General features: G+C 38.9%; 7 protein-coding genes across 12 annotated transcripts; 3 read left to right on the plus strand and 4 right to left on the minus strand.

The window, feature by feature from the left end:
* The first annotated feature begins 9,698 nt into the window (after nt 1-9,698).
* LOC114144993 (neuronal acetylcholine receptor subunit alpha-2-like) lies at nt 9,699-44,830 on the plus strand. Its single transcript, XM_028018302.1, has 6 exons — nt 9,699-10,113; nt 13,870-14,021; nt 16,725-16,769; nt 16,845-16,954; nt 19,459-20,887; nt 36,728-44,830. Exons 1-6 carry the CDS (start codon nt 10,041-10,043, stop codon nt 36,851-36,853), a joined length of 1,935 nt encoding a protein of 644 aa, XP_027874103.1. The 5' UTR covers nt 9,699-10,040; the 3' UTR covers nt 36,854-44,830.
* Nucleotides 44,831-47,129: 2,299 nt separating this feature from the next.
* Nucleotides 47,130-53,978, minus strand: zgpat (zinc finger, CCCH-type with G patch domain). Of its 2 annotated transcripts, XM_028024259.1 has the most exons (7): nt 53,815-53,978; nt 52,059-52,714; nt 51,267-51,400; nt 49,968-50,132; nt 49,748-49,870; nt 48,125-48,527; nt 47,368-47,506 (listed from the first exon to the last, which is right to left on the minus strand). In XM_028024259.1, the coding sequence occupies exons 2-7, from the start codon at nt 52,658-52,660 to the stop codon at nt 47,368-47,370; spliced, it is 1,566 nt and encodes a 521-aa protein (XP_027880060.1). In that variant the 5' UTR covers nt 52,661-52,714; nt 53,815-53,978. The 2 variants fall into 2 exon arrangements, with proteins under 2 accessions (XP_027880068.1, XP_027880060.1); XM_028024267.1 differs by lacking the exon at nt 53,815-53,978 and having other exon boundaries at nt 47,130-47,506; nt 52,059-52,660.
* Nucleotides 53,979-55,103: 1,125 nt separating this feature from the next.
* Nucleotides 55,104-74,234, plus strand: tti1 (TELO2 interacting protein 1). 3 transcript variants are annotated; one of them, XM_028020278.1, is made up of 14 exons: nt 55,104-56,009; nt 56,455-57,197; nt 58,319-58,656; nt 58,732-58,987; nt 60,797-60,974; nt 61,606-61,901; nt 62,171-62,590; nt 62,681-62,840; nt 63,664-63,828; nt 64,001-64,146; nt 66,138-66,278; nt 67,116-67,320; nt 72,182-72,269; nt 73,468-74,234. In XM_028020278.1, the coding sequence occupies exons 2-14, from the start codon at nt 56,472-56,474 to the stop codon at nt 73,673-73,675; spliced, it is 3,327 nt and encodes a 1,108-aa protein (XP_027876079.1). In that variant the 5' UTR covers nt 55,104-56,009; nt 56,455-56,471; the 3' UTR covers nt 73,676-74,234. The 3 variants fall into 3 exon arrangements, with proteins under 3 accessions (XP_027876079.1, XP_027876073.1, XP_027876064.1); XM_028020272.1 differs by having other exon boundaries at nt 55,104-55,243; nt 55,685-57,197; XM_028020263.1 differs by having other exon boundaries at nt 55,104-55,243.
* A 997-nt stretch (nt 74,235-75,231) lies between these two features.
* vstm2la (V-set and transmembrane domain containing 2 like a) lies at nt 75,232-123,563 on the minus strand. Of its 3 annotated transcripts, none has more exons than XM_028021458.1 (4): nt 123,210-123,563; nt 81,670-81,839; nt 80,678-80,722; nt 75,232-78,645 (listed from the first exon to the last, which is right to left on the minus strand). In XM_028021458.1, the coding sequence occupies exons 1-4, from the start codon at nt 123,325-123,327 to the stop codon at nt 78,208-78,210; spliced, it is 771 nt and encodes a 256-aa protein (XP_027877259.1). In that variant the 5' UTR covers nt 123,328-123,563; the 3' UTR covers nt 75,232-78,207. The 3 variants fall into 3 exon arrangements, with proteins under 3 accessions (XP_027877259.1, XP_027877277.1, XP_027877267.1); XM_028021476.1 differs by lacking the exon at nt 123,210-123,563 and adding an exon at nt 91,817-91,899; XM_028021466.1 differs by lacking the exon at nt 123,210-123,563 and adding an exon at nt 82,023-82,120.
* Nucleotides 123,564-136,653: 13,090 nt separating this feature from the next.
* ctnnbl1 (catenin, beta like 1) lies at nt 136,654-223,719 on the minus strand. The gene is made up of 16 exons (XM_028016492.1): nt 223,561-223,719; nt 221,035-221,265; nt 216,194-216,300; nt 215,922-216,061; nt 213,492-213,589; nt 205,707-205,800; nt 199,854-199,945; nt 198,095-198,167; nt 197,140-197,198; nt 196,284-196,432; nt 194,140-194,321; nt 177,400-177,497; nt 174,302-174,382; nt 152,651-152,788; nt 151,064-151,136; nt 136,654-137,129 (listed from the first exon to the last, which is right to left on the minus strand). Exons 1-16 carry the CDS (start codon nt 223,588-223,590, stop codon nt 137,041-137,043), a joined length of 1,734 nt encoding a protein of 577 aa, XP_027872293.1. The 5' UTR covers nt 223,591-223,719; the 3' UTR covers nt 136,654-137,040.
* LOC114144030 (uncharacterized) lies at nt 161,030-165,725 on the plus strand. Its single transcript, XM_028016480.1, has 2 exons — nt 161,030-163,088; nt 165,402-165,725. Exons 1-2 carry the CDS (start codon nt 161,242-161,244, stop codon nt 165,424-165,426), a joined length of 1,872 nt encoding a protein of 623 aa, XP_027872281.1. The 5' UTR covers nt 161,030-161,241; the 3' UTR covers nt 165,427-165,725.
* A 45,051-nt stretch (nt 223,720-268,770) lies between the features above and the next one.
* LOC114145443 (protein-glutamine gamma-glutamyltransferase 5) lies at nt 268,771-275,217 on the minus strand. The gene is given in 11 exon segments (XM_028019014.1): nt 268,771-269,732; nt 272,323-272,363; nt 272,453-272,536; nt 272,594-272,850; nt 273,002-273,105; nt 273,242-273,263; nt 273,266-273,379; nt 274,180-274,357; nt 274,511-274,675; nt 274,739-274,833; nt 274,923-275,217. Coding segments are annotated over 11 exon segments (1,488 nt in total). The 5' UTR covers nt 275,188-275,217; the 3' UTR covers nt 268,771-269,569.
* Nucleotides 275,218-277,508: the final 2,291 nt, after the last annotated feature.

Here is a 277,508-nt window from a genome sequence, read left to right on the forward strand (position 1 = left end):
GCATGTTTGAGAAGTCCTTTAATCTCTATGGCAACTATTCAGCTGTGCAAAACGCCTGGTTGGACATAGCCTTGCCTTCAAGGACAAAGCTCCTCCTTTGAACTGCAATTTCCAAGCTAATGAGTTTCCTTCAGACTAGCCAGCAGCAATTAGCAAACACCTGGTGGAACTGCTGATCTCATTATAGGAGCTGCTGCTCAGAGTAACACCGTATTTCCTGAACTGAATCATTTCTGCTTAGTCTGTGCATTTTCCATGCAGTTGTGTGTTTTCCATGTGGGGTTGGAGTGGGTAACTGTGTTTTTGTGGGTTTGTTTTTATTGGTCTGTACACCACTTTGAGCTGCTTTTAGTATGAAGGGTGCTTTATAAATAAACTGATTGTGTCATGAGGTGCGGTGTGAGATGGAGAGGCAGATGCTGAGGATCCAGGTAGAAGTGAAAAAATGGAGTTTAATGATGAAAATGTCTGAATATCCTAAACAGTCCAAAAACCCTGTCAGCACAGCAGAGCGGGAAACAAAGCTCAGCACTGGTAGCACAGGTAACTGAAGGACAGCAAGACAGACTGGTGCATACGACAAGGACCTGACAAAGACACAGAGACACAGGTGACACTAAATACACAGGAGGTAATCAGGGAATGAGACACGCCTGGGAATAATCAAGGGGAGACAGGATAACACAGAGACTCAAATACACAGAAAACTTGAAATAAATACACAGAAAAACACAGATCGTGACAGATTGATTGATTGATAAAATTGTTGTTATAGGGTCAATAGAGGAGCCATATTGGGATGACTTCCTGAAGGCAGAGCTTCAGAAAGAACAGGAGTTTTTAAAGTGACAGAGGCCCAATTTCAAGGTGTTAAATCAGGAAGTAAAATTTATTTTAAAACAATTGAAATATAGCGCATTTATGCAACAACTAAAGGTAACATAGCTACTCAATTGTACTATAAAATGGCACTATGTGCCTGGAAAGCACATGATACTGCCCCTTTAAAGCTAAATATGATGCAAAGCAACTTTTATTAATGCTTTTTTTCGACTTTGTTCCCGTTTTTAATAAACTGAAACAATAGAAATGTTCAACTATTTTTTTTACACAAGAGCAGATCACTTTCTTTAATCATAATTAAGCTCCTATATTCATGTTATGTTATTTTATACTCAAATATGCAGGAATAAAGAATCGGTGTTTGCTTGGGCTGTTACTTGGGACTAAATTACTCAAGAGTTCCAATCTAATCATCATTGTTGTTCTTCCACCGAGGTAACTGAACCTGCCTCTTAGGGAAGAACAATAGTAGCACTCTTACGGCTGCTTCTTATTCCCACTTGTAAATATGGCGTGTCCCATGTGTTTACATATTCACTGCAATGCAGATGGAAGTCAGGAAGAGCAGTATTACATTTCTGGCAGATTCATTCTTCCTCCCTCTGGGCCACAATAAAACCTGAACACATGAAAACTCTGGCTGTCAGTCTGCTCGTTTAAATGACTGCTTTGTTTTACATTACGACGAGTCTCTGTGCAGAGAGTGTGAAATCAAGCGATTTACCACATAATGTTGCATGCATAAGAGGATTCTGTTGTGTAGATTAATTAAAAGCTAATTAAACACCACAGTGTAAATGTCTGCGGCTGCATTAACTAAAACCTCGGGTGTCTGTGGAGTTTACGCAGCCTTACATGGACACGGCTTAATCACAGGAAAACCAATTAAAGTCTTATAGTGTTTTCAGGCCACCATTTTTACAGCAGGTTCACTTCTGTTATTTCTGGCTTACGTTAAATTATTGTTTTTAAATCTTATGAATGCTTTTGATAGCTTCTTAACATACTATTTATGCTTGTATGTAGTTTAAAAGTATTTAATTATAATAAGTAAAAGCGAGGATTTCTTTTAAAGATGACTTCAGAGGAACAGAAGTTTTTGAAATGTGTTATTTTAAAAGATTTTCTTCCTGAAAACTCTAATCTCAGAAATGTTGTATTAAACTGTAAACCTTCATTTGGATGTGATTTTACTGTTGTTGAAGTTCAAACTGTTCTCTCTGTATCTAAAATGAAAGTCAATTGGTTAACTTAGACGCTCTCTGTGTCATGATGTGGTGTGGAAGTGGACCCAAACACAGCAGGCAGTAGTCGTAGAAATAAACAGATGTTTTAATGAAGAAAATTAAACAACAAAAAATCCAAAACCCAAGGGTACATGAAAATCCAAAAACCAAACAAACTGGAAACAGTTTGTTTGGTTTTCCAGGTAGGGAAGCATGGGCAGTGACAATCAGGGTGGCAAGTTGTGAATGGGATAGAGGAGCTTAAATACTGGGAGGTAGTAAATGGAACAATGGCCTAGCTAGATGAGAGGAGTGATTGCAGGTGTGAGTAATTGGCACAGGAGCTGACTGAGGGGCGGGGAGAAGTTGGCACAGGGAAACTAAGGAGATCTGCAGGGAACACAAAAGGGAGGAAACGGGGAACTGAAAAAATACCACCAATACGAAAGACACTAAGAGTAAGGAAAACCTGATGAACAAGGAGAGAAAGATATGAGGGAAATCATAACCAAACCTAAATAGAAACAAGGCTGACCTAACAACAATAAGAACTAAGGAACATAGAGCTAAAGAAACTAGGAGATCTAAACAAAGAAATAAGCTAACTAGAATTACTAAAGAAGACTAACCAAACCTAAACAGACCAAATAAGAATTAGTAACACTATGGGGAAAGCTAGACGGACTAAAGAAATAACCTAACTAAAATTACTACAGGAAGATATACATAGATTCGGACATGGAAGAATAACTGAACCTAAGGTGACAAAATTAAGAAATAAACATTACTAGAAACACTGCAGGGAGGCTGAAAATAAAAAATAACTAGAAGGATAAAATTGAATTAAACTATAGTCATAAAAGAAGGCTTGACATGGACTCAGACAAACAAGGACAGAACTTGAGATAACTAAAAAATAAACCTAGAAACACTATAAAGGACTGGAAATAAGGAAAGCAATAAGAGAATTCTTATTTCACTAAATACCTCAAATTATAATAATAATATCAAAAGGACCAGGAAGGATTAAACTAAAGTGAACTACATTAATGAAGCTAAATAAAATGAGAAGCAAAACCAACCCAAAAACCCAGAGTCCTGACACTCTGCTCATAATGTCTCTACAGAACCAGACTGAAATTATGTTAAACTACTGTGTAAGTAGGACTTTGGGTTTTCTGTGTTTCCCAGTTTCTATTCAAATAACCTGAATGTCAGTCGGACTCATTTTTAATTTTTTAAAGATTAAAAACTTTTTTTATAGTGTCAGTTTGAAAGTTCAAACTTTTCAGTTTTATTAAAAAGCATTTTTTTAGTACTGCTCCTCACCACGAGTCAAATAAAATGAGTCTCCAAATACATTTTAATTGACAAACACTGATAGAAGAAAAGGACAATATGAATGTTCAACCAGCAGTTTCTCTTACAAAGCGCTGTAATTATATATTTTGCAGCTTTACAAATATTTTTTGTACTTGCCTTTTTAAGTTCACTGAAAACATCCAACATGTTTTAATATCAGACAACGATAACCTACATAAACACAAAAAACAATTTTCAAGTGATTAAGGAAGAAAGACTTTTTCTAACTAATCTGCTCCTCTGTGGAAAAGTAATTACCAGCGAACTTGAGGCTTGATTCTGACCAACAAATGGGACCATTAACTTGAGCGATGACCGATTGCTCCTTTTGCTGGACTCTCCCACGAATAGGAAGAACTCCTCTATAGGAAGAACACTCACTCGGAACACAAAACTGAATCCAAACACCTTTATTATATATACATCATGGCAGAATGCAGTCAGTCACCAATAACTGGTGGGATATGTTGCTAGGGCAACGAGGCAAAAATTGAACGTTTCTCCAAAACTGATGAAAAGATAAGACTGAAACGAATCAGGAAGGCTGGCAGGAGGCTGACAGCAGCACTGAATCGCCAACACAGAGTCACTGCCAAACAGGTTAATAAAAAAGCAATAAAAAGTTCTATCATGTTTATCATTATCACAATATTAACACAAAATATTTTGATGAAATTTAATCCATATCACCTGCCTCTATTGAAACATCCCAGAGTCTGATATCCTCAGAATCTGATAGATTTGAAGAACTTTAGGAAACAGAGAGTGAAGATGTAATACTAAATTAAATCAAAATGTCCTTCAACAGAGTATTCATTTCTAGTTGTTGAAATACTCCCTGTTTTTAAAATGGCTGTATTTTTCAGAAAAACCCTGAATGTTGGACATTGGATCCAAAACAAAGTGTGTTTACCTGGTGAGCAGATGGCCTTTGCCCCCCGGATGCTGCACTAGCCAGCTCTCCTCAGCCCTGCAGCCTCATGGTCCACCTCCAACCAGATCTACCTCTGGTGGCTGCAGCATCCACGCTCTGCTGCAGGGAAACGTTGTGTAAAAACCGACTCTGGTCTTCAAGTAAACATGGCAGAAAAAAATCTAAGAACTGTGTGGTTAATATTTAAAACTTCAGTTGGTATCCCTTTAAGGCAGGCTGTAAAGTCTTTATTCTAGGCAAACAGCACAGGAACAGCGGAGCAGGACTCATGTTTTCAGCTGCTGTGACTGACAGCTGATCTCGGCAACCCGGTGGGCAATGTGTTTACGTATGCATTGGATTAATCCAGGTGTATGTGTGTATGTGTGTGAATCATTGTTAAACTTGAGGTTGCAGAGTGAGAGCTGGACAGGTGAACCCAGAACCCAGGGCTGTTTCAGGGAGTTCTCCTCTCCAGAGGAGAGCTGAATCACTCTGATCCGATCAATACACCAGGTACTTCACACACTTCAGAAACGTTGCCTTTCTCACATATGATTCAATCCCCCAGTGACTCCTGACTAGATGATTATGTCTGTTTTCACCTCCTACTGAGATTATCGCAATGCATATTATTCAACTGAATCTCATTTTAGACTTAAAATATTTGTTAATCTTTTTTTTCTACACACGACCTAAAGAAGTTTGAGCTTAATGTAAAAGATATTCACATTCCTTGAATTTTTGTCAATCACAAACTTCAATGTGTGAACTGCAGATGGACTCATCGCATTTCATTAACAAACAAAAATCTGTTATTTTAGATATAAACATGTAATCTTAGGGCTGGGAGATATAGCTGACGATCACTCTGATTTCATATCAGTAGACATTGATAATTACTGTTTTGTTTTTTGTTTTGAATATCTGAAATACTGCCAAACTATGACATAATCTCTCCTGTTTTGTCCATTTTTCACTCCACATATCTGTCTTTTATTTTTAAGTGGTTATGAAGCACAATTTTAAACAGTTTTAAACTGTTGCTGATTGTTGCTAGGCAACCAAAGCCTGAGTGAGTTAGTTAATGCCACCAACCTAGCTTAGCTACCCATGAGAGGTTGTGCAGCTAAACCTTTTCTCTGCATACATCCCCCAGAATGCCGGGTGTAGAGCCCTGGAAATATGTTAAGAACGTGATAATGTTAAATTAATAGGTATAATTATCTTATTGGGCAAGCATTCATTTGATTTAGTATTTAGTTAGAAAAATTAATTTGGTTTATGACTAAATATGTGCTCAAACTACTTTATTATTTTTTATTTCATAGATTTCTGTCATGATAATACCCGTTTAAGAAAGACGCAATGCATGATGACCTGTGAATAGATACAAAAAAGAGAGAAAACTACACACACTGTAAGCTCGAACCGTGGATTTTGTTTAATAAAGTTGAACAAAAGCGAAGACCTTTGAGTTTTTTAGTTCTTTTTAAGGGTGCAACACGTGCAGTTGTGGATCAGTGAAATTATTGAATATTCTATCAGATGTATTTTCTATTAATATTGATCACATCTATCATGATATATATGGTTATTGATTTATTGTAAAGTTCTACTTAATTTCATATTGCACACTGCAGAAGCTCCTTGAGCACCAATGAAGATTTACACACTTGGTACAAACCACTTCAGCAAATTGAAAGCACAATTACAAATTACAAAATCACTACAACATTAACGAAACAGAAGAGGTATGTCCCAGTGAGAGACCTACGAAATCGCTGATTGGACTACAGCTCGTTTTTACTTTTGAACCGGAAGTTATTCTGGCTTTAACATGTTTTTTAAAAACATTAATGCTCTCAGTGATCCAAAGCCTCTTGCCACAACTGCTAGAAAAGTTTGGTGATGGCTCAATCAGCTCTTTTCCACAGTTTGGGCAATACATGGCGACATGACCGTATTCCCGCTTGCTTTGCTTCTCATTAAAACAAAGCACACCAGAATAACTTCCTGTTCAAAATTAAAAAGAGCTGTAGTCCAATCAGCTGTTTCTTAGGTCTCCCACTGGGACATACCTCTTCCGTTTTGTTAGTGTTGTAGTGCTTTTGTAATTTGTTATTGTGCTTTCAATTTGATGAAGTGGTTTGCACCTCAGGGCCACCGTATATGACAATTAAATATGATTTAATTGATTCTCCACATGAGTTCGATGAAAACTAATTTTACTAAACTTTACTAACTTTTGGAAGTATGATCCAACTGAGTGACAAGGCTATTACTGAATTCTTAAAGTTGATCCACTTTCTGCTTGATTTAGCTGATCAGTTATTGAATGTTTGGTGGAACTCATGGAGCATATTTGCTCTATGTTCTGTGTGGAACATATTTGCAATTTTTAACATGCAGTTGAGAAAACTGTCATTTTCCGTTATTTTTTTGTGATCCACTCTGCTAGGACCACGGAATGTCTGCAGGTGCTGACCCATGTCACTAACTACGTTTCAAAAACTTTATCAATGTTCAGCTTATATAAAAAAAAACACAATTCTGCAATTGCGGTGTTTCCATTAAATAAGAAATAGTTAAAAATCACACATGAATAACTTAGTGAAAACATACTGCATCATGATCTGCAAACTACTTCCTGTCATCTTTTTCTTCGTGGTTTGCGTCAGCAGCAACATCCGGTTGTTGATCATGTGACTCCTGTGATGTGAAAATGTTTCCATTGCAGTTTTGATTAAAAAAAAAAAAAAAAAACACATTTTGATGCTGCCAAAAAAACCCAAAACAAAAACACACTCACTTCATTCAAAACTTATCAAAAAACAAAAGTTTTTATTTTTTAATTTGACATTTTTCATTTATTTTTGAAAGATCAAATTGCTTTTTGTACAGCTGAATGGTTGCCGTGGTGATTGAAGGATTTCTCAAACATGCTTGAAAGAATCAAGGCAGCACTGCAGGTCTGTTTCTGATGAGGTAATAATGTTATAACATGATGACTCAGAACTCGGAAGAGTTTAAAGAAGTTCAACACACACATGCACAGTATGAACCTTTTTTGAAAAAGTGATTTGACTCAGTTGCACATCCCTTTAATTGTGAATCCAATGCTCCTATTTCTTATGACTGCACTGTATTTTTCATATTATAGCTTTTAAAGTTTGTTTTTATTTCTACTAGTAGTATTGTTGTTGTTGTTACTCTTGTTTTTTTTAGATATTGCTTTAACATAAAGTACTTTTAACAGCTTATGCTGCTGAATAGAATAGAATAGAAGTACTTTATTTTTCCCCATTGTGAGACAATAAAGGCTTTTTCTATTCTATTCTATTCTATTCTATTCTCAGGATGTTTTTCACTAGAGGTCAGCCAGTGTGTAGAGTTGTGGCAAAGGTCAAACATATATCAGTGTGGGATCAGTAAAGGTTTTTCCAATATCAGTTCAGGTTGAATTATTAAGGCGGCTGCTGAACAAAGTGACCCGCTGTCGGTGGCATCCTCGTTTTTAGAATCACAGCACAGATGGATCTTCTCATCTGAGCTTTTGTATGTGTGTGCCGACATGTGGGTGGAAGATAAACTAACGTGTCAACCAATAGGCTGGTTGGCCTATTTGTGCACCCTGGCCTTACAGCTAGAGTGAGATTTCCTCTAGTCCCTCTGCTGTCCCACTTACAAATTCCTGCAAGACTCTCAGTCGAATAAACAGAAATCATCACAGATGGAGCAAACATATCTGCACAAAAAAGCCTCTATTTTGTTTAGTCAGAGTTAGTTATCCCCAGAGAAAAGAAGACTTTAAGTAACCACTGCACTGTGGAGTGCACTTCACTTCGTGGGCATGCAGCACACCAAAAGGAAGCGGATCTGACAAAAAAAATCACCTACGACAGCAAGAAAAGTCTCCTCCCAGAACTCCTTTGTTTCTTTCAATCATGTAGTTGTGTCTGCTCAAAAAGCTGTCTTCATGACTGAGGAGTCAAGGTTTCCTGTTTCCTTTACAACATCAAAACATGTCCTGCTCCTATACCTGAGGGAACATTAGAAAGAAAAAGTGCAATAAAAGTAAACACATACTAAAGAAAAGAGACAACCATCCTTGGTGCTGAACTCTGCTGACGTGCAAAAAGAAAGAGAAATCAGTTTTTTAAAGGGGCAGTGCTTTGTGTTTTCCAGCCACATAGTGACATTTTAAAGCTCAATCATATGTTACTATGTTACCTGCAGTTATTATAAAAATGCTATATATATCAAATATGACTTGAAAAGAAATTTGACTTATTTAATGCCTTGAAAATTGGCCTCTGTTGCGTTAAGAAGCTTCTGCTCTTAAAGCAACAGGAAACACAACATGTTTCCTCTGTTAACCCTTTAAAGGGACAATATTATGTTAAATTAACTTTTTAAAGCCTTTGATCGTGTTATAATGTTATTCCCTCATCAGAGTGTTGCTTTGATTCTTTCATGCATGTTTGAGAAATCCTTTAATCTCCATGGCAACCATTCAGTCGTTTAAAACGCCTGGTTGGACCTAGCACTGCCTTGGAGAACAAAGCTCCTCCTCTGAGCCGTTTTCAGCTCAGAAAAACAGAGGCTTCTGCCTCTGCCTCACAGAGCTCTCCTCCCCAGCGACTCCCACCATCAGTTCATTGAATCCTTATATTTAGAACAACTGAAGGTAATATATTTACTCGATTATGCTATAAATGGCCCTATGTGTCTGGAAAACACATAATACTGCCCCTTTAACAACCAGCTGAATGGTTGCCAGAGGAGATTATTTTTTTATTTTGTTTTTCTATGAAGAGGGAATAAGATTATAATATGATGTAAAACTCAAAAAGTTGATTTTACATAATACTCCCCCATTAAGACCATCATGGTAGTAAAACTGGCAGCAGGTGAGGGTCAGGTTGGGGTTAAGGTGGAGGAGATTTACTTCTGGGAATCAAAATAGAGAAGAACCTGAAGAGCACAGATGTGCTATGACTCACTTTCACTTTGTTTTTTTTACCACACTGGACCTTGACAGGTAGCAAGCTGCACACATACTGTAACAGTCCTCACCTACAGAAAACACTGCACAGCGCTCATGTATGCTGTATATTCTCATTAGGGATCTCAATGTGGTTTTCCTCACCTTCACACCATCCAGTGGCTGTCATAAGACAGCCACTGGATAGAAAAAAAAGCAAAGAAGAGGCAAAAAAAGAGAAGGGAAAGAGAAGGCAAGGGATGGACAGAGAAAGTGTATTTTTCTCTGAGAGAGAGAGCGACAGGGGGAGGGGGACAAGGTGAGGAGGCGGAGAGATGAGAAGTGAGGGAGGGAATGATGTAGAAAGGGAGGAGAAGGATGAGCTACACTTGGATGAAGGACTCCAGAAGAATGAGGAGAGACTTTTCAGAGTTAGCTTCAGAGAGGCTACTTTCCATGACTCTGGTCATTTGATCAGCTGTAAATATATATATAAAAAACAACAAGCAGCTGCAGCGATGGACAGATGGAGCCCTGAGGATAACTGGACACTCACACACTGACATGATTATGATTTCTCTCCGTCCCTCCGGCTGTTGAAGCTGCTCTGAGGAGAGCTAACAGAGTTTTAAGCTGTTTAAGTCTTCAGGATGAGCGACCGCCAGGTCTGAAATCCAAAAGAAGTTAAGAGGAAAGTTCAGGGACACTGATGGAAACTGCTGGAGCCACAATGGAAATACACACCTGCCTGTGCTTGGTTTTCATTACTGCAACTCCAAGAGGTAAGCTACTTCATTTCCTCAGCTGTATCATCCCTGATTTCCTCTGGTAATGTAGATTACTGTCCAAAAATATTAAAGGGACAGAAAAACAAACATACAAAAAGAGAGGCAGAGAAAAAGAAACTTAACAATGAATCTTTGCATTGCATCACGTAATAACATATAATAGTATGGCTTTCTGTTTTGTTGTTTTATTTTGTAATTATATCATATAGTACAGAATATGCCATCATGTATTTTATTGCATCCCAGTTATCACATCCTGTTTCCTTGCATATAATAATCACACCACACCATATCATATTACATCGCATCATATCCCGTTGTATCAAATTTTATTGCCACATCACAGAGTATCAAATTGTATCATATCAATGCATAGTTATGCATTATATCACATTATATTATATCATACATGAGATTACATCACATTACTTACTATCATATTGCTCTGTATGTATGTAAATCACTGTATTGGATTATTATATATGTCATTACATTATTTTTGTATTATATCACAAGAGATTGCTTTATTGTGTCAAATTATATACAGTCATATAACATATATCGTATCAAATCATATATCGTATTGTGTCAGGGCGTTACATCATACAGTAATGTATCACATATCACTTTGTATCATATCATGTATCACACTGAACCAGATTGTATGTCATAGTATCATGTAATAACAGGCATTTATATTGTATCATATTAAATACTGTATTGTATTGCATTGCTTCAAATAATCACATTAGTTATCTTTATATCACAGTGTATCAGAATTATATAGTCATGTTTTTTAGCTTACATAATGAGTAAGTAGTGGACTTTTACCTGGATCCAGGTGAGCTAATCAGAAGAATGTAGAACAGCTAGGAGAGGAGATGCTGATACTAATTACTATAGTACTATACGATACTGAGATAGGCAGAAAGGAAACTACAAACCAAGAGGGAAATACACTAACACTGACAGAGGATGAACTAAAACACAGTTCCTTTTCATCACTTCCTTTTAAATGAATTCAGAAGTGATCCAAATACAAAAAATAGAAAACCAAAATGAAAACAATCAATGATCATAACATACATCGCATTGTTTAATCATATCACTGTGTTTTAAATAGCATTGAATCGTATTATATCACTTTGTTACTTTATCACTATCTGACAGTGCTTGGGATCATACTCTTATTACTGACAAAATATACTTATTTAGTTTAGATGACAATATTCAAAATGAAATGCCTCAACAGAGAAAGCACTCCAGTTGCTGATTCTTAATGATTTGCTATTAATCACCAAACATTGCTTACATTTCATTTTTCTTGACAGTGTACCCTGACTATTAAATGATTCAGTATTCATGAATTCACCTGTGTGCAGATTTTTCCTCTGAATGTGACTCCCAAAAATTCTCCATAAACCCACATTTTTGTGAATTTTTTTGTAGCTCAAATCAAAATATTCAAGAGAAAATATAACTTGGGAAGGTGAAACACCTGAACATAGCGTTACTTGATGCTGTTGGCTGGCATTTGCAAAGCAGCCAATCCAGGACCAGCATTTGTTTTCTTGGTGCTGATTGGATGTAGAGCTAAGAGTTGAAGTAAAGAAGACTGTAGATGTTAACCCTAAGATGGTTTCCACTGTGTACTAATGTATATTTAGATATATTTGGTGTTTGAACCAATAAAATAGACAAGTGAAAGTGTTTTTAGAGGGGTTTTCAAGTATTCAAGGTTTTTATGTATCTGTGCGTTACCCCAGTGAATATCAATGTTGTCTATGTATTTTTGTCCCTAGTTAACTGTAGAAAAAATATTTATATGTATCAACAAGGCAGCAGAGGGACTTGTCTTTCTGAAAAATTTAATTCAACCCTTCTTTCAATTTTCTTCTAATCCAAGTCATCTTTTTACAGTCCAGCTATTCATTAAGAGAGTAAGGACTTTAGCACTGAAGGCTAAACTCCCAATATGATTCATAATCTCTGACAAAAGCACAACCTTAAGAACACAAAATGTGTTTTCTACAGTTTTGATTTTTAATTAAATTAGGGCAACCACTATTGCTGGAGCTTTATTAAATAATATATATATGCATTTGCCTAGCCTAAAAGTAATATGCCCTGTTTTGCTGCTGGTGCCACGGTGATCAGAAAGAGCCAAGATTTACAGAATGTCACAATAAACAAGTCTTGATCAGTCCCACACACACTGTCAGGACAGGAGCTCTCCCATCCAATTCCATTAGCTGCAAAGCAGCTTTGTAGTCATCTGAAACATCACTTCTTTAATAAACACATCAACCCGCATGTCTCCAACCCGGCATGCATAAGAAAAAAAAACAAAAAAACATCAGTTTTTCCATCAGAACATGCACAAACATTTCAAGTTATCATGCGTCTGGACTTGTCAAACAGACTCAGGTTCAAACAGCAATCGAAGGGTTGGGTTATGGTGGAGAGGTGTGGGTAAAAAGACATATCAGTTTAATAAGGTATTGATCCAAATCCTTTCAAAATGGCAGAAGCCAGTCTTCAGCCAGCCAAAGGACAGTCCATCAGTTTTGATTGAGTGGGCAGCAGATGTGAGCGAGGCACAGTGATGGCAACACCTGTATCACCAATCTGGAAACACGAGTTAATACAAACATCTTAATTCATGATGTTCAAACACACCTGGTAAAATAAATCCTGAAAGTATTCACACAACCTAACTGTTTCAAGTTTGGTTTTTTTCCACTTCCTGTTTTGTTTAAAATGGATCAAAGTATATTTCTCTTTAACAGGAGCTGGGGTATAATTATGTAAAATCAACTTTTTCTTATATTGTTACCAAAAACAAACCTGTGTGCAGTTAGCAAACACCTGGTGGAACAGCTGAGCTTATCACACAAGCTACTTCTCAGTTCCACGCTCCAAAGAATAACTAACAGAGAAACACTAGTTGCATTTACATTATCTATAAAATTGTAAAAAACAAAAAACAAAACACTGAAAAACAGCTGTCATGCCTGAATGTTTAAAAACACTGGATTCACAAGCTTTTAACTTAGAAAATTGTAAAGGTTTATTTTTGCAAGGGAGTTACAGAGTGTGTAGTTCTCTGAGAAAAACAATACTCTGATTTATCTGTGATACATAATGTAGGAAAATGTAGGAAAAATTAAAGGGTGTGAATACTTTCTGAAGGTTTTCCTTCCTGTTCCTTCAGGTCACTAAGCTAACTGTTAGAGACAGAAAAATCTCCCTGAGCTCTGGTACAATTGATATTTTTGCACAATGAGTTCAAATAAGGAAAGACGAGACAATGAAAAATGTATTTTGGGCAAACATAATGAAATATCAAAAACCAGAAAAAAAATAATCTAATAATTTCCAATGAAAATGGAATAGAGGAGGCAGAGAGGCTTTTTGACTGAAACACTCATCTGTCCACTTTTGCTTTTCCTGCCTGCCTCCCTTTGTCTCCTCTCCCAGATACTGTCTCATGTAACCACAGGCCACCTGTATAATAGAGGTCACCCTCCCTCCACATTACAGTCTGTGTTCTTCAGCGGAGCCACATCAGCTAAATTCACAGAGGATAAATGTGTTGTAAAAAAAAAGCAATATGCATTCGAATCAATGCGAGATTACTCTATTTCAAGCATGAATATGAAAACAGAAACTCCTTGCAAGAAATTTGCACATGCATAGCAGAAAGTCAAAGCTTTCTCTATTGATTTTTTATGTCTTCTTTTCCTTCAGTGTACTCCCAAGTTGGACCTCGTGCCCATGCTGAAGAGAGGCTTCTTCAGAATCTGTTTGCGCATTACAATAAGCTCTCTCGGCCTGTGCAAAACACTTCAGACACGGTGCTGGTCCACTTCGGCTTGTCTATTGCTCAGCTAATTGATGTGGTGAGTGAAACCAAGCAGCTGTGTTACAGTTCTTCTGAACTGCTTTCTGACTCCACATTTTCAAAACAGTTAAGGAGGCAGTTTATATAAAATCAACTTTTCTGAGCTTTCCATTATTTTAGAATGTTATTCCATCATCAAAAACAAACCTAGAGCGATTATTTGATTCTCTCATGCATGTTTGAGAAATTCTTCAATCTCCATGGATGATGCTCCTCCTCAAAGCTAAAGTTTCCAAGCAACTGGGCTTTCACCCACAGAACATGGCATTCTGGGTAAATTCAAACAAAGCAAACACACATGTTTAGTGCTAGCAGTAGAAACGACTTATGGTTTTTTACTAAAGACCAGGGGAGAAAGTAGTTTTAAATTCTTGTCGGTACTATGACGAAAATCATCAGAGACTCATTGTGTGAACCAAAACAAATAAAAACATTAATATTTTACTGTCCTATGGGCTACCTGTATGGATAACGCAGAATGTAGAAGCACTTCCCAATGTGGAAAAATTATATTTTCTGTCATACAGGGTGGAAAGTAATAAGTTACATTTACATTTATTGATGTAATTACAATTTGTCTAATTTGTCCTTTAAGTTGTTTGCAAAACCTGACCATTTACTTTAACTTGAATTTGTTTTGAGTAAAGTTACTCTGTTACATTAAATTTTTTTTTTCTCAATAAGATGTCATGGTGTTGCATCAATGGAAGACAGAATAACAAAAACCCATCAAGTTTATTTCACATTAACTTCTGACAAAAAGAAAACATCTTACTGTACTTATGGCATCAATTTAACTCTAAGTATAAAAAAAGGCAACAGATTTATCATACATTGTAAAGTTTAATATTTTAACAACAAAAGTAACTCAATTTTATCAGGTACTTGTGATTATAATCTGTATTGATTAAAACTGAAAACAGAAAATCAGGCATAGTTTGGAGTTGGTTATTTAAAACTAATTTCCAATATCTTATGTCAGCTGCTGTTTGTTACTCCTATTTAATAGTTTTAAATAACCGACTCCAAATGTCCATTAAAAATGCACGTAATATTTTGTGTTGCTTTTTATTTATAAATGTGCTCATTTAAATAAAAACAGTTTGAGACCAATATGTTCTCATTTCCTTTGTGATGAACTGAACTTTGTTTTGCTCATCATAAAGCAACTAAAGTAAAAATTTAATGAAATTTACAGAATTTTTAAAAATCAAAAATAACTGTAATTTTACTTGAGTTGTAGCTCCAAAGTGACAACTCTGGCACAGCTTCCTTAAGACGGGCTCTTTATTAAATGCCGTGAAAACTACAGAAATAAAAGACAAAGCTTTAGACATAGATACATTTACAAACAGACAGATGACACGTGCTTTGACAAACGTTACCTCGTGGACGCCTGCCACTTCGGAGGTCTTTAACGATTAATTTGTCGTTGTTCACTCTAAACCAAAATATTAAGCAATTAAAACACCATAACCAATAAATTCACACAACATTACAAACATAACTACAAAATACCTTGACAACGACAAGACACGAGGCTGCTACACATAGCTCTGTTCCAGGCTTCTGCTTCTTCTGTTTATTTAAGTCTCGCAGCCTCACACATGTACACAAATCTTGTGATAACTTTCGACAAAAAATAATTTGACACGAAATAAAGTACAATCATTTAACAGAAATCTTAAAACGTGAACAAAACAACTTAAAATACATTATTCTATCTTTTAGAAATAAACATACATTTTTTCAAGAATAAACTTATTTTATTGACACTTACACGAGTAGCCTACATTATTTACTCTTTCCACCTCTGCTGGCATGTATAAACATTGATAAACAATTGTATACTGTAGCATCTGCAGTAACTTTTTTTATTTTTGGCATATATTTCTATATTGGCTAAATTGTACTGGTAACACATTTGAAAGCTCCATAGCTAATTAGCAGATTAGCTTCCACAGTAAATCACACTGCATGGGGGGCTTGTGGTTTGCCATTATGTTCCTTTGCAGCATTAATGTGTCTTTTCAGTTGCAATCCTTCTGTTTATCCAGACTCATTACAGCCAGCACAAACCGTCATCGAGAAAGTAAAACACATTTTGAGACAGATCACTTATCAGCGGAAATGAAACCACAACAAAGGAGATTCTATTAGTTTCCACCAAATTAAATCCAGTTGCCAGATAATGCTAATGCACGCAGTAAATATTCACAGCTGTCATTCAAACAGATATCCAGTCACATTATGTCTTGCCAAAATATCTTCATTCACAGTTTCCAACACATCCATGTGTATTTTATTTTCATATATGCATGCAACACAGTTGTATATATGCACACAGTTTGCTTAAAGGACCTTATACATTATGCACCCTGCCTTACTTTCGGGGAAAAATGTCCTCTTTTTTTTGACATTCGGTTAGCTGACAGCGCTTGCTCCAAATGCCTGGTTGTGAGTGTCAACTCCAGCTGAAGTTGTCTTTTCCTCTGGAGTGTATTCACTGACTGCAACATCTTACAGGCTGCTGGGGAAGAGCTGGAGAATGCAGCTTGCCAGAAAAATAGCAGGGCGCTTCTGCAGGAAGCTGATATTTTTATTTTCTTGGTGTGTTACACAATGAACCTCTGGAAATACTGATGTATTTATCTATGAAGGAAGTTTAAGCTGCAATAACTACTTTCCTTTCTATTAAAAGGATGAGAAGAACCAGATGATGACGACAAACGTGTGGGTTAAGCAAGTAAGAGATTATGAGAGAACCAGATAAATGCTGATATAAAACTGCAATGCATGAACATAACATGTTTTTCTGCAGGAATGGAACGACTACAAACTCCGTTGGAACCCGGAGGAATACGAAAACGTCACGTCAATACGCATCCCATCAGAGATCATCTGGAGACCTGATATCGTCCTCTACAACAAGTTTGGATCAGTTTCAGCAGATAATCTAGAACCACTTCTCTGTCACCATTTTCAAAATCATGCGTCAAGCCACTTCCGGATTTTGACGACTTAACTCCACACAGATGGCGCAAAGGGAGGAAAACGTGATGGATCTCTTTCCTTGTCTTTTGCCCGTTTCGTGAAGTAATTTGGTGGAAATGAATGCGAACCAGGTCAACTTTAATGGAAAAGCTTAGAAAGTAATACGCACTGTTAGGAGTGAGGAATGAACTTTAATTGGCTGTGTCTAAGGTGGCAGCAGCAGTTATGGTGTCTGCAGTGAAACGGATTCAAAATCCGTTTCTAAATTAGTTAATTTAGTTAACTAATTTAGTGAAAGTTAACTAAATTTTAAAAAACTACTCCAGGAACAAAAAACACAGTGTTGTTTACACATAATTGCAGTTTTAATTGAGCAGGTCAACCATTTTGAAGATTTTCTTCATAATATTTCAATCCTTATTTTTAGTTTTAAAAAGCAATAGGGATTTCTCAGTGAGGACAAACCAAACACCTATTCAACTAACTTCAAAATATATTAACACATTTGTTAAAACTATCAATATGTTGTGATACAGATAATGTCAGGTCTAAATACCTATTAGAGACAATTTTAAACAAACACAGGAAAGACAAGAGAGTTAAATTCTTTGTTCTCGCGAGGAGAGCAGACAGAGATATGCTTTCAGTTACAAATCTCCAACCGCTCTGAAAAACACATCTCCCGCTCCTCTGTTTTATTGATTTTAAGAACCCTGCCACACGGGGCGCTGCAACTCTAGGGGGTGGGGTCAAAGCAGTGCTACAAGACAATCACTAAACTAAACACATGGTATCTACAATCTAAATCCTTCTTGCTCCAAGCACGGCGTCGAATAGGACACGTTGTATAGCTTCAAAGCAACGGCTTTGTAGCACAAAGAAGCACAGAGCAGAGTTTATTGTCAGGCTTGTAAAACTCTGCTGGGAGCAACTAACACCTCCATCTCTCAGGGAGTCCTGCTGAGAATATCTGTCACCTCTCTCTTCCAAGGAGGGATTAGGAAGGAATCAGAATTAATTAACACACAGAAACATTATCTAAATGTAACTACAAGGCTACATAATACAACAAATATTTGATAATACTAATAATACAATTTACCCAACAGATAATTTGTGAAAAATATCAAGATCTTCTGCCTTCTCCCAGTGCTAATCAGAACCAAACAATAAGAGTTAGGAGGCGGGTCTTTGCACTGAAGTCTAACACTAGTTAGCATGGCCACAAATAACAACAAATAAACTGTTTTATTGCAACAGTAAGTCATTTCTGTGCCATTAACACATTAAGTTGCTTGTACATGAGCCTGATTGACAGCGTTAAAACCCTCCCTCTGGCTCTGCTTGATTGCTTTTGGTCGGGAGTGCTGTAATTTAGCTGCACTTAGTCACATGATCAATAACCAGATGTTACCTCTGGCACAAACCAAGAACAAGATAACAGGAAATGGTTGGAGGAGGATGGTGATGATGGTGCAGCACATTTTTAATGGCTTATTGCGTGAACAAACTTATTCATTGTCTGATTTGAATTGCATTTCTTGTTTAATGGAGATGCTGCGATTGCAAAATTATGTCTTTTGACTATAGCAGAAGATAGACAAACTTTTGCTCCCATTTGTAATGGAAATACAGATAAAGAAGAAGATTAAGATAAAAAATCCATCATGCAGAGAAAAGCTTGCTGTGGCTAAGATACCAGGAGACCAACAACATATTTTTTTTGTTTTTCATACTATAAAATGCTCTTATATAGGATGAGCTGTTGCTTTCAAACTTTGACAGATGTACTCTTCAGATGACTCAAATGATGGGGCGCGTGTGGTGCTCAGGTGTTTGATGGCAAATCTGCAATGAAATGAAAGCTTTAGTGTCCACAAAGAGATTAGCCAAATAAACTAAAGGGAGATAATTAAAGAAAGGAGGGTTGAGCAGCTGCTGCTCTGCCAGATCAAAGCTCTGTCATCAAAACAACATTTATGAATTATTTACCTACAACTTTTTTTTTCTTTAGACGAGTTTTTTTGTGCATACTTATCAAACAACACAAATTAAACCCAATATCTAAATTTGTAGTTTTATAATATTTTGTCATATGCATTAATAATTTAATTACAAACATCAATATATTGTGTTGTTTCTTCAACACTAATAAATTTGTATTCACAATCAGACCAAATCCTATTTAAATGAATAAAAACATAAATAATTTTGCCATTATTTGGACCTATTGTATGAAATTTCAAGTGTAACAATGGAGCCATTTCCATTATACTTTTTTTTTTAATCCAGTAGAGATGTGGTTGAGAATTGGTAAAACCTCAGCCAATCCAAAATGCACTTTGACCAATGTTCCAGAAACAGTCAGCACAACACACACAATGTTTTATCATCATGACAGAGACATAAACGTCTTTCCTTTATGCCCCTCTCTTTTTCAGTGCAGACGGCGACTTTGCCGTGACTCACCTCACCAAAGCCCACCTGTTCTATGATGGTCAAATAAAATGGGCGCCTCCAGCCATTTACAAGTCATCGTGCAGCATAGACGTCACATTTTTTCCCTTCGACCAGCAGAGCTGCAAGATGAAGTTTGGCTCCTGGACCTACGACCGAGCCAAGATCGACCTGATCAACATGGCCAGCGATGTGGACCAGATGGACTACTGGGAGAGCGGCGAGTGGGTCATCGTCAATGCAGTGGGCAAGTACAACACGAAAAAGTACGAGTGTTGTACGGAGATCTATGCGGATATCACTTACTACTTTATCATTCGGAGGCTTCCCTTGTTCTACACCATCAACTTGATCATCCCCTGTCTGCTCATCTCCTGTTTGACTGTTCTGGTCTTTTATTTGCCATCCCAGTGCGGAGAGAAGATCACCTTATGTATTTCGGTTCTACTGTCCCTAACCGTGTTTCTCTTGCTAATCACAGAGATTATCCCGTCCACGTCACTGGTGATCCCCCTGATTGGTGAATACCTGCTGTTCACCATGGTCTTTGTCACACTCTCCATCATAATCACGGTCTTTGTGTTGAATGTGCATCACCGGTCGCCCAAAACTCATGGTATGCCTCATTGGGTGCGCAGAGTTTTCTTGGACTTGGTTCCTCGAGTCCTCTTTATGAAACGTCCGCCGGGAACAGCGAAACAGCACTGCAAGAAGCTCATCGAGATGATGCACCGCCCGACCATGATTTCCACAACAAACAACTCACAGGCTTTTTGGATTGGTCTGGACATGGAGCTGAGACAGATGACGCAGACAGACAACACACTCCCAAAAACTTCCACTGACAGTCCGAGAATCCTTGTTTGCTCACCTTCTCCACCTTCTTCCTCCCGAGAAGACCACTGTAACGACCATCCGCTCAGCACCAACATCTTCCACAGATCAGCCTCCGCCAAATATTCGGTCCTCACAGAGAAGCATTCCCTACGCAGACACAACTCTGCGACCATGTGCGCCTCTCAGTTGTCTTTGCCTCCGACTTTGGCTCTGGACTCACTTCACAACTTGTCCAGTGAGCAGCCAAGTTCTCTGTCCCTCAATGGCCGTTCCCAAAGCGCGGAGCAAATGTGCAACCAGCATGATCAGGCTCCACCAACATCTGAACATCTCTGCCGCTCACAGAGCTTCCAGTACTGCTGTCTGCATGACAATGGCTTACTGGGGTTTCCAAGGCAGCTGAAAGAAATGGTCTCTAAGGAGCACTTGGCCAAATCCCCAACAAGAGTGCCAACCAAAGAAGCAAGCACCCAACAAGATACTCCTATTCCAGCAATTTCTCCAGCTATGCAACGAGCCATAGAGGGAGTTCAATACATCGCAGACCATCTCAAAGCAGAGGATGCAGACTTTTCAGTAAGTTATAAGAATTTACTTTTTTTTATAGAAACTCAAAAAACCTTGGTGATAAAATAAGCAGTTAGGAGCACAAAGAGCAGGTAACTTTAGCTTATAGTTAAGGTAGAGACCTTAGCACCTTATAGTTATGCATCAAGTAAATGTCATAGCGGACGCAACTCGCTTAACCCACATGCAGAACACAAACAGGAGATGGAGGAATCAGATAAGTGAAATTTATTGATGAACAGAACAGTTGGTGAAATGTAAGTAATTTCTAGCACCACTGGATCCGGAGCGTCAGTGATCTGAGAGCTGGGGAGATGAGAGGTAAGTGGGTAGTAAGAATTAAGCGGAAGGAGTAATGGAACGGGCTTACTGGGTGGGATGAAATGGATCCGCCAGGGAGGGAAAAGGTTGGGATGCTAGAGTCTGGGTTCTTGCGTAAGAGGGAGGTGCGGTCCGGGTTCCGATGGCTGGAGGTGTTCGCGATTGCCGAAGGAAGGCACGTCTGAGGGCGGGCAGGTAGTCGGACAGTAGGTCGACCGAGGTGCGGATCCTCTCCAGTTTTAGATGAATTTTCCAGATGAATTCACAACTGGGGTTCTTGGTTATGGATCTGAAAGCTCGGGCAACACAATAGGCAAATTCCACGAGAGGAAACCAAAATAATTATAACACTCAGGCGCCGGAGAACTGGCCGCCCGCTCCTCTTATGCTGACGTTAATTAAGCTGATAACGCACAGGTGCACGGGATCACAAAAACAGCTCCCTACGGATCCAAAAACTCCAGTATCCAACAGTAAACAAACTGTGACCAGACTAGATTTCACATAGAAATAGTTCTGTCAAAAAGTGTTAAACCATTGGTCATTTTTCCTTTTATCCCAAAGAGCCAGGCTTGTTTGTAATCTTTTCAATGTGATTCTGATCATGGCATGTGGAAAGTAATTTGTGGAAAGTAATTTGCGAAAGCGGAAAGGCGCAGTGTTGTATAAAGTACTGAAATCTCAGAGTCAAGTAAAAGTATAAGTACCTCTCCAAAATATGACTTTGGTAAAAGTCCAAGTCACTGACTGAAATGTTACTTGAGTTAAAGTCTTAAAGTATCTGAAACTTCTTGTACTTAAGTATGGAAATTACTGTAAAAATGGATGTACTCAAGTAATGTAATGAAAAGTACAAGTAAAAAGTAAAACAAAGCAAATGCAGTTTGAATGACATTTTTTATATTTTGGTAAACTTGTCAAATACACTTAAAATAATGTACACAACCAAGTGCAGGCAAAATTAAACCTGCTAATAGATATACCTGCAGGCATCATTTAGTTAAGAAAATTAGGTGCTTTACCTATAGCACAAGGTTAACTTAACCTGCTTTACTACTGAACCAGCTTCTTAGTATACCCTCCAGGACAGAAAATACAAAGTTTTTGTAAGCCTTAAGTTTTCCCTTCAAGTAAGGTCAGTGCTGAAAATGAGAAAAATAAATAGTACAGAAAATGCGGCCAACATGAAGAAAAAGAGCTGTTACGATTACTCTACTTCACAAATCAGTGAATCAGTCAATGCTACAGTCAGTAGGTGGTGCACACAACTGGTCATTATGCAAAAGAAAAAAAAAATTGGGAGGGAAATGCAGCTTATTGGCATCTGTAAACCTGGTTTTGAACTTGCATGCCTTTCCTATATTCGTTAAATTTCGTCTAAATTGCTATCGCTATGGCTTCTGTCCCCCCTTGAACAGAGGAGTCTAGGTAGCCTGCTACAGTCAACATTAGGCCTAAGCTAAATACACCACGTGTGGAACTGAAACAATGCCAAACAAAGTTCATTTATGGTCAACGTTTCACAATACAGTAGTGTCTAGTGACCAAGCTATAGTTACTGAAACAGGACGATTATAACCATTTCATAAGACGTTACCTCGATGTGTTTCTTCAAGTTGGACGGGGAGTTTTTGTAAGATAGAATTTCCACATCTTCGGGCAGGAATAACATAAACTGCATGCGGTACGACGAATCTTTAACACCCACGAAAGAGTATATTGTGTTTAAATAAGGCCATGGGCTCTCATCACCAGCTGGTGGTTCCCCTGGAGCCGTGTCCGACGTAGTTGCAGTCGTTGTGGTCTCCGTCTCCTCCTCCATGTGGCTGCTGCTGATTGCGAGACTTGCTTTGTGTTTAATGGGAGAAGCGAAACAGGTGTATCCTATTGGAGGTGATGAACAAGCCCAGGCAAGTAGGCTACCAACTTTGTTCGGTAGCCTACTTGCTACTTGCTAATCAGTAGGTGGGATCAAAACACTTGCGTTTCTCTCTCTCACTTTTTTGTAACGAGTAACTAAACCACACATTGAAAATGTATCGGAGTAAAAGTACGCAATTAAGTTCGGAAATATAGTGAAGTAAAAGTGAAAGTCATCAAAAATTTTCATACTCGAGGAAAGTATGAAGTACTCCAAAATATACTTAAGTAAAGTAGTGAAGTGTTTTTACTTCGTTACTATACAACACTGGAAAGGCAAAGGACAAATGAAAACGTGTGAGGCCTAACAAAATTCTCTTCCACAGACAAACTCTTTAAGTCTTTCATTAGAAAACAGAGGAAAAAAATCCAGCAAAGCCACAACTCAGGGCCTGAGATATCCATTATCTTCAGCTGCATCTGCTCTATGTCAATTTTTCAGCTGACTGCCCTTAAGAAATCCACTTGTTGGTAAATTTTCTATAGATTTAACTGAAGAAATGGGAACAAAGTTTGTCCTTGTGGCAAGCTGCTAAAGAACAAATGGTTAAAGATCCCATTAGAAATTGGCTCTTTGTCCAAGATGCTGTTTTATGTCAACTTAACACTTATTTTATATCTACAGGCTCATATGTCAAAAGTGAAGTGGTTTAACAAACAAAATAAACATTCAATTGGAAATGGTCAGTGGACTGAAAATGGGATAGAATAGAATAGAATAGAACAGAATAGAACAGACTTTTTGTCCCCTAGAGGAAATTTGTCATGTACTCCAGGGTGTATATTGCATAATAGTAGCTGCCTAAACACACAATAAATCCATGTGCACATCATATATATAGCTAGAAATCTGAACAACATACACCACAGTTTAAAGACAACACAACCCAAAGTACTGCTAACCTCCCAGCAACCTATCATCTGTTTAAAACTTTGATTCAAAATGTTTATGGAGATGAGTACAAAAGAGTATTTAAAACAGTCCAATTTAGTTTTTGGGATTTGTACCTTCTACTGGAGGGGAAGAGCTCATATTCCCCACACAGGATGTGGAACGGATCCAACAACACCCAATGAACAAGAAAGGCCTTAACACTAGAACTACCAAAGATTCCCAAAATGGGAATCTTCGTCCAGGTACCAGAGAGGGGCCAGTTTGGCCCTGTCCCTAGAGCTACCAGAGAGGGGCCAGTTTGGCCCTCCAAGAGAGGGTGTGAAGAGGCGCCTTTGTTATGTAAATAAGGCCATTACTATCCTGTTCCAAGGACAATCAGCGTGAAAGTTGATGTAGTGAGTTTGGCTCTCCTCCCCCCTGCTCATCTACAGGGATGCTAATTGCTAATGCTTTTTCTGTGCAATCCTTTCTGTGGTATCGGCTGCTTCAACCCAAATGCAGTATATTTCAAGTCCCATGCATAGTTTCTCTTTGCATGGTAATTCTTATAACAAATCCTGATGTTGTTTTCTAAGTTTTGTCCCTCTAGTATCTTGTCTTGACTCTCAATTTTCTTTTTTAAACAACATGTTAACCAGTTTAATAGCAGATGCGCTCTAAAACTTTGTATATTTTGCATCCTTTGTTTACGGCTTTTTTTTTTGCAAACTTTACAACAAAATTAAATGTCTTTTCTTAGTGGTTAAATTATCAGCTAATAAACTGTTCATGATCTACTGCATACGTTTTGTTAGGTCAGTTGTTAACCTAACAAGCAACAACAACTGCACCATTTAATTGATTTTAAATGTGTACTATAGGCAGAAATGTCTGTCCACTAGCCTATATTAATTATTTAGTAATAAGCTGTTGTAGTGACTGGTGGATGGTTATGGTCTTTTCTATAATTTCTTCTCTGAAATTGCAATAGAGGACTGGGGTTTCACAGCACACTATGGTGAAAAGTCAATTTAATGATGTCGATGAAAGGATGTTAGCTGCCATCTTCCAGGTGTGTTAAGTTGGAATTAGAGAGTAATTAGCAGGAAAACTAAGAGTACTTGTTCCATGCAGGTCATCTACATCCTTTCAACAATTGTCAACGTCTAAGCCTATCACACTGCATGCATCCTCACCCCCGTCTGTTGACTGCCTCTTCAGCTGTTGGTTTTGTAGGTTTAAATACTCAACAAGCTGTCGATCTTTTACACAGCATCAATGTTATTCTTATCTCTATAAAAAACACAGAAATAACCCCCGGCATTTATGACATGCAACCATAAAGAAATCGAAAAGCAAACTCTGGTCTACCTAATAACCAGGGTTATTAGGTGTGGTTTGAATGCATAAGTATGTGCCAAGCAAAGTGAATACCATTCCAAAAGCAAAACGTGAATTGTAGGTCAAAGCATTCTGGATAAATAAACCAAAGCAAATGTGCATGTCTTGCGCTAGCGGGAGGAATTGCTGGTAGTCTTTTGCCAAAGATAAAAATGAAGTCATACAACTGCTAAAATCTGACGTGACTCTGTTTTTGTTTACATGTCATGATAATCATTACATTCAAAATTGTAACATCTGTTACATTTTAAGTTGATAAGATATGCTTTCACACTGCATTGTGTTAAACAAATGAAACCCCATTAGCAACTTGTTTATCCTCTTGCCTGTGAAAATGCTGCACTAAGAATCACTGAAGGAAATGACAGAACAAAATCTGAACAAGACACTAAGCACAACTTGATTCTTAAAAATGTAAGCAAAAGTGGGGTGGCCTGAGATTTTAGCTGTTGTTGGATGTTTATTTTGTCTTTGGGTAAATGTGAAAAAGCAAACACTGTTCAACAAAATCTGCTCAGCATGAGTCGGGGATGAGGCATCAAACTATGGAGAATGTTGTTTTTCACACAAGTACCCTCTGCTGTAGTGCGTTTCCTGCTTTTGGAGCGGTCTCAGGACCACTTGGCATTCACGTATACATTCAAACCGCACTACAGTTCACTTCAGCTGAACCGAGACCTAGGCTTTTAGGAGGACCAGAGTTCACTTCTTTGGTCCGCATTAGAGTTTGAGTATACATTCACACCTCCCTAAATCAACCAAATTTTCTAGGCAAATGAAAAAGAGTATTAACGTGGGCTAAAGAGGGCTGGTGTGAATTTACCCCAATTCTCCTGAAACTCTGGGAACCTGTGGCAGATGTGTGCAAATCCACTCTCAATATCTTGTACATCACATGCCAATGTGTTATAAGTGGGAAAGGAAATGCAATTTTTTTCAACTTGTGGAGAAGATGAGCTATCTTATGCTGAAGATTGCTGTGTATTTTATCCAATTCACTTGTGAAAAAAAAATCACAAATGCATTGAACAAAAATACATTTCAAACATTTTTCATGTACAATATCAGTAAATACAAAGTTACACAGAAGTGTAATTTGTGTGCTCATCAATGATTTCTCCTTTATGTAGGGCACAATGTTAAGGTTTGGAATTTGATACCAGGTCTGTTAGATAGACTCTCTACTCCATTCTTAAGCTCTTTATACCCCCTTCCTGTGGATCCTATTTTGAAATGGAGTAATGTGTTCATTTTATGGGTGAATTGTGTGTGTCTAATGCACAAAGAAACAGCTCATTTGACATTCACTTTATGCTGTATAATCTTTATAAAGAACTAAAGAGAAGAGGGATTGTGATGGTTATATTTATAATACTGTGCTCACAAGCTGTGGACTATAATTTATTACTGGAAACCTGCCTGGTTATTTCACTTGAGTCTATGAAACACAAAATTCTGCCTTTTTCACATGCAAATGGTAAAAATTGAGTAAAAAATCTTAAAAATAAATTATCTTCTATTCCATTTACATAATTATTAACTGAAATGTTTTAAAATTAAGAGAAACAGTGCAATTGCACGTCTGTTTGCAGTCATTTTTATATGTATAAAATGTGAGCATACGCCTAAATGTTGAATTGGGGAGTGGGGAGAAGGTGACTTTAACTGCTGTGTATTGAGCGTGAAAGTTGATGTAGTGAGTTTGGCTCTCCTCCCCCCTGCTCATCTACATGGATGCTAATTAGACCATTCAGAGTCGTCAGTTTGGCCACATTTGGATGCTAATAACCCAGTTTGGCCCTCTCTCGGTAGCTCTAGGAAGATACCCAATTTGGCCCCTCTTGGTAGAGATAGGAATTTCTCAAAATCCTGGTAGTCCTAGGCCTTAAGAAACCTTTAGAAACTTATTATAGTGAGCACTTCAAAAGATTACCAAAATCTGTCTTTTTTGGAAGCAAAATATATGGAAAATGTTGGACACTATGAACTCCAGTAAGTAAATTAGACTGAGGACATTAAGTGTTCTCTTTTAAAGACAAGCTTTCTGTTTCTTTCTCCTCCAAACATCCTAAATGTAAGTTTACAGTGAAAGGTTATTCTCACTGCCTTCCACATTAGAGATGAGATATAGCTGAGTACACTGTGATCTGAGAAAGGTAGAAGGATGTCCTCTGCAATGTAAAGTGAAAGACATCTGCCTCCATCTGCTTGTAAACCAACTGAGACATTTTCAACAGAATTTAAAGACAAGCCAGTGTTTGCTGCTGAATTATCACTTCTGTGTGTCTCGTTTCTGATGCTACAAAAATGTCCATAATACACGTCTTCAAAATCATTTCTTCATCATATGAAATACAACTCTGCAGTTTCCATAGTGCATTTTTTCTGCTGTGTGCCTCATAAACACACTATTAGAAAAAACTAGTGAACCAAAGCATAAAGAACCAAAGCATAAAGAAGAGATTTAATTTTAACTAGGCATGTCTCATTCAGGATTTCTTTTCTCCTCATCTGGATCCATTTCATTTATGCATAGGCGTCAGGAGATACTTTATTAAAGTTAATAAAATCAAAGTCGACTTCCGGTGGAGCGAATGGCGGGGTAGGACGCGTGTAGCTGAGCTCCCGCAACTATTAGATATAATTGTTATTTTAGGCACATTTTTGCTAGCTTTTAACTCCCTCTCGGTGTGTTTTTTTGTTCACTCGTCTCAAGTCTTGGCTTTTTTCTCTTAATTAAAATGCCTCCAAAAGTCAAACCGTCCACACAGCATCAGAGGCCTGCTTCTCATGCTACATCCTCGCCGCGTGGTGACTCTCCTACTCGCTCGGATGAACTCGCTGACATTTCTCCTTCCTCGGCCTTTAAGTCTGAGCTGCTATCGGCTCTTCGGGTTGAAATGGCACTTATCTTCAAGACTGAACTCCAAGCAGCTCTCACTGAAAATTTGTCCAGTATAAAGGCTGAACTCCTAGCAGTGAAGTCGGAATTGACTAGCAATATTACAACTGTTCAGCTGGATGTGCGCGCCCTGAAGGACACCGTGGGCGAGTTGGAGACATCATGCTCTACGTGCGCTGACGATATCACTACTCTACAGGCTAAGGTCCAGCAGATGTCCACGGATTTGAAAAAATTGGACAATAAATGTGATGACCTGGAGGCCAGATCTCGTCGCAACAATTTGCGACTGATAGGCATCTCAGAGGATTTTTCCACCACATCTACAGCCATTTCCACTTTGCTTAAGGAGGCTTTTCAGCTGGAGAAAGAGCCCTTGGTCGACCGTGCCCATCGTACTCTCCAACCGAGGCCGAAACCTGGTGAGCGACCTCGTCCTATAGTTGTTCGTATGCATTATCATTCGGACTGTGTGGACATTTTACGTCGAGCTAGGACCCAGCAGCGGATCACGGTTGGAGGCACGCGCATCTCTGTTTTCCCTGACCACACGTCGAGGACCGCCCGAGCCCGTGCTGCTTTTAATGATGTACGCCGTCAGCTCCGCGAGATCCCCGGGATCCGTTTCGGTCTGCTCTATCCAGCGCGACTCCGGGTCACACACAATGGTATGGAGAGGGAATTTAATTCACCAGATGAGGCCAGCGTCTTCATCAAGTCCCTCAAAGTATAAGAGAGCTTTGCAAAGGTACACGGCTTTGATTAAGCAGCTACGTGTCACATTTACTGGCTATTATTATTATTATTATTATTATTATTCTCTTTGCCTTACAGAGCCTATGTTCTCTTTTTGTAATTAACATTTTGTAATTTGTTATATTTTGGTCTCAACTGGATGTGCCATAATGACGAATGTTGTTGAGCTTGCGGGAGCTTGGTCTGCAGCTTTTCTGCTTTTACGTTGCTAAAAACCGTGAGCATCCATTTTAGGGATCTGACTCCTTTTGGGGTCTGCACTGGGTTCCCCATCGTTTGGGGATGGGGTCGTTGTAAGTGCTGCGGGGGTGGTGTGGGGGGGGAAGTTGTTGTTCTATTTGTTAGGGTTCCTTCTTTTCGTTTTTTTTTTTTTGTTTTGTTTTGTTTTGTGGTGGTGGGGGTCGGTACACCATACTCAATTTTCCTGTCTCTACATTTACAATCGTCTTGAAACATGTCTCCTAAAGATAACAATGTGAACATCCCACAAACGGGGTCTTCTGTGAGATTTTTGAGCTGGAACATCAAAGGTATGGGGAGCCCACTTAAGAGATCAAGGATTTTTGCCCATTTGAAACATCTTAAAGCTGACCTAGTGTTTTTACAGGAAACCCATATGCGCATCAGAGATCAGGTCAGACTAAAATGTCCCTGGGCTTCTGATGTATTTCATTCAAATTTTAACTCTAAAGCCAGGGGGGTTGCTATTTTAGTTAGTAAATCAATTCAGTTTTCAGCTTCTAAAATTATTTCGGATAAAAATGGTAGATACTTAATTGTTATTGGTAAATTATTCCATGTCCCAATTCTATTAGTGAATATATATGCCCCCAACTTTGATGACCCAAACTTTATGAATAAGCTTTTTGAATCTCTTCCTTCTTTAGATAATAATCTCCTTATTGTAGGCGGGGATATGAATTGTGTCATCGATCCCAAATTAGATAGGTCTGCCCCACGCAGTTTGGTCCCTACATTAATGTCTAGATCACTCTCAGATTTCATGTCAAAGAATGGATGCGCTGATCCGTGGAGATTTTATAATCCCCAATCCAAGAAATTTTCTTTCTTTTCCCACTTGCATCAGTCTTTCTCTCGTATTGATTATTTTTTTGTCGACTCTAAATTAATTCCAAATGTTCTATCTGTTGATTATCACCCTATTGTTATTTTTGATCATGCCCCTCTTTCATTAGATATTAAGTTTGCTCTTCAACATCGGTATGCTACACCTTGGAGATTCAACCCTCTACTTCTTTCAGATGAAAGGTTCAACACATTTATCGCAGCTCAAATTGATGATTTCATTGTACTAAATCAAAATGAGAGTAATCCAATTTCATATTCTTTACTTTGGGAATCATTAAAAGCGTTTTTACGAGGTCAAATTATCTCATATTCCGCCCACTTGAATAAGGTGCGCAAAGCGAAATTGTTAGAACTTAGTACTGATATTACTAATCTGGATCAACAAATTGCTATTTCCCCCTCTCCAGGTTTACTTAAACAACGGGTTGACTTACAGACTGAATTTGATCTTCTTACCACCAATGATGCAGAGCGACTTCTCTTACGGTCACGCTCTACTTATTTTGAACATGGTGATAAGGCTAGCCGACTTCTCGCTCACCAGCTTTGTCGTCGGGCAGCTTCGCACATGATCCCACAGATTATGGACTTGTCAGGCACTCTACATCAGGATCCCACTACTATTAATTCGGTTTTTCAGTCTTTTTATTCTGTGTTATTTGAATCTGAATTTCCAGCTAATCCTACTGAAATGAATCAGTTCCTTGATAGCCTCAACTTCCCTGTGATAAACCCAAATGTTGCTAAGGAACTTGACTTGCCTTTAACCATAGAGGAGATTGTTGCTGCCATGAAAAGCAAGCAAAGTAGCAAAGCTCCCGGACCGGATGGATTCCCTGTTGAATTTTTTAAAAAGTTCCAAGACAAGCTATCCCCAATTCTCCACGCGGTATACAAAGAGTCACTACAAAAGGGCAGTCTCCCTCATACTTTAACACAAGCCTCTATTTGTCTCCTCTTAAAAAAGGATAAAGATCCCAATATTTGTAGCTCATACAGACCTCTCTCTTTAATAAATGTAGACGCTAAGATCCTTGCTAAGGCTTTGGCCTATCGTCTGGAAAGTATAGTACCAACTATAGTCTCACATGAGCAAACTGGATTTGTTAAGGGGAGGCAACTCTTCTTTAATGTCCGTACACTCCTGAACATTATTTACTCTAAATCCTCCACTGAAATACCTGAAGTTGTGATCTCGGTCGACGCTGAGAAAGCGTTCGACAGAGTTGAATGGGATTACTTATTTGCAGTTTTAAAGAGATTTGGACTGGGTGATGCATTCATTTCTTGTATACGTCTCCTTTATGTTTCCCCTCATGCTAGTGTCTCCTCCAATGGTATTCAATCCAGTTTTTTCAGACTTTTCCGCGGCACTAGACAGGGATGCCCGTTATTCCCTTTGTTGTTTGCTTTGGCTATAGAGCCTCTCTCAATCTTTTTAAGGTCCTCTAACACTTTCACCGGAATTTCCCGATTAGGCACAGAATTCAAACTATCTCTTTATGCTGACGATTTATTGCTGTACGTCTCAAACCCTAGTCTTTCCATCTCGTCAATTTTATCTACTTTTCAAAGGTTTGGATCTTTTTCTGGTTGCAGAGTAAATATTGCTAAAAGTGAATGCTACCCTATCAACGCGGCTGCATTAAAGCTTTTACACTCCGACATTCCGTTCAAGTTGAGCTGCTCTGGTTTTAAGTACCTGGGCGTCAGTATAACCAGGTCATTAAGCTCTCTTTTTGCTGCTAACTTTTTGCCTTTAATTGCTAAAGTTAAATTGGACCTCCGAAGATGGAATAGTTTACCTCTTTCACTTATAGGTAGAATCAATGCAATTAAAATGAATGTTTTACCTAAATTCTTATTTTTGTTCAATAGTCTTCCACTGTTTCTGCTGAAACATTTCTTTAAAACGTTGGATCAAGTTATTTCTGGCTTCCTATGGTGTGGTAAATCACCCAGAATCCGCAAATCCACTCTTCATAGATGCAAATTCAACGGTGGTTTGTCACTTCCAAACTTCCTGCTGTATTATTGGGCGGCCCATATCCACAAGATTTCATTTTGGTTTGGATCCCTGAACTTCCCATGGTGCAAGTTGGAAGCACAATCATGCTCTCAATCCTCACTAATTGCTCTTCTCACTTCTCCCACTACATCCAACCCCTCTGGCTTTACGAACAACCCAGTAGTTCGCTCTGTCTTAAAAATTTGGTGCCAGTTTAGGAGGCATTTCAAACTTAACTCAGCATCTACACTTGCTCCTTTAATGAGGAACCACTTGTTTCAACCAGCACTCACAGATCCCGCCTTTTTGTCATGGGATAATAAAGGGCTGTCATGTTTCAAGGATTTTTACAAAGAAGGTATTTTTCGCAGCTTTACAGACCTTGCATCAGAATTTAATCTCCCCCCTTCCCATTTATTCCGGTACTTTCAAATCAGACACTGCGCCAGGGCTCTGTTTTCCGGTTTTCCCTCTAGGCCACCAAACCTGTACTGGGAGCTGTTCCTGAGTTGGGATCCTCTTCAAAGGTCATATATCTCTAAAGTTTATAATGAAATTCTGTCTTTTAATTCTTCACCCATTACTAAGATTAAGGCTGCTTGGGAACTCGAACTTGGTCTAAATTTGGGAGAGGATTGGTGGAATAATGCCCTTAAAAAAATTCATTCAAGCTCAATCTGTGCTCGACTTTCTCTTATCCAGTTTAAAGTTCTCTTCAGGGTTCATCTCTCTAAAAATCGATTGTCGCAATTTTCCTCCGTTACTGACATTTGTGAGAAATGTCGTGCGCCTACCTGTAATCTAACTCACATGTTTTATTCCTGTTCATCACTTCATAGTTTTTGGCAGACCTACTTTGTTACTATGTCAAAGATACTCTCATTGGATATTAAACCTTCTCCCCATGTTGCCATATTTGGGCTTCCAGTTAACTACAAACAGTTCACTTCCAATCAATTGGACGTCTTAGCATTTACTTCCTTATTGGCAAGACGCCATCTTCTTTTCCACTGGAAATCAACTAAACCACCCTCTAGCAATCAGTGGCTAAAAGACACCATGTCCTTTCTAAAACTGGAGAGAATTAGATATTCAGTGAAAGGCAACACAGCCAAATTTTATAACTTATGGTGCCCTCTCATGACATTCTTTCACTCTCTTCAGTCTCTTCCCCCAGATTGAATGCTACACCCCATCCCACCCCTTTTTTTTTTTTTTTTTTTTTTTTACTAGGTTTGTTCTTGTGTCTTGTTCTGGTATGAAAAAGAAAAATACTCATTGGAGGTAAATTGTATGCCTTTTGTCAGTTAGGTACTTTCTACCTCTTCTATTTCTGTAACCTGTTCGTTTCTATCGATGCCATAAAGAAGATGTGTATCACGGCATACTTTGTTAAGAGTAAAGATTTTGCCTGTAATGTCTCCTTCCCTTCTAATAAAAATATTAAAAAAAACAAAAACAATCAAAGTCATGTTTTGGCTTGAAAACGGCAGTGTTAAAGTGCAGTTTCATTTCTTAACCAATGACATTCTGGATAGGGCATCCTTTCTATTTTTCCTCCAAAACTCTTCTTTCTTACTGCAGCAGAGAATTCGTCCCAACCAGTTTCTGTAGGTCAGCCTCAGTATGGCAGGTATCTGCAGGGGTCAGGAACTACAGTAAACTGAATATACTCAAGACCTCCTCTAAGAACACTTATCACTCCCCATTTATTTAGTTCAAGCAACAAAGAAACCTTAACACACAATGGAAACAGTCTTTAGCTTTATCACAGAAGCTAACATCCACATTCTTCCTCATCTCCAATCTTGGGGTTACAGCCAATCAGCGACAAGGAAAATGAATCAGGCTCCTGGATAGGCTGCAGTGCAAACAAAAGCCATATTATACGGCTCATAAGAGAGTTCAACATTTCAGTGGTGAGTGGACAAAAACGCTGCCAGCTTCGGAAGTATTTTGTTCTGAACATCTTAAAAAGGTGTTCCTGCTGCATTGTGGGATGTGACAGCTGAGTGAAGAGCGAGTCATATGTTATAGACATAAAAAGTTTGAAAAAAGCGTTAATTGACTCAGATTCAGTCAACAAGACAATGTCCAAACCTGTTTTTGTGATGCACATAATAAAATTAACTTTGTGGAGTGTGTGGCTGACATAAACATAAATACTGCACTGAGTTTTACCCCATTATGATTCTTAAGAAATGAATGATCAGGACCTCTAGCCGGGAATTAACTGAGACTTATTTATTTTAGCATTTGCTGTCTAGCATGTTTTTCTTGAAAGAATGCTAAATAATATACTTCCAAGTCTTATTAGCCCGCACTCACTGTTGAAATCTTCATAATTTATGAAGCTATTAAAACTTTGGTCTTAATTTCGAAGACATTCAAACTCAAAACTCAGATTACAGGAAAGAACAACTCATAAAAACTAATTAAAACCGACCCCAGATTAAGGATATTGGATACTTTGGTAAATACTTTCATTTTCGAAAACAAACCAAAGAGGAACTTCATTTGGAAGCAGTAATGACAAAAATAAGGATCCTTTTACAGTAAGATTAGACTTTCATTCAGATTTCATAGCTGCTTAAAAGTTTACCTTTAGTTTACCTTTTTGGCTTGAGTTTTATGGAGGAGTTGGGTTGTAAATATACATCCAGCTCATGACACAAGGAAATACATCAGAAGAATCTGTAATCAGTGTACAATGTTCTGGTATATACATATATCACAACTTTTATGCTTGTCTAATACTGACATAGTCGTAATATAACAAGCATTAAAAAGCATTTTATATGTTTTTACATGTTGACATAAGATGGCCAGGTGCAAAACAGACCAAAAAACCTTAAATATTAATATTTAATTTAGCTAGCTACGAAGCAGATGCTAATGTTAGAGCCATTAACAGCTGACTGTTACCTAAATTAAATTGTTCTCACTGTCATGTATCTTATCTGTCTCTTTGTCACTCTTTCTTTTTCCTATTAAGTGCTCAATATGTTGCCAGATAAATTATCTGAAAGTGATGGAGGTTTCTGCAATGACGAGGTTTGATGAGGTTTCCGCATTTTTTTAGCTAACATTATCAACAGAAGAGGACGACTAAAGAATTACTCCTTTTATAGTAGCAGACAGACACAACAGGAGTTGAGCTTGAATCCCTCGCCTTCATATTTGAAGGAGTAACATATACTTACATCACCTAACAAAGTCCCATAATGACAGCAATTACAAAGCTCTTAGAGAGACAGACTCTCCTGGGAAATATTGTCTACTTATAATGTTGAAAGCTCCCATCCAACTCTGGTTATCAGTAGTCAATACCATCCCTGAAGTAGAGAAGTCTCTTTTAAAGTCAGTTAGGAGAAAGTCTAGACTTTAATCCAATTAAGATGAAGTGTCATAGCATTGAACTGGCGACTCATACTTAAAACATCTACAGGGATGCTGAGTTAAAACATAACTCCAAAGTAAAGTGGGTCTAAACTTCACCACAACGATTTAAATGAACCAGTTGGTGTTATCATAAATGCTTGATGCCAACTTTAGTTTTCAGATTTAGGGGCTAAAGTATTTCTTCACACAGAAACGGGTTAGTTTGAAAAGCTTTTTCTCTTCAAAAATGGAACCTTCATGCTAAAAGTTGTTTTTTTGTATTTTATGTTATCTTTGTCTATTAGAATTTGTTTTTTTATAAAATATTTAAAAATTGTAAAATTCAAATAAACAACAATCTCTAAACGTTTGCACGGCACTGTGGATAACATTTTTAAAGTGTCCAGAAAAGCAAAAATTTAGTAATATAATTTGTAAAGAATTGAAAATGGAAGAATTAAAACACAACTTTTTATTAGAATGTATGTACATGCAGTTTGACGTTTCAAAAATAAATCCGCTTAATGGAAATTGTCAATTTTTGAAAAAACTGTGTTTTTGGCCGTATCAAAATTGGTTTATTTTGCAAAACTGCATTGGAAACACTCTTTTGCATTACTCAAGTCTCATGATCAACAACTGGATGTTGCCACTGGTGCAAACCACGAGGAAGACGACAGGAAGTGGTTGGAGAATGGCGGGAGGCGTGTTTTTTAATGACGTAATGCGTGAACAAACGTATTGACGTGTGGGATTTTAATTGTGTTTCTTATGTAATAGAAAGACAGCAATTGCGAAGTTGTGTTTTTTTGATGTTGTGTTGTTTGTGTACATTTATAATGGAAATTCAGCTGGTGACGTAGCAGTGATAGGCTGCTTTCCATCCAGTAGCACTGGAAATCCGACACAGGAAGAACAGCTGCCTGAGAGTGGAAAAAGCAGAAATACTACATTACAATGAACTACAGACACAGGACGCCAGTCATAAAACAGCAGGACATCTATAATTTGACCATGAATATTTCATGGCAAAGATTGAGTGACATTTAGAAGGAAGCGGCCTCTTGCTGAAAAACAGCATCATCCATTCAAGACAGATCAATCAACGGTGAAAACTGCCAGCTGCTAAACGGAAAAGTGTTGTGGTGTGAAATTTGAAATATCCCTTTGAGGTTTTTTTTTTGTTCTTTCTGCCAGGTGAAGGAGGACTGGAAGTACGTGGCGATGGTCATTGACAGGATATTCCTCTGGATGTTTGTACTGGTGTGTATTCTGGGATCTGTGGGACTCTTCCTCCCTCCCTGGCTGGCTGGGATGATCTAGCAGCTTTGAGGAACATGAGAGCTGATAGGACGACGGGCTTGTCACATGTTGTAAGAAAAAAAGTTTATTGTGAATCTTTTTTCTTTGTTTCTGGGAACTCCATGTCACAGTCTTTGCTCTTATCCTTTGTAATCAAAAGGATACAAAGGATAAGAGAAACAAGATGGAATATATATCACTGATCCCTGTGGGCAAATACATTCTTTATGAGGGCAAAAGGTCAACAACAAAAATACACTTCAATGCCACACCATCCTGACTCTGAGCTGCACAGCTCAAACTCTCACGCTGTGATAAAACGTCAAAAACCGAATCCTAATACACCAGAAGACTCAACATCCAGATTGCTAATAATAGGACAATATGAGGTGAAATACATCCCAACAATGTCTGGCTGGAACAAAGCTGACAATGAACTGATGTCATGAAATATTCATGAGATATCCATAAAGTAATGTTTCTGTGAAAATTTGTCTGAGTTTTTCCTTGGTATGGATATTTTATTTGTTTTAGGTAAATGTGAGTAACCTGGTGTTAAATGTTGAATTGTATCCATTCTCTGAGGCTTCATAAGCATTCTGTCCTTTCATTAATGGCTGTATGCACAGATAAACACATACACTTTTAGTATTTTCCTTGATGAGTGTACATATGGACACGGTGGCGTGCCATGAGGTTTTAGTCAGGGCCTTCAATAGATGTCAACTATACCTGAACAATACACACGTGCAGGGCAATGCAAAAATTATGTGACACACCAAGCAAAAGGTATTGAATAATATGCAAATAAATAAAAATATGCCAAAAAAGCAACAATGGAGCCCAACAATGCATATATCATTGCACTGATATGTAGTGATATCAGTGCACACATAACTGTGTATATGTGCACTGTTATCAGTGCAGGAAAGAATGCACATAATTGAACAGCCAGCAATTTAGCAAAACTTTTCTATGTTCCCCAGTTCAGCTCAACATCAATTCATACTGGTCAAATAGCATATGTGAAGAATTTAAAGAAAAAATATTAAGTAAAGTTTGTATGAGAATGTAATAGAAAAGTATCACTCACGCATTACTTGTAATTAAATTAAACACAGGTTGTTGTGCTTAGTGCTAGCTGTGTTAGCCACTCGTAGCGCTTATAGTTAAAGACTTTAAAGCGCTTTACAAAGTTCTTACTGGTCTGTGTTAGTGAATCCAGGTTTGGTGTGGATTTTCCATTTTTAGTGCTTTTTTAAAAAATTATCTGTGAAAGAGTGTTTTTAAAAATGCGATTTTGATAAGTCAACCGGAGTTGAAGTGGCTACCATTTTGTAAATACCAAAATGTTCACTACAGTGGCAAGGCCAGTGGGACGTACTGTCATTGTATGTTAATTTTGATTGGCTGATAATTCTGTCAGTCATGCCAACCATAGACATAATATAAAGAGTAGACCCGGCATTGGCTGCTCTGGCGTAGGAAATACGGTGGCCAAGATGGCCGCCCTAAATCTTGTCAGCGACAATAGGTAAGAGAGGTACATGAGGCTTCTATTCTTTATATATGTCTATGATGCCAACCATGGCCTGTTGCACGGCATTTTTGACTGGAGGGTAAATTAATTTATACAGCAGGTCCTGAGGTGGAGCTGCTCGCCAGAGGCGTCTAAGGCACTTTTTAAAGTAGGAAAGTGAAGTAAAACCTCAATAATACCAATAAGAAACTTGTTTGTACAGTAAAAATGTAATTATGGTTCAAATTAAATATGATTAAAACATTTTACACTTTTCAATTTTCTAGGGCCAGCAGAGAAGGCCCTGCTGGCCCTGACAACACACCACTGCATGGACATGCTCAAAGTATTCACACCCTCTGATATCGCTAAAAGATTCCAGTACAACCAAATGCCTTCTCTAGTGCTAGTAAAACATGTTCACCTGTCATCACTACCTAATGCTTTCCCAACAGTGGCTTAACCTTCTGGTTGTTGCCTTCCTATGCAACTCAGCTAGATTGTAATCTCTCTTCAGTGCTTTGAGTGGGATTTCTCCCATTGAACTTGATTTTTCAACCGGACCAATCAGCAAACTGAAGGTGTTGTGAATGATGATGCTGATTTTTGCACTGTTTTAGAGTTGTATTCTGCCTGTAGTTTTAGCAACAGAGGAAGGTCATTCTGTCTGTGTATGTCTAAGACATTTTATTGCTGGCAAATACACAGGGTTGGTTACAACACAAGCAATTTCCAGTAACCTTCACCCAGCTGGCAGATTACGTACGTCATAGTCAAATGTTAGCAATACTGTTACAATATCAGATCCATTCTTTTAAAACTTTGGTAGAGGTCACATATTTAGCAGGCAATCATTTTTCAAGCAAAACGTAGAACAAGGGAACACTTTTTACCACGATATGTCAGTGTTGGAAATGACAGAGTCTCAGTCTACTAGAAGAAAAACTACAACATTTTATGTTAAAGAAATATATTGAGAGGAGATTAGTTTTTTTATCTATATAGATAATTTCATAACTCAAGACAGCAGTGAAGTTCTTGTAACAACTCACTTTAGTCTTTAGTTGTATCTTTGTCTTGTTTTCTGAGCAGACAGTGTGTAAACCAATGTTTTTTCTGTTCTCTAAAAGGCTTTTGTGTGGAACATGGCTGTTTAATAGAACTAAAAGTAGTATGAAACAAGGATGAAGAAAGGTATGTTGAGTTGTGCACTTCACCAATCTGACCTGGAAGAGTGACAAGAGGAAAACCACTGTTGAAAGAAAACCAGTTGAAGTCTTGTTTGCATTTTGCCACAAACCATAACTGAAACACAGGAAAACATGTCAGAGAAGACAATTGAAACTTTTTGGCCCAAACCCGAAATCCAATTGAGAATCTATACTAAGACTTCATTCTCTATCTACATTTGTGTTCATGTTTGAAATGTTGTGAAGCTTCACACACACATTTACTACATTGGTTAAAGTTTAAAATGTTTAATTAATGCTAGGAATTAGGTTAGGACAAAGTTTTGAGGGAGCATTGAGAACATAGGTTTTTATGACCAGTATAGAGTCCAACATACACCTTATTTCCACCTGTGTTTGCTTTTAAAATATTTAAAAGTACCAACACATTTAGGATTCAATCCATACTGACTGGGAATACTGACTTGCAATCAAACTATGGCTGAACTAACTAAACTAAACAAAAGTATCTGCGAATAAAGCTGCCAGGCTGAAAGTGTTCATATTCTGTATGTTTCTGACAGCTTTATGGACAAAGTCTTCCTGGAGTACTTGCTGAAGTGTTGGAGCAGGAAGTATGTGGGAGGTGAGAGACTGCAGAGTGAGAACAGACAGCGTTAAAAAGTAAAGGATGGATAATCCTAACAAAAGTTAGAAATGCATGATTAGAGATGGTTTGAGTTTGTGAGACAAAAGAATTAAAATTCTACCCAGACAGTATTTTGTGATTTTAAAAAAATGTTAAAAGGTCAGCTACCAAATGATTTTCAATTACCAGAATTTTATTAAGACTTCAACTAGGGAAAATTGTGCCTTTATATTTATGAAAAGTAATTTTTGCCCTCAGTCAAACTAAATAAAACTCTTAAAGCCACAAATGTTACATGACCTTTAGATAATTTAGCAATAGAAAAAATATGGATTTTAAAAAATCCACCATGTTATTTATATTCTTAGGTTTTTAAAAAGAAAAACAAAACTGATGCAAAAAGAGAATGGAGACATTTTTTCCTATGGCATGTAAAGGGGATGTGGAAAAGCACACAGTTCAAAACCTAATGACAGGAGGACTGAAACAGACGTGACAGGGTCAGAACAAAGTGGACTCCTGTTGTGTGAAATCAGCTTCTAAACAGGTGGATGAAGCAGAAGTTTCACCTGGCACTGAAACACTTTCAAGGCATTTTCCCTCATTTTCATTTCATATCTTGTTCAAAACTTGCTGCAGCCTATTATCACGGGTGGAAAAGCAGAAAGTCTGGATAGAGCTGCTATTTATGTACAAGCTGTTGGATTTCCTCAAATTGCTAATCATATGTCAAATTATGCCGACTCTGTCCGCTTAATGTAACTGCAGAATGTTAAAGTGGTGGCAGGTAGATTAACTTAAACATGTGGAAAGCAGCCCACCAGGCTTTAATTTACATGTCTTTATATTAAATTGGTTCCCATACATCAGCGTCTGGCCATGCTACCTGGAGAAAACCTCAGACTGGATTAAAAAAGCATGCAATGTTACACCCAACGCTATGACCTTGATTCTCACCTGAACCAACAAACTATTGTATTTCCACCAGCTCAGCAGAGCAGCCACCACTGATCGTTATGCAGATTTCACAGGAGGTACAAAATGATAATTTATCTCTATAAAAACACAACGCATTGAACAATATCCCATCCAGACATTTTTTATTGAGAATGGCTCTTGGCTAAAATTATACCAAATACCTTTTTTTAAACCTCTGATTTCACATTTAGAATCAAATGTAAAGAGATAAATTAAATATGAAGATGGAGCTCCATCAAGGTGTTTTTCACCAGCTTCCCTAAGAGAGGTGCGCGAAATGCTATGCAAGGTCACCATGTTATTAATTACAGCTAAAATGTCATGTTATTAAATTTACCTAGATAAAGAACTTGCCTTCAATGCTAATTTCAGTTATGACCTATGAAGATCATGTGCTTTTGGGCTCAGGAATTAATTTGGACCTGGACAAACATTTTAATTTAATTATTGGCCAAACCCAGTAATTAGAGATTCGGCCCACGAAGACCAACATGATAATCGAACAAGCTGTTTCCTGAACAATTATCTCTCTGTGCAGAGCATTATCTGTGGGCGTATGCAATGCACGTACAGTCATGGTCAGAGAGACACCAACATGCTGCTTCTGTCATGGCTGCTTAAACCTCAAGTCAACTGTTTGAATGAATGATTCTCAGGAGACTGAACAGGAGACTTTAAGAAATTATTTGAACAGTTCTTGTACCAGTTGGAAGTAGGATATACATTTAAAGTGGGAATATTATGTAAAATTAACTTTTACATCATCTTCTATTGTTATTCCCTCTGGAGTGTTGCTTTGACTCTGTCATGCATGTTTGAGAAATACTACTAATCTCCATGACAACTATTCAGAGTGCAGACAATGAGCGGCATAACTGAGCGTTAAGTCCTTGTGGCCAAATAGCTCCGCCTTAGTCTCCTCTGATATGGGGGAAATTTTCTGCTGTAATCCAAGAGCACACATGTTCAATCTGAAAGCAAGATTGCATGTATTTTGTTCTCAAAACTTTTAATACTTTTGCGTAAATTTTAATTTTGAAAGCAGGACTTTATGTCTTTCTTCTCAAAACTTGTAACTCTTGTACTCAAAACTTCTCCTGGCACTCTCACTGGATTTGAGATTGAAGACTTAAACTGCAGGGTTTTTGAGTATTTGCACTAATTTGAATATACAAAGTACTGAAGATAAACAGCTTGTATTTACAAACATGAAGAACATTTGACTCCTGATCCAGATTGCAATCAGTATGACTCTGTTTGGTACAATAAGTCTTGGTAATTCATCTGTGTTTGTTTAGATCCAGACTTTACTGAGATGCTGGCATATAGTTTAGGATCCATGGGTGGAAAATCACTGACTTTTAGAGTGTTTTCAGGAGAATGGTGGCCCCAATAAAGATCAAAAAGGATCAAGCCCAAAACATCAAGGTTCTCCATTGCCTCATCAGGCCAGGAATCGAACCTGCGACTACCGCCACGAGGACTAAAGCCTCCATACATGGGTCATGTATGAAGGCCATCATACCATGTATGTGCCATCATAGCACCCCTCCTGCAACACGTTTTTGATAGTTGTTTTTAGGAAATGTGAGCATCTCCGTTTAGAAAACATTTTAGGTACAGCACTAACAATAAAAAATAAAAGCACGTTGGAATATTAATACACATTCAAAATTCTGTGTGATAATTGTGTTTGAGTACAACTCCAAGGTATTTGTCTGAAAAATTATGGGCATTAAAGAGGTAGGTCAAAGTTGCTGCAGAACATGTAAAGAGAGGAAAGAGTCCGGAACCAGATGGAGCGCTGACGACTCACCTTTCAGGATGACTGAAGAAAGAAACACCAGAGCGATGTCAGGTCAGATTTCTGACGTTGGGGCCCCAGGAGAACGTTGGCCTAAACACAACAAGCATGAAGAGATGTGAAGACAAGAGTTCACAGTTTCTACTTTATTACTTTTGCTAATTATAGCTGATACCGGGCTGTTTGCATACAATATTGAGTACATTAATGGAGATCTATCATGTTAGTGATAGTATTCATGCTAATGCTTACGTAAAGTAGCATTTTAGCTAATTTTGATATAAATTTAACAAACTAAATGGACTAAGCTGATGTTAATTAGTATAGTGACATTATGCTAAAGTATGGTGGAGTTTGTGGTTGCATGTGACAAAATATTAAAAAATGTAATGGATATTAATGCTTTTGTAAGGCAGTGAATGTTAAAACATTGGTTGCTTAGTTTACCAGAGTGAGCAAAAAGGAAGAAAAAAAAAACGTAGTCTTGATTTCATTCCTCTGAGTTTCACAGACAATTGGATTTTTGAAGCAACTCATGCCAATTAAATGTACAACAAAGCTTAATTCCTAAAAGATACTCAGCCTGCACAGTCACAGACAAAACTCTGCAGCCTTATAATACCTTCAGGTGAGCAGCTTAATAAGCCGGCCCAAATAATATGCCTGTCAGCTTGGCTTCCTAATCAATTCCCCCATCACGCCTCCTTAATCTCATAATGCTGGCCGTGATGAGCGCCGATTAACTGCAAAAACTTCCCTAATAGGTCAGCTGACAGATGTCTGCAGGAGTTGCATGGTGCATGCAGATGATAGGGAATAGGGGAGTGTAAATCTGTTACCCCTTCCTTTCCCTGCAAACCTTGAGGCTCATAAATGGGGAAGGCATGAAGCTCGGACCCTCCAGGGATCCCATTAAATCCACACACATGGTGCATTTGGCCATTTTCTCCCACAATCAGCAAATTCCAAGTGATCCCCTCTGGTCACCAGCAGCCAATGAGCTGCCACTCATCAGAAACAAAGCTCAAACGCTCGGCTCCATCCACTCAACTAAAACTGTATCTCTTTGAGATCGCTCTTACTTTAACATGAAGTTTGCCGTTATCTCTCCGCCTGCAGGACTATTGAGATTGTTCAGATTTGCTGACAGCCATTAGTTTCTCCGGCAACTGTCCTTCATGGTCTCAGGCTATCCCTGAACTTTAGTTGAGTTAGCCTTTCCTGAGTCTGTTGGGAAGAAATCATTTGTGTTTTTCTAACTTTGTTTTGGAGGGGCTGATGTAGAAATATTTACCTTGGGGGCAAGGGAGTGGCAAGAGGTCTTAGCAGGGGGGCAATGCTGGAACTCCTCAGTGAACAATGTGAAAATCTCACCCCCTGGATGTAAATAGAGGCAACAAAAAGTCCACAAAACACTAAACTTTTTATTGTATCACCATCTGCATTTCAACAAATGTGCGCAGATCTTTGTCTGTATTCTACTAATGCTGAAAAAACAGAGTTTCTGAATTATGGTGTTTCCATTAAATAAGATATGAAATGAAAATCACATGTGAATAAGCTTGTTCTCGCGATAAGACTTTAACAATGATGTAAACACTTAATGAGATATATTCAGAAATCAGCCATGGTGGCGCTAGTGCTCATCATCTATCAGTCAATCAGAGAAGATGTCAGCCTCTTATTCAGGCATTAGAGCGATAAGCACCACCCACTTGGTAGTGTGGGCACCACTCTGTAAATTCTTTTACAGAATTCTTCTGTCAAAGAAGAATTCATAATTCTTCTGTCAAAGAAGAATTGACACGTTGGAATAACACAACTCTTTATGAACTGTTATCCTGCGAGAGATCTGGTGGAGCCAGCTGCACATTGTCTGAAAACACATCATCCTGCTACCACTTCCTGCCGTCTTCTTTGCAATTTTCGGCAGTAGTAACATCCCATGTTGATCACGTGACTCGTGTGATGCGAAAAAAGTGTTTCCGTTGCAGTTTTGCTGTTAAATCAATTCTGAAAAAACATCGCATCCTAATCCTAACACAACTTCTTACAGAAAACCATATGTACTTTCAAACTTGCCGTGTTTCCATTAAATAAATTTATTTATTGTAATTTCAAGTTGTTCAATTTTATGGTTAATGGAAACACAGTTAATGTGTCTCGGAAGAAAACAAAGATAGGTTTTAGTTATAAATGCACTAAAATTTGTCATTATTTGAATTTTTTCTCAAATACAAATATTTGAGAAAAAATATTGAAGAATTCTGGTATTCATAAGAATACCAGAATTCATAAGAATACCAGAATTAACTTAACTTTATGCTTTTGTCAGTTTGATGCCATCATTGCTAAATATTAAATCAGTTGTGATAATTCAACCTTTACTCTACAGTCTCTTTCTAACATTTACTTCTTTACATTTGAATAATTTCTTGGACAGCTACTTTTTAGTTTTACTTGAATAAAAATATATCGAAGTAGTGCTACTTTAACTTCAGAGGATTTTTTTGTGAATTAATGTTTAATTTGAAGGCTCTAACATTCTTCCGGACAAAAATGAATTTAGCTTTTATAAGTAAGATTTTAAGGACAACAAATTGGAGGGGAATGAGGTGGAGCAGGGCTCTATTGGTGATGGCAGTTGTTCCCCTTTGTCCTCCTGATGTTTTGACAGTAGTGGACTTTATTCAGCAGTAATCTGACAGGAAGGTGGGAAAGACTTGCAGTAAATGTCTTTAGATTCGATTCGATTCGATTTCGGCAGCGCCACGTCGAGATCTGGAACCTTTGTATACAATGCTCGTGCTCTAACCAGTGCGCCACGCGACGCCACGCGAGGCCGCAGCTAGGATTGAAAAACGCGTGGCGTCGCGTGGCGCAGTAGCGCGGGAAGATCTGTGATCCCTTCATGCTGAATTACTGCATGCTGAATAAAGCCCACCAGCGCCGAAAACAGTTCCTTAAAATGAAAATGGAGCAAAAATAAAGACTTAAGAATATAAATATTTGATCTGCAGCAGCAGTATTAAGCCTTTTTGTGGCGGAGGAGACATTCAGCAGCCAACCTGCCTGGAGATAGTGTGCCAAGCTGCTGCCCAGACTTTTTATTAAACTGGGAGGTTATTGTGGTTTCACAGATGTCGTGTGTGTTATATCAGGTATGGGCATTGCTTTAAAACGATGCATACTCCTGGCGATGAAATAGTAAAAACTCTGTAATACTCAGTAAATGGCACAAAGCTCCACAGCAGCCAGTCAGAACCCATCTCAGAGAAGTGGTAGAAAGCACTAAAATACAGATGAATGTTTATTAGTATGTTGCATAAACATTCACCTTAATACTTTTGATTTTTTTTTGTCATTATGTTGAAAACTATGTTTTTTATATCAGTTCCCACTATCTTCTTTTTGTAAAGGTTTAAGTGGTTACTTAAATATGACTACACATTTCCTATTATAGACATCCATTCATCCATTTTCTGTTCACCCTTGTCCCTAATGGGGTCGAGAGGGTTGCTGGTGCCTCTCTCCAGCTACGTTCCAGGCGGGAGGCGGGGTACACCCTGGACAGGTCGCCAGTCTGTCGCAGGGCAACACAAAGACATACAGGACAAACAACCATTCACACACACACACCCCTAGGGAGAATTTAGATAGACCAATTAACCTAACAGTCATGTTTTTGGACTGTGGGAGGAAGCCGGAGTACCCGAAGAGAACCCACGCATGCACAGGGAGAACATGCAAACTCCATGCAGAAAGACCCCGGCCGGGAATCGAACCCAGGACCTTCTTGCTGCAAGGCAACAGTGCTACCAACTGCGCCACTGTGCAGCCCTATTATAGACATTTACCAGAAATGATTTGCTCTTTTTTTCTAAAGTGCATGTGGTTCTTAAATGTTTTTGTAACTAAACTGAGGGTAAAAACGTCTCGATGGGTTGTAAAGGTTGCACCTAGATGCACAATTTTTATGTTAAAACATAACAGTGGCAGCATCATGCTGTGAGGATGCTGAATACATTTGCATACCACAATTACTGAAGTTTTTAAACCCAAGTTTTTTTTTCTTTCCAGAATTAAAGACTATTTTATGAACTTTGTTGTTGTGATATCACAAAATGTGGGGCAAATGTCCAGCTGTGGTATCAGAACCAAAAATACAAAACAGGTCGTTCATGACAACTAAAAATTTATTTTTAACAACATTGTTAAATTTCCATAAACCATCCACAATAAACAACAACTAAAAAAAGAACTACGCTGTCAGCCAAAAGCCATGATGCTGGTAGCAAATCATCCAGGAGGAATCCTTTAAAAAACAAGAAAAAAGAAAAAGAAACAAGGCAGAGAAGTGACAATAAGCAGTGAATATGAGTTAATTAGAGGCCAGCAGGCCCTCTGTCTGTGTAGTTAGAACTCTGTCATCTTCTTGTGTGTGTCTGCCTTCTTGTGATCCCTCTGGATGGACAGCTCGTGTGCTTTCTGCTGGGCCAGCAGGCAGCGAGCCGCTGACAGCTTCTCTTCCAGCTGCTTCACTCTGGATGAATCCCTTTGCACAAACACAAACAACAAATAGGTGTGAAGGCGGATGGGGGAGATGACAAGTCAGGTTGGTTTAAGCAGCACTGTTTCTTCACAAGATGTTCCCACCTTAGTTACAGTTCACATTGTTCCCACAGTTCTTGTTTGGGGGATATGAATTTATTACTTCTACTTGTTTCAAAACTTTTTATGACATAAAATGGAAAAAAATTTTCCCTTCCCAAACAATTTTAAAATAATAAGATGGTGGATTAGGGCCGTTGCAAATAGGGAAAAAAAGAGGAGTGAATTTCCACCAAAAAACTCAAAAATGGTGAGATTAATTTCAGACGTTTTCAAGAAAAATACCCCGAAAACTTTCATCTTGAAAAGTCAAAAAAATTGCCAAAAAGAAAGATTTCAGAAGTTGAACATTTTTGACTTTTGAAACTCCTGAAAGCTTTTTTCTAGAAAATTTCTGAATTTAATCTAAAGATTTCTGAGTATTTTTCTATCAAATTCAGAAGCATAAACACGTTTGAGTGCTACTGTCACTGAATACAGTGACAGTAACTTAAATAGGGCAGGGTTCTTATTGTTTCCAGATTTTACAGAAGCAGTTAATGACTCTATGTTCAGTACTGACCTGCCTGTCTGTCTGCCAAGAGACTCGCTCAGTTTCTGGATCTCCCTCTCAGTCTGAGCCACCCTCTCTGCGGCCTGGAAGAGCTTCACATTAAGGCTCCTTTTGGTGCTTTTCCCGGCCCTGTAAGCCTCCACCCCGGTCGCTCCCGCCGCCCCAGCAGCAGCAGGATCTGAGCTCTTATCTCCCAGCTTGTGGTTTAAAAAATCAAAGACTGTACGGCGCCCTCCGGTGGAGACTTTCGGCTTTCTGCGGCGCTTTGGCCGGCTGGTGTGGGCACCATCCTGAGCAGCCATGCTGTGGGTACGCCTCTGTGTCAGCTCAGCACACTCATCCAGAGACTTTCCCTTGGGCAGGACCACGGCCATCACCGGCTCCACCCGACCCTCCTGCAGCTTCCCTAGGCCTGGGGAGGCAAAACAAGCTCTGAAATATTTGTTTCTGTGTGTGTGTTTTAAAAAAAAATCAGCACTGGCACAATTTTAAAATATTTAAATAATCTGTTAATATTTTTATTAATATTTCAACTTTTCTATATGAAGTTGATCAGAGATTCTAGTAACTTCTAGTTCTGTTTCCTCAATTAAAAGTTGCTTCTTTAGACAAACATTGAAAATGAGCATATTTACAATAAGGCTTAAACACAATGCATCTGGTTTACACCAATGTGTTTGCATAGTTCAAATTAAACCAAGTCAAGTTAACTGTATAGCACATTTCAGCAACAAGTCACCATAAAAGTCATAATACAGAAATCATTTATCAAATCTCATCATCAAAATCATCAAGCAAATACACATCAAATATGTTGATCAGTGTTTCACTAACTACAAACCAAAGGTAACTCTAAACAGTTTTTATTCCGGTTAGAATAAAACCTGCTGAAGTGTTTTAGCAGTTTTGCAGTTTTCTGGAGGTTTATTCCAGATTTGTGGTGCATAGAAACTGAATGCTGCTAAATGCTGTCTTCTGACCACTTGTTGTTGGCTACAACAACAACAACAGATCTTTAACAACAGAACAAATCTGAATTAACACATCTACTCCAACAAGCCGCCACCATAAGCAACTCTAGAATCTAGGGTTCTAGATCGTGATCTTCTGTTCTTGGGTTCAAACCCTGTTTAAAGTCCATTTCAAATGTTTTTCCTCTTATCGTTCAGGTACAGATTGACTTTAGTTTAATTGGCACCAAGACAGAATTTTACTTTCAAGCATGTTTAATTTTATTTTTTTAGGCTGTGCCTGAAGGACTTTTCATTTATTAAGCCTTATAAATGGATCAAAGCTTTTTGCAGATGAAGCCCATCGCTATAAATTTGCATTGATGAATCTTTTGTTTCTGGGATCCCAGCCACACGCTGGAACGTTCCCCTCAGGTCTACGGAAAAACTTTGAATAAAGTCACACAATAGTAGAACTTCAATGAGCTGCAAAATTTTTACTACAAATTAAATTCAAGCAAATTATGCTCAATTGATATTAATTTTGGAAAAACGTATATATGTAATAATACTGCTGTCAGTGTTCTGACATGTTCAGATTTATAGAACAGAAATACATATATTTCAATTAATGAAGTTCGATTAATGAGTCTTCTGGTTGGAATGTGTTAGTCTTTCTCACCTTTTCCAAACTCGTAGCCCATTTTGAGCATTAGTTTGGATCCAATGCCTCTGGTATGAGCCTCCCAGCCCCCAAAGTTAGCACTGCTCACTGCTTCAGACGATTCTGTGGCAGAGTCGAGAACTGACGAAAAATAACAGAAAAGGAAAGGTTGAAGCAAACATTGACAGGTTCAATTTAAATAGTATATTTGGTCTACACGTTATTGGCATTTCTAAACCTTTTGCATATCCCACTGCATCTGCATCTCCAGCATCGTCTGAATCAGGGTCAGAGGAGAGCGGGTCGTCTTCTCTGAGGGGCGGGATGACCCCGTCGGCCTCGACAACGGCATCTTTCATAAGCAGTGAGTCGAACTTTACTGTGAAGAAACCACTGTCCATTTCTGACAGGAGAGAAAACATTACAAATCAATGAGATAACATGGTCTATGTGATATTTAACTTTTATAAAACATTTATTTTTCACATGTTTGTTGAAACTGTTAAGGTCCTGACAGTAGAATTTGAGACAGATAATCTGTGAAAAGAATCGTCCTTCTTTGGCTCCTCCTAGTGGTCAATCAAAGACCACTAGCAGGTCTTTGATTGACCTCCTAGTCAATCAAAGACTGACTTGATCAGGGGTCCCCAAAGTCAGTCCTCAAGGGCCGGCATCCTGAATGTTTTAGTTCTCTCCCTGGTTTAACGCACCTGGATCAAATGATGGCTCGTTAGAAGGCCTAAGAAGAACATTGACTTGCTGAAAAGGTTGTTGGTACCACCAGGGAGAGAACTAAAATGTGCATGATGCAGGCCCTCGAGGACCGACTTTGGGGACTCCTGGCCTTGATTGTCAGTAGAAAGATGGTCCTGGTCAGAAACAGCCAATCAGAGCCAGGAGACGGGTCTTAGAAGTGTCAATCACACTCACACTCTGTGTTGCCAGATTGAGCCTCTGTTGAATATGTTCGGCTGGAAAAAACAACTCTGGGGCAGGTTGTTAAAATTTGGGCTGCTTCTCATTTGGCAAGTTCTTAAAAAAAATGTTATCGAAATATTTGTGGTTGTATGGCAAAAAAGTACAAAACCTATGTACTGTAATAAAATGCCACGTTATTGCACTCATTTAATTAATCCATTTATTTTGAAATGTCTCGAACAGTGGTGCCCAAATTTGGTCCTCGAGACCCAGCATCCTGCATGTTTTAGTTCTCTCCCTAGTGGTAGTAACAACCTCCTCAGCAAGTCACTGTTCTCTTTAGACATTCTAATCATTTGATGCAGGTGTGCTAAACCAGGGAGAGAACTAAAACATGAAGGATGCCGGTCCTCCAGGACCGATTTTGGGCACCCCTGGTCTAGAATCTGTTGAACTTGACATCGTCACTAGTTAATCGTCACTGTTTAATCAAGTGTCACTGTTTAGAAATACAAATCCCAGTGCAGCTTCAGGATTTAAAAGGACAAAATGCCTCAAAGGAGTCTAAGAGTCAAGTGTTTTGGGTTTTTTTTATTATGTATCAACAGCTCAGAATTACCTTTTATCCTGGCCGGGTACCAGATGCCGTCCTCATGTCGAGCCAAGCAGGCAGAACCTTCTTCAAGGTTACTGAGGTCACAGTCCAAGAACTCCCGGAGTTCGGACACGTACACCACCTCCCCATGAGAAAACCTTCATCAGAAAACACGGAAGAAATGGAGGTTATAAAAAAACTAATCCACTGAGGCTGCTGATCAAACTCATATTTAGGGAACAGGGTGGGATGGGGACAGGGAGTCAGACAGCATTTATCTACAGGCAGATTAAAGTAATCTTTTTAGAATTTTTTTATTTTCCTTTCAGAGATGCCCATTTCATCAGATGAAAATCAGCTTAAATCCAATTCGTCCAGGGACGGAATAATTTTGGTCTGAATTTTAGGCAAATAAAATATTTTTGGTCTAATCTTGTCCCAGAGGCTGTGTCCAGTATGTACCATACTGGACAGTATGTACCATACTGCCTATGGTAAATTAAAAGGGATGAATAGTTTGATAGCTACTACGGCCATTTTAGATAGCAAAAAAAATGAGTAATTTGTGGCCAAAAAACTCTGAAATTTTCAGATAAATCTAAAAAACTTTTAAGAAATAAAACATGGAAATTTCAAAGTTTGAAAAGATGAGAACTTACTAGAAAAGACTCAGTGATTTTGAGATTAATCTCGGAAATTTTCTAAAATAAATTTGGAAATTTCTGAGTTTCAGAAGTCCAATTTTATTCAGAATGGAAGAAATAAGAAAATCTGTTCACATTAAATTAACTTTAAAACGGGTCACTAAAGGTATACCTGCAGTTCTCCTGAAACCGACATTTGTCCTCCAGGTAGAAGGGACATGGTTTCATGGATTTCTGGGTGGGGTAAACGAAAAGCACTCGGACCTGCGCCTCCTCTCCGTCCGGCGGCTCTGCCCCGACCACCATGGCGTTGTGGTACTCCAGCGTCCCCCAGGACGTCCTGTAGGGGGCTCTCACCTTGGTACCGCTAAGCGCGTCCTCTCCCTCTTCGTCTTCCTCCTCTTCTCCATCTCCCTCTCTGCCTTCCTCATCCTTCTCTCTGGAGTCAGAGCCGCTGCCTGAACACTCTCCCAGTTCCGAGTAAAAAGCGGCAAACTCTGCGCTCAGGTTCTCGTCGACCCTGCTGGTGTCGGCCGCCACCTCGCAGGTGTTCCCATGCGGCTCGTTACTGTCCTCCAAGCTGGCCAGCAGCCGGCTCTTTTTGACGGACACCAGGCTGGCCTCTGTGAGCTCTATCAGCTGGCAGAGGTCCTCCTTCAGTTTCAGCAGGTCCGGCTGCTGGCTGGGGTCCAGGCCCACAGACAGGGCCATCTCCACCTGCTGCAGCTGAGCGCCGTAGGCGGCGATGGCGGCCTCCAGGGTCGCTTCATCCATGCCGACAGCTTGGCACTGGGACGGGCAGGAGAGGTCAGCATCAAACTGCGCCGACTGTAGAAGAGGATGGAGGTTTAGAGATGATTTAGACAGGATCACGAAAAGGATGTAGGGTGGGCATTTATCATATCGTTTATTATGTATCGGGAACATTTCTTATATGAATTTTGATTTGTCTTGACATTTACATTAATGTTGTTAAAAAACAAAACTGACATTACTGGAAATGTTATTATTTTTACTGTTTTCTCAACTATTCCCTAAATATCAGTAAATTTGAAAATATGATTGTAGCTACTGTGTGAAGTTTTGTGACATAAATCACTTGTTTAAGTGGCGTCCTGCAGAAGGCTTTTTAAAATGGAAGCTTTTTCAATAGCTGTATTTGTGGAGCTATGACTGCTATATCCTTAAAAAAGATGTAATACATAGTTTTTCGTTTATATCGTTATCACAGCAGTGCAATAAAATATAGTGATGTAATTCTAAGTCCATATTGCTTGCCCTTGGATGGATGGATGGATGGATGGATGGATGGATGGATGGACGGCCGGACGGACCGATGGATAAATGGAGTGATGTACAGACTTAATGGAAGGACAGAGGGACGGATTAAACACTTTTATCCACTTCATTTCTTTTCAAGCCTTCAGATTGTTGGAACATCTTATGATCAGATTTTTATTATGTTCACAATGAGACACAAAGGGAATAAAGTCTGGAAGAACAAATATTTTTCAATTTTCTTGTTTTCTATTTCCCTTTCTATCCAAACTTTATTCCATAACTTTGGTTTATAACATTATAACATTTCCCTCCGTGTTTTACTCCGTGGTAAACCACTTCTTTACAACTTTTTGGTGTGAAGATGTACATCAAGAAGGTGTACGTCTTCCAGATTTACATCTTTTCACTGCCAGTAAAAAAGACACAAATGGGTCGGGTTAGTCTTACAAAGCACGTAAGGAGACATGCTTTGTGTTCTGACTGTGTGGATAATATAAGCTCACTTATTATGCCATAAAGTAAGCTACAGTCAAACGTTTTTACTGTTGTAGACTGAAACCAATTGAGATGTTGTTTAAGCTGCTAGCCGTGTTTCCGGTTAGACTGGACCAATAATGGCTATAAAACCACATTTATTCATTTATTACCACAGTAAGTCGTCGGCTTCTCTGTCATCAGCTCTGGCTCCGGTAAAAGTAACATCAACATGGTGGTTGTTTTAATAAACACACAGCCAGGCAAAAAAGCTCTAGACAGGACAGACCGGGGTCAGCTTAGAAAAAATGAGCAAAGGCTGGACTTCCGTTCAAACTGCTGTTCTTTCACAATAAAACAAAGCCTTCGCGTTCCCTAGACAGTTACAGCCATTGAAAAGGTAAAAACTGAGCTAACTGCTTTTAAACAATTGGCACACGGGGCTGTTCTATTTCAAATGTGAGATTTATTATTGAAGCTCTTTAATTTAAAAATAAAATAAAACTCTAGTGGCCACTAGGCAAGAGGAGTACATCCTGAACTAGGACAAACCAGATAAACACAGGACAAACAGTCAAGCATACACACACTACAGACCAATAAAGACGAGTCATGTTTTTGGACTTTTTGGAGGAAGCTGGAGTACTTGGAGAGAACCCATGCAAACAGATAGAGAATGAGCTCAGGTCAGGATTAGAGCTCAGGAATATTTGCTGCAAAACAACAGTATAACCAATTACCGTTGAGTCAGAATAATAATATTGATTCGGACTGTACTGGACCTGTGTATTGTGGGAAGTGCCTATAGATGACGTTTGTTTTAAATTAGCTTCTTATTTACTTTTGTCGTGGAGGTACAGCGAGCATAGTTTCATCAATATCTAATTGTGAATTTGTCTTTTATCAATAAACTAACATGCAAAGAACTCCAAACTGAATGGGTCAGAGGTCAATCAAGCAGTCTAAAATACAAGTATAAAATACAAGAATAACTAGATTAAGGCCTGCAGTAGTAAATTAGCTGCCTAACTCAGAATAAGCCTAAGAAATAAATTTAGGAAAACTTCTTTATTCTGGGGTGTGATTTGCATAATAGTGATTGGGGGTAACATTAGAGTAGATGGAGTGTCCGTCCAGGGAGACTGTGGTTCTTCCTGGACCTGTAAGTGGAAGTCAATGGATGGCTAGATGGAAATGAGTTACTTTATGCTTAAATCTAAATGAAACCATAAGGTAAATCAACAATCAGAAATCTGTTTTAAATACATTTTTAAATGTAATTATATTCTAATAATATATACTGCATACATTTTTCTATTATATTCTGTTTTAGTAGTTTGTAACATAGACATAATAAAGAGTTAGTAAAGATACTTTTCTTTATTATATGTATGTTTGTATTGGAAGGATCTAATTCTGAAAAGGGCCGGAAATTATTACTTACCGTCACAAATGTGCGTCACTGACACAGAATGATGACGGAAACTTCATCGAGTACAGCGGTAACTTCTTCGGGTCGATATGTTTTTCTTTATTTTTTTACTGTAGTTTAGTTTCTCAGTGACGTCTCAACGACAAGGCCTTACTGTTGCTGGCATGAAGGTAAGCTGTTTTTTCCACTGTGTCTCTTTAGTATTGAAGCTGTTAGCCTAGTTTAATCACTGAGGTGCGACATCACGTTTTACTAACACTATTTTATTAGTGTTTTTAAAGCGTTTATTTTTATACTAAATCATGCAGTATAAGAATATAACCAAATTTACCAATTTTTTTCTTTTTAAACCCAGCTAAGATTTAAGAGCAGAGAAAAATATAAGCTAACCCATTCATTACCATCAGCATCAATGTCTGTGTTCTCAGTAGGTAAAGAGGATGGATGTACGACGGCGTGATGGGGCCATTATAGATAGAACATAACAAATGCTTTTTCTAGAAATTTTCTAGAAAAAACATGAACATTTTTAAGTTTGAGAAGTCGAAAATGTTTGACTTTCGAAACTAACTTTGTAGTTCTAATAATATACGTTTGCTTTTTTTCTACAGGCAGCAAGCACAGTAAACACACAGCTTGACGTCGACTGATAATTCCTCCATACTGTACAAGAATATAGCAAGAATATAACATCTGCTTCTAATACTATACCGTTATCAGAAGTCGAAAAATCAAAGTCAAGTTTGTAAATTGGAGAAATAAGAATACTGATTACTGAATGCCATGCGCAGAACTTGAATCAGTTACTTTAAAATATTTGGATTATTGGAATTAAACCAGAATTAAAGATGAGTAATTATCATATACACAGATCTGTTTATTACCATTGGACAGATGTCCAGATCCAACCCTTCACTGTCTGACTCTTCCTCTCAAGTAACGTTGAAGTCATTCTCTCTTTATAAAACTATATGGCTCAAATAAATGTTTTGCAGTCCTTCAGTAGAACCAGCTTTCTCTTCTTCCTCACTCCAATTGGCTTCTTCCTCCAAAACAGCAGATTAATTGCTACCTCCACTTCTGTGTATTCAAAATTTGATTTGACTTACTCTCATTACATCACAAGATGGCGCTGGTGTTTTGATGAAAACAGTACAAGGCACAAGGGAGTTTATAGTAGTTTGTGAGAAATATTTATTATTAAAAGCTTTTATGAAAGCACAGTAGTTCATCTTTTTAAATTATATATGTGATTTTATATATATATGTATGTTATTTTATATAAAGTCAGTGAGACTTTATATAAAATAACCTGAAGAACACATTCATTAAAGTGAACAGTACTGAAGGTGTTACATCAGCTCCCTGTGCTCTCTTACAGAAGTGGCCCTTGCTGTGATGCCTCCAGCCATGCCTCAGATTAATGATCCGAAGATTGCCTTCGCTTATCTGCGCCCAGCCTGCGTTCTGCTCACCAAGGAGCCCTCTGTGACAAATGTGGAGTCGCTGAGCGAGCAGTTGAAAGACATCCACGATGCCTCGCTGCAGCAGCTGCAAGAGTATGTCCTCTTCCCCTTGCGTTTCGTCCTCAAAGTCCCGGGGCAGAAGAAGGAAAAGCTGGTGCAGTCTGTGGCCGAGGCAGTGAGCTACGTTCTGGAGAGGACATGTGTCCGGAGCTGGGACATGCTGCGTGATGTCTTCTCTGAGCTCTGCGTCTGCCTCTGCTCCCCCACAGACCCGGGCCAACCCGCAGGTACGTCAGAGGAGCTGAAATCTGCCGTGCTGCAGTGCCTGGATGCTCTGCTCCACTCCGCTTATGGCGACATAGTGTTCAGACTGTATGAACCCTCGATGCTGCCCGGACTGGGTGCTGCTGTGTCGCTGCTGTTGGCTTTAGGAGAGAAAGACAAATCCAGAGAGATTCAGACGGCGGCCTTGAAGTGCCTCCAGTCTTTGATTCTACATTGCAACTGCAACCAGGAGCATGTTGCCCCATTGTGGGATGAGCGATGTTCTGTAGGCAGCACCATGGCTTCCTTCTTACCTGGGGTCACTTCGGCTGCAGCGAGGATCATCACTGGAGATCTGAGGCAAGGCCATGCGGTTACTGTCAGGGCCATCAAGGTAAAAACACTTTAGTCTTCTTCAAAATAACATGAATCCCTTTCAGAATTTTAGCATGATGAGCTGCAGTTTTCTGCACTATTGTTTGCACACCTCACATGAGTTTGCATCAGTTAATTCACACATATCTGTTAAAATGGACTTATTTTCTTGAATTTAAGATAGATGAACATGATATGTCAACAATGTTGGTTGTTTATGAAAGAGCACCAATAGTAACTGGTGTACAGTGCTTTGCAAAAGTATTGATCCCTGCTCAACTATATTAGTGCAGAAACAATTAATCGAATGAATTGCGATTAATTGATTAGTGAAATAATCAACTAATTTAGTAATCGGTAACTGTAGAATAAGGAGTAAAAAAAGATTATGAAAGATGCATATATACATTTTTTATCTTTGATGAAAAACCTTCTTTATCTGTAAATCAGTTTTACCCAGAACTCCTCAAGTGACATAGATTCAAATTCCTTAAAACATTCAAAGAATCTCTTTTCTGATCAATTACATGTTGATGTTAAAAATGTTTTCTATCTGCAGATGCATCTTTGCTACAAATGATTAAGCATTCGCTAAAAGAATGACATGTTATTGGACTTTAGGCAATACAATGTTTAATTTATTATTTAAATATTGGAACTGAACTATTGGTTCATTTTCTTTTGTATTTCTAATATTGTTTTAAAAGCTGTAGGTGGTTTAATAAAAACCTGGAGAATGTGTTCATTTTTTTCACTTTAAAGAAATGAAAAAAATGAACGCATTCTCTAGGTCAGAATAGAAGGTCAGAATAATCGATGGAGTAAGTCATTCCTAAAATGATGATTAGTTACAGCTCTAAACCTCATTCACATGATATCATGTTACAGTGCAAACTTCAATGCATTTTACTTGGATTTCATGACATAGACCAACACCAAGTAGCTCTACAGTTAACAGTTATTTTACTAATCAATTATTCTGACGATTAATCAAGTAATCTGATATTTCCATGTACTACTTTGCGTTGCTCACAGATCACAATAATGTGCAAAGAAAATAGTAAAACAAAACTGTGAATAGTTTAAGGGTCATGAATACTGTTTACACCGTAGAAAAATAAAATTCCTGCTCTGGTTCAGGTGTGGTCTGGGTGTGTGGTTCTGGTCATGGAGGATGCCCAGCTGCAGCGCAGTGAGTCCTGCAGCATCGTGTCACCAGAGCTGGGGAGGATCGGCCAGCTGGTGGTGCAGCGGAAGGCGGACTGGGTGAAGGCGACGGCGGGGAAGCTGTGTGTGCTGCTGAGGAGGATCATCTCCTGCTGCTCCGCCCACCAGCACTGGAGGGTGAGGCTGGAGACGGTGGAACTGGCCGACCGTCTGCTGGCAGCATGCGGTCAGTCACTGAAAGAGTGTCTGGGTCCACTGCTGGAAGCTCTGGTGGGAGCGATCAATGACGAAGACCCCAGAGTCAGACAGAGGTTTGTTTTTGTTTTCTTACTGAGTGGAAAAAGAATGAGAATGGCCCGACTGGAGCCCGATGTCTTCTTGTTCAGGTGTGAGGTTGCTCTGAGAGACGTATCCCAGAGGAGTCAGAGCGCCACTAGCAGTAAGAACCTGACTGACATCCTATCTGAGAACCTCCACTCTTTAGCCACCTCCCTCCCCCGGCTGATGAGGACTGCCGATGACCAGAAGAAGCTGTTTGTCCTCAACGTGTTGCTTGGTTACCTGAAAGTCCTGGGACCACTTGTCTCTGTGGTGTTAAACTCTGCTGCACACCTGAACAGGACCTCTAAAGCGTTAATGCAGGTAACAGTGTGGTTTAGTATTTTGATACTCTTCAGAATTGAACTTATAAAGACTTAATATGTGGAGGTGGTGCAAGGGGGAAGTCTTGGGTTCGGTTCCCATACCCCTAAGATCTTTGGCACACATCTCCCTCTTTCTCTCACAGCCTATTTTCTAAATGGTCGGACCAAGTCGTTTTGCAAGTCACAAATAAGTCCCAAGTCTTTCCACTCCAGTCCTAAGTGTTCCCGCATCTTTAAAAAGCCTCAAATTAATGTACCTAAAATTAAGGCCTTAAAATAAATAAGACAAAATGCAAATTATCTTTAAATATGCTAATCACAAGTCTTAAATCTAGTTGTGGGAGGATTATTAACTATTTTTCCTCAATGAACTTTTCAAGAATTTTATTTATGCTAAATGTTTCACATGTTTAGCTTAAAATCTGTTTTCTGTGTGTGTGTAGTTGTAATGAAAATGTCAATCAGTAAGTTGGGTCTTTCTGTGTTCATGTTGTTTCTTTGCTTTTGCGTTACATTTCCTGAAATATTATTTTACATTATAGAACATTCCACTTTGTTTTTATCCCCTCTCAGCTGCATCAGATTTGGTCTTTTTAATCAACGGGTCAATTACAGAAAAAAAAAGTACTGAAAGAAACTTGATTATTTAATGATTACTCATTTAGTTTTAGAAACATGTTGCATTTATTGCATTGGAACAATATAATAAGAATAGCCTAAATGTCCAAAATGGAAAGCGTTTAATTAATTTTAATACTAATTGTGTCTGTTGTTGTTGAATGAATGGATTGTTTCTGTGATCATAACCCTATTACATGTGAATAAATCTATAAGTAGGAGGGGATGAATTGGAGGAAGATGCATTTATCTGGGAGAATTAGCCACAAGGTGGTGCTCTCGTCTCAAACTTTAATAAAGGACGCAACACGTCAAATTCCCTCTATTTAAAGACAGAATGGTTCAAATCTATATGTGGATGACAATTTAAAAGACTAACATCATAAGAACAAAGAGATGGTGAAAGTCAGATGGTCTCTATTTTTCTTTATAGATGCATTTGAAGCCAATGTATCATTTCTATATTTGTTTATTTTTGAATGAATGCAGATGGAAATAAAGCAAACTTGATGAAAAAGTAAATGAGCAAAGTCTTAAAAAACCTTCACCATTTTCTCTCAATTTTAAATGCTTCACACCATCAAATAAATGCTTAACGAACACAAAAAAAGCCATTTTCAAATGATGATTTCATTTATTAGGAGGAAAAACTATCCAAACCAACCAGGCACTGGGTGAAAATTGATTTGCCCTTCTCACACAGTTTTGGTACAGTCTCACTACATGAGAAATTAGTTAAACAGAATCTGCCTGGTTTTTTTCATACATCAGCTTGAGTTGACAATTCATCCAGGAAGTCACAAACAACCCAGAACAACTGCTGAAGCTCTGCTGGCCTCACTTGCCTAAGTTAAGGTTAGTGTTCATGATTAAGCTCAATAAGAAAGACGCTGGACCAAAATGACCTCCAGTTCCAAGGTGAAAGTGACTGCTGGCCGAAAACAAACACATCTTACATTTCTCAACAAAATCCTGCTGATCTTCAAAACTTTTAGGAACGTTTTTTGTGGATTCACAAGGCAAAATTAGATTTTTTAATATCATCATCTCAATAAACCAAAATTAAGGTTTTGGAATAGCCCAAACTCTGGAGATAAAATTGGTCATTACATGAGCTCTAATGGACTTTCTGGTCTTTTCCTGGAGAATTCTCAGTTTATCCTAAATGATTGTTAAAATGTGTGTGCAGGTGCTGGAGCTGGATGTGATGGATGTTCGTATTGTGGAGGAGCGGAGCTCCACTGATCCCATAGAGAGCAGCTCCGACTCACACCACTCCGACAGCGCTCACACTCAGAGGAAGCACTTCCTGTTCTTCACCGACGACAAGATCTACTGCGTGCTCATGGAAATCTGCCGAACATTAGGTACTATTATACGACAGAGTAATCTAAAAAAATATAATACGAGAATAAAGTAATCAAATTACAACAATAAAGTCATAATGCTACAACAGTAAAATTGTACAAGAATAATGTTGAAATCACACGAGAATAAAGTCATATTATATTACGATTTTAGTTTTGTATTACTATGACTTTATTCACCGTGTTATTCACCTACTGAGTGTTCACTCAGTAAAACACTCAGTAGTTCTACTGAGTATTGATCAATTTAATCGAGGCCGTCAAACAACAGAAATGGATAAATGTAATCAGTTTTGATCACTAATATGAAGCCAGGAGGCCCCGATGTTTTAGGACCAGATTAAAAGATTAAGTTCAGCTAAGTCCTGCTTTATTTATGCAGCACTTTCAGCAAAAACAAACGAAACTTAAATAAAACTTACTTTAGCCTGTATTTTAGACCCATAAAAATTAGATAAACTCCACAATAACTTCTGATTCCTTCGTGTAACTCTGGTTTCTGTCTGATGAAGAAAAAACGTCAATAATAAATGAAAAACCCTGAACAAAAGCCACAAAGCTTTACTTTACAACAATTTACCACAGTTTTGACATATTTTAGCTATTCTTCATCTACTTTTTCATTTTCCAGGTTACTACGGCAACATCTACCTTCTCACCGACCACCTGTTGGACTTGTATCGGCAGTCCTGTGTGTACAGGAAGCAGGCCGCCATGGTCCTAAACGAGCTGGTGGGCGGTGCCGCCAGCGTCTCGGTGGCAGCGCCGGCCAGCTGTTTGGACAGTGGGGACTGCCCGGCCCCCTCTGCCTCCAAGGAAGACCTGAAAGCAGTGGTGGTGTCTATCATGGAGGAATACACCAGCCTGAACAACTGGCACCTGAAGACTGTGAGCGAGGAGACAGACATAGACCGTCAGGATCAGCAGGTGAGGCTTCCAGCAAAGAAAACTGATAACAAGATCAGCTGTTTCTAAATTCTGTTATTTACGCAGTTAGTTTCTTATTCAGCTACAAGAAAGGAAAGAAAGAAGGACGGAGTGAACCAAAGTTTTCAGAGTATTTTTCAGCACTGCACTTACAATAATTACTGACCAGAAGAACTTCAAGCTGAATGTGAACACTGATGGTACTGAAGAAAAAAGATGTATTGTCCAGCATCATTCATCGTCACAGGCCAACTTGTCATTGTTTTCAGCTGCTGAGTCCTTTCAGTCTCCAGTCCATCTCCTGCGGTGATATCATCAGGAACACCTCAAATCCTCTTCATCAAGCAGTTCCTTCTTCATCCGTCTGCCATTTGACCTCACCGCCTACATCTGCCATCCACCAGCTGAACAGCAACATCTGGCAGCTGTGCATCCAGCTGGAGGGTGTGGCCTGCTTTGCCCAGGCGCTGCAGCGCGACTTCCGCCCGCTGCTGATGACAGTGCTCTACCCGCTTTTGGAGAAGGCCAGCGATGAGTCGCTGCTCGTTAGCCAGGCGGCGCTGGGTGCCATGACGATGGTCGGCACGGCCTGTGGTTACGCCTCCCTGAAGGAGATGATCAGAGACAACTCGGACTACCTGCTCAACGACGTCTCAGTGAACTTGCAGAGGCTTGGTCAACACCCACAGGTACTCCTCAGGTTCAGAGGAGTACAATTATCAAGCCTCAGTTTAGGCATTTCTAACCTTGTGACGCCATTTTCCCATCCGACCAACCAGGCTCCACGGGTATTAACGGTGATGCTGGCTCACTCTGACTGCAGCCTGCTGCCTCTGGTTGGGGACATCGTACATGATGTTCTGATGGCTCTGGATCTCAGCTATGACCAGTCAGCCACTCTGTTTGGCTCTGTGCTGCTCGCACTCATGAAGGCACTGGGTAAGGAGATGCTAGCTGATTACATCACACTCGTCTGTATTGCTTAATAAATTAAGAACTTCACAATTCAATTCACGATTCATTGCTTCAACATTGCTTTGAATACTTCAGTATGGGTTCAGTAATAAGCAGTATGCAAAGTTTTCATTTAACCCTTTTTGTTCAGTATTGGAAATACATTAAAAGATGCAAATAAACAAATAATTAAATTCCTTTTTTAAATGGTGCCTAAAATACAATAATATATTCATTTAGTGGACACTTGATCATTTGTAGCGAAAGATGCAGCTAAAACATACTTCTAACAATACTTCCAGGCTCAAACCTCCACTTAGTGTATGGTTGATCTGATGACTGTTTTTTGGTTTAACCATTTAATAAATGTATTGAAAATGTGCTTAATAGGACATTTTTTTGAACCAGGTGAAGCTAGAACTGCAGCTTGACGAGTTGTGGGTAGAACATATTTACAAAAAGGGTTTATTTATTTTTTTAAAATCTTAAATAAAAATTTTGGCTTCAGTTTTGGCTTAATTATTGCTCTGACTGCGTTCTTTTAAAAAAATACCTTTTTTAGAGGCTCTATAGTTACCAATTATTCTATAATTAAATTAGTTGAAGATTATTTCAATAATCAATTCATCACAATTAATCCAATTCATTTATGTATGACTTATTTATTTGACGCAAACCCACCGGTTTGGGCAGTCCATATTTTACCCACCTCTGCTGTTCTGTGCCATGCAGACCATTTCTTAGTTGTCATTTTCTGAATAAATAATGTGTTGTTGAATTGATAGTAATGTCTTTTTCCCCCTTTTAGCCAGCTGGTTCCCTCCATCATGCTGTAGGACCAGTAAGCCTCCCAGTTCTAGAATTTCTGCTGAACTGGAAGATTTTGACATCTGCCAGTTCCTGCTGGATTATCAAAAGCAGAAGGAGTTGGCAGAGGGCATTGGGATCGAAGCGGATGAGACGGAGGACCTTGGTAATATTTAGGCATTACCAAGCACAAACTGACATTGTTAAGGTTCTATTCATAAAACGTTATGGCAGGCCAGAGTATTGAGTTTGACACGTGGTTTATATAAATAAATTTAGGTTAAAGAGGCAGGACTCAACCAGGAAGCTAATTACAGCTAAAGCTAATTGTCTTCCAGAAGTGCCGCCTCCTGCAGAGTGTGAGGAAACTGTTGATGGACCCGACATGAAGGCACAACTCCCACCACACCTCAATATTGCTAAAGACGTCATGGAGCGCTGCGTCCACCTGCTGTCTGACCCCAGCCTCAGACTCAGGCTCAAGGTGACGGGTGGCAGAAAAGTCCAATCCTCCAGAGCTACCATCCTGCAACGTTTAAGCATTTATCAGTTTCCTTCGACTTAACATGCACTTCTTTTTGTTATTATGTCATATACAATCTCCAGCAAGGCCCTGTAGATTTAGATTTCTCTTAATTAGAAAAAGTAGGTCTCAAATGAAGGTAGAGATCATTCTCTGTACTAAATGCTGCCATGGTGAGTAGACCAACAGGACATGTCCAGGTCACTTAATGATGAAGGTATTAATCCATGTGGTCAAGTATTACAGCTGAATCTAGGGCTGGACGATATGGCTAACATATTTATCACATTGGAAACGTTTCATATCGGTCAATATAGTTATTTATTTATTCATTTTAAATATCTGAAATACAGATGATGTGACCTTTCCTGTTTTATCCACAGTTTTTAGAGTTTTTTTTATTTTTCAGCAGTTATGAGGCTGAGTGGTGAAACATGAAACTACTCAGCAGGTAGTTGCTAGGCAACCAAAGTATAAGTGAATTAGCTGATGCTACCAACCTAGCATATCTAGCTGTGAGAGGCCTTTCCTCTGCCTACATCCCCCAGAATGCCATACACTTCTGGATCTGAGTTCAGTAAAATTACTGAACACTGCTCATTTTGAAAATGTTTTTAAAAAGTTCTAAATTTCTGTATCTAAAATTAATACCTTAAAATTTCTTAAATTCACAAAAACCATAAGTTGGCCTTAATTTTGACACTAGCAGCCCTATTTAATTTTTGTATATGTAGTTTGCTCACTTTTTTGTCAGGCAAAGGTTTGAGTACTTACATCATCAATGATTCAGCTGAGACTGTTGGTAAAGTAGGGCTGCTCAGTGGCGCAGTTGGTAGCACTGTTGCCTTGCAGCAAGAAGGTCCTGGGTTCGATTCCCGGCCGGGGTCTTTCTGCATGGAGTTTGCATGTTCTCCCATGCGTGGGTTCTCTCCGGGTACTCCGGTACTCCTCCCACAGTCCCAAAACATGACTGTTAGGTTAATTGGTCTATCTAAATTATCCCTAGGTGTGAGTGTGTGTGTGCATGGTTGTTTGTCCTGTATGTCTTTGTGTTGCCCTGCGACAGACTGGCGACCTGTCCAGGGTGTACCCCGCCTCCCGCCCGGAACGTAGCTGGAGATGGGCACCAGCAACCCTCCCGACCCCATTAGGGACAAGGGTGAACAGAAAATGGATGGATGGATGGATGTTGGTAAAGTAGCAGCTGATATATCCTTGCTAGCTAGCTTATTTGCATCTATCATTGGTAAGTGAAGAGTTATCACCAGTTGGCTGGACGATGTTCATTTTCGTTACTGTCTCATTTCTGTTGCAAACCCATATGAGGCGAGGCGCACTCTGCTACATAAACAATGTTTGGCACTAAGCAGGTGAGGCAGTAGAAAGCCACATGCAGGATGAGAAGCACAAAAGCTGCTACCAAGAGCCACCAACATACCTCAGACATTTCACAGTTTTTGCTATGCTTGATTGTAATACAGCACAATGCTTCCAATCAATCTTTATATTTATAGTTTTCCGGTCTTAAATTTTTATTTTTTTTCCCTCCCCTCCAGAGGGTCTTTTGTGGGCTCTAGTGTCCCTTATATGAAAGTAGGCTGACAGGAAAGGGGGAAGGAGAGGGGGGAAGACATGCGGCAAATGTCGCCGGGTCTGGGAATCGAACCCGCAACGGCAGCATCGAGGACTCAAACGTGGGTTGCTCTATCCCCTACGCCACCACAGCACGCCCCCGGTCTTAAATTTTATTAAATTGAAATCTGCAGACACATGTTATTGCCTAACTCTAGCTGAACCTCAGCAGACTTTGATGAACACTCTCCTACCTTATAGAATGAAATCAAAATAAGATGTCAGATAAGGTCAAAAGTTTTTGGTCTCTTAAATCTAGTATTCAAGGATTCACACTTATGCGTGGTCATAATATTTCTGACTCTGTCCTCCTTCAAAAGGTTCTGGATGTGCTGGAGCTGTGTGTGTACGTGCTGAGTGAGAGGGAAGACGAGTTGCTGCCCATGGCTCATCGCTGTTGGCCGGCTCTACTTCAGAGACTCACAGCTGATGACCCGTTAGCAGTCCTCAGAGCCTTCAGGGTTGGTTTACAACTTACTCAGAGTTATGATTGTCTGACGAGCTTTTTAAACATTAGAACAAAATGCAGTCTAAAGCATATCAGAAGAGAAATCTCAACATAAATTTTACACATAACAAGGACTGTAGACAAAGTGTGGATCATTTTAGGTAAAATTGTTAGTAAATTCTCTAAACCTGGGCAGTCTGCACACCCTTAAAAAGTCTTAAATTCAGCATCTAAAATCAAGGCCTTAAAATGTCTAAAATCATTAGAAAATTTAATTTCGCCTTAAATGTTAATGCCAGGCTGTTATTGTGGAAGAACTATTTTATATTCTACGTATATTCTATGCAGTTCACTTTTCTAAAAAGTAAAAGGTTTGAGTCAGACGAACGTCTTCATTACGATCTATGACTCAAGGTGGTTGTGGCTACCGCTAACTAGCTGCTAGTAAATCCTTACTAGTGTAGCTGGCTAGCTTTTTTGTGTCCATCATTGGTAAGTGTAAATTTATCACCAGCTGGCCAGTCGGCGTTCATCTTTGCCAACGGCTCACTTCTATTGCAGTCTGTACGATGCTACCTGGGTTTGGCACAAAAAGCTTGGCACTACTATATAAAACATGTAATTTTCTTCTGTACATTTCTGTCGTGGCACAGATCTTAAAGTTCATCCATCAGGTTGTAATAAAGTCTTACGTTTGATTTGGTTGAACCTGCAGAAACCCTGAAACTTTTTGGTTACCCTTAATAACTAGCATGTTTTTAGAGGTAGCACCTGTTTTCACATAGCCTTTTCTAGTTATTTTTTATTCGTTTTTAAATTGATTTGAACTTAAACATTTCTCCACAATTAGGTGCTGTGTATGCTGGGTGAAACCTGCGGTGACTTCCTGCGAAGGAGGGTTTCTAAGGAGGTGCTACCCAAGCTGAGCTCCTCACTGGCACGGCAGGCTCCGGTCAGCGCCAAGGCCGGCCCGGTCTACACACACACTTTGGCCTACAAGCTGCAGCTGGCAGTGCTGCAGGGCCTGGGCTCGCTGTGTCAGAGACTGGATCTGGGTAAGAGAAACCAGACACATCTGCAAAGGTAGCGCATGTCTGACATTTGACCTCTTTAGACCTGGATGATTTTATTTTGTTTGTCTAAGACCTTCAAATAATTGCCTGATTTGTGAAATTTAAAATTGTGAGATATTTATGAAGACTAATGGAGATCTCCTCCTATGTGGGTGTTTTATTCAGCTTGAATAAGCATAAATATCATTACATGTTTTATGAGGCTATTTTCCTCATTTGTTTATTAATTTAATTAGATTTAGCACATTATTGGGCACTATGTAGTTGTACTCTTGTACCACCACGTGGCAGTGTTGTATATCACTGACAATTACAACCTAACTTGTGCTTCTTTCTGTTTCTGTGCTAATATTTACTACATAAATCTATGATTTAGTTTTTTCATGGGTAGAAATCTCCACATGAGTTCATATAATCAGGGCCGCTAGTGTTGGGAAGAAGGTTGGTGCTTTCGATCAGAGTCAGCATCCCCTCTGATTTCTAGATTGGTATGTTGTTTTATTTTAAAAAATTTAATTATAAATTCAATTTGCTCTCATGCATAAACCATAATGGAAAATCATTAGTGAAAAAGCCTGGAGGCAGCAGAAGCGTTTGGGTTCAGCATATTTTAAAGATGACTTTGAAGATTCAAAGCCCAGCCAGCTGAGCCAACAGGAAGCCAGCGAGTCCTCCGCTGCTCACGCAGTAAAGCCCGCTCACAAGCTCCATTACACAGCAGTGCAGCAAGCAACACTGCTAAATGTGCAATCAGCAAACCAGGAAGTAGGACTATTTGACTTCTACATCTGGTGATGCGTTTTTCCTCTTTACTGAATTTAAGCCCAACTTTGAGCATATAAACTCAAAATATACAGTAAAAGTTGCCAATTTTGTAAGTAGCAGCTGAATTTTCATCTATGCATAACTACCAGCTTTAGAAATATACTTTGAAGGTACAGTATGTTGCAACAGTATTCATAAGTCTTGAAATTTTCTACATTTTGTAGAAAATTTCATTACAGCCACACATTTCATTGTCACTTGTTTTTTCAAAGTTGTGCATACTGTACATCTTTAAAAAGTTAGAATATTATGAAAAAATTAAGCATGTTATGTCCCCCATTTCAGAAAGTTAGATTAATTAGATTCATTACATTTACAATGAGACATTTCAAGCATTTATTTCTTGTAATTTTGATGATTATGGCTTACACATAATGGAAACTCAAAATTCAGTGTCTCAGAAAACTTGGTTATTTTAGATAAGATCAATTAAAAAATATATTTTAAAAAGAAATTTCAGGCTTCTGAAAAGTATGTTCATTTCTGTGCACAATGTACTTACATGACTTAGTGCATCAGTGCGCCGTGCCCCGCATGCAATCACCCTGTGGTTCAGCTGAGGTGTGGTGGAAACCCAGATTGCTTTGGTAGCTGCCTGCAGGTCAGCTGGCTTGTTGGGTCTGATGCTTCTTGTCTTCATGTTGACAGCAACCCAGAGATTTTTAACTGGGTCAAGGTCAGGAGAGTTTGGTAGTTTGCTAGCCAATCAAGAACAGGAACGCCATGGTCGTTGGACCAGCTTGTGGTACCTTTGGCAGTGTGGACAGTCGTCTCCAGTCTCAGCTGATTAAGTTTGAGTTTCTGAAATATTACACATTTTCTGAAACACTGAACTTTAGATTTCTATAAGCTGTAAGCCACAATCATCAAAATTCAAAGAAATGAGTTGCATAAAACATTTTCAGTCACAATCATCCAGAACTTCTTCATATAAATCCCTGGAAAGTTTGTTTTAGTGATTTTGTGCAATGTGGAAATGCTTAAAGGGACAGACTACTTTTTAGAGGCTCTGCAGATTTTCAACTGGTTTGAAGTCTGTTTAGAGAGAATGGAGGTTTGAAGCCGAGTGTGGATTTTCTGCCCTGCTCCCCACTTCACAGCAGAGAAGTGAAACGGGTGATGGTGATATTAGGAGTGTCGCACCCTCCGTCTGAAACCCATCACTGACAGATGAGGAGTTAGCAGCCTGTGACACAGAGTGTCAACGCTGTCTGGTCAGCTGGTATTAGATTTAACAGTGATGAGGTCTGCAGTGGAAATCAAATTTGTTTTATTTAAATTGTAGATTTTTCTCTCTGATTTTTGTTCTGAACAAATGAAGTTTTTTCTAATATAGCCTAATTTTTTCCCTTTTCCCTCATAATATTGTCTTACAAGCCTTTTCTGAACTGTATTCCACTGATCCCAAAACATCCTCTGCCATTAAGCTTCTTTCAATCACAAATTTCTTCTTGAACCAATAAGATGGTAAATCAACATGGAAAACATGCACCACCTTCCCTGTCTTTGTTCTGATAGGCTGCTGTTTGAAGCCCATGTTATCTACCAGGTCCTATTTAGCTTTGAAACAGGACTCGTTTAGTTTGGAGATAAAACATCCCAACAGCAGTGAATCAGAGTTGGTAGTTGAATTCAATATTTGCTTTCATTTCATATTTTACATGTTTTGATATGGTTAGCACTTCTGCAAACAAAATGTGTCACTTTGACCATGAGGGCCACTGCTTATGCCTATGTGTTAACTGTTTTGAAAATGTGGAGTTGGCAGCTGCATGAAAGCAGTGAAAAACAGCAATATGGAGAAAATAGAGAAGAAAGGAGGGAAAAACAAACGGATGGAAAATGTTCACTGGAAGGAAAACATTATATGGATGTAAACTGTTAAACAAACTGAAATTGTTAACTAGACGGATGAATGGATGAACTCTCATATTTATTGACATATCGGCTTCACCAATATTAATCCATTAACTGGGTCTACCAGTTGCCCCAAATTCTGACCCAGAAATCCAATATGGCTGCCTCAGGTATAAAATGTAGTTCTACTTGACAGACATCTTGTATCCACATAAACCAGTCATACACAGTGTTAAATATCATTAATAGTTGATGAACATTGTTACTGTACTACTACTTACCTTTACCGCTATTGTAGGGTTAAGTTGATTTGTACTACAACACATTTCAGCAACAAGGCAGCTCAAAGTGCTTTACACCAAAAAACATACAGTAACTAATTATGAAACAAGCAATAAACATTACATTTAGTCAATATACCATCATCAAAATCATTAAGGAAATACACTGACCAAATATATTGATCAATGTTCCACTTACTGTTAATCAAAGGCCTCTGGGTTTGTAGCTGGGTTTGTAGAACTCAGTGTTTAAGCTGTTTTTCAGTTTTCTGGAAGTTTGTTCCAGATTTGTGGTGCATAAAAGCTGAATGCTGCTTCTGCGTGTTTGGTTCTGGTTTCTGATTCAGAGCAGAACCAGAACCAAAAGTCCTGATTGGTTTGAAAGGCTGATACAACAGCAGCAGATCTTTAATGTATTTTGTTTCTAAGCCATTCAGTTTTTCTTGATCTTGCTCTGACATTCGTCCTTTAAGCCTGGAAAGCTGTTCAGGTGTTAGAAGACCGACTTTGTAACAGTCTATGTGTCTCAGAAGGGTCAGGTCTGATCGCTACACCCTGATTTGGACCTGATCACTAGTTTTAGTTGTGGCTAGTGACTCTGATCACTGAGAACATCAATTAGTAAATGTAGTGGGGTTCCCAGAACCTCTGTTCATTTCATCAAATAAAAAGTGGTGTTGTGCTCCAGAGCCTTACGATGGAAACTCAGCCTCTTACCCATTGGAGAGCATTGTAAACCTCATTTAACTGGAACCATGTAAACATCTGTCTTATCAGCCTGAGGAAAGAAAGGGCCATGCTTCTCCTGCTTGGCTTTCCTGCCTAGAACTTAATTCTGTTCCCCTGTTCTGTCAGAAGGGAAGAGATTTAGTGTCAGAGATGAAGAGAATGTGAAAGAGCAGAAGAGAAACAGTCAACGGCTGCAACCTCACTTGTGTGAATACCGATTTGGCTGCCGCTCACCTCTGGGACACTCGCAGCAAGCCAATTACCAAGCCTTAGTCACAGCGAGGGAAAGACAGAACCACTGATTGACTGAAGCCAATGATACATTCCAACCCGGCTCAACTTTCAGCTGCATTTCCTCACCATCTAACAGCAGCCAGCCTTTTTTAGTGCTGCTCACCCTCTAAAGCCTTGATTCAATGAAAGACTACAGACTGAGTGCAAAAGGAGAGAAGAAAGGGGATAAAAGCGGTTGCTAAATAATCCCATTTAACTCTGAAATGTGCGCTGCTGCTTTTATTCTCGACTCACATCGAGTAGGCATGTGCCAGCCAAGTGTGGGCTGAATTGGTAAACAGAGTAAGCAGAGAAGGAGGCAGACATGTTTTGAAATGAGGCTTGAAAGGCAGCCCAGTTTGCAGCTTAGGGAATTGGTAAATGTCTGCTGGGAAGGATGGAAAAAGAAAGGGAGAGAGAGAGGCACAAATGGAGGGGAAAGGCGATGAAAGAGTGGTGAGAAAGTCAAGTGGAGAGAGAGAGCAGAAGCTGGCAATGTTATGACAAATACTGCAAAATGACAGATAAGGGAATGGAGACAGGTGCATCTGACTACATCAAAGTGCAAAAGAAGAAGAAACAAAGATGTGGGAAAGGAAAGAGGAGAAACAGGCACTTTTTCTTAAATGTGGAAGGGTGTATGTGTGAAATCCACCCTGAGGGAGATTTTCCCTCCACCACCTCAGCAGTCTTTCCTGACCTCGTTAGGAGAGAGGTAAAGTCCAGGCTGGACTTATCCTACTGCCATGTTTCACCAACACTCTGGGAACGGAGCGGTTTGATCAGAGCTTTGGAAAACCCTTGCAAGGGTCGTGATTGGGATGTTCTGTTTGGTGTTCACAGGTTGGTATAAATGGTGTCTGTGTTTGGTTTTGCAGGCGAGGCGGACCTTGATGTTGTCTCTGAAGCCTGTCTGCCCTACCTGAGCTGCAGACAGCCAATCAGGCTGCAGGAGGCCTGTCTGAGGTGAGACCTTTATGGAGGAGGGAAGTTGATTCTGCAGGAATGTATATACTGTATTTAACTGTAGCGCTGTCATTCCTGAGGAAAATATGGCCAAATAAAACAATACTTTCAAAGTTAAAATCTGACGACTTAATGATCTTTATAATAAAGGTCATACATTGTCTTGGAAGTTCACCTGGAAACTACTGTTTTAAAAATGCTAGCTGACATTTTTGACATAAGATGCTAAAGACACTTTAGATTGTCGGATGTCGACCCCAAAGCTCTGATCAATGCTTCACTAATACTTTTATAAAGAACTTACATAAATACAAGCCTGTCGCAATAAATCAATGAATCACATGATAAATTAAAACAAGTTCAATAATTTCCATTTGGATGATTTATCATATTTCTCTTTTCTTTCTTTCTACCAAAAACTGGATGATAAAAATCTTCTGTCTGGTATTTTGATCTCAACTACATAATTTTCTGAAGGACAATTTAATTTACAGAAACTTCATCATTAATTTTATTTGTTGTTTCTATTGTTTTGTTTATTTATTTTGGACATTTAAAATGTCTTCCAGTGTTAAATGTTTGTTAGAATTTAAAGTTTGCGGATCTTTTAAAATGTGTTCTTCAAACATTATGCCATTACCATTATAATACTTAAAAAACTCTCTGGAAGCAACAATATCGTTGTTTATGAGATTTCTGGGACAATTTATCATCCAGCAAAATCTGTTATTGTGACCAGCCTCCATCAAGTATCTTGATGAAACTGAAATAGCTGAGCTGTTTCCAGTCAACTAAATTAAATCTACACCATTATTTTAGTTAAATTAAAACCTTTATTTTGTCTCTGTGAGATCTCCACCAGATTTTATTGATGTTAAACGATTTGTGCATTTATTTTTGTTTTGAAACTCTCTTATGTTCGCAAAAATGAAGCACATATAACAATATTTCTTTTCTTTTAACTTTTATTTTATGAACACAAAGCAAAAAGAAATAAATTTTAGTCGTTACTGTCTGTTTTCTACAGCTCTGTAAAAAACTAAGAAGATATGAAGCATTTTGTGACCATGAGTAATGTCATCATAAGACTTGCAGTGACTTATGAAACAACTGTTTGTCTCAATGCTGTTCAACATGTGAGTTGCAGAATCAACATTAGTGCCACATTAAACAGAACGGCTCTGTTTCTCCTTCACAGCGTTTTCCATCACTTAATGCAGCTGGATCCGGACAGCTTCTGGTTTACGCTGAACCAGATCCACTGCCCTTCGTCCTACATGTCGCCCCCCCACCCTGACCTCCGACCCCTGCAGCTGGGTGGGACGGGGCGGCCCAGAGACGAGTACTCGGACAACGTGCTGAAGCTGCTGAGGGAGGAGTTTGCCTCCGACTCAGACCAGCTCTGACCACAAACGTTCAATGAACCGGAAAAAAAAGAACCTGTTATGTTTTTATATGTGAGTTTACATCATGGTGTTAAATAAAAACACCATAACTTCTACGCCAACGTCCAAACCAGGAACAAAGCTGGCTGCTCTTTCCACTCCCTCAGAGGTCTGACTTTTCATCTGCCTGACAGACGGGTGCATATTGGACATGAAAATGAAATGTTAATTTTCACGTCTTTTCTTTATTGTTCAAAGAACTGACTGAATCGTCCCGCTTGTTTTGAATAAATTAACAATTCATCCACATAAAATTAAAACTGTGGGTCTGTTTCTTGATTTAGAGATTTAACTTTCTGGTATGCATCTTATTATAAATCCTAGCTTTTTATATTGACAGCATGTTATATTTTATTTTAATTTTATCTTGTCTACAATTGCTACTCAGCGGTGGTTGTTGTGTGTCTTGTCTCTATGCTGCTGTAATTGCGAAATAATTTCCCTGCTGGGATGAATAAAGTAATTCTATTCTATTCTATTCTATTAAAGTTCTATATTTACCTCTTTTTAACGTGTCAAATCTATCAGGATTATTTTGTATTTTCTACATATCCAAGTCAATAAGGAAAATACATTTGCTGATACTGAGTCTGAATTCTTTTAAATTTAATAAATCTGTGTTTGTGTTTTAGGAGTTTTTCAGTAAGTCAGAATATCATGAAAAGTTAATTCATATCTGGAATTAAATAAAAAAAACACCTTAATTTAGATAATGAAAAAAACCTAAATTCTCTTTCACCCAAAAAATTGTGTTTCATAAGACATGTTTTAAAAAATAAACATTTTTAATACAGAAGTATTAACTTATGGCCAACATAATCACACCGAAGACTAAACTGTTTTACAGCAGATAAAGGTGATTGTTGAAGATGTTGGCTGTTTTCAGTGCTGTACTGAAATTATTTCCAGCTGCTGGTTTTTGGGCAAAAGGCCTTTTTTCCTTCAGCTGACTACACAGAGAAAGGCTGAGCTCTGTCCTGTTCAGGACAATGTTGTGTAACACGAACATCATGACACTGAAATCCAGCAGGGGTCAAAGGGTCATGTGTAAATGAAAAAAACAGGAAGTCACCTCTGTTATCACATCCCCTCAGCCCTGAAAGCTGCCTTCCTCCCTGCTCTGTAATCAATGTACATATGCAGCGTCTGATGTGTGTTGGGGACAAGATGGTCACATGTTTTGTATTTAGCTGGCCCCAGCTTTAATGCTAGCGAGCGCCGCACGGCGCCTCTTTATCTCCTCCTGTGCTGTTGCTATTTATCCTGCTGACATTGCTGACAATAGCACCATTAGTCATCAGCTGCAGAGGGAGGGATGTGTTTGGCAATCCCCATTACACACAGTCAACAGCTTAACGCCGTTTCTCTTTAAAGTGTGCAGACAGACACATGCAGAGAGCTGAAAGCAAAACCAGAGGTGACAAAGAAGAGAGAGGAAAAAAGTCTTGATTAGAACCGCTTAGCTACAGTTCATGAGGGTCAGTCGCTTTTTCACGTAAATAACCAGAGCCAATTTATTCTGGTTTCATATACAATTTATTTCATTTGATAAAGGCATACACTTAGCGTGAGACCAAACTTTCTAGAAGAAATGTACATGTTACCTCCCATCCTCAACAGAGATCCATTTTTTGTTTTTTGATGAAACATCAAACTAAAGTTTGAAAATCAAACGGTGGTTCATTAAATCCGTTGTTCTGTCTGCAAACAGAGCAACTGCCCTCAGGAGCAGAACTGCTGCTGTTGCTTTCAGTCGATACAGCAGAGGTAAGACTGCTTGTGGCCTTGGAGAGAAAAAGAAGATTTTAAAAAGCAGAAACAGTTTTAGTGTTTTCGTACATTTCTCTTTTTCATTGCCCAAGGGGTTTTCTAGCACATTAACACCCTGCGCCTCAAAGCTGCAGTAGGTGACTTTTACACAAATATGTTTTTTACATATTTGCTAAAAAAAAACATATTTTTATTGACCATAGAATTGTGCAAATTGGAATTATGAAAATAAATTCACTTAATTGAAACAAACACATTTTTTGATAAGATTTTGAGCTATCATGAGGTGGTTTCATGATTGGATCAAAATCAGTGTATTCTGTAAATCTGTAGTGGAAACACTTTGCTTTCCGCTTCACACGAGTCAGATGATCAACAACCGGGTTTTACTACAGGTGGAAATGACAAAGAAAAAAAACAGGAAGTGGTGGGAGGATGATGCCACAGCCTTATCGCGTGGCATCATCGCCACGGCCTTAATGACTTATCGCGTAATTTTAATTGCGCTTCTTATTTAATGGAAACAATGTAATTTTGGAATTGTGTTTCTTCGATTTTAGTTAAATATTGACAAAGTTTTGTTTACATTTGTAATGGAAATGCAGTTACTATGTCCTGGACAGTGTAATGTGAGACAGATAATCCACCTCTTCCCTGAGCTACTATTATTGTCTCCAGAAATGCATCGCTCCAATCAGTCAGGAGGAGGGGCTTAGCGCTGTTGATGATGCTTGTGTACACGCTGCCTAATATGCTAATGGCAGAGAAATACAAAAACCTTTTTATCTACCATACTCACTGTATTTCTGTAGGAAAAGATAAACTCAACTTTTTCACAAATTATCTGTCATGACATGGTGACAGTTTGAACAAATATGTAAAAAAAAAAAAAAACATTTTTTAATAAAAGGTCCATACTGCAGCTTTAGTAGATCCATCAGAATGAAATATTTCCAAGTAAGCATTGTTTTTCTGAGACTACACCAGAGTTGCAGCGGTCTGTGCTTGCCAGTGCTCCACATCCAGAAGCTTCAGAAACGGTGAGAGTACTAAGATTTGTCAGGGAGGAAAACCCCTTTCTGAGCAGCTATGAAGAAAAACTCATTCTTCTGTCTGTACAGCACTTTAGGAGAGCAGGAACGCAACAAGGATGGCTTTTAAAAATGTCAAACTGACAAGACTTCAATAAATAAAGGAATAAAACCAGACAGAGTCCTTTACAAAAAATACATAAATAAATAAATAAAACTCATACGTTGACAAAAATGCCTTTGTGTATGTTGATTGAAAAAGATTTTTTAAAGAAAATGACTAAACATGCACTTACTTGTTTTTTGCAATATACAGTTTTATGTACACAGTGGCTTGTAGAGGATTGAGGCTTTTGAAAATATTATCAATGAGCACTGGGTGAGAGAACCAAGCTGAGAGAGAAATTATTTGCCCCATAAAACTGTGCCGCAGTGCAAAAGCCTTACAGTTTTCCAGTAAGGAGAACAGTTTCTGGTTTTAGCCACAAACTTCATGTTTTACAGGAATTTTATGTGATAAACCAACGCAAAGTAGTGCGAAATTGCAGATAAGATGAAAGAAATAATATAAACTAGATTAAAAATACTTCATAAGATTTTGTCTTTGTATAGTGCATTTCCTTTGAAAATGAACACTTTTCAGATTTCCCCCTCAAAAAATAATGTAATGCTACATTATTTATATAGCATTTGTTTTGCACTTTATGTTTGATATAAAATACCAAATAAAATAAAATGCACTGAAATTTGTGGTTACAATGTGACAAATATAATTTCAAAAGATACCTTTTGCAGGGTTATACATTAAAGTGAGATCACAGTCTGGTTTTATATTTACCGTCAACAAGTAGAGGCATATTTAAATTGATTAATTTAGTGTCTAAGGTGTAATCCTCTCCTGACTTTAAAAAAAACATGAAACAGTTTAATTTGTTTGGCCCTGCAGGAGAACGTGGGGTGGAAAATTTCTACTTTCTGAACTGTAAAATATCATGTGTAATGTTTTATTATTAATATTATTTATTGAAATCTCCCCATTCTCTGTGAACTATTCAGGATCTGTCCTGGATCAGACAGAAAGTTCATTACTAGTTCATTACTATTGAGTGTGCGCAGCATCTACATCATCAACATCCATGAACACAAACACAGTAAAATAACTCAAGAGCTGAAGCCGAGACCAGAAAGAAATCAGTAGGTTTTTTATGTTGGACTTTAGAGGACTGTGTGAATAAAAGCACTTGGAATTGAACCAGTGAGAAAATATTCCACATCCTGTTTGTCTGGGCGAATGGAGCGACAATAAGGCAGTGGAAGGTGTGATCATGTCATTTACAGGATCTGGCGTATAAGCAACATATTATTTACTGGTTAATAGACAGACTAAAGTCTTTTCTTTTTTTTAGTAGGTTATCTAGTTGTGGATGCTGATATCAGAAACAGTAAAGCTGCCAATATCTACTCCCCCCCACCCCCCTGCTTTACAGGCAGTTTACACACAGGAACCAGTTCATCTAGACTTCTGCACAGCATCAACATAAATAAAAACCACTCCCCCCTCACAGTTCACCCCTTGCGCTCTTTACAAGCCATATTAGATGTTTCTATGGATTCTGGGCTTCTTCAGGCCTGCTCTGTGTGAGAGGGAAGATGCTTTCTGTGACCAAACATCTGGTTCTGTGACCTCTGGCTTTACAGAGTGCAGCTCGGCTCGTTGGAGCAGTCACTGTGGTTATTGTCCGCGCCGCTCCTCTTAAGCTCCCTAGCGGCGTTGTGTTGCGGCCCGCCCCCGCCGTGGCTGTGGCCATGATGGGGGACTGCCTGGGGCCGCTTGCCGTGCTCCAGGTGGGGCCCATGGTTCTGATGATGGCCACCGCCGTGCAGCTCTGCATCAGTGAACGCTGCCCCCGCCTTAGTGTCGTCCCCGGCCTCGAAGTTGGTGTCGTGCTCGGGGCCGGCGGCAGCGGCGCTCTCTGGCACCACCTGCAGGTAGGCTCTGACGCGGTGGTGGCGGGCGCCGGCCTCGTCGCTGAAGTCGATCACGCGGCATTCATAGGTGCCTTCGTCAGACGCTTTGACCCGGGAGAGGCGGAGCTTGTGGGAGATGTTGCTGCCCACGACCTTCACAACCTGGCAACGACAGATGAAGAGTTTATCATGATGCTGTTCAATTTATTATTGCTAATATTATTACTTCATTATTTTAAGTTTCTCTTCATTAGTAGTAGCATTGTTATTTCATAATGTTAGCACTGGGAGAAGACAGAGAAACTTTTTTTTTTACATGTAATAATTTGATAATAAAAATAATCATTTTAGTCTAATATCTATTAACAACCATGTTTTCATGTTGTGATTTGACCGTTTCATATTTGGACATTCAGACCACTCCAAAGCTTTACCCCACAAACAGAAACAGAAACTTTCCTTCCTTTGATAATTTATGTTGGATAGTGATCACTCACCAGATCTTTCTCATGGATGTTAGCCTATGTTTCACATCTTTTGTCTTCATTCTTTATAGAACATATTTATGTAAGATCGGAAGGTAAAACAAAGATGGTTCAACATAAAAGCTTCAGGATAGCTTTGGGGCTGAAATCCTCCACATATAGTGAAAATACTCTTTTTCCTGAGTTCATCACTCCCAGAGAAACGGAGCGGAGCTGCTGCTCACTCAGAGAGGATGAGTCTGTGGGACATCATTAGGACATAAATATGACTCCCATTTATCACATACCTCTGTTCTCCTTACGCTGCCTGTAGGCGTGCGTGGGTGGGTGTGTGTTCAACGGCAGTCCGCGTGTTTGTGAACATGTTTGTGTATTTACTTATACGGATCTGTCTTATACATTGAACAAGAACTCATAACAAATGCTTTCACAGCGACGTGGCCTGCAGTGTTCGACTCCATCTACACAACACACGCACACACACACACACACACACACACACACACACACCCACATACAGAGGCTGGTGCTTCCATTACAGCCGCGCTGCAGCTTGTCTGCCTGGGGAAGGAGAGAGGATTCATGTTTATGGTTGTGAATTCTTCTGAAAATTATATCAGAATATTTTTTTTACTTCTGAAGCTCTGATTTTAAATCCAATCAAAATTTGGGGATGCAGGTTATTGATAAAAGAGTTCATTTAAAGTCAATCAATCTTATTGAAAAACTAATGATTAATTGATAAGTAGCCATTTTCTTAAGAACCAGAGTTTTCGTTCACATGAAAAGAGACGTCTGTCGTTCCATAACATACACGGGTTAAGTTTTTTATATGCTGAATTTTGAAAAAGCATTAAATCCTAACCTTATATTGTGTGGGCTATATTAAATACTGAGTAACCTGAAAATTGTTATCTTGTATTAATAAACGTGGACATACTTATAAAATATAATGTTACATAAACATTTCTGGTTGCTGAATAGATAAATAAGATATTAAAATATATGAAACAGTTTCAGTTTAAATATCCTATTTTCATTGAAATTTAAGGAGCACTTGCATCCCAAACCAGACTCTGTTTGGACCGCTTCTCTTTCCTGTTGTGGTATGACCCCGCCATCTTCATTTCTGTATCAACTGAGGATGACCAGCAGCAGCCAAAATACAGAACTAAAAAAAGGGCTAAGTGGACGTTATTAGTTAATTGATTCAAATTAATGTTAATCTAATAAACCATCAATTGACAATTTATTGGAAATCAGTTAAATGTTTGCATCTTTAACTTGAGTTTTGTCATCATAAAGTAAATTAATATTATCTAAATATAATTTGCTGTATATTAAATCAATCTGTTAAAGTAATTTCCAGGTTTTCAACATTTTTTCGACATAATGAGGCACTCTTGACTTTTTCGTCCTTTGTGGCGTCTCCCTGTCAGTTTGTCATTGGGATGCATCATTGTGCATGTTAAGATAAGGAGGGTTCTTAAAATCTGGACGCCTCAGAAGGACTCTGAGCCGCTGTTGAGCAGCAGCGATGCCGAAACTCTGGTGATACGGTGATTCCACACACACATCAGGATTGAGTGTCAGTGTGTGATCTGGAGCATCGGCCGCATTGTGAGCCACATGGAACTGAAAAACTGTGATAACACACACTGTGTAACACAAAGACAGACACCATGACACCAGGAAGCGCTCTGACTCACACTGATCTTTGTAGCATCCTTCAGCATTTCCTCCTCAGGAGACACCTTGGAAAAACAGAAGAATGTCAGAGAATCAACAGGTTTAAATTTTAACTGATTGCAGACATTTGATGTCAATATTAGCAACTGAAGGAGTGAACCTCCTGTTTAGTTGGACAATTATGTGGTTAATTTCATAAATCTATCATTTTTCCAAACATATGGAGACTCCACTGAGAAGCCCTTCATCATAACATTACCCTGAGCTGAAATAATCTTTAGTCAACAGATTGTGTGCCTGAGCCTGTCAGAATATGCTACGCTTATGTTTGTGAAGCTGCTGTGCTGAGCTGTTTATTCAATTTCCTGTGATTATATTTATTAAAGATTAGTTTTATTGTCCTGATTTGAAACTCAGCGGGCTTTTAAAATGTAACACACACTTTCTTTTGTTTTGAGTGTTTGCATTTAAACCTGGAGTTAAGCAATCCAACAGGACAAAGGTAATGCCCAACAAAAATCTGTGACTTTGTGAAGTTTTTTTTATAGAAATTATTTCTATATTTACTGCATACTTTTCAGATAAGCAATCCATAAACGTTTGACTCTGTGACTGAAAGGTACCAAAAAACCCCCCAAAAAACAAAGCTCACTGTGGAATAAGGTTTTGACTGGTACTTTACTATAATACATTTAAAACTTAAAGAGTGAAACATGAAACCATAATGTGGTGAAAATTGAGACTTTTAGCTGCTGCCATTCACACTATGACATTTTTACCATGTTATCAGTCAAATAATGAGCCAGTGGATAATCAGCTTGATGTGTATTTACTTCATGCTTTTTCAATATTAAGGAATTAAACAAATTCCTATATCTTGCTGAAAAATTATTTATGAATTAGATTTGTCTTATTTTAAGCATGCTTAGCTATTTGAACTAGAAACTAGACCAAAATTACGTGGTGTTGTGTTTTTGCAGTGAAGTGCACAGATCAGTCAGAGTTCTTGTACCTCATTAGTCGTCCAGGGCTGCTGGTCCGTCCACTCTACGTGGTTCCTGATGTACCACCACTGGATCTCCAGTGAGTAGGACGGCGTTCCTGCTCCTCTGAAGGAACAGGCCATCTCCACATCCCGGCCTCTCTGGGCAGTCATGTCATGGGGTACCTCAGTAAACATGGCTGGGAACACAGAGAGCAGACATGGATGGTGTCATTATGAATGGATTCAGTCCAGAGAGGAAGGAGAATCTTAGTGGGTCAAGGTTAGGGAGAGGTAAATAAAATATAAATGCATATCTTTGTTATTGATTTTATCTAAATTGAACTCTATAATAAAACCAACTTCTCATATAAAAGAACAACCTGAACAACCAGCGGTATGTGAACAAGCAGATTTCTTGTTGCCATATCAACCTTCAGACCAATCAGATCTCCAGCTTCTGTGCACCACAAATCTGGAACAAACTCCCAAAAACTTCACAACAGCTGAGTTAGTTCATAATAACTGGAACATATGTATATATGGAATATATTGATCAATATATCTGATGTGTGTTCATGATTTTGATGATGGCATTTGACAAAATGAAATGTTTATTAGTTATTTCATAATTAGTGACTATATTACATTTTTATGATGTAAAGCTCTTTGAAATGATTTTTCATGATTTCCAACTGTACAGAACACAATGAAAAACACACTAACCATGATAAACCAGACCTTATACGAATGAGACGCTTATATGTTTCACTGATGCATGTATGATTATTAAATAAAAGAATTACTAGAAATAATAAAACCTGATACATGGAGAGTGTGAAGCGGTTAAAACAGCACCAAACTCCTGAGACTAATGACTCATCGTTAACTAAATGAATGTGTCCTTCATTCACTAACATTATTGTTATAATTGATACTTGGACTTTTCTTTTGCAAAGTGGAAACTGGAGTGCAGCCAAGCGAACTATAAAGAAGCTTTAAAGATATTTGCATTTATTTTACAACTAAATGAGTTTAGTATGTAAAACGAAATATGATCACAAAGAAGGTTTCTATGTGAGATATCCTGATTTTAGATGAAATGTCACAAAAATTTTAGAAATAAACGGTGAATGACTCGAATGAAGGTTTCCAGGCCACTCTTTCAGACTCTAGCGGTTCCTCACCCTGAGCAGTGAAGAAAGGGCGCCGAGTCCAGCATCAAATGTCGAATCACTCAGAGGATCTGGGCCACACTTCACGTCTGATTGGCAGGAATGCAACCAGCAGATTGCTAATTGTCCCTGAGCTGTAGGGATTCTCATTAAGCAAGTTTTAAAGCAAAAGGTTACTCGCTGTCTTACCATCTTAAAAGTAAAAGAACAAAAGCGAGCGCCAGCTTTTAAAACGCAAAGGCCAACTACAAAGTACATGTAACATTTTCTCTCTGTGATTTCAGAATACTCCAGAGCTGTAAAAGTTTCCAATGGGCTTCTTTTAAACTGCTGAGTCAGGAATAAACTTTTACAACTGAGACCAGATCAAAACATTTCCTTTCACATTTTTAAGAAACCATGGAAAAAAGTTCTTTTGGGTCACAGCAGACAGAAAAAGGATTTTAATTTCAGGTAATTGACATTCTTCAACTGCACATGTGGAGTTCCTCAAGGAGCCATTCTGGGTGCTGTCCGTTTCTCCCTTTGAAAATGCGTAAAATGTCAAAGATCCACTAAAGTGTCTATTAAACTCTTGAGATGATGTCAAAGCAATAAAAATGTTGTAATCTATGATAAATAAAAGAAGAGATCATGTTAGTTTGGTGGAAGTGTGTCTGCTGTCAAAAAAGAGAAAAACAAAAATCAGTAATGACTACCCATATAACTTCATTGGTATTTGATTTTATTTGTGTTGATAAATGAATTAGTTAGAATTTTTTTATTGAATTGGAATTTCACTTTCTTTGATGAATTTTTAATAGCTTTTATTTTTTCAAATCAATTTTATTTATTGATTGACTCAACCAGCATCTCAGTACTTTGGTCCAGTTTATATGTTCTTTAATGTGCATTTATAGATGAACTGGATTGAACATCCGCAACGATAATAGCTTATATATAGTGATGGATCCGATCTAATAGTTGAACTAAAAATAAATCTGTGAAGGTCATTGGAGGCGATAGTTTACCTGTCTCCAGTGGTAACCAAGCTTGTTAGATGGTAACAGGCATGGTTACCATCCTCAGATCATTTATTCATCATGTTGTGATATGTACCAAGTAGAGACTGTAATCTGATATTTTTATGATAAAAAAGAATATTATATACAGTATATCTAATGGGGTGCACTGAATAGTCGATAAATCAGATTTGATTTCCTTAATTTTGGCTGACCTGAAATCAACCGACAGATGAGAAACAAATCTTACCTACCAATCAAATCCACTGCGAAGGTCTGAAAATCAGCCACTGACCCCTTTTACTTGTGTGAGCAATAATAATCAAACCGCTGTTACCAGCTTAGCAACTTTGTTGCTATACTTAGCAACATTTTAGACAAAAAAAATTGGTATCTGCATTAAAAACAGAATCAGTTTTTAAATATTGGTGATCAGCCAGAAAACTGTAATCAGTGCAAAATCTGATCTCATCCAGTGCATTTTATTGTCAGTCTTATTCAAAACCCTGCACTGGTACCAGGGTTTTGAATAAGACCCTGATAGCAGGGTCTTATTCAATCTAATAAAACTGAATAAGACTTATTACACTTATTCAGTCTTTGAAGCTTTTTAAATGGAAGCTTTAAATGGAAGTGTAATGAAGACTGAAGCTGGTTCAGTTGTGGATAAACAATCACTCCAGGGTGTCGGGTTAGAACAGCTGATATATATGTTCAGGTGAGTTAGTGAAAGAAGAGAATGTCCAAGTCCAGAAATGAGCTTTACTTGTTTTTAATTAGCTCGGGAGGTTCAGCCATACATATAAGGGCACTTGTGTGTGTGGTGTGTGTGTGTGTGTGTGTGTGGTTTCCTATAAAGATAAACAAATACAAATTATGAGAATTTGTCTGTAAACCCTTTCACAAATAAACCTAATTTCCACAAATGAATAAATGTATTAATGTCTGACTATGAGAATGTAAATAATTAATAATTAATAATTATACATAAATAGTAATAATAAACCCTGCAAATAATAGTGTCACACGATAAACATACAAGAGAAATAACGCATTTCAATTGAAACTGGTAACACAAATAACAGCTGCAACTAATTAACCGAGCTTAATAGCTTAATGCTAAACGGCTAACTTTAGCTCTCAACAATACAAGTAAAATACAGCAAACGACCATAATATTCAACGGGACAAAGCACAAATACAGCTCTTAGACATTTACGAAACCGAACTAAATCAACAACAATATTACTTACATTCAATGGACGCACACAATAGAAAGAAGTTATGAACGAAGTCAGCCTTGAGAACCGCAACACTCTACTCAAAGCAAGCTGTAACAAATATGAACATGAAGCCACCCAGTGGCTGAAATAAAATACTGCACCTAAAATGCTTTGATGAAGAATCTAAACTAGAGGGCTGAAAACAAATAATTAACACTTTTTTGTACAGGAAGCGTCCATAAAATTTTTTTTTAATTTATTTATGACCAAATAAAATACTTATTTGGTCATAAATATTTTATTTATGACCGAATAAAATACCTTTCTATTCAGGCACACACATCCCCGCCTAACATTTACACTGAACACATTAAACTCAACCTGTACTTGATGGAAAGCTTTGTCTCGTTTATCGCCCAGTTAGCTGTCAAAATGTTTCATTCTTATCAGATGGTTATCCTCTTTATGACATCATGTTTCTATCCTGTCGTCTCCTGATCCGTTTGGAGAGAAGAGCGACACACCAACTGTGTTTTTAATTATTAAACAACTCCAACGGGACATTCTTGGCAGTTTTGACGGTTTCTTAACCTTTGACCCTTTGATTCTCAGTCATTGTAATGCGTCAATCCTGTGCCAACAGAGTGCTGATATTCCTCTTGATTCATGGGCTAATGTCACCCTGTGAACCTGCATTATGGATCTGTCTTGTATTACAAGAACAGTACAAGCCCACAGTCATCCCCCCCTGTACATTGATCAAATCTGCTTGTATTTTTCATTTGTGACACCTGAAACACACCAGCTATTGATTTGACATTACAGAGCCAGAAACAATGCCTCCAGCCCCTTTGGTGGATAATATTCAAAGCTGAGACATAGAAACTGCTGGGTGAGACGCAGAACCTCTGAAATGCTACCAAACAATGACATTATTTTTCTCCACAGAACTGCAAGGAACGCAACACAATCAACAGGTAACATTTTGTTGGTCATCATGAGTCTATCTATCATGACTTACTTTGTTTTGCCAAAGTGTGAAAACCACTTGGGCTTTTCTCAGATCATAGTATCAAAATTCAATGTATTTTATTGGTATTTGGGGATAAATGAACAAAAAGTTGTGTATAATTGTGAACTGGAAGAAAAAAAGCTATGCTGTTAAAACGTTTTTACAATTAAAAATGATGAAAAATTGATTGATGTACAATCGACTTTGTACAGTGATACACTTACAGCTGTATCACTTACAGCTGTAAGACCTGGGATGCTGAAATGAATCATGATTAATCAATTATTGAAATAATCATCAACTAATTTTGTGATCAATTAATCGTTGGCTGAAGTACACAGAGACCAAAATTGGCCATTTGTTGAAAGAAAAACTCAGTTTTGCACTCTGTACTGTTCCTCACATTTATTCTAACAGTAGAATAGATTAGCTCTGTTTGAGGAGTGTACAGTACAAGACGTTATTAATCTGTTTAATTTAATTATCCATGGCTTCTCTGCAAATCCCTGCGTTTCTTTTTCACTCTGCTCTATCTGCCCTCAGTGTCTCCTATTAATGCCCAAATCTAACAGTCACAGAGTCTAAGCTGAAGCTATGAAACGGCTGCAGTCATTGGTCGCTCTGAAACATTATCATCATCCCAAAGTAACCAGTGGAAGGCTCTAAAGCCAGATAGGTGTTCGACTCACTTACAACCTCAGAGAGGACAGAAGAAGAGAAAAAACTGAAGTAATGACCATGTATTAAAGAGAGCAAGGCTTCGTGTGTTACGTGAAATACTAACAATGAAAAAAGGATTAAATTAGGCTCTGTGTGTGCGGGCGTGTGTGGGGGGTGTGTGTGTGTGGAGGAGAGGAGGCGGAGGACAATGTGTGAGCCAGCAGATAGCTGAAGGGGCAACCTGATTCTTTATTTCTATTATAAACTCAATATGGTAATTACAGCCATGATAAGTGGCGTAGTCTTACTTCAGCATACTTGAACTTTCATTTTACTCCCCATCCCTAATTATCTACACACACAGAGTAGAAAGAGATCTAACTTTAAAGAATACTATCGTCTCAAAAAAAGGAGAGAGGAAGTTTTCTATGCAGCTTAAAAAGGTCTAACTGGGAAGTTTATACAACTGCAGGGATAATGAAAACACTGAAATAATTTTCTATTGCTGGACCAACCTGAAGGTTTTGTGGATTTTATAGAACACAGTAGAAATAAAGTTGGTTTCAATTAGTCAGGAAATTAGTCTTTTTCCTTGAAATGGAGGAAAAAGACTTTAGTAATTAGACAAAGTAACTAATTACTTAGTTACTTCAAACAAAATGGCAGCAAACTGTTTGAAACAGAAGATCCAATAAGCACAATTGAAGACGATAGACATCAAGTTTTTGTTACTGTAGCACAATAATCCGACAGATTTCAGTCCAGCAATGAACTGACACCAAGTTACAGGCATTATCATTCTAGTTTTTAGAGTAAAAGGGACACAACAGGCTAAAGAAAATAAATCAATCATACCTGAAAGAGAGGACAGTAATCATCTAGCTGTTGGTCTGTTTTTATGGGCGAAAACTGAATCAGGCGAAGAGTTTCTATCGAAAGAGAACCTGAAACCACCGACTTAAACTCACAGCAAAGATGGTTTGATGAGTCTGTTATGATGAAGAACTGGAGATAAACTACTTGGCAATGGGAAACCAAGTAGAATATGCTAAAATATTTCTAGCTATTTTTAACAACAACAACAACAAAAACAGAGTAGTGCTAGGAGTGATCAAATGCATGTTAGTTCATACAATCAAAACATACAAAATGTGTTCAGCTGAAGTTTGCTAAATTAAAACAGATACCTGGACTTCAGCTGTGGGTATTTATTTTTTTTCCAGAAGCATTGAAATTAGTACATGGAGTGGAGGTCGGTGGCCAGGTGCAGAACGTATCATATTCTGTCAATGTTTTTTTACATGGTAAAATGAATAGTATGGAATGAGTAATAATACAGAATCAGAAGAGTTTGTATAAATTTTATGTTTTCAGGGTTTACATGACTTTTCCACTTCAATCAGAACGGATCCTTCAGACTCCTATCAGACTCTGGTCTCCCACTACAAGGTCAGTGGATTTATACACTAAATCCCTGCCAACATATAATATGATTATATGACAGCTGATGAGAATAAGTGCATGCGTTCTGCTGAATTTATTTAAAGAATCATAAAAAGATAAGACAACTCAACATATCCATGGAGTTATTTTTTGAAGGCCAATTATTAACTGGCTTTGCTACAAAAGTGTAACAAATATTCCTAACAATGGAAAACAAGAGGAACTAAGCAGTGCACCGTGCTATGCTTTAAATGGGAGCTTTAAATTTTTCACAAAACAATCCTTTTTAATTGCCTGTAGTGTTAGATTTTCCACTGGCTTTGATGTTCTTACAAACTGCACCTGAAACCAAGGTGAACGACACTGATGCAACCACACACATGTTCACCCCTGCACATGCACACACACAAATTTGGCTTTCTTGCCAATTTCCTCTTGAGTTTCCCAAACACATTAATTCTAACTACGGTAGTTAAATAATTGTTGCAGATTGTTTGCTTTTGCTCTCAGTTTATAGGCTTAGCATGCTTCCATATTTCTAGATAAAGATAAACAGGATGTGTTTAGTTATCTACAAGTTTACTCTGCAGTATCCCTAATCAGGACATTTGGAGCCGACTCTGATAATTATGACAATAGGTCAAAGTGACCGGCCATTAAAAATGAATCTCTGTTGTATTTGCTGAATGAGAGACACCTGTCCAATAGGCATGTTCAAATGTGATCATGACTATCAGCACTTTGCCATGAGTTCTTATAACTCTGTAATTCTAATATTCTGGTACTGTTTTCTAAAATCCCTTCTTTTAAGGACTAATGTTAGCACTTGAAGTTCATTCAATTTGTTTGCTAAAAATCTCATTCTACCCATTCAGAATAATGAAAGGAATGATTGAAATTTCCTCCTTCTCTGTGCTCCTCTTCTACATTCATGACACCTCCTTTTCAGTTTATTTGAGAATTCAAGATTTAGAGGTATTTGAAATTTTGTGATATTAAATGTGGTTCACACGGTACAATCTTAGAATTGTTGGCCGATTTTCAAAACCTGAGAGACTACACACAAGCTGATAAAAAATCCAAAGTATAACGGGTTTGATCGGTTTCTGTGTGGTGTCCAGCCTCACGGCAGGAGCAACATACACCCCACACCAACCAATTTGATTTCTAACAATAATACTGACAAGTGAGATGCTTCACTGGTGACCGAAAAAGAATCCACTTCTAAACCTCGGGAAACCGTGACAGGGAAGAAACAGCCATTTACGCATAAGAATGTCAAGAAAACACCAGTAAAATGGGAGAATGACAACAAACAGAAGGAAATTATATCATTTGGAAATTGGGTGTATGAGCTAGGCCCAAAAGATTTCTCAAAAAAACATTTCACTGGCGACCGAAAAAGAATCCACCTCTAAAACACTGGAGGCTGTGCATCAACCTGAGAAGACAGAACCAATTCAATGTAAGGATGTCAAGACCCCAGAAGAAAATTTCCAAGCAACATCAATTTGAATGAGTGCAGAATCTTCCACTGAAGTTGTTGAAAAGCATGATAGTTCTGTGCCAGGAAAACAAGATGATGAGGCAGCTTTCTTAGAAAAAGGAACTTGTACCATGGAAGGTACAAGTTCCATGGTACAAGTTCTCCCCTCAGGGATCTTTGCTCTACAACTGGTCACTGAGAATGAATCCATCTCCAAAACACAGGAGACAGTGGGTCAACCAGGGAACAAATGACCATTTAAGAATAAGGATGTAAAGATATTATGGAAAACTTTCCCTGAGCCAGGTGCTTCGGTGGATCTGACATTTTTCATGGACAATTTGGAAAACAATGGAAGTTCTCTGCCAGAAAAACTAGGCGATCAGGCAGCTTTGTGTAAGTACACAAAGAAGATTTTGGAAAACATTTCCTGAGGTAGAAACTAGATTAGATCTACATTTTTCTGTTGAAGATATTGAAATGAAAGATGTTTTAATCAAAGCTAAAGAAGGTGAGCAGGTAGCTCCCTTAGAAAAGGAGAGCTTTTCCAAGGACACTATGACCTCATCACCACAGCTGCTCACTGAAGAAGAGTCAGTCCCTGAAACCCTGAAGACAGTGAATCCACAACTGAAGAAACAGCCATTAAATCCAGGAGAAAACAGTCTCACCTTGCCTGAACCAGACAACATCCAGGGGGATAATTTGCCTGAGGTCTCCAACAATCAAAATTGCTTTGAAGCTTCTTCTGAAATGCTGAATGATCAAGAGGAAAAAACAGTGAAGTTTAGTGAAGCAGAACGTGACTCTACAACCAAAGAGAAACCTAACCAGGAAGGGGAAGAATTACAATCTGAAAAATCTAGAAGTAAGAAGTTGTAAATGGAAAATCTCTCTAAGCCTGAAACAGTCAACAATGTACAACTTCCTGGAGACGTAGATGAAACAAAAACGTCTCCCCTCAGGGATCAGAAACACAAGAAGTTATAATTATGAAGACTCTAATCAAAATTGTCCTTCAAAAAAGGATTTAGTTGAAATTAAAGCAGCAGATTGAAAATTGTATCATCCAGTTTTTGGTGTAAAGAGAGAATAGAGGAAAAACAATAAATGCAAATGGAAATTATTGAGCTCATTTTAATTTATCATGCGATTAATTAATTATTTGATTTATTGAGTATTGCCACAGACCTAATTATGAATGTCTTCTTATTGTTTTGTTTTCCTAGGGATGCACTAATATGAATTTATGTCTCATTTCCAACATGTGTTATAAGTAAAGCATTGACCTGAAAAAATCAATGTCAGCTGATTCTTATTTCCGTTTTGATAACGACGGTAAGAAGTTTTCTGCACTGGAAATAATTTATCCAGCATAATCATTAAATATTTATATTTATACACTTTGTGACATCACACAAAGTGTTGAATCTTATTGTTGACGTTCTTGTTGACTTTCAGTTTCCTGTTATGGGTGGGTGGAGATGTACACAAAACAAATATTGTATAACTGAAGCCGTGTTGGTTTTCAGTCACTTACCGGCTGTTTAAGTGACTGTATCTGACAGTGTCAACGATGAGAAAAGAGTTTCTTTTTTTAGATAAAATACAAAATAATTTGATTTGCCAACACCTTGTAGAAAATGCTGTTTCCTTTCTCCTCTGGGCTTCCCCTAACTTCATTTCACTTTAATGAAGATGAAAACAGCTTCAAGTCTGCCTTCCTCAGTAACAACTTCCACACTCCAGACAGCATTAATTAAACATTTGTTGGCTTTCTGTCAGGTGGATCAAAACTGAAAAAATATTTTAAAAATCAGCTGATTTTTGACTCCAGTTAACTTCTATTATAGCTTTTACTGTGAATTAGTGACTTTGTGTTTGCTGATATGGCGCCTCAGGTTCATCCAGCTTAGAATATGAAGCTGCCTTTGGTTGCTGTGGTTACAGTGTAATTATTCCAGTTTTGTGTCTTTTCTTGAGTGTCTTTTTCATGATGTAAAATATTCCCATCATTTTCCTCCAATAATCTTCAAAGATTCTGCAGCTAGATTACATGAAAAGTTCTCCTCTAATGCTCTAGATTTTAATGTTTACATGTTTAATATTCATGTTTTAGTACTCTATAATAAAGCTGACATTGAGATATGCTCGCAGGTGAACAGGTGTATGTTTACCTTTCTATTTAAGCTGAAGCTGCTGCTGTTTTGGCCCAGATCCCAGCTGCTGGTCAGCCTTCCCACAGCGCAGGTCAAACTATGTTTTTCCTTCTATTCAGATAGAAAAGGTTAAATGAGAACATGGCTTCCAGAGCCGTGGGGTTCAAGCAGAACAGCAAGGACAAGTCCTCTTTTTCTGCTTCCACACGTCAGAGTCGCCAGCTCCACACAATAAATTATTACTACATCATCACTTAGCAACTACTGCTACATCAAAAAAAAAAAAAACAGAAAAAAGGTGGGAGTAGCAATCAGAGGAATAACAATGGCCTTACAGAAAAACGGTAGTTTGGGATTAAACCACTTGAGGCATTTCTTATCCTAGTAGAAGTTAGAAGAGCAGCCGGGGATTTAATCTAAGGATTATGAACTATTAACAACTTATATTTAGAGTAGAAAGCTGAATATTTACTCTGTTAATAACTGAATCCAAATGATCTCATTTTATGTTCTGGAAAAAAAAAATCCCTTCCCAACTAAAATCTCAATCAAAATGTTTTGATCCATTTCTTTTTTACAAACAGCAGAGGAAGAGGCATCAAAAAAAATATGCGCTGATTTCAGCACTTCAGATGAAATGTAGTCCTCCAACTCTTCAAATTACGTTTTATGTGTTATTTATTTAGTTCATGTTGTACATTCATGAACTTTGACATTTGTCTCAGCTTTGCCTGATTTGACCTTTGTTTGACTTACTGGATTTCTACTCTGGGGCAGATTGTTTTGTCACCCTAAAAAAGTTTCACCCTTTTTCATAAATTTTATTTTATTACTGGCTTATTTTGTTTTATGGCATGTCTGCATTTTGATATGACACTGAGAGATAAAACGATTTCCCCACAGTTTACACAAACACCGATCTGGTAGATGATGACGAGGTTACAATAATCAATAAATCAATTAATAACACAATAAATTTAAATAAGTTCAATCAATTCCATTTGCATGATTTATTGTTTTTTTCTTTTCTCTTTTTCTTCCATAAAGTGGATGATAAAAGTCTTCAGTTTGGTGTTTTGGACTCAACCAGCACAATTTGGTTTACAAAGACTTTACAAATCATTTTGTTTGTTCTTTTGTTAATTTATTTTGGATATTTAAATTTCACATTCACATTCTATTTAACATTCACAGTGTTAAATAGAAGGTGATCTTGCATTATTATGCCATGACCATTATATAAGTTTAAAATGCTCTCAAAACAACAGTATTATCGTTTATCACAATAACTTCTGGGACAATTTATCATCCAGCTAAATTAGTTATCATGAGTCCTGACTTCACAGATTAAGAACAGTTTTTCTTAAATGAATCTAAAACATTTGAAATGTCATTAGAGAAATCTTAAATCTGAAGATGTGGTCTGAAATGAGACCCCTCAAGGCTCCCACAGCGCCCTCCGCCCCGATCAGCTTCCTGTTCTTGTGGGTGTCACACCTTTAATTTCTGTCCAAATTTGCGGATCATCTCCAGAAGAATAATTAGTGAGTAACGAGTCTCTCAGATGGCTTCGTAACAAGCTTCATGCTCTGATAATGAGCTTGAACAGATCAGCGGTAAACAGCTGCCGTCAGCCACACACAACCTGCCGGAAGCTTTGAGCCGAGCAAAAGATAAAACCGGCCTGAGCCAGCACAATCCACAGGACCATTTGGTCTCCATGGAAAATGTTTTTTAAGACTTGCTAATGAGAAATCAGAAATGAATGCAGAGTAGAAAGAGGCAGTTGGAATTCACAATGTCTGCTGCTTGGAATAAGAAAAACAAGTTAGTTAGCAGGTTGGATTCTTTTCATAACGCTGTGAAAAACATTGTTTTCCCATTCAGCAGCATGATGAAGTTCTGCCCCTCCCCTACCTTCCCCTCCCCTCCCTCAGCCACTGAGCTGGCAGAAATAAAACTGCTATCCATTCAGGTGATCAATGTTTTCACCTCCTGGATTAAAATATGAAGAAACAACTTTGGACATATTTGCTGTCCAAACTCATTAAAATTAGAGATATTTAGAAAACTGCACTCTAACCTAGAACTGGGTGATAAATTGATTTTATCGATTAATCACGTTTGGTTTTTGAGGATTTAATTTTTGGAATATCTGGATTTTGGGAAATGAATGAGGAATGTTGGGCATCTTGTGAGTTATACTTTAGTATAAAGTTTACAGATAAGGAAAAACTTTTCCACATATCAAATTATTATCAGTAGCTGACTATGAAACGATAAAGAAAAAGAACCTCATGTCAGATTGAGATAACTATCAAATCTTTTTTCTCATTGAAACCACTTTTTCATTGTGACTTTAAGAATTTGTTCTGGTACAACTGTGTCTTTATTCTGCCTATATTATGACAATAACCTCATAATTAAACCAAAATTCTCGTAGTCTGGTAGTAGAAATCATCAGTCGTACAACTCACAGGAGGGATGATTGAAATTTTTGAATATATTTTCTGTCCCTTGTAATTTATTATTTTTTAATTTTAGAAAAAAAAGTGGAAGAGAAAAAAAATTGGAAATCAGACCCGGAATGAAAAACACTAAGTTAATCTACCCTGATAGAGCCGCAGTAGGAATAACTGCCTTTTCTCTGTTTTTAAATAACTGCAGTTTGGTGATATTTTCCATCTTTTTGTGTTAAGTTTGAATTGTTCTACAACATTGTCACACCATAAAACTGTGGTCCTTCCCTTTGGGGTACAATACACTGAGAATGTAATATTAGAAAAATGCCTAGAGTGCCAAATCCTCCTTTTATCTCCAACATTCATGTAGAACATGCAGCACTCCGGCATGCAGCAGCCATTTGAAGAGGACTCATCGTTGTGAGGTGTCTGATGGTTTTTAGGATGAAAACGGCCCGCAGGGTGTGAGTGGTCAGTGTAGCAGAAGCCGAGCTAACTAGGCAGAAAACAGAGATGGATGACATGCAGGTTTAAACAGCCGTGTGTGAATGCCTCCGTGTTTATGAGCCGCCTGCTGTAGTTCCTGTCACATCCTGAACCGCTCACTGAGTCAGCAGAGTTTCTAACTAACCAGCAGGAATGTGAAACTACGATTTCTGATGCGGAGCAGAGCGTTTTGTAAAGTGAGGAGCCTCAACAGAGATTTTTCTTCAAACTATAACATTTATGTGTTTCCTCAGAGGGATAAAGAACAATGTGTTCATCTCCCATAGCAACAAGTGCTGGTCGTCAGGTAAAGCCATCCAAGTTCCCGAAACAAAATAAAATAAAAAAAGGAGCGCAAAACCTTGTAGGTCTATTTTTTTACTTACATTTGTTCCTATTTTCCCCTAATATCAATAACATTAAAAGTAACTGGTGTGTGGATCCCAAAGGACAAAAAACAAGATTGGATAATTTTGGCTGATTATAAAAACAAAAAGGCAAACAAATGGGAAAAGCATTATTATTATTATTATTATTATTATTATTATTATTATTATTATTATTATTATTATTATTATTATGCAGCTAGTTCAGAACGTTGAGGGATGTTCTGACCCAATCATAGTGATCGGTTCTTTAAATGATCGATATCTATGATTAACTTCCAACAGCTGTTGTTATTTTGTCTCTGAGTTGATGTTGACCTACCTGAGCCATAAACCTACTATTTGATATTATTTTGAGGATCTAATGAATCTGATTTATTCCAACCAATCAAGTATTTAAATTAAAATCACAGCGTTGGTGTTGTTGTCATGCGACCTGAGCTGTGCTCAAATTTTCCCAGCTGTCTATCTAAAGCTGAGCAGAGTGAAGCTGACATTTTTATAATGTTCAAAGAAATGCAAAATGTAAGTTTGCTGGGGTTTCCCTGGTGGGAGGAGCTACAGCTGCCCACCAACAGCCCAAAATGTGTTCAAAATATTAAAAGTTGACAGGAAATTTAAAATATGAATAATTATGTGTTAATGGAAGATATTGTTGACAGCACTGAAACACCAGCTGTAGTCTTAAAAAGTGGTGCAGTATTATGATTGGTTGGTTGTGACTGATCCTCTGGGGGAAACCAGCCAGTTTACCAAGCAGAACAAGTTTAATCTGCAAGCTCCACACACAGGAAACACTGAAATATCTAACAAGCCAAATGATCAAGTCATTTCAAATCCATAAGTACACAGGCTAACGTTAGCCTAGCACCTTGACAAAATACATGGAAACAATGCAAGGAGAAGGAAGATGTGAGTTTGTTGAAGAGTGTGGCTTCATGTGTCTGTAGAAACAAACCTGAGCACATCTTACCTGACAGGTTGTCAGGACATTACAACAGATTCTGAACCAACAGCAGCACCGAGGCAGAAACACTGGTTAGGGAAAAATATCTGTCTTTGTCAAGAAAAATATCCAGAATATCATGGGCAGAGAACCGAGTTGATTCTTATAGTAATCCAGATTTAAACACCCAGAATGTTTCATGTTTTCTGTGCTGTGGTTACCATACAGTCAGCGAACCTACAGACCAGAGCAGATTAATATCCTATCACAGTGAATATCTTCCACATTGGCAATAGACCTGTCACAACAACACATTTTGATAAATGTGGATGATAAATTATCCCAGGAATTATTGTGATAAATGATAATATTGCTGTTTTGAGACCATTTTCACAAATGGCATATTAATGCAAGAACACATTCTCAAAAAACAATATACCTTAAATTATAATGAATATTAAACACTATAACTAGAAGACATTTTAAATATCCAAAATAAATAAACAAAACAACAGAAAGAACAAATAAAATTAAGCATAAGGTCTATATAAACAAAATTGCTCTCCAAAAAAATAAAAAACAAAAAAGAAAAAACAGATGTAGTTGAGACCAAATCAACAGAATGAAAACTTTTATCATCCAGTGTTTGGTAGAGAGAGAAAAAAAGAGAAAACGATAAATAATGCAAATGGAAATTGAACTCGTTTTAATTTATTATGCAATTAATTGATTAATTGAGATTGGCCTAACTGTACAAAACCACAGTTTACTTTGTCGACTTTTCTATAGTCATAAAAAAAGAAGCAGATCGAACAAAAGCTTATGAGCTTGTTCGATCTGCTCTTTTGTTCATTTTTATTTTTTTAATACCAATTTTAAAAAATAAATACAAAAAAAAGCCATTTTAGTAATATGTTTCCTAGTTTTTGAAATATTTCAGTAAAATATTAGGTAATGATTTATTGTAACTGTGGTCCTTTCTGTCTGTCTTTACTGTAATTCAGGGCCACTCACCACAATCTGCTCTGGTGATCCAGCAGATGGAAGCTGAAGTTGATCCTCAGCTCAGCTTGTCAAAACAATCCACCACAAGTTCACACACACTGACAGAATTCATCCTTTTGGTGCAATGGGCTTTTTGTCGGCTCAGTGCAATTCATTATTGGCAGGAAATTAACAAAGACGTCTGCCAGGTTGCTCGTTCCCTGGGTGACGAATGTTAAAATATTTGATTAAAATGTCATTAAAATACATGGACACGTTGTTGCTGCCTGGCCTGTTCTGATTAAACATGCACACTGCTCTCCTCTCTGCTGCATGTTGACTTGTTTCTCGCTTCCTTCCATCTTTCCACCAGCTTCTCCCTGAAGCCTTCATTTTCCTGCTTCCACTTTTACAGTGGACAAAAACACAACAATTAAAACCGGTTGTGGAGTGATCAGTCACTGCGATGAGACGCAGCTCACCCCAGAGACAAAAACGATCAATAGAGTCGTCTCCAAGGTGAATCTATAGACGCCTGGAGAAAGCCACTGTACTGAGGAACAGCATGTTTCAGGAGCCAGAACAGAATGCTAAGCAGCAACGCAATCCTTTTCCTTTTTGTGGGTCAGAAAAAAAATGTGTTCATACTGCGAAGCAAAGCAGAGTCCTCTTTTGGTTTTTAGTGTGCTATGCAGCGCTGCTTCAAAGAATAAAAGGAAAACAGCAAAGAGAGTGGCGGCAAAATGAAAAGCTGGTCCTGCAGGAAGCACAATATGGGGCATCGCTCTTCTCCCTGTTCAAAAAGCTGCCGCCTCCACCAGCCGATCCTCCTGGGTCACACAGCGGGAAAGAGAAGCTGGGAAAGAGACTGCAGATATCAGCTCACTGTATCTAATCTTGCCAGCCTCTCTAAAGGACCCAGGAGTATCCGCCGCAGCGCAGACACAGCGGGCCGATAGGAGCTGACAGCTGCACCAGATAAAACTGGCCTCAGGTTTAAAGTGAAGGTAGGAATCCCCTGATGGGCCCCACGTATGGACGAAACAGAGAAACAGAAACACTTCCATGTTTTAATTGGAATACATTTAAAAGGTTTTATTGGCTCTAGTGGTCTTTATTTGATAGTGAATTGACAGGAAAGTGAAACAACAACATATGAGAGAAGAATCAAGACAAGGGGGAAAGGTCACCAGGTCAGGAATCAAACCTGTGACAACCACGTCGCAGGCCTCCTTATTCGGGTTGTGCTTAACCCCTGCACCACCACAGCATGACCAGAATGCAACATTTTAATTAACAAAAAGTACAAAACGTGTACTAAACTACAGATTGCATTCGGTTTGTTCCAGTGCCTGGACATTCCGGCATCTTTTCTACGCTGTAAGTTACAACAGGAAATCACTTCCTGCCTGTTGGCCTCCAGACAGCTGGTTCAGCAAACATGTGCTAATCTTCAACAAGCAGACAAACACAGGCAAACATATGACAAGATTAAATAATGAACAAAGGAAGAGTAAATTCAGGAGTTTAAATTGGGCAAATTACAGAGCGAGAAGCTGCCAGGAGAAAATGAAAGAGAAGATAGAATGCATTTACAAAGACAAATTAAAGTTTTATCCTTTTTTTGTTCCCTGAAGAGCAGCTTCACCAGCCATGCTTATGCGCTGAGCTTTTCTGACTGCTTTGATGTTTCTGCAACATTAATGTTGCTGAAGTTTAGTTTTCCAACAGAGTGCAGTGCAGCAACTCAGTCATTAATTATTCTGGCGATTAATCGATTAATTCGATGAAATAATCGGTTTTACACCACTTAAGCCTTTTTCATGCAATGTATAAAATACAGTAAATAATGCACGTAAATAATTCAAGTTCATTTTAAATAAGAAAATAAACATTTTATTACTTAACATGCAACTTTCCTTTAGTGAACACTTGATCATTTGCAGCAAAGGATGCAACTAAAAAACACAAACGTGTAAAATCAACCTGTGGAAAGTTCAGCTCTTTCTGTCATACTTCACACTGATAGAGTATGGTCAATCTGTCCATTCATTTTGGATAAACAAATTAATAACTGGACTCATATTAGGCAGAACCTCCTGCCTAATATGAGATTATTTCTTCATGTAGAATTTGAACCAGGTGAAGATAAATCTTTGCCACCTGAGGAGTTTTGGGTAAAACATATTTACAGACAAATAAGTATTTTTCTTTATCTTAAATGTAAATATGTATATATTTGGCTTAATGAGTGCTGTTCTTTCTTCAAATATTTTTTTTTCTCTTTTTGACTGTTGCTGAGTTGACGATTATTTCAGTAAACAATTAATTAGAATTAATCTGATTAATCGTTTCAACCCCGGTAGGTTTTCGGTTTCATTTGCTCACATATTTGCACTAGAGGAAAAGTCCAACAGAGGTCGCTGTAACTGTCAGTACTTCTTAAGAAGCATAGATGCTGGGCGTCCAGAACCTCCAACCTTTCCCGTCCTGACATGGGCGACCCGAGCTGACTGACCCGATCCTCTTAAAGTTACAGCAGAGAATGTCAGGAGCCTGCAGAGCTGCTTATCCGGTTCTACAGAGCCTTCGTCGAGACCGCTGCCCGCACATCCATCAAAGTCTGGTTAGGAAAAGCTAGAACAGACAGCTGAGCGGTGCCAGGCTGGCAGAACGCCGGCGTGTTTCTGTATGCAGGACCGAACAGCAGCTCAAACCTGCTGGACTGAGGAAGACGAAACCACCTGTAGCTTCGTCGCACTGGCGACCATTTGAAGCAAAACATAACTGTGTATTATTGCTTATGAATAAAATAAAATAAAATATATTCCAGCTATATAACCAGACAAAACAAGAAGAGTCCTACTCATGCTGCGCACTGTTTTATTTTTATGTATTATTAATAAAGGACTTTACAAAAGTACCACATTTGTTCTTTTTTTACACTACAGCCACAAACATTTCTGTATTTTATTGGGATTTACTGCCAATAAAATAATGCACCAACAGAAAATGGTGCATGAAAGTTAACAGGTAGAAAATAGACAAAACCTGAATAAATATAATTAGAGCTGTAAGTTTTCAGGATTTGTCCAATATAGTTTTATATGTCTAAGATTGAAATTTTACCAAAACATCTTTTCAAAAAAGATCAAACTCCATCAGATTGGAAGAATAGTGATTTTCAAGCGTTTTTACAGCTTCCTCAGTGGATGTAGAGGTTGACTAGACCATTCAAAAACCATTCATATTGCACAAAACCCATTCAAATCAAGTGCCTCGATTGTTAAAATACCTTGAGGAAAATTTATCTGCCCCGAAGCTTCGTTAAATTAGGTTTTATTATTTAGCACACTGAGTTCCGGCCGTATCATTATTTGTAGTGAGCAGCACTCTCACTTCCACCTATGCATTGTTGCTAAGTGCTGGCAGCATAACGTCAAATTTTCTGGGTTTTTATTGTTGTTTGGTCGACTAATAAGCATTGTTAAATTGACTGGAGCAATGCTTGGAGTATGGCAGCCTTTCTCCTCCCGGAGCTGCATGTTGACCACTTGAGAGACACTATTGCACTACACACTTTTCAGAGTTAGTTTTAGTTGTGAGAAAACATAAAAGCTATGTATGCTTTTAGAGCTCCAGTTCATTATTTTAGGATTCAATTATTCTATCGATCATTCTGATGATTAATGGATTAATCAGATAGAGAAATTGGCACATTCTGCAGATTTTTCATGTAACTTAAACCTTTTTTACAAAATTAGAAATGCAATAAAAAATACATGTAAACAAATTATTCAATTCCTTTTTTGAAATAACTTTAAAAAAAAACATTTTACGCTTGATCATCTGTAGCAAAGGATAATAGAAATACAGAGGCGAGAGTTAATCTGTTTATTTCTTGTTTTAACTAAAATGTTAAATCAGGTTCTTGAAAGGAGTTTTTAACCAGGTGAAGTTAAAACTTTTGTCATTTTAGTATTTCTGGGAAGAAAATGTTTACAGACAAAGGTTTTTTTATCTTAAATGCAAAATGTATTTATAGATACTGTAATTACTGCTCTATGTTCTTCAGCAAATTGACTTTTTTGATACTATATAAACATCTAGCTGATAGTTATTTCAATAATCGATTAATCGTTTGAACCCAAATACATTTGACACAGCTCCTCACTTAAGCACTATTTTTTGTCGTTCAGTTGCCTCAGAGGATCGTATGGAAGCTCTTTAGAGCTGCATGGATTCCCGGCGTCTATTCATGTAAACATTTAGAATCGATCTGGAGGAAAAGAGAAACTTCTTTTGACACACCAAATGACAGATGCTCTGCTCAGTGTGACCAAAGGCACCTTTTTCCCACCTTACGCAGAGCTGCAGTCAAATGCCCCCCATTTGGCTGCACTGTTAGAATCCAAAGCTTGGGAGTCTTTGTGTTCGACACTGAAGGCATAAAGGCAGCAACAGAGAGAAGGGGTGGCGGTGGAAGGTGGAGGTAGACAGCTGGACAGCTGGAAGCGAGCCTCAGAGTCTGGCAGGGAATGGAGATTCTCTTCCGCTCACATCACACCTCCTCCTATTCCTCTCCTCCTCATCCCTCTCTTCCCTGCAGGTTGCTGTTGTGCGAGCGAGGCTCTCATGGGGCCCGCTGACAGCATGGATAAATGAGCGAACCAGCTTATAGGAAGCACAAACACACACTCACACACATCCCCACACACCTGTCCGCACAATCTTAACCCAAAACCAAATATATATTCCTGTACACACTTATCCTCAGCCTACAGTCTGAGGAGCTTTTATTGCTCACACACACATGCACGCGCACCCCCGCACGCATCCACACACACACACACCCTGAGATATAAACCCACAGGAGGTTTGTCCATGGGGCTCCTTGCTCCCCGTCTCTTCTCTGCTTCTATTAAGGCTGACGTTGATGAATGACAGAGATTACGGGACAGACTGCCGCTTAGCCTCATCACAGAATGAATGTAATCAAACACAGAGACATGAGCAGCATTCAGGGGACAAGATGGAGGCATGAGATCTACCAGCTCCTCTTAGGAGAAGTAGGTATCAAGATACGTTTACGTCGTTTTGCTGAACTTGCTCGGTGGCTTTTAAAAGTTATGTTAAAATAACGTTTGGAGCTTTACTTTACGTTAAAATGTTATTTCCTCATCAAAAACACACCTAGAGTTTTGCTTTGATCCTTTCATTGTGTTTGATAAATCCTTCAATCTCCATGGCAACCATTGAGCTGTGGAAAATGTTTGGGTGGATCTAGCCCCACCTTTGAGGCACAGTTCCTCCTCTGAGCTGCAGTTTCCAGGCTTCTGTCTCAGACAGCAGCTCCTCCCCCTGCCACGCCCACCATTCGGCTCCTTCAGACTAGCCAGGATAAATTAGTTAATGAGTTTATAGGAGCTCAGTGAAACTAGCTCCCAGTGGTAATATTGGTTTTTCTCAGGGAAACAAAGTCTCCAGAAGACAGACCAAAAATGTAAAAGACTTCAAGGAAATAAAAGTGGTTTAACAATTAAAAGAAAATTCATTGCTTGGTAGATTCAGCACACGGATTTCTGACGCTCAAATCAATCGTAAAGATATAAATGTGTTTACAGAAAACTGATGGTCAGGGAAAAAGTTCTGCAGAAGTTTAAAGCATAGTTGTTATTAATCCATCTTTAAAAAGTTCTCTATGACATGTTCAATCATCCAAATATTAAAAAGGTCTGCAATGCAAAAACACAAAATCTTACTAAGTAATTTTAGTTCAAATTACAGAGTAAATATCTTAGAAATAAGACATAACTAACTGTAACTTTTCATGAATAAATGGTCCGTTTTAAGAAGTCAAGAACTTCTTAATGAATTAATAAATGATGAAGAAGTTCCAGTTCCACTGGCTGATTATGTCACTTATAAAATATTTTATAAGTAATAATCTGTCAATGGAACTAGCATCCAGTCTGACTGAGGCCTAGCTGAGTCTCAAGAAGTACATTTTTATTCAATTTTAATTTTTACTCTGTACTCCATAGTGTTAGAAAAATTATCTAAGTTCATTTACTTGTGAGTTTATTTGAAAGGTTATGTTTTCATATTACTATTTTGTGTGTTGTTTACTTGACTCCTTTTCTTCTGTGATACACTATTAACCATTTTTAGGATGTTTGCCTGGAGGCTAAAGAAGTTTGCACATTCCTGTGTTGTCAGCTTTCTGTGGGGCTGATTGGTTGCGGTCAGCCTCATGCCCTTGTAAGGGCATGTCCACAGAAGGTTCCAGAACATCCTGTAGTAAAAGGTCATTGGTCAAATTCTTTGTGTGACTATGTGAAAAAGCCCAACCCCCTTCCTTGTTTTTTCTAATAAAAGCGCAGTGCAGACAAAGATCTGGCAGAGTTGATCCCAGACAGTTTGACAGCGGTTCTCCGTGTCTGTTTTCAGCTCTCCTATTCTGCAGAAAAGTAATTTGTGTTTCTGGTTGATTCTTTGCAGGTTAGGAACTAAAATAAACCTATCACATAGCATATGGGTTTGTGTTAAATTACGTACTATGTATAATTCCAATAAAATACATAGAAGTTTGTGATTTTTATGTGACTTGTTGGGAGGTTCAGTTATTCTTCCACTGTGAATCTGAAACTGCTTTTACATTCACCAGGATGACTTGTTCATCTACTTTAAAGAAAAATAATCTTCTAGTGATTTTTAACATCCAAACAACATAAAACAAAACTACAGCCAAGATAAAACATTTAATAGATAATACCAGAGTGATGTACCTGCAGCTCATCCTTACCTCTATTATATATGTGAAATTTATTTAGTGTAACATTCATGTAAACAAACGCACAGATAAATCTCACATCAAACTCTTAAGCTTTGATTAGGCCAGTTCTTTGTATCCTGTACAAAAAAGCTTCAACACAATGTAAGACCAGAGAGTGGATTTTAACATTAAGCTCATTACAGCTGTAGAAAACAGATATTATGATTATTATGAGATCATTATGGTGAATATCAGCCCCTCACCAAATAAAATCCTATCTACATTTAATTTTCTTCTACTGTTATAGCCTGTAAATGGCCTGGCACCTTTTTTTTAATTTGCCCTGTAAATCTGTATGATTTTGAAAACAGTCCAAGAATAAACTACAGTTAAACAGTTGCTTATTATGTTACAATATTTTTAGAAGCTAAGAACAAAAACACCTTGTTGAGGTCATAAAGTATTAACAGGTCGGACAAAAAAAATCTCCAAACAGACTGAATCTGTTGTCAGGCTAAACGCCCTGATTATTACATCAACACAATGAAATATATTAACCTATAATTTCATCACTAAAGTCTTGTAAAGTTTTTAGGAACCATGAGTCAACCCTGACTGGGCGATCTGCATAACCCTCATATACACAGTGTTCATCAGGTGAGGGCCTGCCTTCTCCAGCGTGATAGAGGAGAAATACTTTTCTGTTTCCCATCCGGGCCCCTCTAGGCCTGGGCCGGGGGCCACTGCCCTGCCAGCTCCCCCTGAAGCTCTGCCCCTGGTTCTTTGATAAAAAGTTTTAGTGTTGGGATGAGTCGGTTCTTCAGCCGTATTCAGGTAGATGTATTTCTCAGAACTGTAATGGAAACACTTTTTGGGTTCACATGAGTCACATGATCATCAACCACACAGAAATGCACTGAAGGAGGAAGAGACATCTGCAGTCTGTACTTCACAGCAGTTTGTGTCAAACCCAAAAAGAGAGCAAAATGTCGAGTCCTTCCATCCGACACTGAAGACCCACAGCGGTCAACCTCCAAGTCGTACCTCCTGTTTAGTAGCTTTCCTCAGTTTAGCTGGCCTGTTTTTTAAAGGGTCCAACACAACATGCACAGTTGGAGCTCTCATATCAGGAGTGTGAAAATGCCTCCAGCAGCAGGACTGGACTCCTGCCAGCGCTGTTCACTGCCCTGGACCAGATCCAACTACATGATATTTGTTCTGACCAACCGGTTTTGTCTGTGTGAACTGGAAGGTGGAGAAACCGACCTACATCTGAATCACACTAACATCTTGTCGGAGATTTGATTGTCAAGTAGTTCTGGTGAAGATAAAAAAAGAGAAACGTTCCCAGTGTTTTGTGTGTTATAGAAAAGTCAATGTGATGTGTTGAAGTAGGTGGACAGACAGAGGATTTGTGGCCGATGGCTGTGAACACGGAGGGTCCCCACCGTCTTTCAGCTTCACAGTTTATTACTGCGGCCTGATAGCAAAGCTAAGCATAAATAATACAGAGTGAAATGTTAGTATTTCAGAGCATTGATTTAAAATGAATATTTTGCTAAGTTTGCACAAACCATCCATTAATAATACAAATGTAACTTTCCCCACATTCCCAAAAGATATATTAGTGAAATATTACTATAGCCTACTTTCCAGCACCTGTCCAAAATTTTAAATTAAATATCATTAATCAGATAGTTAAAAAAAAAAGAAAAGAAGAATTTTCATGAGAGGCAGATGCCTGCTTTGCTGCATCAGTGCTTTATCTTCCAAAATGTCTTGGCACATCGGTGACACTTCCAGCACATTAACATGTACAGAAAGAAAAACAGAGAGAAGAGGAAGAGAAAAGAGGAGGGTGTGAGAAGTGTGACACCCAACCCCAAAAAGACGAGGAGAAGACAAATAAAATAAACAAAGCGAGAGCGTGACTTTCACACAGCAGATTAAAAAAAGAATAACAGCCGCGGAAAAGTGTCACATCTAATAGGAACACGACACATCAAGCCTCCTCGGAGACGCGAGCTGTCGCGCAGCAACCTCTCCCTCTAAAAACAGACTGAATGGCGTCTCAGCGGCGCTAATCACAGCTGACGGTGGGAATACAACTCCTCTGTTGTAATCTATTTGCAACGACGGCGTTTTGGAGCAGATTTCATTTGTGGCGTTTGTCTTCCTGAGACTACAGTTTGGGTCTGGCTAATGAGCTCCACAACAGCGCGGCTCAGGACAACGGAGAGACGCGGCGGCTTATCGGAAGCTCAGCATTACAAGCGTGATAACATTTAACTCGGGAACAGTGGCATTTTCAAACGAGCCCTTTAAACGTGTCTTTTTAACCTAATGAGACAGTGATTGTTCTGACACTGTGACACACCTGGACAATTCTGATGGCTTCCACCTCAGAAATTAATACAGAGTCCTCCATGTTTACTGTAACCTTTAAAGGGGCAGTTTTATATAAAATCTACTTTCTTTGAGCTTTACTTTATGTTATAATGTTATTCACTCATCAAAAACACACCAGGAGTTTTGCTTTGATTCTTTCATGCATGTTTGAGAAATCCTTTTATCTCCATGGCAACCATTCAGCAGGGCAAAACGCCTGGGTGGACCTAGCTCCGCCTTTGAGATGCAGCTCCTCCTCTGAGCTGCAGTTTCTACGCCTCCAAACGTCTGCCTCACAGATCAGCCCTCACCCACTCAGCTCCTTCAGATTAGCCAGCAGCAATTAGCAAACACCTGGTGGAACTTCTGAGCTCATTATAGGAGCCACTACTCAGTGTAGCGTTGGTAAAAACATTGTTAAAGGATTAAGAAAACATGTCAAGAAATAAATCCGTAACAAAATAACACTAATTTCTCAAAGGTTGGCTGCAGAACATCACCTGTTTGGTATGGTGGAGGATGTGTGAGGCTCTGGGCCTGTTGCTCTTCCAAAGTTATAGAGCTTCATTAAAAATAAAACTAGAGGACACTGGAAATCTGTCAAGGTGGCAAACGTCACCTGACATCTAAGAAACCATTAGAAATCCCACTTAGGAACCAGCTTTACCTCCATGCTGCTTTTCCAGCCTAACACCATCAGTGTGTGCCTTTGTATGCTCCATTTTACCCTGCCCACAGGTATCAAGCTGTCCAACGCAGCGGCCTTTTGTAAATACCATGCAGGGCCTCAAAGACGGCCAAGAGCCTATTAGTTGGACATGAAAGACAGAATATGCGAATCTCTGGCAGCTGGCTAAAGGAGGGAAGGAGAATGATTGGACTCAAGAGTCTCTGTCTGTACTAATGTGTGTGTGTCTGTGTGGGCGTGTGTGGGTGTGTGTGAGCAATCCAGAAAAAAAACAAACACTTAAAGCTATGTATGCTGGCTCATTTGGCTCATATTTTGGTAATTATAAAACCAACCACCAGCTGTAAAGTCATTCATAAGCTCCAGTCGGACACAAGTGCACACAGGTCCACTGTGCAGCAGAGAGGCTCTCCTCCACGCTGTAATTAGGCCTGGTCACTGCAGAAATACTGTAATGGATAACCCTGTCTGAAAACGGCCAGAGGCAGCACACATTATTGAGCACGCTTTTGCTATGTACGGATGTGTGTGTGTGTATGCAGAGGCAGAGAAAGGGCTTTTTTTTCTCCACTCTTTGTTTTGTTTCATGTTGACTTTGGATTATGTGCACATTATTAAATGCAGAGCTTCAAACGGTGCGCCTTTCCACACGTCCAGATGTGACAGATTTTTTTTGAGGATAGAAATATCAGTGCAATTTAACGCATTTATTTAAATAACTCAGTTAACACAATAACTTAAAAGCACTGTAGTGGAGCTAATTGTTAGAAAATGTTCAAATAAAGGGTTAAAACCACCAGTGTTCAATAAAACTTAATACACATCCATAAGTTTCTAAGATTTTAACAGTATATTATTTACATGAAAATACTAGAGTTCCATCATATTTACACAAATACATGCTACAAGATCTAATTACTAAAGATTGAAGCAGGAATGCAACAATCATTCTAACAGCTGATAAAACAACGGCCTCATTTCCTTTGAACATACAATAGAGCAAATTACAATTACAAAAATACGTTTGCTCAAATGCCATTATTGTCCTGGTAGATAGTGCCATGTTATAGCATAATGAAGTAATAAAATCACTTTCAGTCATCAAAATATAATCAAATATGATTTAATTTTTTTACTACAAGTCATTAAATTACTTCCTAATTTAATGACTTGAAATTGGTTCTTTGTCTCTTTAGAAACTCCTGCTCTTTCTGAAGCTCCGCCTTCAGGAAGTCATCACAACATGGCTCCTCTATTAACCCTTCAACATTTTTCCCAGCTTTACTCTGAGCAGCAGTTCCTATAATGAGCTCAGCAGTTCCACCAGGTGTTTGCTAATTGCTGCTGACCAGTCTGAAGGAGCTGAGTGGGGGAGGAGCTGTTCTGAGAGGCAGAAGCTCTGAAGCTTAGAAACTGCAGCTCAGACGAGCTTTGTCTTTGAAGGTGGAGCTAGGTCCACCCAGGCATTTTTCAATGAATGGTTGCCATGGAGAATAAAAGATTTCGCAAACATGCATTAAAGAGTCAGAGCAACACTTTAAGTATGTTTTTTGTTGAGGGATAACATCATGATGTAAAACGCTGCAATTTTGAAAAAACTCACTTTTATCGATAAAAACGTTCTGCGCCAGCATGAGATGGTTTTTCAGCCGTATAGAAAATAGTACATTTAATAAAACTGCAATGGAAACGTTTTCTTCGCATCACACGAGTCACATGATGAACAGCTGCATGTTTCTACTGGAGAAAAAGAGGAAGTAGAGGAAGAGGTCGGAGGATGGTGGTGTGATTTTAATGCCCTACTGTGTGAACAAACTGATTCGTGTGTGATTTTAATTATATAAAATTTTAATTGTATTAAAAAATGGAAACACTGCTATTGCAAAATTGTGCTTTTTCAACATCAACAGAATATCAAAACGTTTTGTTCACATTTGTAATAGAAACACAACTATTGGTTATGACAGTTACAATAATTTCACCTATAACACTTATTGACTGGTAATTTTGACACACATTAAAGACATATGACCCACTTCATTTAGTAGCACGACTGACATGACACCATCATAAATATTACATAAATATGACCTGTCATGAACATGAAGGAGTCTTTATGAATGTCTATGACTTTTGTCATGAAGTGTCATTCGGAAAATTTGGAATGCAAAGTTGCTTCCAAAGTCCATTAAAAGTTCCAGCTTTGCATTGAAAGTGTAATTATTTACCAAATAATTCAAAGTTGGCAATTTTAGTGGACTTTTAATGCAACTTTAAAACAACTTTGCATTAAAAGTGTCATTATTTGCCAAATGACATTTCATGATAACAGTCATAAACATTCATGAAGACTCATTCATGTTCATAACAGCTGTTATGTCATGTTTATGACAATGTCATGTCTGCTTTATGCATACCTCTTCAAATAAAGTGTTACCGGAAAATGTTAGCTGCTTTGTTGTGTTTGAGTCACCGTCACATAGAGGGGATGATCAGTTCTGTTTTGTGAAGGTTTAAAGACATAGAAGACTTTTCAACAATGTGGTTTAGCAAAAAGCATTAAATAAAACACTCCTGTTCTTAAACAAATGGAATCCTGAAAAACCAAAATCTTCTTTGCAGCATTGCTTCAGCTTGTTGAGCTTTAATATTGAGCAATGCAGTTTCCCCCAGGCCCCATCAAAGCATTTCAATCATGCTGCGGTCTTGACTTTGACTAGGCCAATGACATCAATAAAATTGAAGGGAAGGGTTGGGAGGAAACAGCATACATACCAAAAGCCTGACAAACTAGGAGCTGAATACACAATGTAACCTTTCTGAGCTTCACTTAAAACAGCTCTGAGGAAAATCATCAAAATGTAAATGCTTTTCTGATATGTGCCTTATGAAAGGACTAGCAGGAAACAAACACATTAAAGCAATTTGCAGAGCCATTTTCTCTCTTATGCCTGAAGTTGTGATGCCTGCTGATTGCGTGAAGTTTTGATTTCAAAGAACTGAGATGAAGGCCACTTCCTTTAGAACAATGAGCTTTACATCTTTGATAGCATGAGGTCATCGAGGAGTGTAGCTATGTTAGAATGACTTAACATCTATTTCATGTAGCAGGGCTGTAAAGCAGGGGCAAATGGTCAAATTATTTGAAATTGATTAATAATAATGAACACAAAAGCTTTGTATGTATGTCTTACATTTTTATTTGATTATTTTCAAAATAAATAAAGGCACTAAAACAAAATGCTGGGTAGAGAGGAGAATTTCCAGTAATCCAATTTTCATCCAATCAGAATTTATCCAGCTCTGTTGCTAGGCTACAGGCTACAGACTAAGTTATGGACCCCACAGCTAAACTGGTATGTTTTCACCAAAAAGGCAGAGAAACAGCAAATTAGCATGTTAAAAGCTATTATGTACATTACGGAGGATATTGTAGCTGTTAGCTTACTGTGTAATTGTCAATATTAAAGTTTATCGCAAACCTATTGCAAGTCGTTAGCAAGACAACTAATCTGGCTAATTAAGTAGCTAACATTAGCTTGTATGGCTGCCCACATTTATTTTACAAGGAGCAAAACAAAAAAAATCTTGGCCAAGAACCTTTTTTAATAACTATAGCTACATTTTTTGGTGTTTGCTTTATGTTTTCGTTCAGGTAACATAAAGTGGCAGAGCAAGAGGATTTCCATTGGGCCGGCCAAACTGGGACTGTTTCTAACTTAGGGGAGACCAACAACTGATTGGTGCCAGAGCCATTTATTTGAAATATGAATACCCTTACATTTCAAATAATTCACAAAAAACAAAAATGTTTTCTTGAAGTGAATAAATCTACGACTATATTTATAAATATACACTGTCTAAGCATATTTCACTGTTGTCACCAACTGTTTTGGAGGGGAACTGCAGGGTTAGTCTTCACCACTGGCTTTAAAAACAACTTCCTGTGTTGTGTTTTATCAGACGTTGATTGAATTTTAGCATAATGTTTCAGACTTCTCTCTAAATCTCATTATATTATTGGATTAAAAATCAAATAATAAACATTAAAAATACAACCATTATGGGAGTGAAAAATGGACTGGTACCCAGGAACTTCTTGCGTTAGAATCCCAACCTGACAGCTTTCAGCATGGAGTTTAAATGTTCTCCCTCAACAAGCCTAGTGTTTCTTTAGATACTTCCTCCCAGTCTCCAAAAACATGCATGATGGGTTAATTGGTCTTAATTGGTTAACTAATCCCTGTTAAGAGTGAGTTGGTGAGTGCATGGTGGTTGGTCTCTTGGTTACAACATGGCGACCGGTCCAGGATGTACCACATTAAACTGTATCTTATTTTTCACTCCAGATCCATGCCTACTTTCAGGGGAACAATGGAACTTCACAAAATAATACAGCAGCCTACTGGAAGCTGAAGCGCTCTTGAGGCTGGAAGTGACTGATCGTGGACCATGAATGCATCACATTCCCCTCTTTACCCATCTCTTTCCACCTCCTCCTCCTCTTTCCACCCTCTATGAGGGTGCCAACAGATGATTCCTGCCAAGAGTCTCCCCGGGAGAAGCGTGTGGTGTCTCTTTTTCTTTCTGAGTCTGTGACTGTTTGCGAGAGTGCCCTTCCACTTTGATGGCAACATTGGCTGTAAGTGTCTAATAGAAGATAAGCAACATTCAAGTGTTCATGGCCAAACACTTCTCCCAAAGTCATCAGGCTGAGTGTTACAGAGGGAACACTGTATCCTGTTTTCTATCTTCTTAAAGCATGCATACACACCACTCTCAACGCGCACCCATGCAAGGATAGACTTTACTAACAGAATACAAAGAGTTTGAATCCTCTGCCACAAAGCTGCCTGCATCACTTCTCACTCTCTCTCTCACACACACGCACACCCCCGCCTACCCACGCACATACGCATCCCCAAGTCTGATGATGAATTCCAGAGATGGGTTTCAGCTCTTGAAGGACACTTAAGAGAAAGTGCAGCTTTGCACCAATATGCTGAAAGCTACCCGCAATCATTTTTTTCCCTTTAACGTGTGTCCAACTCCCCCACAAAAACACACATCCACGTACACCAATCCTGGCGCGACACTGGAGTGCTTTGAAACAAAAAAAAGTGAAGGACGAAAGCAACAGACAGCACTTGTGCAGAAAGACAGAGGAAGAGTCCTTGACTGCCAGCTGACCCTGCAGCTTGTTTGTGCCGGTTCTGAAAAGGCTTTCTGACGGGTTCAGTTTTATTAGGTGACAGGCGAGAGATGGAGGAAGAGCTAAGAATGATGGAGGATACAAAAGGTCTGAGTCCACATTGTCAAGCAATGAGTACAACACGCGACCTGCTGCCATGTTTCTGTACAGGTGCAGACTGATAAATGGTCGCCGTTGTTTCAGATATAGTCAGAGTGAATTGTCTTCTCATATAATGTCCCAACAGGCTGAAAAAACAGGGATGGAAGGACAATCAGAGGTGAAGGAAATGCTTCTTTATATGTCTTTATATGCATATTTATCCTGGCCATTGCCTTCCTATGCAGTTCTGGTAAATTTTTAACAGAGCCAATCAGCAAGCTAAAGCAGAAATTCTGAACGATGACGATGAATAGCTGAGCTGTTTTAGAATTGTAGTCTACCTGTTGTTTTAGCGATGGCAGCGCAGGAAGTGAACGGAGTTCAGTCCTTGTTGGCCACGCCTCCAAAAATTAAATTAACATTAACAGCCTTGTTAATGTTAATGTTGTTTGGCTAGGCTAGGAAAACTTAGTGAGCTTCTTAGTGTGGAACTGGTGCATTACATGTGTCACGGCCAAATATTAGAGAATGGATAAAATTTTAGTAAGGTGATGATATGATCCTTGTTTTTCCGTGTGAAATGTAACACATTCAATAATGATATACAGTAAGTCGTAACTTTCATTTCAGTGTAGCTTTTGTTTCAAGAAAGCTACTTTAATCTGTAAAGTTTACTCAAGACTCCAAAGAAAATTGGGTAATTTCAGTGCCGTACTGCTGACTAGCTTCTGTGTACCTGCTGGTACAATCCTTTCTTTACTTGTTGAGAATAAATAATTATGTGTTTTCCTCTATCTCTTTTAGCATGCTCATGTATACATGCACAAACATAGAACATGTGGGCAAAACTAACGCTAAAGGAAATGACACACTAGGGAACCCCATCTTTAGAGGGTAACTTAGATAGAGGCTAACAAAGGGAATTACAAACTGTTGTTTGATGCCATTTTGCTCTGTTAGAACATAAGGATAACATGAACAAATGGATCAGATGTATTTTACTGTTAATAAATGGAATTCATGAGTTCAACTCACTGACTCGTCTTCAACCTCATATATCAAGAACCTTACAGAGAAAGGATAACTCTCCACAAATTCCATATAGTATTTTGCAAATAGAGAAAGATTTTTTCCAGATTTTTATTTGTAAGAAAACTAAAAACCATGTCAGATTCCTCTCTACTTCACAATGATGCACTATTTTTGACTTGTCTGTCACAAAGCTATCAGTGTCCCAAATGTTTGCCTCAATCAAAGATACGTTTCATTATCAGGCTTCAGCTGAACCCTTACACATTAAAACATGCAGCTCTTAAAGGCTGGACACTCCTGGCTGGCACAAACAGCTTAAATAATTACTTGTACCAAGACAGTACCAAGAGACTAAATTACTCATATTTCCAAGATAATCCAAGTGATTTACAAGCAAATCAGCCAGATAGATATAATGCTGCATGCTATTAGTGTCAGAGTAGTGAAAGACTGCTGTTGCATGTCCACATTTTAATAAAAATAATAAAAAAAACAAAAAAAACAACAAATTGTAGATGATGAGTGCTGAGTTTTAGAGAGCAGAAAGTGAATCTGTAGTCTTGGCATGTACGGTTGGTGCAACATTAAAATGACAGTGCAGTGTTTAGTGAGTCAGGATCATTTTATCTATTTATGTGAATCCCAGGGGAATAAAACACACTGGATGTCTTAGATTGTAGAATCACATTTGTAGGATGTTTGTATTTCTCTTTCAAGAAAAGTCTTTTTCTTTCCAATCTTATTAGTGAAGTTAGAAGATGTTGTTGCGCCACCCCCCCCCCCTCCTTTCTGTCTCTACTCTCTCACTCTCGTACTTCCTCTTCTGAGAGGGGAGATGTGCTACCAGCTCTCCTTCTAACGGGTTAATTGAGTTTCCTAAATCTGCTGGGATTTACCCTGTCCAGAACTGAAGTAAACTCTGTTTAAGCTGGTTTCGAGAAATGATTCGCCTGGTTATCTGACGGCCTACATCCAGGTGTCCCACCCTTCTTCCCCCTGTGAATTAGCCAGACTGAGCAGCCTACAGCCAACTAGTTTCACAGAGCACACCTGTTAACGGTCGCTCGTTCTCTATTTTACAACTTGCATTTGTTATTGAACCAGGTAGGTTTTAGTGACTCGGACGAGTCCCAAGGATGATGTTTTACATTTGGGCTACCAGCAACCTAAAAACATTTTCCACCTCTTCCTCTCCAGAATCAAACATCACAGCTATTTTACAACCATCAAAGAACTTTAAGGTGACTCATTAACTGAATGTCCACAACATCTTTTAGATTTTCTTTATGCTAAATATTTTATTAGTAAGGCATTTTTGCAAGGGTCAGTACAGCTTAATTCAGTAGCAGAAATAATCAAATAAGTAAAATCAATCATCTAGTGTATCTTTCCCTACTGCTGACACTGAGAACTAAAAAAGGGAACCTTTGAGAGAGACGGACGGAGTTTGGCGTTTCGAACCCCAGACCTGGCTTGATGATGAAGAAGGTGTTGCAGCAGGAGGAAGATGTTGATCGGCGAAGGCAGGGATCTCTGTAGGTCTGATGAGCTTCTTCTCCGCATGGATGCCAAGGTCACACAGGACTTGGTGCTGGCAGGAAGGAAGGCACCAGTTCTTCTTCTTTGTCTTTGCCTTTGTCTTCATCTTTGTCTTTGGGGTCTGAACCCAGCCGATGAGAGAAGTGCGATTCGAAGCCACTGGTTGTGGGCCTGATGGGTTGGTCTCCATGAGCGGGACAGTGGCCCCGGCTCTTCTTCAGCTGCAGAGTTCTTTGTCCATCTCTTGGCTCGAAGCTGTCCGGAGGATCCAACGAACGGTTCCTCTTTTGCACCGACCTTTTATAGGGTTTATCCACCTTTTGGTGCATTTTCATTGGCTAGCACTGTTGCTGTGCTTGTTTAATTGGCTGACTGCTTAGACAGATGATCTCATATCCATCACTGTCTTACAGACATTATGTCCTGATGTCTGTGCTAATGTCTCAGGGTTGCTCAACCCTTGCCTGCACAACCTTTCACCTACTCTCTACCTCCAACATATCAGTGATGTTTAATTGCAGTTACACCTTTTTACACCATTTCAAGTTTAATGTCAAAATCACATTTATATCACATTTATTTTCTTTAGCTTCTCTGATTTAGCATTCATTTATAATTTTATAACCATAACTTATATCACATTTATTTTCTTCAGCTTCTCTGATCTATCATTCATTTATGATTTTATAACCATAACTTATTAGTTACTCTTATTATGATCTTAATGTGAGTTATTACAGATGTTTTTCTGAAAAGAAACCAAGAATAATACATGATTCTAATTATTTACTACTAAAGTTACAGTTACTTGTTTTTCTTGTAAGTGTTCCCACAAATATAAGTGTAAGTATTATTACAAGTACAAGTAAGCTTAATCAAAGAATAAATTTAATTCTTATCAATTCTGGATCAGATATCGGTGACAGTGTTCTCAATCCATAAGGCCAGATCTATTCAGTCTAGTTCGGTGCTTTGTGCTCTTTATTATTTATTTTATATTATATTTGAAATTCCTCATTATATTTTTTGAACCAGACATAGTCAACCTATTGTTTTGTTAGTTTCAGCTTCTTTACTATTTATTTTACATCGGCTGTTCTGCTCCTAATTGCAATGACAACAAATTAAACGTGTGTTGTTTTTTGACTACGCTAAGAAACATTATAAGTGAGTTCAGCTGATTTTCTGTATCGGCCGATATTTAACTTCAGATATCGGTATCGATATTGGAAGTGAAAAAAGTGGATCGGTGCATCCCTATTAGAAACAATCCTGTTAAAATATGCATGAATGAAAACAGTATATTGCAATACTTAGAATGTAAGAATAGTAACAAAAATGTTGCTTGATTTCTCTCAAATCTGAGATGCAGAGGACTCCAGGTTTAAGTACACTCTTATCGAAAGAAGCATATGCAAACAAAAAGCAGCAGACGTGGAAAAACTTGACTCTTAAGTCCAGAAACAACCAGGCTATGTGTGGAGAAGGAAAGAAGCAGCTACTTTAATAATTTCCTTCCCTCGCGCCGTTTATCACAAGCTGCCCTCCAGCACTTGTCTTCTCAGTGAGGAGTATATGCTGAGGTCAGGACCTAAATACATCGGCTCTACCTACCGCTGAGCGCCAACAAGCTCTAAACCTGTCATCCTGTCCCTCTCTCCCAACGCATCCTTCCTGTCTGCTCTGACAGTCACCTTCTTCCTCTATTTACGGACGCCAAGAGTCAGTCAGAGTGGGACAGGTGGAGTAAATCACTGAAAGACATTTACACTGGAGCTCAAATTGGAAACGCCATTTGGAAAATGCGGTTTTATTGACTTTGTAATGTGTGGCTGTGGAATTGCTATCGGCTTCTAATTGTGGATGCAATAAGATTTTTATCACAAACACCTCAGGGGTTTGAATAAAACTTTAAACTATATTCTTCTTTGGGCAAATAATGAGTTTTCTCACAAGTAATCAAACATGGTGATAATTTTCTTATGAGGAATGGGATTAAAAAGTGAACAATAATATTAGGGGAAACTTTTTTTGCAGCTACTTCTTTGCCAGTGGAAAATAAGCAGCTGGCCAATAATCAAGCAAAACATACATGTTGTCTCACTTCATTTATTCAAACTCAACTAACGGTTATTGCCCTAATAAATCACTAATGAATGTTTAATGCAGTAAAAGCACTTTTTAAAGGCAAAATGGAGTTGCTAAAATACGTTAAAATCTTTCATGTTTGAAAACTCTGTTAATCAAAACTACGAGTAACAACCCTTCCTTGGTTATAAGTAAAACAACAGATGTTACTTTAGACATTTATCCTAAAATGTCTAAAATCATCTTAAGATAAAATAAATGAATCCACATCTTCAGATACTTGGATGATAGGAATTCATTTCCTTTTGGAATAAAAGTATTTTTGAATTGAACTGAATCACCTTTTTACCCTGAACTGTAGCGTCACAAGGCAGAGAAATACTGAGTTTGATTCTAGCTTAAGTGCTACATACTAATGTGGGTTAACATTGAACACATCAGCCTCATAGCTTCAGGCATTTGCTCTTTTAGATTTACTACATAAAATCCCACACAGTCATATTTTCTATTCCGTAGAACTGGTGCTTTCTTAGAAATCTTATCATAAATCAACATACTGATGCGCTAATAAGCTACTTCAATTCTGTATCACAAAGACTCTTCAAATACAAGCTTCTGAACAAATCAGTCTAATTTAAGAAAATAGCTAAAAACTGTATGTAATATAATTTGTGTATTTTTTGCAGTGGTATGCTAAACACAATAAAAACTACCAACAGCCACTGATTAACTTAGCCTAGGGTGGATGAAAATACATGTACTGTACTTCACAATCTATCAGTGGTGAAAGTGTTGATAAAAATAAAGTATTCATGTGAAAGAAGGCTGTAGCTGCTGTAATTCTGGAACTGTAATATGTTAATTTTAATGTAATTTTGTTTAGCTTAATCAAAGAACATGGCTGTGCTCTTCCATGTTGGATGTCACCCGGATGAGCATGAGTATTTACATCTACAGTGATGAAGAGAGATGGTGCAGTGCGGCCGGAGTTTATTTTTCACTGAGGTCACCAAATCAGTGGGACTTTTTACAGTAGCCAAGATTTGCTGGAACTCAAAAGGAGAAAGAGTTTTAGTTGCAGCTCCAACACTGGAATAGTTTGCCTCTACAAATCAGGCAGCCTTCTGTAATAACTGTTTAAATCTCGTTTAAAGTCACATTTCTACTTTGACTTTCTTCCTAAACTAAGTCATTTTATTGGTATCCAGCCCCACTTTTAATCTTTGTGTTTGTTTCTGTTCATTTCTGCAACTGTAATCCTTTGCTTTCTATATACAATGCTGCTGTTTTTATGCTGCTTCATAAATAAATCTGATTGATTTGATTGTAAAAATTTCCTTATGCTGTTTGGATCATTGTTCATCATCAAATATGTTTCGGACGGTGTTCCTTTTTGAGTTTTCCATGGCTGTTGTTCCTGGTGGAAGCATTGATAATGTACAAAAGCCCACTGTCATGTCAGCGCATCGCCCACCATCACACAAGATGAACTGTAAGCGAGTGGGAGGAGAAGAGCAGCAGACGGCCACATTTGGTGTTTAATTCAGCAGAAGACACGAGTAAACTCCACAAGCTGCTTCATCTGCCAGTCTGACAGCAATGCTGCGTTGGCCATTGTTAAATATTTAATACCACTGCCTCGTGGTTCCGTTTAATTGTCGCCCCCTGCCTTCTCCAGATTGCACACCAGTTTTTAAGTAGATAGAGATGGGGCTTAGAATGAGCTTAACCACAGCAGACTGTAGCTGTATCTGTGCCAGATTTAAACTCAGACATCCATCTACTCAATCCCTCTCAAATAGCGCTACAGCGTGAAGGAGCAGCCATGCTTGAAGCCTTTAAAGCGACTGAGGCAGCCAGTAAGGATTCGCTGAATGAGTAAATTAGAAAAAATGGTTCAAATCCAATCCAATCTGGGAGCAGGGGCGCTGCTGGTTTTTCTGGCGATGGGGGTCAAAAGAGGGCGAAGATATAAAAGTCAGGCTTCGGTTTATTTGCCAGTAATGTCTTTTTTCAACATACAAATGTATGATTGAATAATCTGTGATAGAAATCGATTAACAATACCTTCAATACTGCTACAGTAAGATGTGTACAAAAGTGATTAAGAAAACTGCTATGAACATTATGTCAGTTTTTGTTTTTCAGATTTGTTAAGTCTACCCAACACCTGCTAATCGTGGTGTTATCCTGGATATTCATCATTGGAGGAGAGCGCAATTAACCAACAGTCAGGATTTTGGATTGTGGAAGGAAAGACAAAGTCCAACACATCCACATGGAGAATATGCAAACTCCATGCAGAAATAAATCATAATCTATTTATTCTCTTAAATTATTATGTTTTCAGATTGGAAGCCGTTCCAAAGCAAAGATAGATAACTCATCACTGCTGGAACTGCAGTCTACTGACATGCATTTAAATAACTTTTTTAATGTTTATGTTTCACAAAACATCCTCACTGCCCAAAGTGTTAGATAAATATGGTGGCTCATAAAAGTTCCTTAAAATTACAACTACTTTTGCTGCATATTCAGCAGTGACCTTTGCAGACGTGTTTATCACCATCTCACTAATTCTGCATGTTGGGATTTGATTGGCTATAACATTCTGAGCACAGTGCAATCCGTCATTGTTTCTGTTACCTGCCTGCGCAGCGCAGAAACAAACCTAAACATGCTGCCATGTTCGCTTTCACATCTGTGGAGTTAACACCCGCACAGGAAACGCTCCGCAGATGTTTCACTCTGAGACCGGGTTTAAAAAAGTCTCAGAGTGAGACTCTAACCACTGGAGACAATCCGAATTAAATGTTATGGTTTGACTGAAAACTGGGGGCAAATACTTTATTGTAACCATTTTCTGAGTCATGGAGAACAACAAGCACATTTTCTAATTGAATATGATGCCCCGGGTCTGTCCTTTTTTGAAGAATAGAAACAGGCCTTGTATTACTTATTTATGCTTCGGGAAAAACAGGAAATCATGGACAGATAAAAATGTTGAAACCAATGCAAAAATGTCAAATATGCTCCAGTTTTGCCCCTTATTTTTGGCACAGGTGGTCCTGTTTAAAACAATGATTTCTTAATGTTTTTTATGGAATAACTAAGTAAATTTAAGGTTGAATTTTTCTCAACATGTTTCTGTTCTTTACCAGGAATGTCCAATAATAGTGGACGTAGTTGTAGTTTTTAGTTTTTTTCTTACAAACTTTAGGCCTTCTGCTGGTAAAATGGCTCATTTACCCTTCACTGAATCCTTAAAGCAATTGATTGGCTGGAATAATCGCCTCACTTGCTCTTAATTAGGAGTTAATTGAAAAGTATCAATGAGTAAAACAGCGGCAGAGCAGATGTAGATTGGAAACTCACACCAAGAATTTCTAATTGATATTCTTTTTATCTTACTTCTTTTCTTTTTGTTTATCCTTTGCTGATTTCTGCTCCAGCTGGTGGAGTGACAGTGAAGAAAGAGGAAGATTAATTATGACCCTCAGGGACTTGGAAACAAGCAAGATGGGCCAGAATTGTAACACGGCTTTAGAAAAGCAGATGAGAGCTTCCCCATTTCTCAGCAAAGCCCTTAAATTCATGAGGGCGATGTGAGTCAGAGTGCGATCACCCACAGGTTGGGTTTTTTTCATAACAGAAAGAAAAAATAGAACAATTCTTCTGCAAATAATAAAGGTGTTACATGATTTCTTGAGCATCTGTCTTATCATCTCTGCTCTGTGAGTTATTTAAGTAGAATCCATCAGAAAATCCGATTTTCTAACACTAATATGCTCCATTCTTTGTTAATTAATGCAGCACAAGGCCATTTACTGTTTCAATTAAGAATTGGGAATTACACTACATGAATCTGGTAAAGCACTTGAGTTTAAAATCTCTTGTTGCCCTCCTCTTTTCTTGCTTTCTGCCCCGAGGACAATACAAAAACAAGTGTAGACGCACAAGCTCATTTCCATACAAAACCCCCACACGGTTCTAAAATATCTCCTCACACAGACAAACACATCATTCAGCTTGAAGAAAAAAAACCCCACCACACACGCAAATCCTTTATGTCACAGATGCAACGACATGCTGCGAGATATTATTCATATGGATCCACGTACAAGCAGCATTATGAATACTCAATTTTTTAAAAGTGAAAGAAAGAGAAATCAAGAAACGATTCATCACTGGGAAGGAAAGATGTAAACAATGCTGGGATCATCAAGGATTCGGCCACACTTTGTTCTGTGAGACTAACGCTGAAATGTACACAGTGACCATCAGATTTATGGAGAAAAAAATGATGTTCAAAGTCTTTTAATGTCTGCTGCAATAAGCTGAAAAGTCTGACGAACAGACAGGAAACATCAGAACGAAGGTAGGACGTCCAACAGAAGACAACTGTAAGAACACTTCGGCTCCCAGTTTAAGCCAACTGGATCATTTCCTCTCTAGCTGAGTAAACTGGGAAACATACTAGCTTACTTGTTCACTTTATGAGCCCAGCTGGTTTTAGGAAGGGAAACAATGTTGGGAAATAGTCTGAATGTATTAATAATACATTTAATTCAGTTCAAATAAAAAAAAGATTTTATTCATCCCAAAGGGGAATTAAATGTTGTTCTAAGTCCTTAATTCAGATTCTTCAGAGTTATTGTAGATGGTGATGGCTTTTGGCAGGAAAGATCTCCTGTAGCAGTCTGTATTGCAGCAAATCTAAAGAAGCCTCTGACTGAAGACAGTTTTACCAAAACAGTCTCATGTAGAGGGTCGGCCATAACTTTATTGATTTTATGAAGAATCCTTCTTTGCATCAATAAAGAACAGAACCAGCCTTCTTCATCCCTGGTTCTGATGCTGCCACCCCAACAGCCGATACTATACACTGTATTTATAAAGCACTAAAAGCCACTATAAACCTGAGCAGAATGCTGTACAGTGTAAAATAATAAATTAATACAACAAATGGTGGGCTCAGGTAGTGCTGGATAATAAAGTAATTACAGTATTTTATCATGGAACAACAAGCAACAAATAATAATAAAGATAGACTTTAAAATTCAATAGCAGATGATACATGTGGCCTATTCGTTTATTAGTTTAATGTTTTACCAGATGGATCTTGTAGTGAAACATGTTTGCAATTCTAGGGCTTCAGAAAGCAGCTCAGACACCAGTCAGCAGATTGTATGACGTCAAAGTAAAGTGCTACGTTTATTTTTTCTGTTACCTTTATCTGCACACAGAACTGAAATAATTTACAAAACTGGAATTATCCAATTACCATATCTCATCAAAATGAAAACAGGCTAGTGTTAGCAAAGGTCAGCAACAGCAGGACGACAGTTTACTGCAGCTGTGTGTGTAGAGTCAAACATCTTTAGGAAACTTAAGATTGTTCTGCAGAAACATTCATACTGGAGATCTGAAATGTTTGAGTCTATTGAGCTCTTATTCCACTTTCAATCTTTCCTAAAAATAAATAAAATCAACTTCCTGCTGTTCCAGCAGATCTCTTCCTCTGCTGTTTGAAGTTCTTTGAATGACATGAAAAAATAACATCTGGTTGGTATGATTTTCATTATATACAATATAATTTTTACAGTTAATCATATAAACCAACTTAAAGCTCCCAGTCGTACATCACCATGTATCACACTCTGCTCCATAATTCGTTTTAAGATTGTTTTTTTCCCCATTATCCTCATCCTATTCCACAAATTCACTCCCCCTCCTGTTACTTACACACTAAAACTTATCTCCTTTTTAAAATTTTTGTCGGCTTGAAACTTGCCCTCATTGCCACCCTGAAGCAAAGAGAAGCCACAGGGTTTATACATTTACTCTGCTTGCCTCTCCGCTGTGTCCAAGAACAAACACCAGAGGCCATTTAGGAAAAGCTCCTGGCTGGGGAGAAGGAGGCGGATTGGAACAGGATACAGATTTCTGTGGAAGCACTAATACAGAATATTATATTATCAGTCCATCAACCGCTGATAGGACAGGAAGGAGAAAAAAAAATTATGTCCATGCCAACTGCATCAGGATGGACAACAAGAACAAACCTCAGGAGGGTGAAATCCGCTGGGACTTACAGGTTGCTGCAGTTCCTCCGTAAAAAAATTAAAAATTAATAAAAACTTAATTCCTGTATGTATGATATAAAAATGTTCCTTTTAGTTTCAGTAACAGAGACAGCAAAACACTAATTTGCATCAGTTGCATGTAATCAGCAGCAACCTTTGAAGCTTGTGCTCTTTGTCTGCCTCCGCCGGTGAGCAGATGGCAGTACCTGTGCCAGCCTCTTCTCTGCCCTCACAGGAAAAGAGAGATGTAACACATACCGTTCCCAGAGATGCGGTTCTCCAGGTCTCGGTGTCCAGCCTGTCTTGTGGAGACACTAAGTTGCAGATAGAGTCCCAGGTAATGTAAACTCCCCAGCAGCAGCCTGAACGCTCCCATTTCTCCGCTATTTTCTCTTCTTTTCAGCCTCTTTTCTCTTCACATTGGGTAGAGTGCTTGGCGAAGATTTTCTTTTTATTTTATGTTTAGTTTATTTATCTTTTTTATTCCAAGTGAGCGGTTCCTTCTGAGCAGTGCTGGGGGAATGAAGAGAAAAGAAAAAAGTCTGCGTGATGTTCTCTGCCAGCTGCCCGAGTAAACTGACTCACTGCCTCTGTCCTGTCGGCTCTACATGCGGCGGAGGGAGACCGCTCCCTCTACGGGAAGTGCCGCAGCTTGCAGCGGGGAATATCAATTAAGAGAGGAGGGATATTAAACCCCCCTGTCTTTCTTTAGCTTGAAACTTAATCTTTTATTTTGGGAATGCGCTTTTATGAGACAGAAAGGGTTCCACTTTATTACTTTATTATGTTTTGATTAATAAAAAGTAGTTAATATTGCGTTCCAGGTACCTCGTAATTCGGAGAGTATTTGACGTTAAATCCGCGTGGTAGTTAACATAGTCGGGGAAATCGCGGTTTCAACATGGTGAAGTCCATAAACATTGTTCGTAAGTACCTCTAACAAACATCATTTCAGGTATTAATCCATCAGCATTATTCCAAAACCATTTTTATTTTGTTCAGCTTAGTGATGCAGGAGCTTCATGTCGCACTGTCACTCTCACATGTGCCATTTGATGCCAGGAGCAGCCATATTGAAGTCCGCCTTACAAGTCTTCAAACTCCTAACCCTAACCCTAACTGGGAGTGGTCAGAGTTGCCAAAAGACAAATATACATTTGTTTGTTGACAAACAGACTTGCTTATTTTATTGCTGTTATAGATAGCCTGCAGTATCTAACTTTTATGACAAAAATGTAATTTTTATATATATATTTGTTAAAACTGTCACCATGTTGTGACATTTTGCTACGAGACAAATAATTTGAAAAGATGGAGCACCTCCTCCCAGTGCTACTATTACAATTCATAGAAATGCAGTCAGAAACAACCCTCCTCCTGGCAGTAAGAGCAAGGAGGAGGGTCTTAGCGCTGTCAATCAATCTCATGTTCACGCTGATGCTGATTGTGCTAATGGCTGCGTCTGAGAAACAATTTACGCTTAAAGAAAAACTGTTTATCTGGCGTCATCGGTGGCTGTACTAACTATCCTGCTCACTGACATTGGAAAGAAGCTGTAGCCTGGTGCAGAACAAGGGGAAGTTGTAAGCTGCCTACACAAGCATGATTGACAGCGCTAAGACTCTCCATACACGAGGAGGCAGAGGAGCTGTTTTCTTCTCAGATTATCTGTCACATGCATTACTGTCAAGACATGGTGACAGTTTTAACTAAAAATTAAAAAACAGTTTTCTAAAAGTTACACTGCAGCTTTAAAAGTAATAGTAGAATGCTGTGACAGTGTGGAAAGTTCACTTATAAACAGCATTTTTTTAACAGTCATGAGAAATTAACTATGTTAGCTACAATATTTGTGGGGGAGGAGGGAGACGGGGTAACTTTTAACTTTTAACATATTTAAGCACTTTTACTAGACTTCTTTTAGTGGGAATGTATTTATTTATTATATTCTTCTATCTTGTATGGTTGTCTCCAGATGTACGATTTTAATGTTGTGTGGATGTGAATTAATGTGTGAGCAACAGATAACCTTAATTTCCCTATGGGATTAATAAAGTTTAACCTAACCTAACCTAACCTAATACAGAGAAGAAGCTAGGTCTGCACCAAAACAAAGCTAAGCGAAAGTAGCAGAACCCCAGTGGAACATCCCCGCAGCCTTCAGCACTAAAGATGTAAACTGGAAATTTCCTCCTGCTAGAAGGGAGTTTTCACTCTCTACTGTCGCCCTGTGCTTACTAAGGATGGTGGATTGCATCAACTGCTTTTTACTACATTTACTTTATGTATATTCTGCTAATTCTATTGAGTCTGTATGTGTAGTAATATAAATTAATACAATAAACTGAGTATTACTCAATAAGAATATCACTATTACACTCAACTAAGCTGTATCAAGCTAGGGTTGTACATTATTGGAAATAAAATGTGACTTTCTTTAAGTTCTTTAAGTAGCTTTCTGAGTGAAATAAATGAGCTGAATGGGCTCTTTGCACCTCAGCTTCCGCGTTCGGGGAAAAGTGGCTCAATCTTTTCCGAACTATTGAAGATGGCTCTTTACACTGGGTGTTTGCAGGGCTTGTCCAAGGTCACAATTAATGATGAACATCGATCCAAAGCCCCGACAGTAAGCTGGAGAAAGGTTTTAAGATGTTCGCCTCGTTATACACAGATACGAAGGTGAGTTTTACTTTCTTTAAACTTTGTGGCTAACATTAGCTTTAGCTTATGCTAGACATTTTTCTTGTAAAAATGTTCTATTTAAGTATCTAAACATTTTTCATCATTCATTAACGGACAATGTTTTTACCTTATGTTCAAGTATATTACGTGGTTTATTGTCGTTAGTGTCAGAGACCAAGTAACGGGGGATTTATGGTTCAGGCTTTTTGCTTCTGCAGCCTGAGGAACAACAAGCCCATAGCTTAACAGTAGAGCAGCTCTGGTGTCAGAGTTCTAGTACAGCTGACTGTTCAGGTTCAAAGTTGTTGCTTTTAGAAAAATGCGGCCGTGTTCCTTAAGGTCTCCGTGTTACTTCGCTTTATTAGTTTTGCATGTTCTTGTGAAGCAGGACGGTGTTTACAGCAGTGTGTACAGGCGGATCAGTAGCTCGGCTGTCTGGCTCTGGTCTGCTCTCTGGTTCCCATAAACTCTCTTTCAGGCTGAATACAGAAGTGATTCCATGGAAATAACACAGGAGGCTCCTTTACCTTCTTCTTTAGGCTGAAGAAGTTGATCCGGAGTGAAGTAAAGGCTGTAAACTTTGCTGTGCAGCGTTAGCTTTAACTGGTAGCAACGAATATTTACAAACCACCGTCTTCTTAATTCAGGACCGCTTGGAAATCCATGAAAACTTAAAAGCCCATTATACTGTATTAGGAAGACAGCAATGTTCATAGTATTGTTTTATTTGCGTCTGAAATAAGACTTTGTCTTTTCTAGCTGTCATGTAACTCAAAACGGAAAAACGAGAGCCGCATTTGCGCATGTGGTTGTGACGTCAGCGCGGCAGGTGCAAAGAGCCCATTGTAAACTCAGCAGGATGTTTCTCTGTCCATGGTGCTAAAAATCAGACCAGGTGACTGAGAAACAAAGGATGTAATTTAAGAAACAACTTCTGTCACAACCAGTATTACTACACAATGAAATATTGAATACAAATATATTTTCTTTCTTGGCCAAATAAGAAAGAAACATTATTTGTGTAAAAAGGAAATTATTCCATTTGTTTACTGTTCCAGATTATTTCCCTTTAAATGTCATATTTGTGGCAAAACACATCTACTGTATGTGTTGAGCAGCAGAGCATAACGTTTGCATATCCTGCTATTGAATATCGATTCATGTCTTCACTGACAGACGATACAAGATTGAAGAGGCAAGACATATTCACAGTTTATTAATTTAGCATTTAGGTCTCAGTGGTGCAACAGCCAGTCTGGCACATCCTGTTTACACACACATGCGCACACACACACACACACACACACACACACACACACCCCTATAAATCAGCTAGCTAGTCTGGATCACCAGCGGTTGCAGATGTTTGGTACCAAACCAAATCTGGACAATTGAAGGAGAGAATAAACAGACTTTCCAGCGGTATGAGATCCATTCTCAATTCTCATGACGGGTGTAAAATATAACAGAAAAAGCCCTCAGTAGTTGTTTCATGCTGCAAATGAACAGGATCAATGTGGAAGGAAACCTTTGCAGATGCAAGTGTAGATTAATGAAAGCAAAAGCATTGAGATAACAATATGCAAACTCTTCTTGAGCCTTTGTCTAATTAAAACAACCTGTAAAGACTCTGGTTATGGAGGGCCTTTGTACAGACAGAGGAAAGATCAATCTGTGGCTGAACAATGGGAAGTAGAGGCAGCCTGACATCATCCAATCATTCTGATTCACCACTTTATTGATGATGAGGTTGAAAAGAAAAAAGCAAAAAAAAGCAAAGAGGAATTGGATCAATACTGAAATCTGCAGGCAGACCCGTCTCTCCGTCCATGCCTGGTGAATTATCAGAAGCAGTTCAGAGCTTTCTGCCTACCAGGAGGTTTCAACAAACAGGTAAACATTTCCTCCATGTTGAGAGCATGTTGCAGTTAGTCGAACTCCAAGCGAGGCGTCGTCCAAATGTCGCTGGTTCCAACTGCAAGCTGTTGCTCTCGGCATGTTTAACGGAGTTAAAATGAGTCCGTCTGCGTTGGCGCCAAACAATTCAAGATCAACCTTCTGTGTGTGGAGCGTTGGGGTCCTGTGATGGCCAAACCCATGGCCACACTCTAAAGTCAGTTTTTCATACACACAACACCTCAGCTTCAATAAAACATTTATTAGTTGATTTGGATGCATTTGTTCTTTTTGTTAGCACACACATTTAGTTAGCATATGTATTTATATCAACTTAAAGTTCATTTTGTTTGCTTAAGATTAACTCTTGTTTGTTTCTTGCTGGTACTTACCTGACATGGAGTTGCCAGACAGAAGATGGACCAGGGCTCAGCAGGTGTAAATGATTGGACTGCACCACTAGTTCCTGCTGGCAGGGGGAATGTGTATTTTCTTTGTTTAGATACGTTTTTGTATTTAAGGAAATATTTGCATTTAGAGTCTAATATTTTTGATTTACATTTTTGGGTGTTTAGTCAAACTAGCTGTACTGTTGTTTGTTAGTAATTGTATTGTGTTTAGTTACCCCTGTTGTGTCTTAATTGGTCTGATCAGCCAGTATATAAACCCCTGTGTGTCATTTCTTTGTTAGGTCAGTTTGTTTGTATTTTTACTCGAGTTCAGTGTTCTTTCTTTGACCTCTTTTATGATCTCAGATGATCTTTTGTCATTTATAAATCTTTGGGTTAAAATAAAAAAAAACTATTTTACTAATATTGCCTGTGACTCCTCCTGGTTCTCAACTCGGTCCCTCACAGTTCCAGTAGCTCTGTAAAATAAATAAATAAATAAACATACGATTTCAGAATTTTGCTGAAGTCTGACATTCCCAAGACATCCTCCAGTTTAATACAGGAAGTACAGAGAGAAATAAAATGAGAATGTTAAACCATCACCACTCAAAGTCCCGTTGTTTTCCATTATCAGAAACAGTTTCTCCTGTGGGAAACAAAGCGAAAGGATTCAGAACGGAAAGAACAAATGACCGGCACATAATAGTTATCCTTCTATTTCATGATGATTAACAAATGATGGTTCATTTGCCCCTGCAGTGGTCATTAGAGACATGTTCTCCAGGACAATCAGTGGAGACGGATGCGTCTCTCCAGCAGAGCCAGAGTGAGTCTGCAGCAGCTGAGCTCTGCAGCTGGACAGCTGTGCAGCAGCTACCAACAGCTGCTCCAGGCTGATCATCATTTACTACGTCTGTGTGTTTAAATTAATGTTAGGATGCAATGATGGCAGGAAGAAATTAAGTTTGTCAGAGCTGGAACTCTGCTGTTTTGGTTTCCTGGAAGGGACCTTAGAGCTAAAAATAAACTAACAAATAATCTAATAATCCATTATTTTTTTATAGAGCAGTGCTATTCTAACTTCACATAAAACAGGAGAAGTTGCTAATCAGCAATAAACACAAATTAGTCTTATACTAAAGCTGTTCATTTACATCTAAGGAAGCAATATTCAGTATCTTTAGCTTCATCCTTCAATGTTAATTTATACATTTTATTAAGAAAAAAGTGACAAAACACCTGAATCAAGCTCATAGGTGTTAATTATACAGATGTGTACTATGTTGGTAAAACAAATTCACTGTTGCAGTTAAAAAACAACCTTACTTTGCAAAATGCAACATTTAATTATAGCATATTTGCTTTGTATGTCTAGTTAGAACACGATTGCTCTCAGAAATGAGACATTTTGTCTCAGTGAGATTTAGCTGTAAATAAGTACAATAAGTACAAATAACTGCAATAAAATAAGGAGAAAATACATATTAAGAGTTTTTTTTATTAGATTCCCTGTGACACAGTTCATAGCCCCCTGTAATTCTCCCTTTTGCAGTAGCATAAAAATGAAGCCTGAATGTTCTGTCTTGACATTCATCAGCTCACATGATGAGAGTGAAGTTGGTTCAGATATGGGGACATTGAACCCCATCAGTTTTTTTTACTCTGTGACGTCACGTTTCAAAATGGCCACCTCGTATCAACAGTAGCAGTTTATGTTTATTTTACAAAACACAGAAGTCTAAATTAATGTCACACGTAGCCCCTGCAACTCTGAACTGAAGAAATTAAAAGTGGTTTAAGTTTATTGAATGTAAAGCTTAAAACTATATTCAGAAAAAAGTATTGTGTTTTATGCTTATGGGTGTCGCCATGTTGAAATCTTCTCCAACTGTCAAGTACAGCTGCCTGCAGAAGTCCACTTTAAAGATACACCATATAACTTATAAAAAATTGTCTTTTTTTTTTACATATTTGTTAGAACTCACTATGTTGTGAGAATATATGACAGATAATCTGAAAAAAACTGCATGAGCTGCTGTTTCATGCTTACCCTTTAATTCAATAAAAATCCAAATAGATTTATTTTTTCTGAAAAGCTCCAGCAGTTTAAGAAATTTCACACTTATGGTTTTGTTACTTAAACTCAAAATAAAGTTTTGATATCACTGCTAAGAAAGTTAGCATTTAGATGGTAAGGATCACTATGGATACTTGATGATGCCAAGCTGCCACTTTTGCTCTAATTCTCTAGCAGTGAGTTTTGTAGATTTTTTTAAAACTCCCTCACGGAGTGGGAAGATGAATATGGGTCCTGGTCCAAGTCAGTGTCAAGTGGCTAAAAGAAATGAACTTCTGTGTCACATCATATTTTTACCCCAGAAAATGGAACATAACTGATTAGAAGTTCCACAACCTCCTGATCAACTGAAAAAATAAATAAAATGCTTCTTATATTTATTTTAAAACTTCAGGATGTCAAATACACCACTGGTGTTTTTTTATTTTATTAAAGCTGCAGTATGTAACTATTATAAGAAAATATGTATCTTTTATATATTTGTTAAAACTGTCATTACATTGTGAAAAGTATAATATGGGAGGTGTTCGAAGACATCAATGTTTTCACAGATTATTTGTCTCCTAATGATCGGTCAGGACATGGTGACAGTTTTAACAAACACGTTCCATACTACAGATTTAACACGGGTTTTATTTACTCCCTGAATAAATGAGAAAATAAAATAAATGTACTCAAGATGAAAGTTTTTTTCAGTGGTAGATTGTTCCATAAAAAATAATTATTTGAAGGCTTTTTAAACAACTTCTAACAACGTTAGAACGCCGGAGCTAGTGCGTGAGGTCGAGAGGTTCCGGCTAGAAATAGTCGGTCTCGCCTCGACGCATGGCTCTGGTTCTGGAACCAGTCTCCTTGAGAGGGGCTGGACATACTTCCACTCTGGAGTTGCCCAGGGAGAGAGACGTCGGGCAGGAGTGGGCATACTTGTTGCTCCCCATCTCGGCGCCTGTACGTTGGGGTTTACCCCGGTGAACGAGAGGGTAGCATCCCTCCGCCTACGGGTGGGGGGACGGGTTCTGACTGTCGTTTGTGCTTACGGGCCGAACGACAGTTCAGATTACCCACCCTTTTTGGAGTCCTTAGAGGGGGTACTGGAGAGTGCTCCTCCTGGGGACTCCCTTGTTCTGCTGGGGGACTTCAACGCTCACGTGGGCAACGACAGTGAGACCTGGAGAGGCGTGGTTGGGAGGAATGGCCCACCCGACCTGAACTCGAGCGGTGTTCTGTTGCTGGACTTCTGTGCTCGCCATGGATTGTCCTTAACGAACACCATGTTCAAGCATAAGGGTGTCCATATGTGCACTTGGCACCAGGACACCCTAGGCCGCAGTTCGATGATCGACTTTGTCATCGTTTCATCGGATCTGCGGCCGTATGTCTTGGACACTCGGGTGAAGAGAGGTGCGGAGCTGTCCACTGACCACTACCTGGTGGTGAGTTGGCTCCGGTGGTGGGGGCGAAAGCCGGTCAGACCTGGCAGGCCCAAACGTGTTGTGAGGGTCTGCTGGGAACGTCTGGCGGAATCCCCTGTGAGACGGAGCTTTAACTCCCATCTCCGGCAAAGCTTCGAACACGTCCCGGGGGAGGTGGGGGACATGGAGTCTGAGTGGACCGTGTTCCGTGCCTCCATTGTCGAGGCGGCCGATCGGAGCTGTGGCCGCAAGGTTGTCGGTGCCTGTCGCGGCGGCAACCCTCGAACCCGTTGGTGGACACCTTCGGTGAGGGATGCCGTCAGGCTGAAGAAGGAGTCCTATCGGGCCTTTTTGGCCTGTGGGACTCCGGAAGCAGCTGATGGGTACCGGCGGGCGAAGCGGCATGCGGCTCGGGTGGTTGCTGAGGCAAAAACTCGGGCGTGGGAGGAGTTTGGAGAGGCCATGGAGAAAGACTTCCGCACGGCTTCGAGGCGATTCTGGTCCACCATCCGGCGTCTCAGGGGGGGGAAGTGGTGCAGCACCAACACTGTTTATAGTGGGGATGGTGTGCTGCTGACCTCTACTCGGGACGTTGTGGGCCGGTGGGCAGAGTACTTCGAAGACCTCCTCAATCCCACCAACATGCCTTCCACTGAGGAAGCGGAGCCTGGGGACTCTGGGTTGGGCTCTCCAATCTCTGGGGGCGAGGTCGCCGAGGTGGTTAAAAAGCTCCTCGGTGGCAAGGCCCCGGGGGTGGATGAGATCCGCCCGGAGTTCCTTAAGGCTCTGGATGTTGTAGGGTTGTGTTGGTTGACGCGACTCTGCAATATCGCATGGACATCGGGGGCAGTTCCCCTGGATTGGCAGACTGGGGTGGTGGTCCCCCTGTTCAAAAAGGGGGACCGGAGGGTGTGCTCCAATTATAGAGGGGTCACACTCTTAAGCCTCCCTGGCAAGGTCTATTCAGGGGTCCTGGAGAGGAGGGTCCGTCGGATAGTCGAACCTCGGATTCAGGAAGAGCAGTGTGGTTTTCGTCCTGGTCGTGGAACACTGGACCAGCTCTACACCCTCAGCAGGGTCCTGGAGGGTGCATGGGAGTTCGCCCAACCAGTCTACATGTGTTTTGTGGACTTGGAGAAGGCGTTCGACCGTGTCCCTCGGGGAGCCCTGTGGGGGGTTCTCCGGGAGTATGGGGTACCGGGCCCTTTGATACGGGCTGTCAGGTCCCTGTATGACCGGTGTCAGAGTCTGGTCCGCATTGCCGGCAGTTAGTCGGGCTCGTTTCCGGTGAGAGCTGGACTCCGCCAGGGCTGCCCTTTGTCACCGATTCTGTTCATCACTTTCATGGACAGAATTTCTAGGCGCAGCCAAGGTGTTGAGGGGATCCGATTTGGTGGCCTTGGGATCTCATCTCTGCTTTTCGCAGACGATGTGGTCCTTTTGGCTTCATCAGATCGTGATCTGCAGCTCTCGCTGGATCAGTTCGCAGCCGAGTGTGAAGCCTCCGGGATGGGGATCAGTGCCTCCAAATCCGAGGCCATGGTCTTGAGCCGGAAAAGGGTATAGTGCCTTCTCCGGGTCAGGGGGGGTGTCCTGCCCCAAGTGGAGGAGTTTAAGTATCTCGGGATCTTGTTCACGAATGGGGGAAGAAGGGAGCGGGAGATCGACAGGCGGATTGGCGCAGCGTCTGCTGTCAAGCGGGCGCTGTACCGGTCCGTCGTGGTGAATAGAGAGCTGAGCCAAAAAGCGAAGCTCTCGATTTACCGGTCGATCTACGTTCCCACCCTCATCTATGGTCATGAGCTTTGGGTCATGACCGAAAGAATGAGATCGCGGATACAAGCGGCCGAAATGGGTTTTCTCCGTAGGGTGGCTGGGCTCTCCCTTAGAGATAGGGTGAGAAGCTCAGTCATCCGGGAGGGACTCAGAGTAGAGCCGCTGCTCCTTCACATCGAGAGGAGCCAGTTGAGGTGGCTTGGGCATCTGGCCAGGATGCCTCCTGGACGCCTCCCTGGTGAGGTGTTCCGGGCACGTCCCACCGGGAGGAGGCCCCGGGGAAGACCCAGGACACGCTGGAGGGACTATGTCTCTCGGCTGGCCTGGGAACGCCTCGGGATTCCCCCGGAGGAGCTAGAAGAAGTGGCTGGGGAGAGGGAAGTCTGGGCCTCCCTTCTGAAGCTGCTACCCCCGCGACCCGACCTCGGATAAGCGGAAGAAGATGGATGGATGGATGGATCTAACAACGTTTGTGGGTCTATAGATGTGTGAAAGAGAAGAAAAATTGAAAAAGTTGAACTTCAGATTCTGCAAAACCCAAACCTCTGATTTGTACACCCTCTACTGCTGCTCTCCCTGTCCTCACCAGCAGCTCTAACACACCGTCTCCTCATCCCGACCAGAGAGACGAGCCCAGCAGCACAGTGGTGCACTGTTTGCACTCAGTCATTTGGAAAATACAATTATTCCCCTTCCCCTTGGCTGTGAAATTGCTGTACGACCGCTGTTAAACACGCTGCAGTCATAATCACTGATAAGAGATGTGCAGGGCCGCGCCTCCGCCGCCGATACGGTATGCAGCTGCCCCCCCGTCACCCTCACATCTTGTTACTGAGCGATATTAGAGTTGCTGAAGACACTTAGGAGAGGAAGCAGATGTGACATCTGTCGACGGGTCGCCCTCTGTTCCTCCCAGCTCCACCGCTTGCTGCCAGGAATCATGGTCTGCAGAGGACATCATGCTAAATGAGCGCTTAATACAGATGAGGCATAAATAAAGGGTTGGCTTCACTACAGTTTTAAGAAGTTTAGTGTAAAGAGCCACAAAATTAGGCTTTGAATGGTCAACTTCCTGAACCATTATGTCACTTTCTGATGGCGGCACTGGGTTGAAAGGAGGGGAGGCAAGGCAACAAGATATGGTGGAAATAGCTTTACTGGTGCTGCAGGTCACCAGTACACTGACACCCATTTCTGACTGAGAAGCACAGCAGCCGGCTTTATCCCTGGGCCACTTCCACCCACACCAGGTGAAGAGGTGACAAACAACCATAAATAATTTACAAACCCAACACAAAATAAATGGTACAAATAAATATTTACATGCATGCAAATTAGAAACTTAATCCTAACGATTGAATTTAGGACTTAATCCTAAAGTCAATCAAGAAATTAAATCAAACATATTATAACTTCAGAGCATTACCCTCCTTGTTCACATGGTATGGCTCCACCCTTCTAAGGAGACACGCCAGAAAGGTAAAACCGAATTAACCCAACTGAAATAAAGAAATGAAACTAAAAGTACTTGTTCTGTAAATAAATATCAACACTCAATAGGTATGGAGTCCCTGGTCTCCATCACACATTACCTCCCACGGTGAGGGCATCTGCTCCGTTATGCTGCTGGGGTCAGTCTGTCTGGTTTCACACCAGCTCGTGATCTGAAACGACGGGTCGCTCAAAATTTGCCCGGACTGATCGCCTTCGTCCTGTGAGGAAACATTTCAGTGACCTTGTCCAGTCCGCAGCCGTTCAGGGAACATGAAGGGGAGCTAACTCTTCGATGAGCGAGAAAATTAAACATACGCTCCAAACTTAGGGGGTGAAATGATTCTAGGGAAAATATGTCCACTAAAAACAGGAAGGGATTTTTAAGATTTTTTATTTTTTTTTAAATTGGATTTCTTAAGAGACGGGCCAACAAATCAGCGGGTGAACAAAATCAGTTTGACCCTGTGGCGGCAACGTTTTCAGATCAGTCAATGCACTTTAACCGAGATCCACTGATGTGCCATAATAACACACTTCAGTGTGAATGGTGTTACTGTGGGAGGCACAAACTGAGTTATTTTTGGTCAGAGGCAACACAGAACATGAGAAATTATTTTAAACGGCTGGTACCTTATGTTTTCCAGACACATTGTATCATTTTACAGTACAATCAAGCAACTTTGTCTTCTTCAGTATATACTGTATATGACTTAAAAGAAATTTGACATTGTAATTTAATGCCTTTAAATTGGGTCTCTATTTCATGGCTTCTCTATTAACCCTTAAGCAACGTTTTTATCATTTTACTGAGCAGCAGCTCCTATAATGAGCTCAGCAGTTCCACCAGATGTTTGCTAATTGCTGCTGGCTAGTCTGAAGGAGCTGAGTGGGGGAGTCAGGTCCACCCATGAGTTTTCCACAGCTCAATGGTTGCCATGGAGATTAAAGTATTTCTCAAAGATGCATGAAAGAATCAAAGCAACACTCCAGGTACATAACACAATGTAAAGCCAAAAGTTACATTTACATAACACTTCTCTAGTCCACTTTAAAAGTCTGAGTTATGAAAAAAAAACTTTAACATACATTTTTAATTTGCAAATAGGACAGCCAATAACTTTAGAAAACGGAGAAAAGGAAACTATACATTAAGAGAGCAGAAACATGAACTTTCCCACTTTCAGTGCAGGTATTTGCACCCAAATGGAGATAAATATTAACATCTTTGGTCTTGATTTGCTTTTATGACAAAAACAAAACAAAAAAATCCCAAAGCCTTTAAAATCTCCTGTTATTACAGTGTTATGTGAAAAGCTTAGGGTCTACAGAGATGAACTATTCCATCCAGATCCTCCTTTCCGGTTGTGGTAATGAGCCTTTCTCTGCTGCGCCAGGTCAGAAAGTCAAGCATCAGATGAGGAGCTGCAGCACTGGCTGCTTATTTGTGTCAGCAGGGAAGCAGCAGCTCTCTGCACTCTGATAAAATCAAATCTCAACTTTATATATTTAGTAAAATGCCTTCTACAATCTTTCTGGCACTAAAAATAGGTGGTAAAGCAAGTAAGTGGGTCACATCTATATAAATATTCTGATTCCATTGATTTCTAATGAAAAACTAATTAAAATGTTTTTTGTTTTTTTAGTTTCAAAGCATAAAAATAGGAATGATCTAATAGAATCTGGTACATAAAATGGAGAGAATAACTGGATTTGTTTGTATGCAGCTGTACTGTAACACCTCCACTGCTGAGATCCATCTGTGGGTTCCTGGGAAAAAAAAGAAAATCAGCACAAGCAGGTTGGATTTCGGAGAGGATTCTCATGCCGCCACTTCCTGTGCAACAGTAGTCAACGGGGGAGGGGTGAGGGTGTAATGAGATTGGTGCGCACAGCAGACTGCCATCAGAACGCCGCGCACGTCTCAGTCTGTAAACCGTGACATTAACGAAAAAAGCTGCACAAAACGAGGCAGGGGGTTTAATACCAAAATCTTTTATTAGAAAATAGTTTACAGCTAAATTCCAAAACACATAGAGCAGAGAGGGTTAAATGGGATTTAATTTATCTATGGCGATCTCCTGTTGGATTTCTGTTCCAGCAAACCAATTTAACCGAATAAAACTTTAAATTATTATTTACTAGAGCGGATGGACTGGGTTTGCCTTACCTGGACAGTTGAAGTAAATGATTCAGAGGGAGTCTTAAGGTACTTCATTTCTGTACATTATCAAAACAAACCAGCATTTTTTTTATTATTATTATTTGAAGTTTGTATTTTAGTTTTAGCAAAGTTTCAACTGAAATAAAACTATGTTTTGGTTGTGGTGAAGGGTTTCTGTGTCTTCATGAGAAATAAAAGACTAAAAGTTGTCTGCCAGGTCCATGATCCTCTTCCTCTCTGCCTCTTTGAACTCGTCACTCTTTCCATCTCCGATGCTCTCTGCATACTCTGCAAAAGACCAAAGAAAAACCGGGGATTAGTTGGTTTGACAGCACAGGCTCAGCTGGTAGACTTTTAATCAGAACATCTCTAAGACTAGAAAAACCGACGGACACGCTCTGCGCGGCAAGTCAAAGAACGGCCAGGATTTTAAAAATGTGAAGATCCCAGACTTTGAGGTTAGACTTCTGCAGACAGATCTGTCGTGACTTGATTGTAAAACACAAGGAGGCAGAGATGAAAGCTTTTATTTTTTTTAACGTTCTAAGAAATCAGAGTTGAACAGCGAATAAATCAGATTGTGATTTGATAATAAAGTGTTTATATAAAAAAACAAAAGAAATTCTTCACATTTCTTCAATAAACAAGTAAAAAACAAACAATGTTTGGTCTTTTCATTCTTGTAACTTTCTGAGTTATACCGATATAATCAACTCCAACATAATGAAGACACAAAGCCCAGTTTCCTCTCTTCTCATGTGCGACAGCATATTGATCAAAACACGACGAACTGAAGGAGATTTTGTGGAACATCAAATCCTGTCATGATTCTCAAGTGTGTGTCACTTTTAATGTAGTTTCGCTATGAATAGTGTATGTGTGTGTCGGGATGAAGGGTGAGGAATTCAGTGTTATACTTTATAGTATGAGTGTTGCATTGGATGTGTTTCCATTCTGAAGTGTCTAATGGTGTGAAATTTAGCATCATACTGTATAACTAACTCTTTCTGTGATGTCATATTATGTCTAATTTTATTCCATCTCTGAATGTGATGACATAAAGTCCTGCCATTTACAAAGTACATTCCAAAAATGTTTAATATGAAAATATTCAATATTTTGGTCAGTAACTTCAGAAAGTACAACTCAGATTGTAGAATTAAAATGAAATGAAGCTCAAAGATAATCAAAGCCACTAATTAGTTTCTTGGAAACTTTGTATACTATAAACACCAATTTTATCAATTAAAAATACATTCTTAAAGAATAAATGTTGTGGTCATATGACCTCCATAATCATAGGGTAGACTGATGACCTAGCAGATGTCCATTCACACAAAGCCTCAACAGGTCACTGCTGAAGAAGCTCTTTGTTGAAAAAAGTACTGTATTTTCTGCACTATAAGGCGCACCTAAAAACCCTCAATTTTCTCAAAAGCCAAGAGTGCGCCTTATAATCCGGTGTGCCTTATATATGGACCAATATTGAGCCACAACAGGTCTCGCAACTACAGTAAGCAGCCGATGACTTCATTTTTCCCCGTAGAAGAAGAAGCGCACAGTGCATGCTGGGTTTTGTGTAAAGACCCCAAAATGACTCCTGTTAAGAGACACGCTTATGATGCAGAGTTTAAGCTCCAGGCGATCAGTCACGCAGTAGAACACGGGAATAGAGCAGCAGCGAGAGAATTTAACATGAACGAATCAATGGTGCGGAAGTGGATATATATTGTGATTGCACTAGCGTTAGATTTACCTTAACAGTATCAGATTGTTTTTACGTGTTTATTGAATCCAGGAAAAGTTCCCCTCCACTATATGTTATACCTTGCTGTTGTTAAAAGATAAACTGTGTCATGAAAATACCACGTCACTTACTTTACCTCCGGGAAAATAATAAAACAGCTGTTTATTCATTTTGGGAATGAATGGAGTTTTCAGAACGCTGGTTTGTAATCTATTAATAAAGTTTGACTGACCTATCTGACTGTTTTGTTGACATTCCCTTTAGCGCAGCTCCATCTAATGGATGCATAATGTAACCCCAGCCTCTACTGTAGCGTCTATTCTATGCGCCTTATAATGCGGTGAGCCTTATATATGAAAAAAGTTTTAAAATAGGCCATTCATCGTAGGTGCACCTTATAATGTGGTGCGCCTTATAGTGCGGAAAATACGGTAATTAGAGCACATTTGTTATTTTAGTGCTAATGCATCATGGAAAGCTCTAAGGTCATTCCCAAGTGAGACTTCAGGTCTACAAAGGAAATGTATGTTTTACCTTCGCTTAGATTTTTTGTGAAAACAATCAATGAGAAATTTGGCAGTAAATTAAAATACTAAATAATAAAGTATTTCTAGGAAGAAAAAAAGTCATTTTGTTGAACCTATTAAAATAATTAGGTGATCAGATTTAAAATATATGATAACTTATCAAAATGACAAACAGCAAATAGTTTGGAATACAGCAGAAATTAACAGAAAAAATAACCAGTTGACTTAATATTTTACTTCACAGAGGGAATACAAAGAAGAATGAAGGTCATTCACTATAAATCAGTCAGTTTTTCAAACAGCTGATTCCTCATTTTGTCTTTTTCAGACACCAAAGTGACATCTTACTAATGCTTCTTTTAATAATAAGAGCAGCACGCAGTTTGTCAGATATCTGAGAATGAATCACCTGCAAGTAAATAAAGATCAGATTAAAAATTGAGATAGAGGTACAAAAAAAGTGTTTTTCAATTTGTGATCTTGTGTGTGTTTTGTGCCTCTGCCACTTTGACTTTGAACAAATTCATTCTGGAGTATGCTTGAAAGCAAACTTGAACTGACCACAGGAAGGTCTCCAAGGCAATTCCTCTATTTAACATCCCAAATTATATTCAAATAATGACAAATTTGTATTTTTAACAGAGGTAGATCAGTTCTTGTAGCTTCAATTTGGGTAATTTAAACACTTTCATATTTTGTGGCATTAAGAAAAGGAGCAAAACTAATACATAGCAGCTTTCTGTGAATCTTTCATCTGTTTATTGTTCTGTGTCTCAACCTTCTTCCCTGTTAGCATACCTTACATCAGCATAACCACATCCTGACTGTCATTCTAAAACCTAGAAACAGGTCCTGCTACATTCTGCAGTGCTGCTGAACATTTCCACTGTTTTCTTCATTTTGTGTTTCTGCCTCCCACACAAGGCCTTTGAGACCGCTCGACGGTCGATTTGTGAGTCTAATGTGCAGAAAGAGGAAGTTGCAGCTGCCGCAGCCCCGGTGGAATCCGCGCATCCGCTCTGCCTCTGAAGGAGGGATTACACATTAAACCCAGAGACAGAGAGATGGAAGAAGAAGAAAAAAACAGTTTTTCTCTGGGAGACACTGCAGAGACAATAGAATAAAGGGAGCTTTCCTGACTAAAGCCAGCAGGGTTTAGGAGAACGAGGAACGGCTGTCATTTTCTGCTTTTTTTTGCCCTGCAGGCAGAGATGCTTTTTTACATTGTAAGCCTGTAAATAAAAGATAATGGCAGATGAAATGGGACTAAGAAAAGACTTTCCAGATATTGGGAACAAATAATACTGGGCTTTTTTTAATATTAAGGAAAGTGTGATGAAATATTCACTGCAGTAACTGTATTTCAGACTATTTCAATGGTGGAGGAAATTGACTTTTCTGCCTGTGATCTCGCTTGCTTGGTCACTACCCAGGGTTGGTGACCATAGATCAGGCTGAGGACATAGATCTACTGGTCAATCTCTTTACCGATCAGATCGACTGACAAGAAACTATTTAAACTGTATTTTTGGCCATGAAATAAATGACTGGCAAACTTCTTTTCAGTGGAATCATTTCAGAAAGTCCAGCTGAACTCACAAGGTTGCTTGAAAAGAACACCTTCTGGATCATTGAGGATCTTAAGGTGTAAGATTCAGTTGCTCCAAAGTGGGGCTGAAACGATTCTTCGAGTGATTCGAGTACCTCGATTATTAAAATTCCTCAAGGAAAATTTACCTGCCTCAAAGCTTCATTAAATTATGTTTTATTATTTAGCGCACCGTGTTCTGGCCGGGACATTACTTGCGATGCGCGTAGCTCTGACTTCCGCCTCTGAGTTGTTGATGAAAGCGAAGTGTTGGTGGCATAATGTCCAATTTTCAAGTTCGGCCCGTGGGGATTTTATTGATTAATGATAATCCCTGGGTTTTCATTGCTTTTGGGGGACCAATAGGCATCCTTAAAATGACTGGCGCGATGCCTGGAGTACAGCAGCCTTTCTCCTCTGGGAGCTGCTGGTTCAGAGCGGACAGTGGGAAGAGCCCTGCAGGAGTATTTATAGAGGTGAGCAGATAGACTGAACACGGCGGGTGGCAGAGTAGTTGATGGTTACCGTGTAACTGTAGCTTTACACTTACACCACACAAAAACCACACAAGAAATTTCATATCATCCCGGTCTGAACAAACTTGTGGCGGAAAGAATCGTGGCGACAGATAGCTGGTAAATGAGTTTCTGAGTGTGACGAATGAAGGTGCCGTAAATATCCCGTATTGCTCCCCCCGTTCTTACGTTAGTCCCCTGGTCTACTACCGGTCGTCTTTCCCCCCCCGGACTTAAATTCATCTATCCCCTGATCTATTTCCTCCTGTCCACCCCCATCTTACGTTCGCTCATTCGCCTGCCCTCCACCACTTCAGGCCCCCAACTCCAGGCGACGTTTCCCATATTCTCAAACCCAAAGCTTGACAGGTATGGGGCAAGGTGAGAATTCATCTATTAAATTGACTGAAGATGATTACATAAACTAAAAGCTGGAGCATAGACATTTTTTATAAGCATATTTGTAGCCTGCCTCTTTATTATTAAATTGAATATAATTTCAGATTTTTGTATAACTTTTCTTCTGGTTAACTTAGAAAGTGCGCTATTATTACAGGTTAGTAAACTACAAAAAAGTAACCATTAGGGATGCTCAAAAATGGAAAAAAAGGACTTATATTGATATCCGATAGTAAAACTGGTGTTATGCCAGATTTACCAATATTTTATTTTATCGTTTTTTTTCTATCTGATTCCTCGATTAATCGTAAGAATAATTGATAGATTACTCGATTACTAAAATATTCATTTACAACAGCCCTACTCCAAAGACCCACAACATCCAAAAACGTCCAACGAATACTAAGATGTCCCAATTCAGAAAGTTCTCAGTTAATTTTGCTGCTACTGGCGCAGAAATCACTGTATTGGGCGCAACAAAAGCTGAGCAGCATCAGCATGGCGAGTGAGGTGAAGATTTTTAGGCAAAGACAGAAATTCTGCAGGAACTACAGGAATGGACAGCAAAAGATTGGTTCAATTGATTTCCTCTGATGAATCCCACTTTTGATCATTTGAATGATACACATAGAAAGGACTTAGTCAAAGTTCTGCCCCCAAACTCTGACACGAATAAAGTGTGGGATCGAAATGTCGTCCAACAACCTAGAAGCAACTCAGTCATAAGGGAGCATTGTGTGAAATGCAAAAGGGCAACGATAAGTGGCAACAAAATGGTAAATCTGTAGAGTTGTGGTCAGAAAACTCCTTACAAAACCTGTGGTTACCTCCCAAAATGCCCTGCTCCCAAACCAGCCCTGTTCAGTACGCTTTGATCAAACTCCGGTCCATTTGCCTATGAAGTCCGGTTCATGTGAATACACAACCAAACTCTGATACGGACCAAAACAGCAAACTCTGGTCCACCTGAGAACCTCGGTCTAGGGTTAGTTTGAAGTGAACTCTAGTGTGGTTCGGATGAACGTGTTGATGTAAGTGAACTGGAGACCGCTCCAAAACCAGGAAGAGGACTATAACACAGGGCATTCTGGGTAAATACAACCAAAACAAACAGGCATGTCTAGCACTAATGGCAGAAATGGTTCATGTAAGATTTCTCTGTCGTGAAATCTTACAACCTCTAAAATCTGGAGCCACTCTATTTTTTTACATTTCATGAAGAAGGAAGTTGAACTCAGTGTCTTCTTCTGAGGTTTTCATGTTGTTTCATTTAGAGGCTCTGGGTGCAGCGCCCCTACAGGCAAGGAGGGGAACAGTTTTGGTTCCATTCACACAATGCAGTGTGAAAGAAAACCACAGTAGCTGAAAATGGATCAAATGTTGCAATTTTGGTCCCCAATCGAACAGAGTACCGTACTAACAGGTATGAATATCAGTCCGGATTTAATCTAGCATATGAGAGTAAAATGACAGCTAGGAAAAACATTAGTGCTGTGACTTTTCAATAAATTGGATGCAGTTACTAATAAAAATTTCAAAATTGACACAAATCTGTCACTATACCAAGTGACCATATAAAAAAAGTCGCAACAAACATTTCTGTCACTTCCTAAATGTTTTTCCATGAGTGTGGATAAAATTTTATCAAACCAAACTGTAGAATCGTTATCTTAACCTGTAGAACCCAGACCAATTCAATTCATCGTTACCGTCGCCAAGAAGAAAGCAGCTCTACTAGCAGAATATCACTATTCTGTCTAAAATAGGGCAACAAACATACTTTTTCTCTTTTCATGCATACATTTGTCCCCGACATAGGCAGTAAAATGACATTTAAAGAGTCAGGCTCCAATTGGAGTTATTGGAGGTTTTAATTTCAAGCATAACCTTTATAAAAGCAGCAAAAAAAAACCAAAAAAAAAAACAGGAAGCATTGCTGCTGGGAACGTGATGGGCTTCCTGAGAAGTTCTCAGGTCAGAAGGCAAACAGTGACAGCCACCAACGCCAGAAGACGGAGGTCGCTGTATCATTGACTGTTCAGAGGAGAATTAAATTATGACCTGCCACCATCATCAAAACTAACTTATGAAAGTGGAAGCAGCAGTACTTAAATGAACAGTCCTGAAATGTTGGACTAAAGGGTCACTGGAAAAAAAAAATCAGGTTTACATATCCTGAAGAAATAGTTATGTCATTACTTTTTAATATCAATCCCATTTTGATTAATATTAACATGTTTTGTTAATGATTCTTGTATTAAATTTCTTCCAGTGTAGGCTGGCTTAGCGTAATGCTGGCTTAGCGCAATGCTGGTCTTGTTCACATAAGCTTCACCATCGATCTAAGGGTTATAAATATTCATAATTATACATTAGTACTAGAATTGAATAGACTTGTGTCAGAGTGTTATTTATTTTTAACTTGTGGAAAACATTTTTTTTAAATTGTATTTAAAACCCTGATCAACTGTAGAGACCTTCTGTTTTTTACATCAATAAGTAATGAACCATGTTTTTTTTGTTGTTTGTTTTTCTCCGAAGAGTTTTTATGGCTCTAGTGGCTCGTATTTTTTCTACAGTAGGCAGACAGGAAGGAGGGTGAGGAGAGGGGGAAAGACATGTGGCAAAGGTCGTCGGGACCTGGAGTCGAACCCGCGACGTCCGCGTCGAGGACTAAGGCCTCCAAACCCTCTGCGCCACCACAGCACGCCCCGTAATGAACCATGTTTAAACAGATACTCGTTTCATATATCAATCAGTTTTATTTTAATAGTACATTCCCGCAACAATGCAGTACAAAGTGCCACAAAAACAAAATGTTCCCAAAAACTCATAGGGTCACCAATTTAAAAACAAACAGGACATTTTATCGAGTGTTACCACCAATACACGTCATATACTGTATGTTGGTCAATGTTCCATTAATTATGTTTTAAAGGCATCTCTAAATAGTTTTAGTCTTGGTTTCGGCTGTTGAATGCCAACAACATAATTAACGTACACCTGAGAAATTTGTTATTGATTTGGATTTTGACATAGATTTGACAGAATTTGTTTTTCTGTTTTTTTCTTTCTTCAGTGGCCCTAATCCTCTTCTGTATGGATTTTATCCCATGAACATGCAACACCAGCCTAAAAATGGCTGAACTTTAAAGCTGACTGAGCCCTAAATGCAGCTAGAGGGACAGAAGGAAAGAGAGTCGATAAAATCTTGAGGATCCACAGCATCTTGCAGGCGCCTGCCTGTCACTGTGAACCCGTTTCTCTGTCTCTGTGTCTATGAAAGGCTCTGAAGTCAGCCAGACGCACAGGAAGGTCAGAGACTCTACGACTCTTAAACTTTCCGCCAAGGCTTTTCTTCGACGCGCCGCTGCCCTCTCCCTGCTGTCACCACGGCAACACGGCTGAGGACAATGCAGCGCTGAGCGTTGCCATTACTCAGGTCGGTGACTAGGACTGATCCGTCACGAATACTAGCGGGATCACTTCCAGGAAGGGGACGTGGTACGGGGGCTTTGACTGCAGGTGGAGCAACATAAGTCAATCAAAACACAGACATGCAAGAATGAAGCTGCACCAACACAGCTACAGCAGGGACAGTAACTAGAGACGATGGGAGATTGTTGAGAACTATGAGCTATGAAGTCATAAATTCTGTTTATGCTTTTAAGAAACAGATTCTCTGAAAAGTAACACAGTAAGATCTTTAAATACAAAAGGTACTATCTGAAATAGTTTTGTCAAAGGTAAAATCAGATTTACATTTCATAAACTGGTCTAAAGCGGAAAAACTTTCCAATCTAAAATGAGGAGTGGTCATATTCAACATGTTGGATTGTCTTGGCCACTTCATCACTGCAGTGTGTGGCGCAACCAAGAGTCCGGTGGACATCGGAGATGATATGTGGAAACAACATTAATGTTTATTCAACATTTTGTGCAAAGAATATCCACAGAAATGACAAGAGGAGGAGTTGGAGCGAAACTGGTACCGCAGTTGATAAACCCGGTAACTTTTCAGCTGTTCATTGTTAACATAAATAGGTTATAATGAAAATGTTATTCATACAGTCAGGGCTTGATGCTGACACTAGCCACATTCATTGCAGGTAGATTGTAGTAAAGCACTGATTAATGCCTGGTTTTAAAATTAGTTTACTGAACTTGTAGCCATTATTTTGTGCCCATTGTTGTCAACGTAATTGTAAACATTAAAACGGCAACTACGAATTAACTGATGAAGCTTAAAGAAACGACAGAACAGAAAACAATTTAAACACACAAATGGTAACATAACTCACCTCCATAGCATAGAGCAGCAAATAGAGCCGCTGCTTGCGCACTCACCAATCTTTTATCCAACGGCTTTTCTTTTTGTTGCATCTTTTATTGCTTAAAATAAGCTGTCAAACTATCGCTATTGCTTCTACGTCGCCAGTTGTGTTTATTTACTCTAAATTCACATGTGATACAGTGGGTTTTTACAGGATTTTATGTCAGGAATCTGAATGTCGATGAGAGAAATTGGTTTGTCTGGTGTGTTGCTCTTGCTGTGTGGCTGGACTTCACACATGGTACGATCAAACCCATTATACCTACAATTTTTTGTCGGCTAGTGTGTGGTCTCAGGTTTTGAAAATCGGCCGACAATTCTAAAATCGTGTAGTGTGAACTGGGCTTTACCAACCATAAATAAAACAGATTATGAAGTCTCTGCAAACGTTTTTAAATGATTAAATATGTACTGCGATAAGCCTAAATATTATTAATATTTTTTTTCCAAAATTTCTGTTTCATGAATTGTAAATGGAAGACTTTGACACACTGGTGGGACACAGACACACAGTAAATACTTTGAAGACATTTTACACAAATAATATTATACAGTGATCTCCGGCCAATGTTATTTTTCTGTGGATTGTCTCTCCAAATTATTCCCAGAAAATCTTCCTATTGGAATTTTTTTCCAAAGATTATCTAAAATACTTGAAAAAAATGTAGCTTGGGAAGTTGCAATAGCTGGACTCAATGCTACTTATCACACCACTTTACAGTGAAAGCCAAGTCTGAGGTTTTTGTAACTCGAGTCAAAGTCTTAAACTCTGGTTACCATCTCTAAACAATGATGATATAAAAAGACTGATAAATAGAAAGGAAGAACTTTAAGCAACTCAGTCGTAAGAAACTGTGAAGCTTTGCAGGGTGAAAAGAATCACATGCAACAAGTTTCTGTCACCTTCCTGTCAAAAGCTCAGCTCAGACTCTGAACTTCAGCATAAGTGATGTCTGAGATGAACTGTTACATTGAATCTCCGTAACAGTCAGCCTTCAATATGCTAAGTTTGTGCCATTAAAGCCCAAACTCACAGGATGTTATTCTCATCCTCAGAAGAAGAAACTCAGTGAAATCGAGTCTCATATGATCTAAAATGCCACAGCGGGTTTTCATGCCATCACCTGGAGCTGAACCGTCTTCTTCCTGCGGTGCAGCTTTAAATTTGGTAAGCTGAAGGCATTTAGGGTCAAAACGGCTCGGTTGGTGGCACACTCTGCATGTGCTTAACCTTTTCCTGCAATTTCAAGTTGACCAGGAAGGTCACTTGAAATGGGAAAAGTCTGCACACGTTGGCCTTCTGGAAAGGCTGAGAACTCACACTGCGAGCTGGAAAAGCAGAAATATATTCAAACGATCAGATGCTCGGGTTCTCAGCTTGTATAGATGCACAGACAGATTCACCTTTTTCACTTCTGAAACTGATATCTAAGGTTTAGTACCGATATCTGATCGGTACTAAACAGGTCAGCTTTTTTTCATTCAGCTGACCTGACTTAACATGTTTCTTTATAAGTGTGTTTCAAGACACACACAAATATGCACTGAATTACAAACGTACTTGATACTCTGCTCTAGTACAGTACGCTGAAATAAACCATTAGCTTCACAAGCTAACATGGAAAAACAACTTTAATTTGATAGTCAGTGTGATTAGGAGTAGAACAACCAATGGAAAATAAATAATAAAGTAATTGACAAAAACAATAGGCTGACTACCTTTGTAAAATGGTTCATAGCAATAGCAATTAGGAATTCTAAATATAATGTAAAATAAAAAAAGTATGATGTCACTCAGAGAACAAAGCACAGAATTAAACTAACAGGTCTGTCCTTATGGATAGGGCACATTGTCAACAATATCAGATATAGATAGGCCTGTCACGATAACAAATTTTGCTGAACGATTAATTGTCTCAAAAATGATTGCGATAAACGATAATATTGTTTGAAGACGTTTTTACACTGATGTAATGGAAATTACGTCATAATGCATGCGATTTCCTGCCAAAGATAGATACACTTTATTTTCAAAAGAACACTTAACACTTGAGCTGATAAACAAAATAAACAAAACAACCAAAAACAAAAATAAAATTAATTCTCAGTCTCCATTAAAAAAAACGCACTTGAAAAAAACCTAAACATAAAGCCAAAGTGGAAATAAATACTGCATTCAATCAAAAGAGTGCAGATTATGAAGTCTGTATATTATATTGCCCTTCAGTAATAATTAGATTTAAATAGAGAAGATGGGCACATCGACTACCTGATGGAATAGTTCACACTACATGATTTTTTGCTCCTATTTTTCCCCTTACAACAATCTTAGAACGTTGGTCTTTCTAAGATTGTGTGGTGTGTTACTAGATCGTTGTTGCCGCTCCGATCTAAATCAAGGGTTTTCCCGACTGGGATCTTAACGCAGCCTGTTGAATGTGACAGGCAGCCAATCAGAAAGCGTGGATTCTCCTCCGTGTTTTCTGAGGGGAAATTACGGAGGGGAATCCCAAACAGCTGACACGACTCAACCCGAAGTCCAGCATTGGAGATGATATGTGGAAACAACATTAATGTTTATTCAACATGCAAAGAATATAGAAATGACAAGAGCGAAATTGCTACCGCGGTTGATAAACCCGGTAACTTTTCAGCTGCTCTTCGTTAACGTGATGTAAATAGGTTATAATGATTTTCATTCAGTCAGGACTGACACTAGCAACACGCATTGCAGGTAGATTGTAGTAAAGCATTGATTAATGCCCGGTTTTAAAATGAGTTAACTGGACTTGCAGCCATTATTTTGTGCCCATTGTTGGACACCACATGGCAGGACCGAACGCGATCGAACAGTTATACCTAGGATTTCTGTCGGCTAATGTGTGGTCTGTCAGGTTTTGAAAATGGGCCGACAGCTCTAAGATCGTGTCTTGTGCGCTGCGCTTTACACTGAGGTGCGTCAGTGGAGAGCACCGGAGTTGAGCCTTTTTTTCATTCAGTGTCATTAACAGAAAGAGAAAAAGGGCGGAAGAGACTATAATGCCGATAATTAAAATGACGTTGATAGTTTTAATTTATCGTACGATTAATCGATTTATCGTTTATCGCGACAGGCCTAGATATAGAACTTTTTTCAATATCAGCACAGATACAGATATTGATATCTGATGGATGCATCAGATATAAAATAAAATACCTGCACAACTGAACATGTCATCAGCAATATTTTTTATTATATCAGACAGATTAGAATGACTTCATAATTTCTTGATATTGGGCCAATCCCTCGTTTCACTGGTAAACGCCAAATGAATGAAATATCTACACTGAAAAAAAGGTCAGCAGTGAAAATATAAATATGTAATTAATACAATGAAAACCCATTTATACACCCAAGTGAAAACACTGTGTGGACATGCCAGGCACGAGTGTATGCAAATATGCAGATGAACATTGAAGCGACGACAACAGGTTTCCTGTGTGTGTGCACAAACACGACAGCGCTCTGAGGACTGGAGAGGCGCCACACTCGCTGGCGAGTGTGACGGATGACTCCATCTACTGCGTTTACACGCCGCAAAGGCCGGAGGGTGTGTGTGAGCAGAGCATTGTCCTCAAGCTGTACCCGGCGATTAAACAGGAAGGATGGATGTCGCGTGGGGACAAAAACAACACACCTGCTACTACATCTTTTCAAATGCAAACACAAACCGAATATGGCAGGACGGGGAATCTTAAAGCAGAAAGCAGTCTGTTTCACTCTCACACAGAGGCTGTGATTACACTGCAGTGCAAATACACATGCCAGGAAATGTCTGAGTGTGGAGTTTAATCATCTGAATGCCAGCAATGTGAATAAAAAAAAAATAAGCGCTCCTGCCTGGGTGTATTTTACTGTGTTTACTAGCATTACATCTTTATTTTTCCATCTGTATCTTATATACTGTAGTCACTTCCGATCTGCCTCAGTGATACACTCCATCTGTGAGGTCTCTATACACACACAAGATGTGTACTGCATGGCTGCTATTAACATCTGAGAGTATAAAAATGTATACAGCACCTTGGGAACTTATTTTCATTCTTTAAAAAGTATGGCATGAATTTTAGGGCCGAAACATCTAATCAGATTAATCGTTTGATTTGATTATAAAGATTGTTAAGATTATCATCAACTAATGTAGAAATCATTAACTTGAGTATAGAGGTAAAAAAAAGTACATTTCCTAAAAGAACACCACAATCAGAGCTGAAATTAGTCAAAATTGTAACATTATAAACATTTTGGACTTAAGATAAAAAACCTTCTTAGTCTATAAAGCTGTCCAAACCAGGACTTGATGTGTTTTGGCTGGTTCAAATTATGAAAAAGAAAATTCTATTAGACACCTTTCATGGCCCAATTATTCATCAGTTAATCAAAAATGATAGTCAACAGATCAGTTCTACACAATATTGATGTTAAGTCGAGCAGAAAAGATCATGAGCTTTTCACATCATGTTAAAAATTCATCTTTTACTACAAATGATCAAACATACATTAAAGACTTGTTTTTATTGGATTTTAGGCATTAAATGTTCTTATAAATGACTTGAATTATGTGTTTTTTTTTCATTTTATTTGTATATCTGTAGAGTTTTCATCTGACAATCACTTATTTGATTAATGAAGTAATTAAGTAATGGATTAATCAAATCAACTATTTGATTAATCAATTATTTGATTAATCATCAGAATAGTTGATTGCTAAAGTAATTGGTAGCTGCAGCCCTAGAATGAAGCAATTACAGATGTTGATATTATTGGTTATCAGTGCAAAGAAAGAAAATAATCTAACATTGTTCTGCGGCTTTTCAGTAAACATGCAGAAATTTCCATGACACCATAATTTTACATAATTTAATGCTAAAGGAGGGAATTCCTACAGGGGTGAAGGTGTGAGGAATCTCCCTCAGAGATCATCACTGAGAAAAACATTGCATTGGAAGCATCTATGTGTTTGAGTGACTTTAGAAAACAGAGTGAAAACAGAACTGAAACACTGAATTAGTGAAAGAGAGACACTGTGAAAATCTTTTCAGAACTTGTTAGCAGACACTGAGCTGTACTCACCCCTCATGATGTGGCGAACTACTTTGACCGAGCCTCCTCTTATATTAAGAATCTGATGAACCCGCTGCTGCAACTAGAAAAAAGAAAAAACAAAAACAACATTATTGTTTTTAAGAAGTTTTTTAAAAAATGAATCTGTTTTCTGAGGTAAGCTGCTTTAGCTTCTGCAGCTCGCTTGGCACAGAAAAAATGAACAGGAACTTCTAGGTCTGTCTATTTATTATTTGGTGCCTTCACTGACCAGCTGTTAGCATAAAAGCTATTGTTACTAACGCTCCCACATTCAATATATGGTGAGGCGGAGCATCTCCCTTACTGGAAACCTTCAGAAGTCATATCAAAAAATTAAAGCATGCAATACTGGTAATATAGAAATACTTGTTGTTTAGTATTTATAAAGGTAAATAAAGTGACCCTGACTTCCTGCATTTTGTTTACAGTCTTTAGTTCTCTATTAACTTCCTGTCCGACATGCATTGCGCAGGTGAAAAAATTTTCATATCTATTGGTAAAAATTATAATAGGCTATAAAAATCATAATAGGATATAGAAAATTGTATATCACAAATGACAAAATTTAAATTAATATGAAAATTTAAGTATATTTACACCAACATGTTCAACATGTCGTGGAAGAAGAGTTTCATTGGCACAACCAACATCCTGAACCCAGAATTAATTTTCCTAACCAGTGTGTCACCATTAAAGCCATCTTACAATGATATGAAATTTATTTCCAAAAAGCACAGTTACAATAAGGAAACAGCTGACCAAGCACAAATGTCCTTACTTTTTTGTGTTAATTATATATTAATCCAGCTGACACTCAGTATTCAGTCAGTATTTTTTATTACATATATTTTATGTTCTCATTTCAGCTATAAATTGTTCCAATGGGCCAGAATCTTGTTCCTTGAACAGATTAGGATAGGTCTATGTGCTGTACAATACATGTTCGATACAATTTTTGTGTTGAACATTAGATTTCTTAGAAATTTAAGAAATCATTATTAGATTTAGGCAAGAATGTTTTTTTTTTGCATAAAATCATTCTTAGATAAATACAGTAGATTTCAGTTTGCTCAGTTCTGCTTATTTTGAGCTCCTTTCAGATTGAGCCGTTTTAGGGCCTCCTGTCACTTTAAATCCAAATATGTGTGAAATATGCTGGATCGGTGTGATTTGCATCTCCTGACACACAAAGTGAGCAGAACTGCTTCTTCAATTTCACTTCAATGACACACACCAACCGATCAATAGAACTAATAAAAACACGGAGGCTTGGTCAATATCAGACCAACTGTTGGTCTAATAAAGAAGAATTAAAGAACTTAATGATTTATACTTTACTTTAAAAAGCGTAAAATGAGCAGGATCAACGTAAAAAAGGTTTCATAAACAAAAGTAGTCATCCACGAATTCAGTTAGCTCTGATTAGGTGTGAGATGTGTGAGCTAATTGAGTAAAACAACCATACAAACAATCTGATGGCTGTCCGCTTCCACCAGCCGCGTGATCGAAAGCCTTAATGATAATTGATTGGTGAGAAAACTCATTTAAAAAGCCAGATAGTGTGTGTGTGTGTACCTGTGAGACCCCTGAGCTGCTGATCTCCACCATAATATAGCACAGCAGCTGCAGAACAAACAGTCCAGCGTCTAGACGGCGAAGGTAGAACTCATCCTCCATGCTGTCGTCCAGGATCTCCCCCCGACGGACCATCTCCTGCAAACGCAGCCGGTACAACAACACACAACATGGTGGAGATTTGTTGTTTTTTTTTTCCTTTCAAAAAGCTGTTAATAAATCCCCATTTGCTGTTCATTTGGTTATGGGACGTTTTAGCAACAAAGACAAATCTGGAGTAATTTAGATGTGGTTTACAAGCTTTTTCCACAAATCCGTTTTTCACAGTTTAACAGATGCAGAATCAATAGATTTCACAGAAAAATACCAAAAAAAAGGACCTGACTAACGTGTATCGGCATCCTTGCATAGTTATTCATCTCAACAGTGCTGTCAGTATACCAATAGCACAATGCTGCCAATAAGCGTGCAGTCCACATTAATCATCATTAGAGACTAAAAAGTAAATCTGAGAATGGAGAGGCTGAGACCTGCTGGAATGGCACACCAGCTGTCAGACGGTTAAAGGGACAGTAGCATGGGTTTTCCAGGCACACAGAATCTTTTCACAGCAAAAACCAACCAACTGTGTTACCTTCAGTTATAAAAATTTTAAGTAATAAAATATCACTTAAAAGACATGTGTCTTTATCAATTTATGCCTTGAAATTGGGTTTGTCTCTTTAAGAAGCTCCTGCTCTTTCTGAAACTCCTCTATTAGTCATTTAACAACATTTTTTCCTGTGTTTCACTGAGAAGTACCTAATGTAATGAGGGTTTTGTGTTAATAGTTACAAAAATTTGGAGGTGTATGATGAGGCATCATAATTTGGAAATAACAGCGCGTGAAGCCAGTGGGTAGGAGACGGGACGATGCGACTGGTGCAGACCCCCACACACCAAGTTCAATGAGTCAACTATAAACCTAGTTTGATCCGTCTTTACTGTCAGTGGTGTTTAAAAAGCTTATTTAAAATAAACAAACTGTGCTTAGCCTGCCGGGGGGTGATGTGGGAAGCACTGCATAATAACATACGGGTAAGTTCATTATTTAGAAAAAGTACCAGAACAAATAAAAATTCTCAATCCTCAAATATAAATTTTCTTAAATTAGGAATTTAATTTTGATTAATCACAACAAAAACGCACCTGAAAGAGTGTTGAAATATTAGATGCCAGAGTACATGTGAATGCAGCGTGTTATGATGATTATCATCATGATGATGATCCTTTTGGTTATTCATGCAGAACAGAGTAAAAACACATTTTATGCAGATTTAAAAATTTTATTTCCAGTAATTTTCAGTGCCAGTATAAGGTAACAAGAGAGAAGTGTAGCACATTAGAGCTACAAGGCAGAACTTGCTGTCCAGTAAAAAGCATACAAGTATTTCACTTTTTATTTTCCAAACATAAGTGCAAGATTTTTATTATCAACCTGTATTTCTCGAGGAAGATCTATTTGAGATTAAAAATCTCTTTTATAAAAATATACTAGCCAAGACTTAGAAGACTGTGAGGTGTAAAGCTGCTGACAAAAATGCAATTATCGTGACTAATTAATGACAAAACCTACAAAACAAATAATAAATTTCATCAATACATTTCAAATCAATAATTTGAACAATTATAGATTTAAATCAGTGTGATTCCACAGATTGGTCCTTATTTAGGATCTTTCTCAATCTTGTGAATTATGTCAGAGTATGAATCAAACCAAAACAATCTCCTTTTTTCTTTTATTCTTTTTAATAGTGTGTTCTTAGAGTAAACAAAGATCATGCAATTAAAATGCCAGTTCTCAAAGAAGTATCTCCATAACCCATGATGTTTAGAATTATAATTACAACGATGCCACTAAGCATAATCAAAAACATCAGAGGACTCCTTCATAAATAATGAATTCATTCTTAAACAGATCTGATGTTTTCACAATGCAGATGTTCTGGTACAAAAACTGCAATGATATTCTGGAGAAAAAAAAAATCCTTTCTTCCTTTCTTTGTGGTTCTTCTTTTCTCATGGGTTACTAAGGAGCACTGATCCGATATCAATATCAATATCTGTATCAGTCCTGATGTTTTAACTGTTTGCTTGTGAAGTTATAGATTTATTTCAGTGAGCTGTACTGGTGCAGAGTTATCACATACATTTTAAAAACAAAGCATTTGAAGTCAATTTCACTGATTTTCTGTATTGGACTGGTAATGACTGATATTAAACCTCAGACATCGGTATCAGAAGAGAAAAAAGTGGATTGTGCATCGCTATGAGATACTGTATACAGTGAACCCTCGTTTTTCGCCGGGGTTGCGTTCCAAAAAGAACCAGTGATAGGCAAAATCCGTGAAGTAGTTACCTTTATTTTTTACAATTACAGTATTATACAGCATAATTAAATACTCTACATTGAAACCAAAGAACAAAGCCTGTTTTCAGGCCTAAGCATTTTTTTAACAAATGGAACGCTTTCTTACAAATAATTACAGTAAAATAATCATTTTAATCATCAATACGAAGTAAAGTAAGAAAAATTGTGACTCATGTATTTCACTGTTCCTCTGACTGTGACGCTGCGGCCCGACTCTGCTCTCTAGTGTCTTTTTCTACTGAAGCCTGTGGTGCAGGTGAGTTTCTTCGAAAGAAGAATATAGTTATCGGTAGTTGTTGTCGCTCTTTTTTCTTCTGGGCACAAATATTTGCCAAAATTTGCCAAGCTGTATTACGTATATTTAAATACCGTAACGTTATTGGCACACAGATCGAGAAGAAGCGCAGAGACTGTTCAGCCAATCAGGACGCAGAACATTGTGGTAAAAAACTTTACAAAAAACTCCGCGAAGCAGCAAGGCCGTGAAAGGTGAACCGCGTTATAATGAGGGTTCACTGTAATCCAGCACATTATGATCTTTGTGGGGACGATAATAGAAACAGTAAAACTCTGAGTGGAACACTCAGATGCATATTTGTGGGGTTTGAGTTTAAAAACGTTATTTCTGAATCATTTCATTCTAACAAACCCACTCTGAACAACTTTGTAAAATAAAAACTTAGTGTCAGCTTCTTTTAATTATTAGCAAAACAATGGAAACAATTATAGCAAAAACAATTAATAAGGCCAATAAATGAGACATTTATCTTGTTTTACTTCATCTGGGTACAGCAGTGGCCTTGAGTTCTGTGTTATGACAAAGAGCACCGATATCGCTTTGTAAAATAGTTTCACATCTGTGCCTGGTTGCCTGATAAGGATGCACACAAAATGAATTCATGCCATGTGAACATAAAATTGTTTTCTTTTCCCATTCGTTAGAAACACTCAGGTCCGTCTCAGTAGTTGGTGGCAAAATTGGAAAACTGTAACACTGATTTAAAAGCAGTTAAGGAATAATGCATCCATGTAATCACAGAGGGAGATGGACAGACCAGATACAAACACATGCTCTGGTCAGTTTCTCAGAAAGAAAATCTACATGAATGGATGCATTTTCTGATAATCACTTTGAATAATTTAACCTGCTCTCATTTTTATTATTTCACTCTCAGCTGCAAACAAATGGACATTTTATTAAGAAAATAACATCGATCAAGAATTAATGGAAATTTAATTAAATAAAACGGAAAAAAATTATTTTAAGAAACTTATGTTTTCTTTACCATATTTTGTTATGATTTACTCCTAAAAATCTCTTCTTTTTTCCAGACAGAGGTTACACACACCACAGGGATAACTTCTATAATACACTGGAATACATGTTTTTTATTTATAAAAAGTATCTGGCCTGAAAGCAATAAAAACATATTAAGTAGGCCTGTCACATTAAGAAAACTGCTAGATGATAAACTGTCTCCAATTATTGTGATAAATGATAATACTGTTTTTATTTCAGACTATTTTCAAGTAACACATTGGTAATGGCATAATAATGCAAGATGACATTCTCACAGATCAATAAACTTTAAATACTAATGAATATTTATCACCGGAACTGGAAGACATTTAAAATATCCAAAATAAACAATCAAAACAGAAACAACAAATAAACTGAATTATGAAGTCTCTCTAAACTACATTGTCCTTCAAAACAAGGAGAAATTGAGACCAAAACACCAGATTGAAGACTTTTATCATCCAGTTTTGGTAGAAATAGAGAAGAGAGATAAAAGGAAAACGATAAATCCCACAAATGGAAATTGTTGAACTTGTTTTAATTAATCAATGAATTGATTTATTGCTTATTGCAACAGTCTAGAAACAGTACTAAAAATGTTATAAAATGTTCCTGCCGGAGCTCCGTCATTGACTGAACCTCCAAATGAGCTTTTTGTTCCCCGGCTTCACGATACCATCAGCAGTCGATGCTGTAAATGATTCGGCCATCTTAAAATAGCCAATCATCAGTGTGAATAATTGCTCAGCTAATATGTGTGTGGAGCATGGATGATATGCCAGAAACGACAAGATGACATGGTGAAGGATTGAAAAGCACAGATCTGAAGGCAATTACTGGGCCCTCTGAGGTTTTAGTAAGAGCGGCTGTCTGGACAAAAGGAATCTGAGCTGCAGAATGAAGGAAAACTTCAAGATCCCCAACGCCCCCAATGGGATTCTGTCAAGTGTTTAGCTGTGTGTGCCTTACGTGAAGCAGGCACAAGCTTAACCTAATAAAAGTATCCAATGCTTTTTTTCAACCACATTTGCAATATATTTTATTGGGATTTTATCAAAAAGACCAACAGAAAGAAGCACATTGTGAAATGTATATATACTGTTTAACTTTCAGAAAAGTAACCCTCAAAATCCAGTGCAATCAAAAGTCTCCAGAAGCCAAAATTCAGGTAGGAGAGTCTAATAAAAACACAATTAGACTCTCAAATTCCAGCCTTTATGGAAGAATGTTGACAAAACACCAAGTTGAAAAAAACCCATAAGTCCTGTTTGCCACAAGTCAAGGAGCTGAATACAAATGCGTGCCCCACTTATCGTTTCTGTAAAGATGTGAAAACCATGACCCATTTTAGTTCCACTTTACAGCTAGAATCTGCTTTGTGTTGTACTATCAGATAAAACACCACAAAAATTCACGGAAGGATGGAACATGGAGGGACTGGCAGCCAGGAATTACACAGTGACCCAAAACTCTCATAAGAGAGACTGGCAGGAGCCGATGTTTCTGAATCTAACACGCTGGGTTACCGCAGAAACCAGCTGCTCTGTTGAGCAGCTGGTTCAACAAGAAGGGGGGCAACAGAGTCCTCTGCAGTCCTCTGTTCTGTTGCCCTTCCTACTTTTTCAAGATGGAAAAGTAGGAAAAAACATTTCCAAACAAGACGTTATGACAAAGTGACTGCCGCATCCTCTAGGGAGCCTTGCTCTAATAGAACGGAGACAAGATGTCCAACACGAGACGACTCTAGACAGACCTTAAAATCTCCGTGCGGATGAGGAGATTTTTTGAGCGATGAAAGGTGCATTAAATATTCATTATCATGAGAAAAGAGGAAGAGGATGTGTGGGATATTAAAACGGGAGCTGACGTCGCCACGCTCGTTAAAACCACAGAGTTTGTCCACTCGTGAGTTCTGACACAGTGGCCAAATATCTTTTATGTGTCGGCTCGACCCCTGGGGCCGACGCCGGACAGAGGAAGCGGAGAAAGAAAATCGTGTAGAAAAGAGGGATTGGACAAGTAAATTACTGCAACCTCGGGGGAGCCCTGCAGCCCTGCTACAGTACAGACAAAGTAATAAGCAGTGATTTTCAGTCTCAGTCCCTTTACTGTAACTCAGCTGCACTCTGCCGCTGTGCTTGTGGGATGGAGTGTGTATGATTTATGGCGGGCTGTGTGTAACTTTTTAAGCCATTTATTAGTATATGTGCAGGTGTGCATGACATGTAAGCAACCAACATTTATTGGTTTATATTCCTCAGATTTCTTTGTGCTGCGATGCTTAAATAGGGATTTTTGTAAACATTTTTTGCTAAACCCACACACTGTGGGAGTGAGCATGAGTAAGATATATTGTCTTTGTAAGGCTTAAGCAAACGCAGGAAAGTGAAGCTGGATGGCCTTATTATGAACTGGTGGCATGCAGGATGAAGCCGAAATCAAGTTTAGAGAAAATAAGTGAAACTCGGAGACCCAGAGGCAACATGCTGATTTCTTGTTGCGACAGAGAAAATGAACAGCCTCGCTCTCTTGGGAGAACATCAATTACGGTTTGTTCCACAAAGTGGGGCAAAGCAAAAAACAACAGGATTCTGGTAGGGGAGAAACTCACAAATAAAAACATGCTCAATCTGTCATAATCTGTCCAGATATTAACATGTTTCACAGTAGAAACGGTCTCATTAATCTGTATTTTAGATAGGGCCTAAATAAATCAGACCTGGCCAAAGCACATAGGCATTGTGTCATGGTCCGACCTGACTGATTAACTGTAATTATGGGCCCAAGCCCAAAGAAAACCCAACTATTATTTCAATTATGATTTACTGCTGACTTTCATTTCTAGACTACCATCTAAGTAAGGAGTGTAATTTCTTCTGTTTTTAGCTTCCATTTGTCTTCCATTTTGTCGCTAGTTGTGACCACAGAGTGAGTTCAAGGTCAAATCCTGTGGGATGTGTGACTGGTGCCATCTTATCACTGCAGTGTACTCTGCTCATTACAGTCTGATTAACTTCAGTAATCTCTTCATTTCCTCGATAGGTTAACCTATCTACTCATATATTTGTAGTAAATTAACATTACTTTGTCTTGTGAATTCTGGATAGGTTTTCCCTGTGCTGAATGTATTACAGGTTTATTAAACACGCCACAGAAACCTGAACTCAACCATCAAGCTAATAATTCCTACCAGACTTGGCCTGAGTCTCAGCTCGGGTTCAGGCCATAAATCTAAACTCTAATCAGCAGCATGTTGTTGTTGGTTTTAGATGGATTCTTTTAATGCGCGTTTGGCTGCGTGTGTACGGCAAACCAGTTTATACTTTAATTCTGCCTGGATGACACAGAACAACACTCCTTCCCTACTGCTTACTTGATCTTCTTGTTTTCCTCTTTCAGCTCCATCTTTTGACTAATCTATCCTCTGCACACACTGAAACTATCTCTGCCTTGCATCTTCAGCTCTATCTCCAAAAATCAACCTGACCTCCTCTTCCAATTACTCATTACTAATCCTGTCCATTCAGGTTCCTCACAATAAAATCATCTGCTCTGCCACCTGCCTTTTTGTCAGTGCCTCTATCCCCAATTTATCACAGTTGCCATAGTTACCATCTTGTAAACATTTCATTTCAATAATACAAAAATTCTTTTGTTACAAATCAGCCATAAGACTAATTCTGCCATTGTCTGTCCATACCTCTATGTCAAATCAAATTTATCAAACAAACTCAGGTTTGAACATTTTTATTACAGATTCATCATAATCTTATTTTTAAGCGTGAAAACTTTTATTATACCTGCTGCAATATTCTTATAAGAAATAACACAAATCTCAGTAGCAATTCTCTAAATTTAGCTACCCTGAGCCCAAGGGGAGTGGGACAGTGGTGAGTCCTGATTTAGGGATCAATACACCACAAAGCACTGAAGAAGTAAAAAATCTGTCAGAATCAGATTTATTTGCCAAGTTTGTGCACACAAATCTGACTTTGGTTCCACTTTATCAAAAGAAATGAAGCATTAAGCAGGTGTGACGATCCCCTCCTATCCAGTAGGTGTCTCTAGTCCATTATTTGTTTTCTTTGTTCTTTTCAGGAAGCAGGTAGATGGTCTGTTAATTGAATGCACCAGGTGGCTGATAAATACTGACGTCCTGTCAGTCACTGGGTCTGCTTGGTTGGCCTCCGGATCAGACCGGGACAAGCAGCCTTGGTCCACACCTCTCTCGGACTGGCTGAGCAGTTCTCCCAGCATTTATTTTGGATAAAATAAATTATTGTGTCTATGGATCCGCTCGTCTGTCTCCCATTTTTGTCATCGCCTATGAGTGGGGCGTGACAAGTGGGGGCTCGTCAGTTTGAATCCAGATCAGCTGTCAGGTAGTGTGTTTTGAGTTGTGTACTCTGTCTTATTGGGGGACGTTGACGAGCGTGCTTGTTTGGTGAGTGAAGCAGCCATTGTACATCTGTTTTGAGAGAGTGTATTTGTCTAGCAGTTTGAATGATCACTCCCATGCAATCATAGTAAGTCGCGGTGTTTCTGTCCCTTGTAAGCTTAACAACGACTTCCTTTATGGAGTTTGTTGTGGGGGGGATTTTAGTGTGGTGTGAACGTGAGTAGAGCAGTTGTCTCGGGAGCACATCCGGAGTTGCAGGGGGGTCACCATTTATTGGTTTCCTTTCCGGACTCTCGGGCGCCAGTGCATAAAAACCCATCACGGTAACACCCGAAGACTAGGGGGGAGATTAGTTAGATTCTGGTTAGGCAGTTAGAGGGACGGGGTCACTGTGACGCTGTGATTGTTTTGGGATTGTGGGAGCTCAGAGTGCTACTGGTAGGGTTTGGAATTCAGGTGTTGTGTGAATAATTGTTAATGTTATGGCTGCTGTTGACGAGTTTTTGCGAGATCCGTCTGAAGAGGGGTTGGAGCGCTGCACACGCGAACAATTGTTAAAGATCGCTGAACATTTTAAACTGGAGGTCAGTGATAAGCGGTCTAAAGACAGTATTAGAGCTATCATTAAAGCTAATCTAATTGACTCGGGTGTGCTAGGACCAGTTAAGTTGCAGGCTACCGGGACATGGTTGGACACTGATGCTTCTGACACTAGCTTGACTTTTGAACAGAAGCGGGAGCTGCTTTTGTTGCAGGCTGCGATAGAACAGAAAAGATTGGATGTGAAAAAACTGGAGTTGGAAGGACGTAGATTGAATTCAACTACTGATGGCCACACCCCCCTTGATGCTTCCGGTAGGGGAACTTCTAGCCCATTTGATGTTGGCAATAATCTGCGTTTAGTTCCTCAGTTTTCTGAATGGGATCCAGATACATTTTTTTCCCTGTTTGAGCGTGTTGCTGACAGTAGAGGTTGGTCTGATCTGGACCGAACACTGCTTTTACAGTGTGTGTTCACAGGCAAGGCTCAAGAAGCATACTCTGCTCTCACAGTGGATGACAGTAAAGTTTATGCCACTGTGAAGAAGGCTGTTTTAACAGCTTATGAGTTAGTACCAGAGGCTTACAGACAGAGGTTTCGGACATGGCAGAAGGGTGAGAAACAAACCCATGTTGAGTTTGCCAGGGAGCTGGGAATACATTTCAATAGGTGGTGTGCTTCCTTAAAAATTTGCACTTTTGATGACCTCTGTCATTTGGTTGTCCTGGAACAGTTTAAAAACTCTGTTCCAAGTCATATTGCTATATACATCAGTGAACACAATGTGAAGACAGCTGCTGAAGCTGCTAAGCTAGCAGATGAGTATGTTCTTATACACAGGGGTGGCTGTGGGTATCGAACTTGCAATGATTTTGGTTACAGGAGCGGCAGCCAATCTTTTGTGGGGAGTCATGCGAAGGAGGAAGGCGTTGGTCCTGATCTGAACAGTAAGTCAGAACGGATTTCATGTGGGCATGTTTATTTGGATCCGACTGACATATGTCATTATTGCAAAGCCAGGGGCCATTGGAAGTGTGAATGCCCTAAACGGGGTGCTCAAGTGAAATCTGCTGCTTTTGCTGCCTCTGAAAAACGTGCTGGTTTTGTTTCCTCTAAGCAGGTGGAAGTAGGACGGAAGTACACTTTGGACCAGGGGGATTTTTCTCCTTTCGTTTCTGATGGCCATGTGTCCATAGTGGGGAGTGATGCTACAGTGCCGGTAAAAATTTTGAGGGATACTGGGGCTTTTAATTCATATATTGTGAGCTCTGTATTACCCTTTTCTGAGGAAACCAATACTGGAGACCATGTTTTGATGCGGGGAATGGGGCTTTTGGTGGAACCGGTTCCACTGCATAAACTGACATTGACTTGTGGATTGGTTCAGGGGGAGGTTATTATGGGAGTTCGCCCTGCACTTCCTCTAGAGGGAGTGGATGTAATCTTGGGCAATGATCTTGCTAGTGGACGGGTGTGGACTGATTGTCCGCTACCTGCACCCATAGTAACTTCTTCCCCTGTTTTAGGGAAGTTGGATGAGAGTGCTCAGTGTTTCCCTGGGGTTTTTACAGCTTGTGCAGTGACACGAGCTATGTGCCGTGCTGAATCTGCATCGATCCCTGACCATGAAGATGGGGGAGCAGAGGAAAGTGATTTTTTCTCTGTATATGTCCCTGTTTCTCTTTTGTCTGTTTCTCATAGTGACCTGATGGCGGAGCAGAGAGCAGATTCTTCTCTTCGTCATCTGTTTGATCAGGTTGTCACTGAGGAAGAGAGTGTGGCCAGTGGGTACGTGTTAAAGGATGGATTGTTGGTACGGAAATGGTTGGTACATGGGGAAGATTTTGTTGGTGGTCCACTCTGGCAGACTGTTGTTCCCTCTAAATTTTGCAGTGAAGTGTTGCGGGCTTCCCATAATCAATCAGGACATTTGGGGGTCCACAAAACTTATAATTATATCCTGCGTTATTTTTTTTGGCCTCGGTTAAAAAAGGATGTGTCTGAGTATATCAAAACCTGCCATACATGTCAGATGACAGGAAAGCCAAACCAGAACATTAAGCCGGTTCCCTTGTATCCAATTCTGGTAATTATGCAACCCTTTGAACATCTCATTATTGATTGTGTTGGTCCTTTGCCTCGTTCTAAGACTGGGAGTAATTATTTGTTGACAGTAATGTGTCAGACAACAAGATATCCAGCTGCATATCCACTCCGTACTATCACTACTAGGTCTGTGGTGAAGACTCTGACCCAGTTTATTTCTATTTTTGGTATTCCGAAAGTTATCCAGTCTGATCAAGGTTCAAATTTTTCTTCTCATTTATTTGCTCAAGTTTTGAAACTGTTACAGGTGACGCATAATCAGGCTTCTGCATACCATGCTCAGAGTCAAGGTGCTCTCGAGAGGTTCCATCAGACCCTCAAGTCCTTATTGCGTAGTTACTGTGTGGAGTTACACCGGGATTGGGAGGATGGTTTACCATTGTTGGCTGCTCATGAGGTGGTGCAGGAGAGCACTGGTTTTAGTCCAAACGAGCTTGTTTTTGGACATGCAGTACGTGGGCCACTTAAACTGTTGCATGATGCTGTGAGACCTTCACAACCTCCGAGTAACTTAATTGACTATGTCAATGGTTTTAGGCGTCGTTTGTATGTGGGGGTAGAAATGGCTAGGGAGAAGTTGACCTCTTCTCAGGAGAAAATGAAACGCATCTATGACCGTAAGGTGGAACGTCGGCGTTTTAGTCCTGGTGATCAGGTACTTGCATTATTACCAGTTGTCAGCTCCCCCTTTCAGGCTAAATTTACAGGCCCATCTACAGTTCTGCGCAAGCTGTCAGATCACAACTATTTGCTGTCAACGCCAAGGCGGAGGAAGTCAACACAATTTTGCCATGTAAATTTATTAAAACCATACTACACTTGGGATTCACAGGTGTCTGCTAGTAAAGGTGAGGAGGTGCAGGTTGACAGGACTGTCTCTGTAGTTACTACAGTGGGTGGTTTAGGCTTCTTGTCTGCACTTGAAAACGATGAGGTAATTTCACCTAATGAAAGTTTGTTGACTGGCAGGCTAAACAATTCTGATGCATTGAGGAATCTGGATTTTTTATTTGCACACTTGTCTCAGGAGGGGGTCGCTGAGTTGACTGCTATGTTTAATGAATATCATTGTTTGTTTGGTGATGTGCCCAGTAGAACACACTTAATCCAACATGATATCGATGTAGGTGAGGCACAGCCAATTCGGCAGCGTTTTTACAGGATATCTGAAGAGAAGCGGAAGGTCATGGACGGCGAGATTCGGTACATGCTTGATAATGGTATTGCTGAACCCTCTGCATCTAGCTGGGCTTCACCTTGTTTGTTGGTGGAGAAGGCTGACAAAAGTTTTAGATTTTGTACGGATTATCGGAAAGTGAACATAGTTACAAAATCTGATGCTTACCCTATGCCACGCATGGAAGACTGTGTTGATCAGGTGGGTTCAGCTCAGTTTGTCAGCAAATTTGATTTATTGAAGGGTTATTGGCAGGTTCCATTGTCTGAGAGAGCTAGAGAGATCTCTGCCTTTATTACTCCCTTTGGTTTGTTCTCTTACTCTGTAATGAGTTTTGGATTGCGAAATGAACCGGCAACGTTTCAGCGTCTCATGAACATGGTTGTTTCTGGGCTGGAGGGGTGTGCCGTATATTTGGATGATGTGGTGGTCTTTAGTGATACGTGGAAAGAACATCTGGCTCGCGTACGTAAGCTGTTTGAAAGACTGGCTGAAGCACACCTGACCATTAACTTGTCCAAGTGTGAGTTTGCTAAGGCCACTGTTACCTATCTGGGTAAGGTGGTGGGGTTTTGTGCGTCCAGTGGAAGCCAAAGTAACTTCAATTTTGCAGTATCCTGTACCAACCACAAAAAAGGAACTCAAGCGGTTTCTGGGTCTTGTGGGGTACTACCGCAGTTTTTGTAAGAACTTTTCTACAGTGGTTTCTCCATTGACAGATTTGCTGAAGTATAAGGTGAAGTACACCTGGTCAGCTTCCTGTCAGAAAGCTTTTGATGATGTCAAATCTGTTCTCTGTTCTTCCCCTGTTCTTGCAGCTCCACGACTGGATCATCCTTTTGACCTGCATGTGGATGCAAGTGATGTAGGTGCAGGTGCTGTCTTATTTCAGCAAGATGATGATGGGGTTGATCAACCTGTGAGTTTCTATTCTAAAAAATTCAACCATTTTCAGGTGAACTATTCTGTCATTGAAAAAGAGACATTGGCATTAATTTGGGCTTTACAGCATTTTGAGGTATACCTGGATTCTGGCAGTGTTCCTCTGGTGGTCTATACCGATCACAACCCCCTAACATTTTTGCATTCATTGCAGTGTCCGAATCGCAGATTGATGCGATGGATGTTGTTTTTGCAGCCATATTGCCATATTAGAGGCTCGGACAATATTGTGGCGGATGCTTTATCCAGGGCACTTTGTCCCTAGATTTAATGTGTTATGCATTTAATTTTCAGTCCCCTTCTCTAAAAGTTTCTTATAGGCTTCTCCAGTGGCTAGTGTGGGTGAGCTGTTGAGGTGGGGATTGAATGGGTGATTGTGGTAAGGCAGCAAAGTCTGATAGTATTGTACTTGGCACCTAGTTCAGTTGAATTGCTGTGTTTTTTTGGAGTTCCATTAGGGACTCCATTTTTATGGAGGCCGGGGGGGGATGACGATCCCCTCCTATCCAGTAGGTGTCTCTAGTCCATTATTTGTTTTCTTTGTTCTTTTCAGGAAGCAGGTAGATGGTCTGTTAATTGAATGCACCTGGTGGCTGATAAATACTGACGTCCTGTCAGTCAATGGGTCTGCTTGGTTGGCCTCCGGATCAGACCGGGACAAGCAGCCTTGGTCCACACCTCTCTCGGACTGGCTGAGCAGTTCTCCCAGCATTTATTTTGGATAAAATAAATTATTGTGTCTATGGATCCGCTCGTCTGTCTCCCATTTTTGTCATCGCCTATGAGTGGGGCGTGACACAGGGAAGCATTCTTTGTTTCTAAGCTTCCAGCAGTCTGATTAGTCAGTTTGATTGTTTGACAAATAACTTGCTGTTAAGTTTGTACTTTTGCTTAGTTTCCAGCTGCAGCACATGTAGCAATATGCTGCATTCAAGTACTGTTCGCAAACTACATAATCCATAGTAAAGTGGCTCTAAATAATTTATCTCATCGTTATTAAAAATGTGGATATTTCAGGTTTGCTCAACTTATCTAAATCATTATATTTAAAAAGTGTTTTTGTTTTCTTGCGATAATGTAATAGTCTTTATTTTAAAAATTCTCAAAAATGTTTAAAACAAAATGAAATATTCATTTACATGTTGTAAAAATGCAAAGTTTCTTTTTTGCACAAGACAAAACACTGAGCCTAAGAGTAAATACTGCAAATTAAATTAAACCCCAAAACAATGAATGGACTTTGGTTTAAGAGCAGAAGATTTTAAAACCAGGAAAGACTGAAAACTTTTATGAATGAAAGAACAACCACAACAAAGCTGTAAAACAGAAGGAAAGATGGAGAGTATAGCTGCAACTCAAAGAAGATTTCATGGCATAAACAGAGACAATTTATTCTTAGAATAACTATAAATAGCTCATCTGGGTGCAAAAAACATGATTGTTCTGTTTCTAACCATCAGCAAACCTAATCTAGGCCATTTTGCTCAACATTAAACAACAATCTGAGTGAATAACTAGCGGGAAAGCACACTTTCTACAGTATTGAGGTCAGCCTGAGACACGTTTTGCTGAGTTTCCTCAATCTCAGAAGAATTATTAGCAACAAACAGAGAAAAAGGAAAAGGTTAGGAGGGGGAAATGTGAAGACAGCGGAAAGCAGGGCCAACAGAAAAAGACAACAAAGAGAAAACTGAAAGATTTATACACAAGGAGTTCAAACATATTAAAGTTTGTATGGAAAACGACAGGAACAAGTCATAGAAGAAACAAAGTGGAAGAGGAGCAAATTAGAAGAAGTGATAGAAAAGAAATATTGAGGAGGAGGAAGACCGGGACATTATTCCAAGAGGGGAAAGTAACTTGAAGGTAAAGGGGATGAGAAGGATAAAGGGAGCGTAGAGGAAGAGAGATACCAAGGTGGGACTAAAATAAGCAGCTTATTAAAGGCGCACGGAAAGAGCAGCAGCAGCTTTTCCTCCGCTATCCTCCTGAGAAATCTGGGAATAATATGTTGCAGAGGAAAATAATATATATATATATATATATATATTGCTTACCGCTTCTTAAAAACAGGCTTAACTAGAGGGAAACCAAAAAGGCAGGGCACAGAGAGATAAAGCACTGCTGCTGACGGCAGCCGATTTGGGCCGAGGCGCGGGACAGAACTGGGTTGGCATCTTTATCAGCTTATTTAAAGGAACGTGGCATTTGGTGGGGGCTTTGGTTCACACCAACTTAAAATATCTTCATGCAGATGTTGCAGCCTGCAGACCGGAGAGAGAAATGGTGGCCCTCTGCTGAGGTCGGCGGACAGCGCGGAACAGTTATCCCTCTGTGACACGTTAAATAATTTACCACAATATAATACTGACTTTTTAATGCTTTATAAAGCTAAATGATACAGTAGAAAAATGCAAAAACCTAAACTGGTGGCCACACTTTGAGATGAATAACTTACAATTTGCAAAATAGTATTTCTTTTTTATTTACTTTAATGCTAACATAAAAAGCTGAGATTAAAGATTAAACTTTATTTGAAGCTTCTTTACATGACTTAAATAGGGCTCAGATTTTTCTCTATTTTTATTGTGTGTACTGCAGTAAAACCTCTGATATTACATTAAATACAAAGATGTATAGTTTGAGAAATGAAGCTTCAAGAAAATGAAGCTGAATCATTCCAATCTCTGTAGCTAATGCATTTCTTAACTGCTTGGTTTTGTTTTAACTTAAAGTAAAGCCACAATATGTAACTTTTATTAAAAAAATTGAGTTTTTGTACATATTTATTAAAGCTATCACTATGTTGAGATAGTATAGTAAGATATAAATAATCTGTGAAAATCAACCAACCAGAGCCAGGGGGAGGGCCTTAACGCTGCCATTCATTCTTGTGTACATGATGCTCACACCCTAGTTACAGCTGGTTCACCACAATAGACTCAGCCATGAATGTGCAAGCTAGTTAGCATGGCCACTGATGACGGCAGATTGCAGCACGTACACAAGCATGATTGACCGCCGTACGACCGTCCTCCTGGCTCTGAGCGGTACATTTCTGCAGACAACAGTAGGATTACTGAATGGTGGAGATAATTTTTTTCACAAATTATCTGTCTCATAACATATTGTAAAGACTTAGTGACAGTTTTAACAAATCCGTAAAAAATTGAGTCTGAAATTGTTATCTGTAATCTGAAAGCAGGATTTTGTGTCTTTTGTTCTCAAAACGTACGGGATGAGAGATAATTTGTGAAAAATCTATGTCCTCTGCCTTCTTCCAGTGCTATCTAGAAACAACCACTCAGTGGCAGGAAAGTTTTAGCGCTGTCAATCACAATCTTATGTGGCTGCTCATCCTCCCTCCCATTGCTCTGTGCTATGGGAGAGCGCAGCCTGTTGTGAATGCTCAGTCTGGTTAGCGTACTTACCAATCACGGCAGATAAACGGTTTTCCTGTAATGATAAGTTGTTTCTACCCCATTAGCATATTTAGCAGTGAGTGAATGAGGTTGATTGACAGTGCTAAGACTGTCCTACTGGTTCTGATTGGTTGTTTTGGCCGGAAAGTTGCATTTCTTTAGCTAGCAAAAGTAGTTCAGGGAAGAGGTGGAGGAGATTATCTGTTTTCACAGATTATCTGTCTCATAACAAACTGTGACGACATGATGACAGCTTTAACAAATGTGGAGAAAACATATTTTTTATTAAAGTTATATACTGCAGCTTGAATAAAATGCAACTACATAGCATTTTTTGAGAAGTCTAGGTTGCTTTATGTGTATTTTGCATGTTGCCTATGACTATTGCTTGTGGGGAGAGCCATTTCAGTAATAGTAAAAAATGTAAGCAAACTACTAGCATACTATATGTGAACTATTGTATGTAAAATTCATGAGCAGTAAATATTGTCCTAGTATAAGCATTGGACCAAAGAAAGCAAGACAGTTCCAAGCCTTTAAAATTGTGATTTTTTTTTGTGGGTCAAATAGACTCAAAAAATTGTAACAGCAGCTGCATTGAGGGGCCCAATCAAATTTTTTGTCATGGGGCCCAAGATTCCTGGTGGCGCCCCTGACGCTTGTATTCAAAACTTCACCTCACGCTCAAACATAGTCTCTGCTCAGACTCTCTGCTCGCTTACGAAACATAGAACTGCCTTTTGGCACAGTCGCCTGGCAATCTCTGGTGCAGATTGCTACAATCAATAGTAGCCACATAGGCAATTTTTTTTAAATCAAATTAATTTAATTGAATCAAACTTAAAAACACCAATAGATAATAATTGGTTATTTTAAGGTTGTGTCCCACACCCATTTATTTAATAATAAATAATGCTCCAAAACAGTCCACAAGATTCTGGCGGCACGGCTGAGTGGAAGCCAGGGCTCACACCGGTAGCAAAAGAATATACGCGTGGCAAATGAACAGGCAAACAGAAAGACGCAACAAGCGACGAGGACCCAACAGAGACGCAGAAACACAGGTGACATTAAATACACAAGAGGTAATTACGGGGACGAGAAACACCTGGGAACAATCAAGGGGAAGACAGGACAACATGGAAATTCAGAGACACAGAAACTCGCAATAAATACACAGGAAAAACATGGAACATGACACACTTAATATGACAGAACAGGAGACATTACTGCCTGGCTCATTTAAATGGTGCATGGATGGTTTTACATACCTTGGCATTAATATTAGTTTCTCGTACGATCAAATTTATCGAAAGAATTACACATCATTAATTAATAAAACCAAAGCAGAGCTGGAACAATGGATCTTCCATTATCTTTGATTGGCAGAGTTAACTCAATTAAAATGTCTATATTACCTAAGTTTATTTACTTATTTCAATGTGTCCTCTTAAAAGTCCCAATGACATTTCTTAAAGATTTGGATAAAGCAATATCTCTACTGTATTTTTATGGCGAAAGAAGGGCCCAAGAGTTAAGCTTCTTACTTTACAGGCTTCCTATGCTAAAGGCAGATTAAATCTCCCAAATTTCAGAATGTATTACTAGCTTCCCAGTTCCGTACTCTCTGGATGTGGATTTATTCAAACGGCAACAATGTGAGATGGGTCTCAATAGAACAACAAGAATTGAAATCCATGTCACTGGCAATCATCCCCTTCTTGAGTTCAAAAAAAGCAACTCTCTACAATTACATCAAATCCTTTAATTTTAGCTACCTACAATGCATGACTTCAGTTACACGCTCTCTTAAACCTAAACATACGATTGTTGGTTAGCACGCCACTTAAAGATAACCCCAGCATTCCCCAATTTATAGCAGATAGTATACTACAAACTTGGGTCAGTCAGCGATCTTTATACCAACAATGTCTTTGCCAGCTTCGGTCAATTATCTGAATTTTATGACTTGCATAGGCACAATCATTTCAAATATTTGCAGATCTGACACTGGATTAAGAGCCAAACATTAGAGATATTTCCAAATAAACCAGAGGAAACCCTGCTTGAATCATGTTTATTAGATCCCAAACGTACCACTACAAAAGGACTTATTTCTTGTGTTTACAAAATTGTTCTTGACTATTCACCAGCTTATGACAAGTACACAAAAAAATCGAAATGGGAATTGGGCTTAAACTGCAACTATGATGACAAAAGCTGGAGCAGATTACAAAATTCATCTCAAACAATATTAATATCAACAAAACACAGGCAAATTCAATTTAATATTTTTCACCGCATATATTATACCCCATATATGTTGAATAAGCTGAATGCCAGTATCACTGACAAATGCCAGAGGTGTAAGACGTCTATAGGGGATCTTGTTCATATGCTTTGGAATTATGTACACTTCCAAGCCTACTGGCATAATGTAATTCTGATAACATGAGCAGTTTGTGGGCTTTCTTTAGATCCTGACCCCAGGATTTGGATACTTGGAGATGTTATGTCCTTGAAATTAAACTCTTGCAAGTAATACTTTGTTTTGTTAGCAACATCTGCAGCAAAAAAGTGTATATTTAAAAATTGGAAATCTATGGAGCCTCCAAACCAGAAACATTGGATCAATGAACTGTTGTCCTACTGCACTCCTGAAAAAAATCTCCATTCAATGCGTGGGACATTGGCTACGTTTGACCGAATATGGACTCCCTTCCTGGACATTCTAACCAGATTAGACCTGAGAGACTGATCTGTATTGATCTTTACTGTCTTGTTTCAATTCTTCTAATATTTTTGTTGTAACATTTTCTCTTAACTCTGGCCTTTCAGAAGTATGGGTAGTGCTAAATGTAATATTACTACATGTGTTACTACATGGAGAGAGTGGGTGGGTTTTATTTCTGAAGGGTTTTTTTTGGTTTGTGGGTTTTTTTGTTGTGTCACCCCGCCCCCCCCCCCCAAAAAAGAATAATATTGTACACTGGATGTAGATTTTGTATGGACATACATTCTGAGTATATATATATATATATGTAGTACAGACCAAAAGTTTGGACACACCTTTTAATTCAATGAGTTTCATTTATTTTCATGACTATTGACATTGTAGATTCACACTGAAGGCATCAAAACTATGAATAACACATGTGGAAATATGCACTAAAAAAAGTGTAAAACAACTGCAAATACCCCTTATATTCTAGTTTCTTCAAAGTAGCAACCTTTTGCTGTGATTACTGCTTTGCACACACTCTGCATTTTCTTGATGAGCTTCAAGAGGTAGTCACCTGAAATGGTTTTCACTTCATAGGTGTGCCCTGTCAGGTTAATAAGTGGGATTTCTTGCCTTAGAAATAGTCATGAAAATAAAGAAAACCCATTGAATTAGAAGGTGTGTCCAAACTTTTGGTCTGTACTGTATATATATATATATATATATATATATATATATATATATACACCAAAAAAAGAAATATGATTAAAATCACACATCAAAAACTTTGTTCATTTGATTAGTCATTAAAAATGACGTGCCATCATCCTCTAACTACGTCCTGTCATCTTCTTTGTGGTTTGCACCAGTGGTAACATACGACTGTTGATAATGTAACTCAAGTGAAGCAAAAAAAGTGCTTCCATTTCAGTTTAGTGAAATAAATCAATTTGATACAGCCGGGAAAAAACACCTGATATTAATGAAAAAACCCTGAGTTTTTTTAGAAACTGTCATGTTTCCATTAAGTGAATTTATTTTCAAAATGTTAAATTGCTCAATTATATGGTGAATGGAAATGCAGCTCATAACGCCTACCAGCTGTTTTCAGAATTAACAGAGGAAGTAAATTTGGATCATCTCTTACTTCATGTTTGAATATGTAAGTCAGATTGTCTTAAAGGGACAGCAACCCACCTACACAAACTGGAAATGTTTGGCGGCTCCACAGGGAGGTCAGCATCCCCTCTTCATCTCTGCTCCGCCTTCTCCACTAAACACTCTACTCTCTCTACTATCTTCATATTCATCTGGTGCTAGTAGTTTACCAGCGTTTCACTCTGCTGTTAAGCTGAATCAGATTAATAAAATATTAGGACTATTACATCCAAAGTCATTTTTTGGAATGACGTAAGGAGCAGAAACGATAAATGTGTAAATGTGTTTCTGTTTCTTTTTGCTTTGTCTGTGTCTGGCTGTGAACTGCGGTGGTTTATAGCAATGTGGTTTTAAAGATAGCAGCACACGCGGACGCCGCTCCTTATCGCCAGGTTATCGTGAACAACCCCACTGTCTCCATCCCACAGGCGGAGGCGAGAGTGCGACAGAGGGAAATGGGGAGAGAGAAAAGAGAAAGAAAAAAACGGAGGAGGTGGAGGAGAGGAGAATGTCAAACTGTCTGGCCTTTTCTTGGCAATCTTACCACGCTGTCTGTCTGAGAAATTAATCTTCTGTCATCTTTAGATAGGAATCTCTCACTTATCTGTCTTCACCCACGCCTCCTTCCACTTCACCATTCCCCTTTCACTCTAACTGTATCACTTATTTTCTTTTAATTTATTTTTTCCCACATTTCACCCACCTCCTCCAGTATTTACAGTGTTTCTGTGACTTTCTCCTGGTCTCTCTACATTACTGGAGAGAAGAAGCTCTTTTAACACTTTGTGCACTCCTATTCTCTGCCTGGGCACTTTTCCTCCATCAAACTGTCGGATTTCCACAGAGACACTTATGAAACGTTTCATTCTTCTGTAAATTGTCATATAAATTATGTTCAGATGGTTTTTGGTCTTTTTTCACCACAATGCTAAAAAGGAGATGACATTTACTTCAACTTAATTTCATAACATTGTTTGCATCTATAATGTACTTCTGAAGCTGTAATTGAATCAATAAGGAATGAATGATGATGCAACATGGAAAATAACTCATGTGGAAGAAGCGGAGCAACGCTCCACATGAGGGAACAACATAACATGATGTAAAGCTAAAAAAAGTCAATTTCATGATAATGCTCCTTTTATTAAGGCCATCATTTTTCTCCAACCTCTTAGTTTGCAGAACTTAGTGTGGCTCTTCTGCAAAAACATCCTAATAAAATACATGAAGTTTGAGGCTGTAATGCCTCAAAATGTGATAAGGGAAACAATTGAAAAAACACTACAAATAACAGCTACAACAAAGTCCATTAAATTGTTTTCATGGAACTAATGACAGGTTTATTCTTCTCCTTTAATCTTCTAAGTAAAGAGATTTTGTGAATCCGTCACTTCAACAGATTCAACATGAAAACATCAAAAGTCAACAGAAAGACTAGATCAGTAAGGAGGGAAGATAAAAAGATGGCTCTTACATGTTTCTCCCCTTCGATCCTCTTATCAGCCTGTTGAACAGCCTCCAGGTATTTAAAATACAACTCCATCAGTCGATCAACCTGGAGATACAATGAGGAAGCGTTAGAAGGAAGAACAGTGACGTGAGATTAGAAAGCAAAGAACGGGAGCGAAAACAAGACGAAACAAAATAGACTCATCATATAATCAAAAAAGTGATTAGATTGTGTAAAAAGGTGGCTGGCTAAAAAGTCTCTCCAATTAAATTAAGATAAAATTAAAGCTTGCAGGTCTAATAATGGAAAATATTGGTTTTTCTGCCAAGTCTTTCATCAGGAGCCCTTAGAGTTAGTTTTGACTCTGGTTTTACTTGAGATGGTCACATTAAGTCTCTGGTTCGATCATGTGTTTATTATTTTTAAAATATTGCTAAGCTTAGTATGGTACAGTATCTTTTAGCATTTATTGTGAAAACGTCCTTATTACGATAACAATTCTGATAATTAATGGTTGCTGGAGTCACTGCCAGCTAGACTTTCCATTGACATGGCATTTCAGTCCATGGTCTTCTTTTCATGAACAAAATGCTCAAGCTGTCTCAGACTGGAAGGGAGGAAAGTCTTTCCATTGTTATTAGAGATATTTGGGCTCAAGCTAGGCTGAGGAAGATTATTAGCCCGAGCAGCGAAAGCACTGCGAAGGCCTATTGTAATTGAAAAGTTTATTATAATTATTTTTCTTACCCCAAATGAATTGGCTTTTTGGGGGCTTTATCATATTCAAAAACAACCTAAAGTTGGCGGACACGTCAAGATTGCGAAAAATGTACGTATTTTAAGATCGACGCAAAAATCGCAAAAGAAACGGCTCAACAGCGCCAACTAGCAATTTTCAAAATACCCTCTACATTGTCCTTAGTTTATCGTACAGACATGAAATTTGGCACACTTGTACAACTCCCCAAGATGCACAGAAAAGTCTCTTGCAGGACTGGAGTTTGACACCTGTGGTCAAACTCCAGTCCTCAAAACACTGGAATGAAATGCCTTAATGACCTCCTCCTTGTGTAGATCAGTTCTCCAGAGCCTTGCTAATGACCTAATTAATCTATTCAGATGTGGTGCAGCAGAGGCACATCTTCAAGTTGCAGGACACCGGCCCTTGAGGACTGGAGTTTGACATTCCTGGTCCACACCAAACAGGAAGTCGACCATTTTGGATTGAAGGTCCGATTTTGACCCCATTTTGGCTGTTCACAACCTCCACATTTGATCGAACTCCTCCTAGGGATTTTGATTGATCGGCTTCAAATTTGGTCAGTTTGTTCATAAGGAGTGTCTGATTCAAAGTTGTCAAAACGGTGAGTTTTCGTACATGTTGAAGGGGTGTTGCCAGAGGTCAAAGTTCGCGTACTCGCCTAGAAAGACGAAGCTATTGTATCTCCTACACCAGCGGTCCCCAACCTTTTTAGTTGGGCGGACCGGTCAGCCCTTCGCAATTTTGCTTCAGACCAGGTGGGGGTGTGCTCGTCGTAAGTATCGAGTCCGATGCTGTTGTTCGGGAGGGGTGTGGGGGGCTGCGCGTGCGCAGTACTCCGATGTTGTTTTATTACTCATTCTGCTGCATGTTGACGCGCAAGACGTAACCGGTAAAATCCGGTTTAGGATTTTCAAAATAAAAGATCCGGAAGTAGTTCATTATTTCTTGCGCGGCCCGGTACCAATTGGTCCGCGGACTGGCCCGGTGGTTGGGGACCACTGTCCTACACAGAAGCTCACAGAGGCACCAAACTTTCAGTGATTGATCATCATCGGGTGCCCTGCAATACTCAATGGTCAAATTATGACATCACTTAAGCCATGCACCCTGAGAACAGGAAGTGTAATGTTTTACTTCCTAATCAAGATGAAACTGTGTCCAGAGACAGAAGACATGTTGCTGTGATGGGGATTCCAACCCCGACCTGTTTCGATGGAGCAGGTGGGCGTGGTGGCGTGGTGAATGCCGTTGCCATACGTTTGGTTCTGTACTCCACCATTTCGAGCCGGGCTGCACCAACTTGGCATGAGTGATCCTGGTTGGATGCCTGACGATCCTATATCGTCACAGTCTGATGTCATGTAACAAGTTATTCTCACTTGCTTTAAAGTCCCAAGAGTTTTCAATGGAGGGCGTGGCCATGATGGTGCGGCAAAGTGACAGGTCACGCCGTTGCCATACCTTTGCCTCTAAATTACACAGTTTTGAGCCCAACTGAACTAAACTCACTAGGATCGATCCTTATCCACCCCAACAGGAATCCATAACAGTTGTTGATGTAGAAAAGAAAAGCAAAGAGGAATCATGAGTTTTCACTGATGCAGGTTTACGTTGTCATTTCAGCAGAGAGGTGCATTTCACTGCAGATTAATGAACTGTACAGAGTATTTATGCAATTATAACTGGTTTTAGATTTTTTTTTAATGATTTCAGCAAGTTTTGTTACTTGTTGCATGATTTATTAACACAGCTGACTTTCTGTGTCGGTGTATTATTGTACATGTTACGTTTTGATGGTGATGATAATTTCTCTACAGCGCCCCCTAGAATATTTAAAAAAATAATCCCCAAGCCATGCTTTAACCCAGAATTATGAAACTTAGTACACGTATATTGTGTCAGGACTTACAAAAAAGTCTCTTGGAGCCATGGTCCAAACCCAACCGGAAGTCGGCCATTTTGGATCAAAGCCGCCATCATGTCTATTTTATTGACGTCATATCTGATCGAACTCATCCTATAGCGTTTGACCTACAGACTTCAAAATCACTCAGCATATTCTTGAGGCATAGTAGGTCAAAAGCTATCCTACAATTTTTTGTACATCAAAGCATGTGGGCGTGGCTAAGTGTCAAACTTTGACTATTCGCCATGAAACATCAAGGAGCAATAACTTCCACAGGCAAGGTCAGAACTGCATCAGACTTTCCATGTCTCATAGATCAGCCCTGATCACATTCACATGGTCAATTGGTGACATCAATTAAGACCCGCCCCTTTCCAACAGGAAGTCACCTGTTTTTTCTGCTGAATGTCTTACTTGTACTCTATGATTCATAGAAACGGGAGAACAGCCAACCTTTTCACAGTCGTTTTCTGTAAACTTGTTGAGGAGCCTGGTTCTCTGCTGGGACTTGAGGTTTCTCAGCATGGAAGCGATGACGGAGCAGACGTGTTCTGAGGAAGAGTTAAAAGTAACGCTGTGAACAACAAGCATCTCAAGTCCCACCAACAAAGTATGGAAGCTAATTACACTGAAAAACACAGTAGATTACAGAGAAATGAGCACACAACACAAAAGTGCTTAAACTTTAATCAACATACGTTTTAATTCTGACCAAATAACAAAGGTAAATCTAAATCAATTTTCATTTCGGAGCCGACTGGAACATGTGTAGCAGTTTTGACCGAGGCTGAATGTTGTTTCTTGCGTTGATAGAAGTATGCCTGTGGCAGCTTTGGGGCCATTTAAGGCGCAGAAGATCTGCAGACATGTTAATTGACTAAATTAGCAACACAAACAAAATGAAACCCCCTGTTACTCATGCTCAAGAAGGATCATAGTCACATCTCCTTTTAGTCAGCAGCTCCCGGAGCAGGTGGCAATCATAGCACAATATTTCTCCAAGATATTGAATGGAAATGCAGTGCACACAGTAGGGAGGCAGTCAGGGGACGACATTGTAAAAATCTCTGGATATATACAAAGCGAAGACAGAAAAATGTAATTGGACTTTATCAACAAGAGGTCAATATTCTCTCTCAATGAGGCTTTGCAGTTGCTAAGCAACAGGAGTGCATGAATCAATCCCATTTCTGCGTTTTAAAAGGGGGTCTTGTTTGCTGTCGGCTTCCTTTGTGCAATTCCCCCTGTGACCCGAAGCGTCTTTACTCACAGGACATGAGAGCTGAGAAAACTAAAGACTGTAACATCTACCGCCATCAGTAGGTTCAGAAGACACAAAGATCCATCAAGAGTAAGAGTGTGAGTAGAAACAGAGGAGAAAGTGCACTGGAACAATATACAACACAGCAGTCAGGAGGATTTAAAAGCACAGACCTGAGGTAAAAACATGAAATAAACATCAGAAAAAACTCACATACTGGGACATATGCAATAAATTCATCAGACAAAAGCTTACAGTGAAATAAGTCATCCAAAATCTAATGATGTTGTTTAAGCTCCAAAGAATGCAGGTTTGCATATTTAGAATAGAATAGAATATAATAGAAGTACTTTATTCATCCCAGCAGGGAAATTACTTCGCAGTTATAGCATAGAGACAAGACAAGAGACAAGACACAAGACACAATAACAACGTCCGGGTGTTGAGTCTGGAGTTTGGCTGCGGTAGAGCTGATGACGTCACAGGCCACCGCTGCATCAGCCGATGGGGGAATGCAAACAGCGATCAAAATTTAATAGGGGGGCGTGCCGTGGTGGCGTAGTGGTTAGCGCGACCCATATTTGGAGGCCTTCAGTCCTCGACGCGGCTGTCGCGGGTTCGACCCGACGACATTTGCCGCATGTCTTCCCCCCTCTCCTTCCCTGTTTCCTGTCAGCCCACTGTCATATATAAGGGACACTAGAGCCCACAAAAGACCCCCTGGAGGGGTAAAAAAAAAAAAAATTTAATAGGAAAACTAGGAATCCATTGATCCACTTTTTCAGCACCGATACCGATATCTGAGGTTTAGTATCGGCTGATATCGACCCGATACAGAAAATCAGCTGAACTGACTTTAAAAAAAGAAATTTCTTTAAACACAGAGGAAAATGTACCAAATTACTAATTTATTTGATAAGTCTGCACCAGTGAAGCTTACTGAAACACACCAACAGCTTCACAAGCTAACATGGAAAAACAACTTTAAATTGATCAGTCAGTGTAGCTAGCACAATAACAGCAAATGGAAAATAAATATTAAAGAAACTGATAAAATCAATAGATTTACTACCTCGGTGAAACATGTAAAAACTGCAACAAATATTTTTTCAAAAGGGTCAAAACAGCAACAAGGAAACCTAAACATAATGTAAAATAAATAAAAAAGACATGACGTCGCGCAGAGCACAAAGCATAGAATAAAACTGAATAGATCTGCACTTATGAATAGGTTATATTTTCACAAAGCCTGATCTGGATTTTTTTTCAATATCAGAACCAATACAGATATTAATATTGGATCAGGCATCTCTAGTGAAAACTAAAATGTAATTGAATTAATTGCAGTGTTTGTAATTAATTACATACAATTAATTGTATTTTAATCATATATTTATAGTTATATTGACAAATATATGGATAAGTAAGCAATATTTTCAATTCAAAGGGCATTTTTTTCTGCTATATTATTAAATAAATAGACACTTAGACTTAGACTGACTTTATTGTCATTTTGCATGCACAGGGTGTATACACATGAGCTCGACATCTAAAATTTTTATTGCTTATGTTCTATTATCTAAGTTATTCAGCCATCTGAACTAATGGAAAGTTGCATGACTGATTACAGCTGCAATGTTTTAGTGTGCACCTACACGTCTGTCAAAGAATGTGTGTTTCAGTGTGTGAAACCAGGTCAATGTGGCTCAGGTGTAAAAATCTTGAGTGGATGACAAGACTAGAAAGAAAAACACCATAAGTTCTGTCTAATTATCATTTAAATTGTTTGATCCAAGAATAAATACGCTGCATTCCACTATATGTTTAGCTTTAATTGGTGAGATTACTTTCAATGCATCAAATAATCTTTAAGAAAAATCATTCAACACAACATGTTGAGACGTCTGCTATTTGAGCAACGTGTGAAGAGGTCACACTTTGGTTATCAATTGATTCCAACACAGATACTTGGTGGAAATTAAAATGATATTTACAGATTTTGCAGTTCCATCTATTTTGATTTTTACAATAAGAAAGCTTAAACATGGGGCATATTTAGATGTTTATTGGCCTTTTAGCCTGGTACATCTTATATGTTTTCTTACAATTCCTAATAGTACAGAGTGTGGTTCAAAACAAAACACTTTATATCAAGGTAGTGTGGTTGTAATATACAAAATTATATGTTGAACTAGTACCACCATCTGCGATGGATTGGCGACCTGTCCAGGGTGACCCACCTCTCGCCTGAAATGTCTGGAGATGGGCACCAGCACCTCTTCCGACCCCACTAGGGACAAGGTTGTAAGAAAATGGATGGATAGTACCATTATCTTAGGTAAAAATAAACAGATTTGAAGCTTGAGCAAATGATGGAAACCTACTGCAGCACAGTACTCTCTACTGTATATACTGAAAAACATAAGATTTCCAGACCAAACTGGCAAATAAACTCTACTTGGTCCAAGAAAACTCTCAAAACAACCGAGATGAACTGCACTGGTCCAACAGTAGAAATCACAACTTGATCACTTTTGATCAAGTTAGTCAATGCCAAATTTCCCCAAAATTTGGCATTGACTAAAAACTAAGAATTCCCATCATATAGGTTAATAAATACACCAGCCAACAGAATGTCGTGTGATGCACTTTTTCTTGAGTTTATTAAATAGAAGATAAAGAGGCAGCAGCCCCTCCATGACCCTGCAAGGATAAAACATGTATAAATAATTAATGGGATAGAGGCTCAAATGATGCATAAATGGAACCAATCTTGAAATTTCTTCACTTTATGTTGGCTTAAAAACTGTTACTGAAGCATATTTTCTTTATATGTTATGTAACGGCACATTATGTAATAATGAAATAAAATTAGGCTTTAAAATGTAATATTATTAAAATTACATTATGTAATTATTGATGCAAAATGTAATAAAATCCTTTAACACATTTTGAATCATTCTGGCTGTGAGCCTGAAAATTTAAATAAATAACTAAAAGTTTGGCTTTTATTGACCAAAGTTTCAATTTAAATGCACAAAGGACCTACAACATGATCGTTAGCAGAAGTATTATAATAATAATGTGGCGCATTATCACATAATGTGCCACATTATTACATTATTCTTTCTAAAAAAGTGCTACCTCAGCATTTTGTAATAAATGTAATGTTATTACATATGCGGCAAAAAGTATTACAGAATGAGCTCAAGAGTTTCACGCCAGTTATTACATAATGAAGTTTTATTAATGTTTTATTTAATTCTGAAGCCCGATTTTATTAAACAATTACACATTGCGGCATTATTAAATATTGCACAGTCTATGGATGTTTACATTTTGGTCCCTGGTAACTCTCTTGTAAAAAGTCTCAATCTCAAGGTCATCTCAGATACTGTTTAGGAATCTTTTTGACAGCAAGACGGGAAAAAGGTGATTTGGTTGTGAATAGGTCAGCCTGGTGAAAGGGCCCCTTATTTTACCGTAGAACATGATCTTTCTTGTACAAAGAGACAAGGATGCCGGCTGCCATTTCCAAAAGGACACTACTTTATCAACATGATCCAACTGGTAATTGATGTCAGCACCTCCGTGCCCCGCTCAGGGGGGCTATTGATCGCTGGCTGCAGAACGTTCTCTCCAAAGACCTGGAAACTCCACAGAAACTGCTCCTCTGAGGTTTGTGAAGCAGTTGAAGCATGAGTGGGTTGTGGGCACCAAAGAGGAGACCTAAGCTGAAGCTAAAACGGCTTCTTCACCTTTCTAAAGCAAGACAGAAGGTCAATACCGCTTCACAATAAATTATAATAGGAAAACCACAAACTGTTGCTATACTTTAAAGAGTGCTCACTGGTTTCAAAGCAGAACAAATTCAAGATTTCCAGAAAAACGGCAAAATTAAACCAAAATAAATGAATGAAATTGGTGTGGATTAAGTGGTAATAAAAAAGTAATGTAGTTGAAGCTGATTTGGTACAGCAAGGTGAATAAAGTAGTAGAGATTAAATGACTCAGTCACAACTTAGTGTTCACAAAGGCAACTTACTCATTTCTTAATCCAACTGATTAATAAATAGATCTTACAGTACTGCTGGGGAAACGTTTTTTTGTGGCCTGATAAATTTGTCAAACTAATAACAAAATATGTCACCAAGACTGTGAGGGATTTGTGTTTTAATTACAATACAATAAAGCAAGAAAAATGTGTTTTTCTACAGTGCACAAAAAAAAAACATTCTTGGCCTAAAATTCAGATTTTTTTAATGAAATTACCAGTTTGAAAACAGCAGAAGTGAAAAAGACTGCTGTAAAAACAGATCACCAAATAGTTGCTTTTATTCCCCTAAATATTCAATCCAAACTTTTCATGCACAAAATTAAAATATGCACAAGAATATGAAACCATGGGAGAGATTCCTATTGGACTTTTCTAAGCTGAGTTTGAATTAATCAAACTCAGATTATTACCTTTGGTTTAGCTGTTTAACCTGTTTCACAAGGTGGAAACTAAAGGATAAAATCTACCATTACTCCTGGTGCATGATGTGTCGTGATTTGGTAGGATGCTTAAAGTTTTAACAAACGTGGAGCTTGTTGTAGAACTGGAGCTGGTGCAATGAGCATGCTGTGCTTTAGAAACATTTTAGTTTTGAAAAGGTGAAAATACAAGATAGATCTTGGTTGTGTGCAAACATTTAGAGCAGTGGAAGTGGTGTTGGACCATTACATTAACGACACCAAGTGAGGATTAAACTCTGGAGCGCTACAGGGGAGCAACAATTAGCTTCAGCTCCAACATAAACTCTTTATTTTATTCGGTTGGACTTTCAAAGCATTATCGATAAGCACAAAGTCTAAAAGATGTTGGCAGTCTGTTGGAGGACTCTCATATAGGAAAACACTATTTAGGAACCAGAAAATAACTACACGCCGCTTGCTTATAACTGAAAGTGAAAATGATGACACAACCTACTTTTTCGTTAATTTAGGGTTAATAATTATTTGACTCTTTGGGGGCTTTCATGGAGAACGGAAATTTCATTCCCAGGTGGCTAGTTGATCACAAATGTAGATCAGGAATGTGGATCAATACATTATTTAGTTGTAAGAATGCACTGATAAATCGGCCCTGATTTCCTTAATTATGGGAGATCAGTGACCGGACAATTTTTGGATGAGAAACCGATCTTAACCATTGATCTTATCTCAGCAAAGTTCTGGAAATCAGCCACTGTCACCTTCTCTCTGCAGTGAAAAATGGCCAACAGACAGACCTACTCAACGCGTCATGTCTCTGGCTAACTATGGTCACCACTGCCACCATCTTAGTGACTTTGTTGCTATATTTAATGACTTTTTGGCCAAAATCTGAATTTTAATGTCAGTCTTTTTAAAGATCTATGATTGACCAGAAAACTGCAGTGGGACTTTATAAACTTAGATAAAATAGGCTTATGGTTATGAACAGATTTGTAGGTTAGTTTCAAACACCAACAAGTAATCAGAACTATCAATCCACATGAAACAGCATTTATAACAAGTTTAGTCTTATAGTTTGTATGCACACACTCTCATTCTGCACTGCAATCCAGCAATGAATGCACTGGAGGAAGATAAAAAACAGACATTTTAAGGCACAACATCCGGACACTGAGCTGACTCCGGCTGTAGGAGACAAACCCAGTTATTTGCTGTCACCTAATAGATATAAGTAAGATGTAACATCTGGACCAAAACTGGTCTGGCAATAGGACAGCTCTGGTGAAAATAAATATTCTATTCCTCAAAGAAGAAAATATTGTAATCTGGTCTACAGTTGCAAACACAATTGGCTTTAAACATTGTTTAGGAAAAATGAAAATGCCCCAGTCTTCTTAATATAATTTACATTCCCTTAGTGTTAGAAGTTTAAATATTCTTAGGAAGTAAAAAGTAGATTGCGAATGTATTCCAGCCTGAGTAATGTGCTACTTCAAAAACCAACCCTACACTACATATAGCTCATAATAAAACAGTTTCAGCTAATAAACTCATGTTTCCAACTGAGGGATACATTTCTTCCAACTATTCTGCACAGAATATTAGGCATTTCAAAATTGAACACATTAATATGTCCCAGCATATTTCATTCACGTTCATGGAGATGAAACATGATGAATCCTCACAGCAGGGAAGTTTTAAGCTTGAACAAGATGGTAATAAGATGCATCTTTACATAAGCATCAAACAACAAAGCCTTCCTTCTAAACAAACTTATAATAGGATTACATGATACAACTCTGTCAAGAAAGATTACAATCAAATTTGCATCATGTAGAATGTTACTGATCTGAATCTGTGGTAAAAGGCAATCAGTCCTGGAAGGCAACGATTAAGTGAGAGATGCGTTCGATTAGTTTGGATTGAACTGCGTGATTAATTTTTCATTAATAAATTCAGATCACCATGTTTCCCTACTGAAGTAAAATACACAACAATGTCAAAAGGTGCCCAAAAATATTCATAGCCATTGACCTTTTTGTATTTTGTCACATTACAACCAACAACTTCATTATACCGTATTTGAACCATGCGGCTTGTAGCCCCGGTGCGGCTCTTTAGCAGGAAGTGCATCATTGGAAGTGAAAATTGGAAATCAAAGAAGAAAGTGCTGATTTTCATTTAGAACAAGCACATGCTAGGAGCGGGCACAACGGAGAAATTTCTTCAAATTCATATCCCCTCATCATGGAGACCACACGAAGAAGTTCATATGACGCAGCTTTTAAGTTGAAGCTATCAATCTGGCAGTACAGATCGAAAGCCGCTGCACGTAAGCTCGGCGTGAACGAATTCATGGTTCAGTGTTAGAGAGGCAGGGCTGCGTCCTCAATAGCAGATTTATGAAGGACGCAGCCCTCTGCTGCTTCCTTGTGGAAAACCGATACCAGCGGCTTATCTCCGCCCCTCTCAGAGGGAGGTACAACCCACATATATAAGCCAGTGCAGCTTTCCAGTTTATGTTGGTTTTTTTTTACTTTGTGGGTGCGGCTTATAGTGAGGTGTGCTCTATAGTCTGGAAAACACGGTAATGTGGGATTTATTTGACGACTGAAGTGGAAAGAACCTGAACATGGTTTGCATTTCTTCTAGCGAATAAAAATATTCAATCCAAGTTATTCCATCCTCTAATAATTGGAAGGTGCAGCCAAACTGCAAACCTAATAAGTCAGGTAACGACTGACATTAGTCAGAGAGGAAGCCGAGAGGCTCAGGGTAACTCATGAGGAGCTGCAGAGATCCACAGTTCAGATTCTATGCCCTCCAAGGCGGGGCTAGGTCCAACCAGGTGATTTGCCCAGCTGAATGGTTGCCATGGAGGTTGTAGGATTTCTCAAACATGCATGAAAGAATCAGTAACAGTCTAGATATGTTTTTGGTGAAAGAACAACATTGTAATATGATGTACAGCTCAACAAAGTGGATTTTTACATAATACTGCTCCTTTAAAAGGAGAAGAAATAAAAGAAACAACCTCTTTAATTTCTGTTATAACCTCATGATGTGCCTGCAACATTTGCTTTTATTTGCAGGAGCAGCACGACGAGCCAATTTAATAGAGACATTCTGTTTTCATTAGAAGGGCTTTTCCTTTCCCTTTCAATGCAAATACTCAAAGGAACTGCAACCGTTTTAAAATATGACACTTTGTCTAACACAGGTCTCTGTCAGCCTGCATGCCTTACTCATTACTTATTTTATAGCGTTCATTAGAAAAAGAAAGGTCACAAAACAGGCATCTGCAGCTTGTTTGTGTGGAATTTAAATCACATCAAGCACAAAGGCCTCTGTGGCCTCACTCCCCACCAACAGCAGCAGCGAACACGCACGCGGCTAAACAAATAAACCCCTTTCCGAGTCAGAGTTGGAGATGGAACTATGACTATTGTGCCTCGCCATGTAAATTAGTTGTTTACTTCTGTTCCCTCGAACACTCGCTCGCATCATTAGCCGCCTAAATATTACAACCGGCTGGCACCAATTTCCATCACACAATCTCATTTCAGTGGTAATGACAAAGTACATACACCAATAAACAGAGACCCCAGAAACAAGCAGCAGAATTGTGACAGGAATACTCACGAGCCACTGAATGTAATTTGTCGTTTTGGTTTTTTTCTTCTTCTTCTTTCCACATACATTCTCTGTATTAATCATGCTCCATTTATGCTAATCTGCCCTGGTGATCTCAGGTCATTTGGAACGAGACTGTTTCAGAGAAGACTTTGCAGAGATCAATCTTTGCACTGAGGTTTATGATACAGAGTAATTAAATGGATACGAAAGAAAGACAAGACTAAAGGGGGAAGGACTTAGAGGTCCCTGCCTACTAATTACTTTTGTTAGAAGCTTACAACAGTTAATTAATCTACAGTGTTATTCAGAAGAACCCCTTGATTAATGACATTTTCAATTAGTAGGCTTATAGAGAGGGATGGTTAACTCAGTATGATTTTCATTTTGACAGGCATCTCATTACACCTACGGCACTTTGACAAACCAGCAAAGATGTGATGGAAAATCCTATACTAGTTAAATTGCTAATTGCAGAGAACATGAAATAACAGCCAGTAATACAAATACTTGAAGTGCTCATAATTATTAGAACAGTGATACAACCTTACTAAATAATTACGCCACACTGATAGAGATACTGAGATTACAACAAAAGAAGTAAAATTTTTTGCTTTCACAGACAAACTGAAAAATTCACAATATGACTGGTTCCAATTGGTTTAGAATAAATTTACCCCATATACTGTAGTATTTAGAGATAAAAGTATTTATTGTAATGGCAGATTTGAGATGGAGGTCATCATTTAATTTAACAAACTTTTTATCTGAGAACAGTGATATTACTATTTTTGAATCCGGTCTGGATCCGTTACAGACCGGAGATGGCACTGCTTGAGTGCCATCTCGGCACTCAAGTAGTGCCGAGATGGAAATAATGTGACTGTTTTGTTGCAGTGCCTTCATGGTCTAGACCAGTGGTTCACAAACTTTTTTCAGTGATGTACCCCCTTAAAAATATATTTTTAGTCAAGTACCCCCTGACACGGGCAAAACATTTTTGGAATTAAAAAGAGGTACAGTGCTGTAAAATCACTGTCTGATTTATTAAAGCCAAACAACTTATATCAGTGAACCTGACAAATACATCCATATTGCAAACATTGCATGGTTAAACAAAAAAGAAAAACAGAAGACGGTGACCACCAGGAAGGTATAAAACCAGTCAAACCGTTTTATTTTAAAGGATATTGAAACTAAATACTGAATATAAAATTCAGTGCATGAACACACATTTATATTTTATCGAACTTTTTACAAAATAATTTTTCCCAAGACTTATGAGGAGCCTACTGATTTTTTAAAGATATTTTGAAAAGCTTCACGTACCCCCTGCAGTACCTCCACGTACCCCCAGGGGTACACGTACCCCCATTTGAGAACCACTGGTCTAGACCACTGATACTACAAATGTATTCCTTCTTCACAAATGGCGCCAACTAACACACAGGATTTAAAGTAATTTTTGACCATTTCTTAAGAATGTATTTGGGCTTGCCTTCCAGAGGATGTGTGCACTTCACTGTGGGTGGATTTCCAAATCTCCTGCCTGCCAACAGCTGCCTTGGCAGAGCCTTCAGCACATACGACAGGGGTACAAAAGGCTTTCACTGCCAGGCAGGGTTATCTTCCATACTGTTCCTCTTGCTGCTTAACAGGTGCAAAGGTTAATTCATTGAGTCTCTGGGTGATAAGCGACACAAAGGCAGACAATTTGTTTTCCTCTGCAGAGCTGAGAAACCTCGCCAGACGGATGAAACTTAATTAACACGGACAAGAAAGAGGGGAAAGCCTTTCGTGTTTTGAATGTAGCCAAACAAAAAAAAAAACCCTAAGATGAAAAAGATTCTACCTATTTTTATTTTCTTCTAGTTTGCACCTCCGATCTCTCACTCCAAAATGAGAGGTTCAGGAGCACAGACGGGAAAGTCAGTCGAGATTGAACTGACATCAAACCGACAGGTGGAAGAAGGAGCCAACCGAAGCGTGATGGAGCGAGTGACTGCAGAAAAAGGGTGGGACATCATATTGCAGAAGTGAAAATAAATTAATGCATAGCTTTATCTTGTTTACTCATTTTACTTTTCAGATTGTATTTAGTGATCTCAATCGATTAAAAAGAATGTGTCTGATTAATCAACATTAATCATTACGCTTAACTTTGTAAGCTTAGAACGTAAAATGCAAGTTTCTAAAAATGCCTAAGAAAATCTTTTATTATCTCAAATCAAAAGTCTCAGTCAGTTTTCCAGGTTTTCATATCCAGGAAGATTTAAAAGAAGTATTTTTGTTTCAAATGTAATTTAGAAATGTAAACTGTAAGCTGGCTGTGCTTTGATGGAAGGATAACTCACCGTTGCAATAAGTAATTTACACACTATCCTGGTTTTATCCAAACTTTAAATGTTGTGTTTAATGGAGAATAGACATGAACCACAAAGACAAGACTCAAACTCGGGATGGCCACATGGAGGTCTATAGGCTCTGCATACAGGGCGTCCCTCTAACTGCTGCGTCTTTTAAAGAAAAATTTGCCCCTAAGGTCACCAGTCTGAGTCTCCTTGTTCATCTTTTCACTCATGTTTGTGACTGCATTGCTGACCGCAGTACAAGACTGCGGTTACCTTGCTGTGAATGAGGTAACCCTCTGCAGCAGAAAAGCTTTTAGGTCAAAATAGGCAATGCCATTAATCTGCATTATGGAATAATAACACATTAAGCTTTTTAGATTGATTGCATGTGTTAACCTGTTAACACTGAGAGCTCTACTTATATTTTAGACATTGCAATATCAACAGGTGCAATTCTGTAATCCCAAAAGATTGCTCAAAGCTTCCACTGTTAAGTTGAAGTTGTTTATGAGATCTGTTAGGTGTTACAACATGACCAAAAGCCTGAACAACTGATTAAAGGTCGGACAGATTCATGCTTTCCCAAAATCCTACTGAACAATCTGCATTGTACTCTCAGTTCTCATGTCTAAGGCCACAACAGTGGTAAAATAAGTAGGAGTATAACATTAGGCCTGTCACGATAACAAATTTTGCTGAGCGATTGTCTCAAAAATTATTGCGATAAACGATAATATTGTTTGAAGATCATTTCAAACCAATTTAATGGAAATTACGTGATAATGCATGCAATTTCCTCCCAAAGATAGATGCACTTTATTTTCAACAGAACACTTAACACTGGAACTGATAAACAAAATAAACAAAACAACCAAAAACAAAATAAAATGGATTCTCGGTCTATATTAAAACAAAATTTACTTGAATAAAAACTAAACAACATAAAGAAAAAGTGGAAATAAATACTACATTCAATCAAAAGAGTGCAGATTATGAAGTCTGTATACTATATTGCCCTTCAGTAATCATTAGATTTAAATAGAAAGGTTTGCACATCCAACTACCTGATGCAATAGTTCACACTACACAATTTTTTGCCCCAATTTTCACCTTACGACAATCTTAGAACGTTGGGCGTCCTCTAAGATTGCCGCTTGCATTTCGTAACCGATCATCCTGTAGTGTGTGGTGTGTTACGGTAGATCGTCGTGACCGCTCAGATCTAAATCAGGGGTTTTCCCCGACTGGGAGCAAAGCCTGTTGAATGTGAGAGGTAGCCAATCAGAAAGCACGGATTCCCCTCCATGTTTTCTGAGGGAAAAGTACAGAGGGGAATCCCAAACAGCTGACACGGCACAACCCGAAGTCCAGCAGACATCGGAGAGTATATATAGAAACAACATTAAAATTTATTCAACATTTTGTGCAAAGAATATAGAAATGACAAGGGGAGGAGTTGGAGCAAAATTGCGAAAGCAGTTGATAAACCTGGTAACTTTTCAGCTATTCTTCGTTAACGTGACATAAATAGATTCTAAGTCAGGACTGACACCTGGCCACATGCATTGCAGTTAGATTGTTGTAATGCATTGATTAATGCCTGGTTTTAAAATTAGTTAACTGGACTTGTAGCCATTATTTTGTGCCCATTGTTGGACACCACATGGCGCGATCGAACCGTTATACGTAGTATTTCTGTCGGCTAATGTGTGATCTCTAAGGTTTTGAAAATGGGCAGACAATCGGCCGACAGCTCTAAGATCGTGTAGTGTGCGCTGGGCTTTACACTAAGGAAATGAGAGGTCAGTGTAGAGCATTGGAGTTGAGCCTATTTTCATTCAGTGTCTTCAACAGAAAGAGAAAAAGGCCGGAAGAGACCGATAACATGCAATATATTAATCATATATCTAAATGTTTAAAATGACAAAGGAATCTTTACAAATCCTTCATTGTACAGTTTAAAGTCTACTTTATAACGACATTCAACTCTTGGTGCTCTTTGTTCAAATATCCTATAAACTTGAGATTTTAGTATTACATTAGGGCTGTTGTAAACAAATATTTAAGTAATCGAGTAATTTATCGATTACTCTTACGATTAATCACGTAATCAGATAAAAAAAATTATAAAATAAAAGTATGCTATCATTAAAACAGTGAAATGTATTAAATCGAAAAAATATAAGTATTCGGCTTCAGGGTCCCCCACTGATGAAATATGCGAATTTGGCATAACACCAGTGTTACTATTGGATAACAATATCAGTCCAGTTTTTCATTTTTGAGCATCCCTAGCAGTTGCTTTTTTGTAGTTTAGTAACAATAATATTTCACCTTCTAAGTTAACCTGAAGAAACGTTATACAAAAATCTGAAATTATATTCAATTTAATAATAAAGAGGCAGGCTCCCAAATACGCTTATAAAAAATGTCTATGCTCCAGCGTTTGGTTTATGTACTCATCTTCAGTCAATTTAATTTCACCTTGTCCCATACCTGTCAAGATTTGGGTTTGAGAATATGGGGAATGTCGCCTTGAGTCGGGGGGGAGCTAGAGGGGCAGGCGAACAAACGGACATAAGATGGGGGTGGAGGGGAGGAAATACACTAGGGAACTGACAAACGTAAGTCCGGGGACTGGCAGACCAGGGGACAAAAGTAAGATACAGGGGAGTAATACGGTATATTTACGGCACCTTCGTTTGTCACTCTAAGAAACTAATTTACCAGCTATCTACTGTACCACCACGATGCTTTCCGCCACCCATTTGTTCAGGCCGGGATGATATGAAATTTATTGTGCGGTTCGTCCATAAAGCTACACTTACACGGTAACCATCAACTACTCAGCTGCCCGCCGTTTTCAGTCTGCTCACCTGTATAAATACTCCTGCAGCGCTCTTCGCGCTGTTCGCTCTGAACCAGCAGCTTCTGGAGGAGAAAGGCTGCTGTACACCAGGCATCGCGCCAGTCATTTTAAGGATGCCTATTGGTCCCCCAAAACCAATGAAAACCTGGGCATTATCATTAATCAATAAAATCCCCATGGGCCGAACTTGAAAATTGGACGTTATGCCGCTAACATTTGCATTCGTCAACAACTCAGAGGCGGAAGTGAGAACTATGCATAACACAAATAATGTACCAGCAGGAACACGGTGCACTAAATAATAAAACATAAATTAACAAAGCTTCGAGGCAGGTAAATTTTCCTCAAGGAATTTTAATAATCGAGGTACTCGAGGGCGTGCTGTGGTGGCGTAGGGGATAGTGCAACCCACGTTTGGAGGCCTTGAGTCCTCGACGCGGCTGTCGCGGGTTTGATTCCCAGACCCAGCGACATTTACCGCATGTCTTCCCCCCTCTCGTTCCCTCTTTCCTGTTAGCCTACTTTCATATAAGGGACACTAGAGCCCACAAAAAGACCCTCTGGAGGGGAGGAAAAATAAATAAATAAATAATCAATAATCATCATTCGAGGAATTGTTTCAGCCCTATATCACATTGCACAGTTTTAATTGTAAGAATTTTACTTATAATTACTTCATCCCAACTTGTTCCATTACTCTCTGATATCAACAACACATTTTCTGCCACACAACTGCATTTTCCCTTTTCTGATAATTCTGTAAGGCTAAGAGATGGTTGTGTGTGAAAACCCCAGTAAATCAGTCTCAACTCACTCAGGTCCATATAACCAATAACTGTTTGAAGTTGTTTAAATCCCTTTTCTACCCCAATCTGAGGCTCAATTTAAAATTTCACAAGTCATCTTCACTACGTCAACATGCAAACCGCACTGAGGCGGTGATAAACCAAAAAAACCCTCAAACTTTACCCTTTAGAGGTTGCAAAACTATAGTTATGTTGAATGGAAACTTTACTTGTCATTTCAGGTTAAACATTTATTAAAAACCTAACAGAGAATATGCTATCATTAAAACAGTGAAATGTATTAAATCGAAAAAATTTAAGTATTCGGCTTCAGGGTCCCCCACTGATGAAATATGCGATTCAATACCAGAGATCAAGGTCTGAGCTCATTAAAATTTTATGCATGATTAATTTTGAACACACATAAAAATTTTATGTGAAATAATAAGCGATTGAACATAAGACAGAATGCATGAAGTGGTGCGGTCGTGGAGATTTAGATAAAGCGCAGAGTGCTTTCATATTTAAATGGAAATAAAAGGCAGTCAAGCCTCCTTAGACTGCACAGGACAGAGTTTATTTGAGCTTTCACTGTTACTTACTGCACTTAAATATCAGAAAGAGATGCGATGATAACTGCAGCGGTTGTATGAAATGTTTAACAATTGACTGGTTAGAGCACCTAATTAGGACCTGTTGCAGGATTTCAGGGCAGCTACTGAGAATCCAATAATTTTAGTCAGGGTTTGTTCACTTTTCCCACAGTAACATTCAAGCACTTTTGAAGCATTTTAAAGTTTTCAAACTATTCCAGCACCACACTCTGAAGATGAAACAATAGCAAAGAACTAAAAGAGATAATGCCTTATGTCTTATACACCCTATAGTAAGGACAACATCAACTACAATAAAATAAAAATGTCATGTTTTGAAATGTCTCTCCCACACCCCCAATATGGACAGGTCAGAGAACAAAAGACTATTTTAACTAAGAAAATCCCCCAATTTCAATAACGTTGTTTAATGTACAATATAAGCTAACATTTATTTCAATTACACAGATCAATAAGCCATTGATAATAAATATAACAATAATAAATATTCATTACATTGAAACAATCCAAACAAATAGTGTTAAGATAAATGCTTATACACTATATACAAGCAAGGTTACAAAAGAAAATCCCTAAGTAATATTTTCGCTACGTTTTCTGTCATTTAGCAAGTAGAAAGAATTTTGGTTATTTTAACAGACCTAAAACAATAAGTTTATTCTGATTTAACTTCAAACAGTGAGGAAATTCTTTTGTCTCTTTTTATTATATGTATGAAAATATCTGATTTCAACTGTAAACAATGTTCTCTAAATTTAGGTTTTCACTCAAGTATTAGATTGCACTTTATTACAAAATGGTGTAGCTTGAATATCAATCATTTTTAAGGACTTTAAACAGAAACCAAACACTTTTCACACTTTGAAAACATCCAATGGAAATTCAAGCATTTTCAAAGATTTTAAGCACCTTCACAAACCCTGTTCAGTGGCACATTTCAGACTCACTTTTTAAAGTTTTTTTTTTGTTTTTTTTCTCTTATTTTATTGATGCCTCAGAAAACAGAGTGTTGAAAGAAATACCGACTCAGTCATACACAGAAATCTAGATGACCCAGAGAAAAAATGGCAGCCTTCGCAATTTTACCTAGCGGGTCATGCTGTTTGAACAGGTCACAGCTGGGCTGCAGCTTTGCAGCTGGCTGCGGCCCTTGTAAAAGAAATCATGTTAGTACTGCCACGTTCTGTAATTACTGACTGACCTTCATGCTCTTTCTCTGAAGTACCGGTTTTCTTCATCTTCTTTGGGGTTTTCATAAAAAGTGGAAAGATGGTCCGCAAGCCCAGGACATCCACAAATTTATGGCAGTTATCCGCTCCCTCGGGCCCAATCATAGCATGGTCCAGAACCTTCAGAGCACTGGTTCGAGACATTTTCTTCTCTCTGCGGAGGAGATGGCATCAAAAAGGTATATTAGTAAAAGTTCTAAAGTAAGTCTGAACTGGTAGAAAGTGTTCAGTTTAAAAATCAGCTCCAGTCATGTGTTCTTGGTTCAATCATAACAACAATAGATTTTTATATACCATAATGGAACCAATAACAGCTGTCGATCTTGAATAAAACCCAGAAAAAACATGCAAAAGTGTAGATGCTTAACATGTACTGCTGTGTGATTACCTGTAGTAGCTACAGGTAATCTCAAAACTATTCATACCCCCAGCAGATTAAGATTTAGAAACCATATTCATTCAACCAAGATGTTGAGGTTCTGACAGGCACATCTCAAAAGAAAACAATTCAATTCATTCCAGGGATGCAACCAAATAATCAGCTTACAATATATCGTTGATTAATTCTTTATTAGAATAAATTTTGTTCTAATCGATTAATAATGTAACTTGGAACTTCTTTCAGTGTTGTAGTTTGGTTGCCAGCCTGTAGAGAGCGTCACTGGTCATCATTAAGCAGAGCCAGTTGATAGAGAAATAAAGATGGCAGGTCATAATAGAAAGGCGAAAAGAAACAAAGTCTGGTGTGGGATCCAAAATGCACTTCATGCAGCTCCGTTTTTAAATATAAACACTCAACAAGCTCCTTAGGATATTACTTTTATTGCGCTGATTCAACCAAGCCAAACATTTTTCCTAGAAACTCTTCTGTTTTCCAAATTTAAGACTAAATAAAATTACACACATGCAAATTTTTCAGTACTATGTAGAATCCTTGCAAATACCGACTGTTGATCATTTTGAGGTTTTACAAAGTGTCCCATTGACCTCGCCTTCTTATTATACATTTATTTTTTTGTTTTAAAGGTTATGTTCAGTGCTTTTTATTAACCCATGATGACACAAACATCAGGCAAACAAATATCCTGCAGAACAAACACTCAACCATTTCCAGCATCAATGCCGTGCGGTGGAATGAAGAAACAACCTTTCTTTAGTCTGTTTACATCTCCCACTCTATTGTTTGAATTATAGGGAATGACTGGTTGTCATTTTTGTGTAAAAATTTTGTGTTAATATGATGCCATAACACTGACAATTTTAAAGTTATTATTCAGAGAAGCGCACGTTGTCCCATGTCCCTGATTACAGCGATAGGTCCAACATTAACCGTAAATGCTGGACCATTTTTGTTGGCTAAATTCTATCAAGTGGACAAAAATGATTATGTTCTAGTTTTAAAAGATAGGGCTGATTTTGCCATAACAAGTTATTGATCCCCGTCTTAAATGTGTGTGTCTAGTGATCATCAGTGCTCAGGTGCAGAAGATGCGAAGGTTTCATAAATGCATGTGGTGAGTCTGCATGACTGTTTAAGGTCAGATCTCTGCCACTCTCATCCAATCAATGAACAGTTAGCAGAGTGCAGCAAGGCAGTAGAGTAGAACAAGAGAACAGGGAGAAAGCTCTTTAATGAGCTTTTAAGGACCAAAAGGTCCAGAAGAGAGTATTTTGTTCCTCTTTTGCACCATGGCATCTCAACTTATTTATCTTTGAACCCAAAGATAAAGTGGAATGATCTAGAGTCCTTAAATGTATTCATTTAATACACAGAATATAGAGAACCTGAAGCTTCCCAGATGGTGTTTGGAGCAATAACAAATCTGAAAAATGGTTTAAAGCATCAGTTTCTACATGTGTAAAGGGGAACGGCTCCTGCTGGAAAGGTAAAACAAATTAACATCCTATCTGTTGCTTTACTTCTACTAGACAAAAAATGGAGAATGAATAAATGTAGCATTAATCAGTGTGTAATACTGTTTTACCATATTAAACTAGAAGAGGAGCAGTATTAGAAATCAGAATTTTGTGGACATGAGGCCACAAAGTACAAACATGAAAATGTTAGATGGTTCTGAGGTTCTGGTGGTGTGTTCCTTACACACCGCAGTCTTACCTGAGCATGAGGTTCATTAGTTGGAGTCCTTCTCCTTTGAGGAAGCGGTCCCTATTGGAGGACAGCATGAGGCAGGAGCAGAGAGCATCAAAGAGGTTTTCCATCATCTCCTGCTCCTCGGCTGTGTTTGGGTTGTGACGTTTAAACACCTGGGAGACGAACCAAAGAAAAGCCCTTTAAAAGGTTCACAGGCCTGATTTTGGAAAAAAAGTTAAAATGCTTAACATGTTTCTGATAATAATTGAAGGATATTTGGACACATTTAGAAAGAAAAGCTGAGAATCAATTCAAAAAGTCTTAATAATAATAATACTAATAATAATTGTAAAAGTAATAATAATAATAAAACTCCTAAAAGAAAAAGAAATCACTGTAGTTTTATATAGGACATAATTGTGAAACAATACAAATTCTTTTGTCTGAAAAGTTGCCAAATATAGTGACAGAAATGGAGTGACTATTGTTAGACACGAGGGCTTGGTGAATAAAATCATTTTCAAATTAAGAATCGGACAATCAGCCAAAATTAAAGGAAATCAGGGCTGATTTATCATCTACCCCTAATTTCCATTGAGCCCCTTTTAATTAAATCCCTCTACATAAAATCTGCATGCCACACTTTTCAGATAATTAAAAAAAAATTTTAAATATTCCTTTTAACAAAAAAAGTGTACGAATCCTATTGCAAAGCACTGTATTACACTGATCAGTCAGCAATATGTTCCATAAACACACTGATATGTTTGATGTGTTTAGAATCAACTGCACAGTTAAACAAAACCAGCAACAGTAAGCCTAACCAGGGAAAACAACACTGAAGGTCAAAGGTCAAAGAAAAAACTACTAAAAGTCTTACAGAGAGCTGCTGCAGTAACACATCAATGCCATCCATTTCCCCCAGGAGTTCTCTGGTAGCTGAGGGATAATTAAAATAATAAAGTGAAAGATTCTAATCAAAATGCAGGTAAAGATTAAAAATACGTTTAAAATAAGTTTAAAAGTTTTTTTTATTACAAAACACAACAAAAGAGGTTTGTTCAAAAACCACTTTGTTTTTGATCAAAAAGGTTCAAAAACAGAGAAAACAATAGGCTTGATTAAAAAATGCAAGCTGAAACATCTATATTTTTAATTTTCCATTTCCACTTTGACAACTGTCCTTTAAGTCACATGTAACAGCAAGAGATGATAATTACATGCAAATTAGGATTTCAAAAAGCCAAAGAGTCACTTATGTAAAATGGGATAATTTGCCTTATTCTTACCTCAGACAGACAAATTAATCATGGAACGTTATCTGTGACAGCGGGTCTTTATTCAGGGTTTTTTTTTTTTTTTTTTTTTTTAGATGTTGATTTTTTCTTTGTGGATGCTGAAATGCAGAGAAGGCATCTAATAACTGAGACAGCAGGAGTAAGGCAAAGGGAAGCTGGTGTGAAAAGAGAAGCGACTCCAAATGCAGATCGATATGGATTAGGAACCCGATCATCCTGTGGCTGTCTGTTTTTTAAAATTTTATTAAGCATGGAAAAGGCAGAAAACGACAGCAAATCTACCCAGAAAGATGGCGGAAAACATGACAGGTAATGTGAAATTAAAAAAAATAATGGAGGGAAATGAGATTTATAAGGAAGGGAGGAAAAGATAGGAGTGATAATGGGAACATGTAATGAGGGGAAAAAGAAAGGAGGGAAATGACACAATAAAGGGATGCTGACAGAGAATGCATCAGCATAAGGAAAATAATAAGAGAGAATAATAATTCTGAGAGGTTCAAAACCAGAGCAGAGCTTTTACAGAGAAAAACTTACTGTCATTATTCTGCAGCAAGATGGCCAGAATCTCACTGCAGTACAGCTTGTTAGCATCAAACGGCATCTTAGCCTGGGGGATGAAGAGAGGAGAGAGAACAGAGAAAAAAGAGAGAAAAAATGAGAAAGAGGGAGACAAATAGAGAAAAGAGTAAAAGAGAAAAAGAAAGAGGGAGGAAAAAAATGAGAAAAAAGGGAGAAAGATAGAAAAAATAATGAGAAAAAGAGAAATACAAAGTGGGAAAGAAAAAAGGTATTGAAAAAAGATTCAATGTTTGAAAGAAAAATAACAAAAAAATAAAAAGAAACAGAAAAAGAAAATGTAAAAAAAAAAAGAGAGAAAAAAGACAGCAATAAGAGAAAAGGACATGGAGGGGAAAAAAGAAAACAAGGGAAAGGGACAAACAGGACAAACAGACATGTATTTAGTGGTCCAGCTCAGAGGCTTGGGTCTCCAAACTGTCCAGGTTTTCCACATGAAGCTCTGCGGTTTGCAGCCTGAAGCAGCGCTGCTGCCTCACACGTCGTCACATGAAGCAGAGCCACAGCGCTTCCAAATAAATCTACACTCATTTATTTCAATCACAATAACCAACAGAGTGAAAACAGAAAAAACTAATGACCTTCGAATCAACACAATATCTGAATTAGAGGCAATTTGAGATGAATATACAGCTACAACTGGCAAAAAAAAATTCATTACATCTTGATATAGTTATAAAACTTGCTTTATGAAGTAACCAAATCATCATTTCTAAGCTTATGCAGTGCAATGTTCACACCGGCAGAGAGGTGTTTAACAGCTAAAACCTCATCTGACTGATTTAAGTCATCTTTCATCAGATTTATCTAATGAAACCTTTTTTGGAGGAAGACAGAAAACCACTAAGCTTTAATCCATCTCCATGATTTGAATTTGATTTTTAATTCAAGTCTAATATAACTAGACTGTATAAAAATGAAAACTCTGTACTGCAGATTCACATGACTTTAGTTTTGCATTTCACTGTAAAAATACAAAATGTTACTAAGTAATTCTGGTTTACTTCCTAGTGCAAATATCTCAGTACACTTGAAGTAATAATGTAAATAAACTGGACAATTTACTGTGTTTTAATTATTCCTTTTCATTTCACCACTGGCATTTTCGTTATTCATGCAAATACATCAATTGCTTCAAATAAGGGATCTTCACTTCTCATGGTTACCGTAGTGATCCCACTGGTGATGTCTTCACCTACATCTAGTGACTGCCAAACAATCATATCAAACTAAATGCAGACTAAAGGCACAAAAAAGCTAAAAAGCACCAGATGAAGAAGAAATTTATGATAATCAAAAATCTGAAAGATAAAAACAAACTGAAAAGTGAATTTACAATGAAGTTCTATGTTTGCTGGGGAAGTTTCTAAGCACGGGTGTATATCATATCAGGAAAATATGAAATTACGATGCTATTGCTAAAAATGCTGATTAACCTCTATTTTTCTAAAACTATAGATCAGATGTGGGCATTGCTGCCAGCAAAATCATACATTGTCAATACACAGAGAGCAATCTTTTATCAAATCCTGTGTCAAGCAGTACATTCCCATTCTGATATGCTGCACACTAGTATTGCATAGTTATAGTGCAGCTCTGTGTCTAAGATAAAACAAGGCACCTTACTACATTTTAGTAAAGTACAGACTGGATGGGAGAGTTTTTCCTACGTAGGCTGTCCAAACAGTCGACTGGTGTCAGAGCGTCAAGTTCTTACCTTGATTCTCTTCAGCAGCCACTGCATGAGTCCCTGCTGAGCAGCTTCAGTGCACAGGCCAGGTCTGAACTCTGCCATGTTTTCAGTAATAGCTGCAGAGATTGAAAATAAATAAATAAAAATCAGTCATGGAACATTATGTCTGCCAAAAAATGACTTTACAGTTTTTCTGGATAAATCTGGATGGAATGAAGCAGTGAGTGCATCTAAGAACCAGAAGGTTCTGATCTTGAGTGTTTACCCAATCTGATAGTTTTCCCCTTTCCACCATATCTATCATCAGAACTACTAAATAACTGGAAAGCAAAGGGCGCTGAATAGGAGATTGTTTTATAGAATTTGAACCAGCTGAAGCTAAAACTGTCACTTTAGGAGTTTTGGGTAAAACATAAAACAGTTGTTTTGTTTTTATCATAAATCCAAAACATATACATTTATGCACAGTTTTGACTTGATTACTGCTCTGAGTGTGTTGTTCTTTCACCAAATTGTCTTCTTTTTGAGTTTGTATGCTCAAGTTTAATAATCTATTACTAAATTAGTTGATGATTATTTCAATAACAGGTTCATCACGATTAACTGCTTCGGCTCAGAAATGTCTATAGAAACAGTATAGGGTGCTGAATGTTCTGCACATGTGGCTGTGGATGAATTCAATAATCTGGATGAATGAGTGAGTACTTTTGGCATTATAATACACACTTAGGTTTAAATTTTACTGTTAATGCTGTGAAACAGTGGGATTTAAACTTAAATTTGATGTGCATATAAATTAGTGCTGTCAATCAATTGAAAAAATGTATCAGATTAATCACACTCTGGTGCCATGAGTAATCACAATTAATCACTGTGTCTAACTTGTAGTTGTTGCACTGGGAAAGCCGGACTCCAACCAATTAAAACACAAGCAATTATTTGGGGGATTTTTTTTGCTCTTTTTTTTGTAGCAGAAAGCAGTTAAAGTAATCTCCCAGCACTCAATAGCAGCTAAGGGAAACGTATACCATATACCACAATACAGCTAGAAGCAAATTTGTTCAGGGGACAACTGACAGATAAGATATACTTTATTTTCTAGGTCTTGAGTGCACCACTCCTTTCTCATGCCGCCCTGGTTAACTACCCATATTAAAAAACCGCCATGTTTTCAAAAAATGTTTAAGAACATGTTTTATTCTCTTAAACCAAACATGTCTGAAGATTCCCAGTTTTTTAGGTTTGTATATTCAGGAAGCCATTTTGCTTTAAACATTAATTAATGTAAAAATGTCCCTCTCCATTCATTTCCTATGAATTTGAGTGATGAGGCAAAAGTCTGCTTTTGCCTCATTTAGCCTGCGTAATTCCTGCACGTGAAACTTTGAGCTCATACACGCAGACCTACACACAGGGCTAGCAGCGCAACACAAGAAAGTTTTAAATGTTCAACTTTTGTTGCCATCTGCTGTTGCGGAAAACTTTCACCTTCTGCTGTTGTTCATCGATTCTTGTGTCAATTCCAAAACAAGCTGCTGTGAATGAAGTAAACGTCCGCAGGAATAGGTAGTTCAATTAATGTGTATTTTGTAATATTAATGCTTTAGAATTTTCAGATTAATGCCATGTGTTGAAGTTGACAGCTGTAGTCCAAACAATAATAATAATTAAAAAAAAACAGTACATGTGAGATTGGTTTGGAAATGGAAGTGTAAATAGTTTTGTGTGCGCTGTGAGATATTTTTACCTGATGTTCACACTGCAGCCTGTTAACAAAAAGGGTTTCCAAAGAACGGATGGATGGAAACCGCAATCTGAAATTCCAGATCAAACCTGATCTTATTAAGCGGATCGAGTATCAGTCGGGTGTGACTAATCTAAATCAAATCTGATTTTTCTCTCTGTGCGTTTCCCCCAAATTATCTTATAATTCTGTTCTTCCAGAGGCCTGTCTCTGTAATTCATCCCTTCATCAGAGCAAATGGATGCTGGGAGAGAGTGAGAAAGAGAGAGAGACAGCAATGGAAGAATGAAGAAAACGAAGAAAGAAATGAGCAGAAGAGCAAAGTAGAGGAGAACAGGGTGGTGGACAAGTCAAAGATGAGGGATGAGAAACAGAGGGATGCTAGAACTGAGTGAGGAGCAGCACGGCAATACGGGGGAAAAACAGCAACATCTGGAGAGATGGGCTGCAGATGATAGAGAAATGATGGAGAAACAACAACGGAGGAGGAGATAGAGTGCAGGGGTGCAGAGAGAGGAAGACCAAGGCCCTTTATCAGGGATTCAAACGGAGCAGACAGCATCCTGGAGGAAAGCAGGCCCAGAACAGAAAGCAGCCAAGGCAGACAAAAGGCTTATTCAAGCTTGGAGAGCTCCCTTGATAGCTCTCTCTCTCTCTTTTATACACACACACACACATGCATATACACAAATTCAGAGGATGCGCGAGTGTTGCTCCCGCGATGAACGCCACAAACACACACCCCAACAGCCCTTCTGACACACGGCCTCAATCTGGCAACAAAGAAAGAGAAATCATCTCGACGGACTCATTCAACACAAAAACAGCTGAGGGGCAGAAAAGTCGGATCCATGTGAGGCTAAACGCAGAGGACAGGACTTTTACAGTCTTCTACTGTCCTCGCTTTTAATGCTATTGAATGAACCAAATGAATGACTTTTAGGAGATTAAAGAAAAATACAGACTGCAGAAATATTTAGAAAAGAGCAACTAATTTGACCACGAGGTCCTACACTGTCCCTACTGGTCATCTGCATATAGTTGTTGTTAAAGGATTTGCACAGGTTTTCCCAAACCTGAACCTCGGGACGCAGAACGACAGACCTTAGATTGGTCCGTATTCAAGACTCTTCATTTGCAACAAGTCACCAAAAGCTCGCCAGTAAGCCTTCCTTAAAGCTGCAGTATATAACTTTTATTTGTTTTTTTTACATATTTGTTAAAACTGTCATCCTTGTAATAGTTTGTTACAAAACACATAATCTGTGGAACCGATTTCACCAATTTTATTGATTAATCAAATTTTTGGGAAGATTTAATTGTTGGAAAATCTGAATTTCTTTGTTCTCCAAAGAACTCCTTGGATTTCCATAGTTCAGATTGATGTCAACATGCCCAGGGCCACCATCTTGTTTGACAAACATGTTTTACAGTTTTTATGAATTTGGACTTTTTATTCAGGTCAACACTAATAAATATAGTTTAATACAAAATATAGGTTACTAATATAGGCTTTATTTATATTTATTTATATTTATAAGAATAAAGCCTATATTTATTCTCGTAGTAATACGAGAATAAAGTCATATGACAAAGTCGGAGTAATACAAGAACGAAGTAGTAACTTTTACATTTTAAAGTTTTTTTCTCATTAAAACAACTTTTGTCTTATAACTTGAAGACATTCTTCTGGTAAAATTGTATCTTTATTATTTCAATATTACAACTATATACTCATACTTGCTCGTACTACAAATATTCATGCATCCTGGTCCTAATACTCCAACTCACAGAAGGGACGACTGACATAAAAGCTACTTTATGAAAATATGTTCTGTCATTTGTAATGTTCCTTTTTACAGAAAAAACCATGAGAAAGATGATTCAAATCAGATATCGAGTGCGGTTTGAAAAAAAAAAAAAATCTTTTTATTTTGAAGCTATATTGCCCAGCCCCAAGAACATACCATATCCAAGTAATTTTTGGTGTTCCAAATGTTCATTTAGTCAATCATATTTTTACAATATTCTCTTTTTCCAAGAGAATATTATACGTTTGAAAGCAAAACATTTTTTTAATGTTTAGACAGCAGGGGGACATGCTGCTAAACCTCAAGAATACCAAACAGGTTTGTGTAACCCTGCTGTGTGACAGTAAAAAGGAAATCCACGAGGGCTTCCTGTCAGCCCTCTCCCCAAGCCTCAAACGGCAGCTGCTTAAAGACAACTCTTTCTAGCGGTTCTGTATTAAACAAGGTCAGACCTATCAATTGTTCAGAATATTGAAGCAAGCTATTTTTATCCATTATGCAGTAAAGAAACTGTAGTCACTGCAGAACTTGCGGGGTGCAGTGAATGCCCCAGATTTCTCACAGATATATCTACCTTTCAGGTTTGAAATCTAAAATCACCACATACCATCTAAACAGCTTTTATCTTTGTCATATGAATATCACATATGAAATCAATTACATTTATTTAAAACTTTAAAATGTAATTGATTGCAGCAGAAAAGGTTAAAAAGATGATGATTGAGGAAAGGCTATGGCTAACTATAAGGAACAATGCAGGAGTACGACAATGTCCAAGGAGCTATCAAGTATTTTAAAGAGATAACTATTACTGCGTGGAGATTTCTTATTTTACAGGAAAATAGCAAACAAGTGCAGGGTGGAGTACCAAGGTAAAACCCAAAAAGGCAACACAGAATCTCCATGGAAACAAAAAGCCCAGCTAATGTGCAAAAACTGTAGTGCAGGAAGAAAAAGAGAGTACACCATTGCAGTGCTGTGCAAAATATATTCTGAGCTCAAATACTGAGTCGAACAGTGTAAGCTGAACACAAGAAAAACATCTAGAATGTAAATAAAATATGTTATGATGAATAAAACAGACTCACTGCAGCAACTGGACAGGCCCTGTTAAAATGTGTTACATTTCTCATCTCTGCAATTCTGCTCAAAACATTATCAATGTTTGTGCAGCCTGTTTGCGGCTGTTACAGACTGGTTTAAAGTAAACAAAAAAAAATAAAGAAAAGAAAAATCAGTAATCCAACATGAACCTCAGTAAACATGTTCCTGAGCTGTTAAACAGTATTTTACACTAGTATGGGATAATAAATCTCAGGTAAAACTGGAGTTCGACACTGACATAAACTTGGGTACAGAGACTGCAGACTTCATCATATCCCACACTCATGTTCAGATTGGCATACTCACATCTGATAAATAAGAGCCAATCTGAATAATATGATGGATGCCAAGCTAATCCAAACCCATTAGCTTTGCTATTGAAGCTGCTGTTGCTAAGAAATTCTTTATGTAATAAAATGTTTTGAATTGTGTCAGTAATTTGAACATATTCCATAAAGCGCTGTTCAAATCACACTGACCAAGCAAAGCGCTTTACAGTATAGACATATTCACCCATTCACATTCACAAATACAAACATATATATATATACAGGATCCACTTAATGTAATCCAAGAAAATAGTTAGTCCACAAAAGTCTCATGTTCCAAATAAAGCATCGGCTGCCTCTGAAAACCACAGAAATTTCCAGAATTATTTCTCACAAGGTTTTCATTGTAATTTCTATTTTTTTATTTTCCTTCTCTTTTTTTGCCATTTTAGGTAGTAAATACCAGAAATTTGCCAAGGAGTGATCAACATGTGGCAGGAGGATGCTGGAATCAAACCTACAACCTTTCAATTGCAAGACAACCACTCTACCACCACACCAGTCACACCCAGACATAAACATTGGTAGAAACATAAAGGGAAAATCTGGTGGAATATGGTATTGTTAAACTATATTTAAATAACTTATTAAATCCTTATTAACTCATTGTCTTAACTCTTTTTAATTAAGGATTTTTTTGTTTTGTTTTCTGTATTTGTTGCACTTTCCGTGTCTTTACATTGACAATGTAGTGCAAAACTCTGTAATGTTCTGAACACAACACAATGTTAAAAAATGTTTGAAGCTTTTCTGATAGTTTCTGATGTCCTGCTGCTGAAATAATTGCTCTCTGGAGACAATGAGTTGAGAATTGCAGTAATTTCTACATTTGTTGCTACATTATAAGATGATAAAAGTTGCTTGTTTACAGTGGAGGAAGTTTTCTTACCAAGCGTGTTGTAGATGCCATCAGCCTCTTCTTTCACTTGTTCATCAAGCCGCTCCATATTCTGCACCAGCAAGGCCACCACCTGTCCCTCTAGCTGCACATAAAAAGTTAAGACTTTTTTACAGCAGCAAAACAGCAATATAACAGAAAAGAAATACAAAAATCAAAATACAGATTTTGCAGATGTAACTTTTACAGGTCATAAACCACAATCTTTTTTCTGTGTAGATGTAACCAGGTATAATTTAGAAAGGTTTTATGAATGCTGCTATTGCGATAGCTAGACAAAATATTCTGCTCAGATGGAAAGACGATTCCCATATGCTCAATGGTTCATGGATCTCGTCCCGTTCATAACTTACGTCTGAAACAGAAGCGTTATTTTGAGAACATCTCTAGTTTAAGAGGTTACGGCAACTCTTCCAAGAGTTATAGATCTAAAAAAAAACAGCTCCAGCTGCATGTGAATACAAAGGTGGAAGTCATTTGTATTTGAGGGAATGGTGTGAAAGTGACACATCAGGCTTTAATGGAGGCTCAGTATAGAGTTTAGATTTATGGCCCGGTCGGGTTCAGGCCTCTGTGTGTATGATAAGGCTGTTTTCAGCACCGAGAAAATCAAAAGAGAATCTACAATATAAAGTTGTGTTAATCTATTTATCATAGTCTAAATACAGAAGAGGACCAGATAGTTTAACCTGTTGAAGAAATAGAGATAGAAAGTAGGGTGCAGAAGTTAATCAGGCTGTAGCAAGCACAGTGCACTGCATGAACACGTTGCTCCGCTCCCATCAATCACACATCCCAGATGATTTGACCTTTTCTCACCTTGCCATTACAACAAGCGACAAGATGAAGCTGGAAGACGCTAAAAACAGGAGAAGTTACACCACTTACTAAAACGGTGGTCAAAAAAACGAACGCAGTAAAATTGTAAATAAAATAATATCCTGGGTTTACCTCGGGCTTGGTTAGAGCTAATTAGTCGGATCGGATTGGGTTAAAGTCTAGTTTAGCACCTCAGTAACTGAATTGCAGCTCCAATTTACAATATTTGGAAGTGAGTATTTATCAGTCCTCTTTTTAAAATACAAAGTATGGCATTCACACAGTTAAATTCTGCTTTCATACCAATCTGCTCAGTGTCTGTTCCTTTGTTACACTTCAGTTTTTAATTACATAGTCTGCTATGCTAATTATTTTTATGTTAAAATAAAAAAAACTAAATATGAAATTTAATCATTGATCTCTTTCAAACAGAAGAATCAATTCATCTCTATAGAACAAAGTGTAAATGTAGCTAAGAATATTATTCTGAATTGATTTTATTTTGTTAGTCATTTCGTATGACTGTAATTTCAAAATTATTTATGAATTTTCCTGGATGCCCCTTAATTTAAAATAAAAAGACTCCTCTGGTAAAACTCAGAGAGCAGTCAACAGTCTTCGGGGCAGATTTTACGATTCTCTGTAGAGTCTTCCTCTGTGCAGCTGGGGAACCACACACAGACACAATAGCAGATGATGCTTTCAATAGAGCATCGACAGAAGGACACCAGCAGTTTGTGAGAAATATTGTACCTCCTGAGGACTCTCAGGAAATATAGTCTCTGCTGCACTTTCTTTAGCAGTTCTGTTGTGTTTACGTCCCAGACCAGGTTATTCTTGATATGAACTCCCAGGAAACGAAAGTTTGACACCCTCTCCACTGGATCTCCGCAGATGTTTAGCGGCTGAATGTTTGTTTTACTTCTCCTAAAATCCACTATGATCTCCTTGGTTTTGGCTGTGTTTAGGATCAGGTTGTTGTCTGTGCACCATGCTGTCAGTCGCTCCACCTCATTCCTGTAGGCAGACTCATCCGCCCTGAGATGAGGCTCACTACAGTTGTGTCGTCTGCAAATTCAACAAGGGTGGTAGTCTGATGGACTGAAACATAACCGTGTGTGTACAGTGTGAAGAGGAGAGGGCTCAGCACACAGCCCTGAGGAGAACCAGTACTGATGTTGACGGCTGAAGAGGTATGGAGGCCCATTCTGACTCTTTGTTATCTACAATATAAAGTTGTGTTAATCTATTTATCATAGTCTAAATACAGTAGAGGACCAGATAGAGGACCAGGAAGTCCTTAATAAAACTACAGAGAGGATTCCCAGGTCTGCCAGTTTGCACACTAATCTGTCAGAGAGGATGGCATTAAAAGCGGAGCTGAAATCAATGAAGAAGATGCCTGCGTTGCTATCTCGGTGCTCCAGGGGGGACAAGACTGCATCTTCAATTGACTTGTTAGCTCTATACAAAAACTGGTGTGTGTCAAAAGCGCGAGGAATGAATGTCAAAATGTGACTCTGAACCAGTCTTTCAAAACATTTAATCACCAATGGGGTGAGAGCCACTGGTCGGTAGTCATTCAAGCAGGCGATGGGAGACTTTGTAGGAATGGGAACAATGGTGGAGGATTACAGGCAAGATGGGACTCTGGCTTGAGACAGGGACTGATTAAAGATTTTTGTAAAGACCCCAGCCAACTGCTCTGCACAGTTCCTCAGCACAGGGACACCATCAGGTACCGCTGCCTTTCTGGGGTTGACAGTCTGTAGCGAGCGTCTCACTTCATATTCCTCCACCTTGAGGATAGAGGTACTTGGTTGCACTGCTTCATTCGAGGCAGCTGCCATTGGAGGCTCCGACTCAAAACGAGCGAAGAAGTGGTTCAACTTCTCCGCTAGTGAGATGTCGCCTGCTCCATGATTGGTTCTGTAGATGGTGATGTGCTGGATTCCCATCCAAACCTGCCTGATTGAAGAGGCAGGTTTGGTACTCTTGTAGTACCTTTTAGTTTCTCTGATCCCTCTCTTTGGGTTGCTTTGTGCCACGCTGTAGAGGTCCTTGTTCCCAGACATGAAAGCAGCGTTTGTAGAGGTGGTAATAATATGACATGAAATATGTTAAATGAAATGTATATCATGCCACATGGAAAATCCTTATGCGCAACTCGCATGTGAGTTATTAGTGGAACTTTAGAATCGAATAACAGAGGCATCAAGGATTTCTCTATACAAGCAATGAAGACCTTTTAATTGGAACATATTGTACTACAAGATACTGGTCAGTATTTTCTGTCTTCTCAGGACAACCCAGAGAGACTGGTGGTTCAGGGACCCTTTGTGTGCTGGACTCAGAGACTCATGGACAATGGAGAATGTGTTGGGGGCCCTGAACCAGGACTGTGAGAAGCAGAACAATAAAATCAAAGGAACATCAACCCGGAACTACAATTTACTTCTGCGACCCGAGGACAAGGACTGTGCAACACTACGTTATCCTGCATCGCTGCTAAGAACTTGTTTAGTGTTATAATTCAAGCTTATCTCTACCTTGTTCAATTCTTGCCAATATGACCAATGATGATGTTGGGTGAAAATCATTGCAGGTACTGTGGTCTGCAGTTCCATTTGTGCCTGCGGGTGGTTGCCTCTGGGGCCATAGGAGAATTTTTTCCCTTGAACGAAAGATGCATAAACTGGGTTTTTCGATCCTATACAGGTGGAACTGTTGGCCATGGGACAGCAATGCACTGTAATTATACATTCACTGTAAGGTAAACTTGTTAACGATATATTGAATAAGATTGTAATTGTGTTATTTACATTAACGTTTTATCTTCACTGGTTCATAAGTAGACCTCTACCCATACAATTCTCTTTAAGAAAATCATTCCTAATTAGAAAATAAGTGTACTTATTTTAGGGGGGATATGTAGAGGAATATAATTATATTAATAGTTAAAAATTATGTAGTTTGGTGGTTTCACACTAAGATATGTTTTAACCTAAAAGAAATGTATTGTGTCAAATGGATTGGGATTATGTAAGAGCGGAAATACTCTCTATAGAGTTGTTTTTCACTGAGGAAATCTGGCGCCATAGAAGGTCAATTTGACCTAGCTCCCGGCTTCCCCTTACGTGCGAAGCCGAAGTGAGACGGGAAGAATATCTGGGAAAGAACTGTTTGGATAGATAAGAATAATAATTGGCTTGTTTTGCACCTTTGAAATGGAGCAGATGTTGGAGGTGAATAGGTCTTAATATTTCCAAGGAACTTCCAATACACATCCAGTGTAAGACGGAGCCAAATGAACTACGTAAATGGAGGAAAGCAACGCCATTGGTCGAGGCTTCCCAATACATACCAGTAGAGCTTGGACCCTATAAAAAACTGATACCAGAAGTAGAAGGCAAAGATTTTGGGACTACTGTAACAATGTGTATGTGATGTTTAGTTCCGCAGATGTGCATTAAAATCTCTTCTCGTTTTGACTATGAGCAGATGGAGTTCCGAGTCTTATTTAACCTTTATTAATATACTCTATGAGTTTAGGGACCTTTAAATTCCTCCATACATTCCTTTCTCTACGCAGCCACTGGACTTCTCTGGTCATCCATGCCTTTTTGTTTGGGAAGATCCGGATATGTTTTTTCACTATAACATTGTCAGCGCAGGTCTTGATGTAACAAAGAACACTGTCAGTCATTAATTCCAGGTCTGTATGTTCTCAAAAGTCCCAGTTTGCTCTTTCAAAATAATCCTTCAGCTGCAGAGAGGAAAGCTTGTGATGGTTCTTATGGTGGTATGATCAGATTTCCTCAGGGGGGTATATACAGAAATCAAAAACAGTGACATGTGGTCAGACTGCATCAGGTGTGGTAACTGTTTGGGTCTATAACCCAATTTGATGTTAGAGTAGATCTTATCCAATGTACTGAGTCCTCTGGTAGCGCACTTTATATGTTGATGGAATTTGGGGAGCACTACCTTTAAGTTGACATGATTAAAATCTCCAGTAATAACGAAAACTGCATCTGGATAGCAGCTCTGTTGGTTATTAATGCTGTTATACAGTGTACTCAAAGCCGAATTTGCATTGGCAAAGGGTTTAATGTAAACAACAGTGATCATTATTATAGTGAACTCTCTAAGTAGATAGAAGGGTCTGCCTTTCAGAGTCATATACTCCAAGTCAGGGGAGCACTGGCTATCCACCGTCACAGTGTCTGTACACCAGGTGGTGTTGATATACACACAGACTCTGCTTATTTACAAGCGGTGGTTCATGTTTAGGCAAGAGGTGGTTCGCCCGACATTAAGTGAAACAATCCAAGATAATACCACCAGAAACACAGAAAAAGTGCAGAGCAGCTGTATCTCTGTGCATCGCCAAATAACAGAGATTTTACATTTTAAGGTTGAGGGGGAGGCAGGAGGACATTTGGACATTCTCAGGGCAGCTGTGACAGGAAGCGAGTGTTATCAGTCAAGTTGAGATTGGATACTTATAACCAAACAAAGATTGTGGACTGCCAGCAGGTGGGATAAAAGTACTATTACAGATGAAAGAAGATGGACAGCCAAAGCAGATTTATATGCCACAGAGAGCGCCCTGAATCATTTTGATTTATCTTATCAAGGGTAACACCTGGCCTTCTGGCAGCAAAGACACCACAGCTGCAGGCACTACAGCAGCACAGAGGAGACAAATGGAATCAACCAACCAACCTCACTGCCCTCAAACGGCATCCCTTCGAAGAAGCTGTAAAGAACAGTGAGGTTGTGGGCGCTCCGTTGGGCAGTAAATGAACTGCATTTATATTATACCTCCACCTGGAGAGGCTGGCAAAGCAAGCTGAGCTCCTGTCTCACCCAACAGTAGGTAAGAAACCAATTTAGTCACACAAAATGTTTTCAGCTAGAAATGTTGATCTACTGTCTCATTATTAGTTATTATGTTCGATCAAGGTTAGTTAACTAAACAAAACATTCAGCACAGAGAAAACAAAATAAATGCTATTAAAGGTAAATAACATCAAGCTATTTACCTTTAAATAAGGTAAATAACTTGATATCCTCTAAAGGATATTTCTTTTCCAAAATTTAATTGTACACAATATGCATATCGCACCCTGGACAGAAGTTCAAACTGAATGAAACTTTTTTTTTTTTGTTCAAATTGTCAACCTGTCACAGTGGCAGGTGCGTTGCTCCAATTTACATGCTACTTCATAATTTTATCCGCATTTGTTCAGTGGTGGGTGCCAATTTCCACCGCTTGGTTTCAACGCTCAAGTCAAGTTTTTGGACATGTAGCATAAAAAAAAAAAAGCAAGAAAAGCAAAATATAAAATCTTTGGCAGTATTGCCCAGATGGAAATCTGTTGGGTAAATTGTATTATTAGTATTATCAAATATTTGTTGTATCATGTAGCCTTGTAGTTACATTTAGATAATGTTTCTGTATGTTAAATAACTTTGATTCTATCCTGAGACTTCCCTGGGAAATAGGGGTGACAGCTACTCACAGCAGCTGTTGCCCTGCAGGACTTCCTACAAGACAGAGGTGTTAGTTGCTCCCAGCAGAGTTTTACAAGCCTGCAATAAACTCTGCTCTGTGCTACAAAGCCGTTGCTTTGAAGCTATACAACGTGTCCTATTCGACGCCGTGCCTGGAGCAAGAAGGATTTAGATTGTAGATAACATGTGTTTAGTTTAGTGATTGTCTTTTAGCACTGCAACTAAAATGCTTTGACCCCACCCCATAGAGTTGCAGTGCTCAGTGTGAGAGGGTTCCTAAGAGCAATAAAAGAGAGGAACAGACAGATGTGTTTCAGAGCGGTTGGAGATTTGTAACTGAAAGCACATCTCTGTCTGCTCTCCTCGCGAGAAACAAAGAATCTAACTCTCTTGTCTTTCCTGTGTTTGTTTAATAGGTATTTAGACCTGACAAAATCATATTCCAAATGCAAATCAGATGCAAAGACAAATGATGCTGAAAAGTTAGTAACTGAAAGACAAAGACAAGGCATATACCAAACCAAGTGACACTGGCTTCAGAATCCACACCTGCGTACATCAAAATCTTAATCAAAATATAATTTTCACATCCATCATGAAAGGCGATGGCATTTATTTTTAGACTGTAACAAGAATATAAAAGCTGTTTTCAAAGAGAATGTCAAATAACTCTTCAATGTAGATCTTTTCTGGATCACCAAGTTTAGAATAGACTTTTAAAGTTACACACCAGACACGTATTGATTTTAAAGAAAGAGAGAGAACGTGTGCTGGTGCTACAGGACCTTTGCAAAAGAGAAGAAAACATTGAAGTCAGAAAATAACCTACATTTGCATGTGCAAACTCCAGTAACTCAAAGCTAACATAATACCTGCAGAAGAAAAGTGTTCAACCTCACAGCTCAGACCTGTGAGCCAGCAGAGATAAGGGGTCAGTCCCCACAGTAACAAACAAGACATAGAATATTAGATGAAAAACTGCTGTGCCACCCATCACTTCCTTCCTCCGTTAAAAGGTAGAACTGAACATTATTGCAGTTTGACCTTTGTGTGAAAACATAATGGGATATCAACAATATTGATGCTCTTATTGAGTGGGTATCTGCTTGGTTCACAGACAGACTGAAGTCAAATAAACAGAAGGAGCTAAAAATACTGTTTTATTGTAAAAAAAAAAAAAAAAAAAGACTAGAGCCATATTAAAACATCACAAAGTTATAAATAAAAACTAGCTTAAGACTTCAACCAAAAAGTTTAAACTAAAAAAAACATTTTAATGTCAATGAGACCCAACCAAAGTCCTATTTTGTATTCACTAATGATGACCAATAATCCATTTTTCTCTGCCTAGTTTGGATCCAAAAGCACAGAAACTTAAGTATTGATCCACTGAGTCTAGTGATCAATAACAAAGACTGATGTCGATTTTGAACTCACCAGGGCGTCAATGAGGACTTCGGCTCCCTCCTCACTCTCATGGAGCGTGTCGATATCCGTCAGCTCCTGTAGCAGGTCCACCACTGCTATGGCAACATGTGGTTGACGTTTAGAAAAATAAAGACAATTACAACACATTTTCATCATTACATTTAAGGGGAAGATAAAAATGATTACATTGAAATTAACATTTAAAGCTGCCCTTCAAATAGGAGAAACGATGTAGGCTTCATATCTGGGAAACTTCAAAAAGGATTCAAATGGTTAATCAATAAATGTATTGATTGATCAGGTCTAAATCCCTGCTTGACACAATGAAATGCTTTGGAAGTGTTAAAAAGCGACAGTGTCAGTTTTCCTTAAAAGTGCATGCCAATGTGCAATCTGAATTATTTCCACATTTCCCCAGGTACACCCCTATCATTTCTTCGCGCTACAGTAAAGATTTCCTGAGACAGGACGTCTCAGGAAACAGCCAATCATGTGTGGTTGACAAAAAATATTTAGCCAATCAGTATAGCTGAATTTAACGTCTTGGGGACGCTGCATATTTCCAAAAAATAAAATATAAAATAAATTTCTTCCATGCTACAGAAAATGCAGGAAAGTTTTGGATCGCTATTGTGACGAAGCTGACGATGGTGACAACGGCAGTCGAGAGAAAGTTTAATTCTCCGTCTTCAATGACAACACGGAGGATTTTCCACATGGCTGCTAAGCTACAGCTCCGGCTCCTCAGCATGTTTTATTACTTTTAGCCTCCATACTTCTTTACTCTTTTATGTTGTTTACTTTTTCTGTTTATCAGCTGCTGTCATTTGTTCTTTGCTGATAATCAGTTACAAACAGGGATTTATTTTATGCTTATGGTCTGTATATACATGTTACTGCCCCTTTAGTGGTACAGTTTCTTTTTCTTTTTTTTTTTGGTCTCTCTTGTTAAATGTTTTCAACCAATAATGACAAAACTGCAACTGCAACTTATTTTGAGATTCCTAGTAATTTGAGAAAGAAAAAATGTCTGGAGACTTCCATTAGACGCCTTTTGCAACACTAGTTATACTACATGGTTATTTGTCTACAAACCAATAACTTTAAGAGTCCATCTTCTACAAGTCTTACAGATGTTTAAGAACATTTGACTCCCTCATCACATCTCTGATGTCTGAAGGTTTCTCCGTCAGTATTTTAATTGGTCTTTGGTTTGGGTTTGAACTGGGCCACAGCAGAGTCTTGACTCTTTTCCTTTACAGCCACACACACACTTGTTCTTATTATTCTGTTTCAAGATCATATTCTAGCCAGGCTTTAGGAGTCGATTGGAACGGTGTCACATATATCGATGACTTTAGCTTCAGCTGCATGGTATTCAGGCCTGGTAGTGGCACCACAAGCTGAAATCATCACTCCTTCATTTCACTGCATGACAGCTGGAATGAGGAGTTTGCACCTGTACTGTATGCTAGTCTTGATTTTTACCAAAAGTGGAGCTGTTCACTCAAATTCTGCTTCACAAACAGGTTTGTCCTGGAAATGCTTTGACTGTATAATAATTCTTATAACTACATAAACTAGGGATGCATTGATTTTACTCTCTTTAAGAAGATATAAGAATTGCATTAAGGTCGCCCCCCCCCCAGTCTTTTTGCTGTTACCATTTATTAACTGTTATTATTACTAGAAAAGGGAACATCACTTGATGTCACATGTTAAACTAGCTTTGGCATTTTAGGATAGATGTTAGCATATTTATAACAACTGGCAATCAAAAGCCATCAAACCCAATGTGTATTTTCTTTCTGATATGAATTTTTAGCATGAAGAGCTTTCCAAAATGCTACCAGTATTTCCAAATCCAGGATATTACCTGGTTGAAAGCTCAAAAGGATAAAACAGAACAACTCTGCTTTACTTTGTTCAGCCTTCCTGTTATCTGCCATCTCTCTTTCTCTTGGCTTAAACAAACTGAAAACATCGAATAAAATACAGTATTCTTTTAAATAGCTTCTTCCATTCTTATGCTTTGTCTGGTTTCATTTTTTTAGCTGCAGATGCATCCATTGCTACAAATGATCAAGCATTCACTAAAGGAATGCTATGTCATTGTATTTTTGGCCATGTTTATTTCATTAAAAAACTTATCTGTATTTTTCTATGCGTTTTGTATAAAATTAGCTTCCGTGCTTACATGAAAAATCGGCAGAATCTGTCAATAGATCAATAACAGTAGCCCTACTTGTGATGTGTTAAATTTCATTAAATCGCAAATTCTGTAAATCTCTTGTATCCTGATTTGTACAAAGCTTAGAGATAACAGCTGGGACTGTAACTGTGACAGACAAATTTTCTTCAGAAATCAATGGAGCTTAACAACCCGGGAGGAAGACGATAAACACCAATGTGTTCTTCAATAGCTATTCAAAAGGATATCAGTGTTTTCATGGCTCAGGAGGCCCAGCAGTGAGTGGACGGCGTTAAGCTCCACCAGCAGGTGGTAGAGATCCGGCATCGTCGCGATTACATGCATTTCCTGGATGATGTCATTCAGGTCCAGCTCTGACTCCATAAACCTGATCATAAACAAAAGGAAAATGTCCTACCAGATGCTTTTGATTCTGCCCAAATATTACACATTAACTTGCAAAGAAACAAAGTGTATGACAGTGAAGTGAACCAAAATGCGTCATTGGTGATGGTCTTACTTCTCTGGATTGTCTGGAAACTTTATCCTCAGCTCCTGGTTTTTGTATGACCTTTTCTCAAAGGTCAGAATCATTTTCTTCACTGAACTCTCGTCAACCGGCTCTGCCTGTTTGATTAGTGCAGGAGTGAGAAAGAAAAGATGGGAAAAAAAGACCATGGAGGGAAAGAAAAAAAAAGGTTTTTATTGAAGCAGCTGTTGCAATAGCAAAGGAGCCATCAGGGTGACCTTAATTATGTGAGAGGAGCACAGGTTTTTTTCCCCAATCTGGGGGATATTTCACTGAAAAAGGGAATCCATTTAACCTCCTGATGGCTTAAAAGCCATAAATTGCTGGGCAGATAATGACCAGTTAGGACATTTCAACTGGCTGACATTATGGAACAATGCGGCTCTTGGCTTTGAGTACCTCTTGACAGTGGGAATCTTTGAAAAGGCTGCAGAGAGGGATTATAGGAACCTAATTATAGAGGTGGCAGTTTTCAAATGTCCTACACATGATGATGGCATTGGTGACACCAGAAACTCTCCTGGCTGAACCGTTTCCTTTTCCTTGTGGTTGTTTCAGTAACTTTTTAGGTCTCATCTGAAAAACGAGCCAAACTAATACATGAAAAAAGCTATAAAAGTTGGATTGTATTGCAAATAAAATAGCGGTACTGTTCGGGTTTTCACACAAACACATTTTTTTATATAAAATAGATAAATTAAACAACAGGTGTATCTCCAAACCTCAGGCTTTCTATGCATTTTTCATGAGTAAACTGCAGATATTTGCAGAGCTCTCAGCCTATTTTTGACCTATTTTAAAAGTCAGAAATACTAAAGTTAACTAAGAGTTTACAGCAAATACTTGTAAAGAGGTCAGGTATTACATAAACAGACAGTAAAGAAGGATGGACTGACAGTAGGTGGATAAAGTCAGCTGACAGACGGACACACCAACTAGCAAAATACGGCAAAGAAAGAAGTTTAAAAATACATTTTCTTCTTCATATTTATTCGAGATTGAGGAAAATACCTTAAATTCAATATTTTTTTCCAGACTCTGTAGGAAACCTCCAATAATAAGTAGATACAGTGGGGGAGTATTTGATACACCGCTGAGTTTCCCCACTTACAAAGAATGAAGAGGTCTGTAATTCTCACCGCAGGTACACCTCAACTGTGAGCGACAAAATCTAAAAAAAAAAGATAATAATTCCCCCCTTCAAAAAAAAAAATAAGAAAAAAAAATCACACATTTTATTGCAAGGAATAAGTGAAGTAATGATCTCACACAGGTGCAGCTCCAGGTAATGAGTGGAGGATAGAAGAGGCTTCTTAACGCTGAACTAACAGGACTGTGAGAGCCAGAGTTCTTGCTGGTTGCTAGGCAATCAAATACTTATTTCACTACATAAAATGCTAGTCAACTATTTAAAAATCATGCAAAGTGATTTTCTGGATTATTTTTACATTTTGTCTCAAGTTGAGGTGTGCTTTGTACTTTTAGCTGAGACAGTAAGAACAATTATTTATTATCAAATAAGCCACATTAAATAATTATTCAATGTCTACTATTGATTTATTTAATAGGAGACATTTAAATATTGTGTTAACTTTAACTTACTCATGTGGAGAAGGTTATGGATTCAGTTTGAGTTTCTGCTGATCCAGGAAGATTAAAGAACAGAGGCACCGACTTTTAGATTTTAAATTCCCCAGTAGACATTCATCTTTAAACTTACAAGTAAAAACCCCAGCAGAACGTAAGTCATTTTCCTTCATATTATCTGCAACATCACGGAATAGTTTCAGGATATGTGCAAAAAACAGGTGTGAAATTAGAGGTTTGGACTTGAATAATGCTATCAATATTAGCAAAAAATCTCACTTGAAAAAAACACACCTGAAAATATTTTTTTTTTTACCTTTTAAAAGACTTTGGTGTGCAGTATTGATTAACCTCAAGAACTAAAGATAGGACCAGAGTGAGAATGAAGACTAAGCCTGCCAATGAGCAATTAATCATTTAATCACATGATCAATTAAAATGAGTTCAATCATATCCATTCTGATGATTAATATTTTTTGAAGGGGAACATTTACAGAGACATCATAATCCATTTTATTTATGGTTTCAGTGTGGTATGGTTTTTATTTTATGTTGATTTTATTGTTTTTGGTTGTCATGTTTTATTTTGGATATTTAAAATATCTTCCAGTTCCAGTGCTAAGTGCTGGTTACAAAATTACAATTTATTGATCTCTTAAAAAGCAAAAACTGGCATTATTATGTGATAATCAATATATCAATATATAAAACAACATGAAGGAGGTCTGGGAAGGTGTGAGGACCATCACTGGCCTCAACACAAAGACCAGAGTCGTTGGGGGAACAATGGAGAGGGCAAACGAACTGAACAACTTCTTCAACAGGTTCAACCAGTCCATGGCCCCCCAACCCCCTCTCTCACTGCAGCCACCCCTGTTCCTTACCACACACCTCCCCCCAGACAACACTACACTGACAACCCCCCCCACACACCTCAGCACAACCCCTGCCCCACTTCACCACAGACCAGGTCAGAGAACAGCTGAGGAAGCTCAAGCCCAGGAAAGCAGCAGGGCCGGACCAGGTGTGTCCAAGGCTGCTGAAGACCTGCGCTACTGAACTGGGAGAGCCACTACAGCGGATCTTCAACCTCAGCCTGCAGCTAAGGGAAGTGCCCACCCTCTGGAAGACATCCTGCATCGTCCCAGTGCCCAAGAAGAACAGGCCCAGCGAGCTGAATGACTTTCGGCCCGTGGCACTTACTTCACACCTGATGAAGACGTTGGAGCGGCTCTTCCTCGGCCTCCTCAGACCCCAGGTGGAACATGCCCAGGATCTCCTGCAATTCGCCTACCAGTCAGATGTTGGTGTGGAGGATGCCATCCTCTACCTGCTGCACCGGGCCCACTCCCACCTGGATAAGGGCAGCGGCACGGTGAGGATCCTTTTTTTGGACTTCTCCAGTGCCTTTAATACAATCCAGCCCCTTCTGCTCCAGGATAAACTAAACAGCACGGGAGTAGACCCGCACCTGGTCACCTGGATCCATAGTTACCTCACCAACAGGCCGCAGTATGTCAGGCTGAAGGACACCGTGTCTGACACTGTGGCCCCCCAGTGCTGGCCCCTCTTCTCTTCACCCTGTACTCCTCTGACTTCCACTACAACTCGGAGCTGTGTCACATACGGTATGCTGATGACACAGCCATAGTCGGATGTATCAGGGACGACAGAGAGGAGGAGTATCGCTGTCTGGTGAGGGACTTTGCTCTCTGGTGCCACACAAACCACCTGGAACTCAACACCGCTAAGACGAAGGAGCTGGTTATAGACTTTGGGAGGTCCAGACCAAAGCCGAGACCAGTCGCATTAGAGGGAACTGAGGTTGAGGTCGTGGACTCCTACAAATACCTCAGGCTGTGGCTGGACAGTAAACTGGATTGGTCAAAACACACTAGCCACCTGCATGGGAAAGTGCAGAGCAGGATGTACTTCCTGAGGAGACTGCGGTCCTTTAACATCTGCAGCAAACTGCTTTGGGTGTTCTACCAGTCTGTGATTGCCAGTGTCCTCTTCTACACCGTGGTGTGCTGGGGAGGCAGCATATCCAAGAAGGACACGTCCAGACTGGACAAACTGACCAGGCGTGCCGGCTCTGTGGTCGGCATGAAGCTGGACTCTCTGGTGACGGTGGCAGAGGCGAGGACACTGAACAAACTGCTGGACATCATGAACGATAGCAGCCACCCTCTACACGCCGTCATCAGCAGCCAGAGGAGCCTGTTCAGTGACAGACTGCTGCTTCCCAAGTGCCGGACCAATAGATTTAAGAACTCTTTTGTCCCCCATGCCTTCAGACTGTACAATTCCTCATTGGGGGGGGGGGGGGGGGGGGGGGGGGGGGGGGGGGGGTGACACAGGACAGAGGGTGGAAGGAGTAGTGACCCCTTGTATTTTTCTCCATACTTATCAGGTCAAACCACATAGTGCAATACGATATCACTGGTCAATCTATCCGCCAAATTCTTATATTTTTTTTGTGTTGTATTTATATTTACTTATATTCTTATATTCTATATTCTTATTCCTTGTTTCTTGCATAATTTAAGGTTTTTCTTGCATAATTTAAGCTTTTGTTTACTCACATTTGGTGTGTACCTTAGTATTTAATTTGTATTTTGTATTCTTTTGCACGTTTGCTTACTGTGTGTTATCTTTGTTTTTTGCCTGGGAGCTGCTGGTAACTTCAATTTCCTGAGGGAGTCTTCCCAAAGGATCAATAAAGTACAAGTCTAAGTCTAAGTCTAAGTCTATTACTAGAAAATGGTCTTAATACAGTATTAGTATTTATCACAATAATTACTGGGACAATTTATCGTCAAGCAAGATACATATGTTATCGTGACAGGCCTGCTGGAGAAATGACTTGAGAAAGTAGAGTCATTCAAAATTACACAGTTTATACCATACGAGTACTGAATCATGAGTAGTTATTATGTTTCACCAGGACAATTTTTACAATCACACAATATCTGTGTTTGGTGCGATGGAGAAAAGCAGAAGATGAAAAATAAGAAAATGCCAGAAGTTTGAGACTATTTCAAACTAATGATGCACCAATCAATCGCCTATTAATCGGAAATTTATTTCTTAACGCTAACAGGTTTGATGATGACAAAACTTATTTTTTATATCTGGTGCATTAAATGCATACTGCAACAGATGTGTTGCTTCACTTTGTTTTACATATGAATTTTGTCAAATAATAGTAATATTTGTAATACTGAAATAGTAATTTTGCTCACCTCTGGTTCTTCCCCATCCTGGTCCATCAGTTTCTCTAAGATCATCTTCCTGTCTCCAGTCGGCTCTTCAGTTTCTTTCATTTCAGCTCCTCCCTCTCCTCCTCCCACCTCCCTGAACCTGGCTGCCTCCCTCGGTCCCACACCTTTCTGCTGCTTCCCTCCTCTGGAGTTGTCGTCTCCTCCTGCAGCTCCTCCATCCTCTCCCCTCGGGCGCTTGGCTCCTCTATCAGGCTGAAGGAGAACAACATTTAAAGTTACATTTATTATTTTATGCTACTAAGACGTTTCTTTCTGACTGGAATCCCATTATTGGCAACCAAACACTTCTTATTGCAGACAAGTCTGCTGCGTGTCTCCACTGGTATTTTTGTCCATTTAACTTTTACAATGAGCTCCAAGTAGGCCTGACCCAATAGCACTCCTTGCTGGACGATAAATCTTCCCTGAAATTATTGCAATAAACAATAATGTCGCTCTGAGATCATTTTCTAGTAACATAATGGCATAGTGATGTAAGAACACATTCTGAAAGATCCATAAACTTAAAATTCTAATGAATGTTTAACACTGGAACTGGAAGACATTTTAAATATCCAAAATAAATTAACAACAACAAGTAAAATGATAATCATTATTATTTAAATAATAGGGCTGCACAGTGGCGCAGTTGGTAGCACTGTTGCCTTGCAGCAAGAAGGTCCTGGGTTCGATTCCCGGCCGGGGTCTTTCTGCATGGAGTTTGCATGTTCTCCCTGTGCATGCGTGGGTTCTCTCCGGGTACTCCGGCTTCCTCCCACAGTCCAAAAACATGACTGTTAGGTTAATTGGTCTATCTAAATTCTCCCTAGGTGTGTGTGTGACTGGTTGTTTGTCCTGTATGTCTTTGTGTTGCCCTGCGACAGACTGGCGACCTGTCCAGGGTGTACCCCGCCTCCCGCCTGGTACGTAGCTGGAGATAGGCACCAGCAACCCTCCTGACCCCATTAGGGACAAGGGTGAACAGAAAATGGATGGATGGATTTAAATAATAATATAAAGTCTCTATAAAAAAAAATCGGCCTTCAAAAAAAGGGATAGTTAAGACCAAAGCACCAGACTGAAGATTTTCTGTCATCCAATTTTTGGTTAAAGAGAAGAAGAGAAAAATAATAAATCAGGCAAATGGAAATTATTGAGTTTGTTTTAATTCATCAAGCAATTAACTGAATTATTGAAATATTGCTTATTACGACAAGTCTTCTGAGACTGGAAGACTTCCAAGCCATCACCCTAATGTTTATTTACCCCCACAGATTATCGGTCAGATTCTAGTGTTTGGCATATTGTCTTCAAGTTTTTCATAATAAATAATGCCTCTTAAAACCCACTCAACATAAAAACTGGACCACATGTAGACAACTAATCAGACACCATTATGAACACTCACAATTGCAGGAAATAGCAGCTTGTCACAAAACAGTACCATGAGAGAAAACTCCAGTTTTATTTATACAACACATTGACTCTTTCTCTCAGTTTACTTACATCTTCTACCTGTAAGCCAAACCGTGTTTTGTAACACGGTTTCTCTTGCTACTAAAGTATTTTCATTAGGGATCCACAATATATCTGCAAGTAACATGTTACTGGCCAATGTTGGTTATTCTACATATTGACCCCAGAAGTAAGAGCCTATATTGGGCCTATATTAAAAACCAATGTCTTTTTCCATCTTGTTTACACTGCAAATACACTATAGAAAATGACAAATAATCTGCTGTCAAATGATATATGAATTGACAGGGATATTCTACTTCTTGTAGTTATGAAATTAGAGCAATTTTAGTGTAACCGAGATTTAAAAAGGGCAAAAATGGTCCTTTATTGATACTTCACAAATCAGAAAAAAGTTCCACCAATCCCAAACGTGGTTTTAAATATTCTGCTATTAGAACACAATAATTCAGTCCAGGTTTGAAGACTCTAGGTGTTGTAGTTTTTTAACCCGAGTAGATTAAAGATGCGGAAGGTAGTGAAAATTAGGTCGAATCGCCCTTTAGCCATTTACCGAATCGGAAACCAACTTCAGCTTCGTGTTCTGATCTATTTATCAGTCGCATATAAAAACTCAAAGTGAAGGGAGAAACACCGTGAGGCAGCCTGGCTTTGCTTTGAAACTCACTCAGAGAGAGAAGTCTGTATAGACTACTTCAAAGAGTTGGAAGAAAGAGTATAAAATATTAGGAGTGGATCAACACTTTATACAATTATGTATATTTGTCGACATTGCAGAAAAAAATATGAGGTGATAAATAGAGCCAGGTGGTTCTAATTAAGTTGTCTGAAGTTACAATGAAACTAATGCATGGCCGATTTGGCTTTAAATATTAGACATTTACAGATGATATACAAAGAAAAGGACGTAAATAAGGATTAAATAGTAATCTGCTCTCTGGTTTGTTACTGCAAAGCTGTTACCTGCAAACAGTTCAAGTGGATACCGTCACTAAACAAAAATTCATCCGCTATAAAGACAAGAGTGAATACCTGATAGTTCAGGAGCTCTCCGACATCCATTGTTCCCTGGTTGCGTCCCTGTACCGTAATATAACCGCGTTTAAATGTGAAATTCTACACGATTAGCTTTCCGGCTAACAACAAGCTACCAACTGAAACATGCCTGCCGTAAAGCGCCACTGTGTCTTCACATTTTGTCGTAAACTGCTTTCTATGTCGTAAAGCGCTGCAAATAAGCTTGATTTTTTTTGTTCCTGTGTAGGCAAAGATCTAAACCCAGTAAATTAATTATTTGCTCAAAGTCAATGTCTTGTTTAGCTAGTTTTCAAAGTGGAAAATCTGCAAGTCGTCAAGATCTTTTAGATGAAGTTAGTTATTTTACTTAAAACAACAACAAAGAAAAATAAGTTCAACTGGCTTAGGAATTAAATGTAATGAAAAAGCAGAAATGATCATGTCTTCTCCAGTCATTTGCCTTGACTGGAGAAGCAGTAAAGGCAAATGAAATTAAACTTATGGTCCCATCAAGGAGAACAGAAATAAAAACAATTATTAAAGCTGGAATACAGAGAGGAGATGAAGGTATAAATTCAAAAAGAGGTAATTGTAAGAAGTAACGATATAATGAACAGACAAGAGAAAGTAAAAATAACTAGGCTGAGGAATGGGCACACAAGTCTAAATAGTGGTTTAAATGTTATAGTGAAACATCCATCAGGGGCTTGTCCACATTGTGGAGAAATAGAAGGAGTTGAACATGCTTTTATACAATGTTATAGAGTGGGTAACGGGCATTTCAGTGACCATAATATATTAGGGAAGTCTCAGTCACATTGTGTAATTAAAGCGCTCATGATGTATTTAAAGGACACAAAGTTAGCTGAGAGAATTTAATTTCTTTTTTATTATCATATATTGGTATTGATGAAATAGGATGAATTAAACTTGTGGATTACACTCAGTCTGGTTGATGGCAGTAATACACCAAGATTGTAAGCTCCCAATAACTCAGAACAAGAAGATAAAGGAGGTGTGACTATATCTCAAGCCATGCTTAAGGAATTCAGGTGAATGCAAGTCCACAGATTTCTTCACTTTATAATGATGAACTTTGCATTTATTTCCAAATAAAATACATAAGTTTGTGGAATGTGCGTGATAAGGATGGTATAAGGCACTGTGGTTTGGTTGGTCAAAGTGTCTGTGTAGTAAACAGGACATCCTCAGTTCAAGTCTCAGCAGGGCCTTTGACTTATCTGTTTTACAGCTTGTGGCCTGTCTTTTGATTGTTATACAGCTGCAGTTACACAGGAAATTGTTCCTTCAAAGCAAAAGCATCACAACTCAAACAGAAAGTTAACCATAGTTAAAATCAAGGGTGACATAGGCAGGGAAGAAAAATGTTCTTGTATTTAATTTTGACCTGGTATGTTTGTTCTGTATAAATAGCAATCAATTGTGTTATAAAAAAAAAGTAACATGAATGAATCCTCTGTCACATTCACATGTTATAAAATTGAGTTCCATTCTTCATTTATGAGACTGAAGTTGTTTATTTGAGTATATAACAGGTACAATCATGACATTTTTTAGTTAGAAACAGTTTGGAAATGTATATTTTGGGTTAGTTACCAGTTAAACATGACTCCCTCTTGGAGCTCATCAGGGTTTTGTGGGAAAGGGGTCCCCAATTTTTGGTTGTTTTGTTGGCATGCAGCGTTTTTTAGCCACAAATAACTGTGTGCTTGATTAAAGTACATCTACTGGTAAACTATTTGTTTTAAATCTTCTCATATGTCACATATCTAAAAGAAATATGGCATATGTCCAGCATTTAAACAGATTTATTAAGAGAAAGGCACTGCTGGGATTTGAACACAAGATCTCCTGTTTACTAGACAGGTGCTTTAACTAAGCCACAGCGCCTCGTAAATGCTGAAATGATCATGTCTCTAAATGTCAGCACACATGGAAAACAAACAGTCATTGAATATAAGCAGCAATGGTAAAATTTCTTCTAAAACATTGCAGGTTGTAGAATCCAGGATCTTCTAGGTACAAGCCAGGCGTTTTGACCCTCTCAGAGACAGATTCTTGTCTAGCTGCCGGCTTTCTGTTATAAATTGCCTTGTGATGTGATTTTGATGAAACCTACGGTACTGGCTCAAACATGGTAAGATGTATTGCAAAGTCAAACCAAAAAGGTTTCTGGCAATTATGTTGTGAAATTGCAGATGGTTAGAAATACAAAACCAGCAGCACAGTGACCAGGATTAATGTCCTCTACTGATCTGCCCCTTTTTAAAGATTTTATCCATACATGTTAAGGAGCAAAGGCACTGCTGGGATTTGAACCAAGGATCTCCTGTTTACAGACACTTTGACCAACTAAGACACAGCGCCTTGTACATGCTGAAATGATCATTTTCTAAGTGTCATATAAAACAAATTGATTTCAAAATTTACACAATATTAACAACAGTAATGATAATATTTCTTCTAAGAACCATGAGGCATTGCAGGCTGTTGAAACCCGCATCTTCTTTGGACTAGCCAGGGTTTTTTGACCTTCTCAGATACAAAGAGCTGTGAAGCTACCATCTAAGTGTAGGAAACTGCTTTGTCATGTTATAATAAAGAGCTAAGCATTGACTCAAGCCTGATAATACGGAGTGCAAAATCATGCCTACAAAGTTTCAGGTTATGAAGTTGTGAAATTTGCTACAGGTAGAAATTCAAAATTAACATTAAAGTGTTCTTTTTAAATGTCATCACAAAATCTGTCACTTATCCAAAGAAACGTGACATACATCCAGCATAAAATCCTGGTCCAGTGGGTTCAATTTTGCTCTATTCATGATGGTAGAAATTTATATATGCGGATGTCTTACTGTTCCAGACAAGCAGAAAATCACCCTTTCAATGAGCATCATCAGGAAATGTATGAGTGGAGACTCCTCTGGTGCCATTCTAGTCTCTGGCCAGTGATCTGTGACGGTACAGCAATAGAAACAACATTCAAAAGGAAGGCCGTTGGCAAGCAGTGAAGCTTGACGTCTGACCACATAAAGGGAAAAGAATGCCATTATGGGAAATAGAGAATGTGAAAGCAGACAAATGCATAGATGAGCAAAGAAAAGAGAAAAAGTGTGTGGAATAAGCATCCTGAAAGCAGCAGAACTCTGGTTGCACCTAAAACTGACAGGGATTTTTTGGGGGAATGTTTTAGTTTTTGCAAAGTTCAATTTGCACAAGAGCAGATGAAACATTTAATTCGAACTTATATGTAAATTGAAAACCAAGTACTACTCATAATTTCTCAACTCACTGAATAATATTTTTCAGAACAGTTTATACCTCTTTTGGACTTCCTGATAGTAAAGTATGACAGACTTTGGAATGTAACAGATGCTTGGTATAGTTTTTCCAATTCACTATGGGACCAGATACAACTAAACTTAATGGTATTTTGGGGATAACAGATGAAACCCCTAGAAATGTGCTTAATAAATGACATATCTGGATAAATATAGTTCCAATGTTCTTTGCTTTTTCTTTGCATTCCAATTTAATGCCACCCAGAATAAGTGACTGACCTATCAGCCTGTTTCTCAGTAGATGTCATCCAAAGAAGAACTTCATCAACAAAGGGCAAAGATAAGTTTTGGGTTTTTTGGTATTCTAATTTTTTTTTAAATTGCAAAACAGCCAGAATTTTTTTTTTTCTCACATTGCCATAATGGGGTATTCATGTGGAAATTTGAGTGGAAAGATTAATTTATTATAATTTGGAGTAAGACTGTAACATAAAAGGTGAAAAAAGTTAGCAGGTGTTAGAAAGATGAAATCATGAGACCATGTCATCGCCTTATTACTGGTTTTTTATGTATAATGTAAATGTCTTTTATTTCTCTCACAAACCACTTAGCTTCACTTTCCAAAATGTGCACATTGCTGTCTTCAAATGAGCGTAACTTGTCCTTTAGATGTAAATGAATCAGTGATTCTTGACTCGATTTTAGTTTGCTCTTCTGTGTTGGACCACCAGTTTGTGTAGCTGCTGGTCAGCTTCTCCAATGTAGAGATAAACATTGCCACATCGCTGGGATCCTGTTTGGGTGTTTTATCCTTTGGATGAGCCATTTTCTGCCTGAGAGTGTTGCTGGGTTTAAAATGCGCTGAAGTATTAGCCTTTGAAAATAGCCATATATTTTCTGGGATACTACAGCATGTTGTCATGATCTCTTCTGCTCTCCTGTTTGGGTACTTCCAAACTCCCCTCTGTCATTTCCATTAAATTCAATGTAGATTTGCTGAGCTTCCCCTCTAGTCAGTCACTGAGGAGCGGTGTTTTTAGTCTTATGTCTCTCCTTGTGAAGAGGAGTAGTGATGATATTCACCTGTCAACTTTTGGTTATATATTTATTTTTTTCTAAATATTTCATCTACTGTGACACTTTTCTGTTTCTCAGTGAACAAAAGTTGAAGTAATAATTTACTGATGCTGTATTTGTCTCAGTCCTTTTGTGTTTTAAAAACTATTTGTTGTGCCTGTCAGTAGTGGCCCATTTGAACAAGAGAGATGTCCCACTGTGCTTTAAAGCTTTCACTTTATTTTCATACCTTTTTTTTGCATCATCAGCATTTTAAGTATTTTTTTCTGTGTTCATATGTGTTTATAAGAAATAGATAATGACTTGAAGGTAAACTATGTAACAACAAAATGCCAACTTTAGTCAGCCATTTCAGTGGAAGAACATATTGAAAGATGTCTGACCTTTTTTTAAGAGTTCACTAACTCAGTGTCACTCTAAAGGTCATTTTCACTAGTAAATTTTAATAATTTTGTTGCAAGTTAATTAAAACCACCAGTCTTCATGTACATCCAAAACCATCAAACTCCGTCAAAGTGCTAGTAATGTTGAGTATGAAGCATAGAGTTTTCAGTATTTTGTTGGGTGGTCCTGTTACTGCAATCCATTTCAACATGTTCAGAACTGAACAATTGACTTTTTTCTGTTCCAATAAAACCATCCGGCTGAAGTCCAGCAGTCTGTCATGCTTCTTTGCAGTCCATCACAATGTATCAACTGTGTTTCAAAGGGATAAATTTAAACATGTTAATTAATAATACCCACCACAGCATTACAAATGTGTTCCTTCTCCTTCTATTGGTTCATTTCAGTTGCTATACAGTCACACTGGAAATTAAAATTTACAAATCCAAAATATAATCTTCACATGTTGTTCTTATTTATAAACTATCTAGAATTGCAGCGCAGCTAACCACCACCGGAAGTTTGAAAAGTAACTATTTAAAACTCCAAAGATCAACTGCTTGAAAAAACCCCCCCTTTAACTTGTTTGCAGTATTTTAATTCAGTTGGTTGATTATCGATATGTGGAAACATTATCAATTATTATTGCAATGTGTTTTAAAAGCTGTTGTTGAAGTCACATAAGTGAATGCTAGTGTGTGTTGGGGTATATGTCGGCTGACACACACACGCCAACATCTATAACATTCACGGCCCCCAAGTGCCAATGCTAACTGTCTCCTGAATCTTTTTTCTCTGCTAACATCCAAGCATAAATAAAGCCCTATTTGATCAATATAAATAAATACCCAGCAGCAGAAGCCTGGAAGCCTATTTATCACAAATCTGCTTTGATTTGACAGATTGCTGAACAAGTCTCTTAAAGTGGCAAAAGTTTTTCAGAAGCAAATGTCTGCCTAATGAAATCACAACATTATTTCCCAAAAGAATAAAACAGGCATGACACTGTGGGATCTTTTCCCACTGAATGGCAAACCATTTGCTTTGAAATGGCTCAATTTCACAGAAGCTGAGAGTGCAGATTACATTAAATCATTAGGTAAGTGTGTTTGTGATCATTCAGAAGAGAACAACCCGCATCCCCTAAAATTCAGGGTGGCAGTGTTGTTGTTTTGTATATTTTTAATGAAAACTGACAGAGTTGGTGGGAGATGATGTGGAAGAATTGTCATTTTCTTCCTCTTTAAGACAAGAGGTCCAAGCAAATTATTTTCTGGTTCTTGGTGATGTTTGGATAACAAAAGTAAAAGACCTTTGAAGACACTGGCTAAAGATGGTCAGAGTGAACCGACATCTGCTGAAAGAGAGGAAGAACCATTACTGTCAAGGTTTTAAAGCATTGTTTTGAAATGGCTATCACAAAGATTTGAACTCAGTCCCTTAGAAAATTTGTTTGTCGAAGTGAAAAGATCTGGGCTACAACCCTGACCCAGCTACTCTAGTTCTGTCGAGAGAAATGGGCCAAATTTCCAGAAATCCATTCTTTCCTCGGGATAGGATGCCCAAAATATCTGAAAACAAAACTCTACTGAATGCTTATTTCTCTTTGTGAAGAGGAATAACTGTAATTTTAATTGACTTAAAAAGAAAAAGTTTAGTCAGACAATGGGGGAAAAAACGTATTGTGTCTTCACATTTCACACAGTGTATGTAAATATCAGGTTTCAGGTACAGTAGATATTAATGGAGAAAAGAAATTCTAACGTTTTTGATACATTTCAAATTTTCATTACCTGGTTAGCTTTGATAAGTGGGCTTACTTGTCTCCAGGGACGAAGAAGAGATTAGAGCAAATGAATTTCAAATGTGAGAATCTATTTCTCAGGGCAATTCCTGTGTGACCTCACAGAGTCTGTCCCTGTAGCTGAGATATTAAATGAGCAAAGGCTTAGACAAGTCAAAGGTAATACCAAGTTTATTCCAGCTTTTTTAAGGACTAGAACTATTATATTAATATAAAATATTGCTACACTGCTTATTCAGAATTCCAGTTTTGATTGTTTGCATGGGTAAAACAATATCTGGTAGATATTTGAGTGTTTATAGAAAGGATACATGAAAAACAAAGAAAAAAGGGGAATACTGAAAATATATGTTAAAATGTTTGTGGATACAGAGTAGAGGTAAAGCTGATTAGAAAGGAGGGGAAACAGGAAGGGAAGAGGTATGAAGTGGTAATCAGAGATAAAGGATGGGAAAACATGTTAATTTTATCTCCATCATGAATATGATGATTGTGGGTGCTGTGGCGGTGGCCTACCGCCTCTGGGTGACAGCAAACCAGGGGAAACTAATCAGAGGGGCCTGTGCGTGTTAAATCAGACACTAACAAACCACCCACACTTCCACGGCATCACTCACTGCTGCAAAGGCATCAAAAAGAACATTTATGACAAGATGTGGTACAAAACTCTCCCAAAAACTGATAGTGTCGAAAGTGTGTTGGTCTGATTAGAAGCTCCTCAGAGGCATGAAAATGAATTAAATTAATTCATCTGCACTGTCCAGCTTCCTGTGCATTGGAAGTAGGATGCCCGATTTAAACTAAAGGAGTATAAATCCCAGGCAGACTATGCATTGTTGACTTAAAATTTATGTTGCTACTCTTACTGTGTTGATTCTATAGAGTCTATCTGATATAAATCTATGGTTTTATTTCTAGTCCAGTTAGCAAAACATAAACATGTCATTCTGTTTTCTGTGCAAGTAAATATTTCGTTTTTGCTTTTTTTCTGGGACATTTTGAGGCTCATTTAAGATTGCAGTGATGAACAATAAGAATATGTTCAGTTTGAAAAAGATACAGCACGTGATATTTTGTTCTCTAGAACTTCATGTTGCTTTGATTCTTTCATGTATGTTTGAGAAATCCTTTAATCCCCATGGTAATCATTTAACCATTTTGGTGACGAAGTGTTTTGAAAAACTGGTCTGGGGTCACATCACAGCACTTCTCCCTCCTGGCTTTGACCACCACCAGTTCTCCTACAGAGCCAACTGATCCACAGAGGACGCTGTGATCACGGCCCTCCATGCTGCTGTGTCACATCTGGAGCAGCAGGAGAGCTATGTGCGGATGCTCTTTGTAGACTACAGCTCTGCTTTTAATACCATCCTCCCTCACAGACTGGTGGACAAATTGGGGGACCTGGGCCTCCCTCACTCCACCTGCATGTGGATTCTGAGCTTACTGACCAACCGACAGCAGAGAGTTAGAGTGGGAAAACATACATCCACTGCCCTCAGCCTTAGTACTGGCTCTCCACAGGGCTGTGTGCTGAGCCCCCTGCTCTATTGTCTGTACACATACGACTGCACCACTGCCCACCACAGCAACACCATCATCAAGTTTGCTGATGACACCACAGTGGTGGGGCTCATCTCAGGAGGCGACGAGTCCGCCTACAGGGGTGAGGTGGAGCGGCTGTTGCAGTGGTGCAGGAAGAACAATCTGCTCCTCAACAACTCAAAGACAAAATAACTCATAATAGATAACAGGAGGGATAAAACGGACATTACACCACTAACCATTGGGGGAAAATGTGTGGAGAGGGTAGCTGATTTCCGTTTCCTGGATGTCCACATTGAGCAGGGCCTCACATGGAACATGAACACCTTCGAGCTGATAAAAAAGGCCCAGAAAGACTGAACTTCCTGAGGGTTCTCAGGAGGAACAACATCAAGGAGAAGCTGCTGGTGTCCTTCTACAAGTGCTCCATAGAGAGCATACTGACCTACTGTATCTGCGTATGGTATAACAGCAGCACTAGGGCTCAATGGAAAGCTCTCCAAAGGGTTGTGAATACAGCCCAAAAAATCATTGGCTGCCCTCTCCCCTCACTGGAGGACCTGCACAGCGACCGCTGTCTAAGAAAAGCACAACACATCACAAAGGACACTTCTCACCCCGGACCTTCTCTGTTCACACTGCTGCCTTCAGGCAGAAGATACAGAGCAATCAGAACAAGAACCAACCGTCTCAGAGACAGTTTCTACCCGATAGCAATAACAAAACTAAATGCAATCAAAAACAACCATTAATCATCATAAATGATGTATGTGAGAATGTGGCTGTTCTTCTTCTTTTTTTTTTTTTTGCCAGTTCTTTGTTGATTCTTGCGTTGTGTGTGAATTGTGAGACAGTTATTTTTTGTTTTTGGGCATGTGCACCGACTGATGGCACCCTTTGAATTTCGTTGTCCTTGTGACAATGACAATAAAGATTTATCTTATCTTATCTTATCTTATCTTATCTTATCTTATCTTATCTTATCTTATCTTATCACAGCAAAATGCTTGGTTGGATCTAGTTCCGCCTTTGAGGATGAAGCTCCTCCATGGAGCTGCAGTTTCAAGTTTATGATCTCCTGCCTCACAGAACAGCCCTCCCCCACTCAGCTTCTTCAGACTAGCTAGCAGCAATTAACATACACCGGGTTGAACTGCTGAGCACATTATAGGAGCTGCTGTTCAGAGCAACGATGTTAAAAATATTGTTAAAGGGTTAATAGAGGAGACATGTTGTGATGACTTCCTGAAGGCAGAGCTTCTGAAAGAGCAGGAGTTTCTTAAAGAGAAAGAGGCCCAATTTTAAGGCATCAAATTACAAAGTCAAATTTCTTTGAAGTCATATTTGTTATAAACAATATTTTATAAACTGTTATAAACTGAAGATAAAATAGTTTCTTAATTATGATAAAACATGATTCTATGTGGCTGGAAAATACATAAAATTACCCTTTTAGACATGTACATCTGACAAAAAACCCCCAAAAAACAAAAGAAATCTATAAGGGACCACATACTTTTTCACTATATTTAAGAGGAGGAAACCCTGCATCCAGCTTACCAAATGATGAGGAAATATTGAATTTTTATTCCTTGGCCAAGTTTTCTGATTTTCTGTGTTAAAGCATGTATTTAGATTAGGTTAATTCTCAACTGGACATGTGCATATTCTTGCATTCAAACACATCTCCGCAACACCCTGCAGCTTAACCCAAGCACTGAAAATGTATGAGTAAAAAACATGAAACTGATACAAAAATAGTAGGGGTTTTCACCATGACAGCAGGTGGTTTCTACCATGAGATAATGAACAGATTAGCAGCTCTGTTTCTATCAGCATGAGGAAAAACCTGGGTTTCAGCAAGGCCTTCTGAGGAAAGCAGGGATTATAACAGCGTCACAGCAGAAACTGAGAAGAATAGTATTAAGTACAGTGAGACAAACAAAATGCTGTGAGTAAACCACATCTTTGCACTTTTCTGATGCATAATCAGAGTGATTTAACATTTCAAATTAATAGCTCCTGGTCAGGATTGTTACATAAATCCTTAAATTCAACATTTTAAACAAGCTCTATTAACAGGTTTTCATTCAGTTTATTTTTAATTTATTGCATTTACTCAAACTTTGAAACTTAAAACTTATGTTTGAATTACAACATATCAGACATTTCAATTAATTATTCGCTTCATGAATCCATCCTCTATTAATACTACACTCCATCCACGCCTTGAAGTTTTTCTCTCAGAGATGGCGTGGAAGAAAACACCATTCACTCTCTCCCAGGGAGATTCTCTTTATCTTTCCAAAACACACGTTTCCACACATATAATCGCATCCCCACTAATCAGACATTCGATAGAGGGATTAGCTCTGCTGAATGTTTTTTTTTTTTTTCTAATTTAAGATCAGTGCTGTACAACCTCAAATCTGTAAATTTCCTGTAAGCATTTTGGAAACGCCCACCGATAAGGAAAGAGTTCAGACAAAGCAGCAGAAAGAATTGGAAGTCGAAAGGTGTAAGAACTTCTGTCCTGTTGCTTAGCATGTTTTAGATGGACAACATCCTTTTGCCTAAGAAGCAACATCCATCTCTGGTCAAGATTAGACTAGTGACTGTCCAAACTGTAACAGCCATATAAGAAAGGATGTATCTGGATGAGCCAATGAAATTAAATGTTTACTGTAGGTTCCTGTAGGACACAAAGGACAGAATCTGCATTTAAGGTGAGGGGAAGAGAAATCCAATTTCACTGCGTATACTGCCGTCGCATTTTAATAACAGCTGTAAATGTACTGCTGCTGAATCACATGAAGAAGCCAACTGGATGTGAGATGAATGCTAAGGAGCCTTCAGGAGCGATTATTATCCCCTTCACAACACAAAGTGTCTGGGTTACATCTTCAGGGATGTAACAAAGACCAATCCTGTAATTAACAGGCTCAATAATCAGTTCTGTGACTATATCAACTTGTTTGTAAGACCACTGTTGCCACGGGCAACAGCAGGTCGGGTTGCATATCTTGCGCAGCGGCTTCACCTGCAGTTTGTAGCTGATCACCCAAATCAAATAAGGTTAAAGGCAACCAGCTCCTGGTGTGTAATGGGAGTGTGTCTGTGTGTCACTCTGTCAGTCGGCCTCTGGGTGTAATCTCTTCCTGCGCTCCTCGGCATGCAGTGAGCCACAGGCAACTGGCCTCTCTCTGTACAGGTCTGATCCCAGCAAGCTGTGAAGTCAGATGTAGATGGAGAATCATGAACCACATTGGAATGCTAAAGAGACCAATGAATGCTTGATAAGAACAGAGAAAGGAATGAAGAGGGTCTGTGAGGCACAACATAAACTGTTTATGTATTTTTAAATGCACACTTTCATACCATAAAAATCCAGAACCTGCTAAGGATGTTTGTTTTGTAGAGAATTACTCCCCTTGTTATCCTCCAGGGTCTCCTGTTGAAGGGGCAGTATTATGTGTTTTCCAGGCACATACTGTCATTTTGCAGTATAATCAAGTTACCTTCAAGTGTTATAAAATGCTTAATATATCAAATATGACTTAAAAGAAATTTGCCATCATAATTTAGTATCTTGAAATTGGGCCTCTGTCTCTTTAAAAACTCCTGATCTTTCTGAAATGCCACCTTCAGAAGGTTATCACAACATGGCTCCTCTATTAACCCTTTAACAACGTTTTTATCAGCATTGCTCTGAGCAGTAGTTCTTATAATGAGCATTTGCTAACCATCGCTGGCTAGTCTGAAGGAGCTGTGGGGGAGAACTGCTCTTTAGGCAGAAACTTGACATGGAAACTGCAGCTCTGAGGAGGAGCAGCGCCTTGAAGGCAGTGCTAGGTCAACTCAGCCATTTTGCTCAGATCAATGGTTGCCATGAAGACTAAATATAAACATAAAAAGTAAAAATGAAAAGTAAAAATAATTTACACCTTGAACAACTGTTGCACAAAAAATGACATATGTCCAAATGTTCTAGACAGTGTATTGATCATCCAATAGAAATTTCCTACCCAATATCATTACAAAACTGAACAACAGAGTTCAGCCTCTAACTGGGTAAAAACCAAAAAGAATATTACTACTAGAAATGCCATAATATTACAATGCAGGGTTTGACAATGTTAAATTGCATTGAAAAGCAGGAGTTTGAACAGAGATGCTAAACATCTCAATTATTAATTTGTTTGGAAGATTCATGACAGATAAAAGGAAGTTTGGAGATTAAAGGCCAGTTCAGAGTACTGCGGCTGGCTGTTGGTTCTAAAAGTTGTCTGGGCCTTCAATGAAAATGAGCTTGAAGCTTATGAGCACCACAGTCCAAATAATGAATACTTGGTTAGTAGTGGTCTGGTGAACTTGATTTGGTCTGTCAGGTTCAACCTCTTAGTTTCAGTGAGTCGGGCTTAAGAGGTGTGTGTATCTTTAGCTGAAAAGACACACACACATGTGTTTAAAGATTCAGCATACAGCAGCAGCTACTTAAAATCACTATTTGATAATCATTCAGAACTATCCCATACGTGTTTTTATTTATTCTTATAAATGGGCTAAAAAAAATGTAAAAAAATTTCACAGCAGCATTTTTCCAATTTAATTGTGAATCATCTCATTCACATAGTGTATAAGCATAATCCATTCATCCATCAATCAATCGACAGTATACTCAGCAGTCCAGATGAAAAATGTCTGCCCAGGATTTTGTCTGAAAAAAAAAAAAAAAAACCCAAACACCATCGGAGGGTATTGTCTGAATACCCTCCAAGGTGGTTGAACTAAATGAATTTTGCAAAGATGAGCACGCCAAAATTCATCCATATATATATTTAGAAGACATTACTATTATTATTATTATTATTATTTAAAGACTGATGTCAGTTGTCACTATCAAAGGTGATATAGACAGATATATCATATATACCTAATCCTTGGCAAGGTATCAGGTTGGTTTGGATATTTTTTACCTTAATAAATGAAACTATTTTTTTTAAAGTGATGTTTTTATTTAATTGGGTTCTATTCATTTGATTTTAAAATTAGTTTGAGAAAAAGAAGAAATCTGCAAGGCAAAAATACTTAACCAAGACATGTGAGAGGTTGTAAGGGTTTTCTCCTTTCAGAAACCTCTTGTAGTTTAGCTATGAGAGGTTGTTGCATGTTACGTCTCCCACGTGGCTTACTTCCTGTGACATTATCCAAATATGAAAGTTTGTTTACTGACAAAAAAAGAAAGAGCGAGGTTTTGAAACAACCGAGATACTGCTGTGCCCCGTGGACGCAGTGAGCAGATTGGAAACGGGAAGGTTAATGAGATTTTCTCAAAGTGTCCGTCTAGTGGTTTGAAGTCAGATTAAATTGACGCACGCTGATTAAAATTAATTGACCTGTGAAATGAGTGTGTCCCACAACAGGTAGCGATTGATGGGTATCACAGTAGGTCAAGAAGGAATGAGGCAGAGGTTTTTATTAAACAAAAATTAGCATAGTTTGCATTGGATAAAAATGCTGAAAGACTGCACTTATTAGTGATGTGTCGGTCGCTAACGATCCGGCTCTAAGAGCCGGCTCTTTGAAGTGAACGATTGGAACCGGCTCCACAATGGGAGCCGTTTTAGGATCCTATTTGGGAGCCGGTTTTTTTTCTACAGTATATCGCTGTCTCTCCGCCTCCCTGTCGTTGTGCTTGTGCTCTGCAAGTGCCAGAGCCGATAGTTTTTCCCCACATCGTTTTTTTTTTTTGTCCTGCGGTGCCTCGCTGTCTCTCCTCCCCTTCTCCCTCTCCTTGCGTGTTTTGCTCTTCTGCTAGAGCTGAGAGTTTTTTCCCTCCGTCGGTCCACTGCCCTCATGTCAAGCGTGTGCTCCACACATCTGACCAATCACACATAGTTTCAATTAATAATGTGGCGGGAAAACACTGAAAAAAAAATTTATCTCCACTTTTTTGTGGAAACGGCAGGCAATTGGCCAAGCTGTATAGCGTTTGTAGGCAGGTGTTTATGTACAGACACTCACTCAGCGGTCAAGAAGCACGACAGAAAGAAGGGGAGTTAGTGTGAGAACTGAATAGGTGAAAATAAATGAGTGACAGAAAACGGAGCAAGATTTGGACTCATTTTAATACTACATCAAGCTCCAGGGCAGAGTGCAGACTGTGCAAAGTCAGCATTTCCTATCGTGCAGGCTCGACAAACAACCTGCACAGCCACATGCGGACATCACACGCATCGGTATTGCTATAGCATTGTTATGCGGCATTTTTACTCATCATAAGTGCTTAACAATGTCAATAATGAAACAAAATATTATAAAATTAGGTTTAAGCTATTAATTAATAATGTCAAAAATATATATGGGGAGCCGTTTGGGAGCCGAAAGAGCCGGCTCTCCACAGTAAGAAGAGCCATTAGAGCCGCATCTCGAAAAGGAGCCGAAAATCCCATCACTGCATGCAAGTGGTCACTCGTATGCAAGGTAACGCTGTTTTTAACAATACAGAGGGAATGGGAAGGGGTTGAAGTAAGATGGCGGCGCCCTGTATGGCTGCGGCTGCATGGGCTCTCGACAACTTGCGAGTATTTGAGCAAAATACGCCGCCTAAAACGCTACAAACTTTGCATCCACTCAGTAAGTTAGTATATGATCGCCAGCGTCTGCTGGAATTACGATCATCAAGTGATTTTGGACTCATAAATACGACTACTCTGGAGTGTTTACGTGATCTCGGAGTGCTACGGAGGCAAGACCCAGCGGCCCACAGCGCAGCGGACTCGCCTAGCAGCACTAGCCGGAGGAGGAGAAAGCGAAGGCGGTGCGACCGGCAGCGGAAGCGCGGCTGTCGAAGTGGACTAACAGCTAAGCTAAACGCTAACCCCCACAGATCGCCGCTTCCGTCCATCTTCCTCTCCAACGTCCGCTCTCTGGACAACAAAATAGACCATCTGCAACTAGAACTGTCTTCAAAGAGAGAGTTGAGTAACTGCTGCGCTCTCATTCTGACGGAGACATGGCTCAACTCGTCCATACCGGACAACGTTGTTAGCCTGGAGGGGCTCGCTACATTCCGCGCAGACAGGAGCAGCGCTCTCAGCGGTAAAACCCGAGGAGGGGGGCTGTGTATTTACATCAACAACAACTGGTGTAAAAATGCCATGACTGTCGCCAGTCACTGCTCCCCGGACATCGAGCTTCTGACTGTTAACTGCAGACCACTCTACCTGCCCAGGGAGTTTACTGTTGTTAGCATCACTGCTGTGTATGTGCCCCCCAGTGCTAACACTAAAGAGGCTATGAGTGTTCTCTACCGGACCATCAGTGAGTTGCAATCCTCACACACAGAGGGCGTTTTCATCATTGCTGGGGATTTTAACCATGAAGACTGTTCTCCCTCACTTCAACCAGTATGTGGATTTTCCAACCAGGGGAGTGAATACTCTAGACTTGGCCTACACCAACATCAAAGAAGCATTCAGAGCAGCCCCCCCCCACCCCCGCCCCCACCGTGGCTCTTCAGACCACCTATCTGTCATGCTAATTCCTGCATACAAGCCCCTGCTGATCAGAACAAAACCTACAGTGAAGCAGGTGAGAATATGGACTGAGGGGGCCATGGAGGCACTTCAGGACTGTTTTGAGTGCTCTGACTGGGAGATGTTCAAGGCAGCAGCCACTTACAACGACCAGATCAACATCGATGAGTACGCCATGACTGTGTCAGCCTACATCAACAAGTGCACAGAGGACGTCAGCATCACTAAGAACATTATCACCCCGGCCAACCAACAACCCTGAATGACTAAGGAGGTACGGGAAATGCTAAAAGCACGGAACTCAGCCTTCAAGTCTGGCGACAAGAAGGCACTGAGGACAGTGAGAGCCAACTTGAACCGTGCTATCAGGTTAGCAAAGCGAACCCACAGTCAGAAAATACAGGAGTTCTTCCACGACACCAGCAACACCAGGAGTATGTGGCAAGGCATACGGGCGATCACAGATTACAATCCATCCTCCCCCCCAGTGGGCGAAGTTGATGCTGACTTTCTAAATGGACTCAATAACTTCTTTGGGAGGTTCGAGGCACTGAACAGTACTCCGGCAAAGAAAACTGTTCCCCACCAGGAAGAGGAGGCACTCTGCCTGGACACAGCCGATGTGTTGAAGACTCTGAAAAGAGTCAACCCACGGAAGGCCCCAGGCCCCGACAACATACCTGGGCGGGTGTTCAGGGAATGCGCAGGTCAGCTGGCTGGTGTCCTAACAGACATTTTTAACACCTCACTGGACCAAGCCACAGTGCCAGCCTGTCTCAAAACTGCCTCCATCATTCCGGTGCCAAAGAAACCTCAAGTCACCTCTTTCAACGATTACCGGCCTGTGGCACTGACTCCCATCATGATGAAGGGCTTTGAAAGGCTGGTAAAAGAACACATCGTCTCCAGACTCCCCTCCACATTCGACCAGTTCCAGTTTGCCTACCGCCGAAACCGCTCCACTGAGGACGCCATCTCCTCCACCCTACACCTGAGCCTGGCTCACCTGGAGGAGAAGAACACTCATGTGCGGATGTTGTTCCTGGACTTCAGCTCAGCGTTCAACACAATCATCCCACAGCATCTGGCAGGAAAACTGGGACACCTGGGCTTCAGCACCCCCCTGCGCAACTGGCTGCTAGACTTCCTCACCGACAGACCTCAGTCAGTCCGGATTGGACAACACACCTCCGATGTCATCACCCTCAGCACAGGCTCCCCTCAGGGCTGCATCCTGAGCCCTCTGCTGTTCACTCTGATGACACACGACTGCGTCCCCAGGTTCGCCACCAATCACATCGTGAAGTTCGCAGACGACACAACGGTGGTGGGCCTCATCAGAGACGACAACGACCTGGACTACAGAGAGGAGGTGGAGCAGCTGGTGGACTGGTGCAGAGACAACAGCCTGAACCCTGAACGTTGACAAGACGAAGGAGATGAGTGTTGACTTCAGGAAGAACCGGCCCAGCCACGTTCCACTGCTCATCAACAGCTCGGCTGTGGAGGTGGTCAGCAGCACCAACTTCCTGGGGGTGCACATCACAAACGACCTCACCTGGACTGGGAACACCACATCTCTGGTCAAGAGGGCACAGAAACGCTTGTATTTCCTGAGGAGGATGAGAAGAGCACACCTGCCCCTGCCCATCCTCAAGACGTTCTACAGAAGCACCATAGAGAGCATTCTGACCAGCTGCCTCTCTGTGTGGTGTGGAGGCTGCAGCGCCTCCGACTGGAAGAACGTGAGGAAAATGGTGCGGACAGCAGAGAGGATCATCGGGGCCCCCCTTCCCTCCATTCAGGACATTTCATCCCAGCGCTACGTGTCCCGAGGCCGAAACATCGTCAGTGACCCCTCACATCCCCACCATGGACTGTTCTCCCTGCTGCCCTCTGGAAAGAGGTTCCGCAGCATCCGGTGCAGGACCACCAGGTTCCGAAACAGCTTTTTCCCACTTGCCATCAGACTGCTGAACTCTTAACTGGACTGCACTCAAAAACTGGTCTCCACTTCATACCTTGCACATGTACATAGCTAAATAACTTCTATTTTACTGCCATTCCTGCACTTTATATTTTATATTCATATTTATATTCATATTTTATACTGTATTTTATTTTATTCTGGAGTAACCTCATAACATTGGAACCTCAAAACATTGTCCTGAGCCGTATGCAACGAAATTTCGTTCTGTATTCACCCTGTGCATGCAAAATGACAATAAAGTCAGTCTAAGTCTAAGTTAGGGCTTTCACTAAGCCTTGAAAACAGCACTTGTGGTACATCAGGGTGAGTTTAACAGTATTAGCCACATTGGCCGAGGTAACAGATATTATTTCACTTGTTCATCTGATTCCCCAGGTATCTGTAGAAATATGCAAACATGTTAAATCACAATATCACCTAACCGGTGGAACAAGCAGAGAGAGACATTGCAAGAATGTTGTTGCTCTAAATAACCTATTGCAATATTTGCTGAAGAAGAGACATACAGTAAGTCTGTTGTACGTCACGTTCAGAAACATCAGAGAGAATGTTCTGCAGAGACTGAATGTTCCACGTCTGTCAGAAAGAAAGTAGTGATAATGTTCAAATAAAGAGCTGAAGAAGTTGTTGATATGGCCTTAAGTTGCTGCCATTCTGAAGTAAAGTGAAAATGTCCTCCCCACAGGTTGTCATTAAAATGTATTTTGTGCTTTAAACTTTGTAATGACATGTTGAGAATGATGGATTACTTTATAAATTTAGTAAATCATGAAGGAACATGGCTGGAGTGAAAATTACAATTACAATACAGATGATTTTCTTTTATACAGAAACGTCAGACTGCTCGTCTCTGTCCATTTTATTCAACATCCTGTTTCTGAATCACTCATTTCACTGTAATTTATTGAACAATTTATCCTTGCTCTAAAAAAATGTGAGCATGTTTTCTTTAATCATACAAAACCAGCTACACCAGAACTTCTACAGAGCCTCAAGATGACTCACAACAACTGGTTGAGAAATATTAAGTATTTTAAAAGTTGCAACAACCTTGTCATTGAGTTTCCTTATTGTAAAAGTATGAAATTTGGTACACTCATAGAACTTACCAAGATCAACACAAAACTCTTGCATCCATGTTCTATGGCAAGCAACAGACAAGAAGTCAGCTATTTTGGATTGAATTATCACTTTTTGCAAATTCAAATGAAATTTTTGAAAATTCAATCAGTTTTGATTAAAATCTCTAGGTTTTGATCAACCATCTTGTAGTTTATTGAGTTTGCTCATAAGGCATGTGGTATGTGTAGTTATTAAAATCCTGAGTTTTTATGCATCTCTATGGGGTGTGGCCAGAACTCAAATTTTGATAAGAATAATGAAATTGTATTAACTCCTTCAAAGAAAGTCAGAGTGGCACAAAACCTTCTGTTATCTGGTCAATGGTGAAATACTGGCATCACCTAAATCCTGCCTCTTGGGAACAGGAAGTTAGTGTTTTACTTTGGAAGGTCCATGTCTGACATTCTTGTCTTAATCAATATGAAACTATACCCAGTGACAGAAAACAAGATGGTGCTTTTGGTCTCCAGTCCTGAGACTTTTGGCCAGGCTGTGGCAAAATCAGATGTCTAGCCATATGTCTGGGTCTAATTTACACATATTTGATCTGCAGTAAATTTAATATGATATTAATCCAGCCCCTACAAATATATCCAGACCTGCACACAGTGTCGCCTAGTGGTGAAATGCTGAATTGAGCAGGACGGCAGCACCAGTGTGCTGCTTATGGGTTTTTCATTTACAGGTATTGCTCCATTATAATATAATACTGATTCATTGTCTTCTAAAAACAAAGTGTATAATACATTTTGTACTTTGTTAGGTAACAGGCTACTTGTGCTTAGCATACAGGGTTGCTTTTAGTAGAAGTTACAGGTTACTCACTGGAACATAAGAAAATAACTTCAAAGTTACATAAAAACAATCCACAGGTTCTTGGTAAGTTTTTAACAGTAGTACCAAAAGTGCTCCTAATCTGGTCAGTTATTTGCACCTCAGTCACCGGTTTGGTCCTAATGTGGAGCAGTAAGTTCTCCCACAGTTAAAAATACAGAAAGCTTCTATGCCTGGATGTGGTTGTTCATGTGTTGGCCCTCAGGTGAACTGAGACTGAATTCCTGTTTAAACCATACACACTGAAAGCACAGAAAACATGAATTTTGCACAATGTCCCACAGCTCACTATCAAAGCACTGCACTGACCCTGTGCATTTGGTGCATAGCCACAAAGTCTGTATGAATGCAGACGGAGAGGCGATACCCTGTGATCGATCTGTTTCAGTCAGTTCAGCTCAAAGCTCCGTCCTAACAAAGGTAATCATTTATCCTCTATGAATTCACTGAAATGACTGACTGACTGACACACACAAACGTGCAGCAGTCAATTCTATCTCCCACAATGACACCATCATAGACGGAGTGATGAAATGATTTTCTCCTCTAGTGCTTTTCAATTCACATCAGGAGGAATATTGTCCTCTCCTTGTTTTAAAAATGGCTGCAGGTAAATCAAGCCATATTGGGCGCACTGAAAGTGAGCCCTTTGCCTCTGTATTGGTGAGATATAGAGTGTGCCATATGTGCCATTGGGTATCTCGCCTTTTTAAAGTGGGGAGCATTTTTTTTATAATAGTGCAGGTTCAATGGGATTTTTATGTGACGCCTAAATGGCAGTCATTTTCCTGGAACCTCCTGGTATTGATTTTAGAGTGGTCACGCTGCCTTTGCCAAATGTAAGCCGCAGACACAAATGCAATACAAAGTTTTAATGAATGATGGATATGAGGAAAGAAATCAAGTTTTCTTCCCTTTTTTCAAAGTTAGCCAAGACACAGAATCAGTACAACGTTGTTAGCAACAACATATACCTTGAACAAAAAAGACACATACACCAACTGTGAGAAAGCAGCAGAGAAAATCCACTCACAATGCCAGCATAATGACACCGGGGACTTAAATCGGTTTAGAGAGCTGCAGTCAGATAAACACACACACACACACACACCCACCCCTGCACAAACACACACACACACACACTCACACGCAAATCTGTAATTCCAATCAATGGCACAAACCCAAAACATTCTCTCTCCGCTTTTTCTTTTTTTCTCCCCTTCCCACTAGGCACAGCATTGATGTCCTGACAGCTGTTTTAAGTATTAAAAGTAGCAAGCAATTTGTCCCAGTTGGCTCAGTTTAAGCCTGGTAATTGGCCCTGAATTTTTAGAAACGCAGCTTGCCATTCACATCTCAATGAAGGCGTTCCTGTCTGGTTGACTCTTAGTGCTGGTGAGGAGCTATTCATGTGATTGGAGTGGTGCAAATGTGTCAGAAAAAACTTTAAAAAAAACTTAGAAAATCTTGATAGGTTTACACTTAAATATTGTCTTTTCACTAAAATACTCAAAGAATATATTTGCATGCACTGTATGTAAGACAGGCTTTATTCTCGCTTTTTGGCAGTAAATCAAAAGTAAACCATTGCTCTTTTTATTCAGTTAGGATTTTCAAATTTGGATACATTCACTAAGTGCGGAGATAACGCAAGAGAACATTTTTGTTTGTCTTTCTGTAGAATTAGAAGTATACTGTAAGATAGCACTGCTTTATAAAAAATATAAAAATATAAAAACATTAAAAAATTTCAATGCCAAAGTCATGATGTAATTTCTTTTTACATTTCTGTGGTAGTGATATCTCATGGTTGACGGCATCAAAAGCTTTCCAGAAATCAATAACAACAGAACTATCTGTAACAGCATCTGGGACGGTTTCTGAAACTAAATTGCTTAGATAATATGGACAATTGTTCAATTTATTAATAATCTATTAAAAATGTTGATTTGGTTATTACAGCAAAGTATGTTGGTCTAGTTTCTACTGCAAATATTTTACACTTGATATAAGACAAACCTAACCTACAAGTTGTTTTTCAACAAGATACAGGAGCTTGATTTAAATCTCCTGTATCTTAATGTTAATTTTTTAAAATGTTGGTTAATGTTGATTTTTTTTAAAAGTACTAGTTCCACTAGCAGATTATTTTACTTACAACAAGATATTTGTCCAATGGTGAAATAATCTGCCAGTGGAACTCATATTTTTTCATCAATACTAAGCAACTATTGACTTAAAACAAGTGTCTATATCTTACTGAAAATGTACTTGTGAGTTAGTTTTGTTTAATTTCAAGAGCGCTAAGATATTTGCAGACCAAAATACTTTATAAGAATTTATGTTTTTGCAGTGAGACATCAGTTCTGTTAGGAGGAAAGGGCCAAAAATTACAGCAAACTATTGTGAGAACAGAACATTCAAGTCAAACTGTTCAAAAGGCAATCATAATAACCTGAATACTTTAGGTAATCCTAAAATAGGAACATGTGTGTTAATGTCAGACAGTGTGAGAAAACATAAATATCTGCCCACAGCTGTATGTGAAATAGATGTACTCAAGCTGAGAATCAGAAAGGAAAGAAAAACTCTCTTACAGAAAATAGAGCCAAGCCGAGCTAAGAAACAGAGATTGTCAGCTTTAATTCTCTGCTGAGGGATAAAGAGATTGCTACCCTCTATTTCAAACCCTTCCCTGATGAGCTGGTTTGGTCGGTTCTGCTTAGTAATGTCACAGCCACAATTACTGGCAATCCACTTAACTGGTGACAGCTTCCCTAAACGTGATAAATTACATTGGGGGAGCAGAAATAACATTCTAAACTTTTGTTTGATGAATTTAGTTTCTGTTTGGTTTTACAGCAAAGTAAAGTAATGACCAAAGTCCCAATGCTTTCAGAGGTTTTATTGGTCTGATATTTATTTAGAGATAAATAAATCTCCGATATTTATTTAGAGATAAATAAATATCAGAGGTGAGTTAAAAACTGAAATATTTTGAACTGTGTTTACACTGATCCAGAGTTTTCTTTGGCAAAGAGCTGCAGAGTTTTAGTAGTAGAAATTTAAATGTTAAACACTATGCAAGCATATATACTTATAACTACTGATGTGCACAAACATGTGAAAATGTGAGTTTTCATGAAAAGAGTTTTTAAAAACTTCAACGTTTTGTTTTTCACCTGAGCAGAGCTTTCACTGCAGACATTAAACAACACTCTAACTGGACTGAGCCAACAGTCAAATTCAATTAACCAGAATATTATTGAAAAGTTGATCTCAGTAACTCAATTTACCATTATATAGAGTAATTATGATGGTTTTAAAATCTTTGTTTCTGTTAATTATGATGATATTTCTAAGACTGTAATATTACATTTGATTAAGAAAAATATTTCATGAAATGTGGACTAAAAGAAAATAATGTTGTATTTAATAAATATGTACAGTATATTGTCAATGTGCATGCTGGATCCTGGGTTCATAAAGCCACCTTATCCCAGATCCTTCCTCCCACAGCTGTATGTCTTTATAACCATCACTGCACTCAATAAAAGTTGACATCCTTGCTTTTCTTTGTAGTTTTTTTTCTTCATTTCTTGTAAATATTCTTTTGTTGTTGTTAAGCACAATTATAAATGCACATATTGTTCATTTTTTAGCGACCCTACTCAATTGCACATTTCATTCAAACAGTATGTTATTTTAATTACTGTACAGAGTTCTTTTTTTGCTTAGATCAGCCTTTACTGTAAACTCTGATGTTTCTTTTCTGTTTATATACATAACATAATTTGAATATGGATGCCGCTGTTTACCTTTAACTTTCTGCTGGAACACCTACATTTTCACACTGGTGGACAATAATGGATTATTCTATTCTATTCTATTCTATTCTATTCTATTCTATTCTATTCTATTCTTTCCTGCCATGTATGTCATGCCAGGAGTTTTGCTTGCATTTGGTGTTGAGTGAAGTGTCTGTTGCATAGGTTGGGATAAAATAATGTGATTTGTTCATTGCTGTTTACGTCACAGCTGCATTATGTGCAGTATTATTGTCATAGCTGTAGGAGGACAATGCAGGAGAATTATTTCACATAATAATTTTTTCCTGTTTTATTGAAACTGAAGGTAGATACATAAACATGTGAAGTGAGTAAAGGGATGAACTTGTACAATACAACGTGAGGAGGAAAACCGCATGATGTCATGTGAGAGGATCTAAGTGCAAAAGATTGAAACATTTTTTAAATTGTTTTGATCTGTGGTTTATGCGATGAAATCTACAAGTTAGGTGTGCTACTCTGTCTTAGAAAACTTCATGTTTATTGATAAGTATATTTATTATTAAAATAACATTACAGCCATCTGGAAAAATCTGTTTGATTATTGTAAGCACTATCATGGGAATTTGGGGCCCGGGAGTCGGCAGCTTTCCCTTGTGGTTAGTGGAGAGATTTTTGAACTTAGTAACTTTCCACACTGCAGTAAACAATCTTGCTTTTCATTTTGTCAGAAAGGAAGATACTAACAAAAATGTTGTTGGCAGGAATGTTATGAAGGAGAACAAACATATGAAACAGTATAACCAATGTAAATTGCAGGAGCTACTTCTTGTTGATCCTAACAAATCTTGTTCTTTGTAACATGCTTACATTTGCTCATAAACGCTAGCTCCTTTTGTCACCTTTGTGGCTCAACTTGTTTCTCACATTCGCATTCGTTCTTCAGCTGTTCTCTCTCTCTCCTCCTTTGTGACACTCTCAAACGCTGATGTCTTCTCTCGTCTCTCTCCGGCTCTCCTCCTGCACCTTTACCCATCTCATTCTAATGCAGGACTGTATATTTGGCCTTTGTAGAGACAGCCTCCGTCCTGGAGGATTCTCCTGGAATCAATTTACCCTGCCTATGCCAAGCCACTGATCAACAATTTACAGGCCATCAACTGCCAGGGCTGCTGGGAGGCTGTTTAACTGGTATATTATGTGTCTGACAAGACGGAGCATTTAAAGCTGGTATTTTGCAAGCTTTCAGCACAAAAAAGGAAAGCGTCAGAAACACTTGTCATTATTTGCATTGTTGCATGTTGTTTTTTTGCTACAGCATATGATCCGCACCCGTGCCATTTAACCTGCTGCTCGTTTGTCTTTGATATGATCCTCCTTTGGGACCTGGGAGGATTTGATTCACAGTGCGGGAGTTTGAAAAGCAGCATTGCTGCAGCAAAATCTGAGCCTGGATATTTTGACAGAAACATTATGTGCAGATTAGAATTTTTTTTTTATAACTCTGGAAACTGTTCATTTAAAAAACATTAAAGGGGCAGTATTATGTGTTTTCCAGGCACATAGTTACTTGATTGTGCTATAAATTTGCACTGTTATGTTCAGTTGTTATAAAAATTTGTCTACATCAAAAATTACTTAAAATTTATTTGATATTTAACTCCTTGAAATTAGGCCTCTGTCTCTTTAAGAAGTTCCTGCTCTTTCAGAAACCTTCAGGAAGTCATCACAACGTCACTCTTAACCCTCTGACAAAGTTTTTACCAGTGTTTAACTGTGAAGTAGCTCCTGTAATGAACTCATCATATGCACAGTTCTACCAGGTGTTTGCTAATTGCTGATGGCTAGTCTGAAGGAGCTGAATGGGGGAGCCAACCCTCCCCCAGCTGCTCTGTGAGGCTCGGAAGCTCGGTAGCTTTGAAACTGCATGAGATAATCAAGGCAACATTCCAGTTATGTTTTGCATCTACCATGATGTAAAGCTCAAAAACTTTGACTTAACATTATATTGCCCCTTTAAGGATAGCCAGAAATACTGATCTGAATTACAGTTTGCATGGATATATTTGCATCTGTCTGCAAGATTAATTCAAACATGTAACACATACCTCAGTTTACTGAGCAAATAGTGAAGAAGCAACGCTGCTCCACAGAGCTGCAGCTATTAGGACCAATCCAGTTCAGTAGAGCAGTCCTGCTTTACATGTCTGTCATGAAAATAAATGAAATACAGAACATGAGTGCAAAGAATAAAGTGCTGGAGAAAACTGCATAGGTCAACTGATAGACAGATGGGAAAGGACGTCACTGCGGTTGCCATGCAACAGCCACTGGTAATGCTATCTTGCACTGTGTTGTGATCAAGTGAATCAAATATTTTTAAAATGTTCTTAAAATCCTCCAATTTATCCTATATTGTTGACAAGTTGCTGGTCAGTTAGTTAGTATTTTAGATAGATATTTTTCTATTAGTAATACAAGTGATGGCTGACTTTAGATCAGCCAGTAAGAAATAGAGTTACTGTATTATTTAAAACATGTATGTTTTGGCAATATGCAACACTGTTGTGTTCATTAACACTTATCTACTCAAGATTTTAACACAATGTATTTTGCCATAAAACCAAATAAGACACTTAGCATTCCATATGATATGCATCCAATTAACAAAGGCTTATTTGACAACAAAATGGAAAACAGTAATTAAATCACTTTCTTTTCTTAAGATAAATCAAAGATTGGTCAGATATGTGAACTTTTACTTTGAAAACTCTGATCATTTGGAGGGGCAGTATTATGGAAAATCAACATTTTTGAGCTTTACTTCATATTGTAATATATCAAAAACACACCTGGAGTGTTGCTTTGATTTTTTCATGCATGTTTGAGAAATCCTGTAATCTCCAAGGCAACAATTCTGCTAGCCCCGCCTTCGTGACACAGCTCTTCCTCAGGGCGGCAGTATCCAAGCTTCCCCCTTACAGAGCAGCCCGCGACTCCCCCATTCAGCTCCTCCAGACTAGCCAGCAGCAACTAGCAAACACCTGATGGAACTGCAAATCTGCTGAGCTCATTAGAAGACCTACTTCACAGAGCAACAATGGTAAAAAAAAAAAAAAAAAGTCTTTAAAGGGTTAACAGAGGAGTCATGTTGTGATGATTTCATGAAGGCAAAGTTTCAGAAAGAGCAGGAGTTTTTAAAGAGACACAGGTCCAATTTCAAGGCTTTAGATTACAAAGTCAAATTTCTCTTAAATCATATTTAATATATAGCATATTTATAATAACTGAAGTTAACATAGTTACTTAGTTGTGCTGTAAAGTGGCATTGGAAAACACATAAAACTGCCCCTTTAAAGAGTGTGTACCCCCCCATATCCATGCTACACACATTTTAAGGGGATATTAACAAATCAAATGATTTCTAGATGATAAACCGGATTGTAAACAGCTGGACATTTTCTCTTTTTTATTGTTTGCTTCCTGTGTTTATCTTTGTGCTATTTATTTGATTGGATAGTATTCCCATCCCAGTCCCCCGTCCTTTAAGTTGTCCCGGATGTCTCCCGCACCGACACCACCTCTTTGAAGTGGGCTGACAGCGCCATGCAGGTATAGACTTAACCATAAGCCTTATCAGGTCGCTCCAGCTGCACTGCCAGACGTTAGCCTCCACTCTCCTTCTGTCTGCCAGAGTCAAACCGGGGGTGTTTAAAATTAGATTTAACATCGATCATTTTCCTGCCCTGAATGGGGTCCGGTGTCAGAGGCTGGCAAGGGCAATCCCTCACCCACCATTCGTCTGCCTCGCCTAAACACACCATCAGTCAGGCCTCGGAGAGGCGGAGAGGCAGATAGATGGAGAAGGAAAAACAAGCAAGGGACGAAAGTAATAAAGGGGAGTGTCAAGATGCAAGACGAGGAAGGATGGAAATGAAAGAGGGGACAGAGTAGAGAGTAGAAGGTGAGTGGGATGGTAGATAATTTTAGAACCACAACAAAAGTCTTCCAGAAGCACAAAGTTTGTGAACAGAAAATTTAGTTTGTTGCAGAATAGCTTAAATTGATAATTGATTTGATTCCGGTTACTCCTAAACAGATATCTGGCATTGAGCCATGATGGTGAACCGCTTTAAACAGCACCATCATTTACATGACTGATTGGCTTTGGAAGCTGTTTTTTCATCCTGTCATAAAATCAGCTATAAAGTAATTCTTTAAACCTGAATTTTGAGAGGTTACATGATGGGTAACACTGGTCAATGACAAATTGTGCGTTTGAAAGTAATTACATATACAATGAACTGAAATTTTTGTTCTGCACGCCCGTGCCCCCAGAACTAATGCTAAGTTTGATACTTAACAAACTTAGCTTTAGTTTGAATATGCATATTCTCAACTTAAATGAGTTGAAGATATGCATAAACCTTCAGGTGCCGCTCTTTTTTTAATGCAAAATGAGTCAAAGCTTGCTATTTGAAACTATGATGTTAATAAATGAATAAATAACCTGTTGAAAATATGACTTTGAAAAACGAACCCCCGTTTTTTTCCTCTTATGACAATAACTCACATTATTGCTGTTAATTTTCAACTGTGTAACTTTACAGGTAATATACCTGTATGTTAATGCAACAAAGATTTAGTTTTAAATGGTTGAAGGTCAAAAGCCATCAAGTGCCAGTCCCCTAATCCTTCCTCCATCAGGCTGCACATCCTTCAGCTGAAATGGCTTCTAAAACCTTTCCAAGCATGATGTTCTGTGCTACAATCCATCTACCACACCGTGATCATGGCCTCGCAGCTATAATGCCAACTCACTGGACTGTGCTAATACCATCAGCATTCTAGTTATGTTTGTGAGGCATGGCCTTGCCGAATGCAAGGAACATTGATTTTTATATCCCTGCTCCTAGGAAGGTTTGTAGCATCATTGGGCTCAGGATCTGGCCATCCATTTCAGCAGAGAGCAATATTTTTGTGTGATCAAAGTAATTAAGCAGTTACGATTGCTTCTGATGGATTCCATCGACACTTCGACAAACTGTTAGCCATCACTGGATAAATATCAGACACAGTTTCTGTTCACTTAATTTCTGAAACGGTTTTCTTATTACTGTCTTAATGGCCGTTCAATTACAGTTTCCATCGGTTTGAACTGAATGTGAATTAGCCCAACACTATTGACTATGGGCTGTGTCAAGAAAACTGGTATGGTGTTTGAGATCTATCCAGGTACATGCAGAGAAAGGTGCATGAAGGCCTGAAGGAAATAAAGCAATCTTGTGTTTTGATTTATAATGATTGAGCGTTTTGATTTATAATGATTAAGTTGGACATGTATGAATACAATAGGTAAAATGACTGTGTGTAAGTAATCACTGAATGATTCTGAAGTGTACGAATCATGATCTGTAATGACATAACAACAATGAAATGATTAAGGTTTGATGATTTATAATAAGTGAAAGAGGTGATTAATGCTTATGATTAATGCTTAATGGAAATCAGCACATAGTAAGGGGAAAAAGGAGAAGGGGAACTTGTGAGTTCCTGCTGTCGCAAGCAGTTCTGAACAGATGGCCAGACGCACAGGATGGGTGGAGCGGTATGGTTGGCTAAGATCAACACGCTGAGGAAAGGACGGGACTTTCCATCCCAGCCAGCAGACAGGAGGGGCCGACGGGGGTTTCCGTGAAATCAGCAGATGTTCAGGAAACCACGTAAACTAACACTCCCCATACACATACATGGCGGAGAACTGTATAAAAACAGACGGAAAAGGAGAAGTTCTTGTTCTTTGTCTGCGGCACCGAAGTAGAGCTAACACGAAGAAACAGATCGAGGAAACAACAGCAGACCACACCCTGGAGCCACGGGAAAAGCTGAAGCTTCGTGCCGCCAAAGGGAGACAAGTTCCAATCGTCCAACCCGGGTTCCTGATTCGATCGTCGGTCTTACCTCAACCCAAACATTGCAACAGACTTGGAGAAAAGACAAAGGTTCCGGAGGGATAAAGAGTTGGGTTTTCAAAAGCAATTGAGCCCTCTCTACTTTGCTTCTATTCTAAAGAGGATTTTTCCACACAAAGGACAAAGATTCAGACCAAGGTTTTCAGACGTTCCTGTTGCTAAAGGTCCACCACCAACTGGGTATGAGTTGAACTTGCTTCCTAAAAGGCTATCTCAGAATCTGCGACATAGGTTAGGGAAAGAGACATGGAGTATGATTGTACATGTTGATCTTATTACACTGCTCTTGAATTATATACAATTGATTATTGATTTGTATGTCACATATCCCTGCTTAAGCTTGCTTAATAAATTCTTACTCTAAAATTCTAATGAGGTTGGTGGACATTGGAATTAATTGAGTCATTTAATCATTTTTCAGTTCTTTTAATAAAGGTAAAACTAAGGTACATGGTTCTAGTAAAAAGGAGGCTTCATAATTTCCTTTGGCGAGAGTAAAATAATGACCCAGGGACTTACATCCAAGTCACTAAATTTAATCTAGCCGGTTCCAAGAGCAAGTTATATTTTAGAAAGCGAGCTACCGTTAACAGGAGTGGTTATTGGAATTATGCAGCTGTGAGGGCTACTCAGCTGACTGTTTCTTAACTGAAAAGGGTTGTAACTTCTGGATTGGAGGTAGTTAGAGCTAGACGAATCGCTTTCGACACCAGTTTGAATAGATTATCTCTTATAGATCTCATTTAGGGTAATACCCAGGTCTTAGAGATTTTCCGGACCTGTTAGACAGAGAACTGGTCAGTAGTCAGCCCCGGAGGGTTGTGATGAAGTGGGCGGGGCTAGCTATTGCAGGATAACGGACAGCTGCAGTCCACTATTTGTACAAAAGGCCCATCTATTGCATGAAGGTTGGTTTAGCTTCAGGCATGAATACAAAGGGATTTAACAATAAGGAGAAAGCAGACAGTTTCATCTTCAAGGCTGCAGACTAGAAGAATAATGAGGTTTACCAGCAAAACGCTTTAACACCTCTGACTGCAAAATTTGTGGTGGTCACTGTAAACTGTTCAGATTTAAAATCATTTATTTTTCCAAAATAAATGTATGGAAAAATACATTTATTTGTTTTATAACACATTTGTTTGGTATTGACTGTTTTTTTAGGGATGCACCGATCCATTTTGTTTTTTACTTCTGATCCCAATATAGGAAGTTTAGCATTGGCCGATACCAACCTGATACATAAAAACAAATATTTGGTTGAAATAAATACATCTTTATGCCATCATTTACTTTATATGCTGTATTTTTTTATGTTTTTAAAATGACATATATGTTTGTAAATATTTGCCAATGTCCAGTATATTGACCAGGATTTCAACTTGAAAGCAGAACAAGTGTAGTAAATACATTTGCGAACATTATTTCACTCTAAATAGGTTTATAGAAATACACTTACTGACAAGCCCAGGCTGCATTGTACATTGTGTTCTGATGTCAGTGAGACTGAAACAAACTTCTAGAATGACCTGACTGTATAAAACATACTGTACTCCTCCTGATGGAGATGTTTCCAAAAGTCTTAAAATAAATTGTTGTTATGGAGACTTGGTGACACCCAGATACCACTCTGCTGCAGTTCTCCAACAGAGAGCTTCTCACACACACACGCCCCCCCCCCCACACACACGCACGTGCACACAAAAATATTCCATATGGTTGAAGATCATCCAAACATGGGTAACTATCAGATTAATTTGGCATGTCTACTTTGATGCTGGATGTAATCTTGATTTAATAAAGTCAATTAGGATTCTGAATTGAGATATTTCTTCTGTAAAGCAAATCTGCCCTGGTACATTAAGGCAACCAGCTTCTTTATGTTGTGCATAAAATGCTGCGACAGCACATGGAAAATATTAACAAAAATAAATTAAAAGTCTTATTCCGTCTCTTCAACTTTAAAATAAACTCTCATAAATTACAGAGATTATTCTTTTGCTAAGAAGGAAGAAAACTCAGAAACTACAAGGGATGAAATACTTATTTCCCCATGGAGCCCCTAACAAAAACTCATAAAACAAAAAGATAAATACGCCATTTTTGCAATTTCCATCTTACTAAAGTGTCTAAAAAGGGCTTCATTATTAAGCGTGTTTTCCTGAGACATAAATAAGATTTGGCACAAAGGACCATTTCTCTCTGCCTCTCTTCAAAATGGGAAAACAAGTCAAGTTTATTTGAATAGCACCTTCAGCAACAAGGCAGTTCAAAGTGAGCTACACCATAAACCATCATGCAGTCAATTATGAATTAAGCAATAAACACTTTGTCAAATGTCATCAAAATCATCAAGCAAATATACATCAGATATTTTGATCAATGTTCCTATTATTAATCAACGGCACCCACAGGCTGGTTTAATTAAAATTAATTCAGTGTTTTGGGAGTTTTGCAATTTTCTGGAAGTTTGTTCCTGATTTGTGGTGCATAGCAGCTGAAAGCTTCTTTTCCATATTTGGTTCTGGAGACCCAGAACCAGAACCAGACAACAAGAAAAAACAAATAACAGGCTCTTCAAGTAAGGGAGATGTGTGTTCATTTTCCCAAGTCAGAAAATGGCATCAAAGCATACATATGCAGTCGGAGCAATAATAAAGTTTAAAGCAAGTCATACTCTGGGGGGAAAAAGATTAGTTTATGACCCAATTTCATCTTCAAACCACCGAGGGAGAAGGTAAGGGAGAGGGTAAGGGAGGTAAATATACCGTATATATGTGTGTGTGTGTGGAGGGGGTGGGGTTAGCGTTTCTCAGTTTGTAAGGACAATTTTCCCAACAAATACTACAGTGCCTGATGGGACCCTATAAGAAGTTTTGTTTTTAGGTGAAGGATTAGGTTTAGGGTTGGGGTATGAATATATGCCGGACACTATGATTAGGGTCTGGCATATATTGGTAGTGGTTAGCTTTAGGATTAATGTGTGAATTGAATTTAGGGTCAGGGTGATGGTCAGAGGTATGCTACAGAAATGAATGAGAAATGAATGGAAGTCAATGTAAAGTCCTTGTGAAGAAATGATTACATACTGTGGGTGGTTGAGTGAGAGTATGTGTGTTTTTATTATGTAAAGCACTTTGAAAGCCTTGTCGCTGAAATGTGCTATACAAATAAGATTTGATTGTTGATTGATTCAGTTTGTCACATGGAGGTGCACAGCCGCTAGAGTGCAGAACAGCCAAGCAGAAGGCAGGTGGACTGGCTCCAGAAGGCAGTACTACCAGCTGTTTGCTAATTGCTGCTGGCTAGTCTGAAGGAGCTGAGTGGGGTAATCCTTGGGATGGGGAGTGGTGTGTTGAGAAGATGCATCCACCCAGGCGTTTTGCATAGCTGAATGGTTGCCATGGGAGATTACAGGGTTTCTCAAGCATGCATGAAAGAATCAAGGCAACACTGCAGGTATGTTTTTGATGAGGGAATAACATTATAACATGATGGGAAGCTCATGATGGTCCACCATCCGGCGTCTCAGGAGGGGGAAGCAGTGCAGCACCAACACTGTTTACAGTGGGGATGGTGTGCTGCCGACCTCGACTTGGGACGTTGTGGGCCTGTGTGCAGAGTACTTTGAAGACCTCCTCAATCCCACCAACATGCCTTCCAGGAAGCTGAGCCTGGGGTCTCTGGGTTGGGTTTTCCAATCCCTGGGGATGAGGTCGCCGGGGTGGTTAAAAAGCTCCTCGGTGGCAAGGCCCCGGGGCTGGATGAGGTTCGTCCTGAGTTCCTCAAGGATCTGGATGTTGTAGGGTTGTGTGTGCTGACGCAACTCTGCAATATTGCATGGACATCGGGGGCAGTTCGCCTGGTTTGGCAGACTGGGGTGGTGGTCCCTCTGTTCAAAAAGGGGTACCGGAGGGTGTGCTCTAATTATAGGGGGTCACACTCTTAAGCCTCCCTGGCAAGGTCTATTCAGGGGTCCTGGAGAGGAGGGTCCGTTGAATAGTCGAACCTCGGATTCAGGAAGAGCAGTGTAGTTTTCGTCCTGGTCGTGGAACCAGCTTGTAACCCTCAGCAGGCTTCTGGATGGTGTGTAGGAGTTCACCCAACTGGTCTACATGTGTTTTGTGGACTTGGAGAAGGTGTTCAACCATGTCCCTTGGGGAGCTCTATGGGGGCTTCTCTGGGAGTATGGTGTACCGGGACCTTTGATACTGGCTGTCAGGTCCCTGTATGACCGGTGCCAGAGTCTGGTCCTCATTGCTGGCAGTAAGTTGGGCTCGTTTCCGGTGAGAGTTGGACTCCGCCAGGGCTGCCCTTTGTCATCGATTCTGTACATTACTTTCATGGACAGAATTTCTAGGCGCAGCCAAGGTGTGGAGGGGATCCGTTTTGGTGGCCTTAGGATCGCATCTCTCGTTTTTGTAAATTATGTGGTCCTGCTGACTTCATCAGGTCGTGATCTGCAGCTCTTGCTGGAGTGGTTTGCAGCCGAGTGTGAAGTGGCCAGGATGGGGATCAGTGCCTCCAAATCCGAGGCCATGGCCTTGAGCCAGAAAAGGGTAGAGTACCTTCTCCGTGTCGGGGGGATGCCCTGCCCCAAGTGGAGGAGTTTAAGTATCTTGGGCTCTTGGTCATGAATGAGGGAAAAATGGAGCAAGAGATTGACAGGCATACTGGCACAGCATGTGCAGTGAAGCGGGCGCTGTATCGGTCCATCGTGGTGAAGAGAGAGCTGAGCCAAAAAGCAAAGCTCTTGACTTAACGGTCGATCTATGTTCCTACCCTCATCTATGGTCACGGGCTTTGGGTCATGACTGAAATAACGAGGTTGCAGATGCAAGCAGCCGAAATGGGCTGAAGGGTGTCTGGGCTCTCCCTTAAAGATAGGGTGAGAAGCTTGGTCATCCAGGAGTGACTCAGAGTAGAGCCGCTGCTCCTTCATGTCGAGAGGAGCCAGTTGAGCTGCCTCGGGCATCTGGTCAGGATGCTTCCTGGGCGCCTCCCTGGTGAGGTGTTCCGGGCACGTCCCTCTGGGAGGAGGCCCCCGGGGAAGACCCAGGACACACTGTAGAGACTATGTTTCTCGGCTGGCCTGGGAACGCCTTGGCATTTGAAGCATGGGCTTCAAAGTGAAACTAATGAGAACTTGAACACAATGAAAATGGAGATGTTTTAAAAGTGCCCTCTAGGCAGGACTATATATGCTTGTACAAGTACTCACTCATATCCAAGGTAACAAGTGAGCACTTGTTATATTATCTAAACCAAATGCAAATCTATGCAAACAAGTTTGGCTCTATGCAAAATAATAATAATTACATCCTTCCTTAATTATTAACTAACAATTGGTTTAGTTGAGTTTTATTAGCTTCTCCTAGGAGAGATTACTGCTACAATTGTAGAATTACATAATCATTTAGCTAGAACCTGTCTATTAGCATAAAGTAGGCATTAAGGATATAGAAAAATAACTCATGTCATGATCTACAGAAAAAAGAAACAGAAATAGATCAGCCTGAATTGCGTGAACCGTTATGGAGAAAACATGAAGAACCTTCCTAGGAGCAGACAGCCTAACAAAATACTCCAGGAGTCTATTGACGACGCAATCAGGAAGTCAAAACAGAAGCCAGAACATCTAAAGCAATGCCTCAGTGTGACAGTACTTGTTTCAATGATAATAATAAAGACTGGGCAAAATGGCATCAGTGAGAGATCTGAGGTGAAAACCAGTTATGGGGTTGTTTTGGATTGCTTTAGGAAAATGTGAGAAAAAAAACAAATAAAAGAAATATGTAAAGGGACTAATGTCTGCTTTGATGTGCTCTTCTCTTAGCAGCTTGGTCATTTAAAAATTGTAGAAGTGTACCAGGCTCTAAGCAAACAGTTCAACGGAGCAGGCTTGCACCAGTCCTTTCAACACACACAGAGCATGGTTGATATTTTCCTACATGACCTCTTCATTTACATAAGTCTGTTTGAGCAAACAAAGTTTTAACTTATCTGCCAGACAAATGCAGGCTGAAATAAACTGTTTATTTCAGCCTTAAGAGAGATTTAGAAACCTTTTGATTGGCTCCAGGTTGTATTTATTTTAAGTTAGAGTCTGCTGTTCGACTGCCATGTTGATTTTATAGGGTCTAACATTTTGTCTCTAAGATACTATGTTGGAGCCAGCTTTTCTTAAGCTCTTTATATAAAAATTATTTAGTGTGCAGAGGTTTTCTAGACAGGGGCCAACAGGAGCCAGCTCACATTTCGAGATTATTTTAAATCAATTTCTAATGCTGATATGCGCTGGTACAGAAACTAATTGAACCCATCTCATTTTTTTTATCTCCATAGTTTTACTTTAATAATTAAAATTCAAGGTGTTTGAAAAGACTCTAGGTTTTAGGTTGGGATTTGGTTTTTCTGCTTTTTTGTTTAATCAGTTATGTTGTAGTTCACTTTTGCTTTCTTGGTCATTCTAGCTACATTATTTGACTTGTCATGTTCTTGTTTTTCTTATTTCAGTCTCTCGTAGTGTTTCTAGTATGTTTTATTTCGTTACTCTAGGTCTAGTTATTATTTAGTGTCAGAATTCAGTGATTCTAGTTAGGTTTATTTCTCTGTCTGGTCCTTTTGGTTTTTGTTCCTCAGTTTTTGTTGAATTTGTTCTGCATTTTCTTTTTGTGTTCCTGTTCATCATGTTTGCGTCTTCTTGGTTGTTCTTGGTGTTGGAATTGTTTTATGCTCTCCTGTGAAGCCTGACTCCTGCTCTGCTTCTCACGCCTGTAATCAATCAGCTCATCAGCCCTGCTCCATTGTTCTCTCCACCACCTCCTAGTATTTAGACTCCTCTCTCTCTTTCTAACACTAGTTTGTCTCGTTACTCTGTCCTGTTACTTCTGAGCCTGATCACCCTGCTCTCTTTCCCCTGGTTCCTGTGGTCATCTTGAATCCCAGTTTGGTTTGTTTGCTGGAGTTTTTGTATTTTTTGTAGTGCTGATTAAATTCATCATCATCACACTACTACATCTCCTGCCTGCTGCTATTGGGTCCACCTTCAACACTTCATTATGACAGTGTTATACTTTTAGCTTCAGCCATGTCGACAGAATCAGATTTCATCTGACAGATCTGCAACTGCAAATGGCTCTTTGGCTTTCTTAATAAATTAAAACAACATATTCCCTGTTTCTTTTATAAATTTTTTAGTCATGTGCCCTCTATAAAACAACACTAGCCTCCCGCTCCTGGTAAATTTGGTTGAGAACATTATTGTTCTCACTGTGGTGTAGAAACAGTTTTACCCAAACAGCTTTTTTGACACATTTTCTATTCAGTTCAGGAGGTTTCAATACATGGAATCGTCTGACATGTTCTTACTCATTCATCATAATATTCTTCAGACAAGTTATAAACCTGAGGCTCAGTGACAACAGTGGGTGAACTGAGGTGGTAAATTCTGACATTATGTATCATCAGCTCAGCTAACATGATAAATGACCTGATGGAGAAGAAAAAAGTTTGTCAGACAAGAAACCCAGTGATATGTAAATCAGCTACTACTCCAGAAATCCAGTTTGATTTTTATAGTGTCTTCCAGAAGACTCTGTTGTTGCAACATCAGAAACAACCTCAGTCAATACTTTGTTGAACCACCTGCTGATGTAAACGCTGAAAGGTTCATCCGTTCTTCTTTCTTCCTATCAAACTCCATCTAATTAGATGGATAATTTTGAATTCATGCCTAAAACTCTGAATTGAATTGAGCCTGGACTTTGATTAGGCCATTTTAACATTTGATTTAAATAATTCCCTTCTAGCTCTGCTGGTGTGTCAGTCTCTGTCTGTTGTCGATTCTACTCAACAATAGTTTTCCTGTTCCTGCTGAATAAAACAAAATTCTCACAGCATGATGCTGCCACCACCATGTTTCGATATTGGTTTTTTTTTTTTATCACATAGCATTTTACATAGTAAACATATTTGAGCTCATCTGATCAGGGCACTTTCTTATGCATGTTTGCTGTGTTGATTTGTTATTTTTATACTTAAAATAAATTACAAACAGGTGGACATTTTACTGAAAGAAGTTAGATGGAATGGATTTTATTAAGAGAAATAAAATGCACTGCACACCTTTCAGATGTCTTTTAGAAAAAAAGTTGAAAATCATGTTTTTGTTATTTCATAAGAATAAGCTTTGCATTGGCCTACAACACTAATAAACATATTGAAGTTTGTGGCTGTAACAAAGCTAAAAAAAAGTTTCAGAGTTTTATCGTATTTTTGCAAGGCATTGGATAAAAAGCTATTTTACTGGAAACAAAGATGAAATGAAAAGAAGAAAAACATTTTGAGATAAATTATGGAAAGGATAATTATGTATTAAGCAATATCTGTATAAAATAAAGCAGAATATATTCCAGATACTAAACCAAAAACAATCTACATAGATCTACTATTTACAAACCTACAACACCACAACTGAATGGAGAATGATGGTAATGTAGAAGCCAACAATTCAGTTTTTGAATGTTTTGTTAAAGCTGCACATGATTTTAAAATGCAGTCAACATTACAATCTAAATGTGTAAAATGGATTGCTTTTACACATTTAAAAAATGTGTAAAAGCCATGGTATTTGGTATTCTAAAATTTATTTCAAGTGTCCTGCATGCCAAATTTCCATGTCACTAATACATTGGGCTTGTTGGGAAGATATCCACTGTCCTCAGTGATGGGTGTCTGTGGCAGCAGACATGCTAAAGGTCATTAAGAGCGCTGGGGAAACTACGACAAAGGAAACGATAAAGCCAGAAAAAATCTGGGTTAAATTTAATCCATATTCTCATCACAATATTCAACAATAAGATCACAATATCATGTTTTCCTGATGTTGTTCATCCCTGTCTCTGAGGTCACTTCTACTCTTGTCAACATCTCCTCCTAATAATATCTTGAAAATTGTTAAAATGAGTCCCATAGGCATTTTAAAACAAAAGAGCAGTCACAGAGCAGATTAACAGAGCTAAAAAAGAAAAACATTTTTTAAATCCTGAATGAAATTATTAATAAAAAGAAATTCCAGTTACCTCCCATGAGTTTATAGAGTGTAAAAATCAGCCAATTCCCTGGTTATTTTATTTTTCCTCCTTTGTAAGTCTAAATTCTCTTTTCTTATGGTGACTATTGGCAGAAAATTAAACAAAATATCCCCTCTCTTTATTTAGACTAACTCGCGTTCTCTCTCTACCCTCCCCCCCACCCGCCTATCCTCTTCTCTTGCTTGTATCGAAATGCGTGCAGCGTGAAATTAAAGTCAATGCATTTCTGACTCTGAAATAAATTTGCCCTTCTGATGAGGTTGGAGTTGCTCCAAAGCTTTGCAATGTAACACTCTTTACACTTATTTTCCTTCATGGTAGAATTATCACTGCTTATTATTACTTGGAATACATGACTCTTTCTTCTGGGTATGTATGAAATGTCTGAAACAGCTTGCTGAGCTCTTTCAGAAGTTCATAAAATGTTTCTGTACTTGCACGAAGCCCGTGTCTTGAAGGATCCCTGCAACATAGATCTTTAAGCTTACAGTTTAAAGGCCTTTTAATAATTCTGAATGAAAAATGAAGACTAAGAGGGTAAGTTAAAGATATAGTATGCTTTATTTACTGAATCATCTAAACCAGGGATTTCAAATACCAGTGAGAGCCAGAAGCTGCGTTTCCATTACAAATGTATGCAAAACTATTCTGCTAGTCTGCTTCTTAAACTGGATAACAAAGTAGATATACAAATTATTTATAGATTCTGAGTGGATTTTAAGCTTTCTAATGATGTAAAACAAATCTAATGAAGTGTGGTATGTTAATCAGCCTTGAGTTCATTTAGTCTATAATCAAGCTGAATTCAAACTCAAAGTTTACCATTTTAACTCCACCAAAAATGCTACTTGAAGCATGAAGTGACTAAGGATTATGGTTGAATTTAACCATGAAGTGACTACTTCATGCTTCAAGTAGTATATTTATCAAAAAAACAAAAGTCACCAGCGATTCAGAAATTGGTGGCTTTTATCTTTTTCTTAATGTTGAATAAGTGGTGTTTTTATTAAATAAGAAACAAAATTAAAATCACACAAGTGGTGAGTTTGACTTGGGGGGGAAAAAAAAAATGAAATCAAGCTTTTGTGCCTTAACAAGATCACATTGGCAGATCTTCACAAGTTTTTTGTCCTTTTTTACTTAAAAATAATGACTGAGTCGATGTGTGATAATGTAATGATGTCCTGCTGAAACAAAATGGCTTTAGACTGGACTAAAAATGTAACTGACCATTTAACCCGTAGGGTGGTAAGACTCCTTTTATTGGCTATTTAAAACTGACTGTTTTTTGAAAATCAAAGGGAGATTAAAAAAAATAAAAAATAAATACTCTCAGTAAAGTCAGATTTTTATTTTTATTTTTTGAATGGCAGCCTTTTAAATATAATACAAGAGAATATAAGGGACTGTCAGCAGCCAGGTTTATTTATGACTCTGTCCCTTGCAGTCTTTTGGGGTTGCTTACTGTTCCACAGACAAATGGCTGTCACTGACACTCTTTAGTCTCATCTTATTCAGACAAGCTGCCAATGGGTGATCTTGAAAAGCTGGAGAGAAAACATGGCTAAAAATCTGAGATTATTTTCCCTTAAATCTTCAGTGAGTGTAGCTCACAGAGCAGCCCTCTAGCATCATGGGGTGATTATTCATTCACCGGTCCATTTCTCTCCTGGCTGAGGCTGCTCCCAGCCCAGGCATATTAATCAACTGCAGCTCTAATTGACTGATTAAGTCATGTCTCCTAGAGCCAAAATGGCTGACCGACTCATTAAACCATGACATATATATTCTGGGAGCAAAATGGCTGATTGCGAACTAATTTTACTGACCTTTATGAACACCATAACAGTTCTTAGTATTAGTATTTTACCTGTTTGTTTCAGAGTAGCTTTTGCCTGTGGGACACTCTGCCAGACACACAGACATGGAAGCAGCCATGCATTCAACACACGCAGGCAGTCGCCCTGTCTCTCTGCTCCAATCCCACAGACTCACACCAAAACCCACACTGATCAATACTGAAAGACAGAGCGGTCAAGTAGCAATTCAGCCAAACGGCAAACAAATAGGCGGCCTGACCGCTGCACCTCCGGCAGCTGTGAGAAACATCACAACGTGGTATTAGCCAGTGCTGCTAATGAGCTATTATAGCAGTGACCTTGGGGACAAACTCATTACCAGGTGACAATGGACGACAGACAGAAACTAGGTTCATTATCATATTTATCAGCAGCACCTTTAATGCAGCCCAGTGGGGGTCCTGGTGTCTGTGTGTGTTTGGTGTGTGATTGAAAGCACCAGATGTAGAACTGGAAATATTAAGACTATTACAGTCCTGTAAATAGTTATTAGTTGCTTCAAACATCTTCAGTTAGAATTTATGTGTTTTAAAAGCAAAAAACGTTTGGGCTTTTAAAACATTTAGCCTCACAGAATCTGGCTCTGGGAGAGAGGCTCTTTACCGGCGGCCCACATCAGTTTGAGAATGAATGGTCCGCAGTCATCCCATCTGTTCAGACTAATCAATCAAATACCCATAGATCAAACTCCTTCCTTCTCTCTATTCTCTCTCTCTTTTATTAGCTTCAGCAAAACATTTAGAAACGTTTGCTGCTCGGGTTGCAAAACAAACACAGGAGCAATCTGAGAGCACTTACCAAACGTTTCGAAAATGTTCATTAAAAAATGAAGAGAGGCAATCTAGAGAAGCAAGTGAATGAAAGCTAGATAATGAGCAAAGAGAGGGCGGTGCAGACCTACATTTGGTGTCCAGCAAATAATAGTCTGTCAGCAGACATGCTTGTCTTTCAGCTGCTTATGTTGAGAGACTGATATGAAAACCATGAGCACTTAGTGTCCATTACACGCCCAGTTCTAGCAGAATAACATTTTAAATTACAGATCTGCGACAGAATGGAAATGATTTTCTTTCTCCTCTGTCACTTCCTGAGCAGCAGGAAAGTTGTGCCCCCCCATTGTGAACAACTTTATCTGTCAGACCTCCCACTCACGGCAAGAAAAATAACCACAAACACCTCAACGTTGTTTCAATTGAAATAAATTGACAAATTCACACCAGATGCCAGGAATAACCCAAATTCAGCACAAATTAGTCCACAGATAAAGTTGTGTGAATGATGTTTCGATGGTATTAAGTAAAAACAACTTTTTTGAGCTTTACATCATGTTATAATGGTATGACATGCCTGGAGTGTTACCTTGGTTCTTTCAGGATTGTGTGAGAAATCCTTGACTCTCCACAGAGAGGAGCTTCAGTTTATGGCCAAACTTCCGCCTCACAGAGAAGCCTTCCCCCAAGACTCCCTCATTCAGCTCCTCCAGACTAGCGTCAGCAGCAATTATCAAACACCTGGTGAAATTATGAGTCTGCTGATTTTATCATGTAAGCTACTCCTCAGTCCAGTGCTCCTAAGAACAGCAAATGTCATAATGAGAAGCATTGCTGTGCTGAAGGCGGAGTGTCGGAAAGAGTAGGAGCTTCTTACAGACACAGCAGCCTAATTTCAAGGTGTCCAATTACAACTTAACAACTGAAGGTAGCATAGTTAGATGACTGTGCTGAAAAATGGAACACTTTGCCTGGAAAATACATAATACTGCCCCTTTAAGAAGCTTCTATAATGGGAATTTCTGCACTCTAGTGTCAATTTGGGGTTAATGAGGCATTATTGAATGAAAGTGAGTTTTCCTCAAGACAAATTATGTCAATGAGACGCCTGACAGAGATTGTTAGTTGAGTGAAGGACTTTTATAGCCAGATCTCTGAGCCTTGAACCTCAGCTTTTTGTATTAGAAACAGGAATCCTCAAATACTTTAACTCACTCCAAATAGTAATTACATGGTGATGGACTGATAATTTATGTGTACCATCAAACGCATTGAAGGTAACTCGAAAGACAAAGCAAGTCAGGTGAGGAGAACAGAGTTTAAACACCACTGAGACTCAAGAGCGTTAAGAGATGGTATGAAGGAAGGAGGGATGACAAAAGTCATTAACATGATCACTTTTTTTCCAAGATTAACATGGGAACCGTAATGAAAAGCAGATGGATGGGAGGCGTGAAAATTAGCAGACACAAAGGGGGTAGGAGAGGGGAGTTAAATGAGAAAGGAAAGATGAATATGGACTGTAAACAAAGCTGATAGGAAGCAGTGTGGAATACTTGAGCTGACAGATAAAAGTAGGGAAGGAAGAGAGGAATTTGAAAAAGTTGAGGGGGGTGAGGTTTGTTTGAAAATAGGAAGAGAGGAGCTATGGAGGGAGGGCTGGGCAAAGAGGAATGGAGTAACGGATGAGGAGAAAGAGGCCGTGACGGGGAGCCATTAATAATTTATGATAGCCTCAGCTTTTCAAAGTAGCGCAGCAGTCCCGCTCCCTGCGTTCCCCTGACGTTTAATTTGTCTGAAAATCAGCGAGTGTGGAGCCTGATTATTGTCTCCCGTCTGCTGACGCCTCGGCCTCAATCTCTCCGCCACCGAGACGAGATCACAAGCTGTTGGATGAACACACACATGCACACCCCCACACACGCACGTCAAACTTGGAAACCTTAGAGTCAAACCGATCCTTGTCTGAAAGTCATAACGGGACAACGGCTCCCAAAAGAAAACCGCCTTTATAAACCTCTCAGGTTGCCTGGATTTGCAATTACAGACTAATCTGTTTTATTCTCCCATTGAAAGCCAAGATGTGGCCAGAAATGAATCCATGTTTTGCTTGAGAGTACTATACGTTTCCCACTGACCTGAAGGACTTTCCTTGCAATGTCAGGAAAGAGTTAATAGAAAACCAGCAGTATCCACATTAAAAAATAAAACTGTAACCTTGGAATTAGTGATAACAGAGCAGAAATTTGGCATTTAGTAGTATTTATATTGCTGTACTTTTTTTCCTGTACAGTGATTGTATATAAAGTATATGGGGATCTTAGGATTTTAGGAAACTAACTCAAAGGGGCAGCATTATATGTTTTCCAACCACATAGTCCTATTTTGTAGCACGACCAAGTAACTGTTACCTTCAAGTGTGATAGAAATGCTACGTATGTCAAATATGACTTAAAAAAAATGTTTCTTTGTAATTTAACATCTTGAAATTCGACCTCCAAAATATGGATGGATGGATGGATGGATGGAAATTCGACCTCTGTCTCTTTAAAAACTCCTGCTCTCTCAACATGGCTCCTCCAATAACTCTTTACAAAGGTTTTCATCAGCGTTTCACTGAGCAGTAGCTCCTATAATGAGCCCAGCATGTGCGCAGTTCCAACAGGTGTTTGCTAATTGCTGCTGGCTAGTCTGAAGGAACTGAGTGGGGAAATGCTGCTCTGTGAGGTGGAAGTTTATAAATTGCAGCTCTAAGGAGGAGCCAGCAATTGTTGCACAGCTGAATAGTTGCTATGGAAATTAAAGGATTTCTCATGCATCACAGAATCATGCCAACACTCCAGGTTTGTTTTTGATGAAGGAATAACATTATAACATGATGTAAAGCTAAAAAGAGAGATGATTTTACATAATACTATCCACTTAATCTACATCTAGTGCAAAGCATCTTTTATCTTCACACACTGTCCCTGTTTGAAATAAACTAATAAACTAAACTAAAAAAAATGTGATGCACCTTTTTCTGAACTAAAACTAAGAAGTCCCTGTAATAACTTAAAAAATATGACAAAATTCAAGCATATCTGTGAACTATTAAAAAGTGGAACAACAAAACTTAAAAAACAAACAAACAAACAAACAAACATCTCCTTAGCTGCATTCTTCATATCAAACTCCATCTTTTGGTTTGGGACGCAGCAGGACCACACCTGCTGCGTCCCAAACCAAATAGTGGTTTTTATTCATTTGTTTTGCAGCCCTGCTTCTCAGTGTAATCAAGAATGTCAAAGAGAAACCATTAATTATACATGCTTTTATTTTAAGTTGAGGAATCACACAAAGTGGCACAGAGGACTTGAAAAATTTAATTCAAGGCTTCACAGAGGAACCACTTATTCATTAGGCAGAGAAGCCTGTCGCATTACAGGTTGGATTACAAGAAATGTAGGATTTATTGATTTTAATCAAGTCTCATTATGATGCTTAAGCTATGCATTGATATATTGGTAACAAGGAGGATGAAATTGCTGAGTGGCCAAAGGCTGCCTATCATGTTGATTAAAATGGTTTCTCTCTTGGCTGAGTGGACCTGGGCTGCATGTCATTCTGGTTTTTGTTGCCATCTTGAAATATAGACTAGCTCTAAAATAACAGACTTAAATCGAAGACAAGTAGAATGAAGGCCACTGTATTTGAAATTTTAGGGAATAGTGACACCTAGTTGTAAAAAATCTAAATTGTAAATCAGCTTTGTTACATCAACCAAAATATTAAAGTGTGCCTCTGAAAGATTTTGATTTAAAGTTATTTTTATAAAGTTTGTTTATACCTAGTAATAAAAAAGGGATTTAAAGTGAAAATACTTTTTATTTACATTTGCACAAAAATAGCGTCTCAAAAATTGTTTGCATTATTTTCCTTAATCAAGTGAAAAATATTTATTAGCATTACAGCAACCAAATGGTTTTAATAAATGCTGAGCAGATTTTTGCCTGAATCTTTGAGGATTTATCTCCAAGTCTTAGAAGTTGGAAAGCCTCTTTGCCATCACCCTAATCTTTCGCTCGCTCCACAGTTTCTCTCAGATTGAAGTTCCAAACAAATGCACATCTGTTTGGAAAAATGTGGAAATAGAAAACTGAAAATGGAAAATAACAGAATTTTAATTTATTAAATATTCCATTCATCCATTTCACTATTTTATACAAGCGTGACTAAATTAAAATAAGAAAAAAACAAACAAACATGCTCAGCACACTCCCACCTCAATCAAAAATAACAACAAAAAATCCTTGGCAAATGAAGAGTACCGCCACCTATCCAGGGACTTCTTTTGGCTTCATTTTTGAACCTGTCATTTCTTTTTTGTCCTGGTGACTGAAGTGGAAACACAACAAGGATAAGCAAGCAAGAAAGGCTGCTGTGCTGTAAACCTTAAGCCATCTAAAACAGCTTAAACTCTAAATAAAACCTTTGAAGTAAAATGCAAAGATAATTGACTATTTACTGCTCAAAACCAATAAATAGAACCAAACTTCAGAGTTTCAGACTTTCCTTTAAGAGTTTGTTTGTTGTTCTGCCAGCCTGTTAACCTTTACAGGTGATTTGATACTTTTAATGTCTGGGGTATTTATAGTCACTTGTAACATCCCCCTGTGACTGCACACTATTATTGCTCTGTTTCAAAATTGTGTAGGGATAAAATTTTAAAAAATTACTCGTTTGAATTAGTCAATGCCTTGTATTTCTATGGTAACAGCTGAGCATCAATGGTCCATTTATTATTCGAATATTTTGTTTTATCAGTGAATTGCATGCCATATATCTTGTGTTATGTTATAAAAAAGCTACACAAATACAATTTTTATACAAATATTTAAAATATTCTAATTAAGTGAATTTAGACATTCACATTTTGATTTGAGTTGAGTTGGTAAAATAGATTCATAACCATGGGGCCCTGACAGAAACTTTGTGGTAACTCTTGGAAACAGTGATGTAGTTGTTGCTGTGTGACAAAGTAGCTACTAGCAGCTTAGTTCCATGTGAAGTGGCCTTGATGGACACTTTCTTCTCTATCTTCTCGCCTGGATGAAGGAAACCCACCCTGGGGGACAGAAAGGAGAAACTTAATCTTCCAATTTCAGCTCAAACAGAGAGAGCGTTTATCTCCAGAGCCCTGAAACGCTCCAGAGATCCAATAGTTTTCCTCAAAAGCAGGCAAAACACCAAACATCTCTCTATTCTCTCAAAATAGAGAGATGTTTGGTGTTCTACTGTGTGCAAAATGATCACAAAATAACTGTGTTCAATCACACTTGTTCAACAGCTACATACAGAAACTATCACAATATCTGGTTAAAAAGACATTCTGTCATTCCCTATATAAAGATATACAGCACTTATATAATCATATTTTGGAGCTCTAAAAAATTACCAAAAGCATGAATCATGAATCATAATCAACCACTGTGATTAAATGTAATTTTTAAAGGGAAAGAAGGAGATACAAGCAGAGGAGAGAGAAGGATAGAGAGAATATAAGACAGATTCCTAAAAGTCTGTTTCTACACCTACAGAAAGAGAGAACTCAGTGTTCAGAACATCATGTTTTAACTTCAATCCACATCCACAATGTGTCGTATTAGCTTGGAGTGATTTTTCCTGGCCAAGTATTATGTTGTTTTTTGGAAAACTAACTATAGACGGACCTGCGGTGCTTGAGAGGTGTAGCATGTGACACACAACACGGATGCCTGTTGTTATGTAGTTATATCAATGTGTAGCATTAAAAGTTATGGTCACTTTTCCGTAATCTTTGGCTGTGTTCAGCTTTTTTTCATGATCTCTTGGAGAATAGATGTCTTCTGGACATTAAAGTGCAAACATAATTGAAAGGAATACACAGATGTATTCCTAAACCCAGTTTGGGCCAAATTATGATAGATGCCTTCTAAGACATTCCTCTTGTTTGCTTTGCTTTTGATTATGCAAGTGCTGAACTTAAAGCAATCCACCAGTACTGCAGCAAAACTGAATAAATCTGTGTGGAATGAATGTGGAATTTTTGTGCTTCCAGAAACAAAAATGTTTGTGTGTTAGCTTAGAAAATGGCACTAAATATAAGTAGAAAGGGCAATAGATTGCTTTTCTTTGTTAATCTAATCTTAGCAATAAAGAACTTGTATATTTAAAGGAGAATAAGGTAAAGAAAATCGATTGTATTGCAAAGGTAATTATGCCATGAAATGGCTGACGTAATCTGGCTGCTGAAGTATTCCTGTGCAATAAAATCAGAAACATATCTAACAACAATCCCAAACTTTGCTAAAATTATGAACATTTTTATTTGTAAGTGTGTAAAACTGCTAAAGCTCCAAACTACATGCAGTTGTAATTACAGGAAGAGGTGATTCTATAAAGTATTGTTTTATCATTTTTAATAGTAAAAAAAATGCTACATATCTATATACTTTTCCTTGCATTTTATATTTATGCTCTATTTTGTGTTGCTATACAAAATACATTGGAGTGTGAAGTTCTAACATGACAAAATATGGAGAAATATTTTGAATGTTTTACTAAGACACTACTAATGAGAGCAAAGGGCTAAAGAAAACAAACTGCTCAGTTCTTTAACTTTGGACAATTTTACATTCCTTCCTTCTCTTAAGGAAGGAATGTCATCTTTAACGCCCCCTACTGCCCTAGATTATCTATTACATGGTTTTTGACTAGAATGAATGAACAAAGACCTTACCTACTTGTTATTAATTCTTCAAGTAGTTTGATGTCTCATGTTCATGCTTTTATTTTGAAGTGTTCTCTTTTATTTTGAAGGACATTTGTGCCATTTCTTTTCTTCTTCTTGACATTCGTCAGTTGATCTCTTTTCTGCTTATTAAGAGCAGTGCCGCAATCATTCATGATGTAAGTAGTGATGTTAGTCATGTGACATGAATAGGTGGATGTTAATTATCACTTCTGACAGAGTTGCTTAGCTGCCAGGATAATTAAAGTGCCTGCACTTTTTGACTTTGAATAGATTGCACTAGAAAGCATTAAAGACTACATATTTGGTTTAGAAAATAATACAATGTAGTCATTTGACAATATGTGTTGAATGTGTTTTTTCCTTAAATCTTACCAATACAATCATCAGAAGTAATGGACCGTGTCCTGATATGAGGCGAAAATGTTGAGTAATAATACAAAAAGAAAAAAAAATAATGGGAGAGTTAGATTTTATTGACTTTCAAAAATAAAAAAAAAATTTAAAAAACAATACATTTCTGTGGCTCAAGGTGAAAGCAAAATGAACTGATTCTCCATTTGGTCTTTATGCATTTAACAAATCTGAAAACAATAAAACAGATTTCTGGCCATTCATGTCTTCTTATTAGATAAAAGTATAGTTATTTAAGGAGATTTGAAATGAATGTTTTAGGTGACAGCTATTTCTCATTCAGTTTTTTAAGTTTCTTACATCTAATAACTACAAACAATATTTACGTCATTAAGACTCAAGCAGTTACTCCCATTAAAGCATAATTTTTGTAAAGAGTTATTTAGATCTAAACTATTTTCATTAAGGAGACAGTAGTTTTCACAAGAAAGCATCTAAAACAAAGTTAATTTGGAAACATTTACCAGTGTATTCATGTATGAGCAGCATGTCTGTGCATCTAAAATCTTACCAACAAGGACATCTGCAGAGAACAAGGAGACGTCCTGCATGCTGTGAAAAAAAGTGAAAAACTTTGAGCTGCAGCAGCTAGACCTAACTCGACACATAATCGTCTGTGGGGTGTGTAGATTTAATGTTACCCCTAGTGTCTGTAGCTGAGTGTGAGCTGAAGCAGACTTTGAGAAAAAAGAGAGATGAAAAAAAAAAACATTTAAAGAAGGATTTTACGTATCCTATAGACACAAAAACAAGTTTGAATACCTCTTAAGTCATGTCTTTGCATTTCTGAAAAAGACAGCAAGAGCATTTAAACAAAGACAGATATAAGCATTTAGAGCATCTGAGCTGACGCTTTTGGTGCATATAAGCTGTCCCACAGTCCCAGTGTCCACTTTTTGCCCAACCTCAACCCCATTGTGCAAAATAAGACAACGGATGTCTCTGTCAACAGAGGCGTAAAGGAACGGGGTGTCAAACTTCACGGAAAAGCAGCGTTCACGGATGGCAGCAACCGGACACGGACTGCATCGGAATATTCCTATGAGACAGGATCACCACTACATTTTAGAGTGTTAACTTCTCACTTTGAACCTTCAATAGAAACATTTCTCCAGAGGAAAACCATACTCTGGTGGGTGAATTTACTTAAATTGTTTGTAGGAAAGTTTAGGAAACAATTCCCACCCTACCTCGACTCCTCTCTTGCGGTGTTGGGTCAACAACCTGCCAACCATCAAATCCTGGACCGAGGTCCGATCTCCTCATCCAGCACTCCACCCATACATGGAAGTTCCTGTAGGTACACACAGGTGATCACACTCTACAAACCGAAATGCATGGAATGGTGATGCAGATTATCCTTGCATAACAAAACTATAACCATCTTTTTTTAAAAAAAAAAAAAAGAAAAGCTGTTATGTTTGCTGTACCAAATGCTGTCTCTGGACAAGCCAACTTCTCCCCGTTGGTTGTGTAGTACTCTTCAATGGTGGTGTTGGCATCAGTGTCATGGGCTGCATTGAAAAATGTCACCACCTTCCTGGAGGGAATCCCCAGCACTCTCATAACTGAAAAAAAAGTTTGCGTGTTTTATTTGTTCTGCATTTCTCAGAACTGAAGAAGGTTCTGTCTATTATGGACAATAAACAGCACCCTCTCCACCACATAGTGGACAGACAGCGGAGCACCTTCTCACATAGGCTGCTCCAGCTCTGCTGTCGTAGGGACAGATACAGGAAATCCTTCCTGCCACATGCCTCACTGTACAATAAAAGCTAAATCATTGTTCTGCACTAATCAGTCCAATTTTGCACAACTGCACTGTGGCACACTTGCTGTACATATATTTACATATACATACTGTATCTGCATTTTTTTGAATCTTTGCAAGGACTGCTCTAAGTTGCTTTTTATATTGACAGCATGTTATATTTTATTTTTATTTTGTCTACAATTGCTACTCAGTGGTGGATGTTGTGTGTCTTGTCTCTATGCTGCTGTAACTGCAAAATAATTTCCCTGCTGGGATGAATAAAGTAATTCTATTCTATTCTGAGAAACTGCATTCCTCAGAAAAGAGGAATGCAGTTTGTTTCACATTACTGTTCTTCATCAGTAAGACCAAATCTGTGTCCAAAGGCAAGAAAACAACCTTGGTGTAGGGCAAGGAACAAGTTTTATACTTCAGTAGTAATCTAAACAAGGACAAAAAGAAAAACCTGAGTGTGGTCCAACCAACTTTGATCAATGGATCAAACGTCTTGCAGGAAGACATCAAGTCCAAAAAAAAAAAAAGCCTTTAACCAGAATCTTAACCAGACTCACTGTGTTGTCTTTGGAATCCTGATAGTGATGATTCCAGAAGTACCTGTGCAGAGGACCGATGCAAAGACCAGGCATTGCCTGTAGCGCACAGGCTTGAATTTGGATGAGAGCCATTGTTGGAGGATTTTAGCACTTCCGGTCCAAGCTGTTGGCTTGACACCGTCACGGTAGTCATGCTCCCATTTTCCAAGCAGAATTTCCAAATCATCGTTGGCATTTACCTTCAACAAAAAGAGGCACATTACCTAATGTTCTGTAGAACTGACCAGCAACTTGTTAGAGAATGTGATTTGGTGATATGTTGCTATGAATACTGGCACATATTTGTGGAATAATGGAATCCATTATTGTTAATAATAGTTGTTATAGTTTGCCATGGCACAGATGACCAGAGAGAGGTACACAGGGTTTGCTCATGAGATGTAGTCTTCGTGGTTGTTATCTTGGTGCTGTGGGCTGACTTGCAGTAGCGCCAGACATGCCTCCAGAACTCCTGGGTCATACTGCTCAAATCCAAACACACCGTATTATATCCTTTTCTGCAAATAAAGTTTTGAATCTTTCTATTCAGTAGGATTTCTGTTGTGCGTTTCCCACCTGACCAAACGACTCTGTACATTTTGACAACTGCCCATGTATACCAGTCCATAATCACTCTTAACATACTCCTCTATGCTCGCCTTCTGTGGCATGTATAACCAGATCATCTGAAATTCAGTAGCAGGAGAGTGGGGCATCTTCAACAAAATAAAAGCAAAGGTGGGAAAGGGATTTGGAAGAAAAACATGGACTCACCTCTCAGCCAAGGATTGCACAGCAGCACAAATGTCCCAACTTCATAAGTTTGTGCTGGAATTGTCTCTATTTGGACCAGGAGCTGATAGACTCCCACCGAAAACAGAACCAGGGAGCAGATGTGGATGGTGACTGACCCAAAACGGATGTCTCTGGGATGAACTTTAGCTGACCACCTCTGGTGGTTTGAACATTCTTCTGAGAACAAAACTGGGATCCCCTGAGTCAGACTCCTTACACAGAGGAAACCACTCATAATGGAAATGTGGAACTACACCTTTCAAATTTACACTGAATACTACACTACAGTACAGACCAAAAGTTTGGACACACTTTCTCATTGAATTCAATGAGAAGATGTGTCCAAACTTTTGGTCTGTACTGTATGTTTAATAAGTTTGGTTTTCTGCTTCAGCATTGCTTTAGTATGAATATAATTTACACATACACAAAACAAATGGTTTAGTATTTTCTGTTGCTGTTAGGACAGAAGATGAAGCGTTCTAACAACACATTGGATGAATATTGAGTTGGTGCTGGGTTCTAAAAAAACATCAGCAGAAGCCTCATCATTCTTCATAGCTGCCATTTTGAACTATACAAAAACCTGATCACGCTTAGCTGAAAAAACAGGATGGAATAAGAAATGGGAAGATATTGGTAACTAATCAGAGACCAGTAAGAAAAACCATAAAAGACATGGTTATTTGTTTTTCATTTTAAACATTAAATAATAAATATACATGAAAGTATTTTTTGCAGTCAAAAACAGATCATTCATTTTGGTTTATGTTTTTTGCACTTATTTTTTCACCACTAAGTAAACATAAATATAAACTTAAAATATAAATGAGTATCTAAATCCATCCATCCATCCATCTTCTTCCGCTTATCTGAGGTCGGGTCGCGGGGGTAGCAGCTTCAGAAGGGAGGCCCAGACTTCCCTCTCCCCAGCCACTTCTTCTAGCTCTTCCAGGGGAATCCCGAGGCGTTCCCAGGCCAGCCGAGAGACATAGTCCCTCCAGCGTGTCCTGGGTCTTCCCCGGGGCCTCCTCCCGGTGGGACGTGCCCGGAACACCTCACCAGGGAGGCGTCCAGGAGGCATCCTGGCCAGATGCCCGAGCCACCTCAACTGGCTCCTCTCGATGTGAAGGAGCAGCGGCTCTACTGTGAGTCCCTCCCGGATGACTGAGCTTCTCACCCTATCTCTAAGGGAGAGCCCAGCCACCCTATGGAGAAAACCCATTTCGGCCGCTTGTATCCGCGATCTCGTTCTTTCGGTCATGACCCAAAGCTCATGACCATAGATGAGAGTGGGAACGTAGATCGACCGGTAAATCGAGAGCTTCGCTTTTTGGCTCAGCTCTCTCTTCACCACGACGGACCGGTACAGCGCCCACTTGACAGCAGACGCTGCGTCAATCCGCCTGCCGATCTCCCGCTCCCTTCTTCCCTCATTCGTGAACAAGATCCCGAGATACTTGAACTGCTCCACCTGGGGCAGGACACCCCCCTTGACCCGGAGAAGGCACTCTACCCTTTTCCGGCTCAAGACCATGGCCTCGGATTTGGAGGCACTGATCCCCATCCCGGCCGCTTCACACTCGGCTGCGAACCGCTCCAGCGAGAGCTGCAGATCACAACCTGATGAGGCCAGTAGGACCACATCGTCTGCAAAAAGCAGAGATGAGATCCTAAGGCCACCAAATCGGATCCCCTCAACACCTTGGCTGCGCCTAGAAATTCTGTCCATGAAAGTAATGAACAGAATCGGTGACAAAGGGCAACCCTGGCGGAGTCCAACTCTCACCGGAAACGAGCCCGACTTACTGCCGGCAATGCGGACCTAATCCGGTGTCATACGGTACCCCATACTCCCGGAGAAACCCCCACAGGGCTCCCCGAGGGACACGGTCGAACGCCTTCTCCAAGTCCACAAAACACATGTAGACTGGTTGGGCGAACTCCCATGCACCCTCCAGGACCCTGCCGAGGGTGTAGAGCTGGTCCAGTGTTCCACGACCAGGACGAAAACCACACTGCTCTTCCTGGATCCGAGGTTCGACTATCCGACGGACCCTCCTCTCCAGGACCCCTGAATAGACCTTGCCAGGGAGGCTTAAGAGTGTGACCTCTCTATAATTGGAGCACACCTTCCGGTCCCCCTTTTTGAACAGGGGGACCACCACCCCGGTCTGCCAGTCCAGGGGAACTGCCCCCGATGTCAATGCGATATTACAGAGTCGCGTCAGCCAACACAACCCTACAATATCCAGAGCCTTAAGGAACTCCGGACGGATCTCATCCACCCCCGGAGCCTTGCCACCGAGGAGCTTCTCAACCACCTCGGCAACCTCGCCCCCAGAGATTGGAGAGCCCAACCCAGTATCTAAATTTTGAATGAATTTCGAGGAGGACATTAAAATACAAAACAAAAAAAAAACCTTTTTAAATACATATTAGATTTAGACAATATTACATCCAGGTTTGGGATTCTAATCCTGACCCAGTATGTTGAGTCATGATCACTTTCATGTTTGATTAGGTTTGCATTAGAAAACTGATGAACATTTGTTT

Source organism: Xiphophorus couchianus, chromosome 1 (genome assembly GCF_001444195.1).
Source record: "Xiphophorus couchianus chromosome 1, X_couchianus-1.0, whole genome shotgun sequence".
Classification (NCBI taxonomy): Eukaryota; Metazoa; Chordata; class Actinopteri; order Cyprinodontiformes; family Poeciliidae; genus Xiphophorus; species Xiphophorus couchianus.

Coding starts and splice junctions, on each gene's coding strand:
- LOC114144993 (XM_028018302.1), top strand. CDS start 10,041: ATGGAAACTGCTGGAGCCACAATGGAAATACACACCTGCCTGTGCTTG. Junction 14,022..16,724: donor TTGCTCAGCTAATTGATGTG/GTGAGTGAAACC, acceptor TTCTATTAAAAG/GATGAGAAGAACCAGATGAT. Junction 16,770..16,844: donor CAAACGTGTGGGTTAAGCAA/GTAAGAGATTAT, acceptor GTTTTTCTGCAG/GAATGGAACGACTACAAACT.
- zgpat (XM_028024267.1), bottom strand. CDS start 52,660: ATGGATGAAGCGACCCTGGAGGCCGCCATCGCCGCCTACGGCGCTCAG. Junction 51,401..52,058: donor CGGTTTCAGGAGAACTGCAG/GTATACCTTTAG, acceptor TTTCTGATGAAG/GTTTTCTCATGGGGAGGTGG. Junction 49,871..49,967: donor TGCAGTGGGATATGCAAAAG/GTTTAGAAATGC, acceptor ATTTTTCGTCAG/TTCTCGACTCTGCCACAGAA.
- tti1 (XM_028020278.1), top strand. CDS start 56,472: ATGCCTCCAGCCATGCCTCAGATTAATGATCCGAAGATTGCCTTCGCT. Junction 62,591..62,680: donor GGCTTGGTCAACACCCACAG/GTACTCCTCAGG, acceptor CCGACCAACCAG/GCTCCACGGGTATTAACGGT. Junction 67,321..72,181: donor GTGTCAGAGACTGGATCTGG/GTAAGAGAAACC, acceptor TTGGTTTTGCAG/GCGAGGCGGACCTTGATGTT.
- vstm2la (XM_028021458.1), bottom strand. CDS start 123,327: ATGGGAGCGTTCAGGCTGCTGCTGGGGAGTTTACATTACCTGGGACTC. Junction 80,723..81,669: donor AGCCCTGGACGACTAATGAG/GTACAAGAACTC, acceptor TGTTTTTCCAAG/GTGTCTCCTGAGGAGGAAAT. Junction 78,646..80,677: donor AGGATGCTACAAAGATCAGT/GTGAGTCAGAGC, acceptor TGTCGTTGCCAG/GTTGTGAAGGTCGTGGGCAG.
- LOC114144030 (XM_028016480.1), top strand. CDS start 161,242: ATGGCTGCTGTTGACGAGTTTTTGCGAGATCCGTCTGAAGAGGGGTTG. Junction 163,089..165,401: donor GAAGAGAGTGTGGCCAGTGG/GTACGTGTTAAA, acceptor CTGTTCTTGCAG/CTCCACGACTGGATCATCCT.
- ctnnbl1 (XM_028016492.1), bottom strand. CDS start 223,590: ATGGATGTCGGAGAGCTCCTGAACTATCAG. Junction 197,199..198,094: donor CTTGCTGCAGAATAATGACA/GTAAGTTTTTCT, acceptor ATTATCCCTCAG/CTACCAGAGAACTCCTGGGG. Junction 152,789..174,301: donor GGATCGAAGGGGAGAAACAT/GTAAGAGCCATC, acceptor CTGCGTTTGCAG/GAGATGGTCCGTCGGGGGGA.